The sequence below is a fragment of the Pecten maximus genome, chromosome 14, assembly GCF_902652985.1.
Source record: "Pecten maximus chromosome 14, xPecMax1.1, whole genome shotgun sequence".
In the NCBI taxonomy this organism is placed as follows: Eukaryota; Metazoa; Mollusca; class Bivalvia; order Pectinida; family Pectinidae; genus Pecten; species Pecten maximus.
In genome coordinates this window covers 17683662-17933057 of record NC_047028.1, presented here as the reverse complement: position 1 = coordinate 17933057, position 249396 = coordinate 17683662, and the positions used below count along the sequence as shown (strand labels likewise).

The window sequence follows — 249396 nt, the reverse complement described above, 5'->3', positions numbered from 1 at the left end:
TCATTGAATGATTTCTTTTTTATTTCCATTTTTTCGCTTCAGTTGATAACAAGGGAAACCCATATTATGAAGTCTAAGACAGATCTAAGAAGAACTATCAAAATCCAAGATGTCCATCTGTCAGCCTTTTTTTCTGATCAGACCAAAATCACAAGGGGACAACTAGAAAACAATGGAAACCAAAATGCATCATATAGAATTTGAAAAAGATAGTGTCCATCCTTCACTTCTCAAAATATAGCGATAACACATTTTCGTAGTCAAAATCAACCATGGCTACCCGTCACTGTCAGCCATTTTGTTTTTCTGATCAGTCCCAAAATCAAAAGGTCACAACACGGGACCAATGGGAACCTTTTCATAGGAAATTTGTGAAATATCAATCTAGTGCTTCCAAAGAAATTGTGAAAACAAGTATTGTTCGTAGGACAGATAACTGCCAAACAGAATAGACCATCGATGTAAGGGTGATTTTATCATGAACAGCACGATAAATCAATAACTTAAATCAATAAAATAGACACAGAAGTATTTCAAATCAATATAACTAAAATGTAAATATAACGAATAATTTTCAGATTATAATTGATCATAATGTCGCTGTGAATACAGTCTGAATGTCACAGAAAATTGATATGATCCTAATTTTACAATTTATACAATCTGGCAATGGTTGATTTAATATATCTTCCATACCCCACACTCTTCCCTCCCTTTTAAAGTCTTCAACCTCGAAGACCTAACAACTTCACAACCCAGGTTCGGGTATCCCCTTGTCAAGTATTCACCTCACTTGGAACAAGGTTTGGTCATAGCACTAAATGCAAGAGGAGTGAAAAAAATGCACAGCCAGACCAGGATTCAAACATACATGTAGGATCTCCGAACACTAGCCAGATGCTCTACCAACTGAGCTACATGTACCTGGTTGTCAATGATCAACCTGGTCCAGTTCCACCACACAATAGGCCTAGTATTGATAGCAATTATGATGAACTCAGCTGAGGTCAGAACAAGGGCCACAAACTATGACTTCAATATGAACCTCCAATTTTTAACTTTAATGCAGAGCCATTGAAGGTATTATTACAAACAATTGGGTCTTTAATAGAATAAGCTAGTTACTCATTTGGATTATGTTAAACAGATGATGTTCTGCCTGACCATGATACCAAATTGCTGCAGTTATCATCATGCCCATATACGGCATTGAAGATAATACATGTCCAATGTTTGCTTCAAGATATGGATATTTTATAAGAGAAAGATGGTACACTTACTTTATCAATTGACTTAAGAACATCAGAAAAATATGATGTAAAGATTATTAAAATATTTAAATGTCAATATTATCTATTTGTAAACATTGGCTGAATGAAAATAACCTCAGAAATGTTCCCTAAATCAATATATTTGTTTGATGAAAAACTACAGTAACTTGACTATAACATTTAATGAAATATTGAAAAAAAAAAAAGAAAAAAAAAGATAAAATCTGACAATAACTACGGTACCCCAACAATTAATAATAACCTCCAGTACTCTGGCAAAATTTCCCTGATAACTTTTTTTTCATCAAATTTTCATAAAAATATACTTATACCATATCATACCAATACAACTTGTAATCAGCATTTAAAAACTCCCACTTTTCCTAGTATTCTCACATGTACATCGCTTGATGTCCTTAAACCAGAGACCTGATTTTGAATAACAGGTTAATGAGGTCTGTTTAGACCACTGCAGTTTAATCTGATTCATATAAAAATACTCCGTATAATATAAAAATCACTTATATGGATTATTATTGTATATTCTTGATAAAACTTAGAACTCACTCCTGTAGATAAACAAACAAATAATGAAATATTGTTAAATATATATAAGGTGTTTTACCAATTTCTGACCCAATCTCCTTAAGCAGTCTGTCATTCTCCGGATCCAAATTGAAATCTGAGATCTAATTTCATGTTGTTTTCACATCTGTCTTAAAATTATGACGTTGCACGTCCTGTTGCTATCTTTCCTGTCAGTTCCGTGTGGGAATGTTGTCCGTCCACCTGCCTTGTCAATGTATGTAGGACGCTTGTAATCCACGTCGAAGACAATCTAAAACAGGAAACGGATTATCATTCAGACCCGGCTTCGAATACAGAGAGCTTAATAAACGCAGAGACATGAACTGCAGTATATCAGACGGTATCTGGTATACACGCCTCTAATTAAAGGAAATAGCTCAAAACAAGGAAGTTTTAAATGCTTCCTTTTTTATGGAAAAAATAAATTAACGTATTAATTATATCAGCCTGCACGCAATGATATTTGTGTGTTGTTTTGTCGTTTGATGTACTGTATTTTGAAATTATTTAAGCCGTGCAATTTTTCCTTTTAATCATCGAATTTATTTATTTATACAAGATACAAGAAGATGTATTTCATGTCGAATATGGCAATGGGTAACCAGAGACTTACAAGTCTCTGGGGAAACATAAGATCCCAAGAGCTTGAACTTCGACAAACATATAAAGCGTACATGTATAACATGATGCAAAGCACATGGACACTATATACATATAAGCACAGAAAAAAAACATAAGGATTATTTAGAAGATGGTGCGATGAATAAAATTCAACATCGTTTATACAATGCTACAGAATATTATCTACATGTACAATGTACTGTACATACAGTGTCATTTAGGATAGAGCATACCTTCGCTATGTAACGGCTGCTCTGATAACGAATCTCTATCTGCTGACACACACATGTAGAAACGAGTATCTACATTTGTATATCCAGACTAACATGTAAAACTTACATAAACAGTCAAAAGGATAGCTTGACTCGGATAACACGATAACGAATTATCACTACGATCATCAGATAAATTATTATTAAGACGTTTACCCTCCGGGAACACATGGTTATTTCTCATTGAACTTTCTCATCTGTTTCCATGCAGATATATATTTACGAGTTTGATAAATTCACATGACACGGGAATTCGAAGGAAGCATTTTCGCCTCCGAGACAATTATGTGACATCATTTATTTATGACGTAACAATTAATAGTGTTAACACAACCGCGTTAAACGATATTAATGGCACGGCCCTATTACATGACTGATCTACGATGGCCGATATAAGCCAGCATATTTTCTTTGAAAACAATAAACGTCAAGACCTTTTTCAGATGAAAAAATGAGACTATATTTGAAAGACGAGTTTCAGCTCGGCAGTATGCAGTGTGTGTATTTATTGAGACGTCATAAGTATTTGTGACCTCACACCGGTCACAACGACGGTCTTGCCCATGTACGTGTCTAACGATATATTCCACATGGCTGTTATCTATACTCGAACGGGTAAGTTATGTGATATATGTGTTTACTGGTTGTCTAGTTTTTCCTCCTATTTTATGTATATTTTATCAATTGTTGTCCGCCATGGTATGACTTTGTTTGCTTTTGTTTGTTTGTTTGTTTTTATATATGTATTATTTCTAATGTCTTATACAGGTAAACCTAATGGGTTTGAGGATGAGACTTAAATAAATAAATAAATGTCTACATTGCAAAACGTTCAAAATTCACAATCAAATATTTCATAACATGTTACACTCCGCCGCTTACATCAATGAAAAAACAACTCTTATATCAATTTTCCAGCCTCCTTCTGGTTCAATGCAGCTCCATTTCTAGTTGCACAATAAATGATGTAGCTCGCCACTTTCAGTGTCTTTGTATTTTGATGACGTTAAAGTATATAGGAAAGGTAGACTCTATATACATTGTATATCCTAACATATCGTAACACCGTTACTACCAGTAATTTAGGCCGATACTTGGAGTTAAAGAATCGCCAACAAAATTGTCACAGTGAAATGTACGATGCTGACAAGTTATATTTGCATTCATCTAAAATTGCATTAATTGTTTATTATATGACACTTAATTAATTCAGTTTAAATATTTTAGAGGGATAAATCACATTATTTCCAATATTGGTTTTTGAAGCCTCATATGGTGGGCTATTTAAATTGCCCTTCGTCCGTTGTCCGTCCGTAAACAATCCTTTTCTGTTGTTTTATCTTGAAAAGTACAGGCGGGATATTTCTCAAACTTCACATGTAGGGTCCCCTAGTTCCATAGCTGTGCCATCGAATTTGAGTTTTATCGGTAAAACTAAATGGCTGACTTGCGGCCATCTTGGATTTTGACGATTTAATTTTGTTATTTCTATTTCTCAGAAAGTTCTTCGATCTTTCTTTCATATGAAATTTTCCCTTGCTATCAGATTATTGAGAAAAAAAGAGGAAAGAAGGGAAAGGTAGATTAAAAATTAGTCTTACATGCTTAAAACCAATAAAATAGCCGAACTTATGCCGACACACTGGGCCACTGCTACAAGGATGCTGATATGGCATTAGGGCACAGATGCGCACCCTGTTTATATTTTACCGGTGTTGAAACTTTAAATATACTAGGAATTTGATGAAAATGGGAAAATAATAATATGGCTATTTCCTAAGATGAAAATTTGACAGTTTTTCATTGAAAAATGTCCTGACTTATGTTTTATCATAAAATCAAACTTTGTGGGCCAATTTTAAGAAGTACAGTGTAAAAGTGTCATGTCATATTTTCTTTTTTTTTTTTTTTAAAGTCTGCCATTTTAAAGCTGAACAGTGTTCTGACGCCTATTTTCTATAAACAGAAATATGCCGGTTTCTGTCGACCATCGTGTAGATCAGAATCAAAATATGCATTAAATTATCATTTGATTTTAATTATCAGTGACCTGGCTACTACAAACCCGCCTGTCAAATTTTAACATTACAGAGATTCTGATGCCTTGTCTAAACTCAGAGCCGTATCAAAGATTTTGCAAATGGGGATACGATCAGCTTTAACTTCAATTTTAATTTCAAAACTACGGCATAAAGTAGCTTACTTTAGTTTAAGTTTAAAAAGAAGTTCTGGCGTGTATTTGTACTAGTACTTCAGATAAAGCACAGGCGCCTGCTTCTGGTTAGTATTTGTAAAAAAAAATAGTCCCTACTCCTAATATCAACGTTGATATACATGTAGTATGAGTAGGGGCTGATATTTTTTTTCTATAAATACTAACCAGAAGCAGACGCCTGTGGATAAAGTATAACATAAAGAATAAGTTCTGGCATGTATCTTTACGAGTACTTCAGTATAATATTGAACCGTAACGCTAGCTATGTGATATAAAGGAGTAAAGGGAAATACCCTGCCTGAGTTGGACTCGAACTTCACCTCTCATGACGTAATGCATGAACTTGTAACGATGGCGGACGGCGATCGCTATTTCTCCGTCAAATGACTGTTCAATCTAATGAAGTGGAATAAAAAGAACAGGATGTGTTGCCTGCTTCCACTTAAAATAGAAAGGGTGTCATTTTCCATGGTGACAATATGGATAAAATATGCTTCTGATTGACCCGAGTTTAAATAAACGTGGATGGTACCATCAGTGCTCGATGCATATTGTGTGTGGTATATAGCACCGCTAGTAAATGGAATTTAACACGAGAATCGGTTTCGAACAGCACGTAATGCATCATTCGTGAAAAGATAGACATGTGCATCAAGTTATGAAAATACAGTTAATTATAATAACTTCCTATGTGTAAAGGGCTATAACCCCGGCAAAAAAAAAAATCAAAAAAAAAAAAAAAAAAATTGTTGATACCTGATCCCAACTAAAACTACAATCAATTATGATGAAGCCATATACATTACCAAGCAGCAAATTGTGTGGGTTGCGATTATGGAAAACAATTGCATAATGATGCGAATTTTCTGTGTGTAATGGGCCATACTTTCACAAAAAAAAAATAATGGAATATTAACACGGGATTCAAGCCAGATCTGTAACCCAATGTAATAAAGTCACATACTAAGTAACGAGTAACTATAGAAAGCGACAGCAATAACAAGTCCGGAAAATAGCAATCTCTAGAATGTTCTATGTACAAAGGGCCATAACTCAGTCCGGAGCTACATTTCAACGAGTTGAAAAAATCTATTGCGAACGTCAGATTTTATTGGAACACAACCACTATGATTTTCATAACAATTATAGAGTTTACGTGTAAAATCTTGACTGTCTATCATCATGTATCGTCTACAACCTATCGAAAACCCGCTCGTACCTTTCCGTCATAATATTTTGCCGAAGTTTTTTGCTTCGCTTGGGTTTTTTTCAGAGTTTTACATTTTTAACAACACTAGTTGGAAAATGTTTTGCATTAACAACGTCAGTAATAGGTGCTGTATCCAAAAATGAATTAACGCTTATTTCCGTTCTTAAATGTCCATTGCTCTTCGAAATGAAACCATACAAACACGTACAGGATCAGTTTGAGTATAGAGAGTGTCGCAATGATAATCACTCTGTCATCTATATATTTCTATAAAACATGTGACAGACATTTATTTATACAACAATTGCTGCAGATGCTGGTGGCTTAAGTAATTTTCTCCATGGGATGACTTAAATCAATATCAAAATACTCCATTTGATTGGCAAGTAGAACTGCATGAGAAGTTATAAGAAAAGTATGTCAAAGAAGTAAAATCTCTGTTAAGTGAAATTAATCTACATATACATATATGTGTTATCTTAAACTGTCTTAACGTCACGAATTCCAAAAGAATACTCTCTTATGGAAATGTTATGACTCCAGGGCATAAAAGTGATCGCGACATACACTTTTGTATATTTAAGTTGTCACTTATCCATGGAGCAATCTTAATCCAAAGCTTCACATAATTATATAATAAATGTCTTACGTATAATCAAAGGTATCTTAATGGTATATCTTTATAAGATATTATAATTAAAGATTATGATATTTCATAAAAGATACAAGATATCTTATATAATTATAAAATATATCTTTTCTATTTGTTCCATGAATAAATGACTATTTGGCTTGCCATAATGACATGTTCATTTGGTACACGGACTATCAAAATTAACCCCAACAGGTTCGAAAAAAACCCAACACGTATCATCAACTTAATAATATTTTATTTGTAACAATATATTCTATTGTAAGGGAACTAACTGTAAATAGTAGCAAAAACAAAAATATGGAAAGGGAGCTAACTCCAAATAGTAATGGTTGGCCAGCTATCCTTCACAACATACACATGTAGGATACTAAATCAAAATACAATCGTAACATCGCGGAGACATTTCCGACAATCCTTGGCAATTTGCTCGGGATTTGATTTCCGAGGATTGCCGTACATTTCTCCGAGTTCGTGCTATTAAATCAAACTAGCGTGGTACAGTAAGGGGGAGATAATCGAACCATGTCACACTAAAAGAAATGTAAAACTCTTGTTCCCGAATACTAATACTTGGTAAGTTGATTTACTTGATATCACAAGGTTAAATATATCTCATGTTCCATCTAGGAATAACAATCTGTATCAGAATCATCCATTTTGAGACAAAGTATCAAAACTCAGTAGGCATAATCACACATAATTTAGCATACTAGTTTATCATTAAAATTAAAATTTGTCATTCACAAAATTACTAACAATAAATATTTGTCCTGCGTTGCTACGTATTATATCAACTTACAAGAAAAAATAATTGTGCCCAGTGTCTTGTTCATTAAGACAAAATATCAAATTAGTATGACAAGCATTTAATACGTCCATCTTGAAATCCAACCCACATGTTTTTGTCATAAACGGCTAGTGTCCATGGGCTTCCTTGCTCCTTAACTATGATCCTTAGCGGCCTGCACGTGACGGGGTCAAGGACCTGAACGGTTCCCGTGTATCCCTCGATGATCACCAGGTTGTCAGTGACGTCAAACTTTACATCCATGACGTTGAACCTCTCTGTCATTGCAAAGTCAGGTCGGTCACCGAGAACGACGTTTTCATGACCAATGCAACGTAATAACAAAGCGAAATTGTTATCAAATAGCATGAGATGTGACGTCATATCGCTCGTTTGGTTGATAACGGCAACAAGCTTTCCAGTACTACTAACAGAGACCTTGTACGGCAAAACAAACAAATTTCCTCCATGTTTGGAATGTTTTGCCTCAGCAGTCATTTTCCAGTTGGAATTACATTTCATCAAGACGCGATGGCTGTCTCGGGATTTATCGTAACTCCATTTGTCGATCAACGTCATCAATATGTCCCCCGTGGGGGAGGCACATATCCCAACAGGTATTAATGGAGCCGTGTGGAAAAGTTCAAACACGTGGCAACTCGGATGATGTACCTGTTTGATACATTTTGTCTGTGGACTGCAGATAAGTAACGACCCATCAGCCAGTCCCGTGATTCCAAGCAAATGTTTTGATCCAGAAACAGACACTGTCTTCTTGACCACTCCTGAATTGCTGATAAGTTTGATTTCATTTGTATTGTTATACACTATCCAACAATGGCCACTGTCAGGAGGGAGAAATGGCCGTCGGAGTGGAGGCAGCATGCTGAAACGTCGACAGAATTAACGCCGGCTTCATCTTGTGAAGTGACCTTTGAGCTTGTCCTTCTGACTGGCGTACTTCTAGGTGTAGGTAAAGCTAGTATACCATTTGTATCTCGGGGCATAACATACAAAGATGTGCTCCTCCGGTATGTTTGGGGAGATTCCGAAACCGTTGGTGAGGACCTGTCCAGTTGTATGCAATATATCATCCTCAATGCCAAACAATCGCGGATCTGACTTTTCAGAGGAGGGTTTCTCAATAGGATTGAAACTTATATGACCATTGTCTTTGGTTATATCATACTCCAAGCCATCAGATATAATTTTAGCTTCACCTAAAGAATATCCTTTCATGCTTCTTTTGGAGGAGCCATGTCTCTTTCTGATATTGGACGGATCAGTTATCTTAAGTGTAGGAGGTGATTCCTTGTTTTTGTTTGTCGATGTGTAGTCGTTAGCTAACAGAGGACAGGGTTCGCCGTCCATGTTATTTGTAACATCAGTTCCTTTTGGTTCAAGTGTTTCAGTAAGATGACTCTTGGACTGGGATTTATGAAGACTGGCCGAGCCCTCAAGTCGTTGTGTTGGTTCTTCAGACACGCGTTTGTCTCCAAATTCAACATCGAGAACATCTTGTTTAGATTTTGAACGGCGTTTTGACTTCTTATCCTTTAAACTCATGCTTATATCACTTTGTTGGTGTTCTCTGTGCTCCAGTGATTCTGACATGAACGATTTTCTAATGTCCTCTTGAGTTTCTTCCCCAAACATCTGTTTAATGTACAGGCGATCAATAGGTTCTTGCTTCAGTGTTATGCGACCAATAGAGGGAACTTTAAAACAAGGCAAAGAAGGTGCGCTCAGGTTTTTACCAGTTTCAATGATAAGTTTGTAGTTGGAGGAATTCTCCAAATGTGCCAGATCATTTTGAAATTTGAGGGTGCTTTTAACCTTCTCTTCCACTTGTTTTTCAAATTCATCGAAAACTCTTGAAATTCTGGTTGTACTCGCCTCATGTCGATCTAACAAGTCGTCTGCGATCTCATCGACGGCCTGCTTGATATGATCCCGTCTCCTTTCAATACTTCTCCTAGTATCACCAGATTTGATCCTTTCCTTTTCTCTAAGAGTTGCACATGTTTTCAAATCCAATTTTACTTCTTTGAAATGTGGACTATTGTCTGCTTTTTCTTTCCGTAATCGGTCCAACACACTCTTGGCTACTGACTCGAATGTTTCAATAATGTGACCTTTGTGTTCGTCCTCTATACACCGAGAACACACTAACTTAAAATCACTGCACGTAGAACATACCATATCGTAGACCCAATCAGAATGCACACCACACGTTGCCATCTTCCTTGAAATGTATCAGGAGGCGATATCATGATCTGAGCTTGTCAGCCATTTTGGATTTATCCTCTTCCGTGTTGTGTTTTTTTAAATTTCTCTAGTCGTAGCGATAAGGTTTGCTGTTTAGACTATATATAGAAATGGGGCTTAACTGTATGTGGGAAACTTAATGCGACTGTATCGGTGATAATGGAATGTTTGGTTTGTCACGGTAGTAGTAACACTCATACAGCCTATATCCACCTGGGTCAAGCTGTCTGTGGTGTATCAGGGCATATATCCAGGTAGATTGTTTGAATTCACTATGAACCAATTAGTAATGTAATCGATCACGAGTAGATACTAAGGTATATCTTATCTAGTCAACTGTGTCCACGTCCCTTGTCTTCTCAGCTATTTGTGAATCACAGATAATGATTACCATTGGAGCTTAGACTTGTTTGATAAAAGCATTGTCATCTTCACTGCAACTTAACGAAATATTTTTATCTCTTATATCTGCATTTATAACATGATAAGCTATACAAAAAGTCTCAGAATACAGTTAGTTATTGAAATCAGTAATAACATAGAGGTTTTTTTTTTACATAAATATGCCTAAACAGGCAAGTATACCCTGTAAATTTTTAGATGATTTCTAACCGAAAGAACAATTAAAAAAAAATAGTGTTAATCATTCATTTGGGTTTCTGGGTTTTGAACAACATGCATTTAAGCACTTGATTAATTCAGTTGAGACAATTTCAAGAAAATTATAAATCAGTTTTTAGAAAATGGAAAGAGGAAATGTATACCACACGGTCCGAAAACATTTGATGTTATGAAAGAGAGAAAAAATACCACACAATAAAAGAGATAGATCAAATCCACATAACGACGTGTATATATAATGACGATAAAAACTAGACACAATGAAAAAAAACCAATAAAAAGTGAGAATGACATTGAATAGAAAATAAGTCATAGTGGTGCACAAGACATCTTTTACATTTTTTTAATATTACTTTCGTTTTATCAAATAATTATTTTCGCCTTTTAATAAATTTTCCATCAAAAGATCCGGAATAGTGATGGTTTCTTAAACTGAATTCGACCGAGATGTTGTATTGTGGGTGACCTCGATGAATTAGAAGACGCTTTCCCTTCCGGAACGCATGGCTTTATTCCCCTTAATTTTTTTCATCGGTATCCATGATTTCATGTCGCTGTTCTCTGTTGTTTTTGCTTCATTGATAGAGCTCACTATGTAAATTTGATAAACCCACATAAACGTGGTATATAACCAGTGAAGTGACAGCGCGTATTAGATAGCTGCACTTAATTCAACATAATTGAGTTGAATATTTCCTATCGAGGTCGACAAGATTTTTCGGATCTTGGGCAAGAAATCCGGAAAGACGGTTATCTATTATTGTTTTAGAGGATGTGAATTAACTATTTAGATTCGCATGGCGCGTATCGTCGATACAGCAAACGATGTTCACCCTTCAGGAGCAACGGGTTACATGATGTATATTCTCTTCGGGTTTTCTCATGTACATTCATTAAAGTCCATATTTTATTATAGATATTTCCCCCTCGTTTTTTTCAGTTAAGGTTAGACTTATTGTTTCATTTGCCTGTCGGTATATTTGTTAACAACTTTTATAGGACCATTTCGATTTTTTTTACTCTCCTTTTTTATTTCCACACAGATGGCCTCTGATCAATTCCAGGAGGAAATTACTGCGTGAGACACTTTTGATGTTCATGAAGTGGGATAGATTTGAAGATAACTACCAGAGAATACGAAGTGAAAAAATAACCGTAATATCTTAAATGATAAAAGCAGGGCAAGCAATTAACAAAATATCCATTTCCATGTAGACAATCAAAATAATACTACATGTTCCGGAGGGGTCAACGTCTTCTTCTTTATGAATCCACCTCCATCACGCCATGTTAATTTAGGCGTGAGACAGCTATTGCCATGATGTTAGCCCTCAGCATCAGGACCAGGGTATTCACAATACAGCAACCAGATATATCAAAGGGCGTCAAATAAACATCATTCTATATCATACAGGGAGTAAGTATATTTTGCGATGAGAACGTGATGTTGCGACCATAAAATTTGTCTTGTGTGATCGATAAGCATCTCTCGAAGCCTCGCGTGATAATAACACGGAAACAATGTGGCAAACACCTTGGATATTGAATCAACTGTGGCACACAAGAATCAAAGGTAAAAGAAAATCCAACAACCTAGTTGTTAGCTGTCTCTGTAACATATTTCTGTCATACATACATATTACATTTCTATTGTGCCTGGATATGGATGATTGTAATTAAAGATTCAAGCCGTTTTAACAAATATTCCACTTAAGTGGACTTCAGGTGTTGCAAAGTCACGTCTCTAACCGATACGTTTACAGTTAAATTCCCTTTTAAACAAATTTAACATTCAAATAGGAATTAGATTCGCTTTGGGTTAAGAAATATTTAACATTTTATTTCTATATAAGATATCTTTCCTCTTTGTAAATATTTTTGGGTGAAAAGTGTCTTTAGCCATACGTTTCTTAGATCGTAAGTTCCTTAGGTCAACAGTGTCCTGGGTTAAACGTGTCTTAGGTCGAAAGTGTCTCTTAGGCAACGCTTTCAGTAAACATCTTCTAGTAAACTGGTATTTACATTTACCTTGTCGTAAATTAACGTGACTTTAAATAATATATTGCAAAATATACTATTGAAGCGATTTTGATTTTTTTAGAAACAAATTCATACTCCAACTAGCGTTTAATACCTGGTTATTGTACAATGTCATACTACACACCCTCAATGGTAACCACCAGTAACAAACAATCAATCACATGATGCTTACTACAGGTAGGTAAATACAATCTGAACCGGGAAGTATTATACTAATGCAAATGGCGGATTAACATATGCACATATAGAGGTTTGTACTTCAAGTAACATGTATGATGTCAAATAGAAGCTGACGATGGCAAGTAAGCATTCCATCCACCATGCCCAAGTGCACGTATCCTACATGTGTGCATTATGTGATAATACAGAAGATGTTCAATGGTTTTGTAACGACTGCCAAGAAAGTTTATGTGATAGGTGTAAATGCTCCCATAAACGCGGAAAGAAAACAAGAAATGACGATATCGTGCCAATCAAGGAGGCAAACAAACAAGGCGAGACAATAATCCCGGAGGTATGTAAGATACATCCGGGCAAATCATCCGACTTGTTCTGTAGCGAGTGTGACGTCATTATGTGTTCAATGTGTTTTACACAAAAACATAAACAACACGCTTTCAAACATATTGAAGAAGAGATTGATTCGCAGAAAAAATACATGCGAGATGAATTGGCTACATTGAAGTCAAATCTAGATCAATTTTACAAAAAACTTACAGAACGCAAACAAGTCACTCAGTCATTTAAAGGTACCATTGAAAACGTTATATGGGAAGTAGAATCCAGGAGATCCGCGTTGAAGGCGGAAGTTGATTTAATTGCCGACTCAGTCACGGGAGAGTTATCGTTCTTGCTTGAAAAAGAATTAAAAACCCACGACAAGGATTGCCAGCGTCAAGAGAAAACTATACTGGAAATGAAACAGCTGATTCGGGCTGTCGAGGAAGAATCTGAAAACAATGAGGGGTTGTCATCAATCTTTGCGATGACGAAGAGACTGAGAACTGCCAAATCGTCGTATGGAGTTTCTAGTGAAAATGTTGTACCCCTGTATCCACGCTTTGTATCCGGTAAAATTAACCAATTCCAGCTGAAATCAATGCTCGGGTATGTTCGGATCGGTCATGAGGGAAAGAAAGTCATCGGCTACGAGAAGAGACATATTGATTCAAAGCATGTCAAACAAATATCTACTTTCAGGGTCCCACAACAGAAAGAAATCATCTCGATATGTCCTATCGACGACAAACACGCATGGATGTCAATATTTTCGAACAAAAATTTGATTTTAGTTAATAAAGAAGGCGAGGTCAAAAAGAATGTAAAGCTGGACTTCGGACCATGGTGTCTGGCATTGACCAATACAGGACTACTAATGACATGCAGTGATAGATCTTCAATGATATACAATCTGTCCGAGGACAGACGAGTCACAACATTTGCTGACATCAGTCCATTACAAACTTGGGGTATCAGTGTGAGTGACAGTGACGAGGTGGTAGTTAGTACTGAATCTCCAACAATACTGGTACTGAACAAGTCCGGGGACAAGGTCAGACAACTCTCGTGTGGAGGGGAAGGACGGGGTGTCGTCTGTCTATCCACAGGACATGTCGCTGTCGTGGTATATACGACTGATGATTGTCGGTATAAATTGGAAATAAAGGATAAATCCGACAAGGCCATTCATACATGGCACGGGGAGCTAGACAATGGTCAGATGACCAAAGGGATGAGGCTTTGTCGCATAGGCCGTGATAAGTACGACAGGCTGTTTGTTCCCGATTACAGGTGTAACCAAGTATATGTTATATCAGGAGACGGAAGGATAGTCAGCTGTCTCCTGGACGAGAGACATAGACTCACAGGCCCTACTGCTGTGGGTGTAGATAGGTGTGGACACGTTTGGATCGGATGTAAACTTAATGGCACGGTGCAAGTGATGGAACTATAAAAACATGATGAAATCTCGGCGGGTGGAATGGAATAATGCATGCTAATATGACAAGCAAAGGTTAGAAGATAGATAATACATGTATATAAGATATCTTATTTGTTTATGAGATTATCTTATATGTGATGTGTATATGGATGTATGGGTGTGATGAGATTACATACGAACTTGTGACAGTAAATTCATATGGTCTAGGGGAGAAAATTTGGAACTCAAACTGTAAGAGTTATTTTCCTTTATTGGAGCTCTCTATGTAAATCAACATGATTCATTAGTATGAATTAAAGACTTGGAACAAGACGTGTTTTGTGTCCGTTGATATTCATTGCCATGTAAGTGAGTCCCCAAACTCAACCTCACACAAACAACATGCAAAACATATGTTTAAAAGATATCATTTAAAATATAATTTGGTAAAATCCTCGATCAACGTTGCTCCGTGAATAAATTACAACTTGGCTTGCCATATGCTAAATTATAACAGTTAAATTCAATTTGGTATTCAATTTAGATTGAACTTATTCGTATATTCCGTGAATTATTAAACCAGAATAGTGTCAGATAGCATGTGCTATTATGTTACGATGTTAATCTATATCTCATCTAGGTATCTTCCATTATTATCACGTTGAAAGTGCTCATTCGTAGTTTAATATAATCTTTCCCTGCCTTCGGGGTGACAGTGAAATATCAACCCGAGGGGGAATTCATGAATGTCCTACCCGAGACTTGCCGAGTGTTGGACATTCATGAATTACCCCGAGGGTTGAGATTTCTTTGTCACACCCCCTAGTTAGGGAATGATTATTTTTCTCCCATAACTTTAAATTAATGCATATCCCATCGGTGATGAATGTCCGTTTGTAAACATCCTCATTGGAAGAAGTACTCATCACAATCCCAAACAAATGCAAACTAATATCACTACACAAGAAAACATAGGTCTAGAAATAATTCACAATATCTATTAAAACAAACACTAAAATAAGGTATCAGTGAAACTACTCTGATTTTAACAATATTACAGCTCGTCATTTCATAAAACTGTGTCTCCTACACATATTTAACATTAAATAACAATGCGGGAACCATAGTGACGTCACTCAAAATGTAGTTCCAGAAGTATTTCCGGTTCAGAAGGTTAGCGCGTGCAATCTGTCATACCCTAGGTGTTGACAGAGAAATCTTTCACGTCTCAAACAGGAGATAAATCGGTGAACTGTGGGAGAATATAAAATCTCGTTTAGACGTTGGTATATGACTGTAGCGGAACTGGACCGGGTCGATCGTCGGCGACCAGGTAGCTCAATTGGTAGAGCATCCAGCTAGTGTTCGGAGGTCCCGGGTTCGAACCCCGGTCTGGCCGTGCATTTTCCCACTCCTACTACATGACAACCTGTTTTGGATTAAACATGACGTTTTCAGTGATTACACTCTATTACCTACATTAGGGAAATGCGTTAAATGTACGATTTTTTTTATAAAACTGAGAGATCTTTTTCCGTCTACAGTATAACCTTACGGAGGCGGTTACTCAGCGTAGTCACATTTGACATTTCGTGTTCGTTGAGTTCAATCGCGTATCCTGAAATAGAATAAATCTTTCGTTCTCTGTATGTTTTCTCATCGGCACTATCGAACTCTCCGCTCGGAATGACAGTTTAAAGAAATTTATTTTAGAAATTAACATAGCTTTTTCGTCAGCACTATAACCTTACGGAAGAAGTTAACCGTGTACGTGTGTAGTAGGATACTCTGTTCCTTGAGTTCAACCGAAAAATAAAATAAATGATTATGGTGTTCGTCTGCATGTTTGCTTTTTAACTTCCTGCTAACCGTGAAATGAAATTTCCCTTAGACAATAAAATCAAGAAACAGGTTTAAAGTAATCTTACAGAGATATGATGTTGACTTGTTAAAAATGACCATTCTGTTATTACCAATGAAGCAAATAAAGGTAGTACAGTGGTAGTAATAAATAGAGGTTTCTATTGTGAACATATATATATGCTTAATAAAGCTGAACTGGTAAAATTGTTAATGATCTGATAAAAAAAAACATGACGCATGCGTACGTACGTGTAAAGAAATGGATTATCTTGTCAATTATATGCATTAGACTAGTTTTTATGGTCTACCAAAAATCACAAGAGCCCTGAATCTATTGAGGAACACATTGACACTTATATTGAGGTAGAAAGTGCTATAGATTTAAAATCTAGATCAGTAGTCAGTGATCCAAATAGTGTTATTCAACACTTCAGTCATTGTTAAGACACCATACTTAAACCATTTTACAAAAGTGTCATCGGGTATATTAACACGATTTTAACTTTCTTGGCAATTTACCCAGGCAGGTCGAACATAATTTTGGACCTGTTTCTTTTGATGTAGTTAGTCTTATCCACTATTATTCCGCTTGTTCTGGGGATTCTGTGAAATATTTGTTGAACAAGAAAAGGGAAGATTGATTTCCACTTTAGTAATGATGTAATACTGAAAACAAAAACTACAATGTTTTGAAAACTAATTAATTTCATTTTTATAAAGGGTTATTCCAACAGATCAAAGGTACGACGATGGACACTAAAGTGGTTCCTACACATGCTATTCTAGTTTAAAGAGATTCTTTATTCTAAAATTGAAACGGAGTTTGAGGAGAATTTCACTGAATTTTTCAGATATAACTTTTAAAATTTGCTTGATGATTGTTTATTATATTGCCTCATTATAAGGATTAGAGGAATTCTCTACATCCCTCAAATTGTTATACCATTGGGTGAAGTGACACGTCAGCTATATTTAGATGTTTTAATTCAGCTACAACTACATCTGACTTGTATTGCAAAGTTACTGAAGCTCATAATTATCGTTTTACTCAAATCATAGTAAACATCGAAATTGAATATTTCTTTTAATCTTACTTCGAAGATTATCCCTATTGTCAGCGAGAAACAAGTCCAAGATACCAGACTTGGTCGGTTAAAACAATAGCTCAATGCTATCCAGTTGAGGTGATAGAGCATGACATCAGACACAAATTATGAAACGGTATTACTAGTTTCAATTCGATTCGCTTTAGGTCAAAAAATTATTAATATATCTTTCTTCTTTGGAAATATGCTAAACTATTTTGAGTGAAGAATGTCTTAAGGCAATTATTTCTAGGGTCATGAGTGTCTAAGAGCGTATGTGCCTTAGGTCTAAAGTGTCCAGGGTCAAAAGTGTCTAAGGTCGAAAGTGTCCTGGGTTAAAAGTGTCTACGGTCGAAAGTGTCCTTGGTTAAAAATGTCTTAGGTCGACACTGTCCTGAGTAAAAAGTGTCTACGGTCGAAAGTGTCCTGGGTTAAAAGTGTCTACGGTCGAAAGTGTCCTTGGTTAAAAATGTCTTAGGTCGACACTGTCCTGAGTAAAAAGTGTCTACGGTCGAAAGTGTCCTGTGTTAAAAGTGTCTTAGGTCGAAAGTGTCCCAAGGTCGAAAGTTTCCGGGGTTAAAAGTATCTTAAGTCGAAAGCGTCTTAAATTAAAAGATGCTTAGGTCGAAAGTGTCCTTGGTTATAAGAGCCTTAGGGGCGAAATTGTCTTGTGTTAAAAGTGTCTAGCGTTCGAAGGTGTCATGGGTTAAAAGTGGCTTAGGTCAAAAGTGTCCTGGAAAACGTGTCTTAGATCGAAAGTGGCCTAGGTTCAAAGTGTCTTAGGTAAAAGGTGGCTTAGGTCGAAAGTGGTCCTGAATTAAAAGTGTCTTAGGTCGAAAGTGTGCTGGGTTATAAGTGCATCAGAGGCGAAAGTGTCATGGGTTTAAGTGGCTAATGTCGAAAGTGCCCTGGGTTAAAAGTGTCTTAGGTCGAAAGTGTCCCGGGTTAAAAGTACAATGTACATGTATCTTAGGTCGTTAGTGCTATGTGGATTAAAAGTGGGTTTTTTTGTTGAAGGTGTCTTCTATCGTAATTGTCTGTTGTCGCAAGTGTTTTATGTCGTAAGTGTGTTGGATAGTGAGTGACAGTAATTTATTGACCAAACAGTTTTCTTTAATGTTTGCTGTATGTGTGTTCTTGGCATAAAGCAAATTTCCTTTTTATAAATCATTCTAATGGCTCTGTTTCAATTATAATTTACAATTGTGCATTAATTGGAATAAAAACACCAATGAAACGAAAAATAGGAAAATTGTACCCGTAACCAACTATCTAACTATAAGAAAATTGTACCCGTATCCTACCATCTGACAATAGGAAAATTGTTCCCGTATCCTACCATCTGACAATAGGAAAATTGTACCCGTATCCTACCACATAACAATAGGAAATAGTACCCGTAACCTACCATCTAACAATAGGAAAATTGTACCCACAACCAACTATCTAACTATTAGAAAATAGCACCCGTAACCTATCATCTAACAATAGGAAAATTGTACCCGTATCCTACCATCTGACAATATGAAAATAGTCCCCGTATCCTACCATCTAACAATAGGAAAATAGTACCCGTAACCAACTATCTAACTATAAGAAAATAGTACCCGTAACCTACCATCTAACAATAGGAAATAGTACCCGTAACCTATCATCTAACAATAGGAAATAGTCCCCTTATCCTACCATCTAACAATAGGAAAATTGTACCCGTATCCAACCATCAGACAATAGGAAAATTGTACCAGTATCCTACCATAAGACAATAGGAAAATTGTACCAGTATCCTACCATATTACAATAGGAAAATTGAATCCATATCCTACCATTAAAAATGTGAAAATTGTACCTGTATCTCAGCAGAAAATCATACCCGTAACCTACCACATAAAAAGGAAAAATCAAAATGGGATTCATATTTTGAAATCTCAATATCATATGGATAGAAATTAAGCTGAATATATTAGCCTTCGTCATCAACCATCAGCCTAGAAAATTTTGACATCATGCCTGTGGTTCACGATGCACACCACAGAGACTTGTTACAAAGTCCCAAACCACGATCCATATATTTTTTTGTATTATTTGTATTAAGGGGGGGGGGGGGGGGGGGGGGGGGGGGGGGGGGGGGGGGGGGTAACTGCCCTGAGCGCTAATATCATTTTTTAGATTAAATATATATCTGTTACTTGTAATGAACTTTGTCATATAAAAATTATCGAGATGAAAGAGATGTTTAACTTATTCAAACGATTGTTTGACATGGAAACAACTACCTAAACAAATATCTACATTCACAGCCCCTAGTTATAGAAGTGTCATTTCGATATGTCCTATCGATGACAAGCATGTGGGGATATCCTTAGATAACAGCGAAGATTTGTATTTAGTTAGCCATAAAGGCAAAGTCTCAGAGAGTGTAAAGCTTGGCTTCATACCATTGTGTGTGGCATTGGCCAACACGGGATGTATATTGCTGACACGTTGTGATGTATCATCCCTGAAATACAATCTTCCAGAGGACAGACGAGTTACCACCTTTGCTGGCATCAGTCCATTACAAGCTTGGGGTATCAGTGTAACAGTGATGAGGTGGTCGTTAATACTAACTCTCAAACAATACTGGTACTGAACAAGTCCGGGGACAAGGTCAGACAACTCTCGTGTGAAGGGAAAGGACTGAGTATCGTCTGTCTATCCACAGGACATGTCGCTGTCGTGGTATGTACGACTGATGATGATCGGTATGAGTTTGTAATAAAGGATCAATCTGACAAGGCCATTGATACATGACGCGGGGAGCTGGACAATGGTCAGATGATCAGTGGGATATGGCTTCGTCGGATAGGCCATGATAAATACGACAGAGTGTTTTTTACAACCAAGTCTATGTTGTATCAGGAGACGGTAGTGTACTCTGTGTACATGTGGAGTAAAACAATTAGGTTTCCAGATCAAACGTCAATGTCAAAGAAATATGCACCAATTTAGACTACTCTTACTACTCGCAACCATCTTAAACGAAATTTCAGAGTCGGAAAAAAAATCTTGATACTTATTGTCACGTCCAACACATCATGATTCAAGTCACATGTCATTTTGCGCTTGTCGATTAGAATTGTCGATAGTCATTAAATACTATATATTTGTATATTTTCACCTTTTCGTGAATTGAAGATTTGTAAATTTTGCGTGTTTGATGTTTGTTGATGTTGAAGCGTTTAGTTATATCACATTCTGACCACAGATTAAATCTTAAGATATCATGTACTTGATCCTCGGTTAATACTAACCAACATCACCAAGTCCATAATTGTATATTAAATACATTAATATATCTGTACATCTATGTATCATATATATTACTGAGATTATATTACTTTATATCATTATAGTATATTATTAAATCATTCACATACTTTCACCTAGCTGTAACATGTTTAGATATGTTTTGGAACATTGTTTACATGTGTTTTAGTCATTGATAAAACTGGAATGCCCAAAATGACGCAAGAGACGCAATCCCGTTTCTCATATTATAGTTTTAAGTTGGAAACATTCTGGGAAGCTATAAAGTTATTTACTCCGGTTCCTAAAATTTCCGTTTAAGGTCTAGGGTGCTGGTATCAAATACTCTCCACTTTTACATCTGTTTGTTAGATATTGGGTCAGGCAGGATAACCAAATTTATCTCGTATATTTAGTTACGGTTTTGTGAGTTTTGGTTTTTTCTACAGAAATTAAGATAATGTATGATCAGATATCTATTTACTTTCTTTAAAAAGCTAACTGTTTTGTGTAGTTGTGTCTCCTTCCTCATCAGTGGATGGCCTACTTAAAGTGAAATGGACAGTCCTTGGCCTGTATCTGTATTTGGAGGGGGCCACAATTTCACTACATATTTGCAAAATATAATCACCAACTAAAAAAATTGAATCATTTATTCAAGTTATTATGTTAATGAAAAATTTGAATTATATATTTATTTTCTTACACCATTTAAATCCCATTTAATTATGATAATCATATTGGAGTTATCTCCCTTCAATTGTTTACATTTTAATTTAGATGACTATTTTTGTTGTGTGTTGAGTATGTGTACTGTTAATGAATGTCTGTATTTTGTACCACTGTGTTGTTCTTAGGGAGAAGACTTATATAGGCAATGCCTGATGTCTAATCCCTTTGACAATTGTATTTTTGTCAATAAAATTATTTGAAATTGAATTGAAAAAAAAAAAAAAAATCTATTTACTTTCTTTTCTGGATTCATCTGTATGTCGGTATGTATTCCACATATAAGCATAAAATATTCCACCATTTAAGCATTGATGTCAATTTTTTTTAGTTTCATCGGGGTATGAAACAAATTTTGTTTGCAAACTGTGTGAATCCGCATAGCGGATTCTTACAGAAGTTTGCAAACAATTTTTTTTTCATACCCCTATGAAACTAAAAAATAATTGACATCAATGCTTATAATTAATTTTTGAAAATAATTTTCTGATTTTAAACATGTTTTATGTACAATTTTACTGGTTTTATATGGGATTCTTTTTCTCAAGTCAATACGCAACGTCAATTGTCGTATTGTGACGTCACATTTTTCGCGCCATTCTCGGATTTTTTTTCATAGTGGTATGAAAAAAATCTCAACCAATCAGAAAGCCGTATTCTGCGTACAAACAATGGAAAATTAATTATATACATGTACATCGTTACTAATCACATATATTGCATTTTAGCCAGTTTGGAAAGAAATCAATTACAAATTATTTTCTTCTCATTTTTAGAAAATAATAAAAGGACAATGACATGTTTAGATGACTATTGAGTCATTATTTATAAGCTGATACTTCAATTTCTGATGTATCAGTTATGAAATTGATGTCGTATAAGTGACGCGGAAACTGGGTTTTTTTCTGAGGAACTTAATACGTTTGAATGAGATAAATATACAATGGTGAAATTAAACAACCGATACTCAAACTTCTACAGTCGAACTTCGTAGCCCCGAAATCAGTGGATCCATGAAAATACTTCGATATATATGTGAGTAAAAAAGTTAACCGAGCATGTTTTGTACATATAGTTTGTGCTATTTCATTTGAGTCAAACGTGTCTTCGAATCATCCAAGTTCAAAATTTGACTGTTTATTAAATACGTATCATTACTTATCTTTACATACATTATATTCCTTGCAAGTAAAAAAAGAATCTAAATCGAACTCTGTAACTACAAAATCTGTAAAAACATAGATATTTTAATTTTGTAATAAATTAAGCTCATCATTAAGCATTTGCATTTTTATTTTTTGTATTCACTAAGGTATATTGGTATTCATAATTCAAGTTTAAATCAAATGTGTTATCTTGGCTGAAATCAGAAAGGTGTTCGTGAAGGGTATCCCTGTATGTATAGCTACACAGTCAATACATGTTAAATGGAATAAATGGATGATACCGACTTTATTAAACAGAGATTATTAAAGATGTTCGACCTAAAATATCTTCATCGTGAATTTACTGCAAATGTATGTGTTTATTTAGGGATAAACGTTTCGAATATTATTTTGTATGTGTTTTGAGTGGTTAATAATTTAGTTTTTGATATTTTTAACTGATTGATCTATACATTAAAACAAATATGATTGGGAGCAGAAGAATGACAATTTTTTTAAACTTATCTTTTTTATTCAATACAATGATACGTGTACATGATAAACAGAGCACTTTGTAACATCTTCACACAACATCTATGTACTTACACACATCTATATAACACCACTCGGTTATCTGCTCATATATTGGTACAACATACGCACACACATATACACAAATGTATAAGAAATTCTGTATACGGTAATGATTACTACACAACTATATAACACCACTCGTACATCTGCTCATATATTGGTACATACGCACACACATACATAGGAAATTCTGTATAATGATTATCACACACTCCAATTATGCAGTGATTTTTACTGGTATATACGGTATACCAATACTCTGGGCATGCAAAGAGATCATTGTACACAAATACCAATATATACATTATGATTACACACCATACAATAGGACATACATATTTTTGTTGCATACCAATAGGACATACATATTTTTACATACCAATATAACATACACATTCTTGTATACCAATAGAACATACATATTTAAGCATATCAATAGAACATACATGTTCTCTCATACCAATATAGAACATACATATTCTCTCATACAAGTATAACATACATATTCTCGTACACCAACAGAACATACCTGGTCTCACATACCAGGTAGATTATACATATTCTGGCGTACCAATATAAACTTACATATTATCGCACACCGATTGAACACATACATATTCTCGCATATAAGGAATGATAATTATTATTTATATTTTTATTAAAGCCTATAGAAGTTTCATTATATTTTTAGTGTTTTTAAGAACTTAAAGGAAAAGAGAACCAAAACAAAAAACATAAAACAACAGACCACCCCCCACCCCCAACCCACCCCACCCCTCATACAAGAGAAGAAAGAGAAAGAAAAAATAGGTGAGATGATAAGAATGAATAAAAATGTCAGACTGTTTGTAAAATTTATTAACGGTTACTGCGTCTTACAATGAGTCTGATGTTGATATGGCATAGATTTCTATTCTGTCTTAGACTGTTTTAACAAGCCCTGATAACATTCTTAAACTGAAACATTTATTGAAAAATTGAAAGTATCCCTGTTTTTTCCCTGTTCAAAACATAAATATCACATTGTTAGCCTTCATTCGGTATCTATAACAAATCAGATATATACTTTAGCCGGATGTTATCTAAATACATATAATGACTTATGAAACATCGATATAAAAATATGAAACAGTACACACGATAACAAAAGGTGGACCACTTATTTCACAACAAAAGAACAGGTTACACACACATGTATGAACCTATATATTGATATGATCTACAATGTACACGTGACACACATGTATACACATGTACGTAACGCAGTAGATGATCTACAACGCACACGTACCACTCCCTTCTTAAGAGACATTATATTATTTGTTATTTTTAATTTTCTATCAGTATTATTTTACCGTCACCTGTGTTTTTTGTTTGGTGAATTTTTTGTGCTTTTGCTTCTTTTTTTCTTTCTTTTATTTTGTAGATATATAACTAGTTTTGTAAATCAGTCTACCTGTAATGAGTTGACATTCCATATTAGCTCAAATATAATAGACAGAAACAAAAGCAGTAAATTACTGAGTTGACAATATATTTCAACGTGCCCATGAGCTGTTAATTATACTACCTGTCCACCTCCTGTCAATGTAGATTTACGGAAACACACAACTGTTCTTTTTCTTACCAGTGTAAGCAGCCTTATCCCCCCTTTCTATAACTACTTCCTGTCTGTGAGGAAAGGGTGGACTGCAGGTTATTATACCTGTCTATAAAGTCAATTTTTCCTGTCTATAAATACCAACTGTCTATGTAGATTGGGCTATCTTCTAATAATACTACCTTTAAGCCAGGCATCACTGTTTATAACGATCTTAAATTGTTTGTCTATAGCTTCCAAATAAACGGTAACTCCGTTTTATCCGAAGCTGATGTAACAAAGGTTTAAATGAAACTCCCTCTTACTTGCTATGTTGTTGTATTAACTATAAAAAGAAGAAAAGAACTGCCGAATATTACAAATTAGAGTGTTCTACAAGGCATGAATTAATTATTTTATTTATCGATCATAAATGATATGCATACACATCATCATATCCATAATTCATAGAACAATAATCGAATTGGAAATCCGTCTAAAAACAATACTGCGTACTGGCGACAATAACAATTGTTGAGATATAGATATACATATGCAAGTATTTTATTTTCCGCATATATGTTGTAAATGATTTCTGAATGGGAAGACAAATGAAAGGTAATATTATATACATTACATTAATTATATTATCACCATTTGGCAATATTATCAGCCGATAATTTACGGGCGTTTGAAACTATACATCAATAAAACATTTAAGCAGCTGTACATTTCTTTTCCATTTCAACATATCTCATTAAAGTAAATGATTTAATGACAATCAGACAAAAGGCTATGCATATAAAAGCACTCTCCCTTGCAAAATTAAAAATTACCGAGTAATAGACATAATGTACTGTTTTTGTGATTTCCCATCCTTTTCTCTTCATAACTACCAGCAAATATCAAATTATTTCAAGAAATAAACCATGAATGTAAATAATCCAATATCAATTTACAACATAATCTAATATTATATAAACATAGATGACTTGGAACTCCACTCAATGAAGGTAATATTTAATATTATCAGTTGAATGATACTGCAAAACTAACTGGTTCTCGATCACCACTTCCACTCCATAGCAATAACAACCGGGAAACACTAAATTTTCCATACACACCACCATTGTGTACATTCCTAGTCACTGAAAAATCAGAGCAGGAGCCCTGGAGAAGGAGTATTTGAGTTGAGAGTTATTTCAAACGCTATTAGTAGACTCCCTTAGTTAGCTAACTAAATGTTCAATCATGTTTGAATCCAAATTTAAATGTAGGTTTATTTGAGTGTATGTCTGGCTGCAATTGAAGTGCGGTAAATGTTGGTGTCATATCAATAAGCATATAATTTCTTCTTACCATATGTAATGTGAAAACACCTAGACGCATCCCTCCCTGTTTGTGAAGGTTCCATGCTTAAGAACTCGTGAAGACAAGTTGTTTACTGTTCTCTTAACGAAATCTTCCTTCAAGGTCTTGTATTGAAGTTGAGAATGGTCTAGGCATCCATTATCATCCCGGCTGCTTGAAGCTCGAGTTATTGATGCATATCCCCTGTTTTCCCACATTAAAATAGTTTTTTTCCAGCTGGTTTTCACAAGCTGCCATGTTTTGTAATTCTGGCTTGTGGTGAGAAGTTAAAGAAAGTGCAGCCGTTTCTCGCGAGGATTTGGTGTACATGATTCCACATTTTATTCCGTTAGACTCTTGTCTTTCCTTCTCCATCTCGGAAGTTATAGGTGGTGAAAGACTGTTACACGTTCCTACTGCCCCAAGATGACGTTGGGTCTTCGAAGATCCTATATTTCCATCCGAGTCCGCATTGTGTCTGTCACTGACATCATCTTCATATTCTGTTGCCTCCGGAAACAAATCAGTCGTAGATACGCTGTCAGTGTCCCCTTCTTTCTCTCCCTCGAGACAATGGAGTATACGTATGTAGGAAGCTCCAATGTCTTCTTCAACTTCCTCTCCAAACATTTCCCTAACAAGCTTACGATTAATCGTGTTTCTTCTTCTCAATGTATGTCTGGTGATTGCCGGAATGGGAGAATGCCTTTGGGAAAAGTTATTAAAGCACATATCCTTACCAGAATTAATCATATGCTGGTAATCAGTTAAGTTTTCAAGAATTGCCAAATTACTTTGAAATTCAAGAATGTTTTTCACTTGGTTCTCTGCGTGTTGTTTGCTGATACGCAATTCGTGTGTGATTCTTTTGTCAGATAATTCTTGTTTTTCTAGCAATATTTCGGCGGCTTCGTCTATGGTCATTTTCAGAAGTTCGCGTCTCCTCTGTATAAACTGTCTTGTGGTTTCCGATTTCTTTCTTTCATTTTCCTGAACACTTGCACAATTCTTCAATTCGACATGCAAATCCTTCAGTTTGGCTGAAGCAAGAGATTTGTCCTTCCTTAATCGTTCTAAAACAGTATTTGCCGTAGTTTCAAATGTTTCGAGATCATGCCCTCTGTGTTCCCTGGCGATACACTCACAGCATACAAACTGACATTGTTTATCGCATGACAAACACACCATAACATAAGGATTTCCACTATGCTTAGAACACGTCTTCATCTTCAATAGTTTCAGTTAGAATCTAACTTGTTTGTCTCACCGAAGCGTTAAAGATTTCCTTACTTCAAAATCAGTTTTCATCGCTTTGAATACGTTGTGTAAAATGACTCGATATTATTCAAACAAAAGGCCAAACTGTCAACATGTCGGAATGTATACTTAACTTCTTGTTGGGTATTTTGTATGACGCAATAGCGTGAGTTATTTATGATATACAACGAAGGATTTAAATGTTTAAATAGAACCAGCGACAGCAAGGGGCATGGAATCTATCATAAAATCGTGAAGAAATATTTGGGTTGTATGTATTTAGACAAGCGAACAGGTATAGCGGGCTATCGGTAACTATGCATGTTGTTGGGAGTATCGATATTTAACCGACATTTTAAAAATCTAGAGCATGTCACTCGACTTCCTTCTAAAACGTGATACAATGAAATATTTTTTTTATATAAATGAATATAGATACGGTGATTCTTACTTCAGTTCATAAAACAAGAGTCGAATGTAATTTGTGTTTGGCTTATTTTCACCTTTAACATCAATCTGTACTTTTGACACGAAACAAGATCCTTTGTTTACAAACAGGCATTACAGTGTAATTATAAATAGTGATATGAATCAAAGTATTGTACGTACTGAAGGAGGCATAAGTTAGATATTGATATAATGGAACACAATGACCTGTTATTGGCAAAATTTGAAATAAAGCAATTAATAGACGCCGGCACGATTGTTGATATTCATTCAAGAATGAGTATTTAATTTTAAAGTCAGATCTAAAACCAAAGTTATCCCGCTTATTAAACACAGGAACTTCAGATCGTTTTTTCCTGAAATTGTCTCCAGGATAGTTAAAAAAAAAATCACGATATCGGTCTGGTTCCCACCTTGCTCCAATCACCTTTGAATGTATATTCGTAACACAGGTAATACCTGTTTAAAGCTTACCAAGAGTTTGGAAGAATCCAACAGCAGAGACTACCAATGCTATTCTGTCCTACATGTATTACTTGTGTATGAAGTTCTGGACACAGATGTGCAATGTTTCAAATAAGGGATTAGTGACAAGTTGACCTGATTACCTGTCCGAACTGCAGTTTTGATATTTGTTAGCATTACAAATTTCTAGCTCTTCAGCTTTCAACAACACCACCAACATAATGTTTAAAATATATGATATCAAGGTTATTATCGTTATGATATCAATTATACATCTAATAGATTACGTCAAATGTCGATGTATGCATTATGAATTTTATTTCATTATACATGTACTAGATTAGGTCAAATGTCGATGTATGCATTATGCATTTTATTTCATTATACATCAACTAGATTAGGTAAAATGTTGTGGTCTTTAATACATCTACTCCTTTCTTCTTCCTCTACAGGAATGCAAGGGTTTGGTCTAAATCATACTTGGTATTTGTATATTTACTAGTTCTGTAAACCAGTCAACCTGGGATTGAGATCACAACTATGTCCTTACATTTAATTACTAAATACATCTACATGTTTTGTTCGAAGGAAGTGTCGCCTTGTAAAAGCATGATATGCCATAGTGAAGCATAAAATGACATGGTGAAACACAATATACCATAGTGAAACATAATTTACCATAGCGAGACACAATATACCATAGTGAAACATAATATAGCATAGCGAGACACAATATACCATAGGTAGCAGAAAACGTAAAAATACCAAATTCTGAAAAATATGGCACATGTTTTAGATGTGTAAACATTGCCAGTTAACCCTACATATTATCTCTAATAGAGTATATATATTTTTAATCTATGCAACATTTGCAATTTTAATACAGCTCTGAAGGCTAAGTAAACTTATTTTTTCTATGTTTTCAGACCTGCGAATACCATGGTAACAACTTATAAATTGCAAAATATTGTGATATTTGACCCAAAATGACACAATTCTCTACACATTCTACAAACCTATATGAAATGAATCAAATATCTCGATCTTTCCCAAAAAAAGAATTAATCTTGTTTTGACGTATGTTGTAAATAAAGTTTTCCTGCAATCTTACCTTGATTATGAGTCTCCATTTTCCCCCGAAGGCAAAACTAAATTTCACTTTCGGAAAATCCGGAAAGTTAAAATCCGAAGCCGGTTTATCATTTCCGTTTTTAAAAATCTGAAGACTGTATGAACTACTTCATAATGAATATACCAATTATAGTGTACGTTCATTTATTTTCTAGTATATGCATATCATAATACAGGAGTCATTTGCTTAACAACAACAACAACAAAAAAAACACCCATGGCCACCCAGTCTTTCTGTGGTGTGCTACCATCGTGAAACCTAATATACCATAGTGAAACATAATCTACCATAGCGAAACACAATATAACATAGCGAAACACAACATATCATAGCGAAACACAATATATCATAGCGAAACACAATACGCCATAGTAAAACACAATATACCATAGTAAAACACAATATATCATATATAGTGAAACAAAATACCCTATAGTGTAAACACAATATACCATAGCGAAACACAATATATCATAGCGAAATACAATATCCATAGTGTAAACACAATATACCTTATCGAAATACAATATACCATAGTGAACATAATATACCATAGCGAAACATAATATACCTGATCGAAATACAATATACCATAGTGAAACATAATATACCAAGGCGAAACATAATATACCTTATCGAAACACAATATATCATATATAGTGAAACAAAAGACACTATAGTGTAAACACAATATATCATAGCGAAATTCAATATCCATAGTGTAAACACAATATACCATAGCGAAGCACAATATCCAAAGCGAAATACAATATCCATAGTGTAAACACAATATACCATAGCGAAGCACAATATCCATAGTGTAAACACGATATCCATAGTGTAAACACAACATACCATAGCGAAACACAATATACCATTGTGAAACATAACATACCATAGCGAAACACAATATACCTTATCGAAATACAATATACCATAGCGAAACATAATGATTCTCATGTCAAATGTCCGTGGATGTTTTCTAGCCTTTCGATGTCATCTAATTCTATTACTTCATGCTTGCCAATGTAATTCACGGAACCAGTTCTTAGCATTGTGATTATGTTGTGTATCCAATGTGTTCCTTAAAACAAAAATCATTTTAAATTGGACACATTTCTTAAAGCACATCATTGCACAGATGTAACAACTGTAGGATGTAGGATACATATTAAGGTATTAATTGACTCTAATTAGAATTTAAAACATTATTCAAACTCTTCGTATTTTCCCCTTAGGCCTTGAGAAAACCTAGTGAGACTCTTAGACCGCTATATATATATCCCGTAACACTCTGCGGGCTACTTTATTAATAATAGAAGCCTGAATTTTACTTAGATTTGTATGGTTGGTTTCACCAATAAAAATGAAGCGCTTTCGCTCCGGAACACCTGGTCTCAAAGTTATTCTCATTGTACTTTTATGGTTTCTTCAAATATTGCCCTCGTTTTGATAAATCAATGTTAGATGTTTCGAACAACACACTCGTGTGATGCCAATTCATTCTAATCGACTAATCGATTCTAAACATGTAGTGCTGTTTTAGTCTCTTTACTGATTTTCTTTGTCATAATCCCAACGGTTTCTTTCAAATTTAAGTTGACTGCATAGCAATTTGGTTTGTTTGGTTTATTTTTGTTTAACGTCCCATTAACAGCCAGGGTCATTTAAGGACGTGTCAGCTTTTGGAGGTCGAGGAAAGCCGGAGTACCCGGAGAAAAACCACCGGCCTTAAAATCATTTTGTCGTTATTTTGCTAAATACGACACACTGGCCACGTACTATGGCGGTCTAGTAATATTTAAATTATGTGTAGTTAGACACGTATCCATACGTACAGCCATTGTTTACGTTCATGAAAAATATTGCAGGTTATATAACATAGCGAATAACCGACGAAACAAATCATCCATGCATATGATTTAAGAAAACAAACAGACAAATGGAATAGTTTTTGAAGACGTTTTAATGAGATCCATTCGTTCTTTTCATCAATAAATACAATCATACAAATAAACATGTTTGTATTATCTCCTACACAAGAGGATATCATAAAGATACAAACACAAGAGGTATTCACGAAGAAAGCATACAGCACCCACATGTCCCAGTATTACATAGCTATTACCGGGAAACCATTCATTAATTTGAACGTATTACCATTTTTCTTTACCATTACTGATGGTGTTTGAAATATTATTTACCACAATGAAATTACACAGATATTATATCCAATCTATCGTAGCCAAGACATTATCAAGTGTGTCGGTATATAATATCGAAACACAAAAGATGAAGTAAGACAATCGAGTCTTGATCGGGCTTCAAATCCACATCTACGATACCATTTCACCTTGATAATACTTTACATCACCCTGATAATACTTTATATCACCTTGATAATACTTTATATCACCTTGATAATAGTTTATATCACCTTGATAATACTTTATATCACCTTGATAATACTTTATATACCCTTGATAATACTTTATATCACCTTGATAATACTTTATATCACCTTGATAATATTTTATATCAACATGATTTTACCTTATATCACCTTGATAATACTTTATATCACCTTGATAATACTTTTATATCACCTTGATATTACTTTATATTACCTTGATAATACTTTATATCACCTTGATAATACTTTATATTACTTTGATAATACTTTTATATCACCTTGATATTACTTTATATTACCTTGATAATACTTTATATCACCTTGATAATACTTTATATCACCTTGATATTACCTTATATCACCTTGATATTACTTTATATTACCTTGATATTACTTTATATCACCTTGATAATACTTCATATCACCTTGATAATACTTTATATCACCTTTATAATACTTTTGCTTAATCACTTTACAATGACAGTCTAATAGGAAGATTTGCATATCAAAGCGCTGAAGAGACAGATATCCATCACGAGCCGATAGTTCATGGCTGCCCCGGGTGACTTAGTTCACGGTATTAGATTTAGAACTACCACGCCTTGTAAACAATCTGCAGTAAACATTTATACTTATCGACTTGGTGTATATGTTCTCGCTATATTTAATGACCACAGAAACCGCGAAACTAAACCCCCCGCAAATATTACCAGTACATAAAAATTAATATAGAGTGCAAATGAGGTAGATAGCAAATATAACCGAGGACTATGTAAGAAGACTACCTATAAATATTTATCCATCCACTTTATTTATACTTTTAAAATTTGTTCAACTCTTGTTCTGGTTTTACTGATTTTGAATTAGAATTACGATTTTGTTTTATTGTTGGTTTAATCTTTGTTTTTACAATACACTCAGTAAATAATTATAAACAAATGTAAAGCAAAGTGTTATTCAGCAGACGAGTATCACAGTATTTATACATATAAGTCTCATCTATCCACAGGCGTATGCATCTGGTTAGCATGGGAAAAAATAGACCTTACTCATATTATGTCAACAAGGTATAACAATTGAAGATCTACGATGCATCGACTGTGGAACGGAAGTAGACTTGATTGGTTCGACAAGTAAAGCTATTACTGTTTATAGAGATGTCGACCAATCAGATTGCCCCCCCCCCCCCCCCCCCCCCCCCCCTGCATTAATATTGATATTTAAGAATTCTAAACCAAGGTGCGCTACTAGAGTGAATTTGATATTTTAATCGGATTGTACCTATATTCAAAGTGAATCGAAGCTCATCCCCTCTTTCCGGTTTTTCGAGTGTTACACTTTGTTGATAAAGTAGGAGTAGGGCTAATATTTTTTCTATTAATACAAACCAGAAGCAGACGCCTGTGATCTATCGCAAATAGCTTCGCTTGGACGATTTAAAAATGATAAATCGTTGACAAAAATGATCGATTTAAAAGAAGACTAACTTATTGCATATAGCTATATAAATCAAGTTACACACATTACACTCTACTGTTTTTCATCGTTTAAATTCAAAGTGACTCCTTAATTAATTGAATCCCGGAGAAATTCTATCGTACTCCAACTCTATATTTGGTCTGTGATTTTCGGTCTGAATAGTCCATTAGTAACAGGACACTGAGTTTAACCTATTATGTGTTGGTCTTATTTACCTTTAATTCTATACGGCTGGTGCCATGCTTTGCTTCTGTGACAAGAAGCGCACACGCTGTCGGTGCCTTAGTATCTTTAAAGGTTGCTCCAAATTTTTATTTTATGGAATTACATGGATCTGAGATAATCGATCTTAAAGTGTCTAAATGTGAATCCATATTTGTGCAAAGCTGTAAAATATTTGTTGAAAATCGACGATGAGGATCTATAAAGAAATAATTGAAGAAGGACGATCACTTTTGCAAAAAATAGTCTAATAAAAATGCTTCTAATACGCTTTAGACAGATCTGTTAAAAGGTGGAAAGGAATGCTTAAGATTTAGACACTCAAAGTTAGAATGGGCAATGGCATTCGCAAAAGAAAAAAAAATAGTTGATTCAAAATGCTATTTCGCGAAACACAAAACACACTATATATGATTATAAAAGTTTCAAATAAATCTGTTGGAAAATGTATGAGATCTCTGGAGAAAAGTTTACGTCCGACGGACGACTTCATACTATAATAGTTCCGTCAAATTTTGATGGACGTATAAAAATAAAAGCACTTTGAGGAAAATTGATATCGATATTTTTGTAATATGTTAGCGTTATTAGCACTTGAAATGGTGATGATTTATTAATACCCGGGAGTCAATGGGTCCACTCCTCTATCGTACGTATCACGTTTACCTGAAATAACGAGAAAACAGAGTAATGTACAATATATTCTACATACATGATAATTATTGTAGTATTCTGAGGTCCGAAAAAGAAATGTGTGCATTATTTTCAGGTTCATTATAAATTCAGCGAATCTCACTTTAAACCAGAGAATCTATATTTCCTCGCAAAAATATCATCTGTTTTTATTGATATAGCTAGAGCTTTAAAATGTTCAATGAATTATGAAACTTTTTCATCTTGAATGTTATCGGTATAATGATAATGAATTGGCAGGTAAACAATTAACAATATTTCCTTAATTATGCCTGTGATAACAAAACAATATATGGTACTTTTTAGGCCGATGCGTTGTGAACAGTCTATAGGTCTTGTTGCCACATGTTGGTGTTTCATTGGAGAACAATATAAAGTTATTTTTTTAATTCATTTATTCAACTTTACCTTCATAGTAAAAATAACTCAAGAATTATTGTTAACATTTCAAACTGATCAGGCAATGTACCATAATAGGAAATATACCTACGAAGGCCTGTAAACGCTGGAAAAATGGCGAGACATTACAAAGTTATGTATACCGCAGAAGAATGTTGGGGCACTCTACCTTAACAGGAAAAAATACTTACGGAGTCTGTATACAGAACACAATGGTGGGGCACTCTACCTTAACAGGAAACATAACTTACGGAGGTCTGTATACAGAACACAATGGTGGGGCACTCTATCTTAAAAGGAAAAATAACTTACGGAGGTCTGTATACAGAACACAATGGTGGGGCACTCTACCTTAACAGGAAAATAACTTACGGAAGTCTGTATACAGAACACAGTGGTGGGGCACTCTACCTTAACAGGAAACATAACTTACGGAGGTCTGTATACAGAACACAATGACGGGGCACTCTACCTTAACAGGAAAAATAACTTACGGAGTCTGTATACAGAACACAATGGTGGGGCACTCTACCTTAACAGAAAAAATTACTTACGGAGGTCTGTATATAGAACACAATGGTGGGGCACTCTACCTTAACAGAAAATTAACTTACGGAGGTCTGTATAAAGAAGAAAATATTGGTGCACTCTCTACCTTAACAGGAAAAATAACTACAAAGACCTGTAATTTTTTGGAATTATTTTCGATTACCTGCCTGAGCAGTAAAATAACTTAGGAACGCCTGTTTACAGTAAAAATTAATAGGACATTATACATGTACATTTACCTTTATATCATAGTGAATATAAAAAAGTGTGTTGGTATACAATACAACTACATGTATTTCGATTATACTTACGTTGATCTGACAAAACATCTCTGGCTGCAGTTATATCTAAAAACATTTTCTCTGCTTTCTTTTTATTGTCACCCTTGAATTTGTCAGGATGCCATACCATAGCAAACGTTTTATATGCTTGCATGATGTCTCCATAACTTGCAAATCTAAAAAAAATACAAAATGTACGTATCTATATATTTACATACCGCAGATACTGCAAATGCCTACATTATGATAGAACTTCAATTCAATAAAATCAAAAGTTTTATTCAATTACATTAAAAAAGATTTTTACTATAGAGTCTGCAAACATAGAGAACTTCAGTTTTATCAAATTTAAATTTTCACTGTAGATTCTGCAGACAGAAAGAATTTCAATTTTATTTAATTAAGATTTTTTATCATAGAATCTGCAGAAAGTCATAATTTCAATTTTATTAAGTTAAGACATTGTACTATAGATTATTCAGGCAAACAAAATTGTATTTCTGATTATTTACAATAGATTTAACAGGCTTTGTATACTCTCATAAAAATGTTACCTATCTAAACCTAAGATTCTGTAATAGTCCCTTTTATCAAATAGTTTTACAAGTTCCTTTGTCTTCTTCAATCCATCACCTGCATGGTTATTATCTTCTGTTCTTGATTTGATGTACAGATAATCGGCCATCGCTGAAAAATAAAATGTCTTCGATCAACGTTACATTTTAATGTTCCATTAAGAATATACAGATTCCAACTGTAGATCACATGTTTAAAAGCAATATCCCATGTCATAGGTTTTAAAATTCTAATGAGAGTCATATCAATTAATTTCATATTCTTAATAGTAATGGCTTGATCAATAGCCAACAGGTGGCGCCAAGTTCGAATATTAGATCCTCCCCCCTCACACTTGATTGGCTTGCCCCGTGTGGTATGATGACATGATACAAGCTTGGTTTTAGTCAGATGTGGTTCGACGTGAAGATTGAATTGGTTCATTATGAACAGGAAATAGTCCTTAGACTATAGCCCGGTAAATGAGCTATATCCCTGTGAGATATAGTATACGGTATCATCCAGAAGAACATGTATCACTCTGATGTATTTAGATAGAATAATTATAAGAGAAAAATATGATCAGAGGAATCTTACACAGCAGCTTCTTTTGGTAATGTCAGCACCATACTGGTGACTGATAAAAACAGTATTTCTAGCTAATAAGATGTTATATTTTAGTGTTTTTTAAAAGTTACCTTGATGAAGCTTGTCATTCGCAATTTCCATAGATATATCTGCTCTCGCCATTCTGACTTGAATATTATCGGGTTGCTCATCCAAAACAAAGTCACAAGCTGTCAAGGCGTCCATTATGCTCGTCTTAAGAAAAGTCAATACAGGCAAAGATTAAAGCATTTGATTACTTGTGTAACAATACCAGCATGTAAACAATATTGTAATTCTAACTCACAACTAACACAGGGGACAAACAATATATATTCAGATGGCTACCATTAAAAAGGAACAAGTACAAAAACAGATGATACGAAAGAGTAAATGTCACCCTACTCCGGCGACATTAGTCAGACCTAATCCAGGATACGCCATGTCAAGAAACAAATAAAAAAGCCAGGTGTAACGGAACAGCAAATTTCACACTGCTCCAGTGACGTAAGCCAGTTCTTACATCGGATACGTCATGTTCAAAAAATACAGGTTTTACGAAAGAGCCTAAATCACCCTGCTCCAACGACTTTAGCCAGATCTAATTCAGGTACAACATTTAGAAAAAATTGTTACAAAACGTCTAACGTCACCCTGCTCCAGCGATCCAGGAAACGCCATGTCAAGAAAAAAACCAAAATCACCCTGCTCCAGTGATGTAAGCCAGAGCTAACATCGGATACGCCATCTTCTTCAAAACGAGAACACGAGAAAACGATAACCAGACCGCGTAATCCAGTCATGGCAACAAACATCGAACACGTTTGATCCACTATCAGACAAGGAAATAGATCACCTCCCAATGAAACCACAATGTCGGAACCATCCCAAGGTTTCCCAAGCAGCCACCAGCACCGAAATACTGTACTGTTAGCCCTTCCGCCGGCAGTCGACATTAGACACGGAAGCCGCGACATTAGTAAAAAGTCGCAGAAGACCAATTAAATGGATCATCCCCAGTCTGTCGTACATACTTTGCAAAGTACAAATACATCTCTATCTTATCAATAAATAATGTATAGATATAATGTATCCTGTTTGTTTATTATTTTTTCAGCTAACAGAGACAGGAAGTCAGTGTTGAGAACTTACCGGTAGATGGCAATGACACAGGAAGGCTTTGGCTTTCCTTACGTAGTACTGTACGTCCGGTTCTATCTGGAGCATAGTATGTGCCTTTTTCATACACCTAGCGTTCTGCATTTCGTTTCTGTTTTCTTCTGCAGCATCCATCAGTCGAACCAGCGTCTTCACTTTCCGATAGTGTGAATCGCATTCTTTGTGATCAGGATCTAGCTTTAAACATTCTCGTATATTTCTACAAATTGAACAATTCATATTTCAAATATATTTCAACAGTAGCAAGAAATGATAAAGGAAAGTTTTCATGACTAGCTGTGTATGGGATAAATTGCTATTTGAATATGGTGAAGTCTGACCTGGTATAGAACATCGGAAGGGGTCTTATATTACAAGCATAAATACTAAAAACAACAAGTCAATACGTTTTGTTCTAACGATATTTGAATTTCACTAAACACCATCACAATTATGACAACAAGATATTGGGGAAATGAACCAAAATAGTTTGCTCAAATAGCAACAAAATAACCCTCAACGACATCACAATAACTTTTCAAATAAATCAACACAGCGTTATAGAAACATACTCTTCTATACTTTTACATGTTTCTTGTGTTTTATTAAGTGTCCTAGATATTATAATAACTGAAGAAAAGGAATAACAGATAAATAAAATCGAATGGATTTTATCAAAATTATTGGCTAAATGAATATATTCCACTTCAAATATTCGGGTGAAAGGTTAGGAACAATTATTATTTTTCAAGACCTTAACGTATTTAAGGTATAATTTGCTTCATAAATTAATAATGCACTAAATCAACAACTGAGTAAAGAGCTGGCCAAATGCAGTAACTAAGAAACATATATTATGAACATGTGCATACATTAGTGAATTTCCTGTGTCCCCTATATCATAGGAAATAATGCTGAGCTTAAGGTAGGCTGGTGCCTTGAGACGGCGGTGTCGAAGTGTTGCCCGGATATCGGCAATAGCTTTTCCATATTTGCCTTCAGTTAAATAGCATTCAGCACGAATCTCTCTCAACATAACGTCCCAGGTACATAACTACAAAAAATACAAAAAGGTCGTCCACAATATAACGGTAAAGCCGTGCCATACTTGTAAATGTTTTCTTATTATTTGACATTTAAACTTGACATTTGCTCGTTTAAAAAGAAAACTAATATTTTCAGTTCAATAAATATTCGCATGGAATATAAATTTTGGTATTGACCAATCAGAATAGTATTTTCTATTTACTGCATTCAAATCCGTAGACAGACATAGCGTTAAAGATCCCAAGTATTAGGGCAAAAGATATATTTTACTCTTTTCAATGTCCCCTCAATAATAAACACGGAAATATTCTTCAAGGGACACCCTTTAAGTCGCCATATATAATTGTAGTGTTAGCTTATATGAAACAGACTATAGCTGTGTCTAGTTTTGTGTACATGCGCGCACTGAGTACAGATGTTGTTGCCGAGGCGGCCATATTAAAAACCACGTTGACGGACTACAGTGAGTTTGTTGTATCTCTATACTCCTCACGCACACGTCACATAACACAACAATGATCACCATGCAGTGGGACACAGCGGGCCTTATTCTTGGACCCTCCCATAGTCCTTAAACAGAAGATAATGGACAAACCATTCCAGCCTTGCAGGGCGTAGCGCCAAAGGTTTAATGGAGTATCATTTTCGTCGTTGAATTTGAATAGAAATATAAAAATAGAGTATTATGACTTTTCTCTTGAATTAATATATACCTCACTAACGTTATATAAACAAACGCATCACCTCAGTACTTACCGCCAGTGCCTGGTCGAGAGCCTCTCTACAACCGGCATAGTCTTTCTGCTTGAATAACAGTTTAGCGAATGGTATGTCCTGTTTTAGGCCGTTTATTTGTTGGATTCTTAGTTTTACCTCTCTGTTGGACGGTTCCCTCCGAAGCTTAAAAAAACAGCACCGACAAACACTCAAGACACCAAAAAATCGCCTTTTATGATACATTTGACTACATGTAGTTACACAAGAAAGTAAAGAAACTTAAAAACTCTCTCTTTCCTTTAACTTTTTCTTAGATCCCAACTTTTGTATGGCTGTTTAGGTCCCCAAGGTGTTGGCTGTATACAAGCATGCCTCGTATCCTGAAAAGTGGTGTTGTGTCACCGGATTTGATTTGCTTTAAAATAAACTATCCGCATTTTACCAAGATTTGATTTTGCTTTCAAATAAACTATCCGCATTTTACCAAGATTTGTGGGTGAATGAGTCTCCCTTTCAATTTTCTTTTCGATTTTATTAATGCAAAACAGAATACTCATGTCAACATAAAAAGTTTTTATATAAAATTAAGATATTCTATAGATTAATTTAATGTTATTATGTTATTCACGAGTGTTTGATTTTATTTTGGTGTCACGAATAACATACGTGTAATGGTATTACAAAAACTCACAACCAAGTTGAAGTCATCTTTCGCTGATTGCAGATCTCCAAGTTTTAAGTGTACACTTCCTCTTTCCACTATTGCCTAAAAATAAATGGAATACAGATACTTCAATTTTGAGACAAAAGAAAAAAAGAAATAACATGGCAAAAAGACTTAAATTAAAAAATGAAATTGCTAAAATTGAACTTTTCTATGTTTTTAACAACATTTTTTCATTATTATTTTTTCCATCAATAGATTTAGGATAAGCGTTTGCCTGCATGAAAACGTAAATGGGATCTATTAGACCAAAAGTATCAAAAATTAACATATTTTATCTAAAATAAACTTGTCTTTGTTAAAGGGCCTTGCAATAAATCTTCGAGTGACGGCAATAGTGGTTTTATAAACCTTTGAAAAATATAAGCCGAGGAGGACGTGTGTGCACCTTTATGAATTCTAAGGGAGACATACACTAACATAAACAACGCCAAAATGTTGATGAATTTACTCACTTCAGTAAAATCAGGCTGCAGCTCGTACGCTTGGTCCAGAAACTTCATCGCTTGTTTGGACAAACCCAACTCGATGCAAACCATACCACATCGAAATTGTACCAGGTAATTGGATGGATTTTCCTCTGAATAACAATAATGATATGCGCATGTCTATCGCTAACACCATACATTTTGCTTCAGTGCTTCATATAAAACAAGAGGCCCATGGGGCCTGTATCGCTCACCTGGTTGGATTTGACCAAATGTCAAGATAATGTTCATGTTCAATTTGTTAATACACATACTCTCTAAGGGACTGAAAGACCCTATGGATTATTTTTACAACCTAATTGTGTTTGAAGAAACTAAGTCCCTTAGGGTGGGGAAAGACCATTGGACCTATTTTTACATCAGAATTGTGTTTATCCCTTAATGTCCAGCGATGTTATACATAGGTATGGGATGGAGGGTCACAGTAACCATTAATGCAAAATCTGTTCCCCTTTCACCAAGGATGTTTCTGACCAAATTCGGTTCAAATCCATTTAAAACTTTATGACTAGGAGCGATATAAAGACAAATCTCTATTTCCCCTATTTGGCCCCACCCTTCAGGCCCCTTGGGGGTCAGAGTCAATATTTACATAAACTTTCTTTCCCCTCTTCCCCAAGGATATTCCAGACCAAATTTGGTTCAAATCCATACATAACTTTATGATAAATAGCGATTCATAGGATAAACCCCTATTTTCCCTATTGGGCCCCGCCACTAATGCCCCTGGGGGTTCAGAGTAAAAATTTATACAAACACGGTTCCCCTTCTCCCAAGGATGTTCCTGACCAAATTTGGTTCAAATTCATTCATAACTTTACGACTAGTAGCAATTAAAAGGATTAACCCCTATTTCCCCTCTTAGACTCCGCCCCTCAGGCCCCTGGGGGTTCAGAGTAAAATTTATACAAACTCTGTTCCCGTCCCCCCAAGAATGTTCCTGGCCAAATTTGGTTCTAATTCATTCATAACTTTATGACTTGTAGCGATTTAAAGACTAATCTCTATTTCCCCTATTTGGCTCCGATCATCAGGCCCCGGGGGGTTCAGAGTAAAAATGTATACAAACTCTGTTCCCCTTCTCCCAAGGATGTTCCTGACCAAATTTGGTTCTAATTCATTTATAACTTTATGACTAGTAGTGATTTAAAAGATTAACCCTATTTCCCCTATTTGGCCCGGTCCCTCAGGCCCCTGGGGGTTCAGAGTGAAAATTTATACAAAATCTGTTCCCCTTCCCCCAAGGATGTTCCTGACCAAATCTAGTTAAAATCCATTAAAAACGTTATGACTAGTAGCGATTTAAAGACTAATCTCTATTTCCCCTATGTGGCCCCGCCCCTCAGGCCCCTGGGGGTTCAGAGTAAAAATTTATACAAACTCTGTTCCCCTCCCCCCAAGAATGTTCCTGACCAAATTTAGTTCAAATTCATTCATAACTTTATGACTAGTAGCGATTTAAAGGATTAACCCTATTTCCCATATTGGGCCCCGCCCCTCAGGCCCCTGGGGGGCCAGACCAACCGTTTATATAAATTGGTTCCCCTTCACCCAAGGATGCTTCAGACCAAATATGAACTAAATCCCTTCATTTCTACAGAAGAAGAAGGATTTTAAAGAATTTGCTATATTTCCCCTATTGGGCCCCACCCCTAGGGCCACTGGGGGGCCAGGCCAACCGTTTATATAAAATTGGTTCCCCTTCACCCAAGGATATTTCAGACCAAATATGGATCAAACCACTTTATTCCTACAGAAGAAGAAGGATTTCAAAGAATTTGCTATATCTCCCCTATTGGGCCCCGCCCCTCAGGCCCCTGGGAGGCCAGACCCACCGTTTATACAAAATTGGTTCCCCTTCACCCAAGGATGCTTCAGAACAAACATGGATCTGCTATATTCCCCTATTGCCCAACCCCCCAGGCCCCTGGGAGGGCCAGACCCATCGTTTATACAAAATTGGTTCCCCTTCACCCAAGGATGCTTCAGACCAAATATGAATCAAATCCCTTCATTTCTACAGAAGAAGAAGGATTTTAAAGATTTTGCTATATTTCCCATATTGGGCTACGCCCCTAAGGCCCCTGGAGGGCCAGACCCACTGTTTATACAAAATTGGTTCTCCTTCACCTAAGGATGCTTCAGACCAAACATGGATCAAATCCCTTTATTACTGCAGAAGAAGAAGGATTTTAAAGAATATGCTTTATTCCCCTTTTGGGCCCCACCTCCCAGGCCCCTGGGAGGGCCAGATCCATCGTTTATACAAAATTGGTTCCCCTTCACCCAAGGATGCTTCAGACCAAATATAAATCAGATCCCTTCATTTCTACAGAAGAAGAAGGATTTTAAAGAATTTGCTATATCTCCCCTATTGGGCCCCGCCCCTAAGGCCCCTGGGGGGCCAGACCCACCGTTTATACAAAATTGGTTCTCCTTCACCTAAGGATGCTTCAAATCAAATATGAATCAAATCCCTTCATTTCTACAGAAGGAGAAGGATTTTAAAGAATTTGCTATATTTCCCCTATTGGGCCCCACCCCTAGGGCCACTGGGGGGCCAGACCAACCGTTTATATAAAATTGGTCCCCCTTCACCCCCTATTGGGCCCCGCCCCTAAGGCCCCTGGGAGGGCCAGACCCATTGTTTATACAAAATTGGTTCCCCTTCACCCAAGAATGCTTCAGACCAAATATGAATCAAATCCCTTCATTTCTACAGTAGAAGAAGGATTTTAAAGAATTTGCTATATTTCCCCTATTGGGCCCCGCCCCTATGGCCCCTGGAGGGCCAGACCCATCGTTTATTCAAAATTGGTTCCCCTTCACCCAAGGATGCTTTAGACCAAATATAAATCAAATCCCTTCATTTCTACAGTAGAAGGATTTTAAAGAATTTGCTATATTTCCCCTATTGGGCCCCGCCCCTAAGGCCCCTGGGAGGCCAGACCCACCGTTTATACAAAATTGGTTCCCCTTCACCCAAGGATGCTTCAGAACAAACATGGATCTGCTATATTCCCCTATTGCCCAACCCCCCAGGCCCCTGGGAGGGCCAGACCCATCGTTTATACAAAATTGGTTCCCCTTCACCCAAGGATGCTTCAGACCAAATATGAATCAAATCCCTTCATTTCTACAGAAGAAGAAGGATTTTAAAGATTTTGCTATATTTCCCATATTGGGCTACGCCCCTAAGGCCCCTGGAGGGCCAGACCCACTGTTTATACAAAATTGGTTCTCCTTCACCTAAGGATGCTTCAGACCAAACATGGATCAAATCCCTTTATTCCTGCAGAAGAAGAAGGATTTTAAAGAATATGCTTTATTCCCCTTTTGGGCCCCACCTCCCAGGCCCCTGGGAGGGCCAGATCCATTGTTTATACAAAATTGGTTCCCCTTCACCCAAGGATGCTTCAGACCAAATATAAATCAGATCCCTTCATTTCTACAGAAGAAGAAGGATTTTAAAGAATTTGCTATATCTCCCCTATTGGGCCCCGCCCCTAAGGCCCCTGGGGGGCCAGACCCACCGTTTATACAAAATTGGTTCTCCTTCACCTAAGGATGCTTCAAATCAAATATGAATCAAATCCCTTCATTTCTACAGAAGGAGAAGGATTTTAAAGAATTTGCTATATTTCCCCTATTGGGCCCCACCCCTAGGGCCACTGGGGGGCCAGACCAACCGTTTATATAAAATTGGTTCCCCTTCACCCCCTATTGGGCCCCGCCCCTAAAGCCCCTGGGAGGGCCAGACCCATTGTTTATACAAAATTGGTTCCCCTTCACCCAAGGATGCTTCAGACCAAATATGAATCAAATCCCTTCATTTCTACAGTAGAAGAAGGATTTTAAAGAATTTGCTATATTTCCCCTATTGGGCCCCGCCCCTATGGCCCCTGGAGGGCCAGACCCATCGTTTATTCAAAATTGGTTCCCCTTCACCAAAGGATGCTTTAGACCAAATATAAATCAAATCCCTTCATTTCTACAGTAGAAGGATTTTAAAGAATTTGCTATATTTCCCCTATTGGGCCCCGCCCCTAAGGCCCCTGGGGGGCCAGACCAACGGTTTATACAAAATTGGTTCCCCTTCACCCAAGGATGCTTCAGACCAAATATGAATCAAATACCTTCATTTCTACAGAAGAAGAAGGATTTTAAAGAATTTACTATATTTCCCCTATTGGGCCCCGCCCCTAAGGCCCCTGGGGGCCAGACCCACCGTTTATACAAAATTGGTTCCCCTTCACCCAAGGATGCTTCAGACCAAATTTGGTCAAAATCCACTGTGTAGTTTAGGACTAGTAGCGATTTAAAGGAAAAGTTGACGGACGGACGACGGACGACGGACCCTGCGCCATGCCATAATTAAGCTCACCGGCCCTTCGGGCCAGGTCAGCAGGTGAGCTAAAAAAACAAACAAACACTGTAGAAATTTGAAATAACAAAATTTTATAAGATATAATTATACAAAATACATCAGAGTAAATCACAAGTGTTGTACCTACCTGTTATTTAAGGTCACAACCATTCTAGTCAGGACAACAAAATTTATTAATGGCATAATACTGTGAATGTTATGTTATTTGTATGTTTTCATCATCAAACAGAAGTACTAAAATACAGTGCTTATACTATAGGAATCATATAGAAAAGGATGACCTTGACATCGAAGCTGGTAAAACCCAATATATATCCTTTTTTTCCCTATTATGAACGCCACTTCTGCGTGGATAGTTACAAAATTGGTCAAAATAAGTTGTATTTTTTTCAATCGAGGAATAGAAACTTAGGTCGCTATGTAAAAGGTGAGTACGTTTACCACGGGGCCATCCGACGACAAACCTTTCTACTGTTTATACTGCGCTGCCATAATTTCAACCATAGAAACAAATGGTATATTTTCACAGTTATAACATTAAGAAATTTGGATAGATAATGTAAATTTACCTAGATGGTAAGAAGCTATATTTACCCAGCGCATGTTTATAATGTGCAAGAGCGTCAACTAGTTGTCCGGCAGCTTCTAAGGCCTGTCCTTTCTCCACAAACACATTCTCCTTCACAGTCGATCCAAACCAACCTGATGATGAGTGCGTAAACATTATATCTCGTGTTTGTTATGTGTGGTGTTTGTTAGTGAAAACATCATGTGGTGTTTGTTAGTGAAAATACCACGTGGTGTTTGTTAGTGAAAACATCATGTGGTGTTTGTTAATAAAAACATCATGTGGTGTTTGTTAGTGAAAATACCACGTGGTGTTTGTTAGTGAAAACATCATGTGGTGTTTGTTAGTGAAAACATCACGTGGTGTTTGTTAGTGAAAACATCATGTGGTGTTTGTTAGTGAAAACATCATGTGGTGTTTGTTAGTCAAAACACCATGTGGTGTTTGTTAGTGAAAATACCACGTGGTGTTTGTTAGTGAAAACATCATGTGGTGTTTGTTAGTGAAAACATCACGTGGTGTTGTTTAGTGAAAACATCATGTGGTGTTTGTTAGTGAAAACATCACGTGGTGTTTGTTAATAAAAACATCATGTGGTGTTTGTTAGTGAAAACATCACGTGGTGTTTGTTAGTGAAAACATAATGTGGTGTTTGTTAGTGAAAACATCATGTGGTGTTTGTTAGTGAAAACATCACGTGGTGTTTGTTAGTGAAAACATAATGTGGTGTTTGTTAGTGAAAACATCACGTGGTGTTTGTTAGTGAAAACATCATGTGGTGTTTGTTAGTGAAAACATCACGTGGTGTTTGTTAATAAAAACATCATGTGGTGTTTGTTAGTGAAAACATCATGTGGTGTTTGTTAATGAAAACATCATGTGGTGTTTGTTAATAAAAACATCATGTGGTGTTTGTTAATGAAAACATCATGTGGTGTTTGTTAGTGAAAACATCATGTGGTGTTTGTTAATAAAAACATCACGTGGTGTTTGTTAGTGAATACATCACGTGGTGTTTGTTAATGAAAACATCATGTGGTGTTTGTTAGTGAAAACATCACGTGGTGTTTGTTAATAAAAACATCACGTGGTGTTTGTAAGTGAATACATCATGTGGTGTTTGTTAGTGAAAACATCATGTGGTGTTTGTTAGTGAAAACATCACGTGGTGTTTGTTAATGAAAACATCACGTGGTGTTTGTTAATGAAAACATCATGTGGTGTTTGTTAGTGAAAACATCACGTGGTGTTTGTTAGTGGAAACATCATGTGGTGTTTGTTAGTGGAAACATCATGTGGTGTTTGTTAGTGAAAACATCATGTGGTGTTTGTCAGTGAAAACATCACGTGGTGTTCGTTAGAGAAAACATAATGTGGTGTTTATTAGGAAAAATATTCTTCATTATGTTTTTGTAATACGTCTAGCACTGAATCAAAATGCTTTGTCAACAAGATATAATCACAATGACATTGCTGACATAGCTGCTGTACAATAACCATTGACACAATTTTGTTCCTGATGTTGGCCAATATAGCGAGGTTGCGGGATCCTAAACTATGGTGGCTGATTACGGCCATGCCTTGTTGGCCCGTGTTCATGTTGTCGTGTTGTCGCTTTGTCACGTTCAGAAACTGCGACAACCCGAGATTTAGTAAATAAGATATCGTCTTGTTGCATTTTCAAACCACGACAAGGCGACAACACGACAACCCGACATTTTGAATTAGCGTGTACAGAATCTCGAGTTGTCGCGGTAAAATGAGTGTTGTCGTGGTGTCGCCTTCCTGTTTCACATGCGCAAATCATATCCTAGTAGTTGCTATCTTTGACTACAGAAAACAGAGTACGGAAACGTATATTGATCTTTGGTGTCGGTGCATGGATGCTTTCTGCAGATATTGGGTACGAAATTCTTCAGCGTTTGCAACATTGATTAAATCAGTGTGCATAAGACATGCATTGTATATTTCTTTGTGTGAATATTGAAAAGATACAATAATTCTTTCACAAAACTAAGAGTGTGTACAGGAGTGAAGTAGTTGGACTCAATCTTAGATTAATTTGCTTACTTCCCCTGATCAAACCACAGTATAGATAGAACGACTTTTGGAGTATGAAATAGAAATATCCGTAAAGTTGTTTATTAAAATAAAATCTTACATAATAAAAATAATGTGAAACAAGAGGCCCAGAGAGCTGTATGGCTCACCTAGTTAATTTGAACAAACATCAAAATAATGTTTCCATTTGCTAATAGCTTTTTATGTTGTTGTATGATTATGTTGTGGGGATCTCAGCTGCTTCAAAGATATAACCCAGAAAGAATGTCAGCCCCATCATTTGTATAAATTAAAATCCCATGATGTTCCCACTGAAATACCAATGTCATACATTGCTTAGTTCCAGAGAAGAAGTCAATAATATCAATATTGCCTAATGAACCCCGTTTTGGTCCCACCCCTCAGGCCCCCAGGGGGTCAGTTCCACCATTAGTACAATTTTGAATCCTCAACCCATAACGATGCTACCAGTCAAATATGAGTGATATCCATTGCTTAGTTACAGAGAAGAGACTGTCTTTGTCAATTCAGCCAAATTAACGCCTTTCGGCCCCAGGAGGTCAGCCCAAATCATTTGTACAATTTTGCATCTCTACCCCATAAGGATGCTACCAGTCAAATATGAAGAGATATCCATTGCTTAGTTTCAGAGAAGAGTTGTTTATATCAATTTAGCCAAATTGACCCCTTTTTGCCCCACCCAATAGGCCCCCGGGGATCAGCCTAATCATATGCATGTATTTTTTTTTAATCCCCACCCCACAACAATGCTACAAGACAAATATGAATGATATCCATTACTTAGATCCAGAGAAGAAGTTGTTACATCAATTTAGCCAAACTGACCCCTTTTTGGCCCCGCCCATCAGGCGCCAAGGGGTTCAGCCCCACCATTTGTCCAATTTTGTATCCGTACCCCATAACAATGCTACCATACAAATATGAGCGATATCCACTGGAGGCGAAATAGTTTACATCAATTTAGCCAATGAACCACCTTTTGGCCATGCCCCTCAGGCCCCCAGGGGGTCAGCCCCACCAATTCTTCAATTTTGAATCCCTTCTCCATAAGGATTCTACCCGTCAAATATGAGTTAGCTACAATTGTAGTTTCAGAGATGAAGTCGCTTTTATCAATTCAGTTAAATTGACCCCTTTTGGCCCCATCCTCTGGTCCCCGGAGGGTCCGTACCATCATTTGTACTATTTTGAATCCCTCTACCATAACGATGCTACGAATCAAATTTGAGCGATATCCATTGCTTAGTTCCAGAGAAGAAGTGGTTCATATCAATTAAGCCAAATTGATAATATAAGCTCATCTTGGTCCTTCGGACCAGGTGAGCTAAAATAACAATAGTGTTTAATTTACTAAATGAATATAAAAGAGTATGCACTTTTTGTCAAAAGACATATTTCTTTAGAAAACCCAAGAGACCCATGGGCCTTAAAGGTCACCCGAGTTTTGATATATATTAGCACATTTGGCCCCTCTAACCTAGAATGAAGGTCAAGGTTATCCATTTGAACAAACTTGGTAGCCCTTCATCTCAGTATGCTACATACCTATACTATTGGGTCTCTAAACTTTTGGTTATCATGAAGAAATCATTTAAAGATTTTAGCATATTTGACCCCTATGACCCTGAATAAAGTTCAAGGTCGTCCATTTCAACAAAGTTTGTAGCCCTTCATCCCAGCATGCTACATACCTAATATTGGGTATCTGGGCCTTTTTGTTATCAAGAAGAGTCATTGAAATATTTTAAAATATTTGACACTGGCGACCTTGATTAAAGGTCAAGGTCATCCATTTGAACAAACTTTGTAGCCCTTTATCTCAGCATGATACAGACCTAATATTCGGTTTCTGGGGCCTTTGGCTATCAAGAAGAAGTAATTGAAAGTCTTTAGTATATTTAACCTCTGTGACCTTGAATAAAGGTCAAGATCATCCATTTAAACAACTTGGTAGCCCTTCATCATAGCATGCCACAGACATAATATTGGGTCTCTGGGCCGTTTGGTTATCAAGAAGAAGTCGTTTAAAGATTTTAGCATATTTAACCCCTGTGACCTTGAATGAAGGTCAATGTCATCCATTTGAACAAACTTGGTAGCGCTTCAACCCAGTATACTTCAGACCTATGATTGATTTTCTCGGCCTTTTGGTTATCAAGAAGAAGTCATTTAAAATTTTTAGTATATTTGACCCCTGTGAGCTTGATTGAAGGTCAAGATCATCAATTTGAACAAACTTGGTAGCCCTTCATCTCAGCATGCTTCAGACCTAATATTGGGTCTCTGGGCCTTTTGGTTACCAAGAAGAAGTTGTTAAAAGATTTTAACATATTTGACCCCTGTGACCTTGAATGAAGGTAAAGAAGGTAAAGGTCATGCATTCGAACAATCTTGGTAGCCCTTCATCCCAGCATGTTACATATATAATATTTGGTCTCTGGGCCTTTTGGTTATCAAGGAGAAGTTGTTTAAAGATTTTAGTTTATTTGACCTGTTACCTTAAATAAAGGTCAAGGTCATCCATTTGAAAAAGACTTGGTAGCCCTTCATCCCGGCATGCTACAGACCTAATATTTGTTCACAGGGCCTTTTGGTTATCAAGAAGAAATCGTTAAAAAAAATTAGCATATTTCACCTCTGTCACCTTGATTGAAGGTCAGGAACAAACATGGTAGCCCTTCATGCCAGCGTCATACAGACCTAACATTGGGTCACAGGGCCTTTTGTTTATCAAGAAGTTGTTAAAAGATTTTAGCATATTTAACCCCTGTGACCTTGAATGAAGGTCATGGTCATTCATCTGAACAAACTCGGTAGCCCTTCATCCCAGCGTCATACAGACCTAATATTGGGTCAGAGGGACTTTTGGTTATCAAGAAGAAGTCGTTAAAAATTTTAGCATATTTCACCCCTGTGACCTTGAATGAAGGTCAAGGTCATGCATTTGAACAAACATGGTAGTCCTTCATCCAAGCGTCATACAGACCTAATATTGGGTCACAGGGCCTTTTGGTTATCAAGAAGAAGTTGTAAAAATATGTTAGCATATTTGATCCCTGTGACCTTGAATGAAGGTCAGGGTCATCCATTTGAACAAACTTGGTAGCCCTTCATCCCAGCATGATACAGACCTAATATTGGGTCTCTGGGCCTTTTGGTTATCAAGAAAAAGTTATTGAAAGGCTTAAGTATATTTGACCTCTGTGACCTTGAATAAAGTTCAAGATCATCCATTTAACAACTTGGTAACCCTTCATCCAATATGCTACAGACCTAATATTGGGTCTTTGGGCCGTTTGGTTCTCAAGAAGAAGTCGTTTAAAGATTTTAGTATATTTGACCCCTTTGACCTTGAATGAAGGTGAAGGTCATCCATTTGAACAAACTTTGTAGACCTTCATCGACGGATGACGCCGGACAAAAGGCGATCGCAATAGGTCAACTGAGACCTAAAATGCACGTGATGTTCATAAAAAAAAATCATACCTGCAGTGTAGATATCCTCACGTGAAATCCACAGGACAATATACACCGTCATGTAACCAACTACTGATCGACTATCCCACATCATGTTATGGTGATTACGATATTGCTAGACATCCATTTGTCTCTTTTGTTTTCTGTGGTGAAAACAGACAAAAAATCCACGTCATCTACACGCTCAAAGAAAATCCAAAATCTATATATATCTAACAGCTCTACTTTCACTTTCGCTTTTTGTCATTACCGCGCTTTCGGAAAACAGTCGTTTTCCCCCGAAAATATAACGAAAGGTCCAGTGGTATTCCGATTGATTCCCACTCACGTGGCTATGTACGCGTGTAAGTGAGTGTAAGGAACGACAACTCTGGCGGAGATTGCCCAATGATTACGGTATCCCTTGGGTCAACACGATACTATTTGCAATATTATGAACTTGCCGTTGAAGAGTTACTGTATCTGATCAACACTTTGGTTCGAAGGCATAATAAAAGTCTATATATGTACATGTATAACGGTATATAATTACATGTATGTACCTATATACAGCCTAATGCCGGTAGGTAACTTTGGTCCGTTTAATCAATGGATATTATCTGTCGGTGATGGGAGAAGTACGCATGTGTAGATATAAAATCGTTTAGCTTTTGGACCCAATCACACTTAACATGTATATGTATAAGTTATACGAAAATGTGATTTAAAATCACACTCATTTTAAATGTTTCTTATACAATGTACAGGAGTTTTGTTGACAAAGGAAGATAGGAATGACCAGCCTGACAATGTCTTTTTTTTTAGAATATTTTTCGCTGTTTGATTGGTCTTTTTAGGTCGGATCAACGTGCGTAATACCAGGGAAGAGAAAGTCATAATAGTCATATCAATAAAAAGCCAGTCGCTTAATTATGTGATGATTTTATGCGCATCAATTTCCAGATCTGCATCGTGTTTAGGCAAAAAATGTTATTCGAACAGTCTAAGGCATACCTATCTGTGCTGTGAGCGAAATACAGAGAAATGTTACGCAATCAGAGCTATTTTTAGTCTATATATTGGGGTAACATTATTTTGTTCCGTGAACAAGTTTGATGGTGTCTGTATACATACAAAATGCTTGATAAAGCTTTCTTTTCTCATTATTAATAGTCTGCCTTAACACACTGTGTCGAATACTCTTTCGAACCTATGGTTCCTGGAGCTAATGTCTTATTTTGATCTTTTGAGCCTATGGTTACTTGAGCTAATGTTCGATTTAGATATAGACGGATGACAGCGTTCAGTAATTTACTGATGGTAGGGGTAGCAGTAGTACCTTTGAATTTCCCTTATGGCCTAACAGACTCTTCAACATCAGCTCCTCAATCTTTACGTACATCGTAATCAGCCATGACAGCTTGCATATTTACTGTTGTTATGGTTTCAATTTACTTAATTTATTTATGATCAAGTTTACTTATGATTTTAAATCCCCGATTTCCTATGGTGTTTGTGTGTCTCAGTTGATCCCATGTGCAAGGTCGTATGTACTGCCGGGGAAAATACAATTACAGGGCTTCAAGAGATGCACACTGAAGGTCATGAGGAAGACGTATGGCCACCATCATACTCTCATCGAAAGTATCGGATTTTCTTGTTCCATGTAATGTTAGATGTGTTTTTATTTTTGTTGATTTACCAGTGTTCCCGTTGTCTCCGAGTTGAGGTTAACCATTACCTGGTAGATTAACAGTCCACAATGTTCTTCATAATCGTGTAGCTGGTGGAATCATTCTACAGGGATGGTCGTAACCTTGTAGCTAGTGGAGTATCATTCTACAGGGATGGCCGTAACCTTGTAGCTGGTGAACTTTGCAATATCAGTCTCCAGGTTTGACTGTATTTTTTGTTCTAGCATGTTTCGCATGAAAAACAATTTAACAGATTATTTCCTATGTAGCCAAACTGTTGTAAACGTAAAACTATGAAATGTCTACACACCTTTCCCTGCTCTCTCATTCTCTTTTTTCATCCAGATCCAGTGAATGATTGCTCCAACAGCGATTCCAAGGTAAGAAACTGTAGATTGTTATATTTAACGACGTGCAGAAAGTTTAACAAAACGACATTACAAATCATGCATTAGACGTTCGGGTTCTTGTTTACCGAGTCAGACATGACATAGACTAATGTTTACGACTGTTTTAATAGTTATATAATATGCACCATGTCGATTTGATTTTAGTTCACAATGAACATGAGGTCTGCTGGAAAGAAATTATCTGCTTTATTAGAATGTACATATACAGATTTTGTTTGGATTCTAGATCGGCTTAGACATCTAAATACTAATCAAAATACTTGTAAGGAAAATTCAGGTTATATATCGTATTTGAAAATGTCTTTTAATGTAATGAATATATTTACATAAAGTATATATTTACACAAAGTATATAGAACATTAATTACACATATTCTCTCTCTTTATTTCCTCATTCATAACCAACATACCGACCGAAATACAATTGCCATACCACAAATATTCTCTCTCTATATTTCATCACTAATAACAAACATTACCGACCGAAATATAACTCACATACCAAATACATTGTATATAAATGTTCACGGATTAACGTGTTGTAGATAACAGGTAAGAACAGGCTGAAAACAACTGCGTATATATAAAACAGTGCTAAAACTTCCAAGTCATAGAATGTGTCATGTCTTTTCTTAAAGTGTCATATTACAACAAATGCAACGAAATATTTCACAAATTATCTATTTGTTAAAATATTCAGTATGTTATAACAGTGTCAAATCCGACGATATTTCAGATTCACTCTCCGTCAGAGAATGTTTTACAAGAGATTCATACATCATAGGCATTATTACTTTTAATGTTTAATATTTATATTTACTTCGATGATATGACAACAACGAAACTAAATTCTATCAAGCGACACTATAGTTATGTCGCGGTGACATACAACAAGTATATAATAATTACAGTACTTAAAATTAAAATGGCCATTACATAAGAAATAATTCAATTAATGCTTCTATTTGAATCTAACACAACTTTTTTCTTATTTAAGATTGTTTTAAGGGGATTATTACGCAGCACAACAGCTTAATAGGAAATCTAAAACAATGTCGCAAGTGATTTGTGTTTTTTTTTTAAACTCCTATATGATGGAATGAAAAAGTCTTAAATGTTTTGCTATAAGGACTAAATTATTTCTTGTAGATACCATTTCGCACTTATATGTAGTAGCTCTTGACCTCACTTAACTATTTAATTGTGATTCGATAAACAATTAATTATTACAGATGTTTACTCAATACATAAGATCTATTTGGCAATTATGGCCCTCAAATATCTTCCATTACAGCACAGGTACCTGCTATCCAGTAAATAAAACAAAATCACCAAACTTTCTACAGAATATATTAATTAAGTAGACTGAGTTAATATTTGTCTTTTTATTAACCAAATGAAGTTGTAAGGGAGACAAATCCATACCTTACATATATTTACAGAACTCATCATTAATGCTAAGTGTCAATACACATCCAATGACATGATCTATCTATAACAATTAGCATTATAACATATAAGCTATTAAAAATAAATCAATAGGTATTGCAAAAGTAAGTCATATGTATGGCATGTTATACAAGGTATATCATAATCAGATGAAAAAACTAGAACACTATTGCAGAAATTTTATGTAAAACGTTATTGAACAGAAACAAGGATATATAGACGTAGTCGGATACTATAAAGCGATACATAAAATACACCTACTTGACCAAATAACCAGCTAGTGGTTTATGTGTGATTGATTCATATACTTTCTTGAAATCATAACTTACACCATTTCTTAACTTGGCAATTTAGCTGAGGGATTTGCTCATATAAAAAGTTCTTCCCCGATTACCAAATCCACATAACATAGAGATCACAGATCATTATATCGTTATCATTTCCATACGAACTAGTTTTAATATACACATTCAATTACATATCTCTTCAGGTTTTAAATCACACTAAAAACAATAACTTAATGTTCCCTAGTATACATGCATCTGAAAATTACAAGGAATTCTTTTTCAGTAACTACTCTTCCATTCACTCATTTTCAAACAATTTGAGTTACAAAAAAGGGATTTACTTAACGGTGATTTTACATACGTCTGAAAAACATATACGATACATTTGTACCATTGTAAAATCATATATATATATATATATCCTGAATCAGATCACAGGGAGCTTACAGTAAGTAAACATTGCTGACGGTACAACCCAGGGTTAGTGTACTTCGTCTTCCATGAAATTTATATAACTCACATGATTTTCACACTTCATAATGAGAGAGTCTAACGGGAAAACGAAACATTTATGTTATAAAGCGTCAAATAAACATAAACAAAGGTATAAATGTTATCTAAGATAAACAAATATGTTTCAAACCATTTGGCACAATCATCCATAAAGACACTCAACAACAGTTTATTATACAATCACGCTCAGGCATGCTAGCAGGAAAATCAGCTGAAGAACAAAATAACGTTGTTTTCAGTGTCATACTTCTTAACATTTCATATCTTTAGTTTGATTAAATTACACATGACATTACTGTTTAATATCAGTTTTAGAGAGTTTACTTCTAAAAGAATAATCTGCTGTCAAAAAAGCATGTCGTTGAAATATTTGAATTATATTTGAAATAAAGGTCAATGGTCAGATAACTTCACATACAAACAGGAAGAACAGATTTTTCAGGTGCGAAAACTCTGTTTTATGGGTTTTTCTTGATGTTTTATTATATGTCGATGTCGAATAAAAAAAAAAATATTTTATTAAAAATATTTCCAGAAATATAAATGCGTTAACGTTTTTTCTGCAGATTTCTTTGAATATCTACTGATGAGAATGGTGTGTCAAGAGGAAATAATTACATTTGGCAATGGTAAAGTAGTTGACAAGTCAATAGTCAATTTATGTCTGTAAACCAATCGGTATATTCTACCTTCACAAGATTTGGGTTCTAGCTAATACAATAACAGAATATAAGTCCCAAAAACGTCAGTTACCATGGTAACTCAGTCGATTTAAAATGTGAAAACGCTCTGGAGTCTGACTAGACGTGAGTGTACCTGGATCTGTCGTTATAGAAGGAATGTCTGTTCATGTTACCATGGTAATTTAGTGTTGTTATGGAGATCTATTTTCATGTCGTGTTTGTGGTGACATCATTACGGAAGTAGAAACTGAAGTGAACTCAGATGTTAATGACTCGTGTCCTGATCCATTAGCTCCATGTAGCTTATCACTTCTTCTTTTTCTGAAAAATAAATAAATAAATGAATAAATAGAACGAATATAAAATCAGAATGAAATACAATAAACGAAAAAAATCTAGAACGCAAATTTTAGCGCCGTTTAGGGAACTTAATTTTGACATCATCTAGTGACATTTTAAGTGGATATTTTAGCGTTAGATTCAGCATGACGAACCTATTCAATTTGTCTTTATATTAACAGAGAAGCGATCGTGAAACATTGTCAACATCTGTAACACATTGAGCAGGATGTATGCCATGGTTTCAACAATTAGCAAATATTCTTTACCAAATCCATTTCACTGTCTCATGATGCTTTGCAATTTTCCAAATCGTCCGTTATTGTGATAAAGTTTTATCGATTATTTTTAACATGAACTTGTGCATCTAGTTTCATTTCGATAGGTTAGATTGTTTGGAATTATCACATTTTTTGCCAGTGGTCTCAAAATCAGATTCTAATAACAAGGTACAATTCTTTTGTTAGACTTAAATCTTAAATCACTGATGTTAGAAAATCTTACATTGATAATAATCTTATTATTGTCTGAAATGTATGTTTCTCTTAGAATTAGGTTTGTATAGGCAGAGCCCGTTACCCAATTACCATGGAATCCTAATGATTTAATTAAATACTTTGAAGTGAAATATTTTCAAGTCATGCCTAAGTATGTATTCCAACATTAACGTATTTTATTTAGCAACATTTAAAGGGGAAATCATATGAAACGCACACATATAATTTATTAACAACAAACACCTTGTAACAACATTTTGTACATTTGAATATGGGTGACCAGACTAACCAATTATGTTAAACGTGAGCTAACAATTTTGTTATAGACCGTTAAAACTTAGTATTAGTTATATAGTAATTATGATATTTCTCTAAAGCACATTTTGTAATCCAGCACAAAATTTCCCAATAACGTTTACTTTTGTAGATGTCCCAATAAATGTGCTTTTAAAATTCCTCGACTTTTCCAGATTATGATGTGGATGTTTTTGAGTTTTTGTCATTTTGTGATGATTATATACATTTGTATCTGTAGTATATCATACATATTCTCCCAAATAAGCATTCATGTCAGAAAACTTGTGGACCTAGCAACACAGCAAACAAGATGTTAAATATGACCCAAAGCACATTATTATATGTAGCAATATTCGCCACTCATTAACATGGTTATGAAATTTAATGATATATTTCACTTTGCCATGATGCGATGAAGATGAATTTCACAAAACTAAATAACAAATATCTGTGCTGTTCACTAAAATAATAAAGAATTATTGCAAATTTGAAAATATATATCATATCTGGATATATAACATATATAAGATTATGAATACATTGTATACATTAAATTACCAGAGGGGAGAAAGCCCTCGCCATTTAGATATTCATTTTAGAGAAACATGTTGAAAATTGAGTTAAAAGATATAAAGCTTAATTAATTAACGAAAATTCGAAAAAAAAACCAAAAGAATAAACAAAAAAAAAACAAAAAAAAACAATGGCTACGTAACAGATTTCACATATCAAATGACAAATGATAATGACCTCATTGGCAGTTTTACTTAATGTATGTGATTTTTTTATTTGATTATATATTTTCATTTTTTTTATCAGTTGCTTTTTTAAAGAGAACTTCTTACTCTGTAAAATATAACAATACAATATAGATGTAAACTTTAATTAAGATAGAAACACAACACACCAATTAAACTATGTATAAAGGTTTAAAACAATTGTTTTACACCATAAGCTGGTGAAATATTTCAATATGACTTGTTAGGTATATGGTAAATGCCATACGATATTAGCATTATGATTTCATTACAAATGACCACAGCATTCCAACACACCTTACTACAGTAGGTATCGTCCTCACCTCATTTCTACAGTATAGAAAAACACGGTTCACCAGATACAGTATTCAACATGGACTTCACCAAAAGGTAAAAATTAAAAAATAACAATAATGATTTAAAAAAAAAACCATAACCTCATATCTTACCATTAAACTCTTCCATCTAAAATCAGCATCATTTTTTTCAGATTCTTATTTCCTAATAGTTTGATTCCCAACAGATCACTCAAAAGGTTTTATAGTATAAAGACATTTAGTATCATAATCAGCAACACTTGATAAAGTAGGAGTTGAAGGAAGGTCATAGAAAAGGGGGATAATCATGTCCTTTATTTTCAAAACATGCTAAAAGGAGTCAAATCTACAGTAGAACTATTTTTGATTTGTGTACAAAGGTGGATAGATTATTTACTCTAAATGCCTCTTAATATCAAGAGTTTCCAATGTTTATTAATTTCAAAGTCACCACTTAACGTCTCATAGCCAGTGATCTACCAGTATATCAAGAGTCTCCAGAGGTCAAGGTCAACAGTCTCAAAAAGTCAGTTGAATGCCAAGGTCATCACCTCAAAGTTCTAATGAGGTAAACAGTGCTGCAAGGCCAGTAATCAATCAATAATTTTAGCTAGGTCGGTGATTTCTCCCGGCAGTACAGTCCAAATCTAAAGTTATCATATATCTCGGGTAAAGTGAGTGACTTTTGACCTCTTTGTCAATTGTTGCTGGTAATGCATAAAACGAATGTTAAAATTTTGATGTTTGAATTGAATTTCCATTCACTTTATTTTTGACCTTGGCTGCAATAATTGTAAAATCAGCAGAAATATTTCATTCACAACATAAAAAAAATCAAAATGAAATTTAATCAGTTTCGAAAACCGTCTGGACAAATTTAGGAGTAACGTCACAACATAAACACCAATATATCTTTGTTTGAATATTATATGGACAATGATCGGAACATAGAGGCAATTATGCCTGCATTCAGAATATACTAAGTTATACTAAATTTCTATCATGAATTACAGTAAATAAATACACATCTTACCTTTTTTCCCTTTTTCTTCTTTTTCTTCAGACCAGCTCCAAGCTTACATAAATTTTTAAATGTATCAGCTTGAAGTCTGTGTGTTGTCTTTAATTTCACACCTCCCATTTTTTCTAAAAAAAAAAAAGTTACTGCCACTTACAGTTACAAATTCTCAATGGAATCGGAACTTTGAATAAACAGGTTCATTATTAATCAATTTTAAAACTCATAAGCACCATTTTTGTTTATTGTACTCCAACATATTTGAGTAGATGAACCGAAAGAGTTCATCAACTGATTAAGGACAGACATAGTGCAAACATTAATGTTGACATGTTCATCAGTCTTACAACTGAAAATGTTAAGAGATGACTGATTGACAAGCAGTCAAAGATAAATGATATATGGCTCAAACCAAAGCAATAAATCTGTATTATTAGTTGAGGTCTTGAGTGCAGACTCCAACATTTGACACTGAGGTTATTTCCAGATACAGGATGTTCATACCTTCCTTTCTATGCTCAAGCGCCTCCACAATTTCCCGAGCAGACAAGTCCCCAATGAGGTTGTCGTCCAAATCCAGCTCCTCTAATGACTCAGAGCCCATAATTAATCTGGAAAGTTGCATGACTTTTAACATATTGTAAGTGACATAAACAGATGCTCAATCGAGTATCCTGTAAAAATGAAAAGCTATTTTTGCTATTACAGTGTGATAAAAAGACTGTTTACTATATATGCATGGCCATGTGAGCAAAAATGTCAATCAATATAATTGTCTTAAATTAAAACAATTTTACAAAATGATTTTTTCTTCATTTAGCTGCATTATTCAATATAGCAGATTATCATATGCTAACAGAAATTGGATTGACACAAACATCCCTAATGCTACATCATATTTAAACCTACTTTTTTAAAACTCGTACAAATATTATTGGTGCAAATTCCTTGCCAAAGGCGACATTGTCAATGCCATTGTCTGCCAAGTGAAGCTTTCGTATCCAGGGACCAACTGGTGGTGGACCCTCTTCCTTCTTCTTTTTCTTCTTTTTACCTTCAGACAAAAAAGGGCTACATGTTTAAATATTTCCGGACAAAACAATATATCTTATTCACTACAAAATATCCAATGTTCTAGGAAATTAGAAAGCGAAAATACATCACAAAATTGAATGATTATTTGGTTGTGATTTCAAATTGACGTTTCTCACTGTTGTAAAATATTTTTTCCTGTTTGTCTTAACATGATAAATATAATTCAACATAGTCTTTCTTTTATTATATATTAAATCCATACAAAACAGTCCTCTTATGTTTTTTCGAAAAATGAATTTATTGGGAAGCTTTTTATTAACTCAAGGTTTCTTTCTACATATGATGCAAGTCAAGAAATCATGTTTGGTCTTATTGTTAAGTTTACACTTGGGTAAGCAGGCAGATTCCACTCATACAAATATATTTTGATAGACTTCAAGACAAAATTTTAAGATGGGGGGAAATTAAGTAATAGTAATATATAATATACCTATGTTGATTTTTGTAAGATGTAAAATGGAGACCGAGAAATTCTCAAGAAAAGAGAAAAAAAACAGGACTTTCAATCATGTTGTTAATTGAAACAGCATCACACCATGATTTCACAAATTTATTTTTCATTATATGTATCAAAACTTGGACATATACACACAACTGGACATATGGACAGACAGCTGGACTTGAATTGAAGGAACATTGGGAAAACAATTCAAAGCAGAAGAATTACTACAGTTATCTAATCTCAATGCAGATCTATTTTTCACTAATTTCAAATCACTGAAATATATCCATCAACAATAAAAGAAATGGAAAAAAACAACCTTCTGTTAAATGATTTCTGCAAAAAATACACCTTGCATTATTTCAAGTTTTTGGTAAATCTGCAAAAAAAACTTTTTTTTTACCTTTCTTCTTCTTTTTCTTTTTATCATCCCCTCCTGCATCTTCCTTCTCAGAACCTGAAGCCATGCCACCAGATAACGCCGAATGGACTCTAAGCCGACCTTCTTTTTCTGTAGGAAAAATAAAATTTTATCCTTCTTTTTCTCTTTATTATGATATATGCGATGCTAATTATCGCAGACCTCACTTCCAAAAGATACAGCATGTTTCATCATGTGTTGCTACCATGTTTTATGAAATAAAAGTTGAACTACCACAATGAGTATAGTCTGCTTCATATATGTTTTCATCGTTTTTTTTTTTTATGAGAGTTAGTAGCTACATTTTGGGGAAAATGTAGTTAACATAACTCTGTAGACAGGTTTTTACTACATCGAAAACCACAAATTCTTTGCCTAAAATAAATTATTAATATTCCATGTCCAGAATGTCAGTTTTCAAACTTACCTTGTTCAAGCTTCAAAGCCTCTTCTTCTGCCTTCAGACGAGCTTTCTCTGCCTTCTGAAATGCTTCAAAGTCAGCTTGTTCGGCACACAACTTAATGATATCAATAGCACCTTCACATTCCAAGTTATTTCCATCTAAAAAAAGGTCCCTGTTAATACAAATAAGCAAAAAATTTACAATATACTAGTTTATATCATAATTTATTCATATATGTATTGCAGTTGTAACAACTTTTGAGGTTTATTCGTCAACCATTTCGATTAAAAATTTACTGTTGGTAATGATTCTAATTCAACCAAATTGAACTTTCAACTGAAAAAAACATTTTGTTACCCCTTCCCCATCTTTGCTAGCCAAGGCTTCATTTCTTGGTGTATATAAAATGAACCCATGGCTAGCAAAGACACCAACCCTCATTTTCATCTCTACCTCTATTGGAGAAAATGTCTCCGGATTGATTGTGGATTTGCATGTGGATTGAAGTTTTATAAATCTTCAACTATCATGAGGTTATGAAAGAGAAATTTATACCTGACAACCGATATTCGAAAGTGACTGAATCGATGCTATAGCTTAAAGCTGACCGTTAGGCATTCAAGAATCTTATCTCTAGAATTGCAGTTTATCCAACATTGACACTTTACGAGATGGAATTAATATTAAAAAGATGATACCATATACACCCTCACCTCTACTGTTTTAGGAAACAGAATGTTACCATTAATTTTCCTTCACTTACCTGACTGCAGTCCGTGATACAATATTGCCTAGATATTTTCCACTCTCAGGCCCGAGGTCACAGAAACACATACTGATAGACAGGATAGTGACATTCCCCTCCATACCTTTACTTAGGTTTTTACATCCTTCGTCTCCAAATCTATATTTAAACACAGGAAAAGGCAGATTGAAAGATCAAAGTGAAAATAAATCAATATCTAATGTTAAAATTGAAAAATCAACAATAAAATAAATGACTGGTGATGAGTAAAAACTGTTTAACCTGATATAGTTGTGATTTGTTTTCATTCAATATTAAGTTAAAAGAATGGAAGTGATTTGGAGGGGATGGGGAAGATGGTTTAGGTTTATGTTAAAATTAATAACATATTAATAGCCAAGGTCCCTTAAGGACGTGCTAGGTTTTGGAGGAGGAGGAAAGCTGGACTCAAAGAAAAACCATCGTACCAGGCAACTGCCACACAAACTCGTGACCCAGAGGTGGAAGGCTAGTGATAAAGTGTCGGTAACCATAACCACTCTGTCACAGTGGCTCCAGGGATGGGGAGGATCAATATGATCAGGGGGAAGATGGATGGATGTGACAGGGTTAGAAATAAGGAAAGATATGGAGGAGTCTGGAGACCAATAGAGAAGGACAGGATATTGTAGAGGGTGGGAAGAGATATATGATGGAGAGTAAAGGAGGAGTGGGGGGGGGGGGGGGGGGATGTGGAAAGATGGAGAGGTGTGGGGAGTGATAAAATGGTAGATATATATGGAAGAGAGTGGGAGACAAGTAAGGGTGGGGATATAATGTAAACATGGTGGAATATGGAGCGGTATGAGAGCAATAAGGATGGTAGGTATATGGTAGGAAGTAGGAGATACAATGTGGAGTAGGGGTGGAGGTTTATTAAAGTGAGGATATATACTTACTCATTGTAGTCTAGTGATATGGTTGTCAATGTACTACAGGCCCTGAAGGATCGAGCAAACCTCATAACAGAGTAGGGCTCCATAAGACAGTCCATACACTCGACCAGACGCAGAGGATAACATTGCTTCTCCAGGAGTAAGCCCTGCAAACATATCAGTAGGTTACAACAGGAAACTGTACATTTTTACCTCAACCTACTGAAGAGTTACAATAATTGAACAGACAATTCTTAATATGTGGACCAGATTGGAAAATATCAAACCATTTGGTTAAACACTCGAAAACTACAAGTGGTTGAAAACTTTATTTCATCTTGAAATCTATATAGTATTTTGGTTTGAGATACTTAAGAAATTAATTATAGGTATGGGTTTTTTTCACATTTGATGCTCATGAATGAGGAATGGAATAACTCATTAATTGGAAAGTTTCCCAGTACATCAATTTATGCCAGCCCAATAGTTACACCACTTTAAAAGATATCAGACCCTTGATTTGTAATTCATAATTTTGTTTGATCTCAAGAGCTAAGGATGCATACAAAAAGAAAAAAAAAGAATTACACTGAAATTTGCTCCATAAAAATTTTGGAGAAGATATAATGTTTAATGAAAGCAAATGTTGGCAGACAATAGTGGAGATGCCATGATGCAAGTTCTGTAAATTATTTCTACATGGAATATGGAGCTTTACAGCAAAGAAAGCACACTTTGGTATTCTAACTTGCTTTTCTTTATCTTCAAAACTTACATGATCATTTGTTTCCAACCTCTGGACATTAAAAGTATCAAAACATTTTATTTTCATAAAGTGTTTTATATAAATTGTATGACTGATCAATATAAAACAGGATTATAGACATCAGGAAAAGCATTTGAATAATAATTCCTTGTTTTGTGTGGGGAACAATAAAGAAACTTCAAAGGGAAAAAACGTGATCTATAATGTTAGGATTGGAAATGTCTGGTAAAGTGAATAAATATTCAACCACTTACTAATGTAGCAGTATTTTCGTGGGACATCGGATAGTTCCATATACGGAGGTCTTTGATGTGTATATAGCGTTCCTGTCGTATAGCTGCCAGCAAGGGTTCCAACAAAACAGGCATGTCTCCTTCCTTTTCCACGACTGATGATTCCACAACGAACTGAAAAAACAAAAATTGATTATTCCCCTCACTAGAGATCAGGAGGAATGATGTCCTGTACTTTTCAGGACATTAACTGATTTATTCATGACTAAAGTAACTAGAATCGAAAGCATTTGACAGCCTTTATAAGTAGTAACAAACTATTAGAATAAATTAAAATAAGCGTGCTGCCCAAGCTACAAATAGTAACAGTGACCTTGACCCAAAAACCCTGAAACTCAAAACATAATCTGAGGCAATTCCTACTGAAGTTACATACAAACTTTCGTCAACATAATCTAATGTATGGCTGAGAAAAGTGCAAGAAAAAGGACTGACAGACAAATAGAGAGATGGGAAAGAAACCTATTGTCTCCCCAGTAAACCTTCTGTTATAGTTTGAACATGCATTTTTTTCTGGAAAAACAATAATTTTTTAGCTAGTAAGAGTTTGAACTCTGGTTCTTTATAACTGACACTATTAACGATCAATTAACATTGAATTAAATAAAATACTATTATTTTACTTACAAATGTTCCATCGTTCAGGCCGTCGTTTCGTATTAGATTTATATTGGATGTGTTGGTGTCTATTGTCTAATGATTTTACTCTTAGCGAAAATTTTGCCAATATTGACTCGGAGAGTTCAAACTCACGCTTATTATCTGAAGCATGATTTCAAATAATTCAAACAGGTTCATTAATATTTATTTAATTTTGTTTGAACAAAAAAATTACTGTATGTACTTGATACTACAAAGCATACCTGTCAAGTATCTAATGTTGACAAACTTTCAGCAGTAATCATGTCCCAAGAAAAATAATTCTGGCCCAAACACAAGATGTCATAATATTTTGAGATATATATTTTGTACATATATATGTCTTCATCAGACATCAATATATCTTTATTGAGGAAAATGACACTTGATCTGATTAGTGAACAAGTGTAACAGAGCGCATGATTAATTAAATTTAAATCACTGCCTCTGCTAGGAATCGAACCTGGGACCTCTGGCTTACTAGTCTTACGCTCAACCGATCGAGCTAAAGAGAAGATCTCTCTAGCCGGGCGGTATATTGCAGCTAGTATTTACCAGGGTTACACAAGTAAATTTAAATCTTTTTATGTGGTACCTTATCAAGGACGGTTCCATTCTCTAGACAGCCTTTTAATGCATTTCTAATCCATGGGCTTGGTTGAGACTCTGTTAAGGCACAATTCCTTTCATAGCTTTTCAGAAGCCTCTGAATAATGGCGTCTGCTCCTGCGACTGTCTTTGATTTCTTCTTTCCTTTCTTTCCACCTTTCTTTTTTCCTCCCTTTTTTGGCATCTAAAACATGCATTCACAAAAATCAATATCCGAATGTAATTACTTTATGAATACAGTAGATGCGGAAACATATCAAATATTTTGCAGAGCTAGATTAAATTTTGATGGCATTGATCAGATTGTAATATATTTCTTAACTAATGTTTATCTTATTAACAAATAAAGTCTGTCTGTCGCCAGAAGACATAATATTTTTTTATGAAAAAAATCTGTACAGAATTAGATGAACCGATAACAAAATAAGTTGTGGAAATTTGCTGAACTTTATAACGACCAAACAATTTTTTTTCCCAAGATAGAACTACCATAGCCCGAGTTTTCTCTGGCCCTGTCACCATGTCTGGTGTAGGGCCCCTACACCATACATGGTGTCAGGACCAGAGAAAACTCGGGCTAAAACTACTACAGGTACTTGGGGTCAGGAACTAAAGTTATAGGCCTAATGAAATTGTCTAATTTTAATTTGTAACATCATTTATTGTCTATTTATTATAACAACCAGAAACGGGTTTTTTTTTTGAAAAAGCACTTTATAATCGATTCCAATGTTGTCTAAATAGACAAGAAATGATGTTACAAATTAAAATTAGACAATTTCATTATAACTTTAGTTCCTGACCCCAAGTACCTATGCATGAGAATTACGCGCTGTTACATTAGCTGGAAATTGCTGAAAAATACTTAACAAAGATATTTAGATAGATGTTAACTAGGGATGTCCGAGTCCGTTTTTGATTAGCAAGTTAATATTAGTGCCTTGTGGCCATTTAAAGGATTGAGTAACAGGACGAAATCGAAATGTGACCCGATTACGTGACGAAGCATACGATAAACCCGATTACACTTCGTCTAGCATTGCCAACATGGCCAAAAGCGCGGGTTTATGTAAAGCAACAGATAGTAATAGAAACCGTCGTCACCTTAAAATCAATACCGTAAAAAATGTAGAAGTTTACGTAAAAAAGAGACTATCTTACCTTTCGTTCGGTTTGTTTGGCTGTTGTCAGCCACACGGTTTCTTGTTTTCTACTACGAAAGAGTTAATTCAAGGGAAGTAACTCCTATTAGAGACCTCTACCTTGGTATCATCTCAGTAATTATAGTGCTCTTTTCCCACGAAAATGGCACTCATGGTCAGAGCTACGACCACAGATCTCCGTTGATATATATATATATATATATAATGTTGAATAAAGCTTCTTTTATCTTAGCTTTGATAATTTTATTTCAAACAATTTTAGACCATTTCTTGAACAAACAAAATCAAACATACATGTAGTAAATGTAAATTAATGCACTGCTGTTCAATTACAGAGCAAGTTGAATACAGTATTGATCCAATGAATTTGACCACTGAATGTGGGAAAACAATATGAGACCCTAGGGAGATCTTGGTTCCCACCATTCCTCTTAATCATTTGAAAACAATGGGAACCTTAATTACCACATGAAATTTGAGAAAGATTAAGAACTTTCAGAGAGGGGAACTACCAATCAAATTGGAAAATCCTCAATCTTGAGTACTTTTCAAGAAATGGTAATAAACATGGATTATATATAGACATATGGACAATGGAAGAAGGGTGATGTGAATATCTCACCATCTGATTCAGATTGCATGTACTAAAATAATGAAAACAAATACAACATTAGAATTTCATATATAAAGACGTTTATTTTGTAGTACTGGTAATACACAAAATATTTTAATACAGCATCATATTAAAACTTCCTTGTTTGCAAAATTAAGACTTAATGTCATATCAAAGAGGAATTTTACACACCATCCCAGCCCTAAACTCTTTCAACAGTTATCTCAGCTTTCTCCAAACTGCTACAGACTTGTATTTTTTTTTTTAAATCTTGACAATTTTTAAGGTGAATAACATGAGCAAGAAAAAACCAACCAGAAGTAGTATGTAAGAGGAAGACATTTTTTTGCTAAATGACGGTGTTAAAGCGATATTGGGAAATTTCCTCTTAGTCATGATCACGTTTATCCCCAATTCCTGTACATGTTACCTCCCCAAATTATTGAATTAATAAGGATTAAGTACATGTTTATTTTGATAAGGACAGAATAGGATTTTGCCATTAGATTATGTACATATATGGAAGTATTCAATTTAGTAACTACATTTACCTTGTAATTAAGTTGAAAACATTACTATCCTGAAGCACATTCCTTTTTATATAATGTCGAATCATGGACAATTTTTTTTAAGTTATGGTAGAATATATATATATATCTATCAAATTTACTCCAGTTTTTAGCAGTTGATATTCAAATACCATTATATCAACATGTAAACAATTAAATTACATTCCATGAAGAATTCGTCCACTCAAGACATTTCTGTTTCATTCAGTATTTCTGTACTGAAATGCATTGATAGTCTAGAATCTATCATTGGAACTATTTCAGTGACCAACTGCAGTTAAGTTTGCTATAACTGCTTAAAGTTTGTTTAGCATAAAATATTGTTTTTTAATTTGATATATACAAAAGTTTCTCTGCTAAAAAACATAATTTTATTTCCTATTGTTGTGTGAAACACTCCTCCACCACCGAAGTCTTCAATCAGACCCAACACTTCTGACACCTCTATGATTTAGCTGTAGTATGGATATAGGCTCTGACAACACACAGTGTCATTACATTTGTCATACTGATGAATAGTCACAGAGTGCTTCAAGTGATGCTTTTATTGAAACAGTAATTATCAATTTTGTACAATTTTCACATTATGTTTACGAAAATACCTGTTCATTTAATTATCACCAAATGCAAAAAGTGGTTTCCACTGCCTGGTCTGTTTGAAACTTTGGAATTTTTTTTTGCCAGTTTTCCATACATATAATTATTCAGTTCTTGTTGCAATGCACAAAAACTTATATTTTAAGCATAATAATAATACAATATTACAAAGCAATTGAATTGCATTCCTGAACTTCAAAATTTTAACCTGATGGACTTTAAGCTAACCAGCAGCAAAAAGTTTATCTGTGTGTTGCAGTCGAACATATATTCAAATCAAAGGGTTTCAGATTTTACCTTTCCTGGATGAGTTCGATCAATAAATGTTTCCTAAATCATACCTTTAATCTAATACCAAGACAACTTAATATATATCCAACTATATGAAGCCTACATTATTATCATAATGGACCCAGTCTGAATCTATTTTTCTGCTATAATTTCTATAACTTTTTTTTTCTTTCATTCTTGGTAAGTATGGAATGTTTTCAGATCTTATTTCACATCTGGATAATAAATTGCAATCAGTTAAATAATTGAAATTTGCCAAGGTCAGCGATAACCTATCCTGTTTACCATGATCGTACTAGTAGTTGTGATTAATGCCCATTCCCCTCAAATGAAGATACCTTTGTACTTTACAGTATAACCCTAATCCCTTTCTAAAAGTGTGACATAATAACATCATATTTGCTAGGGACTTATCATTCACATCAGAAAAAAATGTTCTTCACAAGTTCAACCCTGTACAGATTTCAAGGTTTATAAAGAAGTCAAACCTTACAAAATGTTAAACCCAACACACTAATGCAACAAGACTGATTAGTAGCCTGGAACTCTCCTGTCTTAGAGGTACAGATTAATCTGGAACTCTCCTCATCTAAGAGGTACAGGTTAACCTGAAACACTCCTGTTTTAGAGGTACATATAGAACACAGTAACCTTAGTGAAATGTCACAGGGACAATTTAGGCTATTGAAACGGATAATTTCAGAATGCAAAAATATCTGCTTACCAGTATATATTTGCATTGAGCAAACCAGCATGAAAGTATATATACATGTATATCTAACCATGAAATATATTTTACATATTGGAGAAGATAACATACCAAATGTTGGTACTCTGAAACAAATAATACCATTGTACCAACATATCAATAATCATTCCGCAAAAAGAAATCCACACATATAAGTATCTATGACAATTTCCAATATACTGTAACAGTACTTTGTTTCTATACAAATATAATGTAACAATGAAATGCTTCAAAAATTGGATGGCTACTGTACAGTTTCTGATGGATGAACACTGACGATGGCTATGAAACTGAGTGTGAATTTTTATATTTTCAAAATTAGTATGCATGGTTTTTTAAACAAAAATGAAACTCAAACTAATTCTGACAAATAATATTCTATCCACAACAGGGATTCAAAGTAACCATTTTTGTTTTAAGTCTAGAGCTGATGAGCATCTCCTTAAGACTGTATGCTAAATTATGGTGACAAGGAGAATTAAGGTTGTATGTTACCCAACTGTGACACAGAGTTAAGGATCTTATATTTTCCTGTGATATTAAACTCTTTTTAAAAATAGTTCAATCAACAAAAACTTTGGGGAAATGTGTGCAATGAAAATGTCTTCCAGGCAAATAACGAAAATTTGAATTTCACATATTGGACGATAACTCTTACGTAACATACACCCTTAAGATAAATAAAATCAGTATTTGTATGAGATTAAAGCCAAATATAACCCTGATCTTGTCTCATAACAGGAGATGGTATCTCAAATTGCAAAAATTATAACCATATGTTATAACGTTTCTCTTTTTGATGGATGTCAGCACCTCAGACTCAGAGGTTAATAGTAATTTTGATATATCAAAAGGATGCTACAGAAAATGAGGATGTATAACTGGCCATAATTTCATTAATGTCCCTTAACATCAACAATTTTTTTCTATCTAAAAACCACAAGTGATCATCAAAAATTTGTTTTCCTTCATAACAGTTATTTTTTTCCTTCATAAAATCTTGAGGAGTTTCCTATGTGAAGGAACATCAATGACACTCGGTCCAGTCACTCATTAACATCTTTCAAATAGGTTATTTTCTAATTGTTAATGTTCATTTCATGTTCACTTATATTGCCACCTTTTTTTCTATCAACAAGTGAACTGTCTCAAAAACATTAAAGCTATAACTTTATTTATCATTTTACCTTACAATGTATGATGATCAAATCGTTAGTAGAGCGAAAAAACAGTATTATTTACTGGTAGAATACTAAATGCAAACATGACAGAAGTTTAGAAATGTGTGACATAGATTAAGACAGGAATATCCAGAACTAGAGTTTATAACATGAAAGTGCTAATATTGCAAATGGATGCAACTTTTTCCTTTTTGATATCCCTTTTTCATAAAATAAATTACAAGTAGTTTAGTTAGAATACATGCATCTCGGTAACAAACAGTAACAATAACAAAATTTCCCTGTCTAGTATTACACAAAATAAAAAAATGTTTTGCCCCCCCTCGTGGATAAACGTTGACAACAGTTAAATATTACAATGGCCTAACATCTTTTTGTTCGTAGTTGAAAGGTCAAATTGAAATGCAATCCTCTCATACTCTTTCACTGCTGTTTTTCTGTACATTTTCATACAGAAAGTAAAATTTAAATAGTTCACACGTTTAAAAATGGCAATCACTATCATACAGTTGTACTGCGAGGTCCCTGAATCAAAGGTTTTGCATATTCTACAAACTCATCGATGAGCACAGGCCATGCTCCTGAAAAAAAAAAAAAAAAAAAAATTGAACACAAATGCGAATACATTTGTAATTCAAATTACACATAATAAACATTAACATGTCATAGTATTATAACATTAATATCAAGTTGACACACAACAAGAGTACTGTGGGGTGGAATAATATATTATCGTCGCAGTGTTAGTTAGTCATTAGTGTTAAATGTACTACATGTAAGCTACACTGCATTAAAATAAGATGTCCATCATCATTGCAGTGGCTAGCTGACAATGTTCAATTTTTGAACAGTTTGAGGAAAACAAGTAATCAAAAGCCTCCTACTCATTAAATACAACTTGATGTCATGACTATAAAGCCTACCAAGTTTCAAATAAAAAATAGATAGAAAACTGTAGACGGAGATCTCTGACAAGACAAGATTTAAATACACAATGTACTAAAATGCAGCTGCATTCTGGTAGAGGCAAAAACATCTCTCTTCAATTGGAGATTTATTTATCTAGTAATTTTCTTAAAATCTAAGTGACCGTATTCCTGCTAATTCAAGATACTAATTGTATACCTTCTTCGTCATAGTTCGTCATATCCTCATTTATCATTGTACAGAAGTCCAGAAGGAGGTTCCACGTGTCCTTTGGGATGGATCGTTTGTGGTGTTCCTGATGAAAAAGCAAATTTTGAAATGCAGCTCAATATAATGTTGAATTTTATGAATACATAAATTATAAAGAGGAGCTTGCCCGAGTGTCCCTGCTACACAGAATTCATTAAACGAGTTCAATAGTTTCATTTGAAACATGCGTTAAAGCATATACAATAGATTTAACACAAGTGAAATGATTTATTCCATTACTCACAATTAAAAGGATATAAGTGAAACCCTTTGATTAATCTCCTAAAAGACACAAGACAGTCAAGTTTTGACTTTGGTGGTACATTTTCAACAAAGGCAAAATATTGGTATTACATATATATGACAACAAACGCAAAACCAGTTAATATATATCTACTTATAATATCGGTCACTATCGTTGGCCAAGATGGAAGAACACATGGGATCTAATTGTGGACAGGTGACCCCATACCTTTTTGTATATACACATTATCCATCAACAATTTTGAAGTAACTAGCAGCTACTTTACAGAAAAATATACTGGGTACCTTTGACATGCTATCCAGAGCAATCACGGTTAAATGATTTCCCAAGGATATAACCACAACAACAGAGGATAATCAGCTAGTTATTAACTTGTTTTTAACTACTACATGATTCTGCCTATTGTTAGATTTCATCTCATCAACTATAGACAATCTTCTGTCAACATTAGTAATGTACTTGTTTACTGCCTACATGACTCCCTCTATTGTTAGATTTCATCTCATCACCTATAGACAGTGTTCTGTCAGTCTTATAATCAGGGATGTATCTGGAAAGGAACGAACCAGAAACCTCTGATCTTCACCTCAAGTTCCAATGTCCCTCTGACTGAATTATCAAAGCTTCAATTTATAAGCTAATCGAATATAAAACAATTAAAATAATTCAGCCTTTTCTTAGATCCTCTATGAATAAGGACTTCAAGCTGATCAGATTATTTCATATGCACCTAGTTGAATGCCCTACTCACTAAATTATCATAGCCACATTTCGTAAGATACCTTTTTTCAAATTCTCCATGATTAAGGACTTCAAGCTGATCAAATTGTTTCAGAGCAGGAGAAAAAGTTAACTTACCGTCAAAAAGTCACTCCAAAGTTTTAAGAATTTAAATCTTCCTGATAAAACTATATTCCAATATGCTATAGCCATTTCCAAATCTGGAAAAAATCATCAACATTTTTTTATATATATGTATAGGGGAATTATAGCCGATACTGATTAAGTCAAATTACTGTCAGATTTCTATAAATTGTGTAAGCATGTACAAACATAAAAATAAAATTCTTCTCAGAAGTATAATATTCAAGGATTTAAAAAAGTCTCTATACACATGTTTATTAAGATCAAATAAAAACACAGTCATGACTTCTTCTCATTAGCTTTGGAAAGGGGCCTTTTGTCTCTCATTTCAGGAAGAATATTGGTGAACTGAGAAAGATTTTTTCAGGAGTAAACTGTAATTTGGCTTACAGCGCTGCGCGCTGAAGTGTGTACGGTCAAAGTGTAACACAAGTACGACAGGTATTGGTACTACATTACTGTGTATCGACAGTACTCTAACAAAGTCGATCGCGCTGAGTAAGCGTTGATTTGATTGGTCGAACTGAATGCACACACCTTTCTCAGCACTCGTGTGCACATGAGTAAACTTGCGAGAATGGCGGGTTATGAAAATGTTCTTCAAGTGAAATATTCAGTGACAAGTTTATAAATGAAGGTCCATATATGAATTTATCCTGCAACTGCCACCGCATTGTCGGAATACACCCACCGTATATATATTTTTGCTGTATATACGGCAGTGACGGAAAACAACTGTATTTTGGAATCTTCGCACGTGCGTCAGTTCGACTGACCTACTTCAAAGTGAAACTACGTTTAAAAGACGAACATATTTCTGTGATATTTGACACCGTTTCACATAAAAATGATTATTTTTGATGATTATTTTCATGACTGTTGGAGGATAAATAGAATACATAGTCAGTGTTTTAAAATATAAGCTGTATTTCTGGCTCGGGACAGAAAGACAAAAGTGGCGATTTCTTTACCCTCGCCAAAATACAGCTTATATTTTAAGACACTGACCATGTATTCTTTATGTATATACTATACATACATATATGGAACGTCATCACCATCGTGCCAAGCCCCTGTGCTCCGGAACCCAGTTTTGTCTGATGTTTGACCCTTCCAAATTACATGTAAACTGAATCGCTATCGTGACCCAGATAGTTTAGCTTGTACACGAGGTGTGAAAGGAAGTGCAAATGCTATCTACCCTATACAATGGACTTTCCCACTCTCAAATCAGTGTATTGGGAAAATATATCACCGAACTGAAGGGTCGACCTGGTCAGCTGGTGACAAAGTTCGAAGGGCTGGTTAGCTTGACGATCATCAATCAATACGTGCGTAATTTTCAAAATACACTGACTGTGTTGTCCATATTGAAAGAACATCTGCATAATAAACATTTGAATGTATAAATATTAGATATATTGTAAATTTAGCTGGTTAAACCTTGCAAGTTGCAGTTATACTCATGTAGTTGTGAGCTTATACATGTAATGCAAATCACCTTGGTTACTTACATGTCTGACAAAAAAACAGTGAAACTATAGGTCTAGACGGTGTACACGACGGTACGCATATAACGTACTACTTCAAACATGTAAAATTCCAAGGGCCGTGTTTACACCAGAGGGAAAAGTGAAGATAAAAAAACGAGAAAAAACTGTTTATAATCTACATTCAGAAGGACTCTCATATTCAGCCATCAGTGATAAGACCGGTTTGTCTAATCAGGATGTCGCAAAATTATGAAGATTTTTTATGCGACTAAGTCTTTAGCGCCCATCGTCAAACGGAAACCACTGAAAAGTAAAAAGGTGACTCAAGATGTTATGGAATTCATCGAATTCAAAAAGAAATGTAAGCCAAGTATTTAAGATGCTCTGGATTTCCCTGCTTCGTTCATGCCTGGATTTTTCCGACAGTGTGGATATCTATAATCACGGAAGGTATCATATAAGTTGTTCATAACAACATGGCATATATATGTGTGTAACAACCCATGTGTTCAACGAGTACCAGATCTTTATTAAATGCTTAAAACTTAACGTAAAAGTTGTCGTTGTTTTGCATAGTCATGTAATTATATATAATCGCACACGTGTGTATACACAGCCACGGTCCTGGTACAGTACATACTCCATGTTCGCCCCGCCCCTTTCGGCACAGAACCAATCAGGAAGGTCGATACATTGTTTCAAGCTTATCGGTTGGCGATTCAATACAATCAACAGTTGCTGTACTACTATTGAAAAAGTACCGTACACACTTCAGCGCGCAGCGCTGTAAATATGAAGTATTTTAACTGGTTAATGGGGCCCATAAACAGACCCAAAAAGCCCTTAGAAAAAACACTGACAACACATACCTAGACCCTTTTGTCCTGGATTTTTGGCATAATTAAATGTAAATTGGTAGAAGTCTTTAAACTTGTTTTGATCTCGTATTTCCTGCTCCAGACCGGGACATTTGTTTTTAAGTTTTTCTACACTATCACATCTGCAAGACAAAACAAAAAGCAAATCTTTCATCAATTAGAAGAAACAACTCTGGTTAAAACAAATGTCAGCTTTTCATACACCTAGATGTTCTATAAGTTGACCTTTGACACACATTTAGCAATTTTGCAAGTCATAACAAAAATTTTAAGAGTTCAAACTAATTCTTAAGTGAAAGCTCTATTTGACACCAATCTAATTCACTAAACTGTAGACTGTAATATTCTTGGGTTCTCCTATGACCCCTTATTATAATATACAGCAGACACGTAGAAAACCAACCCTACATGGGGCTCCCACCGTCAGTGGACTCTTACAACATACACTGTAAGTGCTTTCCTCACTCCTAGACAGGTTCTTTGTACCCCAGGGCTTTTTCTCACTGATTTGGGAAGGGGCCTTTTGATCTCATTTTGAGAAGAAAACTGATGAATTGGGAAACATTATTTCTGGGGTAAACTGAAAATTTTGGGAATTTGGCTTAAATATGAAATAATTTCAATTGGGAATGGGGCCTATTAACTGCCCAAAAAAAGCCCTCAGAAAAAGCCCTGTACCCAGTCACAATATTCTGACAGATGGTAACCTTGTTTATCACAAAATCCAGGAAATAACAGGACAGCCTACAGGGGTGAATAATATTTGCTAAAAAAAATGCAGTGAAGACTGTCATCATGTTGTACCATCATTAGCTAACACGACTGCCTCCAATCATTCAAGGTTATTTAATTATTTTGTCAAGCCATGTATTGTAATAATTGTTCCTACCGGAGATATACTATATCTGCAATCACATTGTAATTTGACATCGGGAGCAATACTCATGAAAATGATATCTCCTCTTACAACCAGATTGTGACCTGTAATTCCTTAAAATTTCTTTCTTTTGTTTTAAATGAAAATTGCAAAAAATTCCTGCCTATACAGTAGTAGATAGAAAAGAGAAAACTACTGCTGAAGCTTTAAATACATCAATTTAACATGTGAAATTTTGGTCAAACAGTGATGTTTTTTAATATTACAGAATCTGTAGTTGATGAAAATGAATTGAAGATTTACCCGAGATCAGCCATTCCTGTGATAAACTCCTCTTTAGTGAATTCACATTGAGTAGCTGCCTTAAACTTCCATGCAATGAGGAGGACTGTTCTTGACTCTGGACTGAGATTGAGATCTTCTAGGAATTTCATCACACCATCCACTGTCATTTTGTCATCTTCATTTGGATCTTTAAGAACACAAAGACATCTTAATGTCATTTTTTTTAATGTGATTTTCAGGTTGTTCAAGGAAAACTAAACCTAAAATTTTGACAAAACATTAAAATATTCATCAAATCAGTTAATCAATCAGTTCATTTACAACTTCATGATATCAGAAAATTCAAATATATTTATGACGTGTAAGTAAGAATGGCAAAGAACCTTAACTCTATCACAAACCACAGGTATAATGTGTAAGGTAACATATAACCGTAACTCTGTCACACATTACAGGTATAATAAAACATAACTCCCACAAACCACAGGTATCATGTGTAAGGTAGCATATAGCCTTAACTTTATCACATATCACATGTATCATGTAGCATATCACCTAACTCTTATCACAAACCACAGGTATTATGTGTTAGGCAGCATTTAACTGCGGTAACCATAAAGCGAGGGTCCCTACATACGGAATAAAACACCTAGATGGGATTAAATAGGTGTTCTGGGGTAGATAAATATCTCATTTATCTATATATGTAAGGTAGATGTTATATCACACCCGATTTTATTGTATTTGCATGTTTTCATATAGTACTAGTAGTGCGCTCTGGCCCTACACCAGACCTGCAAATAAAATGGGTACTTACATGTAGGAGAATAAAGAGTAGGGTGTTGAGATTTGAAAATCAAAAATATACATTCTTACGAAAAAAAGAAAGACATATATAGCCTAGGATAATAGGTGTAAAAAGGTGAGAATTCCCCAGGTGGGGGTTCCCATCCACTCTAAACATAAGAGTAACTGTCTTTCGAGTACCATTGCACTCTAATTACATGCCATTAAACTATCCAACAACATAATTTTTCAAGTAGCGAATACTTTAATTTGATACAGATTTCACGTCATTTTAACTTCAAATGAGCAATTGAAGGGATCAATACAGTCACTGGTAATAAGGTACATATAGTAAAATAATAATAGATGTGCAAGACCTCAAGACCGATATCAGTCATCAAAAGCCAAAATACTACTTATCTTAGTCCTGTCACAGGGAAAATTTATCAATGTATGACACTAATTTTTAACTTTCATTCTGGTTTAGATATTTTGAATAATCATCCAAGATGTCAATTATGAGTCTATTGAGTTTAATGATGGCTGTCCATATACGGCTTTCTAGTCACACTTGACAGGTTATGATTTGAACTTAGTATACGTGTGGTAAATGGTGTTTAATTACAACATTGTCATCTTATTCAGGTCTATTTATAACAACTTAACGAAGAATAAATGTACAATAACTGATTACAAAATATGAGTAAAAATAACCTGACGAATGTGGTGCAATACACATTATTTACATTTTCAAGCAAAAAACAAATGGAAGACATTTTCTGTGACTCGGCTAACCACGAGTGTTTGTCAAAATACATCCGGTTTCCATGTTGACCGAATTTACCCTTGTATCTTGTCCATAGTTGTTCCAGTCTTTTTCTGTCCACGGTTGCCCTGGAATCACAACTGTAGCGGTCTGGATTTTGAAAAAAGTTGTCAACTGCTACATCCAGTTTCCAATCGAAAGCGGACAGACAAGTGATCGCTGACTTCTCTCCAGTCTGTGTAAAGGCTATGAACTGCCTTACTTTGTCTTTCTGTGAACTCTTTAATTTATGCTAAAAAAGAAAGAGAATTATGAATTCATTACACAGTAAACGCCATTGTTGAATGGTACTTTCTCTTTTACGTATCTGACAGATGCCTTACCATTTCTGTTTTTCGCCATATTAGGGTCAATGGGGTCAGGCATGCGCAATGGGAAAAGAATTTTCTGGTCAAAGTTATCATAAGACCATATAAAGACAACAAAGTAATTACTTAATCATTCTATTGGCATTTTAAAATATTGAGGTTTTATTTTATATGGTGGCTAAATATTTCACTTTTCCACGAAGTCATAAAATAGAATGTTCGGATTGTCTAAATAAAAAACCATCAATGGATAAATCCGGAAAGCATGGTCCCGTGAATATTTGTTTTATTATTCATTTTTTTAATCTGTACTCAATATTGTAGTCAGGATAGAAAATATTTTAAAATATACTAATAAGTTCCAGAGAAGTAATGAAATGGTTATATTATTAGTGGTCTTCGGACAGCACCAACTTTGTATTTTACATTAGACCATCACTCATTTTCCCTTTCATCCCTGAGGTTTGCTTATTAAGACAGAACACTAACATGATTTTTTTTTCAAATGTTATAAAAGCTTGATAAAAACCAATGTAATCCACGGCTATCTCATAAAAATGTGTAAAGATTGTGTTCCGATGCGAATAGTTCAGACCGACTCGATTATTATTTTTTAAATACTTCCTGTCATTCTGTTCACGTGGTCAGGATTTTCGCGCGGTTTTTGGTGGGCTTTGTAAACACAGGGGGAGAAAGAACAATTTCCAACGTAAAAACGCATAACCGACCACTGAAAAAAAGAGAAGAAAATGCCACCTAGAGATTATGAAGCCGATAAAGGTAAGCAATCATTGACACAACAAATGAGTTAGTAATAGACATTCACAAATAAGTCCGAGTGTTAATTAGCCGTAATCGTCATTTTTTGACGGAGGCCGAATGACAAAAGAAGAAGAAGCTGATGAGCGTCAGCACTGTTAAAAAATAATGTGTCCTGATCACGATGACACTTCTTGTTATATTTTAACCACAAACTAGTTGTTTTTAATGTTTTGTTGTAATTGAATTGCAGAAAAAATCAAGACATTTCTCCGTGAGTTCTATGTTGATGGTGCAGACGGTGGAAAAGATTTTGTCTACGGACAACAACTGGTAAGTTTTGAAAATTTCATTTTGGCCACAAGTATTAGTTTATTCAATGTAGTATTAGTTTATTAAATGTTTGAAGGGGTGGATGGCCAAAAACTATTAATTAAATCTATCATTGCTGACCAATGTGTCCCCCCCCCCCCCCCCCCCCCCAACAAACGCAAAAAAAAATAATGATTTGCATGTTAGAAAGTACCAAAAATTGATGCAATACTTCCGGCAGTGTAACTAACATAAAGTTTCTAGGTACTGGTAGACAATGCTTTCAATAAACATATTTAAGTAAAATATTATTTACCTTGTTGTAAATTAAATCATCATTAAATGGTATATTTCAAAATAATAAACTGACAAAAAGACTTTTCTTTTCTTTCTTTTTTTATCAAAATGCATGCTCGCAAAAGTGACACCTGAAACTTGCAGGGGACGTTTATAAACAACAGTCGAGTATACTGCAAGTAAATGTAGTTATAATTTGACCGAGTTCCCCTTGATCGAACAAGGTCATGTTATCACACTGTTCTAAAAAGCGCATGTGAGCGAGATTTAGAGCTACCTAAGGCTTTACTTCACCAGTACATTTATTTGTTTGTTGATATATTTCTGTAAGTTTTACAGTTACAATTTGTAGTTTTCTGAAAGTACAGTGTAAACCTGGATGAAATCCATTGCTAGCGATATCTGTTGTTTCAGTGTGTTGTACATTGCGTCCTATGTTACGCAAACAGCATGTGTTTTATCAATGTACAAAGTACAATACAGGTACGATTTTGACATCCTACAACAGGTTATCCTGTTAAGGTTCACTTAATCCGAGTCAGTTATGCTAACCATTAACTTTCAGCACTAGCCCAATCTTCATTTTTAACAGGTGAAAATTGCCCACAGAGAGCAGGTTGGTCTGACTATTGATATCGATGACATAACAGAATATGATCCGGATTTAGGGGAGGCTATTGTTGACAACACCAGGCGATACATCAACATATTTAGCGATGCAGTTCAGGAGCTTTTGCCAGACTACAAAGAGAGAGAAGTAAGTAAAGTTATGAAGAAAAATCTGTTCAGTATGCAATTATGCAATTTCCAGCAGTGCCTAAGTGAAAGAATGGTCACATTAGTATGATGTAGAATTTTATTGTTGATAGCATGTGGCTTACATTGTTCTAAAAAGATTAATATTAAAATATTCATGTTTGTGATATCAGAATTTGTATATGTTAATTCTTCAGGTTGTGAACAAAGATGCTTTGGATGTTTATATTGAGCATCGTCTTCTCATGGAACAGAGGAATCATCCAGATGGAGCAGAGATTACTCGTGACCCAAAAAATAAATACCCAGCTGAGTTAATGAGAAGATTGTAAGTAATGTAACGCTAGGTACAGCTAGGACATAGCTTTAATGCTTGAAAAGTCAACAATTAGGAAATTTCAGTACAAACATGGTGAAGAGAAACAACTTGCAATGTTGTTTTGGTTCAGTAGAAATCAAGGAAAGGCATTAAACTTAATGCTGCAAATGTTGGAAAGGTTTCAACAATCACTTCTCAGTAAACATCCCTTTACAGGAGATGAGTCATACATTTTGAAGTGATTGATAGTGATTTTGTGATCATATCATTTTAAGAGAAGTTTTTGAATTTTATACTTGCTTCAATATTGTTTCAGTTTTGAGCTGTGCAAAATTGATGTTGGAACTGTTTCCAAGTATCACATGAATTTTGTTTGTTCTTTCTCCAGTGAACTTTACTTCAAATCTCAATCTGGACAGAAGCATTCTGCCATTCGTGATGTCAAGGCTGATAGTATAGGGAAGCTTGTTTGTGTCAAGGGCATTGTTACCAGGGCAACAGAGGTAAAACCCATGTTATCTGTTGCCACCTACACCTGTGATACCTGTGGTAATGAAACTTATCAGCCAATCAACTCGCCTTCTTTCATGCCTTTGATCATGTGCCCCAGTCAGGACTGTACAACAAATCGATCAGGAGGTCGTCTGTATCTGCAGACACGGGGGTCAAAGTTCATCAAATTTCAAGAAGTGAAAATTCAAGAACATGTAAGTTGCAACAATATTGATAGATCATTATGAGTACTATTGTATTAAAGCTGAACAAGTCTCCAACTCTGTGGTGTTTATTTTGCATCTGTCATGAAATTAACAATTACATTTTAAATTGCTTTGGTTGAGAAACCCAATTATGGATGGAAGGGACGTCAGGTTCAATTTTTTCACTCATTAGAATATACCTTAAATAAGTTAATTTATCCAGATAATTCATTTTCCTTAGATATGCTTGATAATTTTCATTTCTGACTTCAGAGTGATCAAGTGCCAGTTGGAAACATCCCACGAGGAATGACAGTGCTTTGTCGTGGAGAAATGACACGCCTTGCTCAGCCTGGGGATCATGTCAGCATATCTGGTGTATCCTTTCTCTGCTTTTCACAAAAATGCTTTGTTATATATAATGGTTTAAGAAGAAAGTAATTTGTAATTTGTTATAGTCGCTTCTGGTAATATGCTTCCTTGACCAAAGATCAGGTTTTCTTGCCAATGATGAAACAAGGTTTCAGGGATATGCAACAGGGCCTGTTATCAGAGACCTTCTTAGAAGCACATGTAAGTATGCGGGTCTTTTGGTGGTCTATTTATAGATACTCTCTCGTCTCTACCCATGTCGGTTTGTGTTTCTCGGGAAGCTGAAAAAAGGGCTGGTCTCTGGCTCTCTGCTGTTGTTGTTAATAAGACAGATTACCATTATTGTTTGGATGGCATGTGACAGACCTCCCGTATGTTGTTCAGTAAGGTAGTCGCCAACTTCTACAAGGAGACCCTGCCTTAAAAAGACCTTAGCTGTTCACGAGGAGATGAACCCATGAAATAAACAAACAAATCATAGCGACCAGACACCATTGAGTTATCCTCTAATTCACAGGGAAACTCAACAATTTAATTTTTTTTTAAATGAGATCTTGACATTTGAATTTGACACCAGAAATTTACCAGTCTTTGAACATTTCTGTTTGCTTGGAACTTAAAAATTCATAAAAAGCAAATGATAATAACAATGTCAACAAGAGTTATTGAGAATATGTCTCAATATGAAAGTAATTTGTGCTTAAACTGATGAAAGAATGCTTGTGTATAAAATCTGAACAAAACTAAAATTTGCCAAGTAGTTGCAATGGGGGAAGATTTTTTTTTTTTTAAGTAAAGTTTATCAACCGAGAACCATTAAGAGAAGTTACTTACTCTAAAGACTACCACAAAATATGCCAGATATTGTCTCTAACTTACCATCCATAGAAATTCATTATTTCTTGAGTCCAGTCATAAAAAGATTAGCTTACAGCTGTAAAACTATAAACATGGTAACTTACGAAGTTATATACTGCTTCTCACAAAAATGTAGGAGAAAGGGTATCCATGATATAGAAATATATCTAATTATCACCAACAATGGAAAAATATAATACATATATGCATGTTTGTAATAATTAGCATCCCGATTTCACGGAAAGTTACATGCAAAATATAGAGGTGGAGCATGATTAGTTTCTTCCGGGGGGCAATTAGTTATTTATTCAAACATTTGAAGAGTGGTAATGTTATGTAAAAATATACAATAGCCATTCTTGTTTTCAATCTTGATTACTCTTTAAGGTTTAGCATCCTTAATATTAGAAATTTAACTCATTCATAATCTAATTTATTTATTCTTTTTCCTTGTAACCATATACGTTCTGCTCAATTTCTTTCACAAACTTGATGTTTGCTCTGTTCAATCCATTGATGATGTGTCATAATTTAATGTCAACATCTACTTTTGATTAAGTGTTTATCAAGTGGATTTTGTACTGAATATTACTCAAATTTTCCATGATAGATGTTTGTGGCATGATTGAGGACTTTGAATGTATTTTAAATTGTAGAGAATTGTTAAGATGAATAAGACAGAAGATGATGAATTAGGAGCTGAAGAGTTATCAGAAGATGAGATTAAAAAGGTTGCAGAGGATGACTTCTATGATAAATTAGCAAGCAGTATAGCCCCAGAAATTTTCGGCCATGAGGATGTGAAGAAAGCTCTCCTCCTTCTTTTAGTTGGTGGTGTTGACAAATCACCTAGGGGCATGAAAATCAGAGGTCAGTCTTTTGCACTGAAGTATGTAGATTGTTTTAAGATTCATAAATCAAGAATAATATTGTTGATTTTCTTGATACAATAGTTCCTATTATTCAGACAGAGAGGGGATAAACAGGATATAATAATGAAAGAAATGATGTACTTTATATTTTCAGACCTACAACTATCTAAAGAATAGATGGCATATGAAATAATTGTTTAGAAATTTATATGATGATAATGCTGTGGTTTTAAATTATGCAAAAAATTAAAGTTCAAAAAACATTCTTGTGATATTTTGTAACTAGAAATTTAAGTTTTAATTGTACTGATGTTTGTGCTATCCTAACCATAACTGTTGATAAGCCATAAAGTTAATAAACTAAAGTAAACTTGTGATGTTTGTAGGAAATATAAACATTTGTTTGATGGGCGACCCTGGAGTGGCCAAGTCTCAGCTGCTGTCTTACATTGATCGACTCGCACCTCGCAGTAAGTAAAGTATGAAGGCCAACCTTCAAGTACACAATCTCAATTCCATGGACATTCCACTTCAGTGGCTTCTTAAGTTTAATATAATTTACTTATAGATATATATATAGTTTAATAAGTATCAGAATTTATAAAACGATTTAAAATGTATCATTTTGCAGTTCTTTTCATAAATGAGAGAAAAAGCAACATAGAAAAGTGGATTAACAAAAAGAACGGGAGGGGATGATTAGGAAAACTAATTACTTATTGTAATAATTAAGATTATGATAAATTCGTAAAAGAAAAAATCATTTTTGATAAAAAAAAAAAAAGCTTTTTAACAAAGGTTCATATGGATATAGATATATTTATTGCCTGCATCCATTAATTATCATATTATATCATATCATATCATATTGAGGTATAATTGATGGTGGTTTTTCTCCGGGTACTCCGGCTTTCCTCCACCTCCAAAACCTGGCACGTCCTTAAATGACCCTGGCTGTTAATAGGACGTTAAACAAAAACAAACCAAAAACAAAAAGTATAATTGAAATACATGTAGTTATTTGTTCAATATTGTGATTGATCTGAGTGTTCAATGAATGGTGTTTAAGATATTAGGGTGTTAATAATATGGTACCAAAAGTATAAAATATCCAAAATCCTACCAACTATTTTATCTGTCTTTATGATCTTAACGTTTGCTTAGAGATAAAACCATAGGAAACCCCTTCTAACTATATGTCTAGATTGACCTTGACCTTGACCTTTGTTACAGGTCAATACACAACGGGTCGTGGTTCGTCTGGTGTGGGATTGACTGCAGCAGTGATTAAGGACCCTATTACTAACGAGATGACACTGGAAGGAGGGGCTCTTGTGCTGGCTGATCAGGGAGTGTGCTGTATTGACGAGTTTGATAAGATGATGGACACGGACAGGACATCCATCCATGAGGTCATGGAACAGCAGACAATCTCCATCGCTAAGGTAACTTAACTGATGAAATGCTGTTATGTGGGGTTATTTGCGTAAAAATAAGAAATAAATAAAAAATAACTCAAGATTAATGCAGCACGCGTGCCTCTGCTCCCATTTTACTGGAAATGAAGCTAATTGTAAAATCAAAGTAAAATCAAAACATGCCTAAATTAAGAGTTGAATACAAAAATAATTCATTTGAACTTCAATGGAAAATATCAACATCCTTTAAATACTAGAGATTGAAAAGAGTAAAGTCCAATACATAACTAACATTTAAAGAAGAAAAAGGGGTCACTGAACTGTCTAATTTAACAGCACAGTATTTGTATTTGATTCTAGAAAGCTTCCATGAAAAATATTGACATCAGTATCGTACCATTATTTCTAAAGTGAATGACAAACTCTTCAATACTACTTGCCTCTAGACACTTGTGGCTGGGGGATATTCATGATGGCAATGTAATTTAACTTATTTCATAATTATGCTGTTTTAACAGGCAGGTATCATGACAAGTCTAAATGCCCGCGTTTCCATCTTGGCCGCTGCCAACCCTGCTTACGGTCGTTACAACCCCAAGAAGACCATAGAACAGAACATCCAGCTGCCCGCAGCCCTGCTGTCTAGGTTTGACTTGCTATGGCTGATGCAGGACAAACCAGACCGTGATAATGACCTGAGACTTGCCCAGCATATTACTTACGTACATCAGCACAACATCCAACCCCCGACAACATTCACTCCACTCGACATGAAACTCATGAGGTACGGTCACTTAAATAGTATATTCTTGTGAATTAGTTTGTCTCACCCAATATCAGTTATGTACTTTACAAAGTCCAGTACAACAATATGTGAAACCTTACAACTACTTAGGTTATTTATTGGCTGAAAAAATGAAGCGCAAACTTTCGAATGGTGGTATACTGTAATGAACGCAAATTTTTTATGGCATAAAACTATACAACAGCTTGTGTTCTTGTTATCAATCAATCATAATTACTCTTTGAGGTGTGATGTCTTTGATATTAGAAATTTAAATGTCATTTATCTCACTTTTCTGGATCTTTTCCTTGTAACTAACTACATTAAGCTCTTATTTCTTTCACAAAACCTCTCTGCTCTATTTAATCCATGGCAATATCTAAATTTAACATCTACTTGTTATACATGTTGATAAACTGGTAACCTGGTAGGCATGGGTTAGACGCCGCATCAACTGATGGATTCTAATTAAAATTGGTGAAATACTTCTGGAATTTGTCACTTCTTGTTTTGAGATTTTGTCACTTCTTGTTTTGAGATTACAGGATTATTGGTTCGTCTTGTCTTGATTTGTCATTAAATTACTTACTAATTGGTGTTAGTATTTGCTTGGAATTAAAACTTAAAAACGTATTACAGGAGATACATTGCCCTGTGTAAAAAGAAGCAGCCTGTGATTCCGGAGGGTCTGGCAGAATATATCACAGGGGCTTACGTGGAAATGAGAAAGGAGTCGAGAAACAGCAAAGATACGACCTTCACCTCTGCACGTACACTCCTGGCCATACTTCGCCTTTCTACAGCTCTCGTAAGTTTTTCACTTATATCCAAATAATGGCAGGTGTATAAAGGTTTCTGATATGTTATCAAAGGCAATTAAGGTTAAGTATCTACCCAACAGGAGGACCCCAAGTTTGGCAAATAAGAACCACTGAAAGAATTTGTTTTCATCATGAACCATATAATAAGCCAGATATTCTCTCTCACCAGCTACCATGCAGAAAATGTCTTTATTTCAGGAGTCCTCCGATGCCATGGGATAATGTTACTAGAATACCCCTCAAAAACTTCAGAACCGTTGTTATAAGTAAACTTCAGTTTTGAGGGAAAATTTGCAGAAATTTCCATAGATTTTGATTTTGGTAGCATTTCCATTGCCGTATGGATTTATTTATTTGTTATATAACTTTATGGGGGACCAAACAAATTAAGTGGTAACAACAACAAAAAGGAAACAGGAGAATAAGTGAATTACAACATTATCAAGAATCTTTAAAAGAAAAGTGTGGTATCTAAAATCTAAGACTGGAGTTTATTTGAAATGCTTTTGTAATGTCAATAAGTGGTCTATTTATAACAACCAGGCAAGACTGAGGTTAGCCGATGCAGTGGAAAAGGAAGACGTTAACGAGGCCATGAGGCTCACTGAAATGTCCAAGGACACGCTCAATCCAGCACATGAGGTTCATTCACGGTCAGTATCTCTCATATCTCACGTAGTCAGGGTCCAAGTTAACTTTTTTCATCACTAGCAATTCATTGCAGGTGCCTAAAATTTCCACAAGGAAAATGAAACTGTGAACTAGCAAACTTTATAGCAGTGTTTTCATTGATTTTAATACAAAGTCAAGTAGAGAAAATACAGGAATCGCCACTTATTGATTTGATTCGTCATAAAATCCTTATTCCTAATATTGGTATCTATTTTCCACTCATATTTTCACTATTTATGCTTATGTAGCACATATATGAACAGATTGTCGGGGAAAACATACTTGCAAAAATTTGCGTTTTAACTAGCATTTCCTTCACTTTCACCCATGCTCTTTCATTACTTGGCTCGGAAAATAAATTTTTTGAGTAACTACATCTTTTGTAAATTTTCAAAATTAAATACAAAGGACATCTATAAAATAAACTACAGTATATAGTCTAATATTGATTTATTATCACCGCTTTCACCGAAACTGGATACGATCGTATATTGATTTGGGTTTGTCTGTCCATCTGTCATGCTTGGTTTCCATGAAATAAATGGAACAGTTTTTACCAGGTTTTTAGCTCACCTGGACCGAAGGTCCGGTGAGCTTATGTCATGGCGCGTCGTCCGTCAACATTTGCTTCAAATCGCTACTAGTCAAAAAGTTCTTATTGGATTTTGACCAAATTTGGTCAGAAACATTCTTGGGGAAGGGGAACAGATTTTGCATAAATGGTGACTCTGACCCCCAAGGGGCCAATGGGGCGGGGCCCAATAGGGGAAATGGAGGTAATGCCTTTAAATCCCTACTAGTCATAAAGTTATAAATGGATTCGAACCCAATTTAGTCAGAAACATCCTTGGGGGAAGGGGAACAGATATTGCATAAATGGTCACTCTGACCCCTGAGGGGGCCAATGGGACGGGGCCCAATAGGGGAAATAGAGGTAAAGCCTTTAAATCGCTACTAGTCATACAGTTATGAATGGATTTGAACTTAATTTGGTCAGAAACATCCTTGGGGGAAGGGGATCAGATATTGCATAAATGGTGACTCTGACCACTAAGGGGCCGGAGAGGCGGGGCCCAATAGGGGAAATTGAGGCAATTCCTTTAAAACGCTACTTGTCATAAAGTTATGAATGGATTTGAACCCAATTTGGTCAGAAACATCCTTGGTGGAAGGGGAACAGAATTTGCATAAATGGTGACTCTGACCCCCGATGGGCTAATGGGCCGGGGCCCAATAGGGAAAATAGAGGTTATGCCTTTAAATCGCTACTAGTCAAAAAGTTATGAATGGATTGGATCCCAAGTTGGTCGAAAAACATCCTTGAAGGAAAGGAAACAGATTTTGCATAAATGGTGTCTCTTACCTCCAAGGAACCAAAGGGGCAGGGCCCAATAGCAGAAATAGAGGTAATTCCTTTAAATCGCTACTAGTCTTTAAGTTATGAACAGATTTGAACCCAATTTAGTCGGAAACATCCTTGGGGGAAGGGGAACAGATATTGCATAAATGGTAACTCTGACCCCGAGGGGCCAAAGCGGCGGGCCCAATAGGAGAAATAGAGGTAATTAATTGAAATTGCTACTAGTCATTAAGTTATGAATGGATTTGAACCCAATTTGGTCAGAAACATCCTTGAGGAAAGAGAAACAGATTTTGCATTTAATGATGGCTTTGCCAAAAGTTTTGGGGCCCCATAGGGGAAATAAAGGTAATTACTTTAAATCGCTATTAATCATAGAGTTATGAATGCATGTTTGAAACTTGGAGAGTCTGGACTTCGTTATTTCTTTAAAGCTGTTGGGATCCCCACACTTTAAGCATATATAAAGCATTGTTTGAGGTTGACAAATAAAACGAATTTAACATGAACACTATTTTGACATTTGGTAAAATCTAACCAGGTGAGCGATACAGGCCCCATGGGCCTCTTGTTTTCAAACGTGATTAGAATGTTAATTGCCTAAAGGGCAAGGCCAAGTTCGATTGTGGGAAGTTATTTGACAGAGTTATGGCCTATTCATTAATGATAAAAATAATTTTCTGCTGTTTCCCATTTTATAACTCCCATAAATATTATACGATTATCATCACCCTTAGTAACAACATTATCATCCCTTGATTCATGAAAAACATTGTTATGTACCGTTTTACAACTCCCAAATATTTTCAAACTTAAGAACAGGATTTAATGTACCAAGGGCTCAGCCGAATTTGTGATCGGGTTTGGTAATGACAGATGAAAAGAGTAGTCTTGAAAATCCGTTTACTTTATCCAGTAATACATGTTCAATAAAACATCTGACTTCTGTACAAGACTTTCAAGCAATACATTATTGCTCAACAGAATTTATCTTTCTGCAGTAGAGCTGTTATGACATGTTTACTCTTTTAATTCAAAAATGTATGCCTACAATATGTCGGGAAAGGGGGGATTTAAATTCAACTAATTTGCTTGTCTAAACTTTAAACTTGATCTTTAAATTTCAGGGCCCAAAATGTAACGGATCGCATCTTTAACCTTATCCGAGAGATGGTTCCAGGAAAGGGTGCTCGTACAGTGAAAGTTAATGACGTTATGGAACAGTGCACGTCCAAAGGATTCAAGCCCGACCAGGTGGATGCATGTATTGAGGAATACGAGGAGCTCAATGTATGGCAGGTCAACCAGGCTCACACCAAAATCACCTTCATCTAGACTTGTGTAAATGGCAAAACAGATGTTGGTTAACAGAACAAGACATATTCAGGGTTTAAATCGCAGACCTGTAGATCGAGCCATCATCAATAGTCGGTAAACATCAGACCAGGAGGAGAATGAGCAAGATCAAAGGGAATTGCCCTCGATATGTTTCATTTTAAGTCCTTTATCGAGAAAAGTTCTGAAAATGATTGTGTCAAGGATAATTACAATGAAAGCGTTCTTACCAAGAAAAATTGCCTGTAAACTTCATTTTTTGTCTTGTAACGAACACTGGTAGGGCAAGAAACTCAAAAGTAGAAAGACAGATTTATTTCTCGACATTGATGTCAAATCCGTTGATGTCATTTGACATCATCAGTTTCAGACAGAAGGTAAAAATCATGTTTTCCATTTCTGCGATTTTTTATCGAAAATATAAAAATTGTGTAAGTTATTAATCTGCATATTTATATCTATGCAGTGTTTTGTACATTGAGCTTATATTATGAAAACATTTCTGGTGTCAGAATTAATTTGATATGTGTATACATAAAGCAATAATCTGGTATTCAGTGTAGCTAGCTGGTGTCCAATAAATTTTTAATGATGTTTCATTTTGTAAATAAAATATGAATTAATGAACATTTTTTGTTCTGTTATTGGTTCCTTTACCATTGAAACCAAGGGGACTAAAGGGTTCTTCTCATCTGTCTGTCAGTCCGTCCACTCAGTTTTCAGCACTTTTCTCAGGTATGCTTCAAGCTATGTTGGTGAAAGTTGGTATGTAACTTAAGTATATCCAGCCCGTTCCATCTTATATTGATAAATAACTACTGTTTACTATAGCCAGACTGTTCCATCTTATATGGATAACCATTATTTACTATAGCCAGACTGTTCCATCTTATATTGATAACCACTATTTACTATAGCCAGGCTGTTCCATCTTATATTGATAAATAGCCACTATTTACTATAGCCAGGCCGTTCCATCTTATATTGATAACCACTATTTACTATAGCCAGGCTGTTCCATCTTATATTGATAACCACTATTTACTATAGCCAGGCTGTTCCATCTTATATTGATAAATAACCACTATTTACTATAGCCAGACAGTTCCATCTTATATTGATAAATAACCACTATTTACTATAGCCAGACTGTTCCATCTTATATTGATAAATAAACACTATTTACTATAGCCAGACTGTTCCGTCTTATATTGATAAATAAACACTATTTACTATAGCCAGACTGTTCCGTCTTATATTGATAAATAACCACTATTTACTATAGCCAGACCGTTCCATCTTATATTGATAAATAACCACTATTTACTATAGCCAGGCTGTTCCATCTTATATTGATAAATAACCACTATTTACTATAGCCAGGCCGTTCCATCTTATATTGATAACCACTATTTACTATAGCCAGGCTGTTCCATCTTATATTGATAACCACTATTTACTATAGCCAGACTGTTCCATCTTATATTGATAAATAGCCACTATTTACTATAGCCAGGCCGTTCCATCTTCTATTGATAACCACTATTTACTATAGCCAGCCTGTTCCATCTTATATTGATAAATAACCACTATTTACTATAGCCAGGCCGTTCCATCTTATATTGATAACCACTATTTACTATATCCAGGCCGTTCCATCTTATATTGATAAATAACCACTATTTACTATAGCCAGACTGTTCCATCTTATATTGATAAATAGCCACTATTTACTATAGCCAGGCCGTTCCATCTTATATTGATAACCACTATTTACTATATCCAGGCCGTTCCATCTTATATTGATAAATAACCACTATTTACTATAGCCAGACTGTTCCATCTTATATTGATAAATAACCACTATTTACTATATCCAGGCTGTTCCATCTTATATTGATAAATAACCACTATTTACTATATCCAGACTGTTCCATCTTATATTGATAATAACCACTATTTACTATAGCCAGGCTCTTGCATCTTATATTGATAAATAACCACTATTTACTATAGCCAGACTGTTCCATCTTATATGGATAATAACCAATTATTTGGGAGACATGCGCGAGTGATATCCAGTTGCTCTGGTCAGATCAAAGTAAATAGGTGATTGAGCCTTCGACCACAAGACAATGTGCATCCCAACTTAACATGGGTATTACATGATACCAAAGTGAGTTTGCCCCTACTGTAGTTAGACCATAGTCTCTATAGTTGATGCTAAAAGGGGCAAGTCTGATCAGAAACTATTGTGGCTATGGTCTAGGAAGTTTGATCACAAACTATAGTGGCTATGGTCTAGGAAGTTTGATCAGAAACTATAGTGGATATGGTCTAGAAAGTCTGATGAGAAACTATCGTGGCTATGGTCTAGAAAGTTTGATGAGAAACTCTAGTGGCTATGGTCTAGGAAGTTTGATGAGAAACTATCGTGGCTATGGTCTAGAAAGTTTGATGAGAAACTCTTGTGGCTATGGTCTAGGAAGTTTGACCAGAAACTATAGTGGCATATGGTCTAGGAAGTTTGACCAGAAACTATAGTGGATATGGTCTAGGAAGTTTGACCAGAAACTATAGTGGATATGGTCTAGGAAGTTTGATCACAAACTATAGTGGCTATGGTCTAGAAAGTTTGATGAGAAACTCTAGTGGCTATGGTCTAGGAAGTTTGACCAGAAACTATAGTGGATATGGTCTAGGAAGTTTGACCAGAAACTATAGTGGATATGGTCTAGGAAGTTTGATCACAAACTATAGTGGCTATGGTCTAGGAAGTTTGATGAGAAACTATAGTGGCTATGTTCTAGGAAGTCTGATGAGAAACTAGTGGCTATAGTCTAGAAAGTCTGATAAGAAACTATCGTGGCTATGATCTAGAAAGTCTGATGAGAAACTACAGTGAAGAGTAAGGATACAAAAACAAGATTTTATGTCTAGTTGACTGTGGTTCAAACACATCTTTACTTTGGTCTGGCCACGGCAACCAGACATCATCTGCGTATGCATCACCATTTGAAATTACAGCAGTAATTGGTTGTTTATCCGCTTATGTCATCACATTAGATGGAACAGCCTAAGGTAAATGTTGATGATTTAATTCGCCCCATGGTCATATGTCACATGACAATTGGGGTCATGTTAGGTCATGTGTCACTTGGGGTAATGTATTGTTTTATATTTTTTCGGCACAATAGGATTGCTTTAGGATGATGACACTAAAAGTCATCATAAATCATGTGACACTCGTACAAGTCACATGACTCATAATTATAATCGTAAGTTTGAAGACATCAGTCCATTAAAAATCACAAAACAAAATGGAATATAAAAAGTACTGAAATTTATTGTCAGAATGATTTGCAACAGACACAAGACAGCAGTACATAAGATATGTATACAATGTCGGGAAAGTTGAAAGCAAGCCAGCAAAAACAGAGACCACAGAAAGCCAATGGGTTTGAATATAGCAGGTTGTTGCTGTAAACTGACTATTTTAACATACAATACAGGAATCAAACAACCAGAATATTGAAATTTTCTACATATGTCACAGGAATAAAACATGCTATTTTTTACTTTTTTTTTCAATCTTCTTAATTAAGATTCAATAATGTGAGAAAGACTACTGTAAAATGAAAATACTGGCAAATTACAATATCACATGGACCTGTGAGTTAACTCCCCTGATAAACAAAATAATCGCACAAGCTTCAAAACAATTTTTTTTACCTATCTGAAAACCTGTTACTGAAATGATACCATTTTAATCAACCTTGTATTTCATATAATTATTCTTGTTGAAAATAAATTTGTGTACATAAAATTTCTGTTTAAAACTTTAAGTACTTTGCTGAACAATAACCTGATAGGCCAGAGTAATAGAAATGATTATTCAAATGATGGGCCAGACAATTATACAGCAATTAATACACACTGTCTGAAGTAGGTGTGGCTTAGAGAGGCAGATCTCATAAATATTCATAAAATGAATGACTTAAAATTATTAGATCAAGAATTTCACTAAAAGGAGTGTTTTTTAACAATTAAAAATTTATCAATTATATTTAAAATCGGGTCTTTGGTTGCAGCAAATCATATTTCATGAATGTCTGAATAATTTCTCTCAAGTTTAGTGTGTATCGTGTATAACCAAAATCGTAATAACTTGTATTTTGCAATGGTAAAATTAATAAGTTTTTCAAAAGTAAAATTCATTATGTCGGAAAAGTTTTTGAAAAATATGTGTAAAAGAATATCTGTTAGAATGCACAATGAGAAAAGATGGAGAATTGTACATAATCAAATCAGAATTACACAAAGGGTACATTAACGGATGGACTTTTACAAATGTGCCATCAACTGATTATGCTAAAATTTAGAACTTCGTTAACAAATACAAGATTTTTTTTGTATATCACATCATAAACAGACACACTCACATACACTCACTCATGTTCCAAGTCAATTTTTACTACATCTTCATAAAGTTTCTCAATTTTTGCCTGAAATGACATTGGTATGTTATCTTAAAAAAACTAAAATACACAATTAGTACACTCTTGTAACCAATGTACATGTAAATATATTTCAAATACCCAGGATATACTTCTCTGATGGAACCACAGTGTTAACTGAAACAACATGAATGGTAACCATGGCAACACATAATCTACCAAAAATATAGTAGAAATTGACTTTTTTGCACTTATACTTTTATATATATTTATATTTATTTACAAAAGATATATACATATGTGTATACATGATACAGGCCCCACCCCATCTTTCTTTTTTCCCTACCCCTTTTCATTCTAATCCCTCCCCTCACCAAATTGACATATTCAACATGTTTATAAATATCCCACAACCAGATGGACCCACCCTTCACAATGCCCCACCCTCGACTCCCCACTCCCAAACCTTAACAACACCCTGCCCCCTAGTGTCGACCCTAAAGCTTGAGTAAAACTGTGTAGCATGACAAGTCAGAATTACAACAATCACCTTTGACCTCATGTGACCTTAAAACCTCTTCATATTTGCCATATTTTCTGTCCTCTGGACTCCAAGGAAGGTCAATATATTCATTCTGAGGTCAAAAGGTTCAGTTTTGAGGTCAACCCTTTTTTTTAATATCATATACAAGTAATCTACCAATGTGTGTATCATGACACAATAACAATAACAATGAGAAAACAAAAATATTTACAGAGTTTTGGACACAGCTTAAATATCAGAAAATTAGTAACAAACACTTTCATTATCACGACTAAAGTGCTTTAAGAAGAAAAAAAAAAGCATGGAAATTCAAAACAATATTTTGATGGTTTAAATTTTTCGCATCTATTTAATCAAAGATTCTTGAAATTATAAAATGATAAATGCAATCAATTCTTGTACATGGATTTCCATGTTCGAATACTTATCAAAATCGATGGACATTGAAAGCAACTCATTCATGTCCAAAATTGCAATAGCTAGAAGTGGGCTTATTACCAAACATTAGATTATTGCAGGACAAATCGAGTAGATATCATCAAAATAGGTTGTGTTTATATAAAAGATGGCAAATGCAAAAAGTACTGAACATTGTGGGGTGTCCAAAACTGAGTAAAGTGGAAATGCACAGGTTGCCAAATATTTGTATGTACAGTAGATTTGACATCAAATTCTCCATCATCTACGTTTATGACAGATCTGATAGCAAACTCTCTGTCTACATATTGTGTAGATCAGGCTTAAAACTCTCGTCAGCTACGTACACGACAGATGTGATATCAAACTCTCTCTGTCTAACGTAGATCAGGCTTAAAACTCTCGTCAGCTACGTACACAACAGATATGATTTCAAACTCTCTCTGTCTAACGTAGATCTGGCTTAAAACTCTCGTCAGCTACATACATGACAGATGTGATTTCAAACTCTGTCTAAAAACAGTGTAGATCGGTCATAAAACTATCCATCATCTACGTACATGACAGGTCGAACATCAAACTACAATAAATTTTGTTAATTACATAATTCTAATTATAATCACTAATTACATATAATTGGATCACAGATCATCTTAGTGTTGCTTTCAACATCATCAACCATACCTAAAACAACGTCCATATAAGGATATCAAGTACAGGCATTTATAACAATGATGTTTCCGTATCATATCGCAGGAATAATTATATTGTTAAAGAAACAATGATAAAATACAAGAAAAATATCAGTTTTGAAGATAATTGCAAATTGTTGAAATTTTCCGATATGAGCTCAATGGAAAGATGAATTTCTTTAATCACAAACGTTCTTAATTCATGATAGCTTATTATGGCACTGCAAGTACAATAGTTCGACTTATATGGAGTTGTTTATGATAAAACAAAATAATCCTGAGCTTAGAGCTCTCAAATAAAACAAAATCTCACCATTCAATGGTAAATCACTGCAACATGTTACAGACACCAAGACAACAACCTTACTCTCGTCTAAATAGGTCTGAAAGTAACGCCAAGACAACCTCACTCTCAGTGGCTCAGTGACTGTGAACTGGGAGCCACCTGTTTCGTGTGCCCTTTAGTAATGATACAATGATTATATCTCTAAGATTAAAACTTCAATATCATAACAATAGTCAGTTCCACTGAAGTGGTGAAGAATTTAGAGGGCATGTGTGACTTTTTGTTTCAAAGATTTTAGATGACAGGTAAACAAACAAAAATTTCCCGATTCAAAATTTGATTTCCCAGCTCACAGTTTGTCCTTTATCACTTAAATGTAAGTTATGCATTTATAATACACACTTTTTAGTATATAACAATTCAAAATGTCACAATACATGTTTCTTCATAACTAAATCAACTTTTCTTCAATTACATACTGCTTAAAAAAAATATAAATCGTAATTCAGACCGAGCCCTGAAACTGGAAAACAACAGGGAAAACAGTACATCGTGTAAACATAGTTAGGGCTATATGTAACCTTATTGTGAGTTTATCTCCTTTTCAAAGAGTTCCACTTGTAAGGGAGATAACTCTTAACACAGTGTAAAACTATATTTTATGATATACAGTGGACAGTATATATAACTATGATCACATCTTTCTTCAGATCAACCTAGGCATTATTTACATATCAACACAACAGCTTATTATCTGTATACTGTAAACATGGCAATATTTAGTCTCATATAAATCAGTAATTCACCCAAAAACTATAATTATAATACTCATCATTTTCTTGAAACTGGAAACAAAACCTCTTAAAATCTTTGAAAAAACAGAAAATTCAGCTAAAATTTATCAAGATGATCATTTAGAATTAAACTTTATATGCATATTTGAATTGAAAATGTTATGATTGAAAACATAAAAAGTACCAAATGAGCCAAAGTAACACATTTAATTGATCTTAATAATATCTTACATTACCTATCACATCGATCTCTCATCCAAGGGACAACAAATAGTTAAATAACACATGAATTATGTTTGTTTTTTGTGTTTTTTTTGTAATATATCTTCTTTTTTGTAATACTAAACACTCAGGACAAATGAATGAATTTAAAAACACAATAAATAGCACTTTAATCAACATTTGATTTGTATTTGTATAGGTACTATACAAGGAAATGGTAAGATCTTCTTTCTTAAAATGCTGAGGGAAATCTGAGATATGTTATAAATGATAATTACAATTTTCAAAATGTTTCTGTTTCTACAGAAAAATGACTTGTTTTGCCATGAAACTGTGTCAGAATATCAAAAGAAAAGAAAGCACTCTCTAAATTGACTGTTTCAAGCTGTCCTTGGAAGAAGCAGAAACAAATGATTCAGTTTTGCAAAAACTTGGTTTGTCAATATTAATGATAGAGTTACTCCCCTTTGACTACTAGAGTTCCAATAAAGAATTTAATATGGAAACAGCTGATCGGTAGGAATTCAGAATTCTTTTTCAATAATCTTATGTCTCCAACATTTGATGATAACAAGTACAATTAACTTATATGTTTTGTCTTCATACGAAAATGGCTACCACTACACCGATGAACATGGCTGCCATGGAGACGGTGATTTGTGAGGCTGCCCCTGTGTTGTCACCACCTGGAGGCTTCACACCAGTGTTACCATCATCTGTGCTTGGTGGATGTCGTGCTGAAAAAAATGAAAATAATGATAAAATCGTAGAATGACATTTAATCTGGAATTTATATTAATGAAATACAACACTGTTTAAAAAGTCAGTATTAACAAAGCATGGATTGTCAAAAAGAATCTGTTGGGATATCAAATTTCTAAAATCATCAAATTAATAATATCTCTGGTTTTCAATAAGACAAAGTCAAATTTACCGAAGATGACATTTTTTTCTAAATAACGTGAAGCTTTAATTGCCCTAATTTGAAATTTTCTGAGTCCACAATATCAACAGACTCCTCATGGAATCCTATGGTATTTCCAGAAGCAGAAAAAAAAAAGTATCAACAGCTGGATGTGAATACATGCTTATAGAAAGAAAACATCTCATGAAAATAAGATACCTTTAACATTCAACAATCTATTTTGCTGAATAAGGCAAAAGTACTTGATAATTTACAAAGTCTTATTGATCCTATCAGCAGAAGACCAATCCTATTTTCAGTAATTGTTTTTTTTTTAATCTTCATTCAGTTACCCGTAAGAACCTTTATACTACTGCAATGAAATACATAGTGCACATCATGCTGGACATCCTCTGGTGTGATAGCAATGATTGGGCCAATCAATGTCGCTACACAAATTTATATCGACAATATCCTGACGCAAATGTAATATGCTTCTCCCTCAATGTTAGAAATCTTGTTCCACTGATTAGGTGCCAGTATGCTGGTCTGCTTTTTAAAACACAGTCAAGAGGCTCAAGTAAAAGGTTTAGTAGGCAGTTTTATTGCACCATACAAACAAGAGGTCCATAGTCCTGTGTATTGCTAAGTACAAGTAAAAGATTCAGCAGGACTTTCTATCGTACACTATAAACAAGAGGTCCATAAGGCCTGTGTATTGCTAAGTACAAGTAAAATATTCAGCAGGACTTTCTATCGTACACTACAAACAAGAGGTCCATAAGTCCTGTGTATTGTTAAGTACAAGTAAAAGGTTCAGCAGGACTTTCTATCGTACAATACAAACAAGAGGTCCATAAACGACCTGTTTACTGTTTTTAGTAAAAGCAAAATGTTCAGAAGGAATTTCTATTGCACCATACAAACAAGAGGTTCTACTCTTTAGAACAAATAGTTCAGTTGCCTGTCTATGACACAATACAAACCTTATCTGATCTGCACCCATTGAATAATTCATGATAAAACTCTGGTTCTATAAGGCTACCATGCAGATGAGTCAATTAAATTGGAAACTTTTATGGAAGCCTCATCTTTGCTAGCATCTTCATACTGGGAACTGCCACTACAATTTACATTCACAGGGACTTGGCACAGATTTCCAATCCATGGTCCATATATATGTAAGATATATAAATAGATTGTGAGTTGGAAATTCATGCCAAGTGCCTGTGTCTACACTGACTGTCAAACTGTATGCAAGAAGCAATTTCATTGGATGCCCAGGGCCAATAATTTGAAAGCTATGAGAACAATCACTAAGGGTCAGACTACATGACAATAAAATGAACCAACCCTTGGTTAGCAAAGTTGTGGAATCTTATAAACATGTGATGTCTTTGATAAAAGGGAAGGCGTAGCAGGATAAAGGTCACATTACTCTGGCTTTGTAATCTTCAAAGGAAGTATTATATATCAACCAACAATCGGTCAAGTTTTTTGTCCCAAAACCAATGAATGATCTCCCTTTGATTTTACTGTGACAATCTGAAGATATGTGTAGATTTGTGTATTGAAAGTAGAATTAGATTTTGAATATAGGCCTATAAACAAATATATATGAGTGAAATTCAAAACTCACCTTTTGCACGATTACCTATAATCAACATATTAAACATTTTCGTCTATGACACCTTAACCCTCTACAATTTGTTGATTGGTTTATTTTGGTTTGGTTTATTTTGTTAAACGTCCTATTGATAGTTAGGGTCATTTACAGACATTTCAGGGTTTTGGAGGTGGAGGAAAGCCGGAATACCCGGAGAAAAACCACCGGTCTACGGTTAGTACCAGGCAACTGCCCCACATAGGTTTCGAACTTGTAACCTAGAGTGATAAAGTGTCGGAACACCTTAACCACTTGGCCATCGCGGCCCCCATTGATTTGTGGACCAATCACACTTACTTATGACTGGTTCGTGTGGTTTGTCTGGATTGCGGTCCCCACTGCCCTCGTTTCCTCCGACTGAATAAAAGCCACTACCAGAGCCATCTAAGTCTTCATCGTCTGTGAAGGTGTGGTGTCCCCTTGGTATCGAGTCACCACTGCCGTACTCTACCATTGAGTTGGGGTTCTCAGAATCCGAAAACATCATTTCCTCCTGTTCACTGTACCGGGCCAACAGGTTCTGAAAGGAAATACAGAGTCAAAGGTTAGTCAAGGTTAAGGTCAACCATGCTTCAGTCAAGGTCACATATGATGGAAAGTTTTCTCTGACTGGTACAATCATCAGAGAGGTAAATCATAACAAAACAGAGTATCTGTGACAGTTAAATAATGACAGTCCTTAACTTACGATTTTCATCTGGGATAGTTTTTCCTTCAGTGTGGTAATTTTAGGGTCCATGTCGATATTCACAGCTCGAACATACGCAGACAGTCCTTCTACCATTGGGGTGTACCTAAAACACAGCATTGAAATCACATTTTATTATAAAGGTAGAGCAATTCACTCAAAAAGGTATAAAAAATGAAAATCGCAAAAAGTAATGATAAAATCAAAATGGAGGATTCTGACCTTTGGAACTATAGGTCAGAAAGGATTTCATCATGTGAATGCCACAAATTTTACAAAGTGTTATATTTCAGGTACATAGCTGTACATTCTGTACAACATATTAAAAGTTACCTTATCAGCAAAATTGTGCTGACATACTCTCTGTGTGTCTGTCTGTCTGTACAACATATCAAAAGTTACCTTATCAGCAAAATTGTGCTGACATATTGTCTGTCTGTCTGTACAACATATTAAAAGTTACCTTATCAGCAAAATTGTGCTGACATATTGTCTGTCTGTCTGTACAACATATTAAAAGTTACATTATCAGCAAAATTGTGCTGACATATTGTCTGTCTGTCTGTACAACAATCAAAAAGTTACTAACCACCTCTCTACAATGTCAACCTGTCCATAACAACCACCTGTCTGTTATGACTCTTGTCTATAATGACCACATAACTTAAAAGTACCTGTTAAGTAACTTTTCTATGCTATATAACTTGTCCCTATACAGACTATATATATAATGTTTACAATCATTCAGCTTTAAGTTGAATTTCAACACCTTAAAATATATAATACAATGTATGAAGCATTGATTACCGCCACTTTTTCTTACATTTCAAAGATTTATCCAAATAACATGCACCAGGTAATACAGAAGGAAATAAAAGCTCCTGTCTGACCTTGATTTAAAGAACAATGGAGATGTAGCAGATCATACAGATGCATGTTGGGAGGTGAAACGATAACAGAATAGACTATGTCTGACCTTGGCGGTGACCATGGTAACCAGAAAGGTCAAACTGGTGTAGATGATAACTTTACCCTATTCAGTACTACAAAGGTCATCTGTGAGGTCATGGACCATGACTTCCTGTTGTGAGCTAGGGTTGGGGAACAAGGTTGCACTACCTTTGATGCAATATTTAGTTTGCTAAGTCCTATCTCCATTTTGGCAGAATAATGATGTCCCGGAAAAATGTGTGACAGGTTTTACACTTCAAAATGCATATCATGCTAATTCCAATATTGCCACACAGAGAATCACAACAGAATCTCATTGTTGCTGGTTATACATGCATGTGTTGTGTGGCTGTAGCCATCAAATGCAGCCTACCATTTCAACAGTGCGACCCGACGTCTTGAATTTCAAATACCTCCAGTACAAGTACTGCTAGCACAATTGTTCAATTGTGAGCTCAGGTTAATAAACATACTAACCATTCCTTACTGCATCTATATGGGATGCAACTCACCGCACTGTGGCCAAAATATTAGTATACATAGCTCTGCTGTCACCAAGGGAAAACTGAACATGGATGCTATTATATACTAACTGAAATCTGGGATTAATTTTTAAGAATTAATTATTACAAAGACTTATACTTTTCATTTTATATCTCAGCAAATACTGCTGCTGTTATATATCATAGAGGTAAACTTATAAAGCTACTAATTCATTAGATCATGAACTTATTCAGCTACCAATTCATTAGGTCATGAACTTATTCAGCTCCCAATTCACTAGGTCATAAACTTAGTAACCTACCAATTCACTATAGGTCTTGAACTTATTAACCTACCAATTCACTAGGTCATGAACTTAGTAAGGCACTTATTCACTAGGTCATGAACTTATAAGCTATCAATTCACTGGGTCTTGAACTTATTAACCTACCAATTCATTAGGTAATGAACTTATTTACCTACCCATTCACTAGGTCTTGAACTTATTAACCTACCAATTCACTAGGTCATGAACTTATTAACCTACCAATTCACTAGGTCTTGAACTTATTAACCTACCAATTCATTAAGTCATTAACATATTAACCTACCAATTCACTAGGTCATTAACTTAGTATGCATCTCAATTTCTAAATAGATCCATACCTTTGATACTGACAGCTTGAAGCATTACAATGAATTGAGAACTTGCATCTATTGACTAAAAGCTTTAGCAATCATAGTGGTTAAAATTCTCGACACTTCGCAGAATCAACAAAATCTGTGATCAACTGCCGTTACTGTTGAATAGACGGGGGAACTTTCGAATCTGCCATGATTAAATCCATGCATTTTTTTTTTCAATTTGCATTGAATTAAATTCTGGTCATCAACTATAATAATTCTGCAACAGGACTTGAGTAGAATTATTCAGTTAAAGTAAAATGTTAAAGTAAGACGTATAGAATCAGAATTGCCCTGGGATAGCGATGATGCCAAGTCCACAGACGAAGGCAATCCTAATACAAATAGTCAATTTAGAGACTTATAAAGCTTCCAGAAATAAAGAACAATTGTTTTCCTTAATACACCTCTAGGACGACTGAAATAACATCTCGACAGCCATTAAGACCTCTCCAACAATACAATCACTAGGAACTGTAGAATGATTTGATGAGGAAAATGTTAGCCATTATTGGTTCAATCTGATGAATTAAACCTGTGTTAGTCCCTTATTTGTAGTAAAGCTGTTATATTAGAAAATGGGGCACACAATGATAGCCCCAGTGGACAACGATCACCTCTTCATACTCTTAGTTTTATATCTAGATTACATTAATATATATGTGCTTGCTCAATCAGATAATAACAGTTTTCCATTCAATGAAGCTTACAGAAATAGCATGGAAATATTAGATATCCATTTGTTTGATTAATTGTTTTAATTTCTCAGTTATATTGAGCAAGAAGTTCTGTGAGAGATCCTACAATTGTTTCATACAGAGAATATATTCCCCCACTTGGTTAAAAAAAAAAAAAAAAATCTATTTCAATTTGATTGCAGAAGAAACCCAATTTTCCAATGAGCCAGTTTGTTACATACAGAATTACTGCTGTCTCAACTAATGAAAATAAATTGCTAAAATACTGAATGTAGAAGACTTGGTCTGAAATCTTGTACCAGGTGTTTGGTTTTAAGTTCTGTGAGGCAACATTACCAGTAGGTACCACTTCAGTACATTTATATGTAAATTATATACACGGGACTTATATATCATTCCCAACACTTTCCCTTAATCAGGTAAATTACTGAAACACTTTTCTCCCACAATTTCCGTCAAGTTTTACAAACTCTTATTTCAAGTGACACAAGGATGGTACAATGTAAACCAGTACAAATTTTTGTTATTATCCACTGGGAAAACCATTTCCTACTGTTTTACACTACTAATTGGTACCAAGTTCCCTTTCAATAGATATATAAAATAGTTCTAACTTTTTTCACCGGAATTTTCATGATCTACACCTGGATTCACTTTCCGACATTACAAATACGTCAATAATTTGGCCCCAGGAGTGGCTAACTCTATCTTATGCCTCATGCCCAGTGGGACGCTCTTGCTCATTTTCATACCTTTCCCAAAACAGCTGTGAAGAAAGGCGCATTAAAATCACTTTCACAGTCAATATCGTAACATATCATCACTTGACTCTTCTACATCATTGAAAACACAGCTTAATATTTATGAATACCAACAGTGTCTCTTTTCAATCCATATATCAAATTTCTGTTGATAAATTCAATTTTTTTCTTCATTCATACTTCCAAAGAAGTCGCTGTTTAAACTTAAGTCAAATAAATAACAACAATCTTGGTATCGCATATCAAACAACAAATCAAGGTCAGATGAATTCTTGTGTATAAAGGGTCTGATAAAAGCTTGAATTTTATATACATATATGAATCAACTGAGATTAATGACACCAGGAAATTTGACACCTGACGTGTAGGCAGTCATCAAACCAAGCAAACAAGTACAAGGGAAATTGATGTTGACTTCCATGGACCAAAAAGGCTTGATGCTTTCTGGTCATGAAAGAATTGAAAAATAGATTTTGCTGATATTCCATTCCACGAGATCTCAGATAATACTGATGTAAATACCATAACTCTAGGCATGGTTTTCTCCTGTTGGTCCATCATTGAATACTTCCTGTATCAATTTTAATCAAAACATTGATTTATACTGATATTGAAGTCCATTAATATCTTTTTCTTTTGATAATAATTTTTTCTTAAACATCTGTATATCACCTTGGTTTATAAGTTACATTTCTGTAGCTTAAGGAAGCTTTACTCCTGAACAACAAAGTAATATTTTCATATTTTATACAAAAAGCAAAATATCAGTTATCTTAGAGTTCCAATATTATCACTGCAAAATGGGGGGAAATATTTTAAAAAAATTGAAAGATAAATATCAATTTACCTAATTAAGGTTAAGAAATGGATCTTTATGTAGTTTCAGATTCAGAAAATAGATCTTAGATGTAAATTACATAACAACTTTCATCTTTTTTTCTAAGTTTAAGAATTCCATAGACTTACAATGAGACTTATTACGTTTTATTTCTGTGTCAAAGATACCATATAACAGTCCTAGGCCACTGGAGAAATACTTAAGTCGCAAAAAACTACGCTCACATGAGCCAACAGCTAGCGTTTTTTTTAAGACAATGTCTAATTCAAATAATGGCATTGTTGTTAAAAAAAAATATGATTGACAGGTATCTCGGGGTTGGTTTTGTTTTTGAGTAGCCTACCAAAGAAAATGTTATCATTATTTGGCAGAGTTTACGGACATTAAGGAGACATTCCTGAAGGTGATAAGTTGAACAAAGATATTTTGTCCTCATTGTATACCCTGATAGGTGCATGTCTGGCGTTTAGAAAGACTGTTTATCCTTGGTTCCTCATGTGAAAATATGCAATTTCTGTATGCTTCAGTTTGCATTTTAATCAAGACAAGCATACACAGGATTGAAGTTTTTACCTTTGTACCTAAAACCCGTCCAGCCTGTATCTATCAAATTTGTTGAAATCAAAAGCACCCATTCTAGAACTTCTTTTTATATAAATCCTATTGCTCTTGATAAAATATTTATTGTATTTTCGGAATAGAGTTGTTTAATACTGTCAAATTAAAGTATTCAAATTACTGTTTTATTAATTCAAATTTATTTTCATCTCAATATCTTTATTTTTATGTCTCATGATAAATACTATTTTTACGAGCCGTTCGCATGTTTCTATACCCTTCTGACCTCGATTTTAAAATCAAATTTTAACTTTCTATCTTTGTTAAAAGTCTCAAAATCAACACAAAAAAACATTACCAATGAGAATTTCAGGAAAAAACATGCATGACTAAAATCTATTTATTTTGAAAATTAATCACGATGCCAATCATTTCATGACTGCATGTTCCATGAAATAATTATTTTTATTTTTTTTTATTTTTTTTATTATAAAAATGTTACTAGGATACAGATGTTACATGTATTATCATCGGTACTCATAATTCATACAGGAAGTGGTTAGGATTTCATAATATTTTTTTTCAATTTATTAATCAAATCTGCAATGTGCTAACTGAACAGAAGTTGTGTTTCCATCATCAAGCTCCAACTTCCCTATGAAATTGGAATGGACTCATCCTTTTATTTTTTAGGTCTATTCAACTAACAAGTGTAGGGTGGGGAAGTCTTTATGCCCTGCTAATGAAGGTCATAATGAATCTATCATGCCTCAAGAATAGAACAGGTCTAAATACAATTTTGGTTTCTCCTTGGTGATGGACCCCTTTACACCTGTCATATATCTTATGGTCTGTGATGTAATTCCTCAGAACAGATTTGGTAGATATGGTATTACATAATGCATCAAAATTACTTTTATCATCATTTATTTATAATTTCAATGAAATTTTCACAACTCAATTTGAAATCATAAAATTGATACATGTACAATAAGAAGAATATGTTAGATATATATTGTATATATACAAGCCATCAACAAAGTTAACGACAAAATTGATAACTGTTTTAGGCACTTTCCTGTTGCCTAGCTAGCCCATACATCACCAAAGACACTCATACAGAAAGAACACGGAAAATTATCCACAAGGTTTTGAGGAGGTGAAGTGGTTTCCAAGCATGTTGAGTAAGCTACGGCAACAACTGTTTGTAATGATATGTAAGACCCTTCCCTTTTCACAGATGGGAACCTCATCAAGAAACATGCAAAGCTGAATATCCCATAATGCTTCACGGGATATCCCATAATTCTGTCTGTCTGTCCTGTGTCAATCAAGCTATAACCTTTTGATTTTTTCACAATGAAAATAAAATTCACCAGAAGTTTTACCACAAATGCTAGTTCTTATGCAATGCATCTGATTTGCCGTAACACCACAAACGGTTTTCCAGATTAATAACGGTTATTTCAATTACTTCTTTTCATTTTGATCTAAATCTCTATGTAAACAAATTTGATTGCTTTTTAGTTAAGATCATTCCTGAAAGGAAAATGATATAATTTCTTAAATCTTCAAAGTTACATAAATCCTAACTATTAAAACATGTATAAGTAATGAACTCTCAAAAATTCGAAAATATTTTTTCATCGACCACATCGAAGACAGTTTTCAGATATCAGCACTCTTAACTTCTCAAGATTTTTTTTTCTTTGCTTTAATACTTTTTTTTTGTAAAATGACCGACCATTCAGAACAAATTAACTAAAAAAAAAAAAGCTAGGTTCATTCCATGAGTGTGTTTTAGAGACTTCTAACACAATTGTCCATTCCCGGCTGACACTAGAATGTGATCTGATAGCATTAAGTACCAGTAAATGTTCCGATAATTTAGTCAGGTTTCATCTCCGTGTGGGAAGTGCTTCATGTGAGCGACTCAATATGGTCGCTATTGCTTCCACATAAAAACGTCGGCAATGTTACAAGAATAGATGTCGAGATGAAAATTCTAACTGTAATGCTATGAGGACAGCTTGGCAAAACCTCCACGATTTTTATGTGAAACTGTTGCTACTTTTAGGGGTGGGTTTTCAATGATAGAACATACCGAACAAACTAGGAGTTTAAACTCTGGTCTAGAGGAATGAACACTTCCTACACAACGGAATAAAGATGATTGACAAGTCTGTTTATGTAACATTCTATACATATTAGTGGATGAGTACAATTAGTAAAACTCTGAACACTTTGGTTTGTGTGTACAGTAGAACCTTGGTAGTCTGTCCAACACTTTGGTTTGTGTGTACAGTAAAACCTTGTTAGTATGGACACTTTGGTTTGTGTGTACAGTAGAACCTTAGTAGTCTGTCCAACACTTTGGTTTGTGTGTACAGTAAAACCTTGTTAATCTGGACACTTTGGTTTGTGTGTACAGTAGAACCTTAGTAGTCTGTCCAACACTTTGGTTTGTGTGTACAGTAAAACCTTGTTAGTATGGACACTTTGGTTTGTGTGTACAGTAGAACCTTAGTAGTCTGTCCAACACTTTGGTTTGTGTGTACAGTAAAACCTTGTTAGTATGGACACTTTGGTTTGTGTGTGCAGTAAAACCTTGTTAATATGGACACTTTGGTTTGTGTGTACAGTAAAACCTTGTTAATATGGACACTTTGGTTTACAGTAGAACCTTAGTAGTTTGGACACTGATTTGTGTGTACACTAGAACTTTGGCAGTCTGGATGGTGTCCGTATAAAAGGATGTCTGTATACAGAGGGTACCAGAATAAAAAGATGTCAGTATACTGTGGGTGCCAGTATAAATTATATCTGTATACAGGGGGTGTCAGTATATAGAGGATGTCAGTATAAAAGGATGTCAGTATACAGAGGGTGCCAGTAAAAAAGGATGTCAGTATGAAGAAAATGTCAGTATAAGAGAGTGGTGTAGCACCACAAAGATACCAGGTGTATTTGTATAACAGTAGTGTTACAGTACAACTGTCATTGTGTCAGTGTCACTACTGCGTATAGAGTTACTTCCCTTTCATATTTTCAAACACAAACATTTATTCTGTAAATACCTAATTACCAAAATTATTGTAAAAAATGTGAAACAGTTTAACATCAAAGAGATCTTTGATCAATTTGCTTTTTGCATGTTTAAAACTATCATATTCACTTTTGGAGTATATTGTGTTAATAGACTTTTGAACAGTTGCTACATTCCAATCAGGTGTATAAACTTTGTTTTGGGGAAATGTCAGTTGATTTACCCATCTACCTATCTGTTTACCTATCACTCTACCTATATAACTCTCGTCAAAGGTAACATGACCTACTACAGGTATGACAGACATGACCTCTGACCTTGTTTCTTGTTTGGAGGTCACCGGTGTCCTGCATTGCATGTTAAAATATTGTATATACTCAAAGCATGTTCATATTCTGCATAATTATAACCTTTAAAATTTGTGTAATTTGATAGAAGATATTCTCTAACTTTTTATGTAGGAGATATTATGTTTGTCTGACAAATCGGAACAAAGGATTAATTCTGACTGCACCTAGCTACCCTACCAGGACTCCTGCAGAGGTGAACAATCTTTTCTAACACATCCATATCACACACAGGTAAATGGCTAATTGCTCACCTAGATAACAAACGGAGGTACAAGTTGGATGTATGACATAACAGATGGTATTGGTGACATACCGTATATATTCAAGTAAACCACAGCTGAATTCTCATTGATAGAACTGACAATCAGATTTGAAGATAATATTTTTCATTAACAAAATTTGTTTAAGAGTTGAGGGTTTGGTATTATATAATGTTTAACGTCCAATCAACGGCTATTGACATTTAAGGATGGCTTATACAGTTGGAGAAATTATTTTTCATCAATTTAACTTGTCAGGGTTGAAAGCACTGTTACTCATTGCTAGACCTTGTCTTGAGTTAAAGAAACTGTTTCTCATTGATAGAACTCATTCAGAGTTGAAGATACCATTTCTCACTGATATGGCTTCTTTAGAGTTGAAGACACTGTTTTTCAGCAATAGAAACTGTTTAGAAATGAAAGAGTACTTGAATGTGTTCTGAGTTGAAGACTATCTCAAAAGTAAAAAAAATGTTCTTTGCAAAAATCACAAAAACCTCAAACTAGCAAAACGAGTTGCTCTAGAAAATTCCATTTCTCAATCTGTGATTGATTTGGAAGTTTTTCATAATATGTCTTACATTTCAACACATCCAAAACTGTCACAAATAATGAAAACATTCCTCTGGTTATTGTGTTGCTAACACATTCTGTATTCACATCACAAGCTCCAAGGTAAACAGAAATGGTTTTGTATTCTGGAACTAATTGGCACAAAAAATTAACCTGCCTCCATACAGCTACATTGAAAGCCTGGCTTTGTCATTTCTCTCACACTAGGAAATGTTTCCTGACATTGTAAGACAATGCTTTACTTCCTTTTGTACCATCGACCAACTTCTCTTCAAATATAGACATTTCACTCACAGAGAGCCTTTCATCGACTAATTTCTATGCTTCCTCTCATTGTTAGGACAACCGTTCGCCCATTATTTCCAAGGTTGATGGTGTTTGGGACAAAGCAGACTAGTGGGGAAATGGCATGTGTATCCCTGGGGTTACTACAGTTCTGTCGAAAAATCTTACAGAATTACTCTGTACCAGCCTACATCACTACTTCTTGTATAGCATTTGTAAAACTGAATGTTGCTTTTACATTTCTTAGGCAAATTGCATTTTTACAGACCTCCAATAAGTAATTGCTTACATTAATTAATGCCTACTTTGTTTGTAAAGTGAACTATATTTACACAACTGTCTTCCTCAATCAGTTTATAAATGTGCATAAAAAACAGTCTGAGTGTGGGCTCTGAAAAAAAGCCTAAAATTAAAAACAAGGATGTTTCTGATCAAATTGGGTTCAAATCCATTTAAAACTCAAATCTCTATTTCCCTTATTTGGCCCCTCCCTTCAGGCCCCTTGGGGGTCAGAGTCAATATTTACATAAACTCTCTTTCCCCCTTCCCCTAAGGATATTCCAGACCAAATTTGGTTCAAATCCATTCATAACTTTATGAATAATAGCGATTTAAAGGATAAACCCCTATTTCCCTATTTGGCCCCGCCCCTCAGGCCCCTGAGGGTACAAAGTAAAAATTTATCCAAACTCGGTTCCCCTTCTCCCAAGGATGCTCTTGACCAAATTTGGTTAAAATCCATTTAAAACTTTATGGCAAATAGCAATTTAAAGGATTAACCCCTATTTTCCCTATCGGACCCCATGGCCATTCCTCAGTCCCCTGGGGATTCAGAGTAAAAATTTATACCAACTCGGTTCCCCTTCTCCAATGAATATTCCTGACCATATTTGGTTAAAATCCATTTAAAACTTTATGACTAGTAGCAATTAAAAGACTAATCTCTATTTCCCCTACTTGGCCCCGCCCCTTAGGCCCCTAGGGGTACAGAGTAAAAATTCATATAAACTCTGTTCCCCCTCCTCTCAAGGATGTTCCTGACTAAATTTGGTGAAAAGCTATTCAATACTTTAGGACTAGTAGCGAATTAAAGGAGTAACCCTATTTCCCCTATTTGGCCCCGCCCCTCAGGCCCCTGGGGGTTGAGAATAAAGATTTAAACACTCTGTTCCTCTTCTACCAAGGATGTTCCTGACCAAATTTGGTTCAAATTCATTAATAACTTTATGACTAGTAGCGATTTAAAGGATTAACCCTATTTCCCCTATTTGGCCCTGCCCCTCAGGCCCCTGGGGTTCAAAGTAAAAATTTATACAAACTATCTTCCCCTTCTACCAAGGATGTTCCTGACCAAATTTGGTTTAAATTCATTCATAACTTTATGACTAGTAGCAATTTAAATGAGTAACCCTATTTCCCCTATTTGGCCCCGCCCCTCAGGCCCCTGGGGGTTCAGAGTAAAAATTTATACAAACTATGTTCCCCTTCTGCCAAGGATGTTCCTGACCAAATTTGGTTCAAATTCATTCATAACTTTATGACTAGTAGCGATTTAAAGGAGTAACCCTATTTCCCCTATTTGGCCCCGCCCCTCAGGCCCCTGGGGGTTCAGAGTAAAAATTTATACAAACTCTGTTCCCCTTCTGCCAAGGATGTTACTGACCAAATTTGGTTCAAATTCATTCATAACTTTATGACTAGTAGCGATTTAAAGGAGTAACCCTATTTCCCCTATTTGGCCCCGCCCCTCAGGCCCCTGGGGGTTCAGAGTAAAAATTTATACAAACTCTGTTCCCTTTCTGCCAAGGATGTTACTGACCAAATTTGGTTCAAATTCATTCATAACTTTATGACTAGTAGCGATTTAAAGGATTAACCCTATTTCCCCTATTTGGCCCCGCCCCTCAGGCCCCTGGGGGAATTAGCCTTTTTTTTAGTTGATGGCATCTCAATATTGTTAACTTTTAACGTTATTTCATTTTTGTGAATGATGTTTTTTTTTTAATCCTTTAATTTAACCACAACTTTCCAGTGAATTCTGTATGCTGGGACAAGTCTGAGACAGACTGCCGACTAAAGGACTGCGTGCAGGCTCGTAGGCTTATAATTAACATAACATTAACCTCTCCTACTGGAGGCCTTCCCTATAACCCAGTTATAGCCAACACAACAATTTGTACTTTAGGGTCAGACTTATATCAAGTACCTACCTGGGCCATGAGACGCAGGTATTTTTTATGGCCTATTTTATTTTTTCTTAAAAAACCTGAGTAGAACTCATGATTCATTACATGGGCCTCTTCTGAAAAAGTCATACATGTATATTCAAAATCTTATCTAGATACATGGCAGGATTAACAAGTAAAACCTTGCATGCAATTGAATATATATGTTGAATTTGTGTTTAAAAACAATTGAAAACTACCAGGCATGACCTTGAGATGGTCCTTACAAAGTGCTGTATTTGAGGTCAGTCCAAAATCAGAGAAAGCAAACTTCTTGAAATTAGGAGTAGATTTTCATTTTGCACAATTGCTCCCAATGTAGTCCCTGTAACAACTGCCTACTACACACACTAGTAGTTTGGTTTGTTTGGTTTGGTTTGGTTTGTTTTGTTTAACGTCCTATTAACAGCCAGGGTCATTTAAGGACGTGCCAGGTTTGGAGGTGGAGGAAAGCCGGAGTACCCGGAGAAAAAACACCGGCCTACAGTCAGTACCTGGCAACTGCTCCATGTACGTTTCGAACTCGCAACCCAGAGGTGGAGGGCTATAGTGATAAAGTGTCGAGACACCTTAACCACTCGGCCACCGCGGCCCCACACACTAGTAGTTAATGTCTTATAGATAGATGGACATTAAAGGACTTGGCTGGCCTCCTGATCTTAAACTAGTTCTGTAAAGGGTGGAATCTAAAAAACATTACTGCTTTTACATACACTAACCATATCAACACACATGAATGTGTATTGAAGTATAATAAAATATCGTTCAATGCAAATACAAATATTTCTGTATTATGCAGTTAAGATTCTACAGAAACTTGACCCCTAAATGTACAGCCAAATTAGAAATCTTTAAATCATTTAATTAATATTTAGACAAAATTTAAACATGTTAGAGTGGATCTCTTTATTGAAAAAAAAATAATGTGTACTATTTTCCGAATGAAAACCTTGTAATTATCACCCTTTATAAGGAGCTCTTCACAATGATTTACATTAATACAGTCATTTGTCTGATAAACCTGACGACTAATGTTACTTGCTTTGACCTGCTATATCTGAAAATTTGTTCACATTCCAAGTTTTCACTTAAATGCCAAGAGGTTTTTATAAAGTTTGAGCTTCAGCACATATTTACCACACAGACTGCACAAAAGATTTTGTGTAATCATTGTAACATGCAAACTGACTAAAAATCCAACGCCAGACAACAAATGAAACAGAACGAACTACAGCAAGGTAAGAATGCTCCAAAAAACACCTATTACTGTAATATCATGTTCCTGTTTCAAACCTTTTGCACCATCAATTGTTTGATACACATTCCAAGTATCTACAGTTGGTTTGTATATATAGGTGGCCGTGGATGTGGTCTTTTCCCATGTAACACCCAACTTTACCTGCGAGGGACATCATTGTCAATGCAATATTAACATTTCGGAATCAGACTTACAAGGGTATTTTACTTTCACATTTCTGATCAGTAATCAAAATCTGCCATTTCTGCTTCAACTATCCTTTGCTCCAGCCTAACAAAAAACTGTATTGTGAAATTTTAAAATGAGAGAACACTGAGGAGGATTTAGATGAGGATGAATTAAATGATCCAGGATTGTGTTTCTCATATCTCCCAGTAGTACAGAACCATCCATCTAACTCCCCAGTCTAGATAGCTAGGGTCAACGGCCGCGGCCTATCATGGATCTGATAAAACCACACCAAGGAACTATTTTCTTACATTGCAATGGAATTCTGATGCTCTAAACACTTGGTTTTTAAACTTCAGTTCAGAAAAATAATTTATTTTAGATTTATTAAATGGTTCGTTAAAGATATATGCCACTTCCCAGTAAAATCCATCTCCTTTCTAAGAGAGTTCTCTAACATACAAATCAATTACATATTTTATGAATCGCGACAACTTTTCTACCATATAAGGAAATAGTTGAAGGATACACAACAGCAATAGTTTAAAACTAATTCAGATTGATCCAATCACCATGTGGTCTAATATCATTTTATCAAATTAGATCAGAGTTCATATGATAAATAACAAGAATTGTAGAGATTGAAGATTCCACTAGTCCGACTCCCAGGGCTATAGTGGTCTTCAGGTAAGGTCTAACTGCTACATGACACTGAATAGTCTGTGGCTAATGAAAAGTTTTAGAATTGTACCATCCCCGCTGAAGGTCTGGTTGGATAGCGTTTCATAAGTTTTAGAATTGTACCATCCCCGCCCGCTGTAGGTAAGTTTTAGAATTGTACCATCACCTCTGTAGGTAAGTTTTAGAACTGTACCATCCCCGCTGTAGGTAAGTTTTAGAACTGTACCATTCCCGCTGAAGGTAAGTTTTAGAACTGTACCATCCCCGCTGTAGGTAAGTTTTAGAATTGTACCATTCCCGCTGAAGGTAAGTTTTAGAACTGTACCATCCCCACTGTAGGTAAGTTTTAGAACTGTACCATCCCCGCTGTAGGTAAGTTTTAGAATTGTACCATCCCCGCTGTAGGTAAGTTTTAGAACTGTACCATCCCCGCTGTAGGTAAGTTTTATAATTGTACAATCCCCGCTGTAGGTAAGTTTTAGAATTGTATCATCCCCGCTGTAGGTAAGTTTTAGAACTGTACCATCCCCGCAGTAGGTAAGTTTTAGAATTGTACCAGCCCCGCTGTAGGTAAGTTTTAGAATTGTACCATCCCCACTGTAGGTAAGTTTTATAATTGTACCAGCCCCGCTGAAGGTAAGTTTTAGAACTGTACTATCCTCGCTGTAGGTAAGTTTTAGAATTGTACCATCCCCGCTGTAGGTAAGTTTTAGAATTGTACCATCCCCGCTGTAGGTAAGTTTTAGAATTGTACCATCCCCGCTGTAGGTAAGTTTTAGAATTGTATCATCCCTGCTGTAGGTAAGTTTTAGAACTGTACCATCCCCGCTGTAGGTAGTTTTAGAATTGTACCATCCCCGCTGTAGGTAAGTTTTAGAATTGTACCATCCCCGCTGTAGGTAAGTTTTAGAATTGTACCATCACCGCTGTAGGTAAGTTTTAGAATTGTACCATCACCGCTGTAGGTAAGTTTTAGAATTGTACCATCACCGCTGTAGGTAAGTTTTAGAATTGTACCATCCCCGCTGTAGGTAAGTTTTAGAATTGTACCATCCCCGCTGTAGGTAAGTTTTAGAATTGTACCATCCCCGCTGTAGGTAAGTTTTAGAATTGTACCATCCCCGCTGTAGGTAAGTTTTAGAATTGTACCATCCCCGCTGTAGGTAAGTTTTAGAATTGTACCATCACCGCTGTAGGTAAGTTTTAGAATTGTACCATCACCGCTGTAGGTAAGTTTTAGAATTGTACCATCCCCGCTGTAGGTAAGTTTTAGAATTGTACCATCCCCGCTGTAGGTAAGTTTTAGAATTGTACCATCCCCGCTGTAGGTAAGTTTTAGAATTGTACCATCCCCGCTGTAGGTAAGTTTTAGAATTGTACCATCCCCGCTGAAGGTAAGTTTTAGAATTGTACAATCCCCGCTGTAGGTAAGTTTTAGAATTGTACCAGCCCCGCTGTAGGTAAGTTTTAGAATTGTACCATCCCCGCTGTAGGTAAGTTTTAGAATTGTACCAGCCCCGCTGAAGGTAAGTTTTAGAATTGTACCATCCCCGCTGAAGGTAAGTTTTAGAATTGTACCATCCCCGCTGAAGGTCTGGTAAGATAGGGTTTCATATTATACAGTTAATAGAAATGTTAGACAAAAGGTCCAATCTACATATGTACACGATACATCGCTAGCAGTCTGATTTACGATACATCGCTAGCAGTCTGATTTACGCAGCTTCAGAATATACAGTAGTTGATATAAAAGGGTTATTGTGATGGTTCATGAAGTACTTGATGCTAATACTGATTTTTTTTTTCTCATTAATACACAAAATATTCTAATCAAAATTATGCATGGAGTATATATATAATGATCCCTTCTTCAACAACTACAGCTGTTTTTAAATGGACGTCAATGCATGGAAATTATTAATAGAAAAACTTGTGTGCATAAATGTCAGCCTCTTTAATGACAACATGCTGCAACCAAGAAAAAAAAAACTTAAATGTCATAATGATCAAATATATCAAAACAACGATATGTTTACCATAATCACACCAGACTTTACCATAATTATACCAGCACTGCCATAACTGGCAATGCTTGTAGTTTTTATGGGTAAAAGTGATAACCAGGGTGGTTATAGATCTTGAGGAGCAAATAACTGAAGCAATTTAGAAAATTTTTAGTTTTTTACATGACCGCTCATAAAATTTACATTATAGACATTTTGGGGGCATTTGGAAATCCCCATTTAACCGTGTTTATTACACATTAATAGCCTCACAGTCTACACTCTCCACAGCATAAGTTACGAAGGATTCCTCACTGTGTAGACAATCATTTCTTTTCGTATTACCGATTAAAATACATTTAAGCTTTCAAGGTACTTAGTGAAACGGCCTAGACAGCCAGGTAGACCACAGTGCAACATGGTTCATCTGTGAAATTTAAGAACCAAACACGGATTTGCAATGCATCTTTCATCAGCCTTGTCATGTAGAGTGGTCGTCTGCAATTAGTGGAAGGTAGGAAAGGTTCAAATATCCTTCACAGCATTATACTGTGTCTGAAGTAAATATCTGAAATTTCATATTGCTTTAAATTGTGACTTTCATTCAATGCTAAAAAATCTAGAAAACTTAAATTGATCAAACAATTGCTGTCGAAGTACTTTATTAAAAACAACGACTCAATTTGTTTTTGATTTTTTTTAATGGAAACTTGTAGATAGGTTACAGTGACCTAATTTAATTGTAGTCGTACACCAAGGAATAAAAATATCAAGTTTATCTTTGTCATAAAGAATTTTAATACTGTTTCCTTTTCATCTGTAATGAGGTTACTAAAAGCAATACCAAATCCTGCTCTTTCAGTATATTTAATATTTTAAATGATCAAATCTTGTGGAAAGTTACCTTACTCCATCTTTTGAAAAAAATAACCCCAGCATAAGTGATGGGTTTGTGTACAGCTTTAACATTGCTCCAATGTAATCAAGTATGTGATGTATCAGGATGACGCAGGTCACTTAGGGACAAGATAACAACAGATTCTCTAAAAGGTCTAAATATCATCACACCTTCCAACTGACAATAAGGTCAAAGTCATTGTTCTGGCAGATATTTGAGAATGAGGTAAAAAATGTTATTTACCAAATTTGGAAAGCATTAGATGTCTGTGATAATTTTTTTTCTAGTTAATTGGGACATATCTACTGTTCATGTCTATGTTTATTTGTTTTGTGACACACAGACAGGACCACACACATATAATTTGTGAGTTTATTTTGTTTAACGTCTTTATTAACAGCCAGGGTCATTTAAGGATGTGCCTGGTTTTGGAGGTGGAGGAAAGCCGGAGTATCCGCAGAAAAATCACTGGCCTACGGTCAGTACCAGGCAACAGCCTCACGTGGGTTTCGAACCCGCAACCCAGAGGTGGAGAACTAGTGATGAAGTGTCGGGACACCTTAACCATGCGGCCACCACAGCCCCACACACATACATACAATTTGGCTCAAAGACGAAGGTGGGCTTCTTGAAGGTCAACTAAATAACACTTTTACTGATGAACTGCAATAGGCATGCATGGACTTATTACCAAACCTAGTCTTGGTACCAGGCTAGGATTTAATACCAAGTATGGACTTCTTGCTGGATAATTACAGTATGGTTTTTAAGATATTCAATTAATCTAAAATGGGTGTGAAGTCTCCTTAAAAATAGTAAAACAGCATTAGATACTTGCAATGGGTCAAGAAATCCTACAAAAACTCAATTACTGAACAGGTCCAATCTCCTTCAATGTTGATTAAGGAGGGAATATTACAAATGGATTATAAAACTTCAAGGGAAGGGGGGGGGGGGGGGGGGGGTTGAAATGTTTACTGTTTCTTGCCTTTATGACCCTGATCTATAAATAGCCAGAAAACTATGTATGTATCCTAAAAACCTGCCTATAGCTGCATGATCCCTACTTAATTATTACTAGACTTTCCCAGTCTCCAAAATCACAAATTAATGCCTTTAAAGAATCAATTCATAGAAATACATTCAAGATGATATCTAAAAAACAAAATTTTCCTGAGTCATAAGACCTATGTATGGAAAAAGTTCACATAGAATTGAGCATTATGAATATTCATAAATGCTTTCGCACAACCCAACAATGGTTTGTATATCTTTGCATTTTGACCACCCTCAAAGATAAGATTATCTTCAACATCAATGAATGAAGAAATTTATCAAGTTCTACCCCATGTCTGAAGTCAATACATATCTCATTTCAATGACATGTGCCTTTCTTCCCTCTAACCTCTCGACCCTGGTAATGTCTTGTTGGACAAACATGTTCACTTTCAGCTTCAAAAGTGCCACCTGGTGGGTATGTTTTACTGAGTGAACTGGACAGACTCCCAGCTGGAATGTGACTCGTGTGTCCTTCCTCTGTCATTAAAGCTCTCCTCCATAATAGAACCTTTACATTATAACTGATATCATCAAACCCCTGAAATATAGTCATTGTTCAATTCATTTAAAATTATTGAAAGGAATAACTCAAAATTGTTGACTCAAATCTGTTCCGAGTTTATTCCCGCAATGTCTTTAATGGTTTATTTTCATTTATTTGAATTTTGCTCCGCAGTTGTCTTTAAAAATATCAGTAAGTTTCTATGTTTTTGCGTAAATATTTTGTTTTTAAAAAGGGAAACTGTAGAAAGAGCGAAGTCAGTGAAGTGGGAATCATGGATCACAGTGACCTACATCTCTTGTGCTGGGAGAAATAGCAATACCAGTAAATAAAACTCTAGGCAATCTTACCACACAAATGAAGTTTAAGAAAGTCATTGAAGTGGAAAACTAGGTCACCTTGACCCAAATATCATGTCAATTTTTTTGAATTTTTTTGAATTTTTAAAACGAGTGATATAGTATTCCTGAATATGGCTAATTGTATAAATGTATGTCTGTAATGCTAATATCCAAGCCAAATATGTAACCTGAACAAGATGCTGTATCATACAACAAAAATGTTCAAACACTCAATGTCTGTCCACAAAAAGTATAATTTTATGCTCGTAAAACACAAGGACTGACTTTCCACTGAGAAAACAAGGATTTCAAAATATTTAACAAAGAGTCTCAATCCTTTATATAGATAATGTTTGTCATGCAAATAGACCTTGGTCCAGTGAACTCTGACTTAGCTGTCCCAAGTCGGGCTCAGAATTTCAAGGTACCATTTTTCTCTATCAGAGCATTTATCTGACCACCTGCCCTGACTCCTATTATTCCAATTCTATAATCAAAGCAACTGATCTAATTTACGGCCCACGCCTGTGTCATAGCTAGCTAGCTACCTTTTATGAATAGTAAATGAATAAATTATATCCAAAGTTATTTTTCCATCAACAAAACCACTCCATCATCTTGGTCGGAGAAAGTTGTTATTCCTAAACCTATCATGTGGTCTGCCATTTTGTTAAATTACACTTAACATCAGAACTATTTGTGATTTTTTTTCACTTTTCACTTTAAAACATTCCATTCTGCCCATCCTATCAGTAGTTTTTCATAACCTCGATGGAATACACATTCACCTGGTAATCAGGAAAAGAGAAAATCGTTAAATTTCCCGCCATTGATATTACCAAACCACTTTCCTCCCTTACATTTAACTTGATCATCTATCATATTTTCCAACTTTTTTTTATATTTATAACTCATATTTCATAAAAGCTATCTTCTAAAACTCTTTACAAAGTTCAGCCTCCGACATATCAAAATCATGTGGCCTAAAAAATGTGGTACCTGGGTAAATCCTACTTGGCTTATCGCCATGGCAATGTAAAATATATTATCTTTCCGGAACAAAATAAGAGAGGTCACCTTCATTTTATGAATAATCATTAACATATGCTGGTTATATATCTTGGTAGGTTTTCATGTCAAATTTTATTAATCATTTCCAAGGTCAAAAGGTCACAAGTAATGAACTTTTTTAACATTGCCATCACAAATGACATCAGGGACCTTACTGGTAACTTTCATCTTTATTATACAGAGAATGGATGGAGAGATTTAAAGTAACATAAAGTGACAAGACTTTTGTCTGGTAATGGATGGGAATGGCTGCATGACTAAAAACCCTCATCAGCAATGACACCAACAAATAAATAAAAACTCGGCAGCACCAACGAAAACCTCAACCATCAACATCAACGGGTACCAACAAACCATAGCACCACACAGCAATTATTATCTGGTTAAAATTATATAGTTCTATCTATAGAACTACATCATCTCCACACAGAACCATCCCGCAATGACCTACCTTAATACCCATAGCACAACCATATCACCACCATAACACCACCCATACTCAACCATAACACCACCCATTACATTAACCATTGCATCAACCATAACACCACCCATTACATCAACCATAGCACAACCATAACACCAGCCATTGCATTAACCATAGCACAAACATAACACCAGCCATTGCATTAACCATAGCACAACCATAACACCACCCATTGCATTAACCATAGTACAACCATAACACCACCCATTACATCAACCATAGTACAACCATAACACCACCCATTGCATTAACCATTACATTAACCATAACACCACCCATTACATTAACCATAACACCAGCCATTACATCAACCATAGCACAACCATAACACCAGCCATTGCATTAACGATTACATTAACCATAACACCACCCATTACATTAACCATAACACCACCCATTACATTAACCATAGCACCACCCATTACATTAACCATAGCACCACCCATTACATTAACCATAGCACCAACCATTACATTAACCATAACACCACCCATTACATTAACCATAGCACCACCCATTACATTGACCATAGCACCAACCATTACATTAACCATAACACCACCCATTACATTAACCATAGCACCAACCATTACATTAACCATAGCACCAACCATTACATTAACCATAGCACCAACCATTACTTTAACCATAGCACTAACCATTACATTAACCATAACACCACCCATTACATTAACCATAGCACCAACCATTACATTAACCATAGCACCAACTATTACATTAACCATAACACCAACCATAGCAACAACCATTGCATCAACCATAACATCAACCATTACATCAACCATAGCACCAACTACAGCACAACAACATCATCAACCATAGCACAACCATTACATCACTAATAGAAGTACTGGTATCTGGCCAACCAGGCCAAGACCATTGACAACCCTCAAAGTACCACCAATAGAATCTTGTAAAGATTACACTACTAAACTTAATAATGTCTTATTACTGTTAATTATACATGAAAACAAGAGTCAAAAAAAAATTCTTTAAATTTATTAATCATTACAACACTCCAATGGTAGACCGTTTTGTAAAAGTCTTCTTTTTTTCCCTTTTCAACACACCAGAACATGAATGTAAAAATCGGACTGAACACTTCTCTCATTCAACAATCCTAACACGAACCAATTTTATAAATCAGAGAAAGTTTTCCTCAACTAGGTCAAAAGGTCAGACAAACTAATGTAGAAAAAGCTTTATAGTGATGTTAGAGTTTCCTAACCAGACGACCCCCAAAGGGACAACATGGCCGTAACAACTACTTGTAGCCTGTTACCATCTTAACAACGTCCCTACGACTGTTGATAGAAGGCACCGTTATATGGCTGCATCACTTACTTATTCATAGAGAAAACTAATTAACAGTTGATCAAATTTTCACCACAATTAGTCCTTACCGACTGGTTTTCATTGTTTAATGATGTGTACTTTCTCCTTGTCAGATAATTGTGTGTTCCTTCTGTTGTCATTAACAACAATAATATAATGACCGTTTTGATCGAGGGGATGAAACGCTAGCTGCAGAAATGACTCCACAAAAGATGTTTAGCATAGAGAGCTATTTATTTAGTTCTACTAGGTATTTGATTGTAAGTATCGAGAATGATTTTAGCCTTGTCAGCTTATCCTGTTTCCTAATACATGTTCATTCCATGGACAAAGGCAATCTTAAACTAACAAAGCTTTCGTCAGGTGGCTTTTTTTTTACTCCAACTGGAATATTGACCAATATTACAAAAAACAGTTTCTGTCTGTAGAATATACAGAGGTACCCCAGACAATCTCCACAATATTTAAACCCAAGAAGACCCAAAAAATCAATTGAATGATGGGTATTATTTATTAGTTTGATATTTCCGCAACATCTATCTTTAGCACAGATTAAAAAATTCAATGCTTCAATGTAGTCAGAGGATTTGCCTGAAAAAGACAACAAACTAAAGAAATTGGAAGTTATACTTGACATTGGTCTAACTTTCAGTGTTTAGCATCAACCTACTAGCCGCCCAGTGTAATAGGAACTCTACACTGCATCTCACAAACTATTAGACCCTAAGTCTAGCACTACATCCCTCAAACTATATACCGATAGTCTAGCACTGCATCCCTCAAACTATGTACCCTTAGTCTAGAACTGCATCTCATATGAAACATTACCTGGACCTAAAGGCCCTACCCCCCAACCCCCTACCCCTTAACCCCCTACCCCCTATCCCTTAACCCCCTACCCCTGAACTAGAGCCCCTCCCCTTTGTAATTATCTCTGTTGTATCCTTTAGACTATAGATCATTATAAGTTATGATGGTACTGTACCCTTCGAACCCTGAAGTATTTACCGAACATATATATATATATATATATATACAGAGTATATAACCAATACGTTTACGTCCAGACACATTTGACCAGACATAATTCACACCTGTTATGGTCCACTTTGACCAGATGTTCGGCCATGTGTGACTCCTTTACTCAGGCAACAGTGCCCGGGGCGATCGCCTGTCACCCACCCCAGTGCGTGGCCGCCTCTGTCGACATTCACAAATCCTGAGGTGACAAGTCTGTGACCTCACGAGGACAAGTACACCAACTTATGCTAATATCCAGTCGTCTGTTTACGGTCCATTGACCAACAGCGTCTGTCGGTTTCCACATGGGTGAGCAGAATTGTTCCATCGTTCATGATTCAAGTATGTCTGAGTTTCAGGCACAAAGATTGGGGCGTTGATAAAAGCCCCCGTGTGGGTCGAGCAACAACTCCAACAATTTATGGCCATTTAAAATTGAATTCATCACGGGGCACAGTGAGTCTTGCTTTTTTACATATACATTTGACATCTCATCTAGGAAAAATGTGTGTTAGTCTATCATGAGAGGGTTTAGAGACTAGCTCAACTTTCCACACTAGTTCTCTTAGGACACTGAGGCCAGAAGGACAGGCGACCCTATTATCAGCATCAAATTTTGAATATTTAAATACAAATTCATGCAAATGAAACATCTGGTATATTTGATGACCAAACATGGTAAAAGTTTCAGAAAATTGCTTTTTTTTTTTTTTTTTTTACATTTTACCAAAATATATAAAGTAAAAGAAAATCAGGTCTCCAAGTTGTATATGATGAATAGGAAAAAAGTAATATTTGATAGGAAACAGCTAAAAAGTCCAAACATTTGGTATAATTTATCTTTTAGATGTATAAAAAAGAGATCCATCAAAATATTTAAATCTTGGCATTCATGCAGCAAGTTTTCACAGTAGATTTTCAAAAAAAAATTACATAAAAATTATGAGACTAAAAACAGATTTATCTGCAAACATTGACAAGGAAACAAGATCTTGTCGAAACCAACGTATCAGAGATTTATCAATATTACTTTAAAATTTCAAATGAAATCCCTACGAGATTAGAAATTGAGAATGTAATCTTATAGGACTCTGAGTTCTAAATGCCTCTCAAAACACCAGGTATACTGGGATAAGACTGAATCCATGTTCTCCGCCACTGAAATCACTATAAACCATAGTCTACGTAAATGAGACTGATGAAACACATTTTTAGAGACCGTTTGTTGTATGAATAGGAAGATAAAGCTTTAGCGATAGAAGAAATGATGTACCTTTGACAAACTCTTTTTAAAACTGTTTTAATTTGTTTGTCTCTCTCTACTGTCAGATCCTTAAAGAGTTATCTCCCCTATAGCTTTCTTTAAACAAAAAAAACCCAGAAATGATATATAAACCAACAACGATATCGGCTTTAACTATTTTGATATGATATGAAATATCTGGTTACAAAAACCTTATAAATATAAAAGATATCTAGTTATCAAAAAAACACCTTATTTCCCTGATATTGTTTTAGATTGTATCATGATTCTGATTACCAAACAACAGAGAACCTGCTGATCCTAATTTAAGAAATGGTGTAAATATCTGTAATTTGGTTTGAATACCATGTAAAGACACTGGTACATGCATGGTCTCCTACTTTAATGAATGTAATAATGAAAGTTACATTCCACCCAATAAGTTTCAGTTGAATAGTCGGGTATATACATGGTGTATATATCATGAACAAGCTACATGACCTTGTACTGTAGGAAATGAATGAACATGTAATTTAACCAGGCAAAATGTACCCCAAAGAAAACAGCATTGAAAAACGTGTGGTATTTGATTTGTTGGGGCGATTAACGGTCTGGGAGAGAGGGATGGTGCAACAGTACACCGAAAGATCTGTTGATAGCTGTAAGGGATCAAGGAAGGCGACAAATTCCCAGGACATTTCGTGCACCCATCCGTAATACGGTCCAATAGGCTGCCTATAACTGTAACCTAAAAAATGCCTCTCGTTTTCAAATTGTAGTGTACTGTAGCAATTGTTGGTTAAAAAACAGCTGTATGTGTACAAACTTCCTCTTGTTTTAAATTGCAACATGCTATTCAAATTAAGATCAAACACTGCCACTCAAGTAGACTAGCAAAGAAGATTTTTCTTATGAATTTTGAAGAAAACAAGAAATCCCAGAAGGACCCTGGCACACATTATGGAATGGTCTTTATTGCTTCTATGTTAAACTGAACTTTTCTCTACTTTTCCCTTCTTTCCTCTTTCATCTTAATAATTGATAACAAGGAAAACCTCCATATACAATCTAAGACAGATCTAAGAAAAACATCCTGTAAAATAGTGTTAACAAACACAACCGAAAAAAATACAAGATGGCCACCTGTCGGCCATTTTGTTTTTACAATTAGATTCAAAATTGAATGGACTCAACTAGGGAACAAAGATGACCTACATTATGAAATTTGAGAAATAGTCTTCCAGTACTTCTCGAGAATTAGCGATAATAAGCGTCAATTGTCAAAAACCAAGATGGCTGCCTGTCAGCCATTTTGTTTTCACAATTGGACACAAAATTGAATGGCCACAACCAGGGATGAACAAGAGGGACCTAAATGTGAAGTCTGAGAAATACATCCTTCCTGTACTCAATAAAAAAGATTATCTGCAGACAAAAATTTTCTGGAAAAATAAAATAAATCTACAATTGCCCTTTTTTTGAAGCTAATAAAAAGGTATGTTTTCAAATTCTACTTATTTTAATCAGAGAGGCCATGTCTACAGAGTAGTCTAATGGTTCTGTGAGATCCTTAGGAGTCTACAGAGAAATAATCAATGCAAGCCAACTTGCTTGCACTCCTTGATCTTGGCAACACATGAGTATCAATTTCTAACTCTATATCAGAAATTTGCCATCATGCTCAATCCCAATGAGAGAAAGTTTGCTAGATTGAAAATCTCCTTATACGAGAGAATCAGATCTTCCTTCATATTTATTTTCATGGTGGAAGAAAGATGACTCAGGTTAGTAAAAACAATTACATGTGACCATGTTAATTCCACCTAATCAATTGCCTTGTGTAATCTACGATATGGCTTCAAAGTTCACCATTTTTTTCTGATCATCATTTTCTGCGGGACATTTTCCTTAAATCAGGCTATTATGTCTGAAGTCCAATAATGAAAACTAAAATAATCTAAAAGATAACTAAATTTCCTTCAAAGAGCTAACTACATAGCAGAGAAACCATCTTGTCTGTCCCCTTGAAGACAATCCTGGTCAACTGTGGTGGCTGAGAACACATGCGTACATTTCTCTAGAGAGTTACTGTATTTGATCAAACACTTCATTTATACAAGATTCTGAAATTGGTTCTAGATAATAATGATATTCATCACCCAATATTGAAAAGAAATCTTTATTTATATGAATTCTTCTCCTTATATTGTCTGGAAATCTAGCGTAATTTCCCCTGGCTAATCCTGTAGATATACACCAGCGTTAAAATGTGTCCCCAAGGACAGAAAAACGGACAAACAAATCTTCTGTGCGAGCCGATTGCTTACAAGTACAGCATGGAAATGACTTTTTCAGATTAGCAGTTTATACATTAGAACACCTTAACGCTTTATTCAATAATTCAAGGACTACAACAAAATTAAAACTTTCATTTGGTGTAACATCGGCTACAGAATAATGAAACTCATTCAACCAGGTGTGGGCAATATTATGAATAGCCTAGACAGAAAACTGATTCATTACTTTTATTTTTAATTCTTTTTTTTATTCAAAGTTTATGAGAAATTTGAGCTATCTAATTGTGAAATATTACAAAGTAAAAAATATTAAATCTAGCATTGAATGAAGAAAATTTGAGCTATTTCACTCATTGTAACAATGATGCGAAGATTGAAACTATCGCATTAAATAAAATCAATACAGAAAATTAGAACCATTTCATTCAATGATATATTGACTGCAGAATATCAAACTGTAGATACAAACAGAGGTTGGTTACAGACAACTTTTACTGCGGGACTTCACTGTGATATCGGACTACTATCTAATGTCAGCGAGTTTCCACTAACCACAAATATATTTGAACTGTCAAATCCATGGGAATGAACCATATGGGGTTATATAGACTCTCTAAGTAAAATATTTCCAAATGAAATAAAATATCTTTGGAACCCTAACACTGCAAACCTTCACACCATTGAAGAAATTGCCGTGTTCAGTGACCTGGATTTTGGTAATACGAAACGTTTGGCATTTTACAGAATGTATTCTGGCAGTAAGTGAAATATAAATTGTTTTATAAACACAACAAAACCTTCCCCACTTTGAGAAATTCCATCTAAACCAGTCTTTTTCCAATCATGTAATTTGCATCCTGCTTCCTTAATGAACTGAATCAATTTGTAGGTTAGTCACTCCGTACATCTACCCTCGGCTTACACAAGCTGACAGTACAATATCTTTAGACACAAGCTGACAGTACGATATCTTCAGACACAAACTGACAGTACGATATCTTCAGACACAAGCTGACAGTATGATATCTTCAGACACAAGCTGACAGTACGATATCTTCAGACACAAGCTGACAGTACAATATCTTCAGACACAAGCTGACAGTATGATATCTTCAGACACAAGCTGACAGTACGATATCTTCAGACACAAGCTGACAGTATGATATCTTCAGACACAAGCTGACAGTATGATATCTTCAGACACAAGGTGACAGTACCATATCTTCAGACACAAGGTGACAGTACGATATCTTCAGACACAAGCTGACAGTATGATATCTTCAGACACAAGCTGACAGTACAATATCTTTAGACACAAGCTGACAGTACGATATCTTCAGACACAAGGTGAGAGTACCATATCTTCAGACACAAGCTGACAGTACGATATCTTCAGACACAAGGTGAGAGTACCATATCTTCAGACACAAGGTGACAGTACGATATCTTCAGACACAAGGTGACAGTACGATATCTTCAGACACAAGCTGACAGTATGATATCTTCAGACACAAGCTGACAGTATGATATCTTCAGACACAAGCTGACAGTACAATATCTTTAGACACAAGCTGACAGTACGATATCTTCAGACACAAGGTGAGAGTACCATATCTTCAGACACAAGCTGACAGTACGATATCTTCAGACACAAGGTGAGAGTACCATATCTTCAGACACAAGGTGACAGTACGATATCTTCAGACACAAGCTGACAGTATGATATCTTCAGACACAAGCTGACAGTACGATATCTTCAGACACAAGCTGACAGTATGACATCTTCAGACACAAGCTGACAGTATGATATCTTCAGACACAAGCTGACAGTATGATATCTTCAGACACAAGCTGACAGTACGATATCTTCAGACACAAGCTGACAGTACGATATCTTCAGACACAAGCTGACAGTACGATATCTTCAGACACAAGCTGACAGTACGATATCTTCAGACACAAACTGACAGTACGATATCTTCAGACACAAACTGACAGTATGATATCTTCAGAACAAGCTGACAGTACGATATCTTCAGACACAAGCTGACAGTACGATATCTTCAGACACAAGCTGACAGTACGATATCTTCAGACACAAGCTGACAGTACGATATCTTCAGACACAAGCTGACAGTATGATATCTTCAGACACAAACTGACAGTATGATATCTTCAGAACAAGCTGACAGTACCATATCTTCAGACCCAAGCTGACAGTACCATATCTTCAGACACAAGCTGACAGTATGATATCTTCAGACACAAGCTGACAGTACGATATCTTCAGACACAAGGTGAGAGTACCATATCTTCAGACACAAGCTGACAGTATGATATCTTCAGACAGAAGCTGACAGTATGATATCTTCAGACACAAGCTGACAGTACGATATCTTCAGACACAAGGTGACAGTACGATATCTTCAGACACAAGCTGAGAGTACGATATCTTCAGACACAAGCTGACAGTACGATATCTTCAGACACAAGCTGACAGTACGATATCTTCAGACACAAGCTGACAGTATGATATCTTCAGACACAAGCTGACAGTATGATATCTTCAGACACAAGCTGACAGTATGATATCTTTAGACACAAGCTGACAGTACGATATCTTCAGACACAAGCTGACAGTACGATATCTTCAGACACAAGCTGACAGTATGATATCTTCAGACACAAGCTGACAGTGTGATATCTTCAGACACAAGCTGACAATACGATATCTTCAGACACAAGCTGACAGTACGATATCTTCAGACACAAACTGACAATACGATATCTTCAGACACAAGCTGACAGTACGATATCTTCAGACACAAACTGACAGTACCATATCTTCAGACACAAGCTGACAGTATGATATCTTCAGACACAAGCTGACAGTATGATATCTTCAGACACAAGCTGACAGTATGATATCTTCAGACACAAGCTGAGAGTACGATATCTTCAGACACAAGCTGACAGTACGATATCTTCAGACACAAGCTGACAGTACGATATCTTCAGACACAAGCTGACAGTATGATATCTTCAGACACAAGCTGACAGTACGATATCTTCAGACACAAGCTGAGAGTATGATACCTTCAGACACAAGCTGACAGTACGATATCTTCAGACACAAGCTGACAGTATGATATCTTCAGACACAAGCTGAGAGTACGATATCTTCTGACTCAAGCTGACAGTACGATATCTTCAGACTCAAGCTGACAGTATGATATCTTCAGACACAAGCTGACAGTATGATATCTTCAGACACAAGCTGACAGTATGATATCTTCAGACACAAACTGACAGTATGATATCTTCAGACACAAGCTGACAGTACGATATCTTCAGACACAAGCTGACAGTACGATATCTTCAGACACAAACTGACAATACGATATCTTCAGACACAAGCTGAGAGTATGATATCTTCAGACACAAGCTGAGAGTACGATATCTTCAGACACAAGCTGACAGTACGATATCTTCAGACACAAGCTGAGAGTACGATATCTTCAGACACAAGCTGACAGTATGATATCTTCAGACACAAGCTGACAGTACGATATCTTCAGACACAAACTGACAATACGATATCTTCAGACACAAGCTGAGAGTATGATATCTTCAGACACAAGCTGAGAGTACGATATCTTCAGACACAAGCTGACAGTACGATATCTTCAGACACAAGCTGACAGTACGATATCTTCAGACACAAGCTGACAGTATGATATCTTCAGACACAAGCTGACAGTACGATATCTTCAGACACAAGCTGAGAGTACGATATCTTCAAACACAAACTGACAATACGATATCTTCAGACACAAACTGACAGTACGATATCTTCAGACACAAGCTGAGAGTATGATATCTTCAGACACAAGCTGACAGTACGATATCTTCAGACACAAGCTGACAATACGATATCTTCAGACACAAACTGACAATACGATATCTTCAGACACAAACTGACAGTACGATATCTTCAGACACAAGCTGAGAGTATGATATCTTCAGACACAAGCTGACAGTACGATATCTTCAGACACAAGGTGAGAGTACGATATCTTCAGACACAAGCTGACAGTACGATATCTTCAGACACAAACTGACAGTACGATATCTTCAGACACAAACTGACAGTACGATATCTTCAGACACAAGGTGAGAGTACCATATCTTCAGACACAAGCTGACAGTATGATATCTTCAGACACAAGGTGACAGTACGATATCTTCAGACACAAACTGACAGTACGATATCTTCAGACACAAGCTGACAATACGATATCTTCAGACACAAGCTGACAATACGATATCTTCAGACACAAACTGACAGTACGATATCTTCAGACACAAGCTGACAGTACGATATCTTCAGAAACAAGCTGACAGTACGACATCTTCAGAAACAAGCTGACAGTATGACATCTTCAGACACAAGCTGACAGTACGATATCTTCAGACACAAGCTGACAGTATGATATCTTCAGACACAAGCTGACAGTATGATACCTTCAGACACAAGCTGACAGTACGATATCAAGCTGACAGTACCATATCTTCAGACACAAGCTGAGAGTACGAAATCTTCAGACACAAGCTGAGAGTACGAAATCTTCAGACACAAGCTGACAGTATGATATCTTCAGACACAAGCTGAGAGTACGAAATCTTCAGACACAAGTTGACAGTACGATATCTTCAGACACAAACTGACAGTATGATATCTTCAGACACAGAGAGTATTATAGTGTACACATATACTTGCGTCATCTCAAATTGATATTTCAAAACAATGATCTTGGATAACTATCAGATTGGTTAACCCCATTTGGCTGTTTTTCAAAGTTGAATATTAATTCCAATACTTCATTGATTAAAATTTTCTAATTGAAATTGCTCTCATTATTGTATCATTTTTAATTCATTCATATTTTAAAGAACTTCATTTTTTGTTTAAAGCTATGGTAAATTGACCATTGTGGCATACTAATAGAAAATATCTACTGATCGATCACCTGTAAATAAAGTGTGGAGTCGGATTGATTAAAACAAAAACACTATAAATCACTCCATGAATCATTTAACAGTTGTTTTGTAAATTGAGATGAAATTTAATTGATTTCTACTAATAACAATGAATTCTATGTAAACCTTTCAATCAATCAGAAATTTTGGACAAAACTTTATAGAGGCAGAAAACGTACAGTTAGACAATGTAATAATATAACATAATTGATGGTGTTCTGTTGACTTACTGATGACAATACTTGCTGACATACAAAAGTGCACAGAAAGAATGAGACACAATTATCAGTCTACTTCATGCTATGGATATGCTTTTGTGGCTTCATAGCTTAATAACAGGACTAATTAACTGTCTACCTAACACCTCCTCATCTAACCTGGACTAGATTTTTGTTGTAGAAGACAACCTTATTCCCAAACAGTTTTCCAGGACTTAGGATTGTGGTTGTAAAAATATACCTATAATCATTTACTATGAAAATCAATTATATACCTAACGACTGTAGGATTGTGGTTGTAAAAAGCTACCTATAATCATTCACTAAGAAAATGAATTACGTACATAATAACTGTATCACATACTGATAATGTGTGCTATGTTTCATTGACTTTAAGAGAATCCTAGCATAGACAGCCTGACTCCAGTGTTGTTGTCAAGGTTACCAGTAAATCATTCCAAATACAAATTGTATGTGGTTCACTTTTCATGTCATTAGTCACATTTTAATTGGATGGAGCAACATGTTTTTAAGTTTCATTCTTTAAAAGAATAAAAATGAAAATTAAAGTTTTTGCCCAATTAAAATAAAAGATGAACACAGCCACTCGAGATAAACCTTGCAATCCAAGCCAATACTATCTTTCCCATCAAACAGTCAGGTTTGAAATTCAAGATAAGTTTTCAAATAAAATTCCTATCAACATCACCAGTGATTGTTGAAGACTGTTATCAAATTTTTAACTTCAGCCTCCTCTAGGTATCGGCTGTGACAGTTATGCCAAAATGGCACCCCATTGATTCAGTATCACACTGATGCAGGGGCGAAAATCACATCAACATCAGAATCGTGCCATACACAAATCAGCTCCATTTCGTAACATGCACATTTTTCAGATTTTTCTACAACTCTCTCAACAATATCCCATACGAAAGTTTTGTTATCTAACCACTTCTCATAGCATCTCCTTCAAGACCTGTGTTTCCTCTCAAAAAGTATGCATATATCAACCCACACTTTAACCCAGAAAACAGTGGCCTGGAGGGAAGACTGTGTGGCCTTGAGGAAAGGACGGTGTGGCCTGGAGGGAAGGACTGTGTGGCTTGGAGGGAAGGACAGTATGGCCTGGAGGGAAGGACGATGTGGCCTGGAGGGAAGGAGGGTGTGGCCTGGAGGGAAGATGGTGTGGCCTGGATGGAGGACTGTGTGGCCTGGAGGGAAGGAGGGTGTGGCCTTGAGGAAAGGAGGGTGTGGCCTGGAGGGAAGATGGTGTGGCCTTGAGGAAAGGACGGTGTGGCCTGGAGGGAAGGACTGTGTGGCCTGGAGGGAAGATGGTGTGGCCTGGAGGGAAGGACTGTGTGGCCTGGAGGGAAGGAGGGTGTGGCCTGGAGGGAAGGACTGTGTGGCCTGGAGGGAAGGAGGGTGTGGCCTGGAGGGAAGGAGGGTGTGGCCTGGAGGGAAGGACTGTGTGGCCTGGAGGGAAGGAGGGTGTGGCCTGGAGGGAAGGACTGTGTGGCCTGGAGGGAAGGACGGTGTGGCCTGGAGGGAAGATGGTGTGGCCTGGAGGGAAGGAGGGTGTGGCCTGGAGGAAAGGAAGGTGTGGCCTGGAGGGAAGGAGGTTGTGGCCTGGAGGAAGGACTGTGTGGCCTGGAGGGAAGGAGGGTGTGGCCTGGAGTGAGGACTGAGTGGCCTGGAGGGAAGGAAGGTGTGGCCTGGAGTGAGGACTGTGTGGCCTGGAGGGAAGGACGATGTGGCCTGGAGGAAAGGACGATGTGGCCAGGAGGGAAGACTGTGTGGCCTGGAGGGAAGGAAGGTGTGGCCTGGAGGGAAGATGGTGTGTCCTGGAGGGAAGGAAGGTGTGGTCTGGAGGGAAGGACTGTGTCCTGGAGGGAAGGACTGTGTGGCCTGGAGGGAAGATGGTGTGTCCTGGAGGGAAGGAAGGTGTGGTCTGGAGGGAAGGATGGTTAATGGGGTTAGTGAGGTGATGGGTTATAATGCTACTGAGGTTATATGAATAATCAGGTTAAGTGGTTAGCTAGGTTATGGGATAATTGATGTTTATCCCAAAATAAACCTAGGGAGTTAAAACATAAAATTTGACTCCATGCAACAAGCAGGCTTATTACAGGACAATGAAATAGCATGTTTGTTAGCATTTTTACTGAACTGCAAAAGACATGGGTGGGCCTTATTAGCAAGCCACAGCTTACTTATCACTGGATAATTATGTGTATGGATGTAGGTTGCAGAAGTTGTAAGACTACAAAGGTTTTTATGGGTTTTGAGGTTAGAATCTAAAATTCAATTTTAGACAAGAAATGACAGATCAGCAAAGAGATGTAACAAAATTTTGAAATGAAAAAAAATAATGAAAAAAAAAACTTTGACCTCATCTCCTATACCTGCCTTGTATGTAGATATATTCATTCACTTCATTAAGAGAAAGAAACATGTTTTACCTTGACACCCATAAATCTTAGGACAATGAAAAATGTATTTTTTACAGAAATGATATATTCTTCTAGTGACATTTCACTTGTTATCCCGATATCATATGACGAGGAACTCGCTTAGTAAATCGGAATGTATTACCTTGACTTGCTCTTTTGTAATCAAAATCATAAAAAGTTCATGTATTTCACGACATTCCACCACATATATCATAAGATTTTTTTATTAACACTTGTTGGACATTAAAATAACATAAACCCATACCCACAATGCCTTTCAAAAAAAAAATCTGAATAAATCTGATTAAAATCCAAGTCTTCCACATTCAGCCGTTTAAACAGCTATCATTCAATGATCGCCCTAACTGAATTTTTACAATGAATTCTCAGAGATTTTTATAAGATGAGAATATGTTGTGACCTTTCACATGACCTGTGACCTTCAATGACCTTCAACATTTGAAGCCATGGTGGGACTTATGTCAGTGATAATTATGTATTATGTTATGGGATCCATGTAATTCTGTGCCTAACACCAGTCTGGTAAAATTAGTCACAGAGACTACCACAGATCGGGACCAAGCTTCCTGAAGTATGCTGGTACAGACAAGTAACATACATCCAGCTGTCAATCAGCACAGGGCCACAAAACCAACAACTACCTGCAGAATAGCTGTCATCCCAACAACACACAAATATCCTCAGCTGCAAACCAATCCTCTGGGCTTTACAAAGTTTTAATTACAAAAAGGAAAACGACTTAAGATCCATTCCCAGAAGTAATTTTAATCTAAGAATACTGAAAAATATAAGTTTTGGAAGCATCCATTTATGAATCCTATACCGTAAATTACTGGGTATAAGACCATGCTGGGGAATAAGCCCACCCCCTATTTTTCACATTTTCTCTGCATAGGCCCATATTTGGGAATAAGCTCACCCCTCACTTTTGAATGTCTAATCCACAATGGAACAAAATGACAATAAAATGAAATGAAAAATACAATGTTTTTACCTAATGAAAAAATGATGTAGTCTATACAAGATTTAATTCAGAAACTAGTTGTATACAACTAAGTAGATGTACAGCAGTACTTATCAATACTTTCTCAATCAGCGTTACAGTAACAAATCTGTTGTCCGTGCTGTATTGTATACGTAAACATCGAAGACTGATGTTTGGAGTTTGTCGCTCGATATCCAACCTGTTTGTTTTGAAATAGTGAGTCGTAATTCATGTCCAGTGCTTAACCAATGTCATAACGTGACAAATATTGGTAAGTATGATTTCAGCTTGAGTAAGTTATAGCCTATACTAATCTACCATAGCCCCAGTCGTTCAAGTAGACAGATTTACATATTCTACGAAATATCTCTTAGTTCTTAGTGCTTATATCTACTTGTGTGAAAAATAAACAATGAGAAAATGGTTCATATATTTTCACTCGTCTTCACAAATCATGAGGTGACCGAACACAACATATTTTCCGAACTTTGTAACTTTACGATTTTACCTGTTATCTGCGATATTTACTGACAAGATCCGAAGGGAATAAGCAATGTATTGCATTATTTGTAAGAAATATTTCAGTCATTGGTAGATTGGGCTGTCTTCTCTTTTATAATCCAAGATGGCAGACAAGTTTTTTTCCCTTCTTTCATAAGGTCTTATTTGGGGATAAGCCCATCCCCCACTTTTGCCCGTTTTCTGTGCACTAGACCCCCTGGACTTATACCCGGTAAATAAGGTAATGAATTTTACCTTGGATGGTTCATAATAGCATATAATTACCTTTGAAAATTGTTTTAATCAATTACCTAATGATGATAAAACAAAAGTACAGAAAAGTGGTGTGCGTAACAGCTTGAGGTAATTCAACAGCATTATACCTACCTTAACTTTAAATAGTGAACTCTACTGACATTAAAATGGGTTATTCCATTGTTGAAGACGGGTTTTTTTTCATGCTGATGGAAACATCAAACAGCTGTTATATTGCATACAAAAACAATACATCATCCTTTTACAAACATCCTGTGTCTGAGAGATTGTTTCACCGGACAGATTCATGTCAGCATAAACTTCGGCTGTGATTTAAGCTATCTGGTGCTGTCATCATAGAATGAATGGCAAAAATCTTAATATCACAACAGCAGATTTAAAGCTTTTCATAAAATGAAACACTGAAGTCTTATTTCATAAAATAGATTAATTTTTGTGTAGATTATATATCTTATTAAACGATTCTGTTTTCTGAAAATGTTCAACTCAGACAAAGGAATAGGATTGCCACTTCTTGATAACAAAATACTTGGGTCTTGTGAATACAAATGTAGTTGGAATTTTTTTATTTTTTTGGGGAGGTTGGGGGGGGGATGGGTGAGGATTGCTATTTTTTTATATATATAATCATATAATGTAATAGATAAACTCCTTGTAAAGGGAATCATTAAAAAAAAAAAAAAAAAATCTAAGACTTCCGACTATATATAGATTTATATACATTGTAAATAGTCTCCATAGATGTTCCTGGAAGCTGTGACAGTGTTATACCAGAGGGGACAGCTCTCCATTACTCTATAATTGCAAGATATTGGCAGCATAGGAAAGAGGTCTTTTATCAAACATTTATCATCATTGGTGATCCGCTTGGTTAATTGTTCGATAGAGTATTGTTTTCTTTGGTAGATATCTGTCAAAAATGTTTTCCCAGCATTATCTGAACATCAATATTATTATCCTATTTCTACTAAAATATATAGCTACTGCACCATCTAACCTGATGTCAAAATGACCAGCGTTTTATTTCTCTGCCCACTTACTAGGTGACAACATTCCATTGTGTTTGAGTTAATCCAACACTTGATATATAAGTATATTTTGATACCCTATATAGTTTCTGATCTGTGAGATTCCTGAGGAGCTTTACACTAGGCTTTTGTCTGTGCTAATTAATTTCCATAAAGGTGCAACAATTCTGATGATCACGGTCTCGGTACATGTGACCGATGTCTATCCAAGGGCATTATTTTCAAATTTTAGATAAGTTACTATGAAACAGAACCAAAATTACATCCCAGATAATTTTTCAAACTTGAAATTTCTTAATCAAATGACATATGTAATAATACACAGGAATTGAAGACTTTTACGAGAGATTTTTTTTTTTTCAAGAAAGGAAACCTTGTGAATTCCAGGACTAGATATGACATGACATGAATCGTTTCTGTATTTTAAAAATTTTGCCAAATCTTGATTTCTAGAATATTTTTAATGCAATGTACTCATATACTCATTTCAGTACAATGAAACAGAGAAACACTGAATTGTGGAATAGACAACCATACCACATAGAAGAGACCGTTGTCAGCTCGGCTGTGAGTGAGGTGAGGCACGGCCTCAGAGCATGGACATCAATTTCCATTAGTCACCAACCTGCCTGAGCATATCTAATACAAAATCATTCCAAAGGAATTGTTAGTAAACACCAGTACTCTGGCACCAAGGCTTTGTTTTACTTAATGAGTCATTTACTTTGATAAGGAAAAAACACACTTTCACAGCCAGGTATCTTTATAAATGAGAATCACTATAGCTTTGGTTAACTGGAGTCTTCAATCGTAGTAATTCAAGCTAACAATACTCTGATAGATTTACAATGGAGTAATCTCGTAGCTATTGCCTATATCGTTATTGTAAGTGTACCAGTTTCTCATTGTGCCTCAATAAATAACAAAAATATAAGTACACCATAGTAAGTATATTTGTTGTATGCTCATTTCTCAGAGATTCTTTTCTTTGTAAAAACATTGTAGGCACTATCGCAGCCACTGAAATAAGTAAAATTCCACTTCCTATTTTCCAGCAAAGATATGACGACTTCATATACACAAAGATGGTCATGGTTTCGATCAAAATTAAAAGTGTCTTTTTTACTTTTGATAAAGAATCGAAATTCCATACGCTCAGCAGTGATAAAACGAACCATACCAAAGAGATGCTGATTGCTTTAGACTCAAAGGTAGTCGTAGCTCGTACTGATTTTCCATGTGATCGGGTTTGTGCACTGGTAGAAGATAAAGTGCATCCTTAATGATAAGTTGTGTACACACTGTGTACTCTGTGAATCCTTCCATCAGGTATATCAGGAGAGTGGTGTATCTCACCGTAGTACCAATGTCATCACGACCTGGGCCTTGGTAATGCCAGACAGACAGAGGTGGGCTTTGACAGTTTCTGGTACGAATCAGGTCCAGTCATGTTTGTGAGTTGGAAAATGTTCCCAAGTGGCATTAGACTATACATAAACGTCACTGGAGGCGTTACATGCATTTTTTGTTCCATTTACCTAGTGTTACGTGTCTGCAGTGATACATGTTCCCAATCTGTACCTGTCTCCTCACATTATAACACTTCCTGTAGCAACCTGTTTCTTAGCTATTTATAGCTACAAAATGACCTTCAGCGTTTTTTAAGTTGTTTAGAGCCATGAAGTGACCAACAGTGATAGCTACTATTATCTATAACCCCAGAATGACCTTCAATGATGCTTCAAGCTATTTATAGCCATATAATGACCTTCAATGAGGCTTCAACCTATTTATAGCCACATAATGACCTTCAATGAGGCTTCAACCTATTTATAGCCACATAATGACCTTTAATGAGGCTTCAACCTATTTATAACCACATAATGACCTTCAATGAGGCTTCAACCTATTTATAGCCACATAATTACCTTCAATGAGGCTTCAACCTATTTATAGCCATATAATGACCTTCAATGAGGCTTCAACCTATTTATAGCCACATAATGACCTTCAATGAGGCTTCAACCTATTTATAGACACATAATGACCTTCAATGAGGCTTCAACCTATTTATAGCTACATAATGACCTTCAATGAGGCTTCAACCTATTTATAACCACATAATGACCTTCAATGAGGCTTCAACCTATTTATAGCCACATAATGACCTTTAATGAGGCTACAACCTATTTATAGCCACATAATGACCTTCAATGAGGCTACAACCTATTTATAGCCACATAATTACCTTCAATGAGGTTACAACCTATCTATAGCCACATAATGACCTTCAATGAGGCTTCAAGCTATTTATAGCCACATAATGACTTTCAATGAGGCTTCAACCTATTTATAGCCACATAATAACCTTCAATGAGGCTTCAACCTATTTATAGACACATAATGACCTTCAATGATGCTTCAAGCTATTTATAGCCACATAATGACCTTCAGTGATGCTTCAAGCTATTCATAGCCACAGAATGACCTTCAGTGATGCTTAAAGCTATTTATAGCCATAGAATGACCTTCAGTGATGCTTAAAGCTATTCATAGCCACAGAATGACCTTCAATGATGCTTCAAGCTATTCATAGCCATAGAATGATCTTCAATGATGCTTCGAGCTATTCATAGCCACAGAATGACCTTCAATGATGCTTAAAGCTATTTATAACCACAGAATGACCTTCAGTGATGCTTAAAGCTATTTATAGCCACAGAATGACCTTCAATGATGCTTCAAGCTATTCATAGCCACAGGATGACCTTCAGTTATGCTTCAAGCTATTTATAGCCACAGAATGACCTTCAGTGATGCTTAAAGCTATTTACAGCCACAGAACGACCTTCAGTGATGCTTCAAGCTATTTATAGCCACAGAATGACCTTCAATGATGACACCAAACTACAAATGATAGACCTATAGACCTTTCACTTCAGTATTTAAGCATGATCTTGACATTTAACCATGACAGTGTCATCTTTCAGGTGGTTGTTGAATTTGACCAACAGTTGTCAAATATTTTCCTTTGTAATGTTCCGTTTTAAAATTGATTATGTTCCCTACATTATGACCTTGAACACTTGTTTGCATATGACCTTGACTTACCTGCCGATAGTGGTTCCGTTCCAGCACTGGTCGCTCTCCATGTTCTGGTTGTAGTACAACTCCTGGTCACAGATTACATCTGACATGGTGTCGAACATCCGCAGTGAAGTCAACAGCTCCTTCATGACCTCTAGTACTTGGTCATAGAGGTCGCCACCAATGGAACGTCTGTTGAGCGGAGCTTGATGATGGTGTCCCCGTTCCTTGTGAGAATGGTGTGAGGACGTAGTGTTCACTGCTTTAGTTGTCACAGTGACAGGGAAATCACAAAGAGCCTTCATCTAAAACACATGAAAATGCACAGAAATGAAGCATGATTGGGTGATAACTGTGATTTGGCAATGAAAACACATACTGTTATATATAGACATCAGATCATTTCAAAGTAAGGATGAATCTGGATTCTGCAGCTGAAGACCATGTCTGGATGATTTTGGTACCAAGATCGTATGTTGATCCATTTTCGACACTCTGACTTATATTTTGAGAATAATTTGATATAATGATTGTGTGCGTTATCATACTGGCCCTACAGACCATACTGTAATTTCCTAAGGGTTACAGAATCATCCATATTTTATATCAGGTGGTAAAATTGTCATTTGTTTTGATGCTAAGATGTTTATTGATGCTACGGGGTATCCCTTATTTATCATTCTGGGATTTAGTTTAAACAGATTTTGTTTGAAATATAAATATGGTATCACTACAGCTATTGTCCAAACAGAATTCGCGGCCAGTAATGTGAATCAATGTATCCCATCACGCCCCTATAAATAGGTAATATAATTACACTGTTTGCACTGGTCGGTGTTAAATGACCAGGGGAAGCGATATTTATAAGGCCACAATGGCTGTCGACCAGAGGGCTTACCAGGCCTACGTAAGCCTTTATATGTCCTCATATGACTAGTGTTGACATGTGTTTCAATTGATCACGACAATAAAACATCGGAATCTAAATATTCAACAAACACGCCCACTCAGTTAGTACTGACTCACCAGCCATCGATACACTTAAAAGAAATAGTCTTAAAACCCCCACTAACATCTTGTAAAATTCAAATTTCTTTCAAGAAGCGTCTTAATACAAACACTTATGTGTATATTTCACTTTGGACAACACTATGGTGAGGTTTTATTCTGTACATGGACCTTAGCATACAATTGAAATATTCTGCTCAATGAAATCATACATCTATAAAAAAAATTCTTTCTATTTCAAATCTTTTGATGAACAAAAAGAAGGCAGATCTTCAGTACCGACAGGATTTAAATTACACAATAAACAGACACAGAACATAAACACACATTACAATATTTTATTCAAAATTTATGGACCCTTTTAATCAAGATTTTTAAGTTAATAATTCATCCTTAAGTCCAAAACAACCCTTGGATAAAAAGATCCAGTTTTATAATAAAACGATATTCTCTTTTGAAAAGGGGGGCATTTATTACAGTATTTACCTGGTTTATACTCAGACAGATAAACTGTTGGGTATAAAGAATCATACAGAGCGTGAAATCTATAAGTACTAATACCAGCTGGGAGAGTTTATATGTTAACGTTCACGATGAACTACTTGTTGCCCATTATGGAATCATCTGCTTAAATATATGGTTTCTTAAATCGATACATAATCCTTATGACTGATGTTCTTATGAAAATAATATCTTGCATTTTCAATAATAAAATCCTGGTTACACATAAATTGGATGGGCTTTTGTCAGGCAATGTAGGTTACGTGATGATATGGAGGAGGAGATCTCATTGTCTCTACTGCTGTCTGGGTATAGCAACGAAAAATAACCAATGACTACAATTATCTGGCAATACAATTGTTATCATCAATAATATTGAATTATGTCTCCAATTATCTAATGTCAATTATATAGAAGATAGAAAACCAGAATAGATAATGAAAGTGTCCTAAAAATCCAAAATTTCTGAGTGTAAACTTTTACAAAATTATGGAAGCTCAAAAAATTCATACACAATTTTCAAATCAGAATCAAGAATCTCAAAGAAGTTATAATGCAACTAATTCAAATCAGAATCAGTCTAAATTAAATGAACACAGATCTGAGCATGATCAGCAGAACTTTTTCCTATCATAGTACAATCCCAACGAAATGTCATCTATTGGACAAATAGGACATGGCAGCCCTTTCCAAGCCTTCTTAAAAGTCCCAAGAGCCAGACCAAGTGTGTAGCCAATATCAAGACTAAGGAAAATCGGACTTCTGTGGATCCTGTAATTACTATAGAAGAGATTGATAAGGGTATTTTAGGTCAGAGACGATGAACCTTTGAGATGACTACAATTCTTGTGAAGATACTATTCTCTTTATTTCCATTCCAATAGTGTTCCCGTATCTTCCTGGATTGGTGCTGCAGATTAATCAAAATACAGATGGTCCACACGGATATTTCTTCAAATCAACTCCTGAGAATTCACCTCTAGCCCTCAGATTTCTGAATGAGGTGAACCCGACTCCATATTTCATTGATCTGACTATGAATCTTCTATTCAATCACAAAGTGTTCTTTATCACTGGCTTCAGAATCAAGACAAGTTATTAAAGTCCTTCCAACAGTGACCAGTTGGCCAAAATTATGAATAACTCAAGCAAAAATGTGTGAGTGAGTAAATCTAATAGATTATTTGACTTTATCATGATTAACTTCAACAACAACTGTACCAAATCTAGTGACTGTGAAACAAGAAACTCCATCTCTGGCCCCTACTATGGACACTGAGTGGTAAACGTAATCTGTGGCACCCAACTAAGGACAGTGAAAAAATCTAGGTCCCTATGGATACCCTGTGGCCCCTAACATGGACAGTGACAGTATCTAAGTTCCTATGGAAATCCTGTGGCCCCTAACATGGACAGTAACAGTGGACGGTGACAGTATCTAAGTTCCTATGTATACCCTGTGGCCCCTAACATGGACAGTGACAGTATCTAAGTTCCTATGTATACCCTGTGGCCCCTAAAATGGACAGTGACAGTATCTAAGTTCCTATGGATACCCTGTGGCCCCTAACATGGACAGTGACAGTATCTAAGTTCCTATGGAAATTCTGTGGCCCCTAACATGGACAGTAACAGTGGACGGTGACAGTATCTAAGTTCCTATGGAAATCATGTGACCCCTAACATGGACAGTGACATAATCCAGGTCTCTATGACCTTGAATGAACAGTGGAAATATTTACAAATATCCTGTTGCCCCTTACAAGGACACTGACAGTATCTAGGAATATTCTGTGGCTCCTAATAGTGATTGTACCAAATGATGTGGTCCCTACCCTACAAGGGACACATCTTCCATCTTGTTACCTACTCTTATTCTATGGCCCCTATCATGAACACTTGTTGTATCTGGGTCAGTACTGATATTCTGTGGCCCCTATCATGAACACTTGTTGTATCTGGGTCAGTACTGATATTATGTGGCCCCTATCATGAACACTTGTTATAACTAGGTCAGTACTGATATTCTGTGGCCCCTATCATGAACACTTGTTATATCTGGGTCAGTACTGATATTCTGTGGCCCCTATCATGAACACTTGTTGTATCTGGGTCAGTACTGATATTCTGTGGCCCCTATCATGAACACTTGTTGTATCTGGGTCAGTACTGATATTCTGTGGCCCCTATCATGAACACTTGTTGTATCTGGGTCAGTACTGATATTATGTGGCCCCTATCATGAACACTTGTTGTATCTGGGTCAGAACTGGTATTCTGTGGCCCCTATCATGAACACTTGTTGTATCTGGGTCAGAACTGATATTCTGTGGCCCCTATCATGAACACTTGTTGTATCTGGGTCAGTACTGATATTCTGTGGCCCCTATCATGAACACTTGTTGTATCTTGGTCAGTACTGATATTCTGCGGCCCCTACTGATATTCTGTGGCCCCTATCATGAACACTTGTTGTATCTTGGTCAGTACTGATATTCTGCGGCCCCCAAATCGGTACGGATTATACATCAGTCTCTTTAATGAATGTAATAATGTGGCCCTGAACATTTATACTGATTGTTCTTCAGCCTCTATCAATAATACACAAGGTTTGAGGCCCCAAATATGGATACTGAATATATGTCTACAATTGATTCTGTTTCCAGTCAAATGATACATAACATCTTTTACCTTGTGTTGATGGTGAATACAGTTCAATATCTCACTGGACTACCGTTCCTTGTAAAAGTTCTCCCAAGGAAGTCCCCACCTCACTGAATCAGCCGAGGATTAAGACGAACGCCCTTATCGCTAATTTACTTGTGTGAGGAGAGACTCAGCTTCAGATGCTGACACACCAAATTTGGTGTTATTCACATGATAAATCATTGATGCCACGGGATTCATTATCTTTCCCAAGCTTCCAACGAAGGCATCAATATCAGTGAAATTATATATACAGTAAATGCCAACCTGCTTTGATAGCCCTAATTATAAAATGGTTTTCAATCACTGTTTAAACCACACACAAAAAAAACTAACATCTTTTCCTCGCATATATTTCAAATCATGATTGAATAACTCTTTCATTTAATGTAAGCACCTTCCTGCTTTCTAAAGAAGATGCAACCTCATTTTTTACAATCAAACTGATGGAAGCATACAACAGTATTGATTTTTTAGATAGGCCCTAATGCAATATATAGCCCTTTGTAGATTTCAAGCGTAGGTCGTAGCCTTATCCCTTCCGTGGTCCTCAGCGATAGTGTCCTGTAACAAGCTGAGGACGCTATCATCATTAAACCTCCCAAAGTACAATCATCTTCCCTGTCCTGTCAGCATGAATAAGGAACTATCTCAGCACCCTGGTGACATGGACGTCAAACGGCATCACCCAGAAGATCCCTAGACTCTCTGCTGCCAAATCTTATTACGTAAACGAGAGTGTTAATATCATTATTCCACAGAAACACAATACCGTACAAAATCATGTTACCCTAGAATTTGGTTCATGGGATGACCTGACGATGAACTTACTGGACTGGTTAAAATGTTGAGGAACACCTTGAAAAACCTCCTTTAAAATACCCTTGGAAAACCACTGGATACTTAACAATATTTCACTGAAACGCCAGTGAAAACCAACTAGAAATTCAATGAAAATTAACTTTACAAATCCTCATTTAATGAAATCATTCTGAAAATTCTGAAACCTTATCGAAATGTCACCAAAATCTTAACATACAGACAAAGAAACACCAGCATCATCTCCAATTCATTTCAATAAAATCCCTTTAACTAAATTAGAGTTTTTCCGAGTACAAAGTTCCCCAAACAGCTAAATACCAGACTTCAATTATAAACCTGTAAGGTTCAAAATCTAGACATACACAAGCTTGTCTTCCAACTAGATATAGACTTTATTTTTTAACCAATGTGAAGTAAGTAACATCCAAAATGTATATCACTCCTTGGCCCAGATGGAAGCATGCAAAGGTCTTACTGTAGGAGGAAACCGGAGAACCCAGGGAAACCCAGGTGGCCAGGCAGGTGACCACCTACCTGTTCAAGTTCAATTGGGGAATTGAACCGAGGCCACCTAGGTGAAAGGCAAGTGTGTTACCACCGCCCCACATACCACCAACTTAACTGTACACTCACCACATAACAAAACGACAACAAATTCACCTACGATTTTAATGAACAGCTCTAACTGTCATACATCTGTGTTTACAACCTGAAAACTCTTTTATGAGTAATAAAAGTTATCATGATTTGAGACAATTTACCATTCACAAGTCAATGAATGAACAGTGAATCTCTTATATCATGGAAAAATATACATTCATGGAGAAATACACATTCATGGAGAAATATACATTCATGGAGAAATATACATTCATGGAGAAATATACAACTGTTTACTATCCAAACTTGAGGAATCTCCGACAGATACAGTAGTGAGTAAATCTTCACTACAGATTTATCTTGTTCCATGTTAATTAATCCTCCCTTGTTAACTGCTTCCCAGGGATTAATAAAACAAGGCTTCCTAATTTAACAGGATGTGTAAAACATCACTTTGTTATTGGACGATATTCTGTGACATGGAATCACTAGGAATCAGAAATCACAGTCCCTATTTATACCAAGAATGTCTTTTTTATAACTACACTTTCTCAAGACACTTTCTTTTTTTCCCCAATAACCCAAAAATGGAGATTTGAGCATATCACCTAATCAAGAATAATTCAAAACTTTTAATCATTACTGTCAAGAGGCTTCTTTTTCCACATCAAGTTTTGTATGATAAGAAGTTATTTCAAGAATTCAGACGATGTTTCACATGCATGCATTACAATCATACGATCTGTTTCACATGCATGCTTTATAATCATACGATCTGTTTCGCATGCATGCTTTAAAGCAGTATAGTATTATTGAGATACAGATTATGAGGTATGTCATGTGATACTGCCAAACAGAGATAGGATTTTTATAAGTTTGTTCTACCCACTATTGAAAGAACAAATTATTCTTATCACTATTTAACCAGACATTTTACACAATATCCATAATGTAATAGCAGACCAGACTATCAGAAAACTACCTTCTTATCTTTCTTTAGTAAAACACATATCTTATCATACACCTGGATATTCTGACTTATTGTCTAATCCGACATATTGCTATGATGTCTTAAGCTGGGATAAGGGGGGACTATAGATGCTCACACAATGTTGATTAGGTTTTAAACAAGGAATGGACAAATCGACTTGTACACCACCTCAGTGTACAAAAGATTATAGTGTTGCCCACAAGACATGACAATTTGATATTACAGTCTGGTACACTTAACCCTTGAGCTCAGTGGTCATACAATTCACTGTATAGTCATTACACTGAGGAGTATATTCACTGAAATATGCTGCATTAAGATCCATCACTGGTTGTGATATACAAAATTCTATTCATGTACTTATCCTTACCAATCTAACTGAGATGCTACATAATTCATTCCGTTTCTGAAGAACCCAACCAATACATTGTGTCCTACAGACTGTCAGATCAGGGTCCATGGTACTTTGCATTTAGTCATCACTAAATGATTACAAGATTATACTTTCCACCATGCCATCACATACAGAATGTTTATCTTGAGAGATTTCAAATACCATTACATATTTTCATTGCTGGATACAATTGACACCCACCATCTCTGACCTTCTCCCCTCCCCCCTATCACTACACTCTCACTCCTCCCATCCCTACCCCCACATTTTATCTCATCTCATCCCCTACCCCCACTTAATTACCTTCTCCCCTCCCCACTATCACTACACTCTCACTCCTCCCACCCCTACCCCCACTTAATTACCTTCTCCCCTCCCCCCTATCACTACACTCTCACTCCACCCATCCCTACCCCCACTTAATTACCTTCTCCCCTCCCCACTATCACTACACTCTCACTCCTCCCACCCCTACCCCCACTTACCTTCTCCCCTCCCCCCTATCACTACACTCCCACTCCTCCCATCCCTACCCCCACATTTTATCTCGTCCCATCCCTACCCCCACTTACCTTCTCCCCTCCCCCGTATCACTACACTCCCACTCCTCCCATCCCTACCCCCACATTTTATCTCGTCCCATCCCTACCCCCACTTACCTTCTCCCCTCCCCCCTATCACTACACTCCCACTCCTCCCATCCCTACCCCCACATTTTATCTCGTCCCATCCCTACCCCCACTTACCTTCTCCCCTCCCCCCTATCACTACACTCTCACTCCTCCCATCCCTACCCCCACATTTTATCTCATCTCATCCCCTACCCCCACTTAGATTCTCCAACCCTACCCCAATCACTGAACTCCCCCCCCCCCCCCACAACCACTTACCTTCTCCAACCCTACCCCAATCACTGAACTTCTCCCCCCCCCCCCCCCCACAACCAGTTACCTCCTCCCCTCCCTACACACCTTCTTTCCATCCCCATCACACTCCTCCCATCCCCTACCCCACCCCCATGACTTCCATTCTTTACCACACCACTTCCCCCCCCCCCCCCCCCCCCCCATTTCCCCCCACCACCACACTATTTTTTAACTTCCCCACCACTTACCTTCTCTAAAACACACACCCCAAACTCACTTTACCCCATGATTCATTATTAGGCTTTTTTTTAATCTCTTTGTAACAATTAAGTAATACCTTTTCCCCTTTCACAGCCCTGAAGTGTCCTCCTTCCTGGAGTCCAACATTCTTTCCTTTTCTTCTCAACCCCTGTATTCCCTTCTTTCTTTCTTCTCCCCTTACCTAGAATTCCCTTATCCCTCGTCCCCATATTTTAATCCTCCACGCTCTTTCTCCTCAGTGTATCTAATATTACCGACATTTGATAATTTCTGGTCAATAAATTCTGTGTAGCTGCCATGCACTCTGTCTGCAGTAGAAGGTTTTTGAGTATTTACTATAGTACCACACCTTCCCATTTCTAAAAGTATTGTTAGCATACATCTGTTGAAAACTTCTTATTTAAACTTGAAACTCTATTACTATTTCTTTAATTCACCGTCTATTAATAAACATCAGCATTTCATTCAATCCTTATTAAAATTTGCATAAAACAGTAATAGGGCGTGATGAATTCTAAAACAGACAAGTCCATTTAGGAGAGTAGTACAGTTCTAGAACTTCAGACTACAAATTCCAGGCTACTCTTGTATCGGCTTTCAAATGCAAAACTTTTGCTGTGTCAAAAAAAAAAAAAAAAATGAAAATACTACAGCTGCTTTTTGATAAAAAAGTCAGGTTTTCCCCCAGTTCAAAACTGTTTGAGATCTTTCCACTTGGAACAAAAAGTGCAAAAAGATGTTATCATGCATTTTTCCTCCTCATGTAGTTTCTAACACCCGTGACTATAGCCAGAGAGCAGACGGCAACCAGTAGTGACTGCAGCTGCTGAAACCATGTTCCTATCATCAGAAATATTAAATGAATTTTTCTACATTCTTTTTTTTTTGTGTGTGTTTTCTAAAATTTCCAGGAAAATCACCATAACTACATTCCAATCCTTAAGGAACCCTTTGAACTACTTTAACCGAATTCAAAAATTTGATAAATTGTTGATTTTTGTCTTAATAACATAATCATGATCCAATCAAAGCTGTCGTTTCATATTTCCAAGTTAAATCTATCTTAACCAACATCAAAACTTAGATAAGCTTACTCATGTACACATTTTAAATGGCTTTAATTTCTCCAGATAACATACATGAAACGGAAATCTCCAAGGGATCATGATTCAAATTTTAAGAATTTCGATATTTTTTAATTGTGTTAGTTCCTAAAATGATTTCTCGGTAAAACTCTAAAGTATCTTAGTTTTACAGCTTACACATCTAACCTGATTAGGCAGGTGTGCATATACAAACCTAATGATATATATTTATTTTGAAATTTCATCAAATTCAGGGAGGGATTCAGGGTAGTGTGAGCTAAATTTAATATTATCAGACCTGTATAGTGTCAGCAAATTCCTAATTGAAGCCGTAATCCCTTAAGAATATTGAATGGTTTCAATATTTAAATATATACATACATTTCAAATATAATTTTTCCAATAATTCTAAATAATTTACATGAACACAAAAAGAACTAGTAATATATTTTTATTTTTTTTTGCAATTTTTTATTATTTTTTTTTTGCAATTTTGAGGTACACCTGTTATTTTGGCAATTACAAAAACTTGACTCTTTTGTAGAATATCATTAAGTATCTTGAAATCTACTCGAATCAATCTGCTACAATCTCAATAGTTCTGACCTTACAACAACTAGTGTCTTCGACCTTTGACCTCAAGCCAACCTATTGCCCAAAATCGGACATTTATTAGCTGAACATTAAGCATTTGAAAAATAAACCAGAACAAAAATTCCAATGCCCTAAAGCAATGAAAACATTATATTACCTGGCAAAAACACAATTTAGGAAAGAAAGTTTTTGGCAAGGAGCCAACATTGCTTGTTTATCCAGCACTGAGATGTGTATTTGGTACTCGTTGGTAATTTCTGATTTGAAACCGTTCATAGAAGAAAACGAGCTGTGTTTAATGGCACAGCCCGCAGTGTTGTATGTGTGGTCAATTACGACTAAGATTGTGCAATGGCACAAGATATCTGGATAATCACACTGCCGCTGTACTGCTGTTTCAACGGATTGTATGCCTAGATAAAACTGTTATTATAAAAACGTGTTTTCTATGCCTTTTACTGTGCATGTAGCCTAGTTTTCATTGATAATATAACAAAATTACGTAAAATTCTATCAATATTCTTTCTTAATTCCACTGTAAACAAAATTTAATTGTATAAAGACTTGCATAATTATTGTCAATTTTATCAAGAACATACAGTAAAGCAAGATCTCATCAAAATTTTCATAACTATACTGAATAGGAAAAAAATTAATAATGATTTTATCGGACACAAAAGCAACAACATTATAATCCAATTACATGTAAACATAATAGAGAGCCAAATTGTCCGAGCTGAGCAATTTTTATTAATATATTTCGTCAATATACTGCCATAAACCTTGTGTTAGGGAATCAAATAAGACTGATGGAGCAAGCTTATGTAGCATTGTGATGTAATCTTTGAGGAAATTAACAGAAAATTAGAAAAAGAATGTTAGGGAATTCTATCGATATTTCCACTAGAGGACAAAAAAGAATTATAAAAATTGGAATTTCCGAAAATATTTTTATCAAAATCTAAATAATAAGATTATAAACTGTAAATTTCTGAAGAAATCAATACCAAAGATTTATTTATATGAAACACGATTCCTCATGGTATACAACCAGAAAATCAGTCAACTGGAAATCAAACTCAATTACTGAAAACGAAATATTGCAAGAAATATATTTGATAACTATTGCACATGACAATTCAAACTTGGTTTTCATATAAATAACACCACGATTAATTTCATATAAATTTGATGACTACAAATCATGTTGTAATTCATTAGTTGGCTTGACTCCTCTGTGTGTGGATGTCTATGGGGCTTTGAGAGATACCCTAATCAGATAGTGATTACCAGTATATAATAAATCACAATGTTTTCTGAGGAATCTGATAACAGCCTGCTGTAAATCTGTCCGAAAAATGCGACCAAATGTTGACTCTCACTGATATACCTTGCCAATTCTATATGAAATATTTACGAATTTGCTGGCGTAGGCATAGTACTCATTGCCAAATAGGAATTTAAGTTTTTATGATAACTGTGTCAAGATTGACTCCATTGATGGTCTCTATCTCAAAAATACCTATGTGTGCATATATCACGTAGGGTGTGGCCGTTTCAAAGGACCAATATATAAACGATCACATAATTCACATCGTAATTCAACGTGTCCGGTTTTTGTCAATAAAAATGACTTTTTCAGCCAGTAATCTTTATCTAAACATGTCTGCTCATTTCAAGTGGCAGGTGTGTCGAACTTAAAAGTACACAGGACATCTTTATGACTTGCTCAAACCAAGAATTACCTCCCTTCTTAAAATTGATGCCAACTTTTCCTCTCTATTTTTTTCTTTTTTTATCTTTTTTACATTGTGAATTTTGGATCAAATCTTAATATCCCCTTTACTGTTAAGATTGTGATGAATATGGAGTTGTTTCCCTTGTGTCAAATGTGACGCATTGATTGTTGTTTGCTTTCTTTCAAAATACATTAATTTTATGATATCAGTCAATCTTTAATACTTTATTTTTTTAAATTTTTACACTTTTATGACTGGTTTGGTTTGTTTTCAGAACTTCAATAACATTTATGCAAACCCCAAAGAACATGTTCAACCACAATGCCTTCAGTCTCTACTTAAAATTCTTTCTATTATAATAAAAATTTGAGCAAAGTGAATGGAGTGTGCTATGTATGTAAAATTTTACATTAGCACTAGATGACATCAGCATCACAAAATCTTATAGAGTCATTTTTCCTCCTCTGTGCATTTATAAAAAAAATCGAAAAATATTTCATGCCTTTTTTTCTGCAGTATTTTTTTTTTTACGAAAATGTCCCAGATAGAATTTTTGACATGTTTGTAATTAAACTTTGGCAAATATAAATGGATGCCTCACATGATGTCTGCCATCCTTTACCTATTTTATGGGGCCCTGGCTGAACCTTCAACGCTGAAAAACTGACCTTAGAATATCAATAAGGCTGTGGTGTTGAAATGTCGTAAATATGTCCTCACTCAACGCAAAACATTAAAGGCATACATTCCTGAATCAATGTCTAGTCATAAAATTGGCTCCTTTCTGTTTTTTCTTATTTCTTTTTTAAAACTTGTTAACAAATTACTTCTTATATAGGTTTTATTTAACCGATTTCAATATAGTTAGAGACTTTAAGCTATCAACTTCATTTTAAGCTTAAATACAGAAATGTTCCTTGATTCCTTCACTGTTGACATTACTCAAGCATAATATTTATCCTGTAATGAGCTCAGGGGGTCAACCCCTCAACTCCTCCCCAAGTAGAGGGGCGGGGGAGTGGGGCTGGGGGAGTGGGGCTGGAGGAGTAGGGAGTAAATGGGAGGAAGTCAGAGGAAGGGGAGAAAGGGGGAGAAAAGGGGGAGAAAGGGGGGAGAAAGGCGGAGGAGAGGGAGAAAAAGGGAGGAAGTCAGAGGAAGGGGAGAGGGGAGAAATGGGGGAGAAAGGGAGAAAGGAGGAGAAAGAAAGAGGGGAGAAAGGAGGAGGGAAGGGAGGAAGGGGGAGGAAGTGGGAGGAAGGAGGGAGGATGGGGAGAGGAGAATGGGGGAGGAAGGGGAAAGGGAAAGGAGAGAACAGGGGGAGAAAAGAGGAGGGGAGAAATGGAGAGAAAGGAAAAAGGGAATAGGGGTTGAGGAGGGAGGGGAGGGGAGGGGAGAAAGGGAGAGGGAAGAAGGGAGAGGGGGTGTTATTGTGAAACAATGAAATAGCATTTGCAGGTTTACTTTTAATTCATTAAATTCCAAACTTTATTAGCACTATTATAATTACATGTGTAATTTGATGGCTAAAGATGAACAACATGGAAATAAGATATTGTATACACAATACTAAAACTGGATACAGGCTTGTCTTCCTCAGGTCTAAAGTTTGATAAATAAACAGGTCTGAAGTATGATCTTGGTATTTAATGACAGCATGATATTTATAAAATATGTGTTATCACTTAAAGTTGGGTTAAAGGTCTCCACATTCTGGAGATAGATCTATCTGATTGTTTAATGGAGCAACGGGAAATGAAATGCAATTCATCATCAAGTGAATTAGAAGTTGTACATAGCTCTCCGAAATGCAATAGATATGGGTGGGCTTATTATCAATAATGGGTTCATTGCCAGATACATACAGCAATCAGAAGATTGAGAACCTTTAATGAAGAAATTGTAGCATATCTTTACCTTAGGTATGAAGTATTATTACCAGTATAAAGATGGTCAAAACATTTTAGTCTGTATGGTAATTAAAATGTTTCAAGATCCAAAAATCTGGTTCATTACAGAATGTTCATATGGCATGCCAGCATGCATGATTTCTGAAACTAAATTAAGAGTTTAAAATTGGAAAATGAAATTAAAGTTTTAACTCATAATGTTTATAAAATTAAATACCATAGCCGCCTTGAAATAACCAACTTCCTTTCGCAAACCATATGTTATATTCTCTGATCAAGATTTTTATTTTTTTTAACGGAAATTGGGCGAAGTTATAAAAGTAACATTGATATAACACTGGATGTGTAAGCCTTATTTTGATGCCATCATTTTGAAATTCTATGATCATTATAGGCCATTTATATATAAAAAGTCTCCCAATCATTTAATCCTGGAGTCTCCCTACTATCCAATATAATCTGGTTTGTCTTACTAACCAGTCAGCAGTAATCCAGCCTTCCACTATCCTTCCTCTAAAAACTTGGTAATTTAGTTCAATTTTAAACTTTCCTGCAACTTTTTTCAAACCAGTGAATCTATTTCTGAAATTCTACATATTATGTCAGGTATACAGCAAAGGGAGTTAATTCAGTACTGTCCAATCATCAGTTCAACCAAGTGCAGTGTAAAGAGAATCTGATTTTTTTTTGTGACTGTATCCCATTAAGATGGTCGCACCACGGAAATGTTGTGTAAATGTCACTGTTAGGGTGAGAAGTCATATTTGACATGAGTAAGGGATATTTTTGCAGTGTGTATTAATTATGTAATCCACACCCCATCCCCAGGGTGGAAAATGGGACGTTCTTTGTCTGGTATACTGGGCCAGATGACATAATTGTCATAGAAGGGAGAGGCAGGTCCCTTCACTTCTTCCCTTTCTCCATAGTAGCTGAGTCCCCCCCCCCCCCCCCCCCCCCCCCCCCCCTCCTCCCAAAACCTGTCAATGGCAGTAGTGTGAGTCAAAAGTAGGGGGGAAGGGGTAGGGGGTGGGGGGGGTAGGGGGCTCACATGGTCTCCCACAACCTCCCCCTTCCCCAAGCCAGTCTGTCACCAGGTGATGTCTAGATCACTGTTACACCTAAGGTCATAGTTCAGATTTCCTATCCTGCAGTGTAGACTAGGGAGTGAAGAAAAAAATAAAATCTGTCTAACACACAATTAAAAATCTCATGGCATTTGTGATAGGGACTTCGGAACAAATCTGGCTTGCAAGAAATCAAATGAACCAATCAAATTGGTATGCTATGATAATCCCATTTCCCATCGATACAATCCTCTACATTTTCATCGATATAATCCTCTACATTTTCGGGTAAGTTATTGTTTTAAACTGCAGGGCAAATCTATCGCACAAGATGATGAAAAGCAGGAGTGATTCTGGTGTCCACAACACTAGGGCAAAACAAATAAATATGAAGTGGGTTTTTTTAAGTGAATTTTTTCCCAGGATATAGGTATCAAATAGGCAATGTCTTCTTAAACCATATTATTCAAAGGTCACATGTCATTGTCTGATTTCAGAATACTAAAACTTTATTTTACAACAACTGCAGGACAAGAATTTATGTTTTATGGTTTATTTTGTTAAACAGCCAGGGTCATAAGGATGTGCCAGGTTTTGGAGTGGACGAAAGCCAGAGTACCTGGAGAAAAAATACCAGCCTAGGGTAGGGACACCTTAACCACTCAGCCACTGTAGCACCCAACAACAAGTTTACTAATCAATATTGTTTTCCAGATGAACTCACACAAGGAATCTTAACTAGGGAAGGAAACTGGAATACCTGGAGAAAACCTACCTAGTCAGACAGGAGAACGCCTTTAGTTTGGATATATGGGAATTGCCCAGGTGAAAGGTGAAGTATGTTACCACTATGCCACCATCACAGGACCACCCAACAAAATACTGCATTACTACGAAACAAACGCTTTTCTTTGGATTTTTTTATTTTGTTTTTAGCAAAACACTTTATCTTTAAAATTTCCTTTCAAAGTTTTTACTTTACTTTACCTGTTTTTCACCTGAACACTTAAAGCTGTAGGACAGATGATTAAATGTCGACCATAGCTTCATCAACAGGTAAGCTCTGCACATGTGCATCAGAATACTCAGAGTTCCCCATACAAAAAAATATCAAACAAAATGCAATATGTAAGCCAGGATATTTTTTTGTTCTTATTTTTTTTTTAATTCTTATTTTTTTTTTAAATTAAGTAATTTCAATTAAAAAAATCTAATTTCCTGCTGAGCCTGTTTTTTAGTTTCTGTACCCAGTGTGTTGTACAGTTAATAGCCAGTCAGGAAATGCCTATGTTTAAAATATTTCAACAGTATTTCCATATGGTTTGAATAATGAAACATGCACAGGATGACTTTCTGCATGAAAAATTCAATACACCTGATCTTTTATGAAATATGTAATTTCAGAACAAAATAGGGTGAAATTTGAATATTTCTGTTAACAATGAAAAGCCCCTATATACTTGTCATAGGTATATTTTATAACTTGTTGGCAGCCACACATCAGAGAGACACGAGACTCATTTTCACTCCACAGGTAGTACCACATAAAGATACGGTCATAAAAATTCAATTTTCAAAATCAACATATAAACACAATCTTCTACCCATTGAATTCTGATATGGTTATCATATACAAATCTAGAAAGTTTACTACCAGAGCCAAAAGTTTTCTAATAGAATGAACATCATACTAGCATCGTCATCATCCTGATGTGTATATAGATAAATATGATCATAGATTTATGTATTGGTATAAAACTTGTGCTTCATGCTGTAAGCTTTACCTGTAAATATTTAGACGTAGGAGGTAACATAAAACAGGTATCCTAGTTTTTTATAGGTACAAAGTATATATCAAACAATTCTTATATAATGTAAATTGGTGGAAAAACATTAGGTTCATTTACAGGTGTAACTTTCAGAAATAGTTGGGTTCAGTTTACTTGTAAGAAAAGTCTAGATCCTTACATATGAACATTAAATTTAATTACTTTTTAATTATGCTACCTATATTTCTGAAAATTGTTTAACTGTTACAATTTGTCATTTATATGATCATCACGACAATTTTAACTTGTGTAACTACAAAATCATTACATTATATATATACCATAAGATTATGTCAATTGTTTTATTCCAATGACATTTACACCAGGTAAAAAAAACCAAAGGGAAATGTTGAAATGATGTACATTTCCCGTGAGAGTTTTGACAAGTGGCATACTCAACTATCTGTCAATATACAAGAGTATGATATACTATTTAAGTTATTGACTTTTAAACTTGAGAAAATTGTATTTTTTGGGTACTTAAATTAGACCTCTATATTTCATTTCAGTATGGCAAGTCGCCATCAAACCAATGACGAGATTATAAAAACCAAAAATGTTGAGGCTGTAGATGTCTTACAAATTATACACACGATTTCTGTGAGAATTAGCTCCCTTATTATTTTTTTTCTGTGAAAATTAGCTCCCTTTTTTTGGTAGAGTTATCTGCCCTTGCTTTTTTTTTTTTAATATATATATTTAAATATAGTTATCACCCTTAATTCCCTTAGTATTATTCCTTTCACATTGTAATTTCTAAGATGACCGCTGTTATTGGATTAGACAGGCAGTCCGAATACATTTTTTTTTTTATATCCAGGCATCGGATCCAGATAAGAAATGTGATCAGAAATCTTAAATATGAAATTATTTAGGGAAATTTTGCGGAAAAACCTCATATGTAACATTAACTACAGGAACATATCATTATATCATGTGGAAATGAAGTGTAATTGGTAGGTTTTCCTGTAACAATAAAAATCATGATCATGTAACGTTGCCCTGTACAATTCCCCACTTGACTCCAGTGATATGTACAACTCCACCCTTGATATTAAAGTCAATGATCTACAAACTATGTGTGACTTTTATAGGGGAGATATAATTTTTAACAGACATACAACACAGGTAAATATTGAGTCAATGATTTAAGGCATCTATAAACATCACAGGCCACAGGTGTACCCACTATGTGTTCATAATGGATTAAATTAAGCTACAGACAAAATAGACATTTACAGAAATTTTTATCAGAATATCTTTTAGTATCCCATAATGATTTGGATCCTAAACAAGCAATTTATTACTTTTCAATAAAATATTCATTTATCAGCCAGCCAATCAGATATGTCCATTCTCCTTTTTAACAAATGAGATACGTCCATTCTCCTTTTTAACAAATGAGATAGTCATTTCTTAGCCAATCAGATACTACTACCATGATTCTCTCTCTCTTTTTTAACTAAACAAGAAGCATTGCCTCTGCCAATCTCTAATAAATAAAACACTTGTTACATTTTTCTGGGCCTACTCATAAATGTAACCAATCAGAATTCTTATCAGTGTCTTTTTTAACCAATCAGGACCCAGGGTTCTGTCATCCCAAGACAACCTGTTATTAATGTTTGTGTAAGCAGACACAACTTGACCTATATACTTCGATAGATATACATAGATATATGGTGGCTTAACAGGCTACAATTCACCCTAAATCTAATAAGGTATTTAGACACTGACTTATGTTCTTTGAGGAGTCAGCAATTTCAGTATAAATTGAAGGTACTATTTATTGCCTTGTCTGATCAGCTTTTCCATGGCTTTTATAACTGGGGTTTGGAATTCAGGTTGACAGTAAAACATGTATCTTATTTGTCTAAAAAGATGTATGTCAAAGTAACATGACTGCCAGTTAACAACTGAGGAGATGAGAAGGGAATATTTTATAGAATATTATCATGATTGTATTTATGTCTTTGGGGTAGCAGGGTAAGACAAAGCTTAGGTCAATGACCAAAAGCCTTTAGATTTGGTCTGTTGGTAAGTAAATATTGGTGTCATTTGCCCAATAGACAATTGTGAACTTGTCTGAAATCTTAACCTTTCCTTTGAATATTTTACGATGCTACAAAATCAACTAAATTGGACCACTCTGCTTCAACTTCGTCCCAGCTTATTTCAACATGAACTTGCCTGAAAGACTAGTTATGCTGAAGGTTTTCTTCTTGCACTGGGTATAGGTAAGTGTTCTTGGTATGAACAAGGAATTCTGGGGGAAGGATATAATTTGCAGGCATGTGGAAGGTGAAAGCCATGACTAGCTTGTCACATATATGAGATATTATCGTTAAGTAGAAATGGTTTCCATTTTCAATTGATGACATCATTAACTTCAAAATCTACTGAACCTGTATTGATGTCTCTACTAAGAGCATTAGCAAAAGGCACCATGTAGAATTTTGTATCTTTTCCTATCTCGTCTTCTGGGTCTAAACACATGTTTGATTTTAATCTTGATCCTTTTCATCTGTTTACAATAGCGAATACATGCAATGCAATCATTCATTACACCTAGACTAATCTCTGTCACTTCAAATCTTAACACTTTGGGTGTTACTCCTAACACTAGCTGGATGGTACATTAGGCCGGAGTTATGTTTGGTAGAGATGGAACACAGATTACTTAGCATATCTAATGTAACTAGGAAATATTATACATTCAGTGATTTCACAGTTAAATTACCTCAGGATTTTTGTTGTTGTTGTTTGGTTGTTTTTTTTGGGTGGGGGGAGGGGGGGGGGGGGATTTGTTTTCATTGTGAAGATCAGCTTATATTAACGCAAGCATGGTGAGTTATTGGAAAGATGGAACAAAAACAATACAAGAGGCCCATGGGCCTAAACGGTCACCTGAGATTTGAAATATTTCAGTAAATTTAATTTACCCTTTTTGGCCCCGCCCATCAGCCCTCAGGGGTCAGTCAGGGCCAACATATGCATATTATCAAACTTTCATCCCATGCTGAAAATGTTAACCAAGTTAGAATGAATTCCAATAGAAATCAAACAAATCAGTCAAAAATGTAATTTCCCTATATAAACTATAGTAAAATTTTACCCCTCCCCAGGGGCAAACTTATGACCCCCGGGTCATTAAATTAATAAATTTTAGTAGAGCACCTTAAGACCCTTCCAACTATAAAGAGTATTTGATTCCAACTTATTTCGGTCTTAAGAAGAAGATTTTTGAAATTTCAGTCAATTTGGCCCTTTTTAGCCCCGCCCATCAGCCCCTGGGGGTCAGTCAGGACAAACATGTGCATGCCATCAAACTGTCATCCCATGCTGACAATGTTTACCAAATTAGAATGAATTCCAATAGAAAGAAAACAAATAAAAGTCAAAAATGTGATTTCCCTATATAAACTATAGTAAAGTTTACCCCCTCCCCAGGGGCAAACTTGAGACCCCGGGGTCATGAAATTCACAATTTTAGTAAAGCATCTTAAGACCCTTCCAACTTTAAAGAGTATTTGATTCCAACTTATTTCGGTCTTGAGAAGAAGATTTTTGAAATTTCAGTCAATTTGGCCCTTTCTAGCCCCGCCCATAAGCCCCTTTGGGGTCAGTCAGGGCCAACATGTGCATGTCATCAAACTGACATCCCATGCTGACAATGTTTACCAAATTAGAATGAATTCCAATAGAAATAAAATAAATAAAAGTCAAAAATGTTATTTCCCTATATAAACTATAGTAAAGTTTACCCCCTCCCCAGGGGCAAACTTGAGACCCCGGGGTCATGAAATTCACAATTTTGGTAAAGCACCTTCAGACCCTGCCATGTATGGAATGTATTTGATTCTATATTATCCGAGAGTAGAGAAGAAGATTTTTGAAATTTCAGTCAATTTGGCCCTTTTTAGCCCCGCCCATCAGCCCTTGGGGGTCAGTCAGGGCCAACATGTGCATGCCATCAAACTGTCATCCCATGCTGATAATGTTAACCAAATTAGAATGAATTCCAATAGAAATAAAACAAATAAAAGTCAATTATGTGATTTCCCTATATAAACTATAGTAAAGTTTACCCCCTCCCAAGGGGCAAACGTGAGACCCCTGGGTCATGAAATTTACAATTTTAGTAAAGCACCTTAAGACCCTTCCATCTATGAAGAGTGTTTGATTCCACCATATCTGAGAGTAGAGAAGAAGATTTTTGAAGTTTTAGTCAATTTGACCCTTTTTAGCCCCGCCCCTCAGGCCCCTGGAGGGTGGGGACCATATAATTTACAATTTTGGTTGACCTTTAGCCATAGAAGCTTCCTGCAAAATTTCATTGAATTTGGTTTAGGGGTTTTGGAGAAGAAGTCGAAAATGTAAATTGTTTACGGACGCACGACGGACGACGGACGACGCACGACGCACGACGGACGACGCACGACGACGGACAAAAGGGGATTAGAATAGGTCACTTGAGACTTTGTCTCAGGTGACCTAATAAAGGCCGCAATTATATTTCACTTTCAAACACAAAGTTCAAGATGACTACCTACAAGGTCTGGAAGGATTAGTATTGAACGGTCATGACTGGGGTTTACTGCCATTTTTCATTGTTGACCTGGGTTTGATTCCCAGCACGAGCTTTCAGAAGTTCTGGTCAGCATACAGCTGAACATGATCGTTCCATTACAAATAAATACCAATTTTTTAACTTCCAAGAAAGGTATGCTTTGGAAATTTTCCATAATTAGTTTTAATAGACAAATTTAATAAAATTTAAATATAGTTTCATTTTAATAGAAAAAAAGAGATAATTTATGTACTTTAGGGAAGATGTGTTTAATTTGCATTTTACTATTAAATCAATTTATATTTTATTACTATTTAAATATATAAATACCTCTTCCATATGAATGTTATTGTCATAATAAACCAGTCTGTCTTTTTAAATAAAACCTCAGCAGTTTTAATGTTATTCTCCCCCTTGTAGCTACAATATTTTTTCACAGGGTATGAATGTGAAGCACTGAAATGACACACGAATGTTACGCATCATAGACATTTTATAACCATGACGATATATTTTACGCAAATAAGGTAATTTACAACCGTAACAATATTTCATATTGTCTGTATGGAAACCCATAAATACAATACAGTTTTCTACCTGTTTGGTTTGTACTACCTCCAGTCAGTACAGGGTAAAACTCTGGGCAGAAGGTAGATAGGATGAAGGGTGTGACAAAAGATGGATATCTTATCAATAATGTTAATATTATATGCATATCAGATTGTGGATGTCACGTCACACAGAAAAACCTAACAGCCATATATATTTTGAATGTTTAATAAGCCAGGTTGTGCTTACGAGTTTTTGTATGATCCGACATGCTATGCAGGGAATTCCATCAACAATCTGATCACAAAACTACACCATCAGTGATCTCTCATCAGTCTGTTATACCTCACTAAGTTTGATCAACCCTGATCTCCCATCAGTCTGTTATACCTCACTAAGTTTGATCAACCCTGATCTCCCATCAGTCTGGTTCTGTTATACCTCACTAAGTTTGATCAACCCTGATCTCCCATCAGTCTGTTATACCTCACTAAGTTTGATCAACCCTGATCTCCCATCAGTCTGTTACACCTCACTAAGTTTGATCAACCCTGATCTCCCATCAGTCTGTTATACCTCACTAAGTTTGATCAACCCTGATCTCCCATCAGTCTGTTATACCTCACTAAGTTTGATCAACCCTGATCTCCCATCAGTCTGTTATACCTCACTAAGTTTGATCAACCCTGATCTCCCATCAGTCTGTTACACCTCACTAAGTTTGATCAACCCTGATCTCCCATCAGTCTGTTATACCTCACTAAGTTTGATCAACCCTGATCTCCCATCAGTCTGTTATACCTCACTAAGTTTGATCAACCCTGATCATCTAATAGTATTTAGATAACTATCAGTAAACTTTCCATAAAAAAAGACTGTTGCCCCTCACACCAACTGCAAATCCTATATTTCATCATCAGTAAAATCTCTTAACAGTCTGATAATCTGTTACGTAGCTGATTAAATTCAATTAAATGTCTGAGCCCTGTTACACACCTTTGATAAAATTCCATCAAGTTTGATCACCGGTTACACCATCGATACAATTCCATCAAGTCAAGATCTGATTGCCTGTTACACCTTGGATAAAATTCCATCAACCGCCTAATTTAACAGAAATGGCATCTTTAAGAGATAGCTTGATATCACCAGTATTTAATGTACAAATATTATGTTGATTTCATTGCCAATAAACCGATAAAAATTCATTCACTTAAGAGATCCTGCAGACTTTCTGGAAAAGGCATCAGAGCAATAGAAATGTCTTCGTGAATGGCTAACACAGATTCATTGTTATGCAATAAAACCAATTTTGCTGACTTTGTCCAATTTTTTTTCTGTCTCTTTATTCAGATTACTGCTGCAGGATTTTCACTCTATTAAAATCACTGTTGTGGTCTAAGTGTGCTCCAAATGTTCTTTTTCCTCAACAAAGAGCTGCATTTTCTATCAATTCTGCAAATAAGCCAATTTTCCATTTCTTCTATGCATGAGGATTTATTTGCAATGATGAAAAAAAAATATGTTTCAACAAATATAATGCATATTGCTAAAGCAATACACATCCCCTACCGGCCCCTGCTAAAAATAGTAACAGTGGTATTGACCTTGACCCAAAATCCCTGAAAATCAAACTTGTCAGAGAATATTGTGGCCCATTATCATTGTGTGAAGATTTGATCAAAATTCCTCAAGGAATTAAGCTTCTAGCAGAGTGCTGGCAAACATTTGCAATTATATGCAAGATGGACAGAGAGGAAATCTAGAGTCTCACCAGTTTCCTCTGTAGAGGACAAATAATACAATGATCAGAATCATTCAGCATTGCCCCCCCCCCCCCCCCCCCCTTCCCACACACCAGCTCCATTCTATTCCAGTTACTATGTTACTGCCTCCCAGCATGCTTATTTTGTTATGATAAATCTACCTGCCTCCACTACAACCTGACCTGGTCAGATTTTTGGTTACATTGCTCAGTGATCACTGCCCCGAACTGTTGTTGACATAAATTATCCGAGTTAGGACAAGATTAAGACAGATACATTGGCAGAAGGCATATGGCGTTATATTGATGTTACACTACAGTGTGTGGTGCATTACAACATATACTATCATGCTGTAATTTAGACTGTATCTGTATGACTCAATCCAATATTAATTACTATCCCTGTATCCCCTAGGGCAGGTAATGAAAGCTCCTGGGGAAGGGGATTGGATTTAGCTTGGGACAGTTCAAGGTATTAAATGGGGAAGTGGGTCTGAAAGAAATTGTCAGGGCAATGGGGGATAGGTCTGGTGATGAACAGCCAAAGTCAATCAAGATGAGATAGACCTGGGAAACCAAAGTCGAGAGAAAGTCACAGAGCTAAAGAGATCTCTGGGGAATGAGATCTCCTGGGGAGAGGGGGAAATGAAAGCCCCAGTCTGGGGGATGAGATCTTCAGGGGAGATGGGGGAATGAAAGCCCTAGTCTGGGGGATGAGATCTTCAGGGGGAGAGGGGGAATGAAAGCCCCAGTCTGGGGGATGAGATCTTCAGGGGAGAGGGGGAAATGAAAGCCCTAGTCTGGGGGATGAGATCTTCAGGGGAGAGGGGGAAATGAAAGCCCCAGTCTGGGGGATGAGATCTTCAGGGGAGAGGGGGAAATGAAAGCCCTAGTCTGGGGGTTCAGATCTTCCAGTCTTAGGGATGAGATCTCCTGGGGAGGGGGGGGGGGGGGGGGGAATGAAAGCCCTAGTCTGGGGGATGAGATCTTCGGGGGAGAGGGGGAAATGAAAGCCCTAGTCTGGGGGATGAGATCTTCAGGGGAGAGGGGGAAATGAAAGCCCTAGTCTGGGGGATGAGATCTTCAGGGGAGAGGGGGAAATGAAAGCCCCAGTGTGGGGGATGAGATCTTCGGGGGAGAGGGGGAAATGAAAGCCCTAGTCTGGGGGATGAGATCTTCGGGGGAGAGGGGGAAATGAAAGCTCCAGTCTGGGGGATGAGATCTTCAGGGGAGAGGGGAAAATGAAAGCCCTAGTCTGGGGAATGAGATCTCCTGGGGAGAGGGGGAAATGAAAGCCCTAGTCTGGGGGATGAGATCTTCGGGGGAGAGGGGGAAATGAAAGCCCTAGTCTGGGGGATGAGATCTTCAGGGGAGATGGGGGAATGAAAGCCCCAGTCTGGGGGATGAGATCTTCAGGGGAGAGGGGGGAAATGAAAGCCCTAGTCTGGGGGATGAGATCTTCAGGGGAGAGGGGGAAATGAAAGCCCCAGTCTGGGGGATGAGATCTTCAGGGGAGAGGGGGAAATGAAAGCCCCAGTCTGGGGGATGAGATCTTCAGGGGAGAGGGGGAAATGAAAGCCCTAGTCTGGGGGTTCAGATCTTCAGGGGAGAGGGGGAAATGAAAGCCCCAGTCTTAGGGATGAGATCTTCCAGTCTTAGGGATGAGATCTCCTGGGGAGGGGGGGGGGGGGGGGGGGGAATGAAAGCCCTAGTCTGGGGGATGAGATCTTCGGGGGAGAGGGGGAAATGAAAGCCCTAGTCTGGGGGATGAGATCTTCAGGGGAGAGGGGGAAATGAAAGCCCTAGTCTGGGGGATGAGATCTTCAGGGGAGAGGGGGAAATGAAAGCCCCAGTGTGGGGGATGAGATCTTCGGGGGAGAGGGGGAAATGAAAGCCCTAGTCTGGGGGATGAGATCTTCGGGGGAGAGGGGGAAATGAAAGTTCCAGTCTGGGGGATGAGATCTTCAGGGGAGAGGGGAAAATGAAAGCCCTAGTCTGGGGGATGAGATCTTCAGGGGAGAGGGGGAAATGAAAGCTCCAGTCTGGGGAATGAGATCTTCAGGGGAGAGGGGGAAATGAAAGCCCTAGTCAGGGGGATGAGATCTTCAGGGGAGAGGGGGAAATGAAAGCTCCAGTCTGGGGGATGAGATCTTCAGGGGAGAGGGGAAAATGAAAGCCCTAGTCTGGGGGATGAGATCTTCAGGGGAGAGGGGGAAATGAAAGCTCCAGTCTGGGGGATGAGATCTTCAGGGGAGAGGGGGAAATGAAAGCCCTAGTCAGGGGGATGAGATCTTCAGGGGAGAGGGGGAAATGAAAGCCCTAGTCAGAGGGATGAGATCTTCAGGGGAGAGGGGGAAATGAAAGCCCTAGTCTGGGGGATGAGATCTTCAGGGGAGAGGGGGAAATGAAAGCCCCAGTCTGGGGGATGAGATCTTCAGGGGAGAGGGGGAAATGAAAGCCCTAGTCTGGGGGATGAGATCTTCGGGGGAGAGGGGGAAATGAAAGCCCTAGTCTGGGGGATGAGATCTTCAGGGGAGAGGGGGAAATGAAAGCCCTAGTCTGGGGGATGAGATCTTCGGGGGAGAGGGGGAAATGAAAGCCCTAGTCAGGGGGATGAGATTTTCAGGGGAGAGGGGGAAATGAAAGCCCTAGTCTGGGGGATGAGATCTTCAGGGGAGATGGGGGAATGAAAGCCCTAGTCTGGGGGATGAGATCTTCAGGGGAGAGGGGGAAATGAAAGCCCTAGTCAGGGGGATGAGATCTTCAGGGGAGAGGGGGAAATGAAAGCCCTAGTCTGGGGGATGAGATCTTCAGGGGAGAGGGGGAAATGAAAGCCCTAGTCTGGGGGATGAGATCTTCAGGGGAGAGGGGGAAATGAAAGCCCCAGTGTGGGGGATGAGATCTTCAGGGGAGAGGGGGAAATGAAAGCCCCAGTGTGGGGGATGAGATCTTCGGGGGAGAGGGGGAAATGAAAGCCCTAGTCAGGGGGATGAGATCTTCAGGGGAGAGGGGGAAATGAAAGCCCTAGTCTGGGGGATGAGATCTTCAGGGGAGATGGGGGAATGAAAGCCCTAGTCTGGGGGATGAGATCTTCAGGGGAGAGGGGGAAATGAAAGCCCTAGTCAGGGGGATGAGATCTTCAGGGGAGAGGGGGAAATGAAAGCCCTAGTCTGGGGGATGAGATCTTCAGGGGAGAGGGGGAAATGAAAGCCCCAGTCTGGGGGATGAGATCTTCAGGGGAGAGGGGGGAATGAAAGCCCTAGTCAGGGGGATGAGATCTTCAGGGGAGAGGGGGAAATGAAAGCCCCAGTCTGGGGGATGAGATCTTCATGGGAGAGGGGGAAATGAAAGCCCCAGTGTGGGGGATGAGATCTTCAGGGGATAGTGGGAAATGCAAGCCCGAGAGCTAATGAGATCTCTCTGGAAATTGCTCTGTAAAAAGGTAATTTGAACAAGTAGAGATGACCTGAAAAGGAAGAAAAATGGATACAGAGGTTTTGATCAGAAGGGGTGAGAGAAGGCTAGGGATGCCCTGGTCTGGAGGTTAATATATTGTATTTATCCTATAAGTCATCAGGCCTACACATAATCTTTGATTTAAGTAGATGGCAGGATTTTACAGATCTGTAAAGGATACGGATGAGTTAGCACCCGGCATGGTCCAATTGCTAGATAAATACTGTAAAGAAAGTGGTAGATAGCGTTTCTGTCACAAGTTGTTTCAGAGAATCCTGATTAATTAAGATGATGACTTTAAAAGATACAAAGAGGGGAAAAAATGACCTCTCAAAAACAATTAAGCAAAAATTGCCTAATACTTTTAATTATGTATGTTTGATAATCAGTCTGTCCAATCATGTGTGACTGTTTAACATACAACATTGTCCTGTGTCTCCCGACAACTGGTCCCTCATACAGGTAGATATCACATGTTGACTGTAGTTACATCAATATTTCTCCTCTCGGCTGCTAAATCATGTCACGCAACGAGAATAACAACTTCATTGAAAGCTATAAATCATCAAAGTCAACTGCCTCATCAAAAACAACACATCATTGAAGTTTTAATCTGTATCGTGGTGCGCTTATTTTAACACATTACAGGTAATCAAACAGGGGGCTGTTACTCATTTCTAAAGCTACCGAAAACATCCCTTTTTCTATAATTCCACATTATATTGTTTTGATATTTCCAATATTTTCTATGAGTCTTTAATGAATCGATTACAGTGGATTTATTTAATTACAAGCACCATTTATAAACAATTACAGATATTTGTGTGTACAACACTTTACAGTAAATGTCCATAAGTTTTGAACACCAAAAATTCTTCTTTATATATTTCAAACTGATCATAGTTTGAGCTGTTCTTTACATTTTTTATGAGAAAAAAATTATTTGTTGCCCTTCCAATATAACTGCATGAAACTTTTTTCTCAACTTTTCAGAAAATGATCTGAATCAAATCTGTTGGACATTTACAGCACCACCCAGACATATTGATTGTACATTCCACAGTAGTGTGGACTAATATAATGTATGTTGAATTACAAAGAAGCATTTATTAATTATGCAAATGCAACAGTTTATTGTCAAATGCACACACACATACAGTCGAACCTGTCTATAAAGGACACCTAAGGGACAAGGCAAAAGTGTCCTTTATAGAGAGGTGTCCTTTATATAGAGGTTCAACGAGTTATGTCCCTTATAAAGGAAGAAACAAACCAAAGTCTGTTCATAGTACACTATATGTCTCCTGATTTATTATATTTAAACACTTAAACAAATGAATAAAAGACAAATAATTAAAGATAAATGCTTAATTAATTAATTTTCAATCATTCATCTGACACAAAAATTAGAGCTGATATTTTTAATAATTTATATTAAGCCTATAGTTTCTAAAAAAAATCTTCCCAATATCATACTATACTGAATATCTATTCAGACAAATACTCAACATTGTAAAAAAAGTAAAGATAATTCTTATCATAGTTAAACAATTTTCATTAATCCTCAATATTTTGGAAAATAAATATGCTTGAAATATCTTTTCTATTACAAAATGAACTCTTTATAAATGAAAGGGCATTTTCCTCTGATAATTATAATCCCTCAGCATTTATTTGAGACCTATTTTCTGAAATCCATGTAGGGATTTAATTTAATAAATACCGTTTTCTGGTTCAGTCAATTAGTATAGTGTATACAAAGACACTCGGAACTCTTCAGTTGTTCTTCATATGTTACGTAGTCATATTCCGAGGAGTTCCGAGTGTGAGAAAATGGCGGCTGACAACCATGTGCTGTCAGATTTGCGTACGGTTGATTTTGTAAGTAAAACAATTATGAGAAACATAACTATTGCTTTGTCCCTCTTTTGTTGGTCTTGATAATGATTTAATTACCACCTGACCATTCTTGTTGTCTAGGCTATGGTTGAATGGCTAAGCTTAGTTTTATTTCTATAATATTTTTTTTCAAATACGTCGATATGATTAAATGTTTATGGCATCCACGTTTAACAATGGTTCAAAGTTAGTTTGAATACAAATATTTCTAATATTATTTTTTGCTTGTTTTAGAATAGCATCTATAACTTATTTGGTCTGGTCTATACTATATACTATCTATAACTATATATACATTGTATATCCAATTTTGACAAAATTTTCTTATAAATTTCAAAAAACAAAATAAGATGTCTGGTAAATTTATCTATAAAACATCTATCCTTTCAAGACATAGTATAGACCAGACCAAGGTCAGACATAGTATAGACCAGACCAAGGTCAGACATAGTATAGACCAGATCAAGGGCAGATATAATATAGACCAGACCAAAGCCTGTCAAAGTATAGACCAGACCAAGGTCAGACATGTTATAGACCAGACTAAGGTCAGACATGTTATAGACCAGACCAAGGCCAGACATAGTATAGACCAGACCAAGGTCAGACATAGTATAGACCAGACCAAGGTAAGACATGTTATAGACCAGACCAAGGTCAGACATAGTATAGACCAGACCAAGGTCAGACATGTTATAGACCAGACCAAGGTCAGACATAGTATAGACCAGACCAAGGTCAGACATAGTATAGACCAGACCAAGGTCAGACATAGTATAGACCAGATCAAGGGCAGATATAATATAGACCAGACCAAAGCCTGTCAAAGTATAGACCAGACCAAGGTCAGACATGTTATAGACCAGACCAAGGTCAGACATGTTATAGACCAGACCAAGGCCAGACATAGTATAGACCAGACCAAGGACAACCATGTGCTGTCAGATTTGCGTACGGTTGATTTTGTAAGTAAAACAATTATGAGAAACATAACTATTGCTTTGTCCCTCTTTTGTTGGTCTTGATAATGATTTAATTACCACCTGACCATTCTTGTTGTCTAGGCTATGGTTGAATGGCTAAGCTTAGCTGTCACCGGTGAGGTTGAGTAAACAAACACCTCTGCCGATGGCGATCGGTCACTCTCTTGTAATTACTGCCCATTGTTACAGCAACTTACAGGTAACAGGACAATTAGTGACTGATGAAGTGGCTTCCTAAGTTAGCATTGCTGCCAGGGGAATTGAGTAATTAAGGCTCTGCTTGTTATTTAGAAACGTTTTACACACAAATATCAACACAGCTATGGTTTCACGTGTCCGTTATACGGAATTTTAAACAACTTTACGGACAAAAATAAGTGTCCGCTGTCCGCATTAGGAAGGTGTCCGCTATATACATGATATTTATATAGTGATTTTCATTGGGGATTCCTGGAAGTGTCCGTTATGGACAGGTGTCCGCTATATAAGGGTGTCCGCTATTACAAGTTTGACTGTATATATATATATGCCTTAATTATGGTATGTATATTCTGTTAATTCTGCCAGACACTTAATTACTAACGACTAAACTATTAATAACAATGTACCAATGGACCCTCCATACCTGAATACATTACCAAAGTTGTTTTCTCCAAAATCACAAGTTCTTTCTCTAAAATCAATCTATTAACGTTTTATTAATTGGTGAGTAATGTGTATGATTATTGAATTTGTAAACATACAGAAACAATCCTACAATTTAAAGTGTATCCTGTTTCTTCAACATTGATGTCACAGAATTTTACACGGTCTAATGCCAAATATAACTTCTAAAGCTAAGAAACACAAGAAAAACAGAAGAAATGCATTTTTTTTTCTTTGGCCTTACAGGTACAAGAAAAACAGAAGAAATGCATATTTTTTTTCTTTGGCCTTACAGGTACAAGAAAAACAGAAGAAATGCATACTTTTTTTTCTTTGGCCTTACAGGTACAAGAAAAACAGAAGAAATGCCTATTTTTTTCTTTGGCCTTACAGGTACAAGAAAAACAGAAGAAACATGTATTTCTTTTCTTTGGCCTATATATACAAGAACAGGAAAAACGTGTTTATCTTTTTCTTTGGCCTTAAAACAAATTCTTCATTGGTGGAACTGTCCAGAACAGACTGCTGACCATCCATCTGGACACCAAACACACAAGCTCCGATCCTGTAGATGACCATAACAGTTTCTTTTCTTCACTTCCTTGGTTATTGAACGATATAGTGAACAACTCTTGATTAGACAAAACTAAAAACAGCTTGTCTGATCTAGAGGTAAACTTCATAATTATATTGAGGTCCATTTTAAGGGTTTTGTATTTTATAATTTGGGGGGGGGGGGGGGGGGGGGGGGGGGTAAAAACTAAACAAAACATATTCAAAATGCACTCAAAACCTGGTGATACAGCCTATATCTAGCCTGTCTTTACATATTTTTCAGGTTTGCATCGACGGCTTACAAACCAACGAACACTTCCAACAGGAAAACCATCGTTTAATACAGGGTTCCATCATAAAACAAACACAATGCTGTAAAATTTACTTAAGATATTGATTTTATCAATAACACTTTAACCCAATAACATTTCCAAAAAGAATATTTGATTTTTTTTCTTACTTTTTTAGAGTAATAACACAGACAAAATATTTGTTATATGACTTCTGATTGAGTCCATTCATTTTTTTTATTTCATTTTTAATTATTGTCATTTTGCCCCGCATACAAACGACCCTTTGTTTTATACCTCATACTCCAAAAGGATGAGGAGGTGCCATATAAGGGAAGCTGATACCAAAGTTTGGTGATCAAAAACAAACTTTCATTGTGTGTGTACAGCCTTGCCATAAACCAAGCGACCAACACAATCACAGCAGTGCTATGACATCATTTTGGGAACAAGTCATCCATTTTTTGTCAAAATTTGTTGAAATACCGGGCTGTGATCAGTAGATGATGGGTATTAAAGGACTCTCTTGGTAGCTTTTAAGTCAAAATTGAAAAATGCTTAATGGTCAAAGTGATAGTGAAACAAAGGCATTAAATTCTAATCTTTCTTTCAAAGAGAGCTCCACATTTGGAGGCCTCCATAAGCTATCTCTTTGTTTCTTCAAAACTCCTTTTTTTTCTTTTTTTTTCTGTCTAAAATATGACTGGTAAAGTAAATGAGTTAATGATCAAAGTTAAAATTAAATTTATGGACGATAAAAATTGCCGGGTTTAACAAAGCTTCTCTTTAAATTATGCATATTTATTACAAACTCTTTTTATATAGTTCATTCAAAAGATTTGAAAATTGTGCCACACTCCACATCACAAAGAAATGTTTTCCAATCCACACTTTCAATTTATGGTTGATGTCATTATGGCTAAATCGGCCAGATAATATTATCGGACAATGTAACAGTCTAATCCTTGACAACCAACCTATCTTCTATATCTTTAAAACGCTTGGGTGACTAGGATCCAACATATATTGAACTGGATGGAAAAGTATGTTCGGTATTTCAAAATAAACATGGCTATTTGCACAATGGCACTGAAAAATCTTGAGCAAATATTTACCATCATACCCAGTTTTAACATCCTTTTAAACTCTAAACGTCTGGGTGAGGCTTTTCTATTCAATAGTAATCAATATCGCATCAGACTTAGGTCAGGATTTAAACTTTTTATAAAAATTGTCTTGTAAGAAAATCATTTAAAGGAAAAGAAATCTAATATTACCTTAGTACTTATGCAAACATTGGACAATAGTGAACAGCCTTGTCCAGCATGTGATTAACTCTATAGCATTCCGTAGGTAGTGTAGACGTCCACGATTTTTGATGTTGTGCCAATTTATATATTGTGTCTACCTCAAAATGCAACAAAATGAAGGTCTAACTTCAAAATGCAAACTAATAAAGTCTAACTGCCAAATGCAACAAAATTTAGGAGTTAAAATCTAAACTTAAACGCCAGTTACGAGACATCTTCATTTAATTTCTGTAAGAATAGGATCACTTTGGAATTTCAATAAATTCACTTCCTAACTTTATCTCCTCTTAATGTCACAATCCATTTAATATCACAATCCACTTAATATCAAATTTTTTTCTATCAAGTAAGAACTTCTCATTCTAGCTATTTCCCATCATCCTTTAGAAGTGAAGCCACAACAAAATTATACCCATTGTATTGGAAATTACATATGTAGTATGGTTTCTTTTAAAAACAGATCAATCAATTCTTTTTTCTGAATTACACGTTTAGCAAAATTCATGAACATTATTCCAATTCCAGCTAAAAAGATCTGCAATGAAATAGTTAGAAAAGACTATCAACATTTACGGACATTTACCACAAAGAATCCATTTTCAATGACCTGTATGTCTGCTTATGAATAATCAGAGTTACCCCACCTCCCCTCTGGCCTTGGGGACTATGTACATATTTATAAATGTATATACCTCAGCCAAATACTTCTTTAACTTATTACAGGCTAGTCTAAGGTATTCAAATAATTGTATTCAATATATAACTATTTAATTTCAGTTTCTCTGTCCAATGTGGATGGTATGAGAGAACAGTTAACAGTTAATTTATCAAAATACAATTGCTTTTTAACATAGAATCTTTTCTAACATATTTGCCCTGTCATCTTCTGTCTTCTGTTTAGATCAAAAGAATTATTCTGTTAAATTTTGAGTCATACACAGAAATATGTACCTAGTTACTCAGAATAACAGCTATAAACTGAATTGTGTTCACAAAAATCCTCATGGAATCTGAGTTTTGTACCGATCCATAAATCCCTTGTCAAAGTTGTAGCGCCCCCCCCCCCCCCCCCCCCCCCCCCCCAATAAGTTCAGTAGTATACTTCGGAGAGAATACAATGTAATGAATACCAAATAAGTTACTAGCTATGGTAGGTTAAAACATTTCATAACAATAACCCGACTTTCGTAGAGTGGTATGTGACCTGCTGGAGCTTCCATACTTTCAAGCAGTATATCTAAGTAGGTAATACTTGAGACTTCGGCCTTATTGATTTACCTGTTCAGGTAGCCAGGTATTGGAGACTTACATACCTACATCCTCAAGGTCTGTGTCTACACAGGTATACTTAGGGGTCAAGGTCAAATCTTCCCAGGTGAACATTAAATTTCTTAACATTTTAATTTCAGAGCACCCACATATCTGTTTATCATGATACACCTCTCAGAGGTCAAAGTTGAACACCTAAAGGTTACCAATAAAGTTATGCTGATTGATATTCTAACCCTGGTTGTCTACTAGAGAGAACTTCTCTTTAGCTCAGTCAGATGAGCATAAGACTAGTAAGTCAGGATCCACAATATAAATACCGCTCATCAAGAGACAACTTCTCTTTAGCTCGATCGGATGAGGGTAAGACTAATAATTCAGGAGCCACAGTATACCACTCGTCTAGAGAGGTCTCTTTAGCTAAATCAGAAGAGCGTAAGACTAATAAGTCAGAGGTCATCCACAGGTCATCAAGGTCCATAGGTCATCAAGGTCAATTACATTTCATGATATTAGTTGTAAGAGACTTGAAAACACTAGAAAAATCTAAACAAATCCAACATAAATCTACTTCAGGCTAACACATAACTGGTATATCCTGTGTACTCCTGATTTTTAGCGAATTGAGAAGTCAAATCACCATTTCTCAGAAATCTGAAGGGTCATAATTAGGGTTAAATCGACATGCTCCCTCAAACTCGAGGGTCAAAAACATACTCTTAAGGACCTAGAAAGTCTTTTTTTTAGATTTTAGTGAGTGGAACTCCATTCTCACAATCCGTGTCAAAACATCTGTCTCAATGTAAGGTGTCAAGGTGAGTCTGTCTAAGTTTGAAAATGTCACGAGTATACAGTAAGTCTGTCCAATTTATAGCGTGTTGCTGCAGAGCTGCAGTATTGTTTGAACAATACATAAGATATCTGGTGCAACCGTATAGATTATCCAATCAACAATACTGCCTATCTCTCCCGTAGGTCTTTTAATTAAATACCGGTTATCCCTTACTTATGGGAGGGTCGGGAAATAAACCGTCTGGGTAGCCAGCAGGTGTACCCAAATTAGGACAGCCCTACCCAAGTCTATATACATAATACATTAGTCCCTATACTTATGTCAAATCACCCTCATACCATTATACAGGTAGGAGTGTAGGGTTATAATTGTATACCTTTAAATGTCTGAGATGTAGAGACGGCACCACATAATACTCCAGCTAATGGGATCATCCTGATCTCCCCCGACACTTAAGGGAGATCTTTACATAGTATCAGTTACAAGTCAGATCCATCCCATAATGATCACTCTGGTTCAGTTAAACGATAGCCAATCACATTACTTGTTATAATTAGAACAAGACAATTGAAAAACAAATCTGTCATCATAAGACCTTTTGCATGGACGTAATACGTGCAAATCACAAGAAATTTAATTCTGTCAGATAGAAATCTCATTAAATAACAAACCTTTGTAAAAGAATATAATAGTAAAGAAGAAAGTACTCACATTTCTGTCGTAAAGGTCCTCACTTTCCAACGCATGCATGACGGCAGCATCTATGTTGCGATCGACGCTATTCAAAATTTTTTCGATGTCATTTGTCTGACTCATGCCACCCTCCAATCGAACGCCTCGTCTGATAAGCCCCTCCCACTCTGGGGTAAGGGTAGACAACTGTGCTAAACAACCTCGCATGACATTGAGACAAAACCCGCGACACGGTTTTGCCTCCACGTATCTTTCACAGTGAGAACAGTACTGAAGTTGGGTCATCTGATCTTTGCATTTTCCATTGATGGTCAAATGATCAGTTGTATTGATTGCCTCGACGATAAGCGAAAGAACTTCCACATAAGATTTAGCAACATTGAGAGCCTTGCTTAACTTGTAAGAAATCGTGGACGGCAGAATGCCGAAGGGTGATGGAGAAATTTCCTGACGTTTGTGTCTAAGGCAATTGTGGTGTTCCTGTGATAGTACCGTCACTGTTCCATCATTCAGTGTGTTTTTGTAAACTGCTGGGAATATTTTGTCGAAAAATGTGGCAACTCCACTGTACAAGGTCATGTGTTTTTTGTGCTTCAAGTACTGTCGGATTTCATCGTAGAACTCCCGTACAATTCCTTGATGCTCCACGCGTGGAATATTGTAGATGTCTGTCAAAATACGCACTGTACTGTTTTCCGACATCTGCACTAAATTTGCTATTCGCTCTGAAAAAAAACAAAGAATTCAAATAAATTTCAGGTTATGCAAATTCAGATGGATTCAAAAAAAATTCTGAAATCAATTCATTCAAATAAAATTGCTTCATGAAATATTTGGAATGAGATTAATTAAAATGTTATATATGTATGTAATGATTCCATAAAACCATATACGTGTTAAAAATAGAAACAATAAACAGGTACTGTATTTATCTGGTCATAATCTCAGGGACCGAAACATCGATAAAAAGAGGGTGGGCTTATAGTAGGACAACGAAATTACTATTTGGTGGAACATTTTAACTGAGCTGCAATAGACACAGTGGACTTGATCACAAGAGATTGATCACTCTAGACAGGTGTCAGCTAAAGATATAAATAGCATCAGTCGTTATACGTGAAATGAAATTCTTACGTATCTAAATGGTTGAATTCGTCAGTCACATGACTTGTATTCTGATGTCCCACTCACAATGTGAGAAAATCATTAACTTTAAAAGCTGAAGATTAACTTCAAAATACAAATCAATGCTTATTGACATCATAGACAAAGCATCAAACCATCATCTGTTTACATTGATATAATCAGTTAAAATACTTCTGTATGGGTCAATACTGCCCTGGGACAGGCCATCTCAGTACCTGTAGCTTTATGGTTATCTGATCATTATTTCACCGTATGGACCTCTACCAGGGTCATTATCTGTTCTGCAGTCACAAAATTATTTGTCAATAGAGACAGCTAACAGATGTTTCCTTTGTTGAAAACCTAGAGAAATGATTTCATATAAAAACAAACCATCTTCCATCTGAGTTGGACGATAGATTGACATTCAGTGATCAAAAACCTAAGTAGAACCGAAGTTTAAACCCAACCGAAGCTAAAATATGTCTTTGTCATTCAGTGACATCCCAAGTGTTGATTTCAAATTGGTGCAACAATTAGGAATTGGCACTTCACTTTAAAAAAGGGAAAGCAAAATTTAGAACTAGAGAACTGTGTAAGTTTTTGATGCACTTAGATTTAAGATCATGCCCAAGTATTTGGTCTATTTTGATTTTCAAGCCGTTGAGATTTTTTATGATTACATTCCGTCTGGAACATCGTAGTTTCCCTACATTGATTTTACGATTACCTAACCCTAAAATGAGTGTCAAGTAAGTGCACCAGAGTATAATCGACACAAAAACATCCAACTTATCCTCTTAAATGGTAAATCTACTTAACAATTGCAAATTCAGGTGATTGGGGGTAAGAATATTCTTAGTCGTTAAAGAAAAAACACCAACTTTTTATGACCTATGAACTAAAATTTGTATTAAAGACATCAACTATATATAGAAGGTCAGTAATCGAACAGGTCTGTGTAGGGTTGGAAATACCTTACAACTTAGTAGTAAGGTTAGGATTCGTGCTTATTCTGTACATGTTAACTTTTAATAAAATAGAACAAACATTTACCTAAGTTAGCCCTAAACAAATATATAATTTTGCCTGGCCTAATAAGACAACAAATGACACCCCAATTAAGTCAATTAAATCTTTTAACCTCACCTGTATTCAGGTCAAACTATTTTAATGTCAAAACTAATATCAATTAAAAAACTCAAACTTAATAAGTCAGTTCAAAAGAAATTTGCTTCGGGGAAGTTGAAGAGCGTAGATAACAGAGAGAATACATATAATTGTATAAGAAGAATTGACCTGCCATAGTTACGCCCCCTACAATCATAAATTACCTTTTCGTTTAACAAAACATAGTAATTAGCATTCCTTTAGCCTATACCATTTCAGTGGAAGTAATTTCGTTGAGTGTCCTACCGATGTAATTTGGGGGTTTTCTTTTGCCCAGGTACTTTTCAACATTACATGCTTGATAAACATCTAGCCGATAGAACGTCTTGTTTTCCCTGTAAGACCTTTACAACTCTTGCAGCATTGTTATTAACACATTGTTTGTACTCCATACTAAAGTTCTAGTATATGTCCTACTCCAAAACCCTATTCAATCTTATTAAACGCATCTTTGACTTCAAACAACACGGTATAACCTGTTTGGAAGTTGTCCATTTTTTTGGTGGTGGTGGTGGTGGTGGGAGGGGTAACTCACCAGCCATTCTGACCTGACAAATATCTTACTAGCAAGCTGAACATAACAAAAATGACGTAGCATAAAGAACGAACGGAGGTGACCCTTGGTGTCTACCCATGGCATAAGCCGTAGAGATATTGTCAGTATATCTACCATCCACAACGCTCAAACACCAGAATTACACAACAACACATAGTAAGTTGTAAGTTATGTTCAAATTGACTTGAAATGCATGCAATATAATCCACAAACATCCCAACTGTTTTTTGGGCATGTCATCTCCATGACACAGCAGTAGCGATCATGAAGAAGTTTTTGGAAGACATTTTCTGGTCAATGTCCATCTTCATTTTTATACCTGAACATTTCATATTCACACAGCACATGGACAACTTCAGTCTACGATTTTTGCTGAATTTAGAAATTTTCATAAATTTTGTGGCAATATTCTGATATTGAGTCCATTGAGTCATTCACAGCTTGAAAATATTTGAAGTGAAGATGATCTTAAGTTTTATCAGTGATTCTATTCTAGAACCATCTATTGATTCATCTATTGATTCAGATTACTTGTTTGGATGTAATGTTCCAGTCCTAAAATTACTGCCAAATTCACTGAAGGACATAAATAGACTACTCTGTGGTCGGTCTCAACATTTGTGTCATACAAACACTTGTTCTCTATGGGCTATACATTCATCACAAGCTTTAATGTGACCCAGACTTCACTTGATGTAACACAATCAAATCACACTTGACAGAAATATATTGCTAGGAAATGGAAAAAAATACATTGATGCATTTTTTGTGAGACTCCTTGCACATTTCAAATGAACTTAAGTGGGAGACTGTCACTCTGGATGTTCGTAGCCTTGGTCAGCAGGAAACCAATAGAAAATGTCTGGCCTGGTGTGAATTTAAGAAACAGTATATCAGATCAACATGCTTTCTTCTATATGTCACTTAAGTTTTTAACCCTTGTGTACATCAAAGTTCCAAGAAACTGAAGATTAAGGTAGTTCTTGGAAAATTAAAGGAACGACATGGCCAATGATATGGCCCCTGTAAGAAGAAATTGGAATAAAGGGGTGGAGGAGACCTAGGGTTTAGGGGCTAGGGACTAGGGGCTATAGGACTAGGGGCTCCTATACAGAGGAGGAAATCTACAAACAAGAGACTAGACCAATCTAAATGTGACTTTATGATATCCATTACATCTGTTTTTAAGAGCTGTAACATAATCTTTTTTTTATAAGTGTTTGCATCTCCTTTAAATCTTCCGTCAGCATTACTGACCTTTACACAAGAAAAAAATCAAAATGATAAAAGAATCCTTTCATTCTGAATCTCTGTAGCTGATAATGATAGTCAATACAGAAACAAGATACTCGGCTTCTATAATTAGTACAAATGTATTTATATACATTTACATTACCCTCACTTCAACAAACAGCCATTATTTTTACTTTACATCAGCTAAAGAGCTTAAAACACAACTTGTACCTAGTGTTTATAAATCATTCTGTCAACATCTTAAAAAAACATACAGATACTGATGGCCTCCTCTCATCGGAGTTGTCTCCACTTTGTTTGTTTTCATACCACCAGGATCTGACATGTTTTACATAGGGGGACAATATGTTAGATGTTATCAACAATTTACAGCTCTCTGTGCCTTTGATCATCGTCAAGCTACCAGCTATAATTTAACATACCAGCATGACCTTATTTGACCCAAACATAGATAGGATCAGGATGATAGAAAAACCAAGTAAAGGTAATCAAGCAAGACCTCCCCTCTCACACATGGATTAGTGCGAACTGTAAAGGACCCTCCTTCTCCTGTCTGACGGGGGCGGAGCTTCACTCACTCCCTCGTACATAAAAAATGATGATGTCATACAGGATATGACATTTGATTGACCATCAAAATGGGATTGAAGGTACTTCCTAAAAGCTATTACAGGATATAATTCTGCATAAAAAATAATTGCTTTCAAAAGATTTTCGTTACCCCCTAAAACATCAAAATGACATTTGAAATCTACTCTTTGTGAGAGAGTGTCACAGAAACAGTTGAAAACAAGTTTAAAATTGACATTCTAAAAATGTCAAAGAATATATCATTCTGTTTCACCTCAATTCTGCTTTTGGGAAAAAAAAATACGAATAAATTTGCTTTTAATGATTCCCATAAAATATCAATCTTGACAAAGCCAGAAGAAATTGAAACTTTAAATAGTTTTTAATTTCTATGATAAATAGAAATAAATATCTAAAAAAAAAAAAAAATCATCTGAAGAAGTTATGTTTCCCATTTATGACAAAGGTCAGAATTATCTTGCTTTTAAAAAATGGTTTAAACAAATCCATCTAAAAAATTCAGCAGAGAATGATGATAGCAATAAGCTTAAAGTTTCAAGATCAACCACTCAAAAGAAGTTCTAATAAGGATATATTCAGTAATAAGGTCAAATCTTCATTGAGTACAAATGCAGAGAAGACCTAGAATTGTATATCTGGTGTTTAAAACATTAAATAATTCAGGAGTTAATCTGTACATCTTGTAACGAATGGCCTCCTGTATGGATGCTGACCCCAATAAGGCCGCTCATCCAAGGAAACACTAGCAATCAATTACTCGCTGCAGAACTTGTTCGATACTAACATCGCGATCAGAGCCTCTCTCAGATACTAACATCGCAATCAAAGCCTCTATGGTACTAACACTGCAATCAAACTAAAGCCTGTTTGAAGCCAACACCACAATCAAAGCCATGAGATGCAAACATTAAGATGACTTGATCAGTAATGCAAGTTCGGTCACTCTCGCTGGAATTTCTATTGATCTTGTTTCAGCAATCGCAGAGTTTTCACTCCTAATAATGCAATACCAATTTTTCATAAAACAAAGATAACAATATAGTCACTTGAAAGCAAACTTCTAGGAATGGCTGTATATTTTAATGTTCAAATTTTGATGGCATTTACTCAAATCAAACTTAATTTGAATCATATTACTTATTGGAAATATTCCAATTTTTTATATATATATATATATATAATATTGTCCTGCATTTAATGAAAACAAATATATTATAAGCAGCATTTTGTCGATATGACTTTCTTGAAACAAACTGAACAATTGGTTTTCTACTTTCGAATTTCGAGAACATTTACATCTTGATTCTGGGGAATGACAATGATATATATTTTACTGCAATAGTCGCGGGTCTACATGTCTATGGAGATTTGTGAGAAGATAACATTGATAGGCAAGCCTGGATAATCAAAGTTCTACACTACATATGTAGCTGATAATCAATTCAATTACATTGTAATAGCACAGATGTAGAGATACATGTCTCATTATGTAGCCCGACAAAACACCCATATACAGTTTTTTTCCCCATATTTTTTTCTCTCTCTCTCTTTGTATTGATACATCTGAATGTCACTGTTGGCTATCAAGTCTACCAGAACAAAAAACTGTCTGGATCTATTAGCACACATGTAGTGTTTATACACATTGACAAACTAGTAGATCTGATTAACAGTAGCTGTAAAAATATGCATTATGTAAGTCAAAACCTATAGCCACTAATATAATAAGGACTATCATAAAACGTAGACAACCAGAGTGCTATATTAATCTATGAACACCCAAGAAGTCATCATCGATTTACATAAACATGTACAAGTTTTATGATTTTTCAAAGAACTTTGTTATCTACAAACTTTCATCATATCTATTAAACTCTTGGATTGAGAAAATAAATCACATAATTTCACTCATGTACAAAAGTTCTAATCATTGGTTGTTTTGATATGAATTCTACTTTTGGAATGTCTGGAAAACTCATTTAAACTGGAAACATCAAGATACATTCTTCCTTTTATAAGTGCCATTAAAGTTTCGTATCAAACAATTGATGTTGTAATGATACCTGAATTAATTATTTCCTTCTAAAACAAAAAATTCTGTCTGAAACTATTTTTTTCTTTTGCCCAAATTACCTCCCCTTGACAAATGTGTCAGATTTTCAGCAATTTTTCAATAAATACCAAAATAGACATACATGTAGTGGACAGTATCTAATGATAACAGAAACTGTTCATTATTACACCCCATAGTCCAGAAGTGAAACCAATCATTTGTAAATAAGATTTACATGTCCCCAATTATCTCTGCATCTGGTTACATTTGGCTGCACTTTAGAGGAAATGCCCCTGAGATCATTGAAAAAGTTCCTTTGGAGTAAAGTTACAAGTAGCTATTCTGATACCAGTTGTTTTTGTTTTCGTCTAAATTCAATTTCAAAAAATTCATTTTCTTCAGCATGAGATGTTTTCCATAACAAACACTTACAGAAAACAGAATTTTTCAACGGAAAACATTTACAGATTGTTTGTTGTTTTTTTTAATCAATTGTCAAACAGGGACCAAGTTAAATAATAGCTAGAAGGTCTAAGACAGAAGGTAACCTATGTTATTGATCAGCTTTTACAGATTCAATTTGATTTCCCTTATACCTATGGTGACTTGGCAATTTGTCTCCGCTATTAACTTTTACAACGGCTTTGAAATTAAATCTGCAAACCTGACAATTCCTCAGCATTAATTGTACAAAGGAATCATCCTAAGACCACACTAAGCATTTGGTTATGTAAAATCTGGCATGCTGTGTATGTATTATGTAAAATCTGGCATGCTGTGTATGTATTATGTAAAATCTGGCACGCTGTGTATGTATTATGTAAAATCTGGCACGCTGTGTATGTATTATGTAAAATCTGGCACGCTGTGTATGTATTATGTAAAATCTGGCACGCTGTGTATGTATTATGTAAAATCTGGCATGCTGTGTATGTATTATGTAAAATCTGGCACGCTGTGTATGTATTATGTAAAATCTGGCATGCTGTGTATGTATTATGTAAAATCTGGCATGCTGTGTATGTATTATGTAAAATCTGGCATGCTGTGTATGTATTATGTAAAATCTGGCATGCTGTGTATGTATTATGTAAAATCTGGCATGCTGTGTATGTATTATGTAAAATCTGGCATGCTGTGTATGTATTATGTAAAATCTGGCACGCTGTGTATGTATTATGTAAAATCTGGCATGCTGTGTATGTATTATGTAAAATCTGGCACGCTGTGTATGTATTATGTAAAATCTGGCACGCTGTGTATGTATTATGTAAAATCTGGCACGCTGTGTATGTATTATGTAAATCTGGCACGCTGTGTATGTATTATGTAAAATCTGGCACGCTGTGTATGTATTATGTAAAATCTGGCACGCTGTGTATGTATTATGTAAAATCTGGCATGCTGTGTATGTATTATGTAAAATCTGGCATGCTGTGTATGTATTATGTAAAATCTGGCACGCTGTGTATGTATTATGTAAAATCTGGCACGCTGTGTATGTATTATGTAAAATCTGGCACGCTGTGTATGTATTATGTAAAATCTGGCATGCTGTGTATGTATTATGTAAAATCTGGCACGCTGTGTATGTATTATGTAAAATCTGGCACGCTGTGTATGTATTATGTAAAATCTGGCATGCTGTGTATGTATTATGTAAAATCTGGCATGCTGTGTATGTATTATGTAAAATCTGGCATGCTGTGTATGTATTATGTAAAATCTGGCATGCTGTGTATGTATTATGTAAAATCTGGCATGCTGTGTATGTATTATGTAAAATCTGGCACGCTGTGTATGTATTATGTAAAATCTGGCACGCTGTGTATGTATTATGTAAAATCTGGCACGCTGTGTATGTATTATGTAAAATCTGGCACGCTGTGTATGTATTATGTAAAATCTGGCACGCTGTGTATGTATTATGTAAAATCTGGCATGCTGTGTATGTATTATGTAAAATCTGGCATGCTGTGTATGTATTATGTAAAATCTGGCATGCTGTGTATGTATTATGTAAAATCTGGCATGCTGTGTATGTATTATGTAAAATCTGGCATGCTGTGTATGTATTATGTAAAATCTGGCATGCTGTGTATGTATTATGTAAAATCTGGCACGCTGTGTATGTATTATGTAAAATCTGGCACGCTGTGTATGTATTATGTAAAATCTGGCATGCTGTGTATGTATTATGTAAAATCTGGCATGCTGTGTATGTATTATGTAAAATCTGGCACGCTGTGTATGTATTATGTAAAATCTGGCATGCTGTGTATGTATTATGTAAAATCTGGCATGCTGTGTATGTATTATGTAAAATCTGGCACGCTGTGTATGTATTATGTAAAATCTGGCACGCTGTGTATGTATTATGAACAAGAATAGAACAATCAATGTCATAAGAAATATCCTCATTATTTATTCATCATCATATGAGGCAATTTCATCATAAGGGACCTCGCCAAGCATTTTTCTTGGTAGCCTAAAAATGCAGTTGGCATTAGCTATTTTCTGTCAACTGAAATTGCAAGAAAAATATAACATTAAACATCTATGGCAGCTAAGTTTAACTGGTTGTTAAGGAAACTGCTGCAGGAAGTGAGGTCTGGGTTGGGTCCGAGCATGTGCAGGGCAGACAGCTGGAAAATGGGTCTGAGCATGTGCAGAGCAGTCATACACTGAACAGCAGGAAGTTGGGTCTGGGTAGGTGCACAGCCATCACTCTTGAGAGCAGGACGTTAGGTCTAAGCATGAGCAGGGCAATCATACGAAACAACAGGAAGTTGAGTCTGGGCATGTGCAGGACAATGTACACAGGACAGCAGGAAGATGGGTCTAGACCGGCACATGTCTGCAGACCACAGGACCATAAAAGCAACAACATGCCAAACACTACTGCTTTTGAATACAATCAAACTGAAGCAGATACTTTTTTAAAGATAAATTTCATTTACACATTTAGTTTGGTTAGACTGCCTAAGGGTGGACATTATATATAAAATCATACAGAAAATAAGTCAATAGGCAATAAGCCTGGTACAGATAGCATGATTATTAGGACTGCCTCTGTATATCTCCGATTATATAATCATGTGTGCCTGGCAATAATATGGGAGAGCCAATTTGTATTGGTTAGGGTCATCGAGTACAGATTTGGCATTCTCCAATCTTGGTAACCCAGACACACCTAGCCTAGGACAGTATACATACACAAGACTTAATATAAACCCTGAACAGATTTACACCAACATTTGTCTTGTGTTCTGTTGTTTTTCCCTGTCATTTTCCTGGTCAAATTTCAAAAGCATTCTATATATTGAAACATAACTTTTCCTCTTTTTTTCTGTTTTGAAATCTCACCCACAACATAATATATAGACTGTATATATAACTTTAATCTCTGATGCCAACTTTTAGTATGTTTTTCATACATGTATGTCAAATTACCACAAACATATCAATTTTACACCAATGTTTATAAAAATCAATTCCCTTTACCTTGAAAATGTAAGCTTTGTTTTCACAAATACAAATCTTCAGCTGCCAAACCTACATACACACTGCAGACTTAATGTTCAAATCAATTCTACTTATTTACAAAAAAACAATTACGTTATCATACAACAAGACATCTCAAGTCAACAAAAATCATGATCTCTGCCGCAGACCAACCCGTCTGTACATTACTTTGAACACTTTTTCCCTAATTTATTTTCTAATTTAAGAACTTTCCAGACCTCCAAGCTAGTCAAAATCCCTATCTCTCTAAACAGCATAGACCTGTCCCATTTACAGAACGCAAACCCATAGATGACTATGTGTGGTTGGGAAGGATTTTTTTTCAGTTTGGTTTCAGCTTCCCGATTCCCAATATTAGTTTATTTCTTTGCTGAACTTATTGTCACGGAACAGCCAGGGTAATATTGAGGCTGGGAGTCTCCTTGTAGTAGCTTGTGGCTACCTCATCAAACATCATATAAAGGAGGCCTACAACAACAGCACAGGGTTGTCCATGACCCAACTTTTCTGAAGAATGCACATCCCCTGTGTAGGGTTTGAATTAAAGATCCGCTGAAACTCTCTCAGATCTTCAACAGAGATTTGAATAGTCTGAAGGTCTCTCATATGAAAGAGCTTCACCTGAGGTTCCACTAGCAGGAACCTCTCTCAGATCTTCAAATGAGGTTCCGCTAGCCCAAAGCTCTATCGACTAATATATATCACAGCTCCAAATGTTTAGTTTATGAACATTTATGAAAGAGACCAAGACCACTGATTTTAGAAGAATTACAAAAATATTCATTTGTACTTACGAGATATCAAAATTACAAATTGATTATTCGTGGTTTATCTACAGTTTTCATCTATATTTACCTTTTTATATGACCAAATATGAACATGCCCATAGGAACTATTTTCTAAGGCACAAAATCAGTTACAAAATAATAAAAAAAAAAAAATATACTCTCTAAAACAAATACTCATCAGTGTCAAGAGAATTTAAATAATTTGAAATTGAAAAGAAAAATTAATAATAAATTTTGTGGCAGTCCCCAGGTACTTATCTCCCGTAACAGTTTGTAGCCTATAATATACTTGATATTTTATATTGGTACCAACTGGTGATGACCAGGGCAAGTAATCCACTCAATGAACGGCTGGTGAATCATTTAGTCAAGAGCTTATAGTGGATTTTATGTTTAACTTGCGTTTATTACTCAATATCACAGGAAGTCATAAAATAAAGCCACAAGGAGCATCACTTGATGCCTCCCTTCTGTACCAGGTTCAAACAATGTGTACATCGTAATTCACTAAGCTACAATTTCTAATTTTACGCTTGATGCATTTATGTGCACAATATTGCACTTATTTTTTTCGAGATCCTTGCCCAATGGAGGCAGCCTCAATCAAACCTCCAGAAGACTATGATTCAAACATCTGTGGGATTAGAAATTGTTGATCTGTTCTCAGAGAGACAACTGTTCATGTTGTCAATTGAAAAAATATTAATAAAACCAATTCATAAAAAAATTCTTCCTTCTGAGCCTTCCAAATGGAAAAAAACTTAGAAACGTGTAGATTTGATTAGAAATAGATCTACCAATTAATTATAGATCTACCAATTACATATACATGTCGTTCTTTTTAATTTATCATGTTTGAAATGGAGACTTTTTAAACGGTTTTTAAACGAACACAACAGAAATTAAATCATTCAGAAAAAAATTATCCTTGCGCATGCATTGCAACTGTGATTTGGCAAACTGATCCTGTTTCAAATGCAGGCATTTAATGAAAGCTTTGAAACAGAATGTATACACATATACACAATGTAGTGTCAGGAACCATTTTGTCACTAGAAGGATTTCCTAATAGAACTAGACAACACAGAGTGAGTGGCAATCGGAGAGATTTAACACCCTATGACGTAATGTTTCTTTAGGTAATCAGTTTAAATGAATGCAGCTTGAAACAACAGACGTGTTGTTATTTCATTCCTGATATTTTAAAGATTTATTTTACTTCTAATTTCTGTCTAAAATAACTGAATGTGATGTTTGTAGATGCCATAGTTGAATGTTCCAAATATATCTCGACAGCACTTCAGCGAAAATCAATACTAACTTTTTCAGAAATCATTTGAAAGCAATATAGATATCTGTAAAACTGTGAAACACAAACATAGACATCACTGGAATCTAGAATAACAACTCATTGGCAACCTATTTGACAATTTTTTATGAATATATTCACATAAATTTTCTGTAAATTTAAGCTTTTACTTTCAACATGGTAATGATTTTGTCATGGTAACCAAATAACAGTTAGGTTCACCAATGTAATCTTCTGATACAGGTATCTGCAAAACAGGCAGACACAGCTAGTACCAAGTAAACCTTGAAATGAAAATCTTCCCTCTTCCTCAGCCTTGTCTCCTTCCTTCTTTTTTATAACTTCATCTCCTTCTTTCCCTCCTCTTTATAAACCTGTCTCCTTCTTTCCCTCCTCTTTATAGCCCTGTCTCCTTCTTTCCCTCTTCTTTATAACGCTGTCTCCTTCTTTCCCTCTTCTTAATAACCCTGTCTCCTTCTTTCCCTCTTCTTAATAACCCTGTCTCCTTCTTTCCCTCTTCTTAATAACCCTGTCTCCTTCTTTCCCTCCTCTTTATAGCCCTGTCTCCTTCTTTCCCTCTTCTTTATAGCCCTGTCTCCTTCTTTCCCTCTTCTTAATAACCCTGTCTCCTTCTTTCCCTCTTCTTAATAACCCTGTCTCCTTCTTTCCCTCCTCTTTATAGCCCTGTCTCCTTCTTTCCCTCTTCTTTATAGCCCTGTCTCCTTCTTTCCCTCTTCTTTATAAACCTGTCTCCTTCTTTCCCTCCTCTTTATAGCCCTGTCTCCTTCTTTCCCTCTTCTTTATAACCCTGTCTCCTTCTTTCCCTCTTCTTAATAACCCTGTCTCCTTTTTTCCCTCTTCTTAATAACCCTGTCTCCTTCTTTCCCTCTTCTTAATAACCCTGTCTCCTTTTTTCCCTCTTCTTAATAACCGTCTCCTTTTTTCCCTCTTCTTAATAACCCTGTCTCCTTCTTTCCCTCTTCTTAATAACCCTGTCTCCTTCTTTTTCTCTCAGAAACCTCCCCCAAGATCCCCTTATCCCCATTCCCTGCTTTAATCCACCCTCAATCACCCTCCCTCTGCCATTAGCATATGACCTTTCCAACAAATTTCTCCACCTAACTCCACCTTCCTTAATCCCCTCTCCCTGCCCCCCCCCCCCCCCCCCCCCCAACTCTATCCTCCCTACCCACCACCACAAGCGGTGCCTGCTGTAGATACCCCTAGACATGTAGTACATCTCCTGTGCATTATACTGGTAGGTCTAATCAAGCATTAGGTAAACAGTTTCTTTCCTGTTAAGACCTCATGGTAGATTCAGCAGCTATCAAATCTTGTAAACCTGCACGATTTCTATAATGTATCTCCTCCAAATTACTCAACATTTCACATGTGTGCTTGGCAAAATGCCTACCACGACTTTCATCATTACAAAAACTCTAAACACCATTTTAACAAGAATTTCAATTCTTGAAGAGTCGATAAATATAGTGCTTTGTATACATACCTACCGTAGATATATCCTTAACGAATTTACAAACGACATCAAAATTTGTTTAAAGATTTATAAACTGCATGCTCAGTGGCTCTCATTAATCAACTTGACACTGTATGGTGCAGGCCAAAAAAAAAGCTTATCGGGAAGTATTTTAATCTAAACATCAAATATTGAACCACCCCTAGATAACCCTGACAACTAACCAGCAATCACCTGACATTCCTATTAGTTTACCTAACAAACTATTGACCAATCAAAATACAGTTTACAAATATCAAGTGATCACCTACCAAACTGCAGTCCAGCACCACATACCAATATTGTTTTGATGTTTTTATAAATATTTGGAAGAATAAAGGAAGATATTTTTTCAAAGGTACAGATAAATCAAAGTTTTCATCCTTCAAACAAAACAAATTTTCAAGCTTCAACAGACAAAACAAACTTATTTTTAAAACCAAATTTTCACTCTTAAGTCAGTTAATTATGATGTAATTATCCAGAATTACCAAGTACAGAAAGTCAAAGTAAGTTTGATGAAGTCAATACTAATTTAGGAATACTCTTTACAAATCAGTAATGGCACAGGTCCTCAGACATGAGCCAGTCCAAACTGCCCTCTCCCTACCACCTCTGTGCAATGTTATTCCATGTTTGAAACATGGGGTAATAAATTAGTATTAGCAATACATAGAGTCTGGTAGTCTATGTATGTAATCATTATATATACTGGTGTCTGATCCCACCGCCCCCACCAATTTTCATCTTTCCACCTGACCACTCTGCCCCCTAGATCTTGGCATCATGCCATTGAAATAAATTCAAGCCCTATATTTCATCACCAGTTAATAATCTTAAAACACTTGGAGCAAATTTTCAACAATCCCCGCTGCACATGTTTTCTATAATAAGTGTCCGCACTCAAGGTTTATAAACATGAAGATCATCCATGCTAATATCTCCTGGAAAGACTTCCACACTTTACAATATGATGTAAACCAGATATGTTCGTGATTGACAGTTCACCTCTGGTGTTACATTAATTTGACACCATCCAGAGATCAGTTTTATCTTCTCTCCAGTGATCATGTTTTAGTATTCATCCACAAGGTACATTCCAAGGTCACATATTAATATTAATTAGATTTTTTCACTAACTTCCAAGGTCACATATTAATATTAATTAGATTTTTTCACTAACTTTTCCAAGGTCACATATTAATATTAATTAGATTTTTTCATTACCTATGTACTACCTGGAGGGAATTCTGCTATACTTTTCTATTTTACCTCATGTAACTGTATTGAACAGTTTGATTTTCTTTAACATTTAAGACTCTATGTCCCATTAAGGTAGCATATACCCTTAAGTCTCCGAGTTACAGAAAGGTAGGATACATCCTACATCTTCATGTCACTGTTCAGTTTTATGGTAGCACCTCTATTCTGAGATTATTTTATATACAATGTACTTAATTCATAGACTGTTTGTGAATGGATAGAAGGTAAAAAGATATCAAAATATTAAATTTTGCTAATTTTTATTTTTTTTTTTTTAAATCTAGGCCAGATCCTGAATCACACTTGCCTGTTCCACTTGGCAAGGAAATAAGATATGATATTAACAGAACATTACCATATGTCAATGTTCAGTAAAGAAATGTACCACAGCCGTATATAATTAAATACTACCATATACAAACAGATACCTCCAGCTCGGATCACGTACAAGATTTGCTTAATACTAAAACACAACATCAAAGTCAACAGTTGTTCAAAAATAGACAGATTCCAAATTAATAAAAGAAAACATCTGTCGGAATGTTTCTTATTATGTAAATGTATGGTACGCTGAAATAAAAATTCTCTATGGAATAGTCCTATTATCTGTTAAGCTTTAATCTTCTGACACAGATCTGTTCTGATAAGCAATTATACTAAGAAGGTGTAACAACTGTTTTATAACTTGTAGAACGAAAAAAAAAATATAATCATTTCCAAATGACATTTACGAGTATGTTATATGTAAGCATGCATCAATCTTTGTATTTTTTAGACATATAGACTAACTGGTACTCTATTTATTGTTATCATTACAAGTAGATGTAAAATAAAAATGTCAGGAAAGTGCAAAGTCATTGTATATACATGAAGACAAGACTCCTCTCAAACTGTGTAGATTTTTTAAACCTTTATTAAGTTTATATATCATATATAAGATGAAGAGCATCACATTAGTATGTATATTCTGAATTTATCATGTTTTAATAACATGAGTAACATAGCATTTTATAATAAATTTTTCAAATAAGATAATTGAATTTCAACATTTTGAATTCGGCCACAAAAATCACATTGATAGTATGGTCTTGTTTGTAATTCTAGGGTCGTAAGTTTGACTCTGACCAGCAGCACTAACTTTTTATTTAGTTGTTGATACCTTGACGTTAATATTTCAACTTATTTATTGTGATATTGATGAGCAATTGAAACAGTCTGAAGAATCGCCAAGATGCGATTAAAGTACGAAAGATGTGTTGTCGAGTTTTTCTTTTCCTTCAAGTATTACTTGGTGCATAGGGATTATACATAACACTTTATATAGATATATGTAACATAAAATGTAAAAAGATAAAACAGTAGTTTTCGCTAACGTTTTCAGGCCTGGCGGCCATCTTCAGGCTATTGTTTTAAATGACTTGGTAATGACTTAATGACGTAATAGAGTGCAGGCAAGGAGGCCAACACATAAACACTAACAAGAATGAGGTTTTTTGTTTTTAAGGGACAGTGAAATTATCATCTATTATCATTTTACTGAATTGTGACAAACAAGGATGGACTTAAACCAGGCCTGGGCTTAATTCCGGATAATGTTGTATAAAATAACAAACCTAGAATCTGACTCCAGAGAGAAGTCAACGGCCTAACAAAACTGTTAAAAGGGTTTTTACTCCTGACATCCTATTTAGTATAAAACTGTGAAGTGAATGTCAGAGTTCCTGTAAGATTTATGACATGAGTAATACCATTATGTCGACTGTTAGGAGCCCCCTGCATACAAAGGATACAAAATCTTGTCAACAACAGTCTCCAAACAGTAACAGCAATTTATTATCAAGGAATTCCCCAATGACAAGCTTACATAATAAGCATTTCCCTGACCGTGATCTGGTTTAGATTGTGGTTGTTTTCATACAGAATGCAAGCTTGTCGGCTGAATAGAAATTACTTTTATTATTGTTATTAAAGACGTATGGAGGACAAGAACACCTTCTCACCTGTTCTCGAGAATTAAGTGTGTTAATTTATTCCGGTATTGTATTACTGTTCTAGTTGTATATTTTTTGCATATTTCTTCATATCTTATTACTCATGCTGTAGCTAGCATCTAATTTTGTCATGGAAATTTGAAAAACAAACAATGCCATCATGAATATTCAAAGTACTAATGTATCATGAATATTCATAAGTACTATTCATGAATATTCAAAGTAGGAGGAAAGTATAGTTTTGTTATTTATTAAATAACCTAGATTAAAAATTAATTTTAGAGGAGATGGTTTTAGAAACTGAATAATTATTTAGAATATTACTCGTTGAACCCAAAGACCTACACAACAGTGACAATCAGTACAGCTTTATCAAAATATGGTTATAACAATGACCTTGACAAGAGTCATTTGGGACAGAGGATTGGGACCTTTAAGACCCAATGTTTTGAAGAAATTGAAGAAAATAAATGTAGGTCACATCTGAAGTCGTTCATTCCTTGGTAACCATCGTGACTTATTGAGTGTTGTGTTGTGAAACCACCTTTTAATGAAACACCAGATAAAAAATTCCAACAAACTGTTTTTTTTTTTTTACTTAACTAAAGCCTTTTATATAATAAACATAAAGAAGGAGAATGAAAACAGGGCCATAAGGTTAAGGAAAACATGATTTCTCGGACATAAACAAGTACATAAGTTGCTACTTCTATACCTCTCTCACTACTGTCCTTCCTGCCCAGCCTTCATGAATCATCCAGATCTTTTCCTCAACCTTAATCACTCAAAAACTGCAAGCCTTCTACCTAACGCAAGGGTTCCTCCCTCTTGAGCCCTATAAACCAGAGCATTCCTACCATCCTAAACACTAGGGATGTTCCACATTCCTACCATCCTAAACACTAGGGATGTTCCACATTCCTAACATCCTAAACCTAGGGATGTTCCACATTACCATCCTAAACACTAGGGATGTTCCACATACCTACTATCCTAAACCTAGGGATGTTCCACATTCTTACCATCCTAAACACAAGGGATGTTCCACATTACCAGCCTAAACAAAAGGGATGTTCCACATTAACATCCTAAACACTAGGGATGTTCCACATTCTTACCATCCTAAACCTAGGGATGTTCCACATTCCTACCATCCTAAACACTAGGGATGTTCCACATTCCTACCATCCTAAACACTAGGGATGTTCCACATTCCTACCATCCTAAGCCTAGGGATGTTCCACATTCCTACCATCCTAAACACTAGGGATGTTCCACATTCCTACTATCCTAAACACTAGGGATGTTCCACATTCCTACCATCCTAAACACAAGGGATGTTCCACATTCCTACCATCCTAAACACTAGGGATGTTCCACATTCCTACCATCCTAAACACTAGGGATGTTCCACATTCCTACTATCCTAAACACTAGGGATGTTCCACATTCCTACCATCCTAAACACAAGGGATGTTCCACATTCCTAACATCCTAAACACTAGGGATGTTCCACATTCCTACTATCCTAAACACAGGGATGTTCCACATTCCTACCATCCTAAACACTAGGGATGTTCCACATTCCTACCATCCTAAGCCTAGGGATGTTCCACATTCCTACCATCCTAAACACTAGGGATGTTCCACATTCCTACTATCCTAAACACTAGGGATGTTCCACATTCCTACCATCCTAAACACTAGGGATGTTCCACATTCCTACCATCCTAAACACAAGGGATGTTCCACATTCCTACCATCCTAAACACTAGGGATGTTCCACATTCCTACTATCCTAAACCTAGGGATGTTCCACATTCCTACTATCCTAAACACTAGGGATGTTCCACATTCCTACCATCCTAAACACTAGGGATGTTCCACATTCCTACCATCCTAAGCCTAGGGATGTTCCACATTCCTACCATCCTAAACACTAGGGATGTTCCACATTCCTACCATCCTAAGCCTAGGGATGTTCCACATTCCTACCATCCTAAACACTAGGGATGTTCCACATTCCTAACATCCTAAACCTAGGGATGTTCCACATTCCTACCATCCTAAACCTAGGGATGTTCCACATTCCTACCATCCTAAACCTAGGGATGTTCCAGGCATTTGAGCACAAACCTTAGTGAACCTTTACCATTGAGCCTGAACAACGAAGTCCTCATTTTTATATCAACTGATGTCACATATCTATATTGACTTTCGAAACTCTAAAAGCAGTTTCCACGGAGGTAAAACGTTTCTCTGCCTGTCTTGAAAGCTTTATAATGTTTTAAAACCTGTATCATTCTATAGTCAAAGTTAAAACTGCTGAAAAGAAATATGAAACTATTATTTTGTAACTTGTCAAATTCTTGTTATGTAAAGATGACAATCATTGAACAAAGCACATTGATAACTCACAAAACTTGACGCTTTATCACACAATTTGTCACTCCCATCCCATTACCAAGTCAACTGATATCCAAACTGTTCAACTTTTTCTTGAAAATTGAAAAGAGAAACAAAAACAAAATGAAATCACGTTGACAAGAGATAGACCGAGAAAAAACACAAAAAACACCAATGCTATACACATGCTAATTCACTTCACCACATAGTCACATAGCAGGAACACAAGTGAGACTTGCTGATTTTTTTCTTTTTCTTCAAAAGCTAACATCTGAAGAAATCAAGTGTCTCTTCTGTCAAAATTTGACGTCTTTCCTGTTGCCAACCAGAGTGTGAAAGGCTTATAAACTTGACCTTTGACCCACATCAGTTCACTATTTTTTTCTATTTCCTGCAGCAATTTTGAACGAAGAGCAATTGTGAAACATATAAGTGTACAAACATACACAGCATACAGAGCCCTCATGTCTCAAGAGAACCTGATTCATAGGTATTTTTCATCGGAAGCTTTTATGAGGCATATTGGTCTTCTTTTTCTGTCTGTCATATTTATCTTGAAGGCCAGACGACATTTTTTAAGGACAACACAAAAATCTGACAAATCAGTAGATTTTTATTGACATTCTATTTCCTGTCCTATCAAAGCCTTCTGTCTGAATGACAGATTTGGAACATCAATTATCACAATAAATGGTTAAAAAGTTGATATTGTACAGCCATCAAAGAGGACACAAACATTCCTGTGACCTTGAAAATTTAGGTTATACAGGTTACAAATACTCTTGTGATCCTGTTGTTATATCATATACAACTCAAGCACTCATGTGACCCTAAAACATGTAAGTCATCAGGAAACAACCATCATGGTTATTTTTATATCTATATACAATGCACAATACATGGATGATGGAAGAGCTGGGATTTGTCCAAAATTGTCCTCAATAAAACTCAACTTATTATCACAACAATCTGCAGGAAGGAAAACGGCACTAAACCCTTTTTCTGTCCCAGAAGGGTCTCTGGCTTCGATAAGACAGCCGCTATATATTAGTAAAAAGTGACACCGACCATTCCTTACACACTGTGGCACAAACTGATAACATATGCGATACTGACTTAAGACTATATGACCATTTCTTCTCAAAGTCTGTACTCAAATATTTCTTAAATAAACCCTTTGATAAAATCGTAAGTTTGACTGCCAAAGATAACTCATTGAATACTTAAGTCACTATATATCTCCGTACCATTTCTAATCTGACTTTCTGTCTTTAAAACTTTTTTCATGGATTGTGTAAATGTCATATTGGAATCTAGATCGCCAGGCGATAAAGTGTTTAGCTATTTTGGACATAAATACTAGGAATAATCAGGACACTTGCCGAGGAGATATGCTTCTTTCTGCAGATGTTGGAAGGGAAAGCAGGGCGTATTCATTACCAAGATTACATAACATATTGACGAAGTTTTCACAACATCTGGAAAACTTTAATGTTTTAGGTGAATTACCTCCCCTGATCAGAATCACAAACAGCACCACTACGCTGCAGTACAAAGGACATCAGAGCCCTAACTATAATCTCTGATTAATTAATGGAGAAGCAATTACCTCCCTTTATCAAAAGAACTGTTTCAAGTACCTAAGTCAGAAAAATCCATTCAGACCAATCTTCCAATATTGAAGAACTCAAATTAACACCAATTCAAAACATTCCTTTGTGTATGTGTGCACATGTTGAAAGTTAAGGTTGTATATTACATTAAACACTGTTTGCCTGAGTTTGAGTTATCTCCCTTTAATATCTCAATAATTTCTGTGCAAATTTATTGAATGTCATCAATTCAGACAAATGCCTGTAGGGTAGCATGCCTTTCCTTTACAAGGTTGGGGGACATTTATTTATCCTGTAGGGTAGCATGCCTTTCCTTTACAAGGTTGGGGGACATTTATTTATCCTGTAGGGTAGCATGCCTTTCCTTTACAAGGTTGGGGGACATTTATTTATCCTGTAGGGTAGCATGCCTTTCCTTTACAAGGTTGGGGGACATTTATTAATCCTGTAGGGTAGCATGCCTTTCCTTTACAAGGTTGGGGGACATTTATTTATCCTGTAGGGTAGCATGCCTTTCCTTTACAAGGTTGAGGGACATTTATTTATCCTGTAGGGTAGCATGCCTTTCCTTTACAAGGTTGGGGGACCTTTATTAATCCTGTAGGGTAGCATGCCTTTCCTTTATATGGTTGAGGGACATTTATTTATCCCATGTTTTTTAAAGCTTTTGTTCTGACATACAGGTGTGTCTTTGTTTTATATAAATGCACTGTAAAATATTCTCAGACATATCATGAGCAAAAAACTTACCAACCATATCATTTTAGGTCTAATCCTTATGGAACTTCATACAATGTCAAATTAAAAATTAATTAAATTTCTAATTATCATTGTCACATAAAGGTTAAGATAGTATTTAACCAATCTGCCACTGACATCCTACCATCCTATTTATATAAACTAAATGTTAAATTATGTAAAATACTGTTGTATTAATGGGTTTTAATTAATTATTCTCAGCCTTTAAGGTGTCGGTGTACAAGACAAGATGTAGATGAGAAATGTGTTGATTGTTAAACATCTGCAAAAAGCTTTCTGTTACACGGAGAAAGACATCTAAAAAGGTCTTCAATCACAGAGGACATTCATTATTTAATGCAAAACATGTGTTAATATTTAAATGAAAATATCTTCACTACATATATTGTTAGCACATCTGTACTGACAAAGTATTTATTAGCATTATATTTAATTAGTGCACAAATGTTGATTGTATACCATTCAAATTGACAGAAAAAAACTGTGTTAGAACAAACTCAATCACAATGTAATGAATGCATAAACAGAGTAACCTGTGTCCGTAACCTGTGTCAGTAACCTGTGTCCGTAACCTGTGTCTGTAACCTGTGTCCGTAACCTGTGTCAGTAACCCGTGTCTGTAACCCGTGTCTGTAACCCGTGTCCGTAACCCGTGTCAGTAACCCGTGTCTGTAACCCGTGTCAGTAACCCGTGTTTGTAACCCGTGTCAGTAACCCGTGTCAGTAACCCGTGTCTGCAACCCGTGTCAGTAACCTGTGTCAGTAACCTGTGTCTGTAACCTGTGTCTGTAACCTGTGTCCGTAACCTGTGTCCGTAACCTGTGTCAGTAACCTGTGTCAGTAACCTGTGTCTGTAACCATAACCTGTGTCAGTAACCTGTGTCTGTAACCAGTGTCTGTAACCTGTGTCAGTAACCTGTGTCAGTAACCCGTGTCTGTAACCCGTGTCTGTAACCCGTGTCAGTAACCCGTGTCTGTAACCCGTGTCAGTAACCTGTGTCAGTAACCTGTGTCAGTAACCCGTGTCTGTAACCCATGTCAGTAACCCGTGTCTGTAACCTGTGTCAGTAACCTGTGTCAGTAACCCGTGTCTGTAACCTGTGTCTGTAAATGTGTTAACAAGTGGTGGTAGGACATATTATGTATGAATATACTGACAACATAACAACAGGACCAGAACTACATATATTTGTATGGCAATGTCGTCGATGACAAAGAAGACGCTCACCCTCCCGGAACACATGGTCCTAGTCTCCTGGTCCTCTTCAGGAGTCTCCATGCTAATCCATATTTTTGTTTATATTTTAACGATTAAATGATTTTGAGTTTGATTTATTATTATGTCATTATCTATGGTAGCCTAGTAAGATACAAGGATCTTCCCAATCTGACACCGATTGCTGCATATATCATAATCTAAACCTGCTTTATATGAAAACCTGTTAATTCTGACAGAACAGTACAGTACATATGATGTTCAGATTTCATAAATTACAGATCACACAGGAACATTAGAGAGAGCGTTGACAATGTCTGCCCCCGCACTTTTCAACCACACCACCGACAATTACCTCAGTTGATGGGAAGGTACATGTGAGAGAGATTTCCTCAAATTAATGCCGTTCTGGCATGACAGCAAAACATTAAAGCAATTAACTTTTCTAAAATTGTACAACTATACATCAATGAGGTCATTGTGCAGGACATTATTCACTTTTTTATTTCTTTTACTTGTCAGAATCTAAACTTCCATTAACTCCTATGCTGCACACAAACCTTCATGTCTGATGTAAAATTTAAATTCCATTTTATTTAAAATTGTATATGGATCATTCCACTTTTAACGCATCCTGTTTAGTGCATATATACATTTGTGGGCAATAATTTTGTTTATGAATGCAGGCTTAGGATTTATAACAACCAAGGAAATTTAAACTGTACAAATGTCCCGAAGAAAGTCACACACCACCCTGTACCAACACCCTTCAATCCTGGTCTAATCCCACTGTAGGAGGCAAAACAGACAGCTAAGGTGATGGGAAAGGGCTCTTACAGTCATTTCTCCTATTAGTCTTTAATTTTGGTACAAGGCCAAATAGAACAGGGACTTACTGGTGAATGGGAGCTTATTTTTGAGTTAGGGCTTTTGTGTATTGTACCCATTTAATTTCTTTTTTTTCTTTTTTTTCTTTTTTTAAACTTAAGTAAATAAATACTATCACAATTTTTCTTCCTTAAACTTTAGTAAATAAATACTATCACAATTAAGTATATAATTAGAAACTTTACCTTAAATATATCTACTATAACATGAATAGTTGTTTGTCGGGTTTATTGTCCCGTGAACAGCCGGGGTCATTTGAGGTGTTGTCGTCTTGTAGTAGTTGGTGACTACCTCACTGACCATCATACCGGAGGCCCGTCATATGCTACCCAGATCAATTTGGGTTAAGTAACTTGCCCATGCAAGGACATTACCACGACAGTACAGACCGGCCTGTGAATATTGTAATGTTGATTTTCTTAAATTATAGTGAAATAATCTGATTGATTCTAACATAACCCCACTCCACATCATTTTGTAAAGTCTTTTTACAGACACATTCCAGTGTCTACTTTCTAGACTACACCGATTACTTAACACAGCCTCATCATAACTCGCCAAAAAACTCTATCTTGTATGCTCTTCATGGGGTCAAACAAGATCAAATCGTCTAGGTTCTGGATTACGACAACTACCTGAATAACTCGACCTTAATCAGGTAATCATGTAGCACATGAATCTGTACTGAGCAGACTTGTTTTCCTCGCTAACACAGTTCTACTTCTACTGTATGCCTCCACACTTGATGAGGTCAAGCAGGGTCACATCATCTAAGTTCCAGACTTACTACAATTACCTGAATAACCCCACCCTAATCAGCTTACTGATTCACCTTCTCTCACTCCAAGTTTGCTCATTTATTGTGCAACATAGACGTGTTCTATTTTAATATCAACAATGCCAAATCTGCATTAATAATAGATTTACATTCGACATGAATCCATTGTTTTGTTTTTACAGATATAATGACACAGAGTTTTAGGGAAGTTATACATCTAAAGTTATTTATGAAGCTCCAGAAGTGCCATACTTGCCTCTCATATGAATTGAGACCTTCAAATTTTGCCAAAAGCCCTCCGCCCCAAATAACAAGTATTCAAGACTGCACATATGCCGACTAATATGCTGGGAGTGTAACGTAATTGCCTTCATACAACTTTGGGACTGTTTCGACCCCATCCTTCATTACACGAACATATGTCTGCACTTTACTTCTTTATACTTAAGAAATTACTACCAGAAGATGTTATTTAAAAACATTCATAAACACGAGCGAGATCAGTAAATTATAACTCACATAAAAATAACAGAATCCGAGTAACCTCATTTCACCATCACTGAAAAACAATTTTAGAAAAGCAGGTTTCTGTTAACCATTTCACAAGCAACCTAGCTGTAATCTGGAACACGTTGCTTACTCTACAAACAAGGTGGATGTTTAAATTTCTTCCAGAAAAAAAGCAAGGTTTCTATTTCTACATCTCAGGCAATCTTCAGCAGCAAATTGGTTTTAAATCACTCTTCTCTGCAACAAATTTCTAACCAGAAATACTACAGGTTTTTCTTGTTAGAACACGTATTGAAAAACTGCAGCTAGGAAAGACCGATCACTTTTATAATTCAAAATACCCACCTTAATAATTACAGTTTGCACTTAAAAATCTATTTCATCTTCTGTAATACCATTGTTGCTGCTGATATCCAATCAAAACTAACAATACGTTAATTAACGAAGTATTGGTGACCCCATTAACAAGCACCTCCTACCACCCAGCACTAGCAGTTGTCTGTATAAAGAGACTTAGGTGACAATATCTATAATTCCAATCGTAATTATTTTCATACCAAATATAGTATTCCTACCACAAATTCTGAAATCTTACCATCCTTATTCTACATCTTGATGACAGTACAAATCTTATGATATGTTTGAAAATATTCAAGCAAAAAAATTTTTTTCAGAAAAGCAACATTGTTCTTTGTCATTGTCTGGTATCTTCTTTGACATTTTCAATGCTGCTAGATTGATCATCAAACACATACAGAAGAGATTTAATCAAACAAAATGCTCCGATTTTCAATTTCATTTGTCCATTTATCTGCCCAGTCTGTCGTATAGCCCTACAAGAGATCGTTTGAATGGTCACATCGGCAGACGCTCTCAGAAACCATTACTTGCTTGCTTCGCGCCTGTGACAATTAAGCTGTCTAGTCAGCATCAGCGACAGCCGAAGTTTCACGACGGATGGCAACTACACGGAAATAAGACACAATAAGTTTAACCAGATAAAGGTACCAAAGTAAGTGTGTAATCTGTCCAACCGTATTCTGCAAAAGCTTGCTCTTTTTTCCCCTCGACTCCTACATGGTGCATGCAATATGTCAGGGAGAAGAAAGCCTAATCACATTGGAAAATACTTCTGCTGCAAGAAACTCCTGTTTCTTCCACTCAGGGAAAGAAAACTCCATCAAGATCAAGATTATCTAGGAACTTTGAGATTTTAATACACTTTCTTTTAGTGTAATATGTATTTTGTTCATTTCCTACTCTTAAAAAAATGACTTTAATGCATAAAGCTATTTTCAAATTAATATCATAAACTGTTGTTAGAAATTTTACACTTTCCTTGTGTTTTGACAGAGACAGAGAAGTCAACTAAATTGATGAATATCAAATTCTACAGTTTTTAGATTGTTTACATTAGAAAATCTCAATAACATACATCTAAGCATTCTAATTTGTATTTGTTTAATAGTCTATTATATATCTGTACTTATGAAAATATTGGGTCAAGTCCTTTGTTGATTGAGCAATTGAAAATGTTCCCTGGATTCTATAACGGTAAAGGATAGCTAAGAGTAAACAATGCCATGGATATCAAGGATGGTGGGGTATTGTGTATTTGATAATCTAGATAAGCCAGTTGTTCTCGGTTATTTTCGTAATCAGGCACAGTGTCAACAGTAGCCATTTCCCCAATTAACGGTCATCTGGTTTATCGTGGTCTGAAGGGTTCAATTACAGGTTACTTCCTGGGAAATTAGGCTGAAGTTGTTTAGACAGACATAAAGCAAACAAACTAAAATATTTCTAAGACAACCTGTCGATTCCTCCCACCTGTTAGCTCTGGCATCATTCACAGATTCGACAAGTAACATATTTCAAAGGTCTCTAACTACATTGTCAGCTTCAGTAGCATAAAGCAAGCACAAAAACACTGTCAACAGGAACTAATCATGAGACACCAAAATAAAAGGAGGAACAACATGAACCATAAATGCCAATTGATGACAAGTCTTTATTTTCTATTCTTAAACAATTTTGATATTTAATGATGATGATTAACTATAGGTAATTTCTAATGCCAAGTGGCTTATTATTAAATAGCTAACAATGAAATCAAAGATAAAAGGTGAAAAGACAGCTGAAAAAATATTTTCACAAAGATTGGTTGGAAACATTTCTCAATTTTTCATAAAAACCTCTGCAAGAAAGTTTCCTTTCTGACTGTTTCTAAGCTAACAAGAAACAATAGGACAAGAAAAGACGGGCCTGTCTTTCTCACCTGTTTTCCACTACATCAGGGAACGAGCCAGAAAATGTCTGGCCAGACCTATACCTTTGGCTTCAGATACCATAACAAACACAGGTTTGCATGTATCAAATGTTTTTGTGTATCCAAGTCGTTACCTATATAGTGCCATGGATACCAGAATCAATTTCCTTCACCTTACAAAACAATTTAGATATGGTGTGGATCTGTAATTATATAATCATCATCACCATGTCAAACTGACTGTCTGGGTAATCCTAATTCAACGACACAGATCCCCAATTAGTTGACAATCACAGCCATAATTGACATAGCTATACCATAATTAATAGATCATTATTGGTATCCTTCATCTGACAATCATATAATACCTCATTGTTATCCTCTACGGCCTATTGTTTACATTAATAAAGGCTTAAATTTGTTATAGATTTCAAACAAAGTTTGTATTGTATTTATATAATAAAATGGAGTCCAAGCAAATTGGTGAAAAGCCATGAAGTATTAAAGCTTATTGACAAAATTTCTGAAGCTCCCTACAATGATGTAATGTGAATAATCATTGATTTGTAATGTGAATCATTGATTTGTAATGTGAATCATCGATTTGTAATGTGAATCATTGATTTGTAATGTGAATCATTGATTTGTAATGTGAATCATCGATTTGTAATGTGAATCATTGATTTGCAATGTGAATCATTGATTTGTAACGTGAATCATTGATTTGTAATGTGAATCATCGATTTGTAATGTGAATCATTTATTTGTAAAGTTAATCATTGATTTGTAATGTGAATCATTGATTTGTAATATGAATCATTGATTTGAAATGTGAATCATTTATTTGTAATGTGAATCATCGATTTGTAATGTGAATCATTGATTTGTAATGTGAATCATCGATTTGTAATGTGAATCATTGATTTGCAATGTGAATCATTGATTTGTAATGTGAATCATTGATTTGTAATGTGAATCATCGATTTGTAATGTGAATCACTTATTTGTAAAGTTAATCATTGATTTGTAATGTGAATCATTGATTTGTAATATGAATCATTGATTTGTAATGTGAATCATTGATTTGCAATGTGAATCATCGATTTGTAATGTGAATCATTGATTTGTAATGTGAATCATCGATTTGTGATGTGAATCATTTATTTGTAATGTTAATCATTGATTTGCAATGTGAATCATTGATATGTAATGTGAATCATCGATTTGCAATGTGAATCATTGATTTGTAATGTGAATCATCGATTTGTAATGTGAATCATCGATTTGTAATGTGAATCATCGATTTGTTATGTGAATCATTGATTTGTAATGTGAATAATCATTGATTTGCAATGTGAATCATTGATATGTAATGTGAATCATTGATTTGTAATGTGAATCATTGATTTGTAATGTGAATCATTGATTTGTAATGTGAATAATCATTGATTTGATGTCATGTTTATGTAATGTTTCTAATTGATTCAATGTAATGTAAACTGGATGAAAGAGAAAAGCAGTGCAGGCAGTGTTTATCTGAAACGGAAAAAAGCCAGATTGAGAAAAACACCTCCCTCGTAATCTTTACAATGCTGTGATTACAACGGAAACTTGTCAATATTTGATAAAGCCAATGTAGAGGGAGGTCTATAAATCGTTAAAGAAGGAAAGATTTATTTTGTTTTCAAAGGTAGGAATAGATCCCCGACTTACAGCAACACAAACACTAAAATATTACATCACATCAACCTTCAAATCACAGTATCCGAGTGCATATCAACATAAAAGTTCTAGTCTCGCAAACAGACATGAACATACTTAATGTGGATTCTTGTGCACTTTTCTATGAGGTGAAACTGTTTTCAAACAACGTCATTGATCTTTACTCCTGTAGTGAAGTTTTGGCACTTTGCTAAAGGTCAAGTTTGAAATGACCTTAACACTACGGAGGTATCTAATAAACAACAACAACAACAACAACATGAAACAGTTTCACTGATGTAAACATATGTAGTATTTAAAATGTTTTAATTTATATGAAGTCTAGAAACTAAGAAATCTGTGTGCAGGAACTAAATCGTTTCACCTACCCCAACCCTGTACACAAATTTCTGTGCATGTAAATTTGTAACGAAGGAATGAAATCACAGGCAATTTCCTGTACCAAAACTATGGCCATAAGAATCTGTATTAAATTGCTAAAACTCCAAACACATAACATAAAATGTTTAGAAATTCTACTGCTTCAACCACAGAAAGTGAATTCTGAAATGGAATTTATTCAAGGTCTTTCTCTAGATTTACGTTGAGTCTCAGATTGACGAGAACCATTAGTGGTAATAGGGGAAAGCCATATAAAGGGAAGTTTATTCGTTTTATTCATGAAAATGAATAATTAATTGAACAAAACAGTAGTTAGCTATCAGAAGTATGTCGGGAAATACTGATAGCATAACGTAAAGGATGATACAAATGTCTTTTAAACAATCGCAGACAACTGCCGTTAATTACTCAAGTTGATCTTTGTGGACGATAACGGAATCATCGATTAAGATTAAGGGATCATAAACTCTAAGAATGACTATAGATGATTCCTCTTGGATTTGAGTCTGAACTTTAACAGATTAGTATATGATGGGAAGGTGGGGCGATGGCAAGAAGGGTACACAACATTCAATCGAATAACCAGAGTCATACTGAGGTAAGATCTGCTTGTAGTAGCTGCTGGCTACCTCACTGAACATCATATGGGAGGACCTCACACACTTTTCAGAGAAAAGGGATAAATTTGTCTTGCCCAAGAACACATTCAAGACAGCAAATTCATGATCTCAGTTTCTACAGAAATGAAAATTACCCGGTGTAGGGATCAAAACAACCACCTCTGATCTGTTCATAATGCTGCACTAGTCTGAAGATCTCCTGTCTAAGCTATCACAGCTTGTATTTGCAGAAGATGGAGATGTTAATAAATTCCAACGTAGATAGACTTTGGTCTATGATATACAGCCAAATCCTTTAGGGGTTTATTTGTGGAAAAATATACATGATGTAGTAAACAATTTATCAAAATATATATAAATAATTTTTTTTTTTAGAAACAAACCACTGGAGAATTTCCCACAATGCAATTTTATGTCATTGAAGTGAAGTTAATTTTAAAGTGAAGTGGAGTCGATGAAATCAAAAGTTGTCATGCCCTAACTGGCCTTATCTAACCCCTAACTTCAGAACCATGTGTATTTACATAATAATGTGTGACCCCTGCCCCTATCCATCCACGCACAGTATAAAATCAGGCAAAAATCCAAAGAAGACCACCAAAATTTTCAAAGCACAGTCAAGAGATTAGAGAGCAAAGATAATACTTGTTTATATTCCAATTTTCATCACTGTCTATAGCAGAACACAACAAATTTGTAGATTAGGAGACTTTTATTACTTAAACATTTAGGCCAAGAACAACTACACGTTTGCTTTATTTATCTGCTATGCCTCCAAAATATCTGATCAGTTATAGCTTCTCTAATCCAGAAGGATTTTATATAACAGAGGCGACACCTTCACAGCACTTCTTGGTCTTCAGAGATTTTGTTATTTTTTATTGTAGAAATGGATTCTCCCCCAAACAGCCTCATGCTATGGAAGTGCCTGTGTGCATGCCATTCTGCAATGCACAATGCATGTTTTCTTTGATGTTATAGATTCATTGGAAAGAAAGAAATTACCAATTTCAGAGATAAAACTGAATATTTGAAAATTATATTGAATGAAATCCTGATAGAAAATTTCTACATTAATATGCTCTTTGAAGATATTTTAAGGGGTCATGCTATGTAACTATGACACAAAAATTTCTTTGAAGAGTTTCAAATAATTAGTTATTTCAATTGATGACACAGTTGAAATGTACAAAGCATGCATGTAAACAGCATTTAACTGTGAATTACTAGTTTATGATAATGATAAATTTCCAAAGGGGAGATAACTCTTAAGTAACATACATCTTTTATATTTTTTTCTTCTTTTTTTAAAGAAAAAATGAAATATATCTATTGAGATTATTGTGTCAAAAATTACATTCCAAACACAAGGAACAGATCTAGAGTTTGATTATAATTAATACTGAAAGGCTGATAAAATACAGAGGAATAACAAACACTGTCAGCAAATAGCAACTTAGAGAAAAGATTTTTGTAAATAAAAGTCTTTTGTCAAAAATAAAGAAAAATGTTCTGACTAAACTAACTAAATAATGTTTAGTCTTCTGAATTTATTCTTCAATACCTGCCATAAGTGTGTTGTGGATGATTATTCAGCCACAACTAATGTGAATATTTAGAGTAATATTAGGATGGTCTTTAGTAAGATATGATCTCGTGAATTCCACATACCATGTTATATCTGGAAAACACACAAAAACTGCAACCTCAGATGATCAACCTTAATGCCATAAGTTAAAGGACAGAAAATATAATAAAAAGTGTCAATTCCAAGATTGTGCCTCTATCTCTTCACAGACATCTTTTTCTTAGTAATACACCCCTACAAGATACAAAACTCGAAGATCCAGCTGAGATGAAATATATTCATGAATGAAATACCATTTCATATGCAAATGATAGATGTAATCGACATCCATTTTGAATTAACATTACCTGGTGTTTTAATGTTTGAAGCTACAGACATCAGGACTCAATGAAGTATTTAAACGCACACACCAACATTGTCACATAAAAAACAACAGGACCATCGCAAATCAAAATCTTTCTCGCACGAGCGCATAACCAACATGTTTGAAGTACAAGAGAGTACTCATACAGCTGATTGTCAGGTGGAAACCTCACATACATAGTAAATAAATCTAATTACATTTGATCTGGGGCACAAGATGAAATAGCTAAAACACAGGTGAACAGCAAATTAACGAGCTGTTAAAACCACAGGTATTTTTTTATAGTCGACATTGAGAATCATCTTGATGACATCGATGAATATAAAACAAACCATGTTTGATTAGGTCAGTGTACAAAGCGTATAAAAACAAAGCTACATGATTCGTAGGTTAAGCACGTTTGATCTGTTAGGCATTATTTTACAATCTACCTGCAGAATCACCTAATGGAGTGACTGAAAGGACAGAATATGGAGCATATACAATTAACAGGTAAAAACACTAAGCCTAAACGATCTGTTAGCACATTTAATTGCAGGTATATATTTACAATCAACTAAACGAATGTAATGAATTACCTCATAACTGGTACAATCCAGGTTTGAGTCCAAACGACTTTCAACATTTAATCCGAGTCCAAACGATTTCGAACATTAAACATACGACAAAAAAAGGAAAAAAGGGACAAAATATTCTCTTATCTTTAATTGTAGTTAGGTTCATATTACAATATAAAAGAAATTATCGACTGTTTAAAAAAACATATACAGGTAAACAAACTACCAGGTGCTGCAATTTACACCTTTACTGAAAACTTCCACAGGTAAAATTCAAACAGGTAGAAAATGTAACGACTGGCCCCCCAAAAAATGTGCAGCTTTTCGTTGATGCAGACAAAAAGGACAAAGGTATTATTCAACAGAAAGGGGCTTAGTGGGAGAAAAAACTCTCATGACTGATTCAAGTCTTCCTTTCTTTCTACATTGCTGATCCGAACATTGTATCTTTTCGTGTCTCCTCGAAGTTTAATTACATGTTTTCCTCAGTTGCAGCTGATGAAACAGACAAGATGAAATTAATCATTTCTAATTGGAAATTAATGTCTGAATGGAGACACATTCAGAGAAGAGTCTATGGTGTCCCTAGGTCTGTACTTGGATCACTGAGTGGGATATTGTACGTACCAAGGTTTGGGTCACTGCCTGGGAAAGTATACAAAGGAAGATTAATGACTGCAACAGTACAGAGGGGTTTGATCACCCAATGGAAAGTCTACAGCATCAGTTCCTGCCAATACAGTTATGTACAATAACAAGGGCTTCCACGACTAACTCTGAGAGTACAAGTTTCATTCCCAACTGAAATTATTTTATATTGAAACCATATCTCAAATTTAGGAAATTTACTCATGAATTAACATTTCCTTCCCAATTCATTAATTGTTTCCCAAACTTTTGAAAAACCTGGCTCAAATCTCTGATTTAGATCCATTGATGAATAGCATGTGCTCAACATTTCTGCACTTAAATCTTGATATGAGAGCATTAAAATAATGCATCATTAATTCCATTGATTTACGGTATGTAAACACTAGCAGAAAGATAAATTAAGTAATTGATATTCAACTGACACTATCTTTTGTTTTGCAAATAGAAAATCATATCAAGTAGCAAAGGACATGCAAACTCAGCATAAAAAAAAAAGAAATCTTTGGATAACAATAACTAGAGTTTTGTTCCCAGAATAATGGAATACAAGAAGGAATATCAGGATCGTCGTTCAAAAAGTTCATTTTTTCCAGAACATGACGAAAGCAATATAACCTATATCCGCTGTTCATCTTTAAACAAGTTTCAAAGCAACATGACAATTCAAAACATAAATCAAGAACTAAGATCAGTGAAATCATGTTTTAACGATTCAGGTAGGACTACAAATGGTGTTGCGCATTAAAATCAGAAGTAAAAACATAGTCAGTAATTTGTAAAGCAATGAAGCTGAAGGAACTATGGTACCCAGGGGACCAATTCACTACACAGGATCCATCACTCACAAATCATGTTAAATAGAGTGCCTGCCTCTTACATAATCACACCCTAGGATACTACAGCTGATATATATATATGTATATATAATCGTTTTTCCTTCTGCAGCTCAAATACTGAGAGTTTGAATCTGTACTAAACAAGACATCTTTTTGCCTGTGTTTATGATTTACAGACAGAGAGACTACTGGAATTAAGACATCATTTTACCTTCTGATTTAACTCACCTTGTGGGAGACTGTACTGAAGTAAAGATGTGCCTCCTGTAATTCACAGGTGGAGCAATAATACGAATATATTCCAACTTCACGCTCACTTTTTGGTGAAATATTGAAAAGAATTGGACAAGTCAAATATATTTTAATCACCATTGTCGATTATCCCTAAAAATAAAAAATTAATCTAATAAGATTGCATTTGAAAACAAGTACTTAATCCACCTAATATGAACAACATTAACAATAAACAACATCAACAATAAACAACATGTGAAAAACATTTATAAGTAAATAAGAGGAATAAACTAAATCTCCCAATAAACTGTCGTCTATTTAACCTGGAATTATCTAAAAAAAAAATAAAGGTTATCATAATGTAGGACTCTCTGGGTTTTTTTGAGAGGTTCTGTTTCAGTCAGACTAATATTTGATTCCCCATAGAAAGTGTACCAGAACAAACATTTCTGATCTGTACATCATTCACTACATGGGAAGGTGTCCTAAAAGATACTGCTCCAACACAGAATGTCCAGACTTGATAATCTTGAAGATGATCTGGCATTTTATCAGCTGTTGCACAAAGAAGTCTACATGTTCAATCGGTGTGATGAGCTGTTCACAACAAAACAGTAACATTGACCATACACAATGTTTCGTAACCTCTTATATTCTCTTACACTTTATATCAAAACAAGTATTCTGGGTTTTGCTAAGCAATACATGTCCCCTATTTGTCCCCACTGAAAAGAGTAATAGTGACCTTGACTCAAAACCCCGGAAACTTGAACTTGTCCAAGCTGTTATGGTCCCCTCCAAATCCACCTCCAAACCACCCCCCAAATCACCCTCCAAATCACCCTCCAAATCACCCCCCAAATCACCCTCCAAATTAATCACCCTCCAAATCACCCCCCAAATCACCCCCCAAATTAATCACCCTCCAAATCACCCTCCAAATCACCCCCCAAATTAATCACCCTCCAAATCACCCCCCAAATCACCCTCCAAATCACCCTCCAAATCCACCTCCAAACCACCCTCCAAATCACCCCCCAAATCACCCCCCAAATTAATCACCCCCCCAAATCACCCTCCAAATCCACCTCCAAACCACCCCCCAAATCACCCCCCAAATTAATCACCCTCCAAATCACCCTCCAAATCACCCCCCCAAATTAATCACCCTCCAAATCACCCCCCAAATCACCCTCCAAATCCACCCTCCAAATCACCCTCCAAATCACCCTCCAAACCACCCTCCAAATCACCCTCCAAATCACCCTCCAAATCCACCTCCAAACCACCCTCCAAATCACCCTCCAAATCAAATCACCCTCCAAATTAGGAAGCATTGTCATGCATCTTTCCTTGCAGTCACATGTTTTTTAGGGCAAGAACTTATGACAACATAACATAGCCTGTAGTTGGTGAGAAAACAGCAATAGGCCGATATATGTAGGCGGTAAACTAGTAACTAAAAAGGAAGAAGTATACCAACTTACAACATTTCATTATCAAACTTTTATCATGCCAATCACTTTCTGAAATCTGTGTTACATCTCAATTTCCACCAATTTGATGGTGTTCTATCCAGAGATTCTCTATTTGAATTACCTGCTGATTTCATACCTATTAAGATGAAGCAGCACGCTATGAAGAGAATCTCCTACCTCCAATGTCTTATTGAAAATAACTTCAACATTATCCCAGATGCTAAATCTCTGCATCTGAAGCCAAGAGAAGCTAAGATTGCTCTCGTCCTAATTACATAGTCTTGTAATAAGTTCCCAAGCAGTGACACAAAAACACTTGTCTCACAAAAGTTACCAGGACACATGGGAATAAAGGTATCCAAATAAAATTACCTCAAATCAAATTGGGAACCTGAGAAAAGTAACTATGATTTACAAGCTGACACAGGTTCGGAATACACCAGGTGTAGACATTACCCAGCATGCAGCAGTCCTTGGGGAATGGGTGTACAGGGATGGGACATTTATACGCAACAGACGCGCCATAGCACAAATCTGGAAGAAGGCTCTGAAATTGCATTAAAATAGGTGATGAATGGTTTCGAAACTTACTTACGCACTTCACATAAATTCTCCAAGCACTTCCCAAGCATCATGATGTTTGAGAACTTCATTTAAAGTTTGAGCATTACATGTGGGCTTATTGTGAGAAATGAGGACAAATTTTCGATAAGCTCGAGTATCACACAAATATGTTTTTAGATTTATGTGGGTATAATGTGACTATAGAGAATTGTGGACAAGTCTGAGCAATATATGGACCTGAATCTTCTCTGGAGGTTGGTTTTTTTGGGGTTTTTTTTTTGGGGGGGGGGGGGGGGGGGCAAATAATGGGCCCCATTTACAACTGATTTTTATTTTGCATATTAAATAAAGTCAATTCTCAAATCGGCTGATCATTACTGAAAATCTCCTTCTCAATTCAATACTTTTCTTCACAATATGAGAGAAGAAGAGCCTTCCCTAATGAATGAAAAGCCCTGGGACACTTTTCAGCATTGTATGAGTATATTGTGGTATATCTCTACTCATTTAGATTATGTGAAGTATGTATCATAGAAATAAATCCTTTTCCTTAATCGTGGAAGCCACCACAAAGAAAGACAGATATATCCGGTTACATCTCATTTTTGTTAATTTACATGAAAACATGGAAAACTTACAGCAGCAGATAAAATGTGAGCATATTTATCAATACGGGACAGGAAATTAACATTCTGTTAATGCTGATTTCTGCAGGAAATGACATTGTACTCTCTAACCCAAAGTTGAATCTCATAAATCAAAAAAAAGAAAACATACAAATTTTCCATTAAACTGTAAAATATTCCAGGTCATTCTTCAAACTATAAAGGCAATTTTTTATCAAAATGATGGAAAGCTTTGGATCTGAATTAAAATTAGTTAATAATAAAGATGTTCAGTTTTTGTTGACGGAATGTTTCCAATAAAATTAATGTGGGCTAGTAGAGATAAGAGTATATATAGTTCTCTCAATGTTACTAAAACATTGTATACACTAAGAGAGTACGCTACGGAAACCTACAGATACAATGGTAATACATATATATAACCACTAAAATTCATTAATAATACAAAGAAGAATTTATGAAAATCTAAATTCTTGAAAATGCATAGTTTAAGATCTAAAATATTGGCCTCGAGTGGGATTTTAATCAATATGATTTCATAGGGAGATGGTTCAGAACAACCCGTTATTTTGATCCCATTGCATGTGCTGCGTAGGAGACGCCATACATGTGCTTCTCTGGTGTAGGTGCTAGTTTTTACATCTCAACTCTACTTGAGAGCTCTAGTCATGTGATTTTGATGCAGACTGGCAGACCTTTAAAATTTAACTTTTTTTTTCTTTCATATTTTTTTTGAAACAGGAACTATTAAAGAGCTATCGAGAGCAAGACGCAGAGTTAGCATGGTAAGATCATTGAGCTGCACTACGGCCACAATGTACAGGTGCTTCCCACATGCAGAAGAGGTTGTACGAGGGTAAGCAGACATAAATCTGAGTGTGATATCACTCAGTCTAAGTTTGCTGGGGAGTAGAGTCATCATTTACGATGGCAAAGCATGATCTACGAGACTTAAAAATTTTAATTAAATCCACCAGTGCCAGGATACAGCGATGGAGGAGAACCAAAGAAATTAGTCATTTAAGATGAAGATGGATTTAAACCCACAGAAGAACCTGTCATGGTGAATTTGACAGAAATTAGAAATGAAATAATCAGGGTCCTGGAAGAGAAATAATAAGAAAGAAAAAAAAAAGAAGATTTTTATAAAATTTGAAAATGATTATGATCTGTGAAATCTATCAGCATAGCAAAACTCAAAAGAGTCCAACTTTGAACCTTTTTGTTTAAAACTTTCATACTTTATCAGTATATCAAAGCCAATTGCCCATAAACTATCTATTGACATCTAGTTTTGGTCTTGAAATACAAACATTTAGTTTATGGATTTGAAAACGACTTTAAATTGCTGTTGGAAGTCGCTCACCTGTGAAATATAAATCTTTAATGATGGGCTATGAGGGACAAAGTTGGACCTGGAGGAAAAATGTAAATCTAGGCCAATTATATATAGTGACTGTTTGTTCTGATAATTTATGGTCAAAATGGGAAGATTTTCAAATCACACATCTGTCTGGAGTTGTGTTCGTTTCATTTAACTGTTAAAATTCACTGGTACACCTGCTGCAAGGAATTCCGACCCCAGGAGGTCAAAGTTCATGGATCAGTAATCTTTACTTTGACTCTAAGTGACAGATGGACCCCACAGTTATGGACACATTCCATTCCATCACAGCTGTCTGTTTCTGGACCCGAAATGACCACATACTTAGGACAATGACCAACAAGGCCCAACAACCACGGAAATCTCACAATGGCTGACACTGAATATAGAGCCAAGTGACAATCTTGAGCAGAAAGAATTTGTCCACTTTCCGAAAACACAATCATGATTAAATAAAGCCTACTACTATGGCCGCTGGACATTAAATATAGAATTAAGATTGACCAGCGGTCAAAGGATTCATCTGGAGAAAACATGCTACCCAGACCAATCAGAACGTTCGATTGCTGCTGTGGAGACCAAAACAATCTCGAAAATGGAGAAAAATTGTCCATTTTCTGAAAAACACATCTGCCCTCAGAGTAAAGTTACAAAACTCCACTACAAAAATTGATTGAGGATGTTACTGTCACAATGACTGACTATGGCAAAGTGTTAAAGTATGGGACAACTGGGACCATCTCTAATGTTGATGCAAAACAACCACTCTTACTAAAACACATCTGCCAGACAGTTGTCAACATCAGCGATATTTGAGTATAACATTAATGTTGTCCCCCAGACACCTTTCAGTAAATGTCTTCCCAGGAAATCAAAATTGGCCTCCATATAAAAAAGTATCACATTTATACACCTGGAAATTGAGGACTAAACATTCAGCAAATCAGAATTGTTAACTTTTGTTACTTGGGGCTTATTTCTAAAGATTCCTGATTTTATTCCACGTTAAAAACTATCATTTCCTTTGAGATAGGAAACAGACGATAACTGGGAGATTTATTTTCATACAAGGAAATACTACATGTATCCAGCCAGTGTTAATGAGTTAAAAACCCTGAAAATGTCAAAATCATTCAGATAGTTACTGAAGATGTTAGCTATCAGGTGTTAGCACCATCAAATATTCTGTCGGAGCTACAGCTTCTGAACAGGCTCTCTAACACATTATCTACAGCTTCAGCGATTTAAAGTCGCATGTTTCATCGTTAACCCATAATACAAGTCCGAAATCATACTAACAGGGACAGGTATTGCTATCTTACAGTGAAAATTCTTCCGACATTTTCGCAAATTAACCCGCAGTTTGTAAATCATATTTGTCACCATTATCTGATATCGGAGTTCCAGAACTGACAGAGTAAATGGTGGGATGAGGTCAAAGGTCATCCGAGGACAGATGCCCAATGATTCAATGCCTTGACCTACATAGATATATATAAGAATTACATACCGTTTTCACTAATGATGAAACATAAGTCACTATAGCGACTCTCGGTCATCAACAATCACTCAAACTCGATTCTGGACATTTGACAGATATAAGGTTAGTATTACCACGAGTGTTGGAAACAAGCCAACTACAAGACAATATTCCCGAATGCAGAATGCAGAAAAAATGTATACCATATTATGATGCAAGAATGACACATCTTGATGACATCTTGATGAAGTTACCAGATTTTCATAAGAATTTTAATCAATTAAACATTTAATTTCTAACTGACAATCAAGCTGACATATACTTTCAAGTATGAGTAGAAGAACAGAAGATATTCAACAGAGTAATTTATATGTGGCTCGATAAGATATTTTACAAAGACGTTTCTTCGCTAAGTGATCCTTGATGATTTGTAGAACTGGTGTTAAGAAATTGACTGCTATTACTAAAGGTGCTATAGGCATCTGACGCGGCCATATGATGGTTTATACTGGTAGCAGAACCCACATTAACGCAGAACACATTCCGAGACCAAGTCTGACAAAAATACCCTGGGGACGCATAACGTTCACATTTATTCTCTTTCGACAATGGCTCTAAGAATTTAATTTTGGGACTGTAGTCAAATTTACACCAACCATACATAGTACAGTCAATAAATTACCATAATACAACGTTATTGTTTTAAAACACTCAGAAACATAAACATGGAAATGGCTATATAATCACAATACAAACTCTCTGTATGTTTGACACACACCATCCATCACTACGGACATCACTCACAACAGTTACATGAAACAATACTGACTAGTGACAAAGTACATCAGTAACTACAGTTACCGTAAACAACAATCACCATGTGACCAAAAAGACAACCACAATAGTCTTAACAACAGTAACCATAGCAACCTAAAGACTCAACATAAGTAAACAAAGAAACCTTAACAATAGTCCTTACACAACAATAACCATAGCAACCTAAAAGACTCAACATAAGTAAACAAAGAAACCTTAACAATAGTCCTGAAACAACAGTAACCAAAGTAACCAAAAGACCAAACAGTAAACAAAAACCCTAACAACAGTCCTTAAACAAGAGTAACCAAATAGCAACCAAAATAGCCCTAACAACTGTAACCATAGGAACGAAAAAGCCCTAACAGTAGCCATAGCAACAAGAGTTCTATCAACCGTAACCAAACAGCAAACAAAGCATCCTTAACAACAGTAACCATAGCAACAACAGACCTTATAACAGTAAGCATAGCAACCAAAACAGCCTTTACAACAATAAGGCAACCACAACAGCCTTAACAATTGTGTAATCATAGCAACCAAAACAGCCTTAAAAACAACAGTACCCAGAGTAAACATACAACAATGTCAAACATCACAAAACAATGAACGTAAACAATATAGAAGAGCTCTTTATGAAGGAGATCACAGAGTGCAAACTTTATTGTTGAATTTTAAAGCTTATGTATACAGTTCTGGGATTATTTGTGTATTAATAATTTAAGTGACCGCATCCTTGCCTTCGGGATCACTCATAAACCGAAACAATACAATACACATGATGTCAATACACATCATGTGTTAATGAGTACTTACTAAAACGTGATTAATTGTATTTATTTATAACCATACATTATGTTCTCACGACGATCATGAATGGAAAAGGTCTGAACCACAGGTGAATGTCAACCATTGATCATTATGTAATTATGGGTTACAATGTTGACTATATATGAAGTGTAATAATATCACTTGTTTGTCCCCATCCTTCCTGACACCCATCCTCATATAAACCTGGCCATTGGGGACTCCACAACCAACTAGTACTGGATAACATCAAACTGCAAATCAATTAACTTTTTTTTTAATTGAGAACATTATTTCTTCAAATGAATAACATGTATGCCCTGGATTTGTAATTAACATTATAGATTCAGACCACGATTGTACTCAAAGGCCATTTGGAAAAAAATATCTCATTAAATATGTCACAATAAAAGTCAGTCTTTGGCAGTGTATATCTCTCAACTTTGTTCTGAAGATGTCACATGACTTAATCTGTAAATGAGATTCTCATGACGTACTCTTTAAACGTCACATTCCACAGAAAGACTTCTATAATTGTGTATCTGTAAACTGACCAGCCATTCTATGATATAAATAGCTGTGCATGTTTCATTAAACATGATCTCATCCAAATGCATGTATACATGTGTGATTAAGTACGTGTAGAACTGCACCTCGGTAAATAAAAGAAGATCTTTGTCAAAACATCAATAATCGTCTTTCATATAAACACTTATCAATGACAATGACATTAGTGCTGTACAGCTGTAAGTCAGAGGTCGATCAGTACATAGTCCCACACGACTTGAGTTATATAAATATACTGTTATCTACAGCATGAGTCGACTGTTAATACTAATTACATAAAGTCATTGTCATATGAGGACAAATATGAAGGGAAAAAGTCATTGTAAAACTAAGTAAAGATAATCTGAAACATTAAAGCAACTTTAACTGTAAAAATCATTGTTGTAGAATATAATTAGATGTAATATTCTTAAAAATCATATCACAAAACTAAGATTTTCCCTTAATTACGAAAATTAAAAGTGTCCACAGTCATTATTTGTAAACACCTAAGTGTAAAACAATAACACTGCAACTCGGTAGATCCTACAAGAAAACATAAGTTACCATTCATAAACAGATCACTAGAACAATGACGATTCGTCACTCACACCCATGTGACTACAGTAGGCTTTCATCCTGTAGCATTCTTTACAAAAATGAACCGATGTAAACAATGTTTATGACTCGTAACCATATATTTATAGAATGTTTATAACTCGTAAACATATATTTATAGAAGGTTTATAACTCGTAAACATATATTTATAGAAGGTTTATAACTCGTAAACATATATTTATAGAAGGTTTATAACTCGTAAACATATATTTATAGAACATTTTTACAGTATTACTCAGGTAACGCTATTTCATATACGCTTTTCACTATTTATAAGAAGATATCACTGTTTAGTGAGTATGAAATCTAGTTATGGTCGCTTTAAGAACATTCATTTACAAGATCTGATGTGACCATTGCATCCGTGTGGATTTGTCCATTTCTCAATAAATGTTGAAGAACATATACATTTGTTTTTTATTGTGTCTATTCACAACAAAGAAATCCATTGTGATTCTACAGACACACCGGAGCTGGTCATATGTATGAATTAGTTTGTATCAAACTACAGATATATGAAAAATATTGAAATTCCTTCCCCAATCAATACCTCCCAATGTTGTGTTATTTTTATGAATGACGTCATTGACGACCTTTGTTAAAACCGACCAAATCTGACGTTCTCAAAATTCATTCAGGCATGTTCTTATTACATTACTGTGTAATCTTTACAGTATAATGTTTCAAAAAAAAAAAAAAAACATTTGCCAGATTTGAATCGATACAACCATTCTGAACTTGGATCACCCACACACCCTATTTGAGAACATAAATCACAACAGGACAATTTTGAAGTGACAGCTGGGATTTTAAATTTCAAGTTTTCTAACAGTTACTTGGACACTTTTTTACAACAAGACCATTTAATCAAACACAATTTCACAGGTTGAAATACTTGAATTTTTTACCCTATATCTCTTTGAGCAGCAACTTCAAACAGCATACTGATTATGACATAGGGTGTTTGTTATGTAAAAGTAAATCCTCAACACTTTTATAACATTTTAAGTACAACCTTGGATGTACCCATACAGCGCGTCGATCTTCTACATACTCAGAAATTTATCAAAATTTTACCGTGAACAAATAATCTACGTAAAGGTTTGCATGCATGGTGTAAGGCCAGGGTACCTTACAATCATATGTAACATTGAACAGCTTTTGGATAGCAATATCCAATTCAGATGGACAAAGATGATAAGACATGTAAAAATGAAGGGAAAGATGGACAGACATTGGAACCCATGGAATTAGCCTTGTAAGATTACAGGGAACTACAGTGAAGCTACCTGTCACATTATACTCTTACAAAAGCTGAACAAAGAAAATGTGTCACAAAGTTTTTAACACTGGTATATAAACAGACCAACAAACCACAAAGATGAAAACACTGACAATGAAACGATAGATAGAAACATATATAAACTGGGCCGTCTTCACAATCAGATACTACACTTAATTTAACAAAAGGGTGTTAAAACCCACACTAACATATATAAAAGGATAACATATATATCCGCCAAAAGATTTTTTTTTACGTATTGCTTTGAGATGTTTATAAAGTAGGGACATGTGAATGAAGAGGTAGAGGTTTAACTCTGATCAACATTAACGGCCTGTGAGTTGGTTTGACAATATCATAAATACATGTTATATATGTTTGTAGGGTAACCTGACATTGTCTACACATAGCTAGGTAAACGTGTATCAGAACTTCCACTACCTGTGTATACATCTGTATTCGAAATGAGATATATATACAGGTGTTTAGACCTACAGAGAAATGCTGTACTTATCTAAAAATATGCTCCTACACACAAATAAGCCCCTCCCTTCTTTATTTTTGTAGAATCATCAATTTGAAAATAATAACCTAAAAGTGGTTCCAAAATAAGTCTTCCAAACTAATACTAAACTTTGACCCTGAGGGAAGGGTTTCTATTGGGGCTCTGGTGGCCGAGTGGTTAAGGTGTCCCGACACTTTATCACTAGCCCTCCACCTCTGGGTTGCGAGTTCGAAACCTACATGGGGCAGTTGCCAGGTACTGACCGTAGGTCGATGGTTTTTGTCCGGATACTCCGGCTTTCCTCCACCTACAAAACCTGGCACGTCCTTAAATGACCCTGGCTGTTAATAGGACGTTAAACAATAACAAACAAACAAACTTTTGGGATAAATACGGCAGTAGGTAAAAACTGACACCCTTTTGTTTTTAGAAGCTTTCAAGTTGATTTTACTTGTTAGTAAAGTTTTAAAATATTGATGAATTATCTTTGGGAAAGACAAATCAGTCTTTTGTTAATGTATTAACACCATTTTCTTGGCTCTACAGCTGTTCCTTGCTGCCTCTATGAAATCTACTCCATTGTTCAAGACCATATGAATGTGCAGAGTTGTCCAAGCATGAAGCCCCCTGTGGATTCTGATGTTCATTGCCTTATGAATCTATGACAACTAAATGTTCATTACTTTAAACATCTCTATGAACTAAATGATGTTCATTGCCTATATCAATCTATATACAATTATTTTGATACCTCGATAGATGCTGTTCATTGCCATATGAATCTACAGCAATGTCCATTACACCTATTTCTCTGCACAGCATGTAACAGGCCTTCCATATCTTTCTCTCAGTGACATGAGGTAGCCACCAGCTACTACATGGGTATTTAGCCTTAAAAGACAATGACTGTTCATGGTTGGAATAGGCCAGCTCACGAGGCGAAGTTTCAAGATATTTGTTTCTTTTTCTGTTAAATTCACTTTCAATCCAGTAATGCCAAACGGTAAGAAACATGAGACCAAGACTTCCAGAGCAGTGTATGTGTTATTTAGTGAAATTACGCCTGTCTGAGTTGAGTATTATTCCTTACATTGCCTTGCAGCTGTATGTAGAAGTTGAAAACACCTTCATCAAAGAAAAAAAAATTATGACAGATCTATCATTGCTGCCGAGCCTTAGTAGCATAGTTAGCCGAGAGCTTCAGCACTACAACACAGTTTAGCACCGTTTTGGTCTACTTCTTTCACCTTCACCAGCATATAGATTATTATCAATTTCAAATATTTCTCCACGCTCCAGTCACTGTAGGAAATGAACATGCTCACTATTAAATATATACTGGAATTTATTTAATATCATTATGCATCCAAAATGAGCCGAAAGAATTTGGGGAAGAAAATTAGCCCAATTTATGTATACCTGGCTTTGTGTAGAATATAGATTGGAATTTATGTCGGACGGCTCAATGTATAACTTGAGAAACTGATTTATTAGCAGCTTAATCGTGGATTTCCTATTAGAATATACTTAGCTTTTAAGTTTCATTGACCTGCCTTAATTGTGCATCTTTTAATTTTCTTTTTTTATAAAGATATCAATCAAATTCAAAATTATATCATAGTAAGTGCAATTTTAATACATTTCCGTCTTAATTTTGTTTCAATATGATTTTTTTAACAACAACCAACACATAATAAAATATGATATCCAATAATGATAATAATCCAAAAGGGTAAGTTATTTACTTATTATTCCAGTTGTTATTTTTCTTCTTTTTTTTTAATGATTATTTATGATGCAACACAATTACAACAAATGATTTTGCACTGCACTGATGTCTAGGTTTGATATTAACACCATCACAACCCCTCCCCCTCCCCCAAGCTGTCAAGTTAAGTTACCCATAGTAAATAACCAATATATGTATAGAGTTGGCACCAGCTTCTAGTCAATATGTCGCCCACAAATCAACCAAAAACTTGTCTAACAGATCCTGAAACATGGACATTAAAGGCTGTTAAGAAAACATAAGCCAACATATTCTTATGTTATTCCATTGTTCTTAAAAGACAGCTGTTTATTTAATTATAGCTAATAGGACCTTAAGAAAACAGACCAATTATCTGGTATAATTGGTCTGTGTTTGTACAGGGAAGAAAGCTTTTGTCATCAGACTGTAATTAAGGCATTGCCTTGTACAGACTAAAGACCCTTAATTCTCTACCCCCTTTTTCTATCACAAGCTGCTGGACTGACCCTTTAATTCCCAAGCCCCTTCACAACAGAAGCTCCAACACACAGACCTGTGTTTCCAAAACGCAATCCTCCGTAAGATGAATTGCCAAAAAAAAACTTATTCTGGCTGGAAAAATATTCCCAATTGTATCTTATAAACAGATATTAAGGAAGACATACAGACAATTTATATATATACATAAAGTGTTATATTGATTTTATTGTTAAACGGTTCAGTACTCTCAGCAAGTTAACAGCAAAACACGGGATATTTATGTATATAAAATAACATTTTAACACACTTCACTCGAAATGCAAATAAAAATTCATCATTTTTATAACATCTATGTTTAGGTGATTTTTTTTTTTCAAAGAACATTTCTGAGTCATTGTTCTAATTAATTGTTTGAACAAATTGTATCAAATCTGCTTTTAGATACAAAAAATTATACTATCAGTAATTTTTAGACTTTAGGGTACTTGTGTAAAGATTATGAAAGACATGATTCCAATCAAATGTACCATTATGAGATTACATCAAGACTATACAAGGAAGCAGTAAGGACTAAAGTCCTAAAACACTATTAATACGAGAATAAATCTAAAGAAATCAATAGAACAAACAGGCAAGTTCCACTGGGAAAGATGATAAAATACAACTATATGGCAGTATCCCCCAATTCATTAACGGTTACATAATCTGTACGGCTTCAATACAGGAACAGAAGAGTATTTTTGTCTCTGAATTGAATTATCTTCACTCTACAATAGCTTATATGTATAAATGTACTTTTCCATTGCACACACATATATGACAGATGTTCTAATATAATAATGACTTTTGTTATCTATTGTTCATAAACATCCCCAGTATGGAAAGATTCCTAACACTGGCTCCCCAATTAAGTATTGGTCCACGCCACTTCTATCTGTATTTGTTCGTCTCGGGGAATAGGGACAGGGAGGGGGCTGATGATGGAGTGGGGAAGCTGATGGTGGGGTGGGGAAGCTGATGGTGGGGTGGGGAAGCTGATGGTGGGGTGGGGAAGCTGATGGTGGGGTGGGGAAGCTGATGGTGGGGTGGGGAAGCTGATGATGGGGTGGGGAAGCTGATGATGGGGTGGGGAAGCTGATGGTGGGGTGGGGAAGCTGATGGTGGGGCGGGGAAGCTGATGATGGGGTGGGGAAGCTGATGGTGGGGTGGGGAAGCTGATGGTGGGGCGGGGAAGCTGATGATGGGGTGGGGAAGCTGATGATGGGGTGGGGAAGCTGATGATGAGGTGGGGAAGCTGATGGTGGGGTGGGGAAGCTGATGGTGGGGTGGGGAAGCTGATAGTGGGGTAGGGAAGCTGATGATGATGAGGTGGGGCACCTAACAACTAAAAATATATTTATTTTTTATGAGTTACAACACAAATACTTTCCAAACCCATGTCTCTATCATAATCCCTACCCTGTATCAAAGTATAGATTCGGGTGTAGTTGTAAACACCACTCTCATGTGCTATCCACCTGCTGAACCCCCCCCCCCCCCACCCTTCCCTCCATCCTAAAAGGTTACAGTCATGGATATCGAGTTTATTTCTGTCTATCCAATTCTAATTAACAGTATTTACAAACCAGTGGGCCAACAAACCAAAATTTTACTCAATGTAGGGGTGAAGCGGGCTTATACTAAACTGCAATAGACATGGGTATGCATATTATCAGACATGGGCTTATTGATGGACAAATGTAGTAATTGTAAATTAATACACAAATACACCTCGGTAAGAGCGTGGGTCATCATTACAACAGTGGACCTAAAGCCAGCCTCTTCACCCACCCCCGTCCTCCCACTTCAAAGTGTTCAAATTCCCTATTGGGTAGAAATAATTACCGATCCCGTCCCTTCCAAGCCACCCTGTTATTAAGTCAGTTAAACCCCAACAGGGTACAGGACTGGAGAGTTTTAAATATAACTCGACCCTAATGTCTAAATCCACCACCACCACCACAACCACCACTAGCAACATTTTCAAATCAACAAAAGCACCCCATGACTCTCTTCGCCGTTTTGCACCAACACGGTACGTCCATACCCCAGGGACTACAATATGGGGCTGTCCTTAATCATTCTAAACATTACACGCAGCGTCCAGGTTTCAAGTCCTACAGGTACATATGCCTACCACCTAGTGAAAACTCACATCTGCATTTCTCGAAGAAAATAATTTCATTAGAATGTTATACAGTAGACTACCAGTTACAAAACTCTTCTTATGCTCATGAACATGTAGGAAAACACATTTTTTTTTCTCTTGCACATATATATATATGTATGTAAATGTATGGGTTTTGTCAATTCAGACGACATCAACAAATGCACACATGGTCCTTGGGCTTACGGGAGTATATAACATACAACCATGAAAGTTCTTAAAGTGGGAGCGAATACACAAGACGCGAGTATGCCACGCATACAACCCCATAAAATTTTTCATTGGTAAAAAATGTCAATAAATGTTTATTTAAACGACCTTTTAAAACCTATATATACAGAATGTAAAGAATGTGAACGAGATTCACTGACAATCTTCATGGGTACCAACTGTTAACTATACCATTAATCAATACAAACATAATGAAATGCATGTGGATCGTACAATTACATGGTTTACATAACACTGCTACTATGCTGTGTGCTTCTATCAAACGTATTGAGATAACAGTCGCCTGGGCTTGCTGCCAACTTCAACCAGAAACAACTTACACAAAAATTTTACCTAACACAAGTTTTAAACATAAGATAAATTTGACACTTTTTATTATGCATAGGCATTCTAAAATTTAAAAACTTTATACACTATCAAATATTTCTTAAAACTGCCTCATCAAAGTCCGTCTGTCGAAAGTGCTACATTAATCCCTAGTATAGCATAACTGTCGTCTTAAATTAACATGAAAAACACCTGTCCATGTGACATTTCCAGTTTTCTCAAGTCACCTGCATGATACAACTTTAAACTTACCTGTCTATACCACCTTGGTAAGAATTAAAAATCGGAAGTCAGTGACCCATTTATTAAAAGATATTCATGTAATCCTTTGGGAATTCGTCTGAAAATCAGCATCATCATCATCAGATGAAAGGAAACCAAATTCTTACCTTCATACTGCGAGATATGGTCCAACAATAACTTTTTCAAGTATGCATTTTTTGTCCGAATGCTTGTTTTTAAATATTTTTCAGAAGCAATCACATATTTTTGTTCACTCTGGCTGGTACAACATGACTTCCTGCCTCTGTCTCTTGCACCATTAAAACATATTGAAACGGAGGGATCTGAAACAAAAAACAGCCATTTTAAACCTTAAAATTTCATTATTTTTTTTTTATTTTTTTTTTTATTTTTATTTGTCCACACATGACTAGGTTTACAGTTTTCCTATTTTACACCTATATGTGTGAAATCAAGAAGGTATACTAGCTTTCCAAAGGGATCCGAAACCTGGGTGCATAATTTTAACTTTTATATAACTTAATTAATTCTGGAATTTTTTTAAGTCAAAATGAAATTTCAATTGTTTCATTATGAACTTCAAAGACAACAAGTTTAATAATATACAAATACAATTAAGTTATTCAACAATACACGGGAAAGTCTTCAATTAAAAATCAATTGATCACATATTTTGTCTGGACTACATTTATTTACATGTACATTATCGGCCATTAGACAGACATGTCTAACTGTTTATTCGTTAGACTAAAACCGATATATAGTACAAGTACTCCAGTGCTATCATCAGGGAACATGCAGAGCATTACTGTAAATACGAACAGATGTCACTACACAGCTGTACAAAAAACTGTCAGGGGCTCGTTGGAATAGAAACGTAGCCATATGTATACTGTGCAATACATATATGGAGCCTTGCAAACACGCTCTTGTTAATGTAACACTACTGTTTATGCAACAAAATCTCGCTTTTGCTATTTGTGTCATGTATATGTTACCATGTTGGTTTGGGCCATGTCTAGACAACGGTTTCCAGTCAGACAGATGTGTTATCTAAATTACTGCTTTGATTAAACAATATCAATCACAAATTAAATACAGATACAAAAGTTGAGATAAACCTACAATGTTTCTCTTGATACAATGATTCAGAATGTTAAATCTTGCAATTGAATTATACCCTCAAAACAACTGCACTCAAAAATGGACACTCTTTATTATCAATTTAAATTTTTCAAACAGGTTCTTTCACTTATTACCTGGTTTCTGGAATATCTACTGTATACTACAATATCAATACCAGCAGAAACCTTCATGGAAACTCCTAAGGATTGAAGGATATAGGGATATTTGACATGTTTTGAATCTTCAGATTTCTGAGAAATAGTGATTTGACTTCTGAAATTGCTTAAAACTCAAGGATCAACTGGATACCCTGTTTCTAAATCTTACATTAAAAACTAGAAGCAGCCCTGACTGAGTCTAAACCAGAATTGGTGTTTGTTGAACCTGATGACACTATATATATATGTTTCTCAGGTCAATGAACAAACAGACAATGTGTCTGAAATTAAACTCTTCTATCTTCATCGTGCCGGACGATGACAACAATGTGGTAGATGATACTTCTTAAATGGAAAACGATGATAATTCCTTATATAAAGTTTCTTACCCAACAGAAATGTATATAAATTGGAGACATAAGTCCCCTACATTTTACCTGTCAACACTCAGATGATATACCTGGCCTAACGAGGCAGGTAGTCTAACAAAATACATTAAATGAAAATGACACCAGCATGATTGCATAGATGCTCTTTCATCTTTTCCGTAAACTAGATTATATTCGGACAAAACCCATAGTCATGCTGTTCCTTCAGTAAGTGGTATTTAAATCTGAAGTATCTTCGGATGGAATAGACACCTTGTAATTCTGCTACAGGACTTGGTGTCATTAGTTATTTTCTTCCCTACTGTGTATATAATATTTAGATCTGTACGTAAATAAATCTACTTAAGATTATATATATGCACACAATGAAACAAGCAGATCACTTGTCTTTTCCCTATGGGATAACTAACTCAAATTGTGAAGGGGAATGCAGAAATTGTACTAATTATCAGGGTTTTTGTACCAATTATCAGAATTTTGAAATCAATTATCAGGAATTTTGTATCAATTATTAGGAATTTTGTATCAATTATCAGGATTTTTATATCAATTATCAGGGTTTTTGTATCAATTATCAGGATTTTTATATCAATTATCAGGATTTTTATATCAATTATCAGGGTTTTTGTATCAATTATCAGGACTATAATTCTTAATATATCATCTTAAATAACTCATTTTTTGATAATTTATTATAAAAATAAATTTCTATTTCATTCCAGAAAAATAATTCTACTAATTCATGAAAAATATGTACTACAAAACACCCCTGATAATGATACATTTTGATGTCCCACTATCACCTGTGGCAAAATAAATGATGGGACATTTTACCAGCTGTGTTGAAAATAATAACATTAACATCTACTCCAACATCTTATATATTATCAAAACTACAGTGTCCATATGTGATATTAACCAGAATGTTATACATTCTGACATGACAATAAGAGGAATGTACTATAGCTGTCAGTTACTCTGATTTCTGAAGATGATCTAGGAGTGTTCGTGACTAATACATCTTCATTAACACATCTGAAGTTGCATGATATTATAAATACATACATTTTACAAGTCTAAGCCAGATGACTTAAAAAAATGACAAATAGAAGTTGATTTTACTCAGCTAGATCTAAATCTATTTGATTTCAAAAAAAAAAAAACCACTAAGAGCTATTGGAATTTGTTATATCAAGTTCAATTAAAGAGTGAAACAAATGGATTAGATACATTAAAAAAAAAATTTAAATCTATTTTTTTATGACTGTGGATAAATATTAATTATCATTGGGATTCATTAATTAACATTCAATCATGTTAAGTACGGTAGCTGGCATAAATTTCATCTGAGATGACATGTGATGCCTAGTAATACCTTTTCAGCTTTGTCGGTAATACACATGCTCACCTGTACGTACAGGTAAAAAAGGTAAACTTCTGTCAGCTAACTGAAAGTAAAAATCATTATTCTTTAAGAACTTCATATAGTTTTGAAACATTTCCTACAAAACTTACCATGAATGGGATTATTTGGTACTAAAGTTGAGGAACCTATCCTTTTGTGTATAAATTCACGTTGAACTTTGTGACAACGGTGATCTTCCGTAGAGCTGTCTCCCAAAACATGCAACGACCATAGGAATACACAAGCTAGACACTGAATTGGGTTAAATCTAGCCATTTTAAAAACGAAGTACATCTCCTTGTATTAAACTATCCAGCTGAAATGAAATGACAGCGCGTTTTCACATAGCTTTATCCCATGAATAAACAGAGAGACTTTCCGTCTTCACAAGTTCTTCCGACCACTTCGGTATTACCTGTGTGCGCTTACACTGTCAATGAGTAATAGACACGGCGAGCCGAAGTCGTATGAGAAAACTGATTTGATTGGTCGACGGCAACAATCAAGTATGGAGACCCATTGGAGCCTTTCGCTGTTAGTTCAAGAACCTGTACAGACGTGTTTTACGTGTACACTGCAGGCAACTGGGTCATACTATAAATAACTTAATAAGTTAGATGTAAATGAAAAAGAAAAGACGTAACGGAAAAGACAAAGCACAAATCTCATAATAAAATTATGTAAACCAACACAGAAAGGTGGCGGCATAGTTTTTTGTCACTGTCTCGACAGGTGAAATAAAAACCAATAATTTTAAACTAGCGTAGCTCGACTAAAAGTAGAGAGTGATTATTAATTAATTCAGAACATTAGAATTAAATATTTAATGTAAATCGCCCGAATTAATTGCAATAAATGTGCAATAATTGATTTGTCATGTAAGTTATCGTTTAAATGGTATCATCAGATCGTCTATCAAAATTAGCATAACATTTAATTAACCGATAGAACATGACTGAACATCCATACCATATCGATATCATTGTCGGGGAACTAATTACAATAACGACATTTTAATGTATCGCTATCATGTGTACATATATTGGCAAGCTTGTTTAAAACGATACTGTTCTAATTAATTTGATGGAGAGATTAATAAATATCTCAAATCAATGTGCTCGTTATTTATAGCAGAAGTAAGCTGGAACAATGACGCTACTATACATTTAAAGCTTGGTATACTTTAAAAGCTTTTGTCATAATTAGACTCTGTTATAAATAGAAAACTTCGTTAGCCAATTACACCATTAGAAAAACTTTTAAGTGAAAACGACGTGTTGGAGCTCTTTGATTTCTTATTATATAACGCCCTTATCGCCATGATTACTACACAGAATAGGTCTTATAATTGACAACAATAAAAACACCACAAAGACTAGAAATTTTACCTTAAGGCTATATGCTTGATTTTTCTTTCTTTTTATATCAGAATGCCTCCTTAATTGTTCAATAAACCAGCATTTTCCAATGCATTTAGAACTAGCTGAACAATATCAATTGATTCCCATCATAATTTCATTGATACAGAGATAATTACAATATACAAAATGTATGTCAATGCTTCGATATAATGGTTTTGGTCAGGCCTTCGGAAAGAATGTGGATATGGAAGCAAACGTAGCATATGTCCTTAAAAAACTGAATATCAGTGATAATTATATTGTGTCTGTTTCTGAGTCAATTTTGATAACTATTTAAACATCGAAGATTAAAATATTTGTTTTTAACGTTATCTAATTCTGAGTGGTGAAATTGTCTTGGTAAAAGCCTATGACGTTTCATCCTTCCGGTAATTTACAACCGATTGAAAAATACATTAAACGAAATTTTGTAAGCGGCTAATTAAGTGGCGGTTTGCATTAAGGAGAAGGGATGAGGGTTAAAATCCTATGTAACAGTGGCCTTCGAAATTTCTAATCTCGCGATTTAACGCGCGCTCAAGCAGGCTAATAAATAGGAGGGCGTAGCTGTATAATTGAATTGATGACGTAATTCTTTTGCCAAATCATAATTCGAGCTAATTCTTTGTACACTTACTTTCTCGTGTATGAAAACGATACTTGTTCATGTAAGCATTTACATTCGTATAGAAAAAAACAGACTCGTCGCTCTTTCATTAGTAGTGGATTTTTGGTGAAGTTAGGAACAGGAGCTATAGATAAAAGACACAACAATATGTAAAGTGATAGTGTTACTTATATAGAATATAAATACTATATTATATATCTTTTGTATATCTACACTCCGGACCTTGTGGAGTCAGAGCCCGAACATTTTCATATCAAACCAGATGTTCTGTCGAGGATACCGAGTCTCGTAGAAATGGTTCGAGATGTTAATTAAAAGAAGTTCAGCAAACAATTTTAGTTCTGTAGAGTTTTTATTATGATGTCGCTAAAGTTACGATTGACATTTTCTGTACCAACTGAGTAATATATATATAAAACAAAACAAAAAACAAAAACATGATTTATATCAATATTCAAATCACTGACCGTTTTACGTGCCGGAGACGAAACATTCTTTCTGACATTAGATAAGTTGATTGCACCAGTTGCTCATTGGTTTGTTCAACAGACATAAAAGTGTGTTCTGAATGGCACAGTGTAATATTAATGTACAAAACTGTACCACATAGAGGGCTTACCCTTCTGGGATTGGGACCAATAGGAAAAATAAAGAAGGGGAGGTAAATCATTACTGTTAACTGAGTCACGTGACCATGGCGCTAATCCATCTGCCATTTGACATTTGCAGGAGTGCGAATAGATTGTCAGATACACAGCATACTTCTGGGAGTATAGTGACTTTTCCGGATAAGTCGTGCTTAAAATGCAATGGCTCTGCTCTCAATAAATCACTGTACTTGGGACTGCTGTGTCTACTTTATGGATTAGAATGAAGTTCACCATTACATAATTCTGCTTACGTGTACTATTTTCGATTAGAGATAAAGATATCGTTGACGGTATATTGGTAAAATGGACGAATTAGCGGCATCTCCCGTTTCATTTCAAATAGGCATTGACTTGCAATTGGTCAATTTCTTATGTCTGTAACCAATCAAAACTCAGTTTCGTCAGTCACCAATCAAAATTCAGTTTCGTTTGTCTTTAACCAATCAAAACTCTAGCTAGTTTTCTTCGTCTTTCTATGTCGATACCAAAACCATTTCTGCCATGATATCCATAGTCATAAACAGGACAGAACTTTATAGAAAAGAAATCATATTGTGCTATGTAAATCAGGCACCTAAACATATGTACGTTCCTGTGTAAATATACTGAATTTCAAAACGTACTAGAATTGAGTGAATGCCAGTTCAATCCATTTAAAACGTTTTATCTAGATCAGATACATTGTAATGATGAAACCGGTTAATGAGTAACCGATTTATTTACGTGCCGTGGAAATTTACACCTTGCCTCAGATCTATTTTGGAATGGATTTTTACCTTTTTCAATGAAAAGGTTTTTGTTCGCACTCGGGTCAAAGTTTTTGTATCGTTGATAATTCAATGATATCGGTAAAATCGGAATGTTTTCCATTCCATATCAACCTTGAGCTCAAACGTCGTGCCAAGAGCTGTTAATTACCGAGATTCGTTATTTTTTCTGTGACAAAGTTCTGAACTATGCTTGGTGTGAATTTAACACATTCGAATATTTTTGAATTGTTATTTTCTTCTTTTTTTTTATAAAGAGTCCAGTGTAGGTTGCTTAAGTTTACTATTCTTATTATATAAATTTTATTTATTTATTTCATTGTCAAAACCAGTTTTCTTGGTGCAATACTTACCAACAATTTATCAATGAAAATATCTTTACAAAAATGAAATATAGATGAAATAAGACAATACACTATCTACATAATTACAACCTACACAGTACTTGACGTTTAGCGCTGGCGGAAACATCGAGACACAGGAATGTCCTTTGTATCGGGCTGTGACACTTTCGTCAGAGTCTATTTAAAGTACCTATCCACGGCTGACCTCAGTGACCTACCGAACAGACGTTTAAATCGTGATTCTATGAATGAAATCCCACAAACAAACAAACAGCCAATGACAACCACGGTTACAAAATATCCATATATAGACATACGTCAATCTAAATTAGGCCATTCTTGAAATACCGTGCACGCGGGACAAAGGGGAGTAATCCTGTCAACTGTAAGCTGTTCATAAAAGAGAAGAAAAAATGTAAGAAACGTTAAATAAGACGGGTTTTTTTTAACTGAACTGTCGAGTTTGATTATTTTATTTACATAAATTACTTATATATTAACAAAAGTGTTGATCGAATAAAAAAAAACATTACCCAAAGTTGGGTAATAATTTCAAAAAAATACAAGCCGTGACTGGCAACCCTACCGTATAAAGTTGACCACCTCTGGCATATATTTATTGAGTATAATGTTGACCATCTCTATCATAGATGTATTCAGTATGATGTTGACCACCTCTATCATGGATGTATTCAGTATAATGTTGACCACCTCTATCATGGATGTATTCGGTATAATGTTGACCACCTCTATCATGGATGTGTTCAGTATAATGTTGACCACCTCTATCACGGATGTGTTCAGTATAATGTTGACCACCTCTATCATGGATATATACAGTATAATGTTGACCACCTCTATCACGGATGTATTCAGTATAATGTTGACCACCTCTATCATAGATGTATTCAGTATAATGTTGACCATCTCTATCATGGATGTATTCAGTATAATGTTGACCACCTCTATCATGGATGTATTCAGTATAATGTTGACCACCTCTATCATGGATGTATTCAGTATAATGTTGACCACCTCTATCATGGATGTATTCAGTATAATGTTGACCACCTCTATCACGGATGTGTTCAGTATAATGTTGACCACCTCTATCACGGATGTGTTCAGTATAATGATGACCACCTCTATCACGGATGTATTCAGTATAATGTTGACCACCTCTATCACGGATGTGTTCGGTATAATGTTGACCACCTCTATCATGGATGTATTCAGTATGATGTTGACCACCTCTATCATATATGTATTGGGTATAATGTTGACCACTTCTATCATGATTGTGTTCAGTATAATGTTGACCACCTCTATCACGGATGTATTCAGTATAATGTTGACCACCTCTATCACGGATGTGTTCAGTATAATGTTGACCACCTCTATCATGGATGTATTCAGTATAATGTTGCCATATCTATCATGGATGTGTTCAGTATAATGTTGACCACCTCTATCACGGATGTATTCAGTATAATGTTGACCACCTCTGTCATGGATGTGTTCAGTATAATGTTGACCACCTCTATCATGGATGTATTCAGTATAATGTAAACCATCTCTATCACGGATGTGTTCAGTATAATGTTGACCATCTCTATCATGGATGTGTTCAGTATAATGTTGACCACCTCTATCATAGATATATACAGTATAATGTTGACCACCTCTATCAAGGATGTGTTTAGTATAATGTTGATCATATCTATCATGGATGTGTTCAGTATAATGTTGACCACCTCTATCACTGATGTGTTCAGTATAATGTTGACCACCTCTATCATGCATGTATTGACTATAATGTTGACCACCTCTATCATGGATGTGTTCAGTATAATGTTGACCACCTCTATCACGGATGTATTCAGTATAATGTTGACCACCTCTATCACGGATGTGTTCAGTATAATGTTGCCATATCTATCATGGATGTATACAGTATAATGTTGACCACCTCTATCATGGATGTGTTCAGTATAATGTTGACCACCTCTATCATGGATATATACAGTATAATGTTGACCACCTCTATCATAGATGTGTTCAGTATAATGTTGACCATCTCTATCATGGATGTATACAGTATAATGTTGACCACCTCTATCATGGATGTGTTCAGTATAATGTTGACCACCTCTATCATGGATGTATTCAGTATAATGTAAACCATCTCTATCACGGATGTGTTCAGTATAATGTTGACCATCTCTATCATGGATGTGTTCAGTATAATGTTGACCACCTCTATCATGGATGTGTTCAGTATAATGTTGACCATCTCTATCATGGATGTGTTCAGTATAATGTTGACCACCTCTATCATAGATATATACAGTATAATGTTGACCACCTCTATCATGGATATATACAGTATAATGTTGACCACCTCTATCATGGATGTGTTCAGTATAATGTTGACCACCTCTATCATGGATATATACAGTATAATGTTGACCACCTCTATCATGGATGTGTTCAGTATAATGTTGACCACCTCTATCATGGATGTGTTCAGTATAATGTTGACCACCTCTATCATAGATATATACAGTATAATGTTGACCACCTCTATCAAGGATGTGTTTAGTATAATGTTGATCATATCTATCATGGATGTGTTCAGTATAATGTTGACCACCTCTATCACGGATGTGTTCAGTATAATGTTGACCACCTCTATCACGGATGTGTTCAGTATAATGTTGACCACCTCTATCACGGATGTATTCAGTATAATGTTGACCACCTCTATCACGGATGTGTTCAGTATAATGTTGCCATATCTATCATGGATGTATACAGTATAATGTTGACCACCTCTATCATGGATGTATACAGTATAATGTTGACCATCTCTATCATGGATGTATACAGTATAATGTTGACCACCTCTATCATGGATGTGTTCAGTATAATGTTGACCACCTCTATCACGGATGTATTCAGTATAATGTTGACCACCTCTATCATGGATGTGTTCAGTATAAAGTTGACCACCTCTATCATGGATGTATACAGTATAATGTTGACCCCCTCTATCATGGATGTATACAGTATAATGTTGACCACCTCTATCATGGATGTGTTCAGTATAAAGTTGACCACCTCTATCATGTATGTGTTCAGTATAATGTTGACCACCTCTATCACGGATGTGTTCAGTATAATGTTGACCATCTCTATCACGGATGTATTCAGTATAATGTTGACCACCTCTATCATGGATGTATTCAGTATAATGTTGACCACCTCTGTCATGGATGTGTTCAGTATAATGTTGACCATCTCTATCATGGATGTGTTCAGTATAATGTTGACCACCTCTATCATAGATATATACAGTATAATGTTGACCACCTCTATCAAGGATGTGTTCAGTATAATGTTGACCACCTCTATCATGGATGTATTCAGTATAATGTTGCCATATCTATCATGGATGTGTTCAGTATAATGTTGACCACCTCTATCACGGATGTATTCAGTATAATGTTGACCACCTCTGTCATGGATGTGTTCAGTATAATGTTGACCACCTCTATCATGGATGTATTCAGTATAATGTAAACCATCTCTATCACGGATGTGTTCAGTATAATGTTGACCATCTCTATCATGGATGTGTTCAGTATAATGTTGACCACCTCTATCATAGATATATACAGTATAATGTTGACCACCTCTATCAAGGATGTGTTTAGTATAATGTTGATCATATCTATCATGGATGTGTTCAGTATAATGTTGACCACCTCTATCACTGATGTGTTCAGTATAATGTTGACCACCTCTATCATGCATGTATTGACTATAATGTTGACCACCTCTATCATGGATGTGTTCAGTATAATGTTGACCACCTCTATCACGGATGTATTCAGTATAATGTTGACCACCTCTATCACGGATGTGTTCAGTATAATGTTGCCATATCTATCATGGATGTATACAGTATAATGTTGACCACCTCTATCATGGATGTGTTCAGTATAATGTTGACCACCTCTATCATGGATATATACAGTATAATGTTGACCACCTCTATCATAGATGTGTTCAGTATAATGTTGACCATCTCTATCATGGATGTATACAGTATAATGTTGACCACCTCTATCATGGATGTGTTCAGTATAATGTTGACCACCTCTATCATGGATGTGTTCAGTATAATGTTGACCACCTCTATCATAGATATATACAGTATAATGTTGACCACCTCTATCAAGGATGTGTTTAGTATAATGTTGATCATATCTATCATGGATGTGTTCAGTATAATGTTGACCATCTCTATCATGGATGTGTTCAGTATAATGTTGACCACCTCTATCATAGATATATACAGTATAATGTTGACCACCTCTATCATGGATATATACAGTATAATGTTGACCACCTCTATCATGGATGTGTTCAGTATAATGTTGACCACCTCTATCATGGATATATACAGTATAATGTTGACCACCTCTATCATGGATGTGTTCAGTATAATGTTGACCACCTCTATCATGGATGTGTTCAGTATAATGTTGACCACCTCTATCATAGATATATACAGTATAATGTTGACCACCTCTATCAAGGATGTGTTTAGTATAATGTTGATCATATCTATCATGGATGTGTTCAGTATAATGTTGACCACCTCTATCACGGATGTGTTCAGTATAATGTTGACCACCTCTATCACGGATGTGTTCAGTATAATGTTGACCACCTCTATCACGGATGTATTCAGTATAATGTTGACCACCTCTATCACGGATGTGTTCAGTATAATGTTGCCATATCTATCATGGATGTATACAGTATAATGTTGACCACCTCTATCATGGATGTATACAGTATAATGTTGACCATCTCTATCATGGATGTATACAGTATAATGTTGACCACCTCTATCACGGATGTATTCAGTATAATGTTGACCACCTCTATCATGGATGTGTTCAGTATAAAGTTGACCACCTCTATCATGGATGTATACAGTATAATGTTGACCCCCTCTATCATGGATGTATACAGTATAATGTTGACCACCTCTATCATGGATGTGTTCAGTATAAAGTTGACCACCTCTATCATGTATGTGTTCAGTATAATGTTGACCACCTCTATCATAGATATATACAGTATAATGTTGACCACCTCTATCACGGATGTGTTCAGTATAATGTTGACCATCTCTATCACAGATGTATTCAGTATAATTTTGACCACCTCTATCATGGATGTATTCAGTATAATGTTGACCACCTCTGTCATGGATGTGTTCAGTATAATGTTGACCATCTCTATCATGGATGTGTTCAGTATAATGTTGACCACCTCTATCATAGATATATACAGTATAATGTTGACCACCTCTATCACGGATGTGTTCAGTATAATGTTGACCACCTCTATCATGGATGTGTTCAGTATAATGTTGACCACCTCTATCATGCATGTATTGACTATAATGTTGACCACCTTTATCATGGATGTGTTCAGTATAATGTTGACCACCTCTATCACGGATGTGTTCAGTATAATGTTGACCACCTCTATCACGGATGTGTTCAGTATAATGTTGACCACCTCTATCACGGATGTATTCAGTATAATATTGACCATCTCTATCATGGATGTATTCAGTATAATGTTGACCACCTCTATCACGGATGTGTTCAGTATAATGTTGACCACCTCTATCACGGATGTATTCAGTATAATGTTGACCACCTCTATCACGGATGTATACAGTATAATGTTGACCACCTCTATCACGGATGTATACAGTATAATGTTGACCACCTCTATCACGGATGTGTTCAGTATAATGTTGACCACCTCTATCACGGATGTATACAGTATAATATTGACCATCTCTATCATGGATGTATTCGGTATAATGTTGACCACCTCTATCATAGATGTGTTCAGTATAATGTTGACCACCTCTATCATGGATGTGTTCAGTATAATGTTGACCACCTCTATCACGGATGTGTTCAGTATAATGTTGACCACCTCTATCATGGATATATACAGTATAATGTTGACCACCTCTATCACGGATGTATACAGTATAATGTTGACCACCTCTATCATAGATGTGTTCAGTATAATGTTGACCACCTCTATCATGGATGTGTTCAGTATAATGTTGACCACCTCTATCACGGATGTGTTCAGTATAATGTTGACCACCTCTATCATGGATATATACAGTATACTATTGACCACCTCTATCATGGATGTATACAGTATAATGTTGACCACCTCTATCATGGATGTGTTCAGTATAATGTTGACCACCTCTATCATAGATATATACAGTATAATGTTGACCACCTCTATCACGGATGTGTTCAGTATAATGTTGACCACCTCTATCATGGATGTGTTCAGTATAATGTTGACCACCTCTATCATGCATGTATTGACTATAATGTTGACCACCTTTATCATGGATGTGTTCAGTATAATGTTGACCACCTCTATCACGGATGTGTTCAGTATAATGTTGACCACCTCTATCACGGATGTGTTCAGTATAATGTTGACCACCTCTATCACGGATGTATTCAGTATAATATTGACCATCTCTATCATGGATGTATTCAGTATAATGTTGACCACCTCTATCATGGATGTGTTCAGTATAATGTTGACCACCTCTATCACGGATGTATTCAGTATAATGTTGACCACCTCTATCACGGATGTATACAGTATAATGTTGACCACCTCTATCACGGATGTATACAGTATAATGTTGACCACCTCTATCACGGATGTGTTCAGTATAATGTTGACCACCTCTATCACGGATGTATACAGTATAATATTGACCATCTCTATCATGGATGTATTCGGTATAATGTTGACCACCTCTATCATAGATGTGTTCAGTATAATGTTGACCACCTCTATCATGGATGTGTTCAGTATAATGTTGACCACCTCTATCACGGATGTGTTCAGTATAATGTTGACCACCTCTATCATGGATATATACAGTATAATGTTGACCACCTCTATCACGGATGTATACAGTATAATGTTGACCACCTCTATCATAGATGTGTTCAGTATAATGTTGACCACCTCTATCATGGATGTGTTCAGTATAATGTTGACCACCTCTATCACGGATGTGTTCAGTATAATGTTGACCACCTCTATCATGGATATATACAGTATACTATTGACCACCTCTATCATGGATGTATACAGTATAATGTTGACCACCTCTATCATAGATGTGTTCAGTATAATGTTGACCACCTCTATCATGGATGTGTTCAGTATAATGTTGACCATCTCTATCACGGATGTGTTCAGTATAATGTTGACCACCTCTATCATGGATATATACAGTATACTTTTGACCACCTCTATCAAGGATGTATTCAGTATAATGTTGACCACCTCTATCAGAGATGTATTCAGTATAATGTTGACCACCTCTATCATGGATGTGTTCAGTATAATGTTGACCACCTCTATCACGGATGTATACAGTATAATGTTGACCACCTCTATCATGGGTGTATTCAGTATAATGTTGACCACCTCTATCACGGATGTATACAGTATAATGTTGACCATCTCTATCATGGATGTGTTCAATATAATGTTGACCACCTCTATCATGGATGTGTTCAGTATAATGTTGACCATCTCTATCACGGATGTATTCAGTATAATGTTGACCATCTCTATCACGGATGTGTTCAGTATAATGTTGACCACCTCTATCATGGATGTATTCAGTATAATGTTGACCACCTCTATCATGGATGTGTTCAGTATAATGTTGACCACCTCTATCATGGATATATACAGTATAATGTTGACCATCTCTATCATGGATGTGTTCAATATAATGTTGACCACCTCTATCATGGATATATACAGTATAATGTTGACCATCTCTATCACGGATGTATTCAGTATAATGTTGACCATCTCTATCACGGATGTATACAGTATAATGTTGACCACCTCTATCATGGATGTGTTCAGTATAATGTTGACCACCTCTATCATGGACGTATACAGTATAATGTTGACCATCTCTATCATGGGTGTATTCAGTATAATGTTGACCATCTCTATCATGGGTGTGTTCAGTATAATGTTGACCACCTCTATCAGGGATGTATACAGTATAATGTTGACCACCTCTATCATAGATATATACAGTATAATGTTGACCACCTCTATCATGGATGTGTTCAGTATAATGTTGACCATCTCTATCATATATGTATTGAGTATAATGTTGACCCACCTCTATCACGGATGTATACAGTATAATGTTGACCACCTCTATCATGGATGTGTTCAGTATAATGTTGACCATCTCTATCATGGTGTATTCAGTATAATGTTGACCATATCTATCGAGTATGTGCAGATCTTTGTAGGTACTGGATACGAATATTTACATATCGTCGTAGTTACTTGGGACATGTACGTACATCATTATAGCTACTGGGGACGAGTATGTACATATGGTTGTATCGTTAATGTTACTGGGGGCGAGTGTGTACATATGGTTGTATCGTTAATGTTACTGGGGGCGAGTGTGTACATATGGTTGTATCGTTAATGTTACTGGGGACGAGTGTGTACATATGGTTGTATCGTTACTGGGGACGAGTATTTACATATGGTTGTATCGTTAATGTTACTGGGGACGAGTGTGTACATATGGTTGTATCGTTAATGTTACTGGGGACGAGTGTGTGTATATGGTTGTATCGTTAATGTTACTGGGGACGAGTATGTACATATGGTTGTATCGTTACTGGGGACGAGTGTGTACATATGGTTGTATCGTTAATGTTACTGGGGACGAGTGTGTACATATGGTTGTATCGTTAATGTTACGTGGACGAGTGTGTACATATGGTTGTATCGTTAAAGTTACTGGGGACGAGTGTGTACATATGGTTGTATCGTTAATATTACTGGGAACGAGTATGTACATATGGTTGTATCGTTAAAGTTACTGGGGACGAGTGTGTACATATGGTTGTATCGTTAATGTTACTGGGGACGAGTGTGTACATATGGTTGTATCGTTAATGTTACTGGGGACGAGTATGTACATATGGTTGTATCGTTAAAGTTACTGGGGACGAGTGTGTACATATGGTTGTATCGTTAATGTTACTGGGGACGAGTGTGTACATATGGTTGTATCGTTAATGTTACTGGGGACGAGCATGTACAAATCGTTGTAGTTAACTTAGAGACGAGAAGAACAAAGTTCATTACAAGGAACGAAAAACTCAAGAGCGGAAAGAAAATAATTCGCTGTGTGTTCAATACCTTTCCTAGCGGTTGGAACTACTAACTGGTTCTGTTGAAGGTATTACGTACGTGTGCGGAATATATCGAACGGAATAGAAGTTAACGTAATTCAATTGATTTTAACTTACGACATCACTCCCTGTGTGTCTTTCAATTACCAACGTTCAATTTCTACAATATTATGTTTGTAATTCAGGAAGAGTAAGACAGTGATGACCTCCTACACATATTGAACTGTCTGTAAATAGCCCGCCATCGATACATACCTATCCACTGACACCCACGGACTTAGAAATGTAAGTCCGCGCTGACTCCACGTCATTGATTTTACCGTTGATTCCCGGATGCTGGATAGAGCATTGAACCTCATTTAAAACGATAATTGTAAGCGGCTCCTGTTAAATATATAGATTTTTAAATTAAGGATTGTGCTATCTATTGTGAATTAGATATCCTTTACAATTAAGGGTGTTCTATGCTTCGAAATATTTTATAAACAAATTGATGGAATATGATATTATGGTTAATGATTTGTAGAAAGATACGTATAATTAAAAATCAAGTTATATGTAATGACCGGAATGTAACATACAGCCTTAAATAAAAACATTTATTCATATTTTATCAGAGACTTATATAGGTCTCTGATTTTATGTCGTCGCTTGTCTGTTTTTGTTGTTGTTTTTTTCTGTATTTTTTGTTGTTGTTGTTTGTTTGAAGAAAGGGGTTGGGTATTCATTTCGATTTACCTCACTAGAGGCCAATAATAGATATAAAGGTCTCTGACCTCAACAGAGGCCCCCACAAATATACATGTATACAAGGCTCAAGTATTGTTAAAGGGAACTAACTCCTACTACTTACTACCTAACTACAATACATCTAATCGTTTCTGTTTTAAATCTAAATTTCAAAAGGAAGGTTGTGGTTCCCAGTTTCTGGAATGTTAGTTTCACTTAACCCGGTGGTACTAACTGCGTTATTTTAAAAGGTTTAACGGTACGGTCCGCAGGCAAACAAAACTGTAGGATCCAAACTCCTGCTTCTTTACTCGTGTTTAAAGGGAAATAACTCTAACACCCTTCAAGGGAAGCTTTGGCTCCAAAATCTTTGTTTTTTTTTTTCTACATTTAGGCATAAATCGTGAGATTGTTAAAAAATGTGTAAGGAGATGTCAAAGCATATCTAGATACCTAGATAGGTGATGACTCATCTTTCGACCTATTTCATGTCTGTTTGCACCTCCACGTAGATTTTGACATTTGAACATTACTTCAGGCCCTTTGCATCACTGACAAGGCCTGAAGGGAGAAACAGCTATGTGGTGTCCTTGATGAGTCCTAAAAGAACGAAACAGCTGTATGATGTCCCTAGCGTCACGGACGGGTTCTAAAATGATGAAACAGCGGTATGATGTCCTTAGCGTCACTAACGGGTCCTAAAATGATGAAACAGCGGTATGATGTCCCTAGCGTCACTGGATAACGAATAGTCCCGGTACAGTTAAAAATACGATTGCAGATTCTTCCAAATTAGAAACAAACTTCTAAATTTCTTTTTGATTATGAAGAAGAAATGTTGAACATTTCATTTCTGTCATCTATCATGATAAATGGCGGGTTTCTTCTATTTTACCTCCTGTGATTGGTGACACTATCCGATATGACATTATTTTACTTCCGGTGTTTAGTGACAATTCTCTAAATGATGTTAGCTTACTTCCGGTTTTTAGCGACAATCATGACATGGCATGAACAGATACAATACTAACAATTGTAAAATCCAGATTTACAGACTTGAATAAATACCATTTAGCTCCGTCATATATTGAACAACTTGCCAGTTACGTAATATTAAATTTGACCATCCAATGGACATTTTCTCCCCTAAAACGCCCATATTTCATCTTTTACGGAAATAACCGGCAGTTCCCGTTAAGCTGAAAGTAAGGAAAACCTACTAATTAAACATTGTTTTTTTGGGCGGAGATTCAAAACTTATCAAATCCAGGCCCTGTCAAATCAGTAGAGCATTCAATAGGTAAAATATCAAACCTGCTAATGTTTTGTAAATTTAAACTTCCTCGAATAATAAAAATTTGACCAAGATAAGCCATAACAATTAATAGTATCCTCCATTTTGGTTGCTGGTTGTAATACCGTATAATCCGACATATAAATAGAAGTAAACTATATATTTTATAAATGGTAAAATCAGGCACGTATACGTCACTGTTAAGACCACGCAGAGGCTAAAATGAAGACATTTTAAACAAAAAATGTATCATAATGGTGGTCCGTATATTATAATCTTTCACGTGCGATTAATTAATGTTGAAACAGTTGCTATTTTATACGATTATATATGAACGCAGGCTGAATAAGACAAGGGTGCCACCATGAAATGAGCATATTTAGTTACAATTTGGTATTGTGTCAAATGTCGGTATACATTATCATGCTGGAATGATTCTCTGGTCTCGAAACATTTTTTTATGAATAACTATTCATACTGGATCAATGGCGCGTGATGATAAGGTGTCTATTACGTATTAAGGTGCCCGCTAAGAAACACCAGGTGAGGAAGAGGCAGTGATACACCCTTGTCTAGACGGAGCCATCTGCTTCGTTAATCAAATCGCGTGGCATAACATTCTTCCCGCCACTTTAGAGCGAGGCAAACCGGAAGTGACCGGATATGGACCCTGTACGATTCCCAATAATTTGTCATCGGGAATATTGGGCAAAAAAGTCGTCGTCCACCTTATGGGGATTTAATGTTGGAGTGCAATTGTTGGTTCAAATGCAAACCGTCTCTGGTTTTGCATCAGAACAATGGACACGTGCTGACAACACAGGAAATAATCTCCTTGAAATGTACACTTTACAACGACATGGCGACCAGCTGAGAGTATACTTTGTAATTCCAGTTGTTCCACTATTTCCGTTTTCGTGATTACTCCATGAATAACAGGCGAATAATTCCGTTACGTATGCCGTTTGAGGAAAACTCCAGACAGCAATTTAATCACAAAAAAAATCTATCTTCTTGTCCAGCGTTTTTTAACTGACTTGGTCCAAAAATATGTGCTCCGTCCGCAACTCCCGTCGTGTTGTCCGTGCCTGGATTGTATTCTACGTGGATTAGATGAAGCCTGAAGACGCTTACTCTTCTAGAACCCCAAGTACTATCTCTATGTGTAATCTATCATTTGTTTGTGGATTTTTTTATCTCTTTTTTATCATCTGAAGTTTGAATACCGCTTCGTTTACACTCTGGTATACTCTTGTTTTCCTACCTACAATTCTAACCCTAACTATACAGAGGAGTGAGTTTAGACTGTCCATCATCTTTCCCTCCATCCAATGACGCTTCAGATCCGTTGATATCCAAGGAGAAGTTGGCTTGGGAGGTAGCGCTAAGGGAGTTGGTTCGAGGCGCTGTCAGGGCACAAGTCATAATATTGTCTTCCTTCCTCATTTATGTTACTATGTATATAGTCGGCTTTTCGCCAATAATACTGTGTTTGTTCCAAAAACTGAGTTGCAATGCTGTTTTTTTGGGGGTTTTTTGGTTTTTTTTCTTCAATCATTTTTGATTACGTGTGAAGGAGAAAGGGAGCATAGCAAAGTGAAACTGTGATGAAGATTGGAAAAGCGAGAGTGGCAATGAAATGTGAAGAATGACTGGACAGAAAGTCGATGGCAAGGTAGTAGTCACATGATTATAGAGCGTCCAGAGGTCCAGGGTTCAGTCATATGCTTATAGAGCGTCCAGAGGTCCAGGGTTCAGTCACATGATTATAGAGCGTCCAGAGGTCCAGGGTTCAGTCACGTGATTATAGAGCGTCCAGAGGTCCAGGGTTCAGTCACATGATTATAGAGCGTCCAGAGGTCCAGGGTTCAGTCACGTGATTATAGAGCGTCCAGAGGTCCAGGGTTCAGTCACATGATTATAGAGCGTCCAAAGGTCCAGGGTTCAGTCACGTGATTATAGAGCGTCCAGGGGTCCAGGGTTCAGTCACGTGATTATAGAGCGTCCAGGGGTCCAGGGTTCAGTCACGTGATTATAGAGCGTCCAGAGGTCCAGGGTTCAGTCACGTGATTATAGAGCGTCCAGAGGTCCAGGGTTCAGTCACGTGATTATAGAGCGTCCAGGGGTCCAGGGGTCAATCACATGATTATAGAGCGTCCAGTAACATCCGACGCTCGATAACGATAAGATGTACGCACAACGTCAGAATGGGACAATCTGATTTAATATCAAACGTTCGGGAAATTACAAACGTCGAAATATGACGTAAACTCGATTTTAATCATGTTATGAAATGTCGTCAAAAACGTAAATCTAACCATATTGTTTGTGTCAGCTTCAGGGAAACATGAACTTGAATGAAAATAACCTTTATCTAACGTCATTTACAAGGTCAACAATCAGCATTAGTTCTGTAGAGTCATTATTACAACGTTGCTATGAGAACATGTTTTGAAATAATAAAGTTATTTTTCGGGGGCGGAGGGCTAATCGGAGACATCTTCAAATAATTCCATGAACAAGCACGGAATTTCTGATGGAATACCGAGAGATCCTGGTTTCTATGTCGAAAAGTCTTTCTTCCGCGCGTGCGCAAGCATCGATAACGTGCGTTCCACTTAATTTTCTAATTCGACTGTAAAATGAAGCAGAAAATCGCTTTTAGTTGAATCTCAAGTCAGGTATATGATAACGTATTGTTAACTGGGCCGGTGATGGAACGCGGTATTCCATCAACAATTTAATAGCAACATGTTTTTGAATGACATTTGGATGTTAGTGACATCGTGTGCCCTTATAAAAATTTACGTGGACGCGAAATATTGCTTGACCAATTAAAACCATCCAAATCACAAGTTAATAAATCTAATGTTCTTATTAACTTTCACACACATACTTTAAATTTAATACAAAAATATCCGTATTAAACAGATACAGTTCCCGTTAAATTAAAATCGGGAGATGACAAGCCTGTTTGTTTATATTCACTCATCGTATCTCACTTACAAGCTGTAACAAGAGTCAGTTGATATTCTAAAGAAAGAAAGAAAGAAAGAAAGAAAGAAAGAAATATAACCTTCTAACATACATGTTTACTACTTATAAAAGACATTATCAAAAATAATACTTTCTCCCCTCCCCCCCCCCCCCCCCCCCCCCCCCCCTTTTTTTTTTTTAGAACATTAAAAGCTTATGACTTAACAGCGAAGGTCTACTCGGGTATAGCGGTAACTGTTGCAGATTATAGATCTCGTGTAAATGACCTTATTTGGCTTGTCAACATATGTTTGTTTGTGGCGGGGTAAACACAGATACGTGATATATCAGTATCAATCCCTCACCAACACGATGTCCCTGTGACTTTCGGAACAAAATCTTCCCAATCTGTGTAATCTGATCCCGGGTAGAATCCAGAGGAACTGTTTAAGTGTTGGAGTAAGCGCAGAACGTGAATGGCCTCGCGAGGTTAATCCGTCCGGGTCGGCGAGATTCATCCACCCGTGTATATCTCTTGTTCCCATCAGAAGGTCCGTCATAGTGAGGATGACTCGCATTGTGCATGCTATTCACAAATTATCATGGTTTGTTCGGTATTTTAGGTAAATATTTTAATTTTCTCCCCTTTATTTTGCAATTTGAATTCCAATGTATATCTATGGAATGGGCGATTCATTCGTGGGTGGCACATGTAAGAGCCAGTTCAAGTTCGAGCCTTGAAATAACTGAAATAAACATTTACAATTTTCGGCTTTATTAAATTAATCTAAATATATTTCGCCCTTACCTACAACGTGACGTTAAAGACGATTGAGCGCACAAATATATAAATCTCATGACGACAGAACGAGTATTATCGCTTTGTCGCTCCACCAACTGTGTCTCTCTCTTCCTCTCTCTCCGCGAAATAACGAAGATAACCCTTATGTCGAAGCGACCAAACGAGCGGGACGAAATATGGCCATTCTAGGCCCGATCGTCTGTCAAGCTGTACTGATAAAGTGAAACGAAGGGCAGAAACTCTGATGGGTTAGACTTAATATGTCGGGACTTCATTAATTTGCATCCGGGTTTTTTGTTTTTTGTTTGTTTGTTATTTCGTTATATCGCAGATAAGACTATGTCCATGGGTAAGATAAAGAAATGGTACAACCAGTCGCCATATTACTTGTCTCATCCAACCTTCGCTGGGTTAGTCGGACTCGCAAAACTCATGAATGAATACAAATGGGTTACTACGAAACAGATTTCTCCCATAACTTCCCATACTTTTCAACACTCCATGCCTTTTTGTTTATATTTTGGATGATTTCAAAGTGTAAAAGAATATCAAGCGGCTTGAAAGTCACAGAGACTCTATTTATGCGTTGTGTACAAAATAGCTCATCGACTATGGTATATCCATTCAGTCGCCAGTAAATTCCAAACGATGTTTACATGTCTTGTTTATTCCACAGCTTCTTCCATAATATGATTTCCGTGATAGATGGCGACTGCTGGCGGAGAGATGGAGGTTGTTGGGGACTATTGACATGATCCAAGCAGTCAGTATATGATCTCATTAAGAAATACAGTCAAACCTGTCATATGTAATAAACTTCCTTGTGCTGTGATGGAATATTTACCGTGTTGAGTATTTATTCTAAGTTTGAAAAATGACATCTTATTTTTCGGATTTAACCTAGATTTTAACTAGATTTTGACTGAATTTTCTGGATTTTACCTAGATTTCGACTGATTTTTTTTCCGGATTTTACCCTTATTTTACATATATTTTGCCTGATTTTTCGAATTTTAACTAGATTTTGACTGATTTTTTTCCAGATTTAGCCTAGATTTTGACTGATTTTCTGGATTTAACCTAAATTTTAACTGGTTTTACCTAGATTTTGACTGATTTAACCTAGATTTTGACCAATTTAACCTATATTTTACCTAAATTTTAACTGATTTTACCTAAATTTTAACTGATTTTACCTAGATTTAGACTGATTTTACCAAGATTTTACCTAAATTTTAACTGATTTTACCTAAATTTTAACTGATTTTACCTAGATTTCAACTGATTTTATCTAGATTTTGACTGATTGTTCAGAAGCAGAAGACGCTTTTCCCTTTGGAACATTGATCTTAAAATATATATGGGAACCCAAATGAAAAACAGAAATGGCGAACATTGAAAACAAGAACTGTCTATCTTTGTATGTCAGTTGTGTATATGTCAGTCTTGTGTCCGTTTGTGTGTGTGTGTGTCAGTTGTGTATGCATCTGTCTTGTGTCCGTTTGCATGTGTCAGTTGTGTATGCGTCTGTCTTGTGTCCGTTTGTGTGTGTGTCAGTTGTGGATGTGGATGTCTTGTGGCCGTTTGGGTGTTTGTCAGTTGTGTTTTTGTCTGTCTTGTGT

The 249396-nt window shown here is 35.8% G+C and overlaps 7 protein-coding genes and 1 long non-coding RNA gene across 12 annotated transcripts; 3 read left to right on the top strand and 5 right to left on the bottom strand.

Moving 5' to 3' along the window:
- Positions 1–7049: 7049 nt before the first annotated feature.
- Positions 7050–9903, bottom strand: LOC117342712. Its single transcript, XM_033904929.1, has one exon. It carries the CDS (start codon positions 8502–8504, stop codon positions 7683–7685), a length of 822 nt encoding a protein of 273 aa, XP_033760820.1. The 5' UTR covers positions 8505–9903; the 3' UTR covers positions 7050–7682.
- A 2808-nt stretch (positions 9904–12711) lies between these two features.
- LOC117342941 lies at positions 12712–14802 on the top strand. The gene has a single exon (XM_033905240.1). The coding sequence runs from the start codon at positions 12844–12846 to the stop codon at positions 14500–14502; it is 1659 nt and encodes a 552-aa protein (XP_033761131.1). The 5' UTR covers positions 12712–12843; the 3' UTR covers positions 14503–14802.
- Positions 14803–33056: 18254 nt separating this feature from the next.
- Positions 33057–51432, bottom strand: LOC117342910 (dnaJ homolog subfamily C member 3-like). 2 transcript variants are annotated; one of them, XM_033905210.1, is made up of 11 exons: positions 51258–51432; positions 45716–45823; positions 40702–40826; positions 40214–40288; positions 39562–39705; positions 38631–38812; positions 37753–37978; positions 36693–36816; positions 35994–36126; positions 35470–35615; positions 33057–34183 (listed from the first exon to the last, which is right to left on the bottom strand). In XM_033905210.1, exons 1-11 carry the CDS (start codon positions 51340–51342, stop codon positions 34131–34133), a joined length of 1401 nt encoding a protein of 466 aa, XP_033761101.1. In that variant the 5' UTR covers positions 51343–51432; the 3' UTR covers positions 33057–34130. The 2 variants fall into 2 exon arrangements, with proteins under 2 accessions (XP_033761101.1, XP_033761100.1); XM_033905209.1 differs by lacking the exon at positions 33057–34183 and having other exon boundaries at positions 34436–35615.
- A 2184-nt stretch (positions 51433–53616) lies between these two features.
- Positions 53617–67040, bottom strand: LOC117342099. 4 transcript variants are annotated; one of them, XM_033904093.1, is made up of 12 exons: positions 66979–67040; positions 65804–66001; positions 64531–64683; positions 63535–63677; positions 62615–62755; positions 61875–62023; positions 61430–61537; positions 60399–60543; positions 59994–60100; positions 59505–59617; positions 58604–58619; positions 53617–56584 (listed from the first exon to the last, which is right to left on the bottom strand). In XM_033904093.1, exons 2-12 carry the CDS (start codon positions 65999–66001, stop codon positions 56529–56531), a joined length of 1329 nt encoding a protein of 442 aa, XP_033759984.1. In that variant the 5' UTR covers positions 66979–67040; the 3' UTR covers positions 53617–56528. The 4 variants fall into 4 exon arrangements, with proteins under 4 accessions (XP_033759984.1, XP_033759985.1, XP_033759986.1 ...); XM_033904095.1 differs by lacking the exon at positions 58604–58619 and adding an exon at positions 58452–58484 and having other exon boundaries at positions 56472–56584; XM_033904096.1 differs by lacking the exon at positions 58604–58619 and adding an exon at positions 58478–58484 and having other exon boundaries at positions 56478–56584.
- Positions 67041–67650: 610 nt separating this feature from the next.
- LOC117342100 (DCN1-like protein 1) lies at positions 67651–78790 on the bottom strand. Its single transcript, XM_033904097.1, has 7 exons — positions 78753–78790; positions 78448–78661; positions 76836–77004; positions 75647–75777; positions 73279–73361; positions 72105–72201; positions 67651–71560 (listed from the first exon to the last, which is right to left on the bottom strand). The coding sequence occupies exons 1-7, from the start codon at positions 78753–78755 to the stop codon at positions 71481–71483; spliced, it is 777 nt and encodes a 258-aa protein (XP_033759988.1). The 5' UTR covers positions 78756–78790; the 3' UTR covers positions 67651–71480.
- LOC117342101 lies at positions 74241–75333 on the top strand. The gene is made up of 2 exons (XR_004535746.1): positions 74241–74456; positions 75013–75333. It is a non-coding gene; the product is annotated as an uncharacterized LOC117342101 (long non-coding RNA).
- Positions 78791–79363: 573 nt separating the features above from the next.
- On the top strand, positions 79364–90994 carry LOC117342098 (DNA replication licensing factor mcm7-like). Its single transcript, XM_033904091.1, has 14 exons — positions 79364–79517; positions 79750–79829; positions 80698–80862; positions 81059–81189; positions 81569–81887; positions 82152–82256; positions 82374–82451; positions 83765–83978; positions 84367–84450; positions 85214–85425; positions 85917–86182; positions 86822–86990; positions 87547–87656; positions 90163–90994. Exons 1-14 carry the CDS (start codon positions 79487–79489, stop codon positions 90368–90370), a joined length of 2172 nt encoding a protein of 723 aa, XP_033759982.1. The 5' UTR covers positions 79364–79486; the 3' UTR covers positions 90371–90994.
- Positions 90995–93693: 2699 nt separating this feature from the next.
- LOC117342097 (glypican-5-like) lies at positions 93694–229267 on the bottom strand. The gene is made up of 7 exons (XM_033904090.1): positions 228954–229267; positions 225913–226089; positions 175908–176614; positions 140767–141047; positions 101041–101146; positions 100650–100872; positions 93694–98519 (listed from the first exon to the last, which is right to left on the bottom strand). Exons 1-7 carry the CDS (start codon positions 229135–229137, stop codon positions 98383–98385), a joined length of 1815 nt encoding a protein of 604 aa, XP_033759981.1. The 5' UTR covers positions 229138–229267; the 3' UTR covers positions 93694–98382.
- Between the last annotated feature and the right edge of the window lie 20129 nt (positions 229268–249396).

Coding starts and splice junctions, on each gene's coding strand:
- LOC117342712 (XM_033904929.1), bottom strand. CDS start 8,504: ATGCTGCCTCCACTCCGACGGCCATTTCTCCCTCCTGACAGTGGCCAT.
- LOC117342941 (XM_033905240.1), top strand. CDS start 12,844: ATGGCAAGTAAGCATTCCATCCACCATGCCCAAGTGCACGTATCCTAC.
- LOC117342910 (XM_033905209.1), bottom strand. CDS start 51,342: ATGATGTGGGATAGTCGATCAGTAGTTGGTTACATGACGGTGTATATT. Junction 40,827..45,715: donor ACATTATAAACATGCGCTGG/GTAAATATAGCT, acceptor ATTGTTATTCAG/AGGAAAATCCATCCAATTAC. Junction 35,616..35,993: donor AGAATCTTAGGTTTAGATAG/GTAACATTTTTA, acceptor TATTTTTTTTAG/ATTTGCAAGTTATGGAGACA.
- LOC117342099 (XM_033904093.1), bottom strand. CDS start 66,001: ATGCCAAAAAAGGGAGGAAAAAAGAAAGGTGGAAAGAAAGGAAAGAAG. Junction 64,684..65,803: donor ATGGAACCGTCCTTGATAAG/GTACCACATAAA, acceptor TTGTTTTTTCAG/TTCGTTGTGGAATCATCAGT. Junction 60,544..61,429: donor AAAGAAAAAGAAGAAGAAAG/GTAAAAAAAAAG, acceptor TTTTGTCTGAAG/GTAAAAAGAAGAAAAAGAAG.
- LOC117342100 (XM_033904097.1), bottom strand. Junction 77,005..78,447: donor ACTATGGACAAGATACAAGG/GTAAATTCGGTC, acceptor GTGTTCTTAAAG/ATCCAAATGAAGATGACAAA. Junction 73,362..75,646: donor TCCAGGACAAAAGGGTCTAG/GTATGTGTTGTC, acceptor GATTTTTTCCAG/ATTTGGAAATGGCTATAGCA.
- LOC117342098 (XM_033904091.1), top strand. CDS start 79,487: ATGCCACCTAGAGATTATGAAGCCGATAAAG. Junction 84,451..85,213: donor TGATCGACTCGCACCTCGCA/GTAAGTAAAGTA, acceptor CCTTTGTTACAG/GTCAATACACAACGGGTCGT. Junction 87,657..90,162: donor GCACATGAGGTTCATTCACG/GTCAGTATCTCT, acceptor TTTAAATTTCAG/GGCCCAAAATGTAACGGATC.
- LOC117342097 (XM_033904090.1), bottom strand. CDS start 229,137: ATGTACTTCGTTTTTAAAATGGCTAGATTTAACCCAATTCAGTGTCTA. Junction 226,090..228,953: donor ACCAAATAATCCCATTCATG/GTAAGTTTTGTA, acceptor TTTTTGTTTCAG/ATCCCTCCGTTTCAATATGT. Junction 141,048..175,907: donor AGGACCTTTACGACAGAAAT/GTGAGTACTTTC, acceptor CATGTGTTTTAG/ATGAAGGCTCTTTGTGATTT.